Source organism: Primulina tabacum, chromosome 2, assembly GCF_025594145.1.
Source record: "Primulina tabacum isolate GXHZ01 chromosome 2, ASM2559414v2, whole genome shotgun sequence".
Taxonomy (NCBI): domain Eukaryota; kingdom Viridiplantae; phylum Streptophyta; class Magnoliopsida; order Lamiales; family Gesneriaceae; genus Primulina; species Primulina tabacum.
In genome coordinates this window covers 798495-1077760 of record NC_134551.1, presented here as the reverse complement: position 1 = coordinate 1077760, position 279266 = coordinate 798495, and the positions used below count along the sequence as shown (strand labels likewise).

Here is a 279266-nt window from a genome sequence, read left to right as displayed (position 1 = left end):
ATAATGATGGCTAGCTACTAATAATGGGAGCTGAGTTTAATTTGTACTATTTTTAATGGGAAATTTTATCTGAGGTAATTTCAATTTTCACCTATTTGGCGTGAATGCTATTTATTTGTACATGCACATGGAAGAATCGAATGCCTTGGGAAAGTAAATTTAACATGAGTGAAAAATTTTCATTTGGGTATTATTATTAATATTATTACTACTACTTTGTCCCTACAAAGGGAAAAAAAAAACACCTAGCTATATTTAAAGTCATAATTTTACTAGTGTAAAATTTGTTAGATTTACAGGTCGCAGGTTTTTTTTTTTTTTTTTGGATACAAAGGGGGGTGGGGGATTTTACGTAAACTTAATTAACTACACATTTCACGCAGCCGATGAAATTTAAATGCAAGAATATTAGGATCTTGGACTTTTGCCGCTGGGACAAAGGATCTGTCAAGTGCCAAGTTTGTTAAATTCGTAAGCCTATGTCTATTTCTTTTAGCTAGTACGAAATGGGCTTGGCTTTAATTGGTCATCTGATTTTTCCAAGAAGCCCAAATTTGCTGGGCTGACTAAAATGTCCCTCTTCTCTAATCCGACAAAAGTATATAAGTCAAATTTCAGAAATAATTAAATTTCATATTGTTTGTTCTTTATTGATTAAACTCAATCAGAAAGTCCACTAAATTCTGAACACTAATTTCCCAATATGCCTCAATAAGAGAGAAGAAATTTTAATTTGGTTACTCGTAGTATATCTATCACTTGAAGTAGGAGACATTACTGTGCGTGTCCAATCTTGCTGTCCTTAAACACGACGAACTAATCATGAGTCAAAACACTTCAACAGCCAAGGAATATGGCCAATTTGGTTTAAAAACAAAGGATAATGTCTATTTTGTGTTTCGGGTCGTGTAAGTATTAAGGTTTGAGTTTTGATCTTGAAAAAAGACTAAAAGCAACACACAAAATAAGTAAACTCAGATAACAATTTTGGCTATTTCCCTAAAAATAACGAATTCCAATTGTATTTGCAATGCTAGCTCATGGCTAAAGGAAAATTTCTAGCTTATAATTTCAAACCCTTCAAATTCTCTCAACAAATGTTTCATTGAACATTGTCATATGACAAAATGAATGATTCAAAAACCATGCGAACAACAAATGTCGATCACCCCAATATTTATGTTTTGTGATGGTTAATTTGGTTCGGATTTCATGGCGATCGCCTCCACATTACTAGCTTGTGCAGTTCCTGTGATGTTTTGATCTCACTTCCTTGCCTGGATGAACACCTTCATATTTAAGAACAATGAGCATCACAATCCCATAAATTATAAGATATTACGGTTTAGAAACAGTACTACTGCGCTCTTATGGAACATTTTTCGTCATTTTATATACTTTGAGTGGACAAATCTCACTTTTTTAGAATAAAAAACATTACATTGCTTGAAGCACGGCTGTATGAAAGCTGGATCACTGGACTGTGACGGAGGTTCTTGACCAAATATCATTTCACAGCTCATATCTTCAAAATCTGCCAAATTTAGTGTTTAAGTGAATATGATTTAAATCACAGTAAAGAAGATGGATGCAAAATTGATGATTAAATAACTTTTGCCATACTAACTTCAACTCTCTTGATTTCGCTGCCATCGACACGTGTATATATAATACTTATATGAATATAAGACCGCAAGTTATAAGTTGCATACATGATATGTTGTTGGCATACATAATATGATGGAGCTTTCAAATTGGCAATATTGGGTGGGTCTACTGGAAGCCTTGAGTGGCTATAGTAAATGGGGTCCTCCATCGATTTAATTTGCTAGGTCTCTGAGTTTTAGTGACATACACTGTTTATCCTCTATGGGTGTGATTCCCCTTTTCTCTGTTGTCCTCTAATGTGCTTACACAAAAAAAGTTCCTTTTACGTCACGGGCTTCTTGTCCTAGTGGCACTATGTGTCTTAGAAATGAGAGAGGTCTCGACTTCGAGACCCTGTAGACCCTAGCTCGTCCCCAATATCAAGAAAATTCTATTTTCTCGAGCACAAGCATTAACTACCCCAAATGAAAAATAAATAAATTTCGTGTATAGATATTTTTCTGAAATTTTATGTTTACTGCAACAGATTAAAATGATGGGATATGATCAAACACCTATGGGAAACTGATGTGTGTGTGTGTGTGTGTGTGTAACTTGGAAAATAAGCACCACTAGTTATTTTAAACTACTTACTGGGGACCATGTTGATGGGCATTCCCAGTGATTCTTTAATGAATGCTTGGGATGGCATCTTGCAAAGGTTGGTGCACATTCCTACACAATTTGTCCCCTCCAAAAACCTGAGGAAAAATGGCATCACAATGAGAGCTTTATTTCAAATAATAATCCATTAGTTACATAGCACAAATGATGTAACAAAAGACACCTGCATTTCGGTACATACACCACATTTCGCTCTTTTTTCCCTTCGAACTCCGACTCTTTGACCTTTCAATTAGCATAAAACGAGATTGGGAATATGTTGATTGTTTCAACAATCTATATATGATTCAATAGTTATCACTTATCATACCTCACAGGGACCAACTAGCCATGAGAAGAAAATCGTTGTGAAGATGGCGAAGTATTCCCTTGCAAACTTAGACGGTGGCAGAAATGCCTTGATCTTCTCTACATAAAATAAACTATGTTGATGTTTAAGTGTATATTAATTACATAAGAAAATTTTAAAAATCTCAATGCATCAAATCCAATATTTCCATTCTGGGGTAGAATTTTTAGGACTAGTTCATGATATTGGTTTCCTAGTATTGGGTCCTATGGATTGGATTCATGATCTCGACACATCCGAAGACACTTGAATTTTAAATATGTTCAAGTTATTATGATTCTTCATTGTCATATGTAATATAATTAAAAATGAAAGTGACATGCAATTATTCTTTAAATAAAATCAAACTTGTAGCTAAGCCCGTCCGGCAGACCTATTTTGGTAAAATTATATATCCAAAACATGTCTTATTTGATCTTGAGTGATAAAACAACAAACTAAGCTCTTCAAATAATATTTTTGTATATCTTCATTATTTGAAGCATTTTTAGTTTTAAGGCGGACCCATCAGAGTCAAATTAATAGCTAGAGACAAAGAACAAATAAGATCGCGGTGGATGTGAGAACTTGCCAAGGACAGTATAGGCTTAGGGAAGGCCGTCTCAAGAGTTTGAATCACTAAGCTTCTTTGTTGGATCGGGGTGAAGCATCGCGACGCCATTGTTGCCGCTTCAATCAGACCATCGTACCCCCTCCTCTCACTTCGCAGCCCTTCTCATCAAAAAAATAAACTATCATAAGATATACACATGTTCTAGGGTGTTTTTTGTTTATGAAACTTAGAAGCTGTGATTAGAAGATGGAGGTGAAATAAGCATGCACCTACACGCACGCGTGCATACGTATGTAACATCTAGACACATACATGTATGTATGTACATACATAATGCGTGTGTGTGTGTGTGTGTGTGTTTGAGAGAGGGTGCTGTGTGACATACCTGTGGAAGACTGTAAACTGTGAGAGAGATGGTGAATGGCGAGACGATCTAACCAGTTATCATTGTGTACAGTTTTCGGTTCACGAGTGGATGAAATCGATGAGTCCACGCTGTTGTCTGTGATCTCCGAGAGAATGGAAAGAGAACGTACGTGACTGTGCATGGCGATTCTCCGGTTGATTCGAGGCGGCCTTAACAGGCTGTTGTGTATTTGAACGAGCGTTACCTCCATGACTAGCTAGGCGGCGGCACGGGTGGTGAGAGAGGTGGATTTGTTAGCTCATGAGGTAAAATAAACAAGAGTAAATTGAATGGTTTGTTGGATAGGGAAGAATAGGATGGATATTTAGAGTATATAAAACAACAAAAGCTAACAAGAGGGAATATTTTGCCGAAGCTCTTCCCTTTTATGCTCTAAGCAACTGGGAATCTTTACGAGGAGACTTCTTTACTTATTTATCAATATAATCGACGAAATCAATAATTATCTATGACAAAAACAAGATCAAAATATGATATTTTTCGTTGTTATATAATTGAAATATGGTGAGTCATGTCCTTGTCATCCATAAGCTTCTCGATTGTTTGCTTGCTTGATGCATAATTTTGACGTGAGAAAATTGTTGTGAACTAATTATTATCTTATTAAAAGAGTAACAAAGATGCCAAATGATTCGATATTGTGTTTAAACAAGATATCCAACCATAAATAATAAATCATAGGACACATATTAAAAGAAAACTACTGCATGAAGCACAACTACCTAGTACTTCTAGGGGGCGTTTGGTTCATGGGATTAGGTTTCATCCTATTTTTCTAATTTTACCCTTCTCTTATATCCAAACTCACCGCCACGACCGACCACCGCCGCCGGCCGCCGGCCGACGACCGCCGACGCCGCCTACTGCCGGCCAACGCCGGAATACCGCAGCCGCCGTCGGTCGACCACCTTCGGTCAGCCGCCGCCTACAGACGGTCGACCACTGCCGCAGTCGGCCGGCCTACCGTCGCCTTCGCCGACCACCACACCGTCGCCGCCGCCGGAGTAAAGAAGGAAAAAAAAAAAACAAAAAGACAATTTTGTCATTTCATCATAAAATTCAAAATTATCTCACACTTAAAAATCATACCAAACAAAATACAATTTTACATTATATATTACATTTCTATCATAATCATTTACGTAATAATCATTAGTTTATTTTATCCTCCAAATCAAACGTAGCTTAGTACGTGAAGAATTCCATATTAACCAACAACTAGCTAGTACATGAAGGCGTGAAGAAGCACTACGATTTACTTGAAGGCATTGTTCGACTCAAGCTTGGCTCAATTGTGTATATGCCCAAATCATCCAGCAACCCATTACAAAGAACGACTATACAATCAATTTAATATCGAACAAGTACTTAAAAACTATATTTCCCAACATAGCACACATATATACTGCCGGCAGGCATGTTCTTTCGAAATTAAAATTAAATACATAATAATTTTTTGTTATTTGGATGCTCATCAAATATTTCCGATGTTCTGAATGGAATCAGCAAAGGGTAGAGGGAGTTCAATGTCCCTTGTGTAGGTAGGTTGGAAGTCGCTTTTCCGGAGATGGCTGATAGCCGGGAACCTTATCATCCACGAGCTTACTGATAAAATCTGGATCAATAGTCAGCAATAACCTTTCAAATTCACGTGGGAGGAGCGGAATTCTGCCCACTGGAAACTACACCCAACATTAGAAAATGATAAGTAGCAAAAAGGGAATTACACAATGTCTCAAATACAGAATGATGATGCATCTTAGCAATTAGCATAGTCAGAAAATGAATTCCTTTCCACTTGTACAGAGTTTGAATTATTACCGTGTTGCTTCCAGATATTATCTTTAAGAAGGCAAAAGTACTCTTAAATCGAGTATTACAATGCATATATATATATATATATATATAAAAAAAAAAATTCCCCTCATTTTCAAATCAAGTGAGTCAAGTGACTAGCAGCACATGAAGGAAGCTAGTCAAGCTGAGCAAAAAATAAGTGAGAATGCATCCCAAGCACCTAACATAAACTTACTGTTTCATAAGTTTCCAATGCTTCGCCGACCCCCTATATTTTCGCTCGGCATTGATGCTTCTCTAGATGCATGAGTGAATAGCATTTGTCAGCCATCACAAAACATAAACATTTATCTCATCAGAAATACTACAACAAGATAAGGCAATCAATCTTATTTTATAAGAAAAAGTTCATTTGATAAACTCTGCTTTTTCTTCCACGAAAGGATAATTAACAGCTTGGATGTAAAATTTCAAAGTCCCATTTAAATTCATATTCAAACTGTACTTTATAAAGTATATTTCATTTTATCAACGTTACAATATAAATCAGGCTCACAGAGTTGGCATTTGCAAAGGAAACACGAGCATTCAGTTATACACTAACACAAATGGTTCAGAGAAGGGGAATATATTAAAATTCTTTAAATCAAATCAACAACCCTGAATGCCTGAGAAATTTGATAGCTCTGAAAGCCAAATAAAAATGTTGTTTTGAGGGTTGGCAACAGTTATAACAATGTAGGGATAGTTAGTAAAATAGTTTTGGTAAAAGTAGATTTCGAAAATCTCTCTCAAATATATTTTGATGTTTCAAAAATTTATTTTAACCAAGATTATTTTAAAAAGATTTCCGATCCATGTTTTTGCTGGAAAACCCCTAATTTATTTGTTTATACACATTAACCCATATAGTGTTCAATCTTTATGTTTCATAAATAATTGTGTGTATTTTTCAATAAATATTACAAAACTTGAGATTGGACGATATTGTATTTAATCATGGCTCGGTGCATAATTTTGACATATGAGAGAAAATTGTTGTGAATTAGTTATTACCTTGTTAGAAGTGTGACAAAGATGTCATTTCGGCTGACATATTATTTGAACATATTCGAACTGTACTATAATCACACATTATACTTTCATACACTTGATCACACAATCGTCTTTGTATTTTTTTTTATTTTTATTTTTTTAACATATATAATCGAAACAAAATGCCGTGTTGAAACAATTACAAAAAATAGATAAACAAAGATAGTTAAATGAGACCGAATTCAATAACAATAAAAATAAAATTGGGATATATGACAAAATTGCAATTTTTCATAATGTGTGAGATTAGTCCTCTTAGACGGCGATATTGGTCAAGTTTGAACCAGCTTGATGGGGCCGTGTGGAAAACAGAGAGCTTTAAACTTGCCATTATTTTCCAATTTCTCCACCTTTTATACACCCTTCTTCCTCGGTATCATGTGAGGAAGCTGTGCTATTTTCTGTATGCGATGAGATTCTCAGCGAAACGGGTATGTTCGTTAGGACTTTTGTTGGTGATAGTACTGAATCTGTGTGCAAACACTGTGGGGAATGAGAATTCTCATGATTGTAGAGTCAACTGGAGAGTCGGCTTATATGGGGGCGGAGGCGGGCATGGAAGGAGCCTCAAGGGAGGTGTGGGTGGAGCAATTGGACCAAATAGGCATGGTGATGTGGGGAGACAAGAAGGTGACAAAACCGGTGATAAAAAGGACAACGGCATCGGGTGCTTCAAGTGTTAAGGGCGTCGTGGGCTATGATTTTGGGCAGCGCCGATGACGATCGATAGCAAAAGTGCTCTCATGAGTTTTAGCACAGTAGCTTATTTTTTTGGGTCTTTCCAGTCTTTTTCTAAGCAACTATGTTTCATTGTATTAATCGATATCTTTTCATGTGTGAAATTCCCTAATTATTTTCCCACTTGTATTTATGTCGAACCAACCAGCTTGTATCACCATAAATCGAAAAAGAAATCGATGTAAGTTTCGTCACACACTAGTGAAAATTCATTCCAAGAATTAATCTATAGACTATAATATTAAATTTCATAAAATACTTCTTGCTCCAAAATTTTAGGATTTTAAAAACACCAACTCGGTTCCTGTTAACTCATCCGACTCGACTCAGCGCAACTCAGGATTGTTCTGAGCACAATGTAATTTCAGGAGCCGGGGGCCTAAACAAAAGATAACACACTTTAAATTGCTGTACTGACATCGATTCAAAATAATAATAAACAAACAATGATAATAAAGAATGAAAAAATTGAGAGATTTGACTGATAAGCATGGTAAATTTTTTAAGATAAATGAAGTGATCTTTACTCACTAATAGGTAAAAAGAAAGACATATGACTATCGGAAAAATTGAACAAAGGTAGTAACCATCCTTCTTAAGCATTTTGTTGCTTGGTTTAAGATCAAAGACTGCTGAGAATCATAAAAATGAAAATCGACACTTCCAAATCTTGAACAGAGAACTACCTTTTAAAGGGTTTCTGTGAGGAGGATGCAATTTAGATGCATGAGATTTGCTAAAACAACATGATGTGGGAAAGAAGAAAGAACCCAAGAAAAGTGAGAAACGTTGATAATTAACCACTCCTCTGAGCTCACATTGGTCGTGTCGTGCAAAAGGTCGGCAATCCTAGCACATTTTTTCTGCTTTACACGAAAAGTAAAATGAGGAGAAAACACAGATAACGGTGGAAGTTGTCATTCTACAACAGTCAGAAGAACACTCGAATATTAAATTAGAAATATGAGGGGAAAAGTATATGCTTGTTTTCCCGTTTCTGTAGACGAAGCAAGTGCAGTTGAAATGCCTCCAGATGGGTAAATCTTCAGTCTCAATTGGGGTTTCTCACGACACGTCTCTTCCTGTAAGAAACTTAGAAAGGAATAGGTAAACACAGATTCTTTTGTATACATACATGGATATAAGTTGAAACACGATCAAATGGGATCGTGAAGAACTAATAATGATGATGAACAAGAAGGTAGGACGTGACAATTTACCTTTTAACAACACGCTCATGAACTTGAGATTGGAGGACGTATCAGATGTAATTCAAACATGTTTAAGAACATCATACCACAGGTTTCTTTGGTATTTTTGCATTCTGGACTTGCTGCTAAACTCCTTCTTTCGCACCTGAATTTCAAATTTATTCCATAAAAGGTAAGAAAGTAAGGTGTAATGATTTATAGCTTTAAAAAAGGAACATAATTCATCATAAACTTTGAGGCAGCGGCCAATTGTTACTGGCATCCCAACACAGTCTTTCTTTTGACAGTTGACAGTTGAATATGCTCAAAAAATGGTTTGAGAAAGAACAATTTTACGTAATAAAAAAGAAGATTCGTAGTATCATCGCAGTATGAGCATCACATTTTCTTTCTTATTAGATATCTTCTGGCTAAAATAGATTTCAATTAGCATCAAAGAACCATAAAAACAAAAAAATTGGTAGATAAATTTAGTAAAAAGTGTTGATGAAACAAATGTAGATGATTGTACTTGACGTAATGTATGAACTAACCGTTGATTAATGAAAAACAAAAAAAATAATATTACGATCAACAAGTAAAGACTAATTTAACCGATACGGATGGATGATACTCATGGACATTTTTCAAGTTGTGTCAAGTTGTTTATACTGACTCTTAACGACCACTTCTGAGTTTCCCAAAGTTGACGAACAAACCATCATAAATAAGGCAAGGACTATTGAGATGTTATACAAACTAATGAACTATAGTAGGAATGGGGTGCCAAGCAGTTACCATGTATAGCTCATAGAAATAAATTCATTCAAGACAAATACGTGAATCACAACGCCTGCATTTCCTTTTTAATTTACTTGTTAGGTAATGTATATATATTTCCTCCCTTGCTTCAATAGTATATTATTTATCTGGAACACATCTTAGCCGCTAGGAAAGAAACTGCATTAAAAAATTTATCAGAAAACCGTCACGAAAGCAGATTTGCATTTAGATCACATATAAAGGCTATAATCAAAGTCAATCTTATGATTCAAATGACTCTGTACACTTAATTTGTCTTTATAAGTTATATCAACTAAGCATATTTCCCGAATGTGTTACATCTGATATCTGCAACTCTCACTAACAGATAATCCAGTCCTAACATTGTCAAAATTCTATTAAATCAAATATTCCAAAAATGTCACTTCAATAACTGATAAATATTATACCACCATTCAACTCAAAAAATAATAATAATAATTGTACCACCGGGTAGCTTTATAAATTATGGGCTAACTTCGGAATTTTGGCGCATCACACTTTGTGTAGTGCGATTTAGAAGAATGAAATTTTAATACCCAAGTATAAACATGAGAGAAAGAAGAAACAAACACTAATGCAACGTATTTTTGCCAAGTCCATGTATTTCAAAATGTACTACTATTTCATTTTTTTTTGCCGTGAAGCTAATTGAATATTGCTAAATTTTTCAAATTTAAATTTTCTGTTATTGTAAAAGCATCCAACTTGGACATGACAAAAGCAAGGTATCCTTGATTTCAAGCGGAAACAATAAAATGAAAACGTTGATCATGATTCTTATCGTTCTTTTTACACATCACAACATTTTTCCCAAATTGAAATTTTCATTTTCTTTGACAGGTCAGAATGATGTGCAGTTATAATTGTTACCAAAATGAGAATACAGCCAGAATGATGTGTAGTTCTAATTGTTACCAAAATGAGAATACATAATCATCCAGGCTTAAATGTAATAAATGCAACAGCTATATACACACACAGACAAATGAATGCAACAGCCACCATAAGATTTCCTTCTACTAGGTTTTGCACCCTTTTCAAAAAAAATTTGCTTGTTTATTGGTTTGTTATTCTTTTCACACTTGCAGCCGGAAAATGAGTGAAAAAGTAGCAGAAGGTAAGTATTTCAACTTCCATTGGGGAAATGAATCTGTCATTTTCTTGTTCCTACTTAATTATAATCTCCATGCCCGTAGATGTCTGTGAATTGTTCTATGATTTTTTGTGTTTTATGTATGCACATTTCGTGCACAACAAAGTCATAATTTATGATTTCGTGACATGGACTGAGCTGCTCATCAATCTTTTGAACTTTAATAAAGTTGTATTGAACTCGTTATGCTTTTTGTTTGATCTGTTAGAAATACTAAAGTCTAGGTCCATTAGAACACAAATTTGGTGAAGGTGCTTCGATAAAAAAAATTCCATTCATGGTGAAAATAAATAATTACCAAAAAGAGCATAAGATTTCTTTAATACTTCAATTTTATGTGTGGGGGAATTTTAAGACTTACGTGGAAATTTCATGCACTCCGAGCATGAGTTTCAACACGTGTATCTGCGTTGACATTATATTTTTCTCATATTAAAGAAATTTCTTAAAAGTCTCCATGCCCCACAGAAGTCTATGAATTTTGTTACAGTTTTTGTGTTTTGCACAAAAAATTTTAATTCATGGTCCCACAACAAGGACAAAGAGGCTATCAATCTTTCCAAATTTGTTAAAGTTGTCATGATGTCGTGATGTTTTTGTTTGATACGTTAGAAATACTCAAGATTAGATTAGGTCTAGGCTTCAAGTCATTTAAGATTTTAATGAAGCATGACTGGATTAGAAACTAATTAAAAGGTACCCTCTTCAGAATCTCATATCTAGTTCCATTAGAACACAAATTTAACAATAGTTGCATCATGTCGAAGGTGCTTCCAGTAAAATTTTGTACATTTATGGTGAAAAAACTAATTGTTAAAAGCACATGGTCTATATTTAATCCTTCAATTTCATGTGTCTGGGAATTTAAGACTATCGTGCAACTTTCATGAAGGTAGATCAAACAAGAAAAATGGCTCTTAAGTTGCAAACTTTCCAACTCAAAATAACAGGCATGGGTTGGGGCTCTTAGTACTAACATATTACATCATGCGAGGAAATGATACCTATCAATGAAAAGAATTAGTTGACTTTCAATATTTGTAGGACATGTTCTCTATTTGTTTTCATCCCTCTTTTAATAATATTTGCCTATCATGTTTTGGGTCATATTTGCCAAATATTAACACTTATACAGGGACCTCGTCACCTACCAAACTGAATCAAGTGAGTGCTGATAATCAGGTATTTTCTTACTTTAGTGATAATTTAACTATGAAGCCACAAATGACTTTCAATTAAAAGATTTCTTTGTCACAATGCTTCAAGGGAACTGACAAAAAAATTGAATTCTAGGAGGCAAATGAAGATCCTGAGCAAAACAACAATTTGACACTTCAACATGTCATTTTCGACGAGCCAACATCCGCTGATGGTCAACCCCAATGGTAAGAAGCAATATTATTATATTTGAATCACATCAATTACTCAGACTTTAAGCTTTAAGAAAAGAACAAAATTTTTTGATTCGTATTTCTTATGTAGCTCATGAATTATATTACAGAATATACTAGGTCTAAGGACTTTGGAGACATGTTTCAGTCGGAAGGGCCAACATTAGAGCTGAATTTTCTTCCATGCTCAAGTTAAACATCGCATCAATAAACATGCACAAATATCTATGAGTCTATATCCCAACAACGATATCTGTTGCTATAATTTACTAACCCAAATATAATTGTGCTAGCTACATTCATGTTGGTGTTTCCTACAACACAAGCTGCATTCTTTCAATCATCATTAATGATCTCGTGATAATTGCCCTACTTATTTGCATGAATTAACAATGAATTACTCCTTCTAACTTACGCTTAGTAGATTCAAATCTAAAAATTATATTTCCTATCGCTTCTGACATTTAAACATTCAAATAGGCCACATTTCCCAATTGCGATATTTATGCAGTTTACCATAGCTTCCTTAATGTATGACATTTATTTACCATTACACACATTCATTTCACATATTTGTAAATCAAGGATTGATGGGAGAGAAGGCAATAATGTAAATAAGAAGACTGCAGATTCTTCGACAAACCCTTCTCTTCCAGTAAAGGAAGAAACAACAAGCGCAAATCCAGCAAACCAAAGGAGACAAGGATATAGAGCTTTGAGAATGAGGGCGGATAACCACCCAGATGTGGAACGTGAAACTAAGGCCAACACAAATAAAAAATGATCTGAAGACCAGCAACAATGGATTGATATGCCATATCTGCTACATTTCATTTCTTAAACTACATCTTGAAAATATCAAGAGCCATAGATTCTTTGTTTAGAATTAAGTATTTCCTTTCTTTGATTTGGTTTTTAGCAATGACCCTTGGTTTTGGTCTACAAAAACCTGCAGCCTGCAAGACGCAGAAGCATCTCTTTACTTCACTATTCTATGTTGTTTCAGTTTGTTTTGTTAACTAAGATGTTAGACTATAAATGACATTAAAATTGGATGCCATTGCAGAACAAGCTTCTCAAAAGAAGTCTTGTCTTAAGTTTTCAAAAAGTTCATACTTGGGTCTAAAAAAATTATTTTTCCCTTCACATGAATTATTTTATTTCAAAAGTCGATAGCTAATTTTTTTTCTCATTCTTCCGCGATTTTCTTACTAAAAACCTAGCTTTAACACCCACAACCCCTAACACGACCTTCTTTTTCACTCCTATGCTTCTGCAACATCCACTTACCCTCATCTGATGTGTTAATCATTTTGATAAGATCCAAATTCATATGATGCAATACTTTCTCAACCAATTTTGTACTCAAGGAATGAAGAAGAATTAAGGAAGGACACATAGAAGAGAAGGGAAAGCCAAAACATCAATTTCAATCAACTTATAATGAATACAATAGAATTGTATTTTACACCAGTCACTAATCTTTCAAACTTAGATGACTAAAGAAATCCTTCCTTTATTTCATTACCCTATTTATGTAAATTGTATAGGATTTTTATTAGATATTTTTTCAAGTTCTTCCAACTCTTACTCATAATGGAAGCTTTGAAATGCCATTGACAGTTTTCTAAACAGTCAACGTCTAGTAAATGTAGTTGCACTATGGAAGGCCATTCAGCAACCGGCCAAGCTTTTAGCTATTCCACTGCCATCATTTTTTCATTCCATACCCTTTCCTTCGAAAAGGTACACAGGCAAAGAAAGCATGTTGAAAAACATTTACACGTTAACTATTTAGATATAAAAGTCATTGTTTTTTCAGAGAATTTCAGAAAGACTGAAAATTCTTTTCTTTTTCTGATGCACCAATTTTTATCAGAACTCGGGCATTCATAAAGCTTGAATCTTGGCAGCAACAAAATTTACAAAAGCTCGTAATAGTTAAATTGGACAGTTAATGTGAAGCTATTATTTCCCACTGGAAAATTGAGGTATTTAGAAGCGTGCTAGCCACCAACAAATGTAAGAATCAACATCAACCATACAGACATTAAACGAGTATTTCAAATCTAACCAATTATCCCCACAAGAAATTTCACCATGGCTGAGCCCTTCTTTCAGCTCCAAGTCTCCATAAAAAAAGTAGCAACATTCAGCAGCCAGTGACATCCAAAGAACAGGCACTTGTCAAGATGACTAACGTTTATTGTTTGCCGATTCACAACGTCATTTTCGCCGAATTAGCTTCTGGGTAATGGGGACTAAATCGAGAGATTGCTTTAAGAGTGGGGAAAAATAAGTGTGAGATTTTCACGGACGGTATCCTGTGACAAGATATCTTATTTCGATTATTTATAAAAAAATATTATTTTTTATATTAAGATATGTGTATTCATTCTATATTTTTAAATATTTTTAATGATTTTTTTTAAATGATAGACTTTTGTGGAGTTGATAGATTTTTATTGACTTTTATGGAATCTCATAGAATTGTAAAACAAATTTCATAGACTCTTATAGACTTTTTTCAAGATTTTTGTAGACTTTTGTAAATTTTTTCATAGAATTATGTGAATTTTGTAGTTTATAATTGTGATTTATTTTTTATTAATTTTTTTAAATAATTATTGGACATAGATAACCTCTTCAATTTTAAATTATTATTTTTATTTATGAATGTAAATGAATTTTACTTACTTAAAAGTTAAATCAATTTAATTTATGAAAAACAACTTGAAATCAAAATTTCAATTCTTTATGTCAATTCAACATATTAATGAATAATATTTTTATAAGTTCATAATAAAAGTTTATTAAAAGAACACTCAAAATAATGAGTAGTCTTTTATAAAAAAATCTAATCATTACTGACAATTTGATCAACATCGTTCTACATTCCATTGGCTATGATATTCCTCCATGCATTAGCATTTGCTCGTTGTTGTTTTTGAGTATTAAATAACTGATCAAAGTCGTCACCTTCATAAACTTGTGCCGATGAAGACAATTGAGCTTCATTATCTAGTTCAATTTGAAATTCATCAAATTGACACTTCTTTCAAAGAAAATTGTGTAATATAGCACATGCCAATACAAGCCCTATTAGGGGTGGAAAAAATACCGAATTTTCGGTATAGCGAGATTACCATAACAAAAAAATATTGAATTTACCGAATTTTAAGTATACCGAAGATTTCGATATGGTATGGTAACAATACCGAATTTTTCGGTACGGTAACGATATCCAATTTGAAAATTTTGGTATATACCGAAATACCGGAAAAATATACAAAAATTTTAAAATATATAATATTTTAAAACAATAAATTATAAATTTTTTAAAATGTAAGGTTTTTTTGGTTCGCTATACCGAAAATTTTGGTATAGTATCGATATGAATTTGCTTATACAATAATTTAATATTTAGATTAACTAAAATTAAAGAAAATAATTAAAAATAAAATGTTATATAATAATTAATAAAAAAATTAAATTTTAATTATGTTTTTAAAAAGTACAAATAAAAGGAAAAATAAATAGACGAGAAAAGAATGAAAGTTTGTATTGAATTTGGGAGATTTCTCAATTAAATGTACATCCAAATCTTTAGGCTGAATTAAAGACTTTTGTTGACATTTTATTATTGTACCTTAGGCTATAATTCTTGTACTTAATAGAATTCCATAGAGTCATTAAAAGTTTATTGACATTTTGAATACCTATAGACTTTTGTAGAGTTTTTAAAAGTCAAATTTGAATACCACATGACTTTTTAAAATTCTACAAAAGTTTACATTGAATACCACTAAATTTTTATGGAATATATAAAAGTCTAGTTTGAATACCTCTAGACTTTTAAACTCCATAAAAGTTATTAAAAGTCTATAACCAATACACCCCCTTAAGTGTATTATTTTTTATTCTGAATATTGGTAGGGTTAATCCGTCTCACAGATAAAGATTCGTAACACTGTATATCTACTCTTGACTTAACCAATACCTAAAAAATCGGATATAACAATCATGATGGTTTTGCTAAAACTTTAAAAGCTGTGATTATATAAACATAAATATTTGTATATTCTGTCTTCCAAATTTAGTTTTTTTCACAAATATTATTTGGAAATACACTCTAATCCCACTGTCTCAGTCATTATCTCACGATTAAAGTGCTTATTGCATTTTGTCATCAATCTTTCTGAAACCTTCTTCTTTGATTGTTCCTTACCACAATGAAAAATACATTGAAATGATTCAAGAAGGCAAAACAAAATTGCGGATTTAAATCATAATGTTATTCGTTTTCTCATAGATTTTTCAAACTTTAGTCGGATAATTGTGTATTCGGATTAGTATTAAATTTATCTAATCAAATTGGAAGTCTTGACATATGTAATGTGCGGCCCGAATAAATTGGGCCGGGACCCAATCATTTGTGTTTAAAAGTCTAATTACGGCCCATTACTATAAATCAATATTCTATTTCGTCTTTTTCTTTATTCCCTCAACAATCCGAACTCGGTTCCACTGTTTCCAAAGGTGAGATTCTCGAACTCTAACTGATGTTTTTTTTCCCTAAATTTGTTTTGTTTTTTTTCCCTAATTTTCTTCTGATCGTTTTGGATTTCGACTCCATATCTTCGATTAACTGTGTAAAATTTTCAAAAAATCTTTTAGGCCGATTACATTTTCGTTTTTCTGAATGTATTTTGAACTTTTCAATTCACCGGATCTTTTTCATTTGAAGGCATTGGTGATTGAATTTTGACGAATTTGTCGCGAATAAATGGCTAACAAACCTCAGATCCGCACCAGCAGCTCAGCGCTCATAGCCATGATCGCTGACGAGGTACTGGTTCCAGTTTGCTTTTCTTGCTGAACGACTTATATTTTGAATTGGACGCAATGTTAACACGTATAATTATCCAACTTGTGAATTTCTCCGGTCGTTTTGTTCAGTTGTCCTCGTTGGTTAACTAAACTAAATTAGTTGCGTGAATGATAAAAGATGGTTTAGGGTTTCATTTCAAAATTCAACCTTTTTGTTTTGTCAAACTGAAATGATTGGGTGGTCTTCTGGCCTTCCTGAATCCTGAGCCTAATTGTGCCGAAGTTCCCTCTGATAACTGTTAATCGCTCTTCCTTTTTGCCAGAGGTTTCTTTATACCAGTGATACGGAATACCTTATAGGGATAGATATAGGTGTTACTTTACTTACTTTGCATGATTGATAAATACTTCTACCCAGGTCAGTTATATAGCTTGGTCGCAGTGGTGGATATGTCTTGCTGGTCTCTTTGTTAATTTTATAGATATGTACGTGGATGTAGGACACAATTACTGGATTTTTACTTGCTGGAGTTGGCAATGTTGATTTAAGGCGGAAAACAAATTACCTCATAGTGGACTCAAGTAAGCAGCTTCATTCCCATTCTCCTACTTTCTTTATTATCAAAATTCTACAATTGATCCCATCAATTTACCCCGTGCCTTTTTCTTATCTTGTGAAATTGTTCATTTTTGATAAATGATTACAATAAAGTTTGGCTCAGTATTGTTATATATATATTTTTAAGTAAGGCTGAAATATTTTATTGACATGTTGAAGATTTAAAGCTTGTGAAACTTAAAGAAGTTCTTAATGGTTAAATGTCCACAAAGCGCTTTCTCTTTATTTATTTTCATATTTTTAACATTTCGAGCCTTTTTTTATGTACGTAACTTTCTTGTGTTTCTAGGTACACAGTTTAGTCTTGTCTGGTGTGATTGCTCATCCTTGTATCAAACTTTGCTCTTTTTTCAACATACTAGATAGTGATGATTAATGATGAAATTAACTTCTTTATTCCCAGCATGGATTTTGATTGTTTCCTCACCAGAAGAAAGGGTAAACAAGTTTTACTAAAATTTCTTTGAGAGTAGTACGAACAATCAAGTGTCTTGATTTGTCTGACATCTGAATATACTCGTCTCACAAAAAGGAATGGTATTATTTTTGTCTTTGGGTTAGTCTATGCACATATAAGCTCATTGCTGTTCCACACTACTGGTTGCAGAGACAACTGTGAAACAAATTGAAGATGCATTCAAGGAATACACGACAAGAGAAGACATTGCAATAGTATTGATCAGCCAATATGTAAGCTTTTTGCTATATTTTAGTTTCTGAAGTAAGTTCTACAACGAACGTCTTCTTACAGACCGTGGCTGAAAGAAACAGTACATATCATGTGTGTGTATCTAGTTATAATACATGACTAATAAATAACCAGACTTGGCCAAAATTTTAGAAAGTTTTTGAAGGCTTTAAGATTTGATTTGTGTACAACTCATGATAACATTGCATTTATCCAATATTTGCACACATTTTCAGTTACACGTATCTGAAATCATTTTGGGTTTCAAACTAGTGGAGAACATTAACCCACTGCCATAAAATTCTGCTTTCAGACAATTTTGCATCTCGACATTCAAAAAATCTTTTGTGCTTGATTTCAGGTTGCAAATATGATAAGGTTTTTGGTAGACAGCTACAACAATCCAATTCCAGCAATACTTGAAATCCCTTCCAAGGACCATCCGTATGATCCTGCACACGACTCTGTTCTTTCAAGAGTGAAGTACCTCTTCTCTGCAGAATCAGTGGCCTCCTCGAGGTACTAAAAGTGTCGTGAAATATATGAGTCTGTGCTACTTCATCAGCCATTGAGATATCTGTATTTAAGCTGTGTACTGCGTTTTCATCTAAATCATTCCAGAAACTTTTCCTTTTTTTCTTTCCTTTCTGGTTTTTGCAAAGCGGTTTTTAGCTGGAAATATAATTGGAAGACAAGCCATGGCAAACACATCTCTGTCTGAAATAAGTGTATTTTGGTGCTCTCATTAGACTCTAGCAATTGAGAGACCGGGGAAACTAAATCTTGTACTGAATATCAGCATTCGATGAATGTGTTTTCAATAGTTAATCGAAATGGTGGATATCATGTTGATGGGAAACACTGGAAAGATAAAGAGTGTAAAATGTCTTTGTGATGTGAAATTCACGCAAACCTAGCTTCTTGTTGCACCATAATACGGAATTATCATTCAAAAGTCGCACCTTCATTACCTGAAGTAAATAAAAAAAACTGCTAGCTAACCATTCACCATATATTTACCTGCACCTCTGAAGAAAATAGTCACAGTTTAGATTAGTGATAACATTTAACGTAGTCAGCGCTATAATATGGTTAAGAGATCAATTGCCTCACTTTTATGAGGCCATAGCAGGGGACCTCGCTTCACCATAGCACTACCAACAAATACGCCGTCTGTTGATCATGTCACGGACATATTTCGACGGTCAAGTTTTTTTTATGCAATGGGATGAACCAGAGTCCCTAGCTAACTAAAACATCTAAAATATCCCGCAACCGGTGAGATTTGAACTAAAGACCACTAAGGTGTTGGGACTCGCACTTGCTGCTAGGGCAAGAGATCATTGGCCAATGGACAAGGTTTTGAACAAAGCGTTTGTTAAATATTACCTTTTGTTGAAAGAAAAATGGCTTTGGCTTTATAACATGACATCGCACGATTTAATACATTTATTACTTTCTGTAATTATATTTGAAATTTAAATGAGATAATCAACTCGATTCATTGTTCCGGTTTCACTTCACGCAGCTTGCTAATTAAGTTTGAATCAAATTATTCGAGCTGTAATTCGAACGCTAAGCCGAAACAAATTGAAGCCCAAAATAATTTATTTTTCAAGCTCCAAGTGAGCAAAAAAATTTGAGGAAAAAAATCATATATTCAAGTCGATTTGCACCTTAGTAAACGTCGGTATCAAATATGAAGTAGTGAGTCTAATTTCCCACATAAAGAGGGCGTCGCACTATTTTTGGAAGCATAAAATACGCATTACGAGATTTTTGTAGTTGTATAATCGCATGTTCTATACGTATTAGAAAAACGTATGTGTGTCGGATGTAGAGCACGAAAAAATATAAAAGATCTTAGAAAAATACATGTGCGTCATATGTGGGAGCACAAAGAAATATAACATAAACTAATTACTATGCACACGTGATGCGTGTGTACAAAAAATTCATGATTTTATTCCAGTGATTTCACTTTTTTACAATTTTAGTTTTGAGGCTCTAATGAGAAAAGAACGCAAGAATTAAAGTTATTTTGTAAACTATACAATCATGACACTTTAATGCAATTGAACGTAGATTAAGTACATCGAGGTCCAAAGAAGAAGGAACAAAGGAGATACACCCTAAATTGCGACTATCAGTTATATATATTGTATCAGCTCAAAAAAAGTTAAATGTTGTATTGTGTTTTCCAGAAAACGGTACATGTTGTTTCTTGAAAGAAAGCATGAGAAAGAAAAACATAAAGTTCTCTGTCAATATTATATTTGTACATAAACTTACTTCCCTCACATTGAAACCAAACTCAATTTCTTGAAAAACCCTTAATATCAGCCATGGATTCTTCCCTGTCTTTGGGTTTTATTTCTAAAGAAAATAATCTACATGCAACTCAACCCTTTAGCTTCAGATCCTCTCATGATCCTCATCCTTTTGCAGGAAGTAACAAACATATCCCATGGAACATCACCAACTAGCATCCAATCACCATCCTTGTCTTCATAAGTTGGTGCATATTCAGATCCATTGTATCCTTCCCTCTCTGAGTACCCACCTGAAGATATTCACCAAAAACCCGTCAATATTTTATTTCACGTGTACCCAAATTCCCAAGAAGATCAAAAATAAAAATTTCTTTTGGAAACATGTATTAATGTTGGGATACATGAATTGATGATGTGTACACGCACCTATGGTGCACTTGAACATGTTCTCTAAAGCCTTTAATAGATCCAAGTAATTCTTGTACAATTTGAGGTCGATTTTCCTTAAATAAGGAGCCCCATCCATGCTAACTTTCACAAACATCCCGGAAGCCTCAGATTCAAGCTTCTTGAGGACATTTTTCCGGTATGACTGAACCGGCGGCCAGCCGACAACTTGTGCTCTGAAATTGCAAAATACCGACAGATCAGCACAATAGTTACGTAGATGATCAACATCTATGTATCTTTCTTCATAAAATATGAGTGTAAAACTTACTTATGAGCTGGGGCACGATCAGATTCTTGCTTTGATTCACCATTTAGGCGGGGATCCACCATTTCTGATGAAGATCTTTTGTTGTTATTGTTCTTAACACAAGATGAAGATTGCTTCTCAGATTCATCGCTTCCAGGAAGACCCAATCTTAGCTCGGTAGCTTTGAGATTCAGATCATGATCATTTTCCAAAAACCCTTCCATTTCTACACAAATCCTGGTCACTTTCTTGATCTTCTTCTTGAATATACGTGTAAATAACAGATTACTGGGGAAAGTACTTGATGATATAGTGGCGAGCACTAATTTCTTTGCAGGATTTGAGCGAATCTTTCCGTGCTTAATTAATTCTGAGGACTTTTTGAAAGTTGTGAATGGGGCTTAAACGTGGCAGAAGAACACAAAGTTTTATAGGGTGGGAGGCAGTCGCATCTGGCTGACTTATTCTCCGTGTGTGCGTGAATTTCATGAGCCTAACCTGGTGACCCACGCGTTTGTGCGCTCACGAGCTGGTGAAAGTGGGCAAGGGCATGTGTACGTGAGGGACACTTGCTGAGAGAGCGTGTGGTTGTGTGGGTCTTACGTGGGGACATGAATAAATGTGCACATACACATGTTGCTTAAAGGACAGGCAAGTTTTAGTCCAAGTTTGTGGAAAAGGAGACAATGGTGGGACAGCCCACAACCGCCGAATTTCAAAGCTGTGGTCCATGAACCAACGGTCGAGATGGGTTTATGTTTTTTGGGCTATTACTAACGTTGGATCACATTTACTGGCTGAAATTTTAAATTAGAAGCAATAAAATATTACAAATTACATAGTATTGAATAAAATGTGTAGCATTGGATGATGTCAAAAGCTCAAACCAATATTTTTCACTATTATGATATTGGCAAAAACTTGCATGAGACGGTTTTACGAGGGTTTTTTTGCGACAGATCTCTTTTTTGGGTCATACATGAAAATTATTATTTTTTATGCTAATAGTATTATTTTTTATTGTGAATATCGGTAGGATTGACCGGTCTCACAGATAAAGATTCGTGAGACCGTCTCACAAAGACCTACTTAATGATATTTATTAATCACTCCATCGAAATCATTATTAATTTTTTAACAACAATATTTCATCCAATATTAACAATAAAAATAAAAGTATTTTTTAACGTTTATCCAAACACAACGCAACTTCCGTTTTCTTTTTTCAAATTAAAAATGTATCATGAAACGGGAAGAGCATGGCATGTGAGGTGGGTCCAGGCCTTGTCGGTAGATGGGGTTTCGTATGGGCCATGCGAGTATTCATTAGTGGGCCCAAATGTCTAATATTTGATTAAATTAAGTCTGATACAAATCAAATTCCACATCGTTGAATGAATCTTCATCCCCCGTTTCCTCCTACCGTCACGGCTCTGTTATCTTCTAATGAGTTGATTCCATCCTACATGTACGGGCACTATCCTCACGATAGAATCAAGGGTCCAAATTTAGTCACACATACATGGGTCCACTAATTTTTTTAAAATCACATATGTGTGTGAATCTTGTCCATCCAAATCATGTGGGAGCACTGCCCCCACATGTAGCATCGAAGCCTACCCTTCTAATGTCCAAATCCATGATTTTAAGAATTCATTACATGAAAATTGTATATCTTATAATTCAATTTAAATCAATATTTTTAATTTAAGATCAAATTTTTTGATTCGAAATAAAATTGTAACAATTTTTTCCTTCAGCTAAAAAAATCCTTTTAAAAAAATTTATCTATAATTTCTAAAGTACCAACGAATTTTAAAGTTCTTATTCCTCCGAGAGCTTAAAACGAAGGTTTGCTATCGTGATATTTTGATAAATATGTAGTTTTTAGATCAATTTTTTTTATAATTGTCCAGAAATACATGAAATTTACAGTAAATAAATAAATATAAATATATAATATTGTTGGAAATTTGAGTTAAAAAGTTTAATGAAAATTATTGTTTATGAATGTGAGAGTGTCAGTTGGCTCTACACATTCTTGAATTAATTGGAGACTTTTGACTCTTTATATTCTTAAATTAATTTCAAGATTGATTAAGTTAATAAATATGGATTGACTTTTGGTGTACATTTTGGAGCTTATAAATAGTGTGTTCATTTCCTCAATATTACAAACACATTCAAGATCTTACTTAAGCATTCTCTAGCATTTCATATTATTAGTTTTTCTTTTGACCTCTGTTGAATTTTGGTGATAAAAAAATGTACGCTTTGAGTTCGTTAGAGTAGGGAATTTGTACTTAATTTGTTACTTGTTCAATCGATGTATCATGGAAAACAAACCTCCGTAAAAGTTGATCCTCAAACATCTCGTGGAGGGAGACAAATCTATTTTAAATAAATTGTACTTGTCACATGCCTCGATTTGTTAGTTTCATAATTTTGTTGCAAATTTATCTATTGTTAGTTTATATTCATGTTGCTAGTTGGAATATTATTATATTTTACGTTGCAACAAATTTGCTTGTTGGTATTTTGTTTGCCTATATTTTGTTTCGTCAATTCAAGAAGAAAATTTGTTCAACTTATCGATTTATTTACTTTATTTTGATACTTGACATATGTGTCTAATGTTGTTGATTATATTATGATAATGTTATAAATTTTGTTTTACGAACAATCACATTTATTTGTTGTTGTATTTTGTATTCTTTTCTTGATCGAATCCCAACAATATATATGTATATATTTAAATTTTAAAATTCAGTTTATCATGAATAATTAAGTTGGCTGCATTATTTACGAAAACGAAATATATCTAAATAATTACTGAATCAATCAAATGCTGGGCTTTAGCGACATTGTTTAAATATATGTGTCGAATAATGTAGTTTAAATAGCAAGCACCACTAGAAATTGTGAACGTATGCTACATACGAACCATTCACTTGCTTGTCCTATCATTTATTGCTAAACCCAATAATTCATCCATCATCATGCATCTTAATTAAGTGAGCCACAAATTTAAACAAATCTTAAAAATAAATGCACAAATAAACAACCCAAACAAAGCGCAAAGGTTGTGTTTTGACATAAACATACACAAAAGAAGTTCAAATACTTCTTTCTATTTCCCGCGCGACCATGAAATACTGCTATGTTGATATTTCGACGTTAATTAATTGAACCGTAGCTCAGAGACAAAGTCAAAAGTACATGTTCAAAGAAGATGAGAAACAAAATATTTGATGTGTAAAAAGAAGGAAGGATACATTGCACGATATCGTGTGTATCCTAGGTTCAAGGAATTGGAAACGTAACAGTTGTCTGAAAAGCTGTACGTACGTGTGAGGAGGTATTAAATGGTGATAACGAGGTATGGGCCTCGCCACACGTGGGTTTGCGTTGGACTTGGACTTTTGGGGGTTCAAATATGGCCCATCACAACAGCTAGAACGAGGCCCTACCCACCATCCACCATAATAAGCAATCCGTACTCTTCAGAGAGCGCTGTATATCCTGGCACATTTTTTTAAATTTTAGTTATATCTAATCCATCTGATCTTATAGTTTATGTATTAAATAAGACCATGTTCGAGTGATATTTTTGTGTATTAAATATGGACAAAACTTGTGTGAGACAGTCTCACAGATCGTATTTTGTGAGACGGATCTCTTATTTGGGTCATCCATGAAAAATTATTACTTTTTATGCTAAGAGTACTATTTTTTTATATGAATATCGGTAGGGTTAACGCGTCTCACAGATAAAGATTCGTGAGACCGTCTCACAAGAGACTTACTCTTAAATATGACAATGTTAGAGCGATGTTCTCGGGCACAATAACCACTATACTTTATAATAGTTTTAATCTCATACATATCATGTACCGATTATATAATTTATTTTTTTTAAAAAAAAGTATCGCAGATTTTACGGCACACGCCTGCACGATGTCGATGTCGGCAGTGTGCAATTAAATGGTCAACATAGATGGGTGAGCATTTCGTGATGAAATTGTTCAACAATTTCTTGTTCACACATAGCCATGTTCACACATAGCCATGTAACTATAAATAGGTGCTCATTTTGCAATTCATAAGCATCCCATTCTCAAGCAACATCTTGAGTTGTCTCTCTTCTCTCCTATTAGTTCTATAATATTTGTAAGGTGTTTGTTTTCCTGTATTAAGAGAGTGTGTTCTCTTGGCCGTGAGATTTAGGTGATTAGTTTTGAGGTTTTTAAGACCTTTTAAGTGTTTTTAAGTTATGTTAAAAAGTTGGGAAAAATTTGGTTGAGTTTCGGTTTGATTCGGGTTAAAACCGGGACTCCGGTCCAAGTTTTAAAACAATTCGGTTAAGTTATAAAATAGGCCCAAGTTTACATCTAGGGATGCTTTTAAATATGTTTTGGGATATTTTTAGGAGTTTGGTAAGCTTCGGGTCAAAATAATGAGTTTTGAAATTATCCGGGATTTAATCGCCGCACGAAATGTTAATTAAGGAATTAATTGAAATGCCTAGATTTAAGCTTAATAAAATTATAGAAAATTATATTTAAGCTCAAATAATTATTAGAAGTCTAAATTTTTAATTTGGGAATTTTATGCTAAGGTTTGGTTTAATTCGGGATTAAAACGCATTAATATGTTATAGTTAAAGATTAATTTAAAAGTCATCGATTTAAGCCAAATAAAAATATGAAAAATTCTTGTAGGCTTAAATAATTATTTGGGACCTGTTAGAATCAATGGAATTAAGAAAATGTCAAAAACGTGGAATTTTACGTTTATGGGTGAAACTATAATTTTTGGGTTTTCAGGGGCAAACTGGTTATTTTGTAACCGAGGTGAGATTTTGGTCCTGGCAGCGCCCTGAGCACATTTTATCATGTTTTTAAATGTTTATGCATCATGTTCATGAATTTTATGGATTTACGATAAATACATTGCATGTTTGGTTTAAAGGAAAAGTTACGTATATACATGTTTTTATTAAGTAATGATTATGATGCTATTTTGAAGGATGAGATTTGGTTGTGACTGACGATGTATATGTATACGATGATATGAGATATGATGAGCTGAGGCCCGGGCTCAGTGGACGGGTAATGCTGTCGCTGATGTCCCTCGCCGCCGTGTACCACGGTTACATGTAGATGGATTCATCGATAGAGCTGATACGATAGAGCTGATACGATAGAGCTGATACGAAAGTCACAACTAATGAACTGAATTCAATTAAAAAAAAAAATGTATACGTATATGATGACATGAGATTACATGCTTTAATACGCTATGATTTTACACGACACGTTTACGTATATGATGACATGAGATGACATGCTTCGACATGATGAGCTGTTTTGACACGTATATGATGATATGAGATGACATGATTCGACACGACATGATTTTATACGACACGTTTATGTTCATGTTTTAAAGTTCATGAAAGGTATGTTGGCATTAAGTTTTTTTTAAGTTCATGAAAAATATGTTGAGTATGATATTTTTCACTGCTGTGTGCTATGTATATGTACTTGTTATTCCTGGTACAGGTGTGTTGAGTCTTTAGACTCACTAGGCGTGTGTGATGCAGGTGAGCTAAATGGTGAGGAGACTGGAGGTGCCGAACTCTGAGTAGGCAGACTTGGTGGGGTGACACGACCCGAGGACCACATGTTTTCCGCATTACGATTTATGAGATTGAGAGGAGATAATATTTTCATACGTCCGTTCTTTCGAAAAGCGCGAGCTTTAATTTAAAAAAAAATATTCCACATTTTTATAAATTAGTAGACGTTTCATACACAGTGAGTGAGTTGTACACCATTTTAACCCGAATCGACTCGAAACTTAACCGAATTATTCCCAACTTTTTTACCATATCATAAAAACACTTAAAAGTCCTAAAAACATGTCATTAGTCCCCCAAACCCATGGCTGGAATTTCTAGAACTTGCCAACCTCTCGGTCCTATCCCAATTCAACACCTCATGCACACCTCTCTCCCAAAACTCACGCCTCAAGTTAATCCATCGTGCCAACCATGAACCAGCCTATTGTGGACCTATACCAGACCCTAGGGGACCTACCAGAACAAAGACAACAGCCCCATGCATCAAACACAGTACACACGACCGCTAGCTCCCTACGAAGTGCACTCGGACATCACCCAAACGTCCAACGCTCAAGCGGCTCCTAAACTCGTATCAGCCACGTTCAAAGCACCCTAGGCCATGGCTCAGACCCTCTATGATCTGTTCCAGAGCTAGGGACACCCCTTGCACAGCCGAGATCGAACCAATCCTCGATCTAGCCCTTAAGCACGCACTAGCGCCCGAACGAACGGCTTTTCCCTGCATAGACCTGAACCGAGGCTCTCTCAGATTATTCTAACATAACCCTCGACATGAACAGCTCCTTATGACCCTAGATCGGCAGCCCCTTGCACCCAAACATCAAACACGTGAGTTAAATGCATAAAATACGGTTTTTCACAAATAAGACGAAGCATAAACGAAGCAACAACGGGTTTAAACATTTTTCATATGCGAGCACACATGTAACAGCATATAATGGCGTGAATGATGCAGAAAGAAGGATACAAAGCGTGCCTTGATGTATTAGACGCGAGGAGATCGAAGAACGAGCGCCGGAAGAATTTCTTTTGCAAACACAAGAAGTAACCGATGGAACCTTCAGCTGGAAATGATGAAAACGAGGGGATTTATTATCTCAAATTCCGCACGTGGGACCAACAGTCGACGAGTTATTATCATCCAAACATAGCACAGTTAAACATGGGATTAATCGTAGAATTCAGTTCTAGCTAGCTCTAACACGTCTGCATCGTTCATCAATGTGAGAAGGATGGTCCTAACCCCACGGTTTATTACATATCACATGGTTGTGGGGAACAGAGTTTTTTCATCAATTATTACGTTACGTGAACGTACAAAGCGTCCCGAACCGCCATTGTTAGACTTCAGGTTAAAAGAGACTTCATGGTAACTTTTAAATTACTATACTACGAACCTAAAGATGTTGACTTTCTTTTTCCTCGACAAAATAAAGACAATCAGCCGATATATAGGAAATCAAAGTCACTTCTAATTTGTTGTTCTCGTGCAACTCTTGAGCTTGTAGCTCAATTTTGAGATAAATAAAGGAGATGAGAATGTATCCAACGGACATGTGGAAAATTGGTTTGACTCATTTAGGCCCACCGATTAAATCGCATGCCTACCAGGTACACAACCTATGAATCTTGGCACGTCTTGGGACCCATTTCCTTCAACTTTATTATGGAACGTATCACCGTGTAATTTACGTTTTGCTAAACATAAATCTTTCTCAATACAAGCACTCGTAAACGTTTTACTAGGGAAATAATCTTTTAAATAAGTTCGTCCTAAAATGGATTCAAGCAATTCACGACAACATTATAGTGCATGTAAGAATCTCAATAGAGATGGTACTTCTTCAATCGTGACCAAATTCTTTGAGTTGGTCTACATAGGCACTATGTATGTGGTAAAGAAATTTATGAGATGAATAAAATAGCCACATTTGGAACTCGTCAAATGTCATGTTACATGGTGGAAGACACAACTGTTCCAAATGATTCTCCAATGAATGATACGATGAAAATGCTTTTTTTTTTTTTAAAAAAGAACCTTTTATATCATACTGACAAATCTGATTGGAGGAAAATAGACATGCCGTAGACTCCTCTGTGACCAAACTAACATAGCTGATGCGAGGGGCTTGTTAGGTGAGTTTTTAATGAGATGGGGTCCACGCGAAATTTAAAAATCAGAAAATGAAATCTCACATCGGGAGATTTTCTGTTTTGGCTTAAGAATTCTGGTTATAAATAGAGCTCAACTCCTTCAGTTATTGTATCCCAAAATCAAAAGCTTTTCAGCTTTGATAAAAAAAGAGAGTGCATAGAAAAAAGAGTGTATTTTTTTCTTGAGTGCGGGAATTCTCTTGTGTGAGTTAGAGAAATTATTTTCTCGGTATACTCGGGGGTTTGGGAGTGTGAGTATTTAGTGTATTGGTGTATACACTTGTTGTAATATTTCTTCCGGTTATAAAAGTTGCAGTGCTCCGTGGACGTAGCCTATTTTGGGTGAACCACGTAAATCGTTGTGTTCCTGTTGATTGATTATTTTATTCCGCAATTTGGGTACTATATTATCTTCGTGGTCGGCATCGCTTCAGGAGTAATTTCCCAACAGCTGGTATCAGAGCCTTGTTGTGAAAATTCTTAAAAATTCTAAGTATGCTCTGTGGTTGCAGCTTTGTCTGATCTTCCACATCAGAAAAGATTTTATAGATTTTTTGCTAAGGCTAGAGAAGCGATGGCCGGAGATGATGGATCGGGACCGGGAATCAACAAGTTCGACGGAACAGATTTTTCGTTCTGGCGGTTACAGATAAGAGATTATCTGTACAGTAAGAAGCTGCATCAACCTCTATCAGGAAAGAAACCAGAAAAGATGGAGGATGATGATTGGGAGCTCCTTGACCGACAGGTGTTAGGTGTAATACGATTGACCCTAACGAAGAACGTGGCACATAACGTGGCGGAGGCAAAAACAACGGAGGAGATGATGTCCATTTTATCGGACATGTACGAGAAGCCATTAGCAAACAACAAAGTACATCTCATGAAGAAGTTATTCAACTTGAAGATGGGAGAAGGTGCTTCGGTAGCAAAACACATAAATGAATTCAACATGATTGTCTCTCAGCTGACATCGGTGGACATCAAATTTGATGATGAGATTCGGGCACTTATTCTTCTGGCGTCTTTACCAGACAATTGGGAACCGATGCAGGCAGCGGTTAGCAACTCTGTTGGAAAAGAAAAACTACAACTCAATGATGTTAGAGATCAAATCCTTGCTGAAGAAGTTCGCAGGAAAGACTTGGGTGAAGCAACATCATCGAGATCTGCTCTAAATCTTGATAACAGAGGAAGAGGCAGGAGTGGTGAAAGGAGTTCCAACCGATGGCACGGTAGATCCAAATCAAGAAATGGAAAAGACAAAAGCAACTTTGAAAAGAATTTGAGGTGCTGGAGCTGTGGTGAAACTGGTCACTTGAAAAAGAACTGCAGATCAACGAAGAATAATGCCAATGCTGTCACTGAGGAAGTACATGATGCTCTGCTATTATCCATGGAAAGCCCTGTTGATTCTTGGGTTATGGACTCGGGAGCTTCGTTTCATACCACTGGTGATCGCGATGTATTTGATAATTACATCGCTGGCGATTACGGAAAAGCTTTCCTGGCTGATGGAAAACCCTTGGAAATTGTTGGTATGGGTGATGTACGGATGAAGATGTCAAATGGATCTGTCTGGAAAATCAACAAAGTCAGACATGTACCAAAATTGACACGCAATCTGATCTCGGTGGGACAGCTGGATGATGAAGGCCACAATGTGACCTTCGGTGATGGTTCCTGGAAAGTGAACAAAGGAGCCATGATTGTTGCTCGAGGAAAGAAAACTGGAACACTGTATATGACTTCCAGTTGCAGAGACACATTAGCAGCTGTGGATGCTGGAGCCAATTCAAGTCTATGGCATTATAGACTTGGACATATGAGTGAGAAGGAAATGAAGATGTTGGTGTCAAAAGGAAAGCTACCAGAATTAAAGACTGTTGAACACCAACTATGTGAAAGCTGTATCTTTGGAAAGCAGAAGAATGTGAGCTTTTCAAAAGGCGGTAGAGAACCGAAATCAGCAAAGTTGGAGCTGGTTCATACTGATGTATGGGGATCATCTCCTGTGACATCCCTTGGAGGCTCGAGATACTATGTCACATTCATTGACGATTCGAGTAGAAAAGTTTGGGTTTATTTTCTGAAAAATAAATCTGATGTTTACGTGACCTTTAAAAGGTGGAAAGCCATGGTGAAAATGAGACCAACTTGAAGGTGAAGTGCTTACGTTCTGATAATGGTGGAGAATATGAAGATGATGAGTTCAAGAAATATTGTGCACAAAACGGGATCAAGATGGAGAAAACCATTCCTGGTACACCTCAACAGAATGGTGTAGCTGAAAGGATGAACAGGACCCTGAATGAACGAGCAAGGAGCATAAGATTGCATTCTGGATTGCCAACATCATTCCGGGCTGATGCTGTTAACACTGCAGCATATTTGATCAACAGAGGACCTTCGATACCGCTTGACTGCAAAATACCCGAAGAGGTTTGGAGCGGCAAAGAAGTAAACATTTCTTTCTTGAAAGTGTTTGGATGTCTATCCTATGTTCATATTGATTCAGCAAGCAGAACAAAACTTGATTCGAAATCAAAGAAGTGCTTCTTTATTGGTTATGGAGATAATGAGTTTGGTTATCGTTTCTGGGATGACCAAAATCAGAAGATCATTCGGAGCAGGGATGTAATCTTTAATGAGCAGCTTCTGTACAAGGACAAGTCAGACATTGGAGCTGGATATGAATGTCCTGAAGTCAAGAAGACTGATGAAGTGCCATTGACATATATTCCTGTGAATGAATCGAAAACCAGTAACCAGGAAGATGGAGAAGAAACTGCACAAGATGATGACCCACAAACTCCGGTGATTGAACTCAGGAGATCTTTGAGAACCATTAGACAACCTGAGAGATACTCCCCAGCACTTCACTGTATTTTGCTGACAGACAAAGGTGAACCGGAGACCTATGAAGAGGCAATGCAAAATGATGATTCAACCAAGTGGGAGTTGGCCATGGAAGATGAGATGGATTCACTGTCATCCAATCAGACGTGGGAAGTTGACAGAACTTCCGCAAGGCAAAAAGGCGTTACATAACAAGTGGGTGTACCGGTTAAAAGAAGAGCATGATGGTAGCAAGCGGTACAAGGCAAGACTTGTTGTAAAAGGCTTCCAACAACGGGAATGAATTGATTACACCGAGATTTTCTCTCCGGTGGTTAAATTAACCACTATCAGGACAGTACTTGGACTAGTGGCGAAGGAAGACTTACATTTGGAGCAGTTGGATGTAAAGACTGCGTTTCTTCACGGTGACCTAGATGAAGAAATTTATATGAAGCAGCCACAGGGCTTTGAAGTACGGGGAAAAGAGAGAATGGTGTGCAGACTTCAGAAGAGCTTGTACGGTCTCAAACAAGCTCCAAGACAGTGGTACAAGAAGTTTGATGGATTCATGAGTGAAAATGGTTTCCTAAGGTGTCAAGCTGATCACTGCTGTTATGTGAAAAGGTTTGACGGTTCTTATATCATACTACTGCTATATGTAGATGATATGCTGATAGCTGCTTGTCTGGAAGAAATTGATAAACTCAAGAAAGATTTATCAAAGGAATTTGCCACGAAGGATTTGGGTGCTGCAAAGCAAATCCTTGGAATGAGGATCTTTAGAGACCGGGTGAATGGATTCTTGAAGTTATCTCAAGAAGAGTACGTGAAAAAGGTGGTTAGCAGATTTAATACGGATGAAGCTAAATCTGTGAGTACTCCTTTGACTAGCCATCTCAAACTAACCAAAGCACAATCACCATCGACGGAGCAGGAGAAGGCTTATATGAATAAGGTTCCTTATGCTTCTGCTGTCGGAAGCCTCATGTATGCAATGGTGTGTACAAGACCAGACATAGCACATGCAGTGGGAGTCGTGAGCAGGTTTATGAGTAATCCAGGAAAGCAACACTGGAAGCAGTTAAGTGGATTCTCAGGTATTTGAAAGGTACTGCTAGTTGTTCTTTATGCTTCAGGAGGTCAAAATTGGGCTTACGGGGTTTTGTCGATGCCGATATGGGTGGTGACCTGGATGGCAGGAAAAGTACTACTGGATATGTGTTCACATTAGGTGGTACAGTTGTAAGCTGGGTGTCTAAGCTGCAAAAGATTGTTGCGCTTTCGACTACAGAGGCTGAGTATGTTGCAGTTACAGAAGCTAGCAAGGAGATGATATGGTTGAGATCCTTTCTGGAAGAATTGGGTCAGAAGCTTGAAGATAGCACGTTACACTGTGACAGTCAGAGTGCTATTCATTTAGCAAAAAATCCTGTTTATCATGCTAGGACAAAGCATATACAGGTTAGGTACCATTTCATCAGATCGGTGCTGGAAGATGGAATCTTGATGCTGGAGAAGATTCCTGGAAGTAAGAATCCAGCCGATATGCTCACAAAGACAGTAACCATTGACAAACTGAAGTTGTGTTCAACTTCAGTCGGACTGCAAGTATAAATGGAGATATATGAGCTGCTGCAACGATGGTGTGAAGACATGATTGAAATCAAGTCTTCAAGTGGGAGAATTGTTAGGTGAGTTTTTAATGAGGTGGGCCCACGCGGAATTTAAAAATCAGAAAATGAAATCCCACATCAGGAGATTTTCTGTTTTGGCTTAAGAATTCTGGTTATAAATAGAGCTCAACTCCTTCAGTTATTGTATCCCAAAATCAAAAGCTTTTCAGCTTTGATAAAAAAAGAGAGTGCATAGAAAAAAGAGTGTATTTTTTTCTTGAGTGCGGGAATTCTCTTGTGTGAGTTAGAGAAATTATTTTCTCGGTATACTCGGGGGTTTGGGAGTGTGAGTATTTAGTGTATTGGTGTATACACTTGTTGTAATATTTCTTCCGGTTATAAAAGTTGCAGTGCTCCGTGGACGTAGCCTATTATGGGTGAACCACGTAAATCGTTGTGTTCTTGTTGATTGATTATTTTATTCCGCAATTTGGGTACTATATTATCTTCGTGATCGGCATCGCTTCGGGGTAATTTCCCAACAGGGCTGATATCAATTAACTACAGAAACAATTGGTCATGCATTGATGTACTGTAAGGCACGGGGTGATACATTTGCAAGCAAGAACTAAATGCAGTGTTGATATATATTAAAAAGAATATTATATCTATAAATTGGTTTACAAAATACATTTGAAATCACTATTGATATTATAGGCTTAATGAATAAGAAATTAAGCAAGAAAATTAAAGAAATTTGAAATGATAGCTCAGAAGGCTAAACTCGAGTTCCAAACACGCGCAAGAGACGTATGGGCACCCCTGCTCCCCAAGTGCAGCCTGAAAGACTCGCGCTGGTAAATGGCCATCCTAGAATGCCTAAGGCTACCTGGAGTTCTCCGGGGAATAAAGTCCGCGCTGCCAGTCGCGCTTCCTGGAGCCTTCCAAGCGGTAAAGTGTGCAGATGGTCGCACCATTGTTCGGAAATTTGTTTCACGAAAAGTTGTGATGTGTTTTCGAGTAAATGATGATTGTTGGGGATCCGTACAAGTCTCTATTCCCAAGAAACACCGGCAAATGAAGAGTGAACATGACCTTTGGCTAAGGCTTCCTCAAAAGGTTGATATCCTTAATTGCATTTGGATTAGTATAAATAATCCTTCATGCATGAGTTCCTTTGATTGATGAAAAATAATTCTCCTACACTCATATTGTCTCTATGTTCTCTTCTATAACTTCATAGCTCTCAACATATATTTTGTTCGTCGATATCTACATATATCTTGTTCATCGATATCGGGAGAATCTGTATACTGCAATCTCTAGATCTTAGTCGTTGTATCTTAGCTTTCAAACCATAAGCACGTTGATAGGGCAATTTCTTTCTACGGAGAAAGAATACAATTTTTGCTTCAACTACTATTGCTGCTCATAATTTGGAATGATCACGAAGAAGGGAGAACAAAACAAAAAAATTACAAAAGTATCATTGTACTTTCTTTAGAAATTAAACTCTTTTTAAAGTGCATTTAAGATAGTTTTGTAATTTCAAATGCATTCTGTAAGTGTAATTCAATTTTTTCACTAGCATGACCCAAAAAAATATCTCAATTGTTTAATGGAGCCCAAACATAATTGCTCCATATTTTCCGAAATTCCTCTCTTTAATTAACTTAGTCAGAAATGAATTAATTAAAATACATCATTGCCACGTAAAAGAAAGCAATGCAGAAAATATTACCAAAAATGAAAATCTTGTAAATTGTTTAGACAATTGTTGTGATTGTTACACGCATTTTTACTGTTTTACCGGTGCAAATAATCTAAATGAACTCCAGCAGTGGTCTTTTGCGAAAATTAGCTATTTGAATATCCAAATATAAGGAATCCAAATCCAAGTTCAAGAAAAAGCAAAGGTTTGGAGGTATTTGCGATAAATACCAATAATGAATCTTTTGAGACCAAGTATCAATTATTACTAGCTTAAACGTAAAAACAGATGATTAATTTTTACTATAATTTTACTGATTTTAAGTTATAAAAGATAAATTGTTGATATCAAATACCAATAATCCTAATCCATTTATTTTGGTAGTATGGGACCATAAACATAACAAAATTTGATCCCTCCATCATACATATCAATATCCCATTATGATTTCCAAACGAAACTAAAAGCATGTAACATACATCTCTCTACTGATTCAATCTAATTACTAATAGTTTCTGACCCATTAAATCTCCTCCTCTATGTGGCGTACCTACCGTGGATAGTTGTGCTAAGGTTCTGAAGAAATAAAGAGCGAAACGGCGTAGTCATGCATGAAAAATACTCTCCCTATACAGCGTGCGTTTAACATTGGGATGTATGGGTTTTACGTGAAATATATGGAGGACTCGCGCATGTTGTTATTCGTCCAGTAATAATAATAAATGCCAAGCCTATGTGAAAAGTATTTATCCGATTCAGCATAAAATAACTTAGAAAAAGGAGGGCAGCCAGCAGATTCCAGCAAGTAATCAGGGGAAAGTAGGCTACCGTGGTGCACCATGTCCAATGCCTATTCCAGCAAGACCGAATATCTAGACTACTGATGCACGTGTCATATTCCAATTGATCATGCAATCCAACCCATTCGCCTATATTAATAGCCCATTTTGCCCAGTCACGCTCTTTCCCCCGACTTTTCGACCACCTCCATTATTACTCTCTCTCTTTTAGTGTAAACTTTTTCCGTTAACTTTCTCGCGTCCAATAAAAACTCATCTCAAAAAGCAAAATCAAGAAGAGATTATGGGAAGAAAAGTGGGGAGTGAAATATAGGAAAAAAATAAAGAAATTGTCGGTGATTAAAAAATATGGTTGACATTATGCTATGTTATGAAGGAAAGAGCAAAATCATGGATTTTAAAGAAACTGAGCTGAGGCTAGGATTGCCTGGTGGAGAAGAGAAAAATGGTGTTAATTATGGGAAAAGAGGGTATGGAGAAACTGTGGATTTGAAGCTGAATCTCTCGTCCGAGGAGAGTGATGTGTCGCATGGGAAGGAAAAGAATCTGCTACCTAGGTCTAATGATCCAGTGAAGCCTCCTGCTAAGTAAGCTATTCTTAATTCACGTTTTACTTGTGTTTGTGTGAAAGGGTAATCCTTCTCAAATATATGTACTTTTTCAGAAAATATTAAACCTTTTTCCTCTATTAGTGCATTATACTTGGGATTCTTTCTAAAAATTTGTCGTTTACATTTTTGTGGTATGCTCAACCGGGTCTCTTCTTCATTTCTTCGTTTTAGTTCTGTTTGTCTAAAGATTACTCCTTTTCAACAAGAAAGGAAGAAATAATAAATATTCAGCGAGAGAAAATAAAAAATCGGAATCAAGAAAAAGCTAAACCCAACAAGATTAATTGTGAGAACTCAAATATATACTAACACGATGGCAATCTTGTAGGGCCCAGGTCGTGGGATGGCCGCCAGTTCGATCGTTTCGGAAAAATATTATGGTTGTACAGAAGAACTCAGAGGACAGTGAGAAGGGAACCACTGTTGCTGGCGGAGCAGCTGTTTTTGTCAAAGTAAGCATGGACGGTGCACCGTACCTCCGCAAAGTTGACTTGAAGATGTACAAGGCATATCAAGAGCTCTCTGAGGCATTGTGCAAAATGTTCATTTCCTTCACCATCGGTAAGTTAATACTTCGTCAAGAAACACAAAATATAACATGGACTCGGGTTTTACTTTTAAGAGTTTACAACATTGATTTTTGAAAGTTTTTTGGGGTAATAGAACTTTCAAAACTTGGTTATTTAGTCGATAATATTCACACTTACTAATCAATTTAATTATTCAATATCAAAAAACTTTACAAACTAGTGTCGGTCACATTCAAAATATAGCATCGTCTCATTTTGATCTAGAGATGAAATAGCATGATATTGCTCAAGAGGTCCCTTTTCCATGAAGACTTCTGCTAGAGTTCAATCTCAAGTGAAAAACTTCTAACCCGAACCTTGAACCTTCTCGGGCAAAACTCGAGTAACCTGAAAAGGGACTCATGGTGATTTGCTGTAAGTTTTATAACTCCATTTTTATTGAAGGCAAATGTGATTCTCAAGGAATGATGGACTTCATGAATGAGAGCAAGCTCGTGGATCTTTTAAATGGTTCTGATTATGTTCCAACTTATGAAGACAAGGATGGGGACTGGATGCTTGTTGGCGACGTCCCTTGGGAGTAAGTCATCCAAATCTTACTAACTAGAAAAGAAAACTACGGCTTCATTTCATACTAGTTACAAAATTCTAGACAAAGCCTTATTTGATGCGACAGGATGTTCGTTGGATCATGCAAGCGTGTACGCATTATGAAAGGAACAGAGGCTATAGGACTCGGTTAGTTTCTTCGAAGCTGTGCTGTTATTTTTTATCATGATTTTACCAGTTTTGAATACTTGGGACGCACAAAATTTCTAACTAAATTTCAAAACTAACAATATATTGTGGGGCTGTGATTCACACATCACCAAGCTATACCATTATCTTAAATGAAAATTATTACCATCGGGCTCCGCTGGTCATTAAGTTCCTAACTTTTATCCAGTACAACATGTATTCTGGTGTATCACCTGTCAAATGATCAGATACAAAAATACTTAAAAACCCGTTACCACAAAAATTCTTAATTAAAACGCTAGTTGTGATCTTGCTATGACTAATGTGAAGATTTGTTCTGTAGAGGACTTTCAGACCAGTGCACATGTAAAACACATCAAAAATGCAAAGCAAAAAGGCGTTAATTCTTTAGTGAAAAATACGTGACAGCAATAGATAGATAAGAACACATCCAGTCGAACTACTAGTGATGATTTTATATCTCCCAATTGGCCATTTCCTGTTGTTGTCACACTCTGTACATTACCATCGAGTATAGTTGTACCAAATCAGTAGTTTGACCAAATTGATTTTTGTGTTTCAGCACCTAGAGCCGTGGAGAAATGCAAGAACAGAAACTAAGAGTCAATAAATTCAACCACAACTTGCTTGTTCGATCTTTGTGTTTGTGTGGTCCAACAAGGAGAAATCAAAGGACAAAACACACGAGATAGATGGAGCAGGATGCTGGATTGTGTCTATACTACTACATGTTTGGTTGGTTGTAATATTAATAGTTTGAAGAATTGTGAAGTATTCATTGTTTTGAACATAAACAAGTACTCCGGTCCCCATTAAGTTTTCTTGTGTGGGCTGCTAAAATCTCAATAATGTGCCCAATAATGACTTCAGATACCTATCTTGTAGTATATTGAAGTGTATGCTTTCCATTCATTCACTAGTCAATTCATTTTTCCATATTAAAGTGTATGTATTTATATTACAGACTTCAATTTTTAAGAGGGTGAGAATAGAAGCAACGTCAGGTGCATAATTAATATATCATTTACTCTCTGCTCAGTTTAGTTGGTTGATTGGTTTGCTAATTAATTTGCAAGGAGTTATTGAGATGAGAAGCCCAAGATCCATAACCTAACTCCAGTTGTGGCTTCGAGTTTTTCCCACGTCAATTTAATGTTATCTGAAAGTTTATCATCCAAATTCATGAACCAAGCACCACATGGATTCACCAAATGATCAAAGAAAACCAAGCACGTCATTAGTTATATGAAAGTTAGATATCCCAATTACAATTTTGTAAAGTGGAATTTAACCAAATTTAAATAAAGCAAACACAAATTGATTCATCTTCTAGACCCCTTGCACCAATTTGGCAACACAGTTCATCTTTCACAATGAATATATGGACCAAATTTCAACGAAAACTATACCAACAGGTTAAATTTCAAAAGTCCATGTATCGATTTGGACAATCAACATAGTTTAAGAAGCAAAATTGATTCGGTTCCGTTTCCCTCTTATGTCATTTATGAGCACTCAGTGTCTCATCAAACGGACCAAACACCACATGCCTTCACATTAGCTTTGCAGGGGACATCCAAAACATTATCAATGGAAAACCTAACTTTTCACATGTTGGAAACTGCTCTATTCAATAATTCAAGAACTACCAACTTTCGGTGTATAATTTAACAACGTTAATGTGATTTCTTAAATTCTAAACAGTGATAAGGGTCCTATCGAACCGATTTGAGCAGCACAACTCGATGAAAAAATCTGTTGAATGCAGAAAGAGTTCAAGTATTAGTCGACACATCTAAGCGCGATTTAGTTCAACCTGAACTCATCACTCATCTCTTATAAGTACAGAAATACAAACCGAATTCAAAAGTATAAGCATGTGCAGATACATAAATCAATCAATAACACTGAAGACAAGCTGGTTGTTGCCAAACGTCTGTTAGAGTAGATGCCTACAAGTCAATAGTTGACTAGGAACTGTATAATCAAGGACTTTATCTATGCTGATTGCACCATAAAAAGTTAAATTATATTAAAATAAAGATTGTTTATTACACTTTAGTCAATAAATTCCCTAGCCAACAAGACATCTACTCTAACAACGTCATGCATTGGCCGCCGCCGCAAGTGAATACAAACAAAACCATCAAAGATTAACCGGAATTCATGTCCTCCGTAAAAACAAATCATTAAATTTGTAAAATAATATCGCCCATGGAAATTTCCTAATCGGAATGTAATTTCCTGGCATTAAACTCTAGCAGTAATGAGATTTGTTAGGTTTAAGAAAGAATGGAACCTGATGGAGACTGTTGCATTGATATGGAGCTGGCTGAAAGCGAAACTTCTACAAAATTAGTTGGTTATTTCAAAGAAGAATAGGTCTGTTCTCATAGGATTTCACGAATATTTTATGGGTGAAATATGTCAATGATACTCATATTTACAATAAAAAGTAATACTCGTAGCATAAAAAATAATATTTTTTCATAGATGACCCAAAAAAGTTATACGTCTCACAAATTACGACCCGTGAGACCATCTCACACAAGTTTTGTCTTAACAAAATAATTTTGAGGTGACGGTTATTTATTCATTTAATGAAGAGAAATAGCATTTTAATCGTGTATATTATTTATCAGATTTATTTTTACAACACTTACATATTAGATATATAATTTTAATAAGCTTCATCAAATCATATCTTATTTGTGGAAATAGAAGTAGGCACATTTGATTAACATAATAACAAAATTGTATTATCTATTTACAATTTTGATATTATATATTATCAAACTTGTATCTTAATTTGTTATTTTCGTTTTTATAATTTTAAATTTTTCCTACACGGCAACAATGATGCTAATATGATACTGATATATATGACGTTGACGCTTGTAATAAAATGTCAACATTTTTTATATCGAAAGACTAAAATTGTAAAAATAAAATGAAGATGCATTGACTAATATTATATTTTATAACATAAAATACAAAAAGAATATTGTATTATTTTACCAAATAAAAAAAATATTACATGAATAATTACATATACCACCTTTGAGTTTTGTCATCTTTACAAAAAAATATAATTATTTTTACATATAAGGTTTGCACCAAGTAACAAATAAATCCGATGATTTTACAATTATATGGCCCCTTTTTAGTTTGTATTTATCTTACATTGAGCACTCTTAAATTTGTATTTATGTTAAATTTTTAAGAAGTAATTAAAATGAAGATATTTAAGTTGTATTTAGATCGATGAATTCAAATACATACAGTTGTATTTTTGTAATTTTAGAGGAAAAATATCGTGAATTTCTTATTCACTCTTGCATTTTTATATGATATTCAATGTTAATTACAATAAATTTCAAATTCACTCAATAATGATGTCATTTAAAATTCATTCTATTTGTGTAATTAATAAATAAATAAATTATATGAATTTAAAATTTGATATATTATTTCATTGTTAATAATAAAATTATAATTAATTTATGCATCCTTGGGCGTTCCATAATAGAGATAATTAATGCTAAATGTTGAGCAGAAGAACCTTAGGATATATAAATAAATTGAAACGTCCAAGCAGCTTGATTCCCAAATGACAAATATTCTACGAGTTTGCAATCACTGTGCATCGGCGTTTCACGGCTCTTTGCCATTTTTCCTCAGCATCAGCTGGCTGAAGTGAGTTAAAATGATCAGGATCAGAGGCTGATCATAAATATTCAAGCAAATGATGAGCCAAGCCAAATGTGCATATAAGCAATATGTTCCTACTTTTCTACTACCGTTCTTTGCGAGACTGTGAGGGGTAGCAGTTTTAACCTGAGGGCTGTGAAAATATGGAACTTGAACTCTTTTGGAGCCATCGGTAGGCGTTTCTAAGGATTACGATTTACTACAGACGAAAATTCTCCATGGGCCTGCATATAGTTCATTCAAGTTGCTAGTGGTGTTAGCCAGCACGGAAAATGAAGGCATCACATCCGAGTTTCAAGAATATGGAATCATTTGTCAATCAAATTAAAGCTTGTTTCAGAAATTTCACAAGCCTTGTACTTTTGCATGGTCTGACAAGTTAAACATCGGTGTGCAAAATACATCATTGAGAAAGGGGAATTGCGCTAAAACAAAATAAAAAATGTACCAAAAATCTTTTAACGGACTCATAATGGAGAGACTTGATAAGTTCGGCTTATATACCCGAGTCTCGATGGTTTTAACCAGCTTGCTGGGGTAATCTAATACGTGCACACTTTCTAGATCACGGCATTGAAGTAGCAGCCTCTCTGGGATCAAAGACATTAAAGTAGTGAAACTTGTTCAAAGAAACAATTAACTTTCAAAGAGGAGACACCAAGCTAGCCCTAACGAATTTTAAAAAATACCCTGGATGTAAAATTCCACAAGAGTTAAGATTCAAGTAACTAAGGTTAGGACAATTCGACCACAAGCCCGCACCAAAAACCTCTTATTTAGGCCATAAAAAGAAACTCCATGCCAAGAACAAAAATAGAGAAGTTATAGTTGATAGGAACTCAAGTCCAAACCAGAAAAAACCCATAATTAAGCTTGGTTTCTTCAACTGGCTGTGCTTGATAATTAGCTTTTGGAGCATAAGGTGATGCTTGCTGTCGTGTGTTCTCTGTAATTCCGTGTAATATTCCTCTGTGTTGGTAGATTTTTCAGGATTGGGATCACAGATGGTCATATCGCAGTCCATAAAGAGAAGGCAGCTGGGCTGCAGCAAAGTGAATGCCACCTGTATACAAAAAGCTTGGCAATGTACTTAAGAGTCAACTATAAGGGTCTGAAAGAGGGGTATGAGATTACTTGAAAGTGATGATAGGACAAAGAGAAAGTAGAAGCTTCGACAATGTCTCAGGATAGGCATTGCAGATCATCCCTATCCCACTATCACTAATGCTAGACCTGCAAATGAAAATTCAACCAATCCAGACGGAAAAACACTTTGTGGTCCTCATAATTGTCATTTCATAGTATGTATTTAGTAAATCGCATTCACTACAAAAAACGGATCGCATAGCGACGGTTTTACGTAAGCCGTCGCTATATGTGCGACGGTTTTGTTTTAACCGTCGCTATATAGCAACGGTTATAAATAGCACCGTCGCTAAATAAAATAAGCGACGATTCACAACAACCCGTCGCTTCTTTAGCGACGGTGTATAGATTACCGTCGCTATTTTTGCGATTGTTTTCTATAAACTCTCGCTAATATTGCGACGGTATCAAAAACTGTCGCGATTTATTGCGACGGTCGTCGATTCACTACAACCCGTCGCTATTAAACCGTCGCTCATTTAGCGACAGATTTATTGCTATTTTAGCGACAGTTTAACATAAATTGTCGCTAATATTGCGACGTTTTAACCGCTGATAAAAATAAGCGACGGTGTTCTAAAAACCATCGCTTTTAAGCAACGGTCTCTAACGGCGACGGTTTTTTAAGAAGCCAAGATCGGCGACAGTTTTAAGAAGCTGTCGCTATTAGCGACGGTTAAATACCTTTTCGTCGCAACTCGCGACGGTTTTCTCCTAACCCGTCGCTATGATTCTATATATACCGAGGTTCGCGAACATTTTACATAAGCGATTTTCGTCTATCTCTTGTAGTAACGAATCTCTATAAATTTTTCGAAGTTTCGGCTTTTTATTTTCTACTAACTATTTCGTTTTTATTTTGTAGATTTGCTACTCGGTGCGATTTTTCAGCGTTACGTGGAATTGCATTTCTTCGCGCAACATCAGGTTTTAAAGCTTTTTTTTTACAGAAAATTTAATACATAATTTTAATTTTTGCGTAGTAGTTTATTTGTGTAAATTTAATACATTATTTTTTGCGTAAATTTAATATCTTCGCGCACATCAAGTGCGACTTTCATTAAACACCGTCGCTAGCGACGGTTTTTATAAAAAACCGCCGATTAATATAGCGACGGTTTTAATATAGCGACGGTTTTTTTTAGACCGTTGCTTAAAAAACCGTCGCTTAATATATTTTTCAAAACAAATTAACAATTTATTTCTTAAGCATCTAAATTTCGTCCCATCTCTCCCTCACTTCACTACATCTAAACCCTAGCTTGAGAGCCGCCGCTTCTGTTCTTCTCGGCAATTTGACCTACGGTAAGTACTTAGGTTCGTATTCATTGGTGTCAAGTTTACTATTTTGTATCCGTCGTAATCATGTATTTTAATTTGTGAAGTCGGGGCGCTTGATGTTGTAAATGATGATTTTTGAAATTTTAAAACTCGTGAGCTGAAAACGGGTTATTAGTACGTACGTGATTGTGTTACCTAGCCTTGTTTCTGTGTTTCCTGGTATTAACTTAGAATTTTGCGTGAAAAATGTAATTTTTTCGTTCAATCTTAATCATGAAGGTGCACAACATGGAATTATATTTATTGGAGTTAATTCGATCTGTTTGCATTAGTATCTTAATGTTTGACTTTTTTATTTGACTTAGCTGGATTGGATCTGTTGTCGCATTTTTTATGACGAGTTTGATTTCTCAAAACACTATTCCCAAGGAGTCAACCAAGAAAAAGAAGAGGGATAAAGATGAGGTTACACTTGCTCAAGCAGAGGAAGAAAGGTTTGAAGGTGGTCAAGAACTTGATTTGGATGTTAAAAAGAATCAGAAGAGAAAACGTGGGAGAAAGGAAAAAGATGAAACAACGGAAATTGAACAGGAGAAGGAAATGAAGAAGCTGGAGAATTGTTTGTTTGGCTCCTTGTTCTCACCTCTTGAATTTGGGAAGGACGATGAAGAAGGCGGCGGAGATGGGGTCGACAATGGCTCCACATTGTTTTTTACTGACAGGTCTGCGAATTGTGTGTTGTCTGTGTATGAAGAGGATGTGGAGATGAGTAAAAGAGGTGTTGAGGGAGGAGAGGGAAACAAGCAAAGAAAACCTGTTTGGGTGGATGAAGAGGAGGAGAAAATTACTGTAGATATATCTAAAGTTAACAGATTGCGCAAACTAAGGAAGGAAGAGAATGAAAGTGTGATTTCTGGATCTGCATACATAGCAAGATTGAGAGCGCAGCATGTTAAAATGAATCCAGGTACTGATTGGGCACGACCCAATGCACAGCTGAGAGATTATAGCTCTGATGATGATTCGGATAAAGAAAGTGGGGTGGTGATGGCAAGTGGTTACGAGGATCCTGAAGATATTGATAATATCCTTAGAACAAATGGAGATCTTGTTGTAAAGCGGGGTATGAAACTATTACCTGGCCTTCTCGAGTACTCGAAACTGATAGATGCAAATGTGAAGGATCCTTCGAAAGCTCCAATAAATTCTGTTCAGTTCCACAATAACGCACAGTTGCTGCTTGTTGGTGGATTGGATCGGAAATTAAATTTCTTTCAAATTGATGGAAAGAAGAATGAAAAGATCCAAAGCATATTCCTTGAAGACTGTCCAATCAGAAATGCCTCTTTTTTACCCGATGGATCTCAGGTTATCATATCGGGAAGAAGAAAGTTTGCTTATAGCTTTGATTTAATCAAGGCCAGGGTGGATAAAATAGGCCCTCTCACGGGAAGGGAGGAGAAAAGCTTGGAGTCATTTGAGGTTTCCCCTGATTCAAATATCATTGCTTTTCTTGGCCATGAAGGGTATATCTTATTAGTTTCATCCAAGACCAAGGAACTCATCGGAACCCTGAAAATGAATGGAACTGTTCGATCAGTAGCATTCACTAAAGATGGACAGCGATTGCTCAGTTCTGGTGGTGATGGCCGGATTTACCACTGGGATATAAGAACTATGTCTTGCTTTCATATAGGTATAGATGAAGGTTGCATAAATAATTCAGCTCTGTGTACTTCCCCAGTTGGAAATTTGTTTGCTGCAGGTTCAGATAGTGGTATCGTTAATGTTTATGATAGAGATGAATTCTTGGGTTCGAAGAAGAAACCACTCAAAGCAATAGAGAACTTGACAACTAAGGTTGATTTTGTGAAATTTAACCCCGATGCCCAAATTCTTGCTATCAGCTCTAGAATGAAGAAGAACAGCTTGAAGCTAATTCATGTTCCATCATTCACTGTTTTCTCAAACTGGCCTCCATCAAACAGGACGTTGCAGTATCCAACCTGTATGGACTTCAGCCCGCATGGGGGTTTTATGGCATTGGGTAATGCTGCTGGAAAAGTGCTGTTGTACAAGCTGCATCACTACCACCAGGCATGATATATTTGGCGGTGGTCGTTCGAACAAGTTCTAATTTTTGTAGGAAGTGTTTTTGCTAGTAATTTATATAAATTCCGAAAATGCTACCTCTTCAAGGTGATTATCCTTGAAATGTTTTTATTTCCATGAGTATTCAGAAAATGCTACGGTTCTTTGAAATGATGGTACTTTTACTGATAACTGCCAGAAGGGTTGATCTTGAAATCGTGATATGTTTCATCCCATTTCATTACTTTGAATTCGGTTCAAAGTGGGTATTTATGTATTCATGGCCTGCCAACTATTCAAATTTCAATCGTGTGCATAACCTGAGAACTTTAACTATGTATTTCTACTCTGAAAACTGCTGTGGTCCGAACATATATAAAGTCAAAAACATACAAGCAGCAACTTGATTGCTTCTTAACCAGGGACGTGCTCGGCCCTTCCACTCAGACACATTGGATAGACACGCCATCTCATAACCGCCCGCCCAATGATGGACCGATTCCCCAACCTTAGACCAGTCGACCTCATATGGGTTATTTGCTTAGGTTTCGAAGTCTCGGCCCTTGACCTCCGAATTCTCGATAGAGCCTGCATAGGATAAGCCTGATCCTGTACCAAAGCAAAAAAGTGAGGGCCTAAAACCGATCATTTGATGAAATCATACTGCCTCAAGAACTTCACATGACATCTCACCTCTATATTTGAACAGCCTATATATTATAAGATGTTTTAATTATGATAATTATTAAAAAGAACATTATATTATGAAATCAATACACACAAATTTTTTCGGACATCTTTTTATATCTAAATTAGTTTCAGAAATTTTAAAACTAGTCTGTTCAATGAAGTTTTTAAATTTTTTGAAAAAAAAATAAATAGAAAGGATAATGATAAACATAACATTATAATTAATTTGTTCGAATCCAAATTAATTGTAAAAAATTATTTACTAATGAATAATTAATAGCGCGATGACATATGAGGATCCACATTGCAGACGAGTAGTTTTTCATCAGTTGCATGTACACAATATTGAGGAAGAATAGTACCACCAAATTTTGGCATGTTACGGCTAAAATAAATTCAACGTTAAAAATATGTTACAGCAGATTAAAATATATTTTTAAACAAGGAGTGGAAATTTACATTAAAATTGCTTTAAAAAAATGAGAAACAAATATGTATAAAAAAATGTGACGCTTACAAAATGTAATTCATACATGAAACTTCTGATTCCCGACCAAGTTATTTGTGGATATTGCAACTTTGAAGGAAAGGATGCTCATACTTGACGTGTTTTTTCCAGAAGAGCTTGTACTTCTCAAGCCCGATATCTAACCATGGCTTCAAGTTTCCATCGTAATGTATGACCGCAGCCTGTTCTATGTCCTCCTGCCTCACATTGGAGTCGCAACCCAACCCGAGCAGCTGCCATTTCTTATTTAAAGGAACTGTATGTCCATAAAACGTGATCCATCCAATGGGCAAGCTTCCTGCTTTCCACAATGGCCGATCATTGCCCTGTGAAACGATGTTAATCTGTTAAACTTTGTGAACGCCATTGTATTAAAGGTAGAGACAGGAAGCAAGCGACCGGGTGCAGATCCAAATTTTCTAAAGATGGGGATGAGGTGGGGTACGTGAAAAGATTTTGGAAGGCTAACAATTGCAGTTTAAGAAAAAGTGCACATAAAATTTCTGTCTGGTCGACTTTCTATGACATCTTCCCCTGGTAATAAGTATTATCTACTCACCAATTGAAGGTACTTGTGATAAACTTGGGTTAAACTTTGTCGTCTCCATTGTTGTAGATCGAACAAGTTCATCCCAAAGGCCCACGTGCATGTGTTGGCATCAAATCTGTTTGCTAGTATGGGGTCTGTGAAATTGATGAACATATCCATACGGCGGAATGAAGGCTCCCCTTCATCGCATGTGCGAACAGCACCGTTTACCTTGCCTCGCATTTTCATGCTCCAGAGTTTTGTTAAATCTTTTCTCACCACCACATCGTGATCAAGAAGGATGATCTTATTCAAATGAGGAAAAATATCTGGTAAATAAAATCGAAGGTGGTTCAGCTCGGAAGTGTATCGTGGATCAACAGAAGCTTCCTTCTTTGTGGTTACATCGTATTTGGTTGATAACCATTGACAACTGTCTGTGCTCTCAACATGAACGGTAGCTTTGTCGGGAGGATTTGATAAGAACCACATTGACAAAGATGGGAAGTTAAGCGAATCTGTCACTATATGAAATACTATTCTTCCGGGTTCCTGTCAAGTAAAGAAATTTTGGTTACATTATAGTACCAGATTCATATGCATGACTGAGAAGCAACATCGAGTCATTTCTAATAACCCAACACACCAATAAGCGCTAAACTACTTTGCTGTCACTATCACTTGTTTTCGTGACATTAAGGTTTTGCAGAACATTCAGATAGTATTTAAAGTATTGTGCGTAAACAAAATATAAATGCTTTATATATATTTTATTTTTGCACAAAACGTATTCTAATCAAAATAGCATCAAACCTTCATTTTTTTGAAGAAAAAAATTAACTATCATCATTTTTCTCAAAAATAAAAATACCTATCATCATGGTAGTCACGTTACTCGGCTTCAATTAATGAATCCCTTGACCAATGAAGTAATTAAGCAAAGGAATAATATATATAACATGGTTAGTGGTTATTTTTAAAAAATAAAGAAAATATAAAGACAGAGAAACAACAGAAAAAACTGGATATCCTTCTTAGATTAAAAGTTATATTTCCCTGTATAAATTTACAATCAACATGCCGTTAAAGATTTAAGTCATGTTACACAGAAGAGTTTAAAATTAGAACAGAGAAGCATGCCCAAAACTATTAGATCTTCCAATTAGACTCTTCCCTTAATTCCAAATTTTCTCCATAACCAGAACATTCCCAATTTTTTTTCAATTAAATTTGCTCAAAGTTTTGAATGAGTAATAGGAAAGAAAATGGAAACATGTGTCACCAGGAAGAAAGAGCAGCAAAGCAGACCACTAACCCTAGCCATCGAAACAGTTGAGTTCACAACAACTGAACAAGCCAATATATTGTCAGAGAAAACAGCGAAGTGATAAAGATCAGGATCTTGTCGTTTACGTTTGTTAGGGAACTCCCTCTCCTCGGGCTCCAAAGCATAATATTCAGCAGTCAATCTCATAGAAAGGCAGTGAAGACCTTTAGGGATGGTTCTTCCACCAAGCTCTTTAAGAAATTTTTCTTGAGTCCGGTGTGTCCTGACCTGCTCTTCAGCATTATAGGTCATAGCACGAAGTTTTTTCACCATAGCAGTGCAATCAGGGTATATACGACTAGCTTTCAACAAAGTAGAATCCATGGCTTTCATTTTCTGTAAAGCACTGAAGAAGCAGTGTTAATTTATCTTTAACCTTAATGAATTTTCATAGAACAGTAGCTTGTTATTCCACCAAGTTAAAACCTAATATATATATTTCTATGGAGTGAAATATCATAATAAAACTAAAATATAATTTGGTCTATTTATCAGTATAGAAGTTGCTGTTTTAGCTTTTCTGCAAGAGCCTCGAGAGAAAGCACTAACAAGCCAAATATACTATCAATTGACTAAATATTAAAAATCTTTTCCAGGATAAATAAGGGAGATCAAATCACCAAGTCAATTTAATGGATATCTAGAAAAATAAGGAAATAATAGCACTCGCCTTTAAATATGAGGTTTGAGATCTTGAAATTGGTTTAATACATGACCAACTGACTATAAATGGATTGCCAGAAAACAACCGTTCTAAAACTACAACTAACATCCAATTCTTGGAAAATGAAAGGCAACATTTTGTTTGGTATAATAGAACTATTAAATGTTTACCAAGCCATCCAACATCACTTACAAGTTTTGTGAACGATAGTAGTGGCTATCACACATAACAATGAATGTTGCTTGTCACTATCGCAAATCAAATTATTTCACTCAACTATAAAAAGCTCTTTTGGCATGGATGAAATGTAAAGACTGAGGAAAATGCTATACCTTCGAGACACACGGTAATCTTTAGTGCATTGACTCATGGCTCGCTGAACATCTTTAATTCGAAGTTTCAATTCTTTCACAAAATGAGAACTGCCATTTGCCGGTGAAAAATTTAAGTATGCTTTTGCCTTAATAACCTGGTCTTTTATCTCCTTTAACTTCTCATCTAGTATCCTCCTTGGCATGTTAGGTACATCCGTGTTGTTTGGAACTGTGTCTAAATGGGACATTTCCTTTATCAAGCAAAAGAAAAACGAAGGATTATTTGGGGAACACAATGGAGCTAAAAGGAAATGAGAGAGAGAAGGAAAGGAGACATCCCTCCACCCACCCACAAAATAAAATAAAATAAAATAACAAAATGAAAATGAAAAGTAATATTACATTTCACAGAGTAACGAGAAGACTTTCTATGAACAAGCACCCCCAACGAACAATGGTTAAACAAAGAAATATGCGTTGGCTTTGTGAACAAGCACCCCCAACGAACAATGGTTAAATAAAGAAATATGCATTGGGGTGAAGGTATGAAAGAACATGAACAAATAAAACAGCCTGATCTCATCCTTGAACTCATGGCACCTGAGGCATATAATCGATTTACTACATGGCATGATCCCAGCCATCATAAACCAGACAAAATGGAGCAGTTCAGAGGTGGATCATCAGTGCTTCTTATATCGCAGTGAAAATGTTAGATTCACTGCCCCTTCTGTTGATCCCACGTGCGGAATTTGAGATAATAAAACCCGAAAATAAAGAATAAAATGGACACCGAGATTTATGTGGAAAATCCCTAAAAATTATTAGGGTAAAAACCACGGGCAAGATGAAAAGAATTTTCACTATAATATTTTGTGGTGTACAACTCACTCACTGTGTTTCCAAAGAGAACACGCACTCTCTTAATACAGGAGAACAAAACACCTCACAAATATTATAGAACTAAGCACTCAAATGCTTATAAGATGAGAGAAAACTCGAAGAAAAGATGATTTCAGAATGCAGGAGGGGGGAGCTCTATTTATAGAGCCCCTTGTCCGTGTGAACACGCGTTTTATACGCGTAAAACAATTCCTCTTCAAATTAGCCTACAACCAACCTACGTTTTTAATACATGTATTGACTGGTCCCCCCTCATTTATTTGCCCACTTGGCCGACATTTCTCCCACTTGGAGATTTGATTGAGAATCAAACATATCTCCACACATCTTTCAATCTTGCCATTCCCTGCTGCTTACGTTTCTGCTAGACCACTTGAGGATCTACACCACTCAAACTTATCAGTGTTCACTGGCTTGGTCAGAAAATCAGCTATGTTATCCTTTGTATGGATCTTCTGCATATCCACGCTTCCTTCCTCTACTAATTCTCGCACAAAATGAAATTGTACTCCAATGTGTTTCGTCCTGAAATGAAATGCTGGATTCCTTGCGATGTGCAAGGCACTCTGACTGTCACAAAACAAAGGAACATTCTCTTGTTTGTGCCCAATCTCCTCCAATAACCTTTTAGTCCATATTGCCTCCTTGCAAGCTTGAGTAGCTGCCATGTATTCTGCCTCTGTTATAGATAACGCCACAACTGTCTGCAGTTTTGAAACCCAGCTTACTGCTCCTCCTGCAAGTGTAAACACATAACCAGTAGTAGATTTCCTCTTATCAGGATCACCTGCATAATCTGAATCGACATAGCTCCTGAGTGTAAAATCCGATCCTCCATAATATAATGCAGCATTCGAGGTACCCTTAATGTATCTAAGGATCCTCTTAACAGTGCTCCAATGCTCTCGTCTAGGATTCGACATATACCGACTAACTGCTCTCACTGCTTGAGCAATGTCCGGTCTTGTACATATCATAGCGAACATCAAACTTCCCACTGCTGATGCATATGGTACTCGAGACATCTCCATCCTCTCTGCTTCACTGCTAGGACACATCTCGGAGGATAACTTGAAGTTAACAGGAAGAGGGGTCGAAATTGGCTTACTATCTTGCATGTTGAAGCGTTGCAAGATTTTCTTCAAATAATTTTTCTGGGAAAGCCAAATCTTTCTATTACTTCTATCTCGGTGAACTTGCATCCCTAGAATCTTGTTGGTCCCAAGTCCCTCATATCAAATTCCCTAGCCAATTGTGCCTTCAATCCTTGGACCTGATCTTTGTTGGGGCCTGCTACCAACATGTTGTCCACATACAACAGCAAAATGATATAATCATCACCAGACCTCTTGAAATACGTACAAGGGTCTGCACTCAATCTGTTGTATCCAAGGCTCATGATATAGGAATCAAATCTCTTGTACCAACACCTCGGCGCCTGTTTGAGACCGTACAGAGATTTGTTCAACCTGCAAACCAAGTTCTCTTTGCTTTTTCCGCAAAACCTTCTGGCTGGAGCATATAGATTTCTTCTTCAAGATCTCCATGAAGAAATGCTGTTTTCACATCTAGCTGTTCTAGATGTAGGTCAAACACCGCACACAATGCCAGCACCATTCTGACTGTTGTAAGTCGAACCACAGGAGAAAATATCTCATTGAAGTCAATGCCTTCTTTCTGAGCATACCCTTTTACCACCAATCTGGCACGATACCGCTCCACTTGGTTATTGCCATCACGCTTGATCTTATAGACCCATCTGTTTCCAATGGCTTTCCTCTCTTGTGGTAGTGTAACAAGATCCCAAGTTTTATTCCTGTCTAATGCTCCAACTCTTCTTGCATTGCTATCATCCATAAGGATACATCCGAGCTATGAGTAGCCTCGTGGAAACTCGATGGCTCACCATCCTCTGATAATAGACAATATGCAATGTTGCTTTCAGTGACATAATCTGAAAGCCAACCTGGTGGTCTTCTGTATCGAGTTGACTGCCCCACATTGGAAACTTCAGACTCAACATGTTCTTGTTCTTCGTGCTCTGGTACTGCTTCACAAGAAACTTGACCTTCGTCCGTCTTATTTTCCACCTGAAAAATAGTAGTTTCTGAATTCGGTGTGCCTTTGTCTCCCTTTACTTTATCTTCCTCGAAGATAACATCCCTGCTGATGACAAGCTTGTGAACAGTAGGATCCCACAAGCGAAACCCCTTTACTCCATCAGCATAACCCAAGAAGATACATTTTCTGGATTTCGAATTCAACTTCGATCTTTCTTGCTCATTGTACAGAACGTACACAGGACTTCCAAATGTATGCAAATAAGAATAATCTGTCGGCTTCCCGGTCCACATCTCCATCGGAGTCTTCAGATCAATCGCCACTGAAGGAGAACGATTGATAATATAACAAGCGGTTTTGACTGCTTCCGCCCAAAATGACTTTTCTAGACCTGCAATCCTCAACATAGCTCTTGTTCTGTCCAACGAGGTTCTGTTCATCCGCTCCGCCACTCCATTCTGTTGAGGTGTGTAAGCCGTCGTGAATTGTCTCTTGATGCCCTTATGTTGACAATATGCATTAAATTCATCACTGATATATTCTCCTTCATTATCAGTCCTGAGACACTTGATTTTCTTTTCAGAATCAAGTTCAACCCGCGCTTTGAAATCTTTGAAGATCTGGAAAACATCTGATTTCTTGTTGATTGGATACACCCAACATCTCCTAGAGAAATCATCAATGAACGAGACAAAGTATCTCGCTCCTCCTAGGGATACAACCGGTGCTTGCAAAACATCCGAATGAATCAGCTCCAATATGCTTTTGCTTTTGGCAGTAGAAGTGCCAAACTTTAATCTGTGTTGTTTACTGGTAACACAGTGCTCACAAAATGGTAGTGACACTTTTGTAAGTCCCGGCAGCAGCTTCCGTTCTGAGAGAATTTTCAACCCTCGTTCTGACATATGCCCGAGCTTTCTATGCCATAACACTGTTAATTCATCTCCTGAACCAATTGATGCAACTGCTAGTTCTGCCTCTTTGTGTGTTTTCCCTAAAAGTACATACAGATTTGCAGCAACCTTTTCCGCCTTCATAACCACAAGCGCTCCCTTCACAATTTTCATGATCCCGTTCTCAATCCGAGTTTTGCACCCGATGTCATCCAATTGCCCCAAGGACAAAAGATTTTTCGTCAGTCCCTTCACATGTCGTACCTCCTGTATGGTGCGAATGGTGCCATCAAACATTTTAATTTTGATAGTACCGACCCCAGCGATTTCCAAGGCATGATCATTTCCCATGAATACAGATCCTCCTGCGACTGGTTCATAATGATCAAACCATTCTTTCCGAGACGTCATGTGCCACGTTGCTCCTGAATCCATAATCCATGTGTCACAAAATTTGTGCCTGCCTTCCGCAACAGTTGCCGCTTCGCTGAATAATATTTCACCACCGCCTGAAGTACTAGCCACATTTCCTTGAGAACTCTTCTCGATACTCGTACAATCTTTCTTGAAGTGCCCTTTACCGCCACATTTGAAGCAGTAAATATTTTTCTTCTTACTTCTGGACTTTGATCTACCTCGCCTTTGGCTCCCACTGGAGTCACGGTCCATAAATCTTCCTCTTATCATCGGCAAAGCCTCTGCCTGCTTCGAAGTTACCAACCTGTCTTCCTTATTCTTGTGCCGGCTTTTTTCTCCGAGAACCGCAGTCAAGACATCGTCGAATCTTAGAAAGCCCATAAGAATATTGTTGGTTATGTTGATGATAAGTTGATCATATGAATCTGGTAGAATTTGAAGTAGAAGCTCCGCACGTTCATTTTCCCCTATTTTATGCCCCATGAAAGTGAGTTGGGCAAATAGAGTATTTAGTGTGTTGATATGGTCGGTCATCGATGAGGATTCCGCCATCCGAAGAGTATAAAGCCTTCTCTTTAGGAAAATCATGTTGTGTAGCGACTTAACCTCGTACATCTTTGTTAGAGTATCACAGATAACTTTGGCTGTTTTTATCTCAGAGATACTTGACAAAACTTCGTCTGCTATAGCCAAGTGTAAATTGGCAACAGCATTATCATTCATCTCGTTCCACTTTCCATCATCCGCAATCTCCACCGGTCTATCTCCAATAGCCGCCAAGCAATTCTCCTTTCTTAAAACTGCTTGTATCTTTATTTTCCACAGTATAAAATTGCTTCCGTTGAACTTTGTTATCTCATACCTTCCCGCCATCATGTCTACAACAATTTTAGAAGACCGGACAAAATAATACCGCCTTAAATAAAAAATCTCAAAAAATCTTTTTTGATGTGGAAGATCAGTCTAGGCTGCAACCACAGAGCATACTCAGAATTTTAAGAAATTTTAAACCAAGGCTCTGATACCACTTGTTGGTCCCACGTGCGGAATTTGAGATAATAAAAATCGAAAATAAAGAATAAAATGGACACCGAGATTTACGTGGAAAACCCCTAAAAATTATTAGGGTAAAAACCACGGGCAAGATGAAAAGAATTTCCACTATAATATTTTGTGGTGTACAACTCACTCACTGTGTTTCTAAAGAGAACACGCACTCTCTTAATACATGAGAACAAAACACCTCACAAATATTATAGAACTAAGCACTCAAATGCTTATAAGATATGAGAAAACTCGAAGAAGTGATGATTTCAGAATGAAGGGAGGAGCTCTATTTATGGAGCCCCTGTCCGTGTGAACACGCGTTTTATACGCGTAAAACAATTCCTCTTCAAATTTGCCTACAACCAACCCACGTTTTTAATACATGTATTGACTGGTCCCCCTCATTTATTTGCCCACTTGGCCGACACCTTCATGATCCAACTTAAAAACAAAATTCCGGAAACTTAAAGCACATGTTATGTGAATTGTAACGAGTGATCCTGTATGTATGCCGAGGGTATATAAAATTTTTCATTATCCATAAGTTTAAATAGAACAATGAAACAAAAAATTATGAATATAAAGGCATTTAGATCGACCAGATTATTGTACCTTAGTTCCACGCAAATCCTCCTGCTGCCTTTTCTGCGTACCATCTTTTGAATCAGATCTGGCAGCTGAAGTTGCAACAAGATCATAGTCAAATGTGATTCAAAAATTCTATGAAAAAACAATATTTAATCTTGAAAAAACACATATGAACAATACCAACCATTATTTACTGAAAGGTCAGCACCATCTGCAGAAACTATAGATTCAACAGATCTTTTATCCTCATCAGAACTAAAACTACCTCCAGAATTTGAGGTATTATCTTTGTATACCACTAGGAGTGGTTCTTTCAAGCCTTCACCATCCTCCTAACAACAAAATCACAATTAGGAATAATAAAAACAAAATAAACTAATACATGACATCTGTCAAACAAATTAGGCATATGGTTGGTTACCTGCTCTATTACATTAAGAGTGTGAGCCTCCGCTCGGCGTTTCTGTACAAGAAAAATATGCAGCATAAATTACTTCAGCTTTTTATATATAAAAAAAACTCGCATTCAGATGCTATAATCTTCGAAGTTTGAGACTCGTGTGTGAATTGATGCTGCATACTATTGATGAGGGAAAAGAAATAGTTAACCAAATCCAAACACGAAGTCGTTTGAAAAAGTGATATCTTGATTCATAATTCTTAAAACTTTCGCAACCTTCGTCAACTGCTAGAAGAAAGTGGGAGAACAAAGTCAAAGTCTAGGCAACTACGCTTTCAACAGAAGGAATCAAATAACATAATCCACATCAAAGCAAACAAACGCAAGATCAATTCACCAACTACTACAATAAATACTTCAACACCACAGAGATACATATGCAAAAAAAACCCGTCTGCGCATCAGCTAAACAAGTAATATAACTAATCAGTCAAGCTCCAAATAAGAGAAATTCATACAATGATTGACAAATCTTCCACGAATTCTTTGGACACTGCAACCAGAGAAGAACAGGGAAAATCACAAAACAGAATAAAACCCACCAAAAAAACACACAACACACGTGCCAAAAAAACCACTCGCCTTCGTAATTAATATGCTTGAGCCTATGAGACAGTAGAAAAACAGGAACAAACACAGAAAAACCAAGCAACGAGAGGATCATAATCCTCGTACATCTACGGAATGCCCTCATCAGTTTCCTCCACATGATCGGGCTAATCAAAAACCACTTGCATCAGAAACCGAAAAATCATCCTACGCATTTGTTTCTCAGATTCCCAAAAACAGCAACCACCAAAGATATAAAAAAAATTCCGATGAAATTAGAGTATTCCTCGTTTATTCGCGAAAAACAACAAGATCCACGGAGAATACTTGTGTATACTGTCAACTCAAATCAAATGGGATCGAATTGGAAATAAATTTTTTGTATTAAGCCACGAAGGCGGGTAGGCGTGGAGGTGGCACGTTCATATCAAGAAAGGGAATAAATAAATTGTTAATTAATATTTATTTATTAAAGTTACATTTGACATGTTTGATAGAATAAATAAATGCTTAATAATTAAAATTATTAAAAAATGAGATATATGGATTAATAGTATGATGGGATAAATAACATGGTGTTTGGTATGATTTTAAAATGATGGATTAATTTTGTAAATTTTATTGTAATGCCCCAAATGCCCCAAATACTAATTAAATATATATTCTTAAAATAATTAGATAGATAATTAAATATTTATAATTATAATTTACATTTATTAAAATTAATTTAAATATATTTATTAGAAATAAATTTGTAAACATGTATTATTTAATACATTTGTAAATAAATTTGTAAATATGTAAATTTGTAAATACTCATATGAGTATTAGCTCAACAAGGATTTCACGAGAATATTTGACACAATTATCCCGTATTTATTGGTTGTCTTATAATTGTCCGTGTAATATTGCTTGTAATTCATGTATACAGTACATCGACGCACGCGTTACGTGCTTGTATAATATTTTTTATAATTCATTTTATTTATAATTAAATGAGGATCAAAATATAATTATAAGAAATAGTGATGAGCTACACTGTAATTTTGATATATAAATTAAAAAATAAAAAAATGACCTTAGTAGGAATTGAACCTATAACCTAACCCTAAATGACAATGATTCTATCCATTGAACTACATATAACTTACATTAAAATTCTAATAGTTTATTAATATATATAACTAATAAAACAGACCATGACACCAAAGTTAGTTACTCTAAGTGCCTCAAACTTAATAAAGTATTATAGATGTTGTGATTAAATATTTTTTTGATTGACTGATTTTTTCATGGAGTATGGTTTTTATCGTCAATTTTTTATATTGTTATATATTTATAATGTAATACTTCATAACAATGTCGCGTAGTGTCACTCTCGGTCGATTCAATCTATAGCTTGATCTTTTTTATTGTTTTATTTAATTATATTTACATTTATCAGTTTACGATCTTTTTTAAACACAAATTATATGTAATGAATGTCCACCCTCCAACTTCTTAAAATTTTTTAATGCATGCTCAATTGCTTACTAGCTAACATGCAAGGGCGAAGTCGAGATTCAAAAATACTTGAGGTTGGTTCTGTCTTGAGTTAGACATTAGTATAGATGAATATTTGATTAAAATCAAACTAATCGGATTTTTTTCGACAAAACGAACCAAACAAACTTTACGACGAAAACCTAATAAACCAAACCGAACTTTTATTTTTTTAAATCAAGTTTTAATGAAAAAATGTAATATAAAATCGAATTAAATAAAGTTAATTTTCTTTATTGAAAATATATATTTGTAAGTCTAATTCTATCGTCTAGTAAAATTTTATAAGAAATTTATAATATTTATATACTAATAACTTTATAAAAAAATTTTATTATATAAATTTTTTTAAAAAGTAGTTTGTTTAATTAACCGAAATTTTATATTAAAACCTAAAACTGAATCGAACCAAACTAATCGGTATTTTAAAAAATTAAATTCGAACTTCCAAATAATTTGAACCGATTTTTAAATTTATTCACTTCGGTCGGTTATTTTTGTTGAAAATTTTATTTTGTTGACTCCTAGATCGACTGAATTGTATATGTCTTTATTTTGAATCCAAACCTGAATTTTCATATTTTTTGACTCTTAGTAATCATTTATGTCAAAGACAAAAATCAGTTAACATCAGTTTTTAAAGTCAACTGTTAAAAGAATTAATGAATAGATTTGTACATTGACAAACATCAAATAATAAGATGAACATTAATAGAAAGCAAAAAACTTGATACATCATTCAAAGAATTATATTTAAAATTCAAATCATTGATAAATAATAGAATAACACATATATTTATATATATATATATATATATATATATATATATATATATTGATGTTTTGAATATTTTGAAAGGTTAATTACTTCACTTTTCTCAAAATGAATCCTTATAAATATACACTATATCATACTAAAAATTTAAAATTCTATAAAATTTTTAATATTAATATAAATAAAATATTGATATAATAAAATATATAATAACTTCATATTAACTCCACTTAATATATTGTTTGTTAATAAAAAAATGGTCTAAAATATATATTTTAAAATCAAAGTTAATTTTAAATTTCATCTTATACTAAGTATTTCAACCTTTTGATCGAAATGCGACAAAAATCACATTTTTGATTATAGATATTTGTAGAAGACCGTTTTTAAAATTCCTCATAGTTCAATTTTTTTCCCCATATTTATATCAATAAGGCAGGGCTAAAAAATACTAAAAAACAAAAAAATTTAAAAAAAACCAAAAATTAAACTACTAAATTTTTTATTAAAAATAATTGGATGGAGCAGGAGCCCACCATGAGTCCTGACCCGAGGGTGACTCCGCCGCCGCTAACATGTTATTTCTATATGATGTGAATGTTTTTAAAGGATATATATTAATAACCATTTTTTAACCATATTTTTTGAAATCTTCATAATCTATTCTATTAATAATAATTAAATCTCGTGAACCGTTTGCATCGATCTATAGTTTGTAATTAATTATATTGGTAGAATTCAGGCGTCATACATGCTGGATAAGAATTTTATTTCTTTTAACTGATTCGTTAGTCGGTGCATTTAAAATACAAATCGATCGACAATTTGATTGGTTCATTTTTAGTATTGTGTGTGTGTAATTCTAATATTATAATATATAATAACAAACATGTACATATGTTGCTCAAACCAGTCCGAAGAATATTCGAAGGCAAAAACTTGTGTGTGACGGTTTTACGGGTCGTATTTTGTTAGACATGTCTTTTATTTGGGTCATCCATGAAAAATATTATTTTTTATGTTAAGAGTATTACTTTTTTATTATGAATATCGGTAGGATTGACCCGTCTCACAGATAAATATTCGCGAGATCGTCTTATAATAGATAATAATAATTCATAGGTAAAAACTTGTATAAGACGGTCTCACGACTCGTATTTTGTGAGACAAATATCTTATTTGAGTCATCTATAAAAAAGAATTATTTTTTATGCTGAAAGTATCACTTTTTAGAATAGATCTCTTGTGACACGGTCTTACGAATCTTTATCTGTGAGACGAGTCAATCATACCGATATTCACAATAAAAAATAATACTCTCAGCATAAAAAATAATATTTTTTCATTGATGATCCAAATAAGATATCCGTATCACAAAATACAACTCGTGAGACAGTCTTACACAAGTTTTTGCCTATACTTTTTTTATTGTGAATGTCGGTATGGTTGACCCGTCTCACATACAAAGACTCGTAAGATCGTCTTACAAGAGACATACTCTGATTCCTAAATGAACTGAAAACCGAGATTATTGGATTTATGCTCAATATAAAATTCTTGGATGTTAAAGATGAAATTGACATATCTCAAATTATTATTTTTAGTACATTATTATTATTTATACTATACAATAAAAAATATAAAGAGAAAGTAAACCAACATTATTGTAAAGTAATTTATGCTCAATATAAAATTCTTGAGGAGATTCCCAAATTTTTGAACCCAGCCACGTGATTTGGAGGATAAAAATGTCCAACAGAAATTATAAAAAATTTCCCATTTATTTGGTTTTTTTAGTCAACATGTTAAAATGAGCCCTAACTTGGAGGCATGCCTCACACCATGCCGTCGCCCGCACGAACGATAATAATGTGCAACGGCGCAGTAATAATGTTGATGTTGTATTAATAAGTGAAATTGTCGAAATTGAAGATGAATTTGTGAAAACTAATGATGAAAATCGAAAAAACAAGAAAAATAATATTGTAATTTTTCATAAATATGTTGTTTACGTTGTGTTATATATGTATGTGCGATAATTTGGCTAATGAAATTAGTTTTTTTATATTTCAAATATATATATATATTTCGAATAATCCATGTGATGAAGGATTACTAGTAAATCTAGTATTTAATTGATTTTACTTTGAAACTAATTACAGGAATATGGTTCCAACTAATTGAAGATATACGAAGTCCCCTCCGTCCCCCCGTCCCCCCCCCCCCCCCCCGCCCGCTCTCTCTCGATTTCGACTCCAAACCCCCATACACAGACACACACTCATACACGCAGAGGGAGAGATCGTCGACGAGACCCCATCGGCTCTAGCCCACGTTCTATTTTCCCCCAAATCTCATTTCACCAATTCCCCTTTCCTCAGATTTACAGGTCCGTATAACTATAATCCCTTTCACATCTGTGTGTGACCGTGTGTTCCTCCTAGATTTTGTGTGTGTTTATTAATCAGGTACTCGCGGTTAAATGATTTTGTGGTGTTAATCGTGGGTTTGTTATGTGGGCTTAATGCAGATGCAGATGTAGCAACAAGTAGTGGACGTAAATCTCATCCTTTCACAAGATGGTGCCAGCATGCACCGCATAAGATACGTGGGTTCAAGAGCTGTGGTTTTATATCGTTGATTTAGGTGAATTGGGTCATACGATGTCGCATCAGGTGGTGAAGGTGCGTCGGGAGGCGGTGGTGCCATGCATGACATGCCCCCTCTGCCACAAGCTCTTCCGCGACGCAACCACTATTGTTGAATGTCTCCACACGTGTGAGTGCTGCTCGATGGTGTTTTTTCAATCGTGTTTTTTCTTGTATTCGTGGAAGGGTATTCCAATTTTGAGTTGCTTTTTAGCGTTTTTGTGTTTCTTGGTGATCTGGGTTTCGCTGGCATCTGCGATTGTCGTTCAGATTGCGCGTTAATTATCAGGGTATTTGGATTTTTTCGTGGGTAAATTGAGCTTGTTTTTATGGTTTGGTGCTTCCGAGCGAGTTTCTGTCTGGTCTGAACTGTCGCATTATGTTAACGTTTGATTGAGTTTGTCAGTGGAGAAATTTATATGCTTGTTGAGCTGAATTTCTTGATGTGTTTCCTGTTCTAATGGTCTGATTCATATGTCCTAGAACATTTTAACGGTGATAGTCTTGGAAATAGGAATGCCTTTAATTTACTAAACGGGGACGTTTATCTGCTTTGGTTTTGATGCACTAGCGGACCAACATAGTATCTGATTGGGGACACATGGCTTTCTATGGTCCTTTGCCTACCCCACTTGATATGATTGAAGTCTTGAACAACCGGGACTCAAGATCTTGATAAAAATTTGGGCGGTATTAACTATGGGTTATCAGGCAACTAATGCAATTCGTTTTTGTGACAAGCACTTTGCTGTGTTTGGAGAAAGATACAAAAATTTGCACATAAAAGTAATTTGTTTTTTGTGTCTCAGACTCTCAATGACATCTTTTAACCATTCTTAGTTTGGACTTTTTGTGCTTCAATAAGTTTTTTATATGTTTTCTCCGCATTTTTTTTATGCATTTTTTTTTAATGTGAATTTGATGTTCTTTTTGTGAATACCATATAGTTTGCCAGAAATGCATATACAAGAAGCTGTCTGACGAAGAAATGGAATGCTGCCCCGTATGCAATATAGATTTGGGTTGTGTTCCATTGGAGAAATTGAGGCAAGGTCTTCAAACTTATCGTTTTTTTGCCAGTTGTGCATTATTGCCATCTATCTCTCTCACATACATGTATGTGAAGACATAAACATGCTTAAGCACCCACAAACCGCACAAGAAATCTGTTGGTCCATTATAGTCCTTCCTCGACTAGTTAGTGAAGAATTATGCAGCACATTGCATTCCTTCACGTGTTTAACTCATACTTTTTATTTCACTTTTATTCCCACCTCAAAATCTGACAGGTTAGAATTCATTGACAGTTGTAATTTTAGGGACACATGGTTTTGTTTTCTGTGTGAAGTCATTGAAATCTGATATTTGAAATGAAAATGACGTGCTTCTTGTTGTCCTGTGTACGACATGCTTCTGATGATCATACATCCAATTGACCTGGAATTGTTAGCTGCTCAACAGCAGTCCCTGCCAAATACGCAGAGGAATTGGATTCATTGTTGCGCACTTCTTTGCGGTGAAAGAATAGAGAGTCCATGTCAAATGAAATAGGAACCTTGAAACCAAAACATAATAACTTCTATGTTTAGTAATGCTCGCATGTTATCGTGAATGGATTTGTTTGTACACTTCAATAACGGCCTCATTTTTGTGTTTATTTTGGATGCATGGCTGTGTTGTCGCTGTATAATTATCTACAAGGAGCTTTTTTTATTAAGCATGTCATTAATTTGTTCGACACTGACAGGCCGGATCATAATTTGCAAGATGTAAGGGCAAAAATATTTCCTTACAAGAGGATAAAAATGAAGTCCCCCGACATTGCAACTCCTATTTCATTACCTGCAAAGAGAAAGGAAAGGTCTCTCTCATCATTGGTGGTTAGCACTCCCAGAGTATCAGCACAGAGTGGAATGACTGGAAGAAGGTCAAAATTCACTGCAAGAAAAGCATCACGAGGTTCTAGTTTTACTATTGAGAAGCCAGTTAAGAAAGATGATGACTCCACCGAGGACCATCCTGATAGCTCTAGCTCGCCAGAGACATTAAACAAACTTACTCAAAATACGAGGCAGGTATGAGATATAGTTCTGAAGCTTATGACCGTTAGTACAGCTTTCCTGCAGTGGGGGTCTCAAATTCCCTGTTTTTGTCGATAGATGTCGCTGTTCATGCTTACTGATATTGTTGCTGCAGAACAATGCTGCTATGGAGCCATCAAATAACCATATTTCTGATAAGGGAAGGGAAAATGGTTCTTCGCCTTGGGAAGGGAAAGCTGATATTTGGAAGCCTTTAACTTGTTTGGTGGAGGCAGCAAACAGGAGCAAATCTTCGAAGTATGGAGCCCAAGGTTCAGTTGCTAAATCATCGGCTGTGCAATCCCATGACAGTGATGGACTTCTTAATAAAGCCAAGAACAAGGAACACAGGCAGAAATTAAAAGCTCAAGATGAGAATGACTATATTCCTCCAGAATCAGAAAAGCCTAAAAAGCTGCGTAGAATTCGGCAAAAGAAGGCGCCAAATTTTGGAGAATGCAGGATTACTCCCCAGGCTCTGATAGATGCCACAAGTGCTAGATTTGAGAGAAAATATCATCCAATTTGGTTCTCGTTGATGGCAGCTGATGAACAGTAAGCAGTTTTAGTGTAATCTTCTTACTGACCATGCTAAAATTATTGACGTTGACTACATCTACATTTCTCTAATTATTTGCGATATATATGTTTAGGGAAGGAGATGCAGCACCCTTGCCTCAGATTTCTGCAAGTTACTTGAGAATTAAGTAAGTTTCCTGAAGCTAAATTCAGTACACCTTTTTAAAATTTAACAGTGTCTTTTGTATTGCTGTCTTCTTACATTTTCTGGATAAGGCATGCGTTAGTTACTTGTGACATTATTCACTCAGTTGATACAAAACAAAGTGATTTGGCAAGTTGCTCTTCTCTTTGAATCCAGCATGTCATCACCTGGGGGTTTTGTTGGAGTTCGTATAATTACTTAGTAACAAAGTGATTTGACATCTTTTTTTATGCATTTGGACGTTGTTACTGGTATCAGATATTACTCTCTATTGCTTTAACTGTTCATTTTCAAGCATCTCGTCTTTTGCTTTCCCCCATTTTTTTCAAAGATCTAGTCATTCCTTGCGCTCACAGCAATAGTTTTTCAATGAACCACACCCTTTTCACTGGGGGGGTTTGTGGATAATAGGTGGCGTGGGGTGGTCTGAAATGGGTATTATTTGTTGGAATTGATTTTGCTGCTGGGTTTTGATCGCCAATTTCTTTGCATCCATTTGCGCATCCATATTTCATAAATTCCTGTAATAACCGTAGTTTGTCCTAATGTTCTTAGGAAATATTATTTTACATCCAACCTTCCTGCACCTCACATGTGATCATTTATATATTACATTGGAACGTCATTAATACGAACTGTCAGTTTCAGCAACTCTCTTGTGGTATAAACTTAGTGGCTGCTGACAGTGAATGGTTAGAAGTTACCGCTGGACAATTTTGGATTGCATGTATTGAATAACTCTAATTAGTGGACATAGGAGGAGCTTTAGAGCTGAACAAGTCTCATCTGTAATGTTGGAAGCTTCTGCTCTCAATTGAATCACACAATAATATGTCTCAAATATAACACCTAAGTATCATGGGCGAGAGCAATCAAGTTGCATTCACCCACCCATCCTATGGTATCTCTCTCACTTACGTTATTGTGTATAGCTAATGATGTAAACCGTTTGTTTTCTTCTTGATTTTCTATCAGCTACCTTTTGGTCTTTATCCTCTGAATCAGTGGCAATTTTATTTTAAGGTTTTACATAAATATATTGGTAACTGGTTGCATTCACAAATCTGAGATGGTTTCTTACCATCCCTTTTAAAAATGTTGGAAAGTTTTGAGGTTTTAGGATTTTAGTTTGTTGGATGACTTCAGAGTTCTCTGGCAGTCCAGTGAATTTTTGGCTCTTGGTTAAAGATTTATTTTATTGATGCCTTCTGGCATTTGTCTACTTGGTTAGAGATTCTTCGTTAACACCTAACTGGCCAACTTCTACACAAATAGAGGTCCTTTTTTCTTGACAAATAAATACTTTACATTTCCATGATGTATGCTTCGCTTGTTTCGCAAAGTCTCGTACACTTTCCCTGATTCAGCTGGATTACTCTAATAGAGCACGCATACTGATGTTTAAAAAGTGTTCTAGTTATCATGCAAGTAATTGTCTTTTTTACAAAATCCAAATTTTGCAGGGATGGGAATATTCCGGTTTCTTCTATTCAGAAGTATCTCACGAGGAAGTTAGACCTTACTAGAGAAGACGAGGTAACTTCATTCACCCCATTTGTTTTAACTTACTTCTGATACAAACCTAGCTTATGTGATATCTAGTCAGTGAGCATGTTTCATTCAAAGAACTCCCTATTCAGTGAAAAGTCTGTCATTAAAAAAAGCACTTGCGGTGAAAAAATTGGCATTTAAATAAAGCTCTTGAAAAGCTTGAAGCCAGAAAGAAAAATTCGTAGTTTGGGCTCGCGCCTACTCTTGAAAAAATATAAACTCTTTTTTATCCAAATATAAAACTGCTTCTTTTCTTTTTGAAACATTTTTTAAATACATAAAAAGATCAGATCAATTTTTTTAGTTCACATGTTTGTGTGTCTAATCTGGTCCATATTTTAAACCATATTTATTGCACATTTATTGCGTAGAGGATGGAGTCTTTAAGGTGCCATGGTTATTTTTGCAGCAACGATACTGTATCATATTTTCTGCTAAATTATTGTAGGTTGAAATCAAATGCATGGGACAGCCAATCATCCCCACATTGACACTGAACAATCTTGTTGATCTATGGCTTCAAGCTACGTCTACCGAGAGAGTATCAGCCACAATCGGTTCGTCTGCAAAGGATTTCGTGATGGTATTGGGCTACGCTCGCAAAGTTCCTGATCCTTGAATGGCCCCCAACCCCCTTTTTCACAATGATTTTCGTATGGTCTGAGTTCCGTCGCCCGTGTTTTCTTTACACCTGCCGCTATGAGTTTTTAACATTTGTGCCATATTCGTTACATTTTAAGTATTGACAGTTATTGTACTCGGCAATGAACTCCTTGGAGGATGATTTCGGCTGACATTTTCGGACATCAAGATCGAGTTTTTATTACAATTTATACTCTTTACATCAAGATTGGTATTGTAAGCCTTAGCTTTTCTTTGTAGTAAAGCCTTTGGGTCATTTTTCGTGGATACTTTTGTTCGATATAATCTGTAATCACCATCATTTCTTGACCTACAAACTTAAAAAACTTGAAGAGTAAACCACTCGCCGACACACAAATCTCGTCTTATGACAACCATACAACCATTCTTACCCAAAAAGAATCGACTCTAAAACCTAAATTTCGATTATCAAATATGAAAAACCCAAAAAAATATATTAAAAATGAGATGGGATAATTCGGACATTTGATATGATTTTTTTGAGCAACACTGCACGCAAATTCAACCAAAAAATACTAATTCACCATGTGATTCTGCAAAAAATTCAAAACCTAGCGTTGCTACCTCCTACCACGGAGTGCAATCCACCGTCAGCAGCAGCTTCTTCATCCAAAAACAAATCCTCTGTAACCCGAAAAGTCCCGTGCAAGATTACGACAGCTGCTCCGATCAAACCCGAGACCAAAACATTCAACCAAACGTGTGTGAGAACCAAACCCACGATCGTTAAGATTCCGAGCGTAATCAACACCACGCGGTCATCCACCATCCGACCGAACACCACGATCGGCTCGTCGCGAAAGAAATAGAGGAGGAACCAGAACGCGAAGATCACTATAAAGACGATCATCGAAACGGGGTGGTACAATAAGCTAAGGAAGAGGATGAAAAGCACAATCATAGAGTAATTGACGCGGAAGTGATTGAGGTTGCGCTTCAGGCGGGAGGAGAAATCTCCGAAGCTGAACGGTATGGAGTAGGACGCCGGGTGAGCGAGGAGCTCGCGCCATGGGCGGCGCGTGGCGAAGAGAGACTGGGTGCGGGACCTGTACCGCGAGAAGGCTCCGGCTTCGCCGCCGGAGTAGGCTGACATTTCTCTGTTTATTAGAATTTGCAGATGAAACCCTAGAAGAGAATGGAAATGTAATAAGAAAGGAGGCTTGTGTAGTGTTTATACGCCGCCGTTTCGAGCTAATCTGAGCGACGCTAGCGCGGTAGTCGACACCAGATGAAGGCGAAGTGGGAAAAAATGCCTGCGAGCTGGAAATGCCAGCTTTCGATAAATATAGATAATATGAAAAATCGCATTCAGTCTAAAAGACTTAAGAGACACGATTTAGGGGGTAACTTGACGATATGAAGTCGAAGTCGTGTTACAACAATATATATATATATATATATCTATCTATCTTTGTTGGCGAATTAGGATCTAGATTCCCATTGGGGGAATTTAATCAACAAGAATCCACCTCTTTTACAGACTTGTTAACAGATCGAATTATAGCTCATTCGGACTTTATTTTTACTAAATGATCGATTTTGTAAAATCGCAAAAAATATTTTATTTGAAGAATTATATGGAAAAAAAATCAGCTACAAAAATAACCATAAATATTAAATAGTTATAATATATTATTTTATTTTATTTTATTACAATTAGGTGAAGATTATGCTTTAATGCTCATACCTTCTTCTTCTCTTGGGGGAGTTTGAATGTTACCTTTCTTGTTAAATATTTAACAATGAGTGGTCTCTTGTGAGACGGGTGAACCCTACCGATATTCATAATAAAAAGTAATATTCTTAACATAAAAAATAATATTTTTTTATGGATGACCCAAATAAGAGACATGTCTCACAACATATGACCGATGAAACCGTCTCACACAAGTTTTTGTCTTTAACAACTTGTTTCGTTGATCAAAGAGAAACAAATACACTTTAAATTACATAATTAACTTTTTTAAAAAATTATAAATAAATCAGATTCCGTTTGAACAAGTAATTTAAAAAAAAATAAAAATTTATGAAAATATTTTTAAAAAATTGTTATCCAATTAAGAATTTTAAAAAGATAATTGAGTTTTTTTTTATGTTTTTAAAATAATAAATAAAAATCTATGCTGTAAATTTTATAAAATTTAATTTTTGTAAAAATTAAAATCTATAAAAATATTTATAAGTATTTGTCTAAATTTTCGTTCAAATGGTTTGAATTTATGAAACCAGAAACAAAGTACTATCCAAGCTATCAATCCCGACTGCACCTTTGGTTGGAATTTAAATAGTCAGTTGTGGAGCCATTGTCGATCCTAATCAAGGAAATGAAAATATGTCTGCATGTAATTGATTTAGCGGGGGCGGGTCGGTAGGGTGTGTTGCGACCTGTGAATCGGGGGTCCTTGTTCCGAAAATGAAAAGCTTCGTCTCCTCTTCTTCATCGATTCCTCAAAGATCAATTTTTTCGTTGGTTCGCCTCGAATCTCTATCATCATCATCATCATCAGCAGCAGCAGCATCTTCTTCTTCTTCCTCTTCTTCCAAATCCACCGTTTATCAAACACCTCTTCCGCACTTGGACTCTGTTAAGCCACATTCAACTCCAGAATCCCAGGACTTGATCAAAATCCAAACTTTTCAAGCCCCCATTTTAGAGAACTCAGATTTGAGCCAGACCCAGGTCATAGAAACTCTTTTAGCTCACAGGGCGGATCCCGCTTACGCTCTCAGTTATTTCAATTGGGCCGAGAAGCAGCGCGGTTTCATGCGTGGAATACCCGACCCTTTCTGTATCTTGGTTCATATACTTGTGAGTTCCCGGGGACATTATTTTGTAGCTAGGAATTTGCTGAATCGTTATTTATCTGATGGTTCTCCCACTTCATCCGATGCGCTTGTGGATCGATTGATTAATTGTGCCAAAAGATTTAGTTTTGAACTGAACCCGCGTGTTTTTAATTACTTGTTGGATGGATACGTTAGAGCTGAGCGACTGAAAGATGCAATGAATTGTTACAATGTATTGAGTTCCAATGGTATAATGCCTGATATCTTTGTTTTGAATAACTTTTTGAGCGCACTGGTCATGGCAAGTATGATTGATTCTGCGCGGGAATTTTTTGATGACTTGGGGGTGAAGAATGTTAGTTATGATTGTGGCACTGTGAATGTGATGATGTCTGGGTGTTTGAAAGACGGTAAAGCAGATGAGGCTGAGAAATACTTTTTGGAGGCCAAGGATAGAGGTATTAAGCTAGACAAACGTGTCTATTCTGCTGCGATTAGAGCTGCTTGTATGAAATTAAATTCTTCCATAGCATGTGGCTTGTTAAATGAGATGGAGGAAAAGGGTTGGGTTCCTTCCGTGGGTATATTTACGAACGTGATTTGTACATTTGTAAAGCAAAGAAACATGATAGAGGCCTTGAAGTTGAAGGATGATATGATCAGAAGTGGGTATCCCCTGAATTTGGTTGTTGCCACTAGCTTGATGAAGGGGTATTATCAACAGGGTGCTTTGGAGAGTGCATTGGAATTGTTTTATAAAGTAGTTGAATATGGACTTACCCCGAAGGAAGTCACCTACACAGTGTTGATAGAAGGATGCTGTATTAATGGGAATATGGGGAAAGCGCGAGATCTATATTCCCTAATGAAATTGAATGGCATTTTTCCCACTGTTTACATTGTAAATTCTCTGATTAAAGGATATGTGAGAGCTCAATTAATAGAGGAAGCACTCAAGCTATTTGATGAAGCTATTGAGGCTCGAATTGCCAATGATACTTACAATACTCTAATATCCTGGTTTTGTAAAGGAGCTAGGGTAGATGAAGCTCAGAAAATATGGGACAGAATGATTGATCAGGGATTCGAACCAACTGTCTTTTCATATAACAATATGATTCTTGGAAATTGCAAAAAGGGGAACACAATGAGAGCGGGAACCTTACTCTCTGAAATGGGGGAAAGGAATTTGAAAGCAAATGTTGTCACATACAGTGTATTGGTCAACGGGTATTTCAAGAAAGGCGAAACTGAAAAGGCTCTTGGAACGTTTGACCACATGGTGAGCTTGGGAATCACACCCAACAATTTCATGTACAACACACTTGTCAGTGGCTTATGCAAAGCTGGCAGAACCATCGAAGCAAAAGAACAAATGAAAAAGTTTGTGGAGGTCGGTTTTAGTCCCATGTGCATGACTTACAATAGCATCATCGATGGGTTTATAAAGGAAGGTAACATAAATTCTGCATTTGATGTTTATCAGGAGATGTCGAAAACTGGAACTGTTCCCGATGTAATCACTCATACCACTTTGATTGACGGCTTTTGCAAAAACAAAAAGGTGGGCAGTGCTTTGAAAATGCTGAATGAGATGCAAGCAAAAGGTGTCAAGATGGATATAACTGCATATGGTGCCCTTATCAACGCATTTAGCAAAAGAAATGACATGAATAGTGCATACAAACTTTTTGATGAAATCCTACAAGTGGGACTATCTCCAAATGGTGTTATTTACAATACCATGATCAGTGGCTTCAAAAACCTTCGGAATATGGAAGGAGCTCTTGACTTCTATGAGAAAATGAAGACAGATGGGATCGAATGTGATTTGGAAACTTACACCACTTTGATAGATGGGCTGCTAAAGGAGAGAAATATAGTTCTCGCAACAGATTTGTATCAAGCAATGCTTGCCAAAAATATAGTGCCCGATGTTATCACATTATCGGTTCTAGTACAAGGCCTTTGTAACAAAGGACAAGTGGAAAATGCTGCCAAGATTCTCAAAGAGATGAAGAAAAAGAATGTCACGCCCAATGTACTTATTTACAACACATTAATTGCTGGATATTTTAGGGATGGAAATTTGATGGAGGCTTTTAGATTGCACGATGAAATGCTTGATAGGGGTCTCACTCCTGATGATGCAACTTATGATCTTCTTGTGAGTGGAAAGTTGAAACAGAACAATGTCCCTGTCAAACCTTCATGTACATGAGCCTTCATCTTGGAATTACCGATACAACAGTTTGCTGCTTAAAAGGAGAAATTCCTTTGTAAACGCTGTCTAGATGGTAAATCCACTCATCATCTTATTTTTAAATTTTATTTATGTCCTCAAAGTTCCTCTGTCCTTGTGCAGTTGTGCTTTGATGGGAACTAAAGCCTCCAAATGAGCAGGATTTACGAAGTTGAGGTACTCAACAGTTCATGTGTCCTTAATCTGGTTTCACTTAAAGTGAGCTTTCACTTTGAACTAGTTACACCTCAAAGCTTTCTCAAAAATCAAGTTATATATTTAGTCTTGTCTCTTAGTAACAATCTGAATAACTCAGTTTTTGCTGACAATTTAGTTTCTTGGAACAAAATGCGTACATCTAAAAAGGAAAATTGATGTAGCATCATCTTGTGTCCATAAGAACATGACACATTCCTAAAATTGGTATTAACTTCAACACCGCTTTTTTTTTTTAACATGAGTTCTGCTATGCAATTCTGACCTTTACCAGCATTTTAGACATCTGGTGCAGAATTAACGTTGGGATCTGCTACTGTTATTTCTGGATTCTTTTAAATCTTTTATACCTTACTATTTAGCTTGAAAGGTTTTGCTTGAGACATCCGGCTCCTGATTTTTTAGTTAAAAATTGTTAGTATTTTTATTTCTTTTTGGCTTAATGACTGTTCCATACTGTTTACTCAATATGCATGTGATTTACGTCAATATCCTATTAATGGGTATTAAGAAACATACAACAAATAAACTTTGTTGTGGAATGCTTTTCCTCGCAGGCCTGAAGGAAGAGAGAACATTGCATTTTGTCCTATAGTTCCCTGGCCTGATGTTCAAATAAGGGTGAAATCACGAACGAAGAACAATCGAGAGATCGTCCATTTTATCTCTTAAAGTTCTCAAACATGTTGCAAACTTCCAGAAATCATTCTTGTTATGCAGAAGGAACCCACCTAATGTACAGTTGCGACACTATTCAAGATTTGAACCCATCTATGAGCAATGCTTGCTCCGATCTTCAAAAATAATAAGCTGTTGAAAAGTAAGAGTGTGCATTCCCCCGCCGGTTGGTATCCAGAAGTTTTACTCTTCTGAATTTTGAGTATCCTCACGGCTAGCAAGCATCTACAAGCACCAGAAGCTGTAGTCATGTCATAAGGCCTTCTAAAAACAACCTGATTTGCACTATTAGTTCAAGTGGCTCTTGGTCTTTTGGAAACCAATGGAGCGTGGAAGACTTGCTTCCAAAGTTGGGGATATAAATTAAAACTTCAGAATATCAAGGGTGTTTTCGGTATTATACGTTTCTTATAAAATTTTGTTTTCAAATGTTCACTGTATACTTTGTTTTACGTGATTATCTACATTAATAACGTTGTTTTACTTTACCATAGTTATTTTTTTAGATGAATTGCTATATAATTTTGTAACACAATATTAAATACGACTTCTTTTGTGATAGTAAGTTGCTATTAAAAAAGAGTAGTATCTTGTGAGATGATCTTACAAATTTTTATCTGTAAGACGAGTCAATCCTATCGATATCTACAATAAAAAGTAATATTTTTAACATGAAAAATAATATTTTTTCAATAATGACTCAAATAAGAGATCAATTTCATCACACAAATTTTTGCACTTAAAAAATATTATTCATTTTTATTAAAAACTGTCAATATATATTGTCAAATCTTTTATGATATCTATCATTTATATTTTGTTTTTAAAAGTTTCTGAAGTTAATTTATATCTTAAAAATAATAATATAGAATATATAATTAATGCTTTATTGATATAAAAAATAAGAAATTGAAGATTAGAGAATTGTTTATATATATTATATTAATGTTACGTGGCACTTCATATTGAATTTTTTTTATAAAAACCCTAGAATATAATAAGTGAAATTCTGAAATTTTGTTTCTATGAGGATTAAAGGAATCAAAGCTACAGCAATACGATAATCCAGATCAAATTCGGCTTAATTTGAAGAATAGGTGAGTAATATTCAGTTTTAGGGTTTCAGTTTCGATTATCTCATTCCAGAAAGTTGATCGAAATATATTTGTTTTAAATTGGGCATTTTGATAAAAATCGGTATATTCCGTTATTTCTAATTTATTTACGTCTTTTTTTTCCCTGAAGAAGGATAATTTTATCAGTTTTTTTTTTACTTGGAGAAGATATCAATAATTTTTGCAGCCTTTTAAATTGTTTTTTTTTTATATTGAGTTGAGTTTTAAGATATTGAATTAATGTAATTGTTGCGTTATTATATCCATCTATGGATGAACTGGTGAATATCTGCTAATTTATGTGATTTGTTTTTTTGAAAATTTTGCAGTAAATTAATATTTTTCTAACAGATTTTAAATAATTTTATGAAAATTATGGGTGATATCCTTGGTGACCTGCGAATTTTTTCAAGAACCTATAGAATTTAAAAGTAGACAGTGCAAATAGTAAAAAAGCCTTTATAACTTTAGAAATCTATATCAATATGTATAGCTGTGATGTTATTTAAACTTGCTTATAATATGTAGGTGGTTATGGTTGTCCTTTGTGTTTAATCTGGTCATGTTTTTAGATGCCAATTTGTTTTTCATCTCTTTCCAACGGACATTAATATTTATTCAGTTTGATAGATAGGCATCAAATTATTTCTTTTCTTAATACAGGACATTTATATCTATCTTACATAAGTTATAATGAGATTCAGAAAAGGAGATAAAGTGGAGGTTATCAGTAAAAAAGAGGGGTCCAGTTTCATGGCGTCTGGCTGAGGTGCTATCATGCAATGACCGCTCTTTATGCCTTCTATACAATCCATTTCCTGGTGGGGAAAAGGAACTGATGGTGGAGACTGTATCAAGGGAGTTTGTGAGACCAGACCCTCCTCCGGTCCAAGGTTTAGAGAACTGCATCTCTGGTGACATCGTGGAGGTGTTCCATCAGTTTTCCTGGAATATCGCTGCAATTGTGAAGATTATGGGTTCCAAACGAGAAAATATGAGCAACAAGATCTATCGTGCAGCTGCCACATTTCAAAATAAATATTTAGTTAGGATAATCGGGTCTTCAAAGGAGTTAATCATCGACCAATCTAACCTAAGGTTGAGACAAACATGGCATCATGACAAATGGACTTTAATGGGAAAGGTATTTACCTTTTTTCTCATTTTAATGTGATTGGTGCTATTCAATTTTTTTCTACTGAGTGTAAATCTTGATTAGGTGGATGGGCTCATGTTAGGGCATAAAATTCTCTCTGTTACTGATTTCTTTGACTATTGTTTTTTGTTGTTGCATTTTTTGGTTCCATATTAAATTGTCTTGTCTCCGAATGCTATTACTTTATCTTGCTACCTTCCTGGTCATTCAAGATTTCTGCTTTGGCCTCGAAAGGAGTAAGTGCTACCCACTTGACTGGAATTCGGAACGCAACTACTGAAATTGTGGATAACTTATCTCTCACACCAAAGTCCATGTTATATAATTTTGTAGAAGTATTTATTCTGAAGTTGTGTCTAGCAATGAATTCCAGTTTGATTATTTTTATACTTTGATCATTCTTTTCTGTTAATGTATTGATATCTGAACAGTTTTCAGATTTTCAATATCTGATCTCTAGTTTTTTCCTGCTTCAGATTGCCCAAAGTTGTGAGGACACAAGAGCTAGCAAGCCATCAACTTCAAATTGGTATCAGAAGAACTTTCAGATGTCATTATCCAATGCATGTCCTACAACCCAAAAAGATTTTATTGGCAATGATGTTGGCTTTAGGAAGTCTCCTGCAATCTCTGCAAAGTCTTTAAAGAGGATATCCCCCAACAGCGACACAATGGCTGAAGCCCATAATGGACCTGTCCTGTAAATTCAGAGCAGTTGAAAAGGATGGACGAAGGCAGAGGACAATTACTGGCCCAGTGCTCGAAAAGGTAGATGCTGTTGCTTACCCAAGAGAGATTTTGGGTAAAAAAAACATGCAGGCTTCCTTTAAAAATATATCATATAGATCTAATCAAGCCAAGAGAGCAAAACAAAATGATGATCTTGGATGTTCTAGGGTCAGGATCTCCGAGTCAAGTAATTCTCAGAGTGAGGCCTCTTCTGTAGGTAGTTGTAGTGTGACTAATCAGAAGACAAACAACATGTTTAGTCATTTTATACCATTGTCTTGCCAACTGACAGATGCCCTTTGTAGTGATGCAGAGTCATGTTATGGCTCAGATTCTGTGAGAGAAAGTTGTCCACCTCCTTCAAAAGAGGAACTAGAAATTAGTATTCATAGGTTTGAGTTGCATGCTTATAGCAACACTCTGGAAGCTTTATATGCTTCTGGTCCCTTAAGTTGGGAGCGTGAAGCATTGTTGACAAATCTCCGCTCCATGCTCAACATTTCAAATGATGAACATTTGATGGAGCTGAAACACTTAATTTCTGCTAAAACTGTCCATGTCAGATGATATTTGAAGATAAGCTGTTTTCAGTCTTTCTTTCATAGATTCATTTACGCTTTTCCTTCTCTATTTCAAATTGTAAGATAAGAATGCTACCTCCTTCATTTTCAGTCTTGGTTATCATATCTTTTTGCCAGCTTAGGCAGTGGGCACATTGTAACTAATTAATTGATATGTAGCAAACTTTTATTCCTCTATTCAATGTATATACTCTTCCAATGAAATACTTATATTTCTTTTATTATGTTTCAGTCGTGGTTCATTGTTTTTTCATTTTAGTTCTCTGAGAATAGGTAACAAATAGTCTCAATCTCTTGCTGCTACCCAGAGGTTGGTCAATGTTCCATGAAATCATTGTCTGCGTGATAAATGTAACTTTTATTTGTTCTATATGATTTCAGATTCCGTACGAATTCATTTTTGTTTCTGCTTCTTTCCTTCAATATTGTATATTATTATGAACTCCAGTATGTAAATTCATATTCCACAACAAATTACAAAGTGCACTGTGCGGGCCTGGAAATCAGCCTGTAAGAGTGGCATCTAGATTTCCAAGATTACAAATTTTTCATACTGAATTTGTACAGTTCACTGTTTTTACATCTGTTTATATTGAATTTGACTGGTATACTGCCGGTTAGCACTCTTTATTGATAATCTGTTGCAGTGATGTAAGTTAGTTTTGTCCATGCACCTTTGGCAGGGCATAAATTTCTGTTTAAGGGTGTATTTGATCAATCTTCAATCCCCTGCATTCTCCAGGGCCTCTGTTGGAGGCATGATTATTTACTTCAAAAGGTTTAAAGATGATACCTGGATTTGCCATCGTTCTCTTGGCATATACTATTGGATGATAAGTCATCTGCTCCAAACAGATGCATCAATTTATGGCTGCTTCCTGGTACCAAACGTTGGAATCTGTATAATTATTTTTCCAAGTTAGGCTCAATCTAAATATTCTTCTTCCCTACCCATGCAAAGTCATGATTTCCAGTATGCATGCATTGATATCAGCAACTGTTGGCTTTAACCTGTGTAAAAGATGTGTCGCCCTGTTCTGATTCAGCCTTTAAAGCATCAAATAATGATGGTGATTCTTGCTTATTTTCAAGAACCTATCTTAATCTTTTATATCTCAAATCTTCTGTGCTGTAAAGATCCGAAGAACAAAAGAAGCGGATGGTGTGTACCTCATCTGAGAAAGGAATTTGTAGCTTGTCAGCCAGTTCAGAATGGGCTTTGAACCATGTAGGTAACCAACTGCTTGATTTGGAACTCCTGACGTGCATGTAACTTGATATGTTACAATCATCCTCATAGGAATATCCTTGGGGTCGCTGCTGAGATCATTGGTTGCAATCGTTATTTGTTTTGTATGCATGGTTTGCGGTATTTGGGGCATTCTTTTGCATGGGAAGACCATGATTTTTATGGGGGGCGAGTTGATGTAATTTTGGAAGTAAAACTCGTAATCTGGGACGACTGAGAACACAAAAAAGAAAAATGATTTTAATTTGACTGCATTCAATGTAAATTATTTATATATTCACAGGGCTTTGTTGTATGTCAAACTTGTGATCCGGAAACTGAGGGGCAAGATTGAGTACATCCATGTGAAACTAGAAAATGCTTTGACCTTACTTGAACGATCACTTGTTACTTTGTTCGGTGTCAATTAAAGTTGTCTACATCCTGAAGCATAGCTTGTTCTATGTCAAAACACTTGATTTATTTATGTCATCGAAAACTCTATTTCAAGAACATCTCCGGATATTCCAATTAGTTCTCTAGCTATGAAATGCAGCGTCTTCGGTAAGCGGTGTGGAGCTGGGAATGTAAATATTTCTTTGAGCGTAAGAGGGAGAAATTGGTAGGTAAGAAATAACTAACGCGTGGGATGATAGGAAACTCTCTGGATTTTGCATCATTTAAACTTCTTGTTCATGTCCACAGTTCTTAAAGTTATTTGGCATCAAACATGCCTCCCGGAAAAAGGTCTTAGTTCATACAGGTTATACTTTTGATATTTAATTTAGTATCAATTTAGTATTCGCATGTTTTGTTAAGATTTTTCGAACATTTAGTTCTTTATTATTGTTCATTACGAACTACTATCTCATTATATTTTTGAAAATTAGTAAATATCGTATTATAACTTAAATTTTGTAATTAAAGACATCGAATGATATAAAATTGAAATGAATTTTATGATTGGCAAAATCACAAAATTGATGAAATTATCTCTAATTTAAAAACATTATCTCCATCGGATCCTAAATTCATGATTTCTCTTTAAAGCTTTTTAGCATGTAATAAAAGATGAAGCAATGCCTCAAAAGTTGCAATCTTTCCTTACCCTGTTTCCCGCAAGCCTTCTCAAATTAGTATTATAAAGTCCCAAATGATTAATATAATGATGCTAAAACAAGCTGCAATTTTGTTTTGATCAGATCTTTTGTAAGACGGTTTTACGGATCTTTATATGTGAGACGGGTTAATCTTACCGATATTCACAATAAAAAGTAATATTTTTTTCATTAATTACTTAAAATAACTAAGATTATTTTATTTGTCTCAAAAGACTTTTCTTTAATGTTTAAATAGTTGAAGATGAGATTATTATAATTGGATTTAGAATCTAAAATTCATCCGAAATTTACGAATTGTATAAAAGATTATTACAATCAGATCTAGAAATCTAGTCCCAAGCTTTCCATACAAACGATCAGCCTATCGACAAGTATTTATTATATGATGGAAGGAAAAATAAAATAAACAAAGTTACATTTATTAGGCAAGTGGGCCATTATCAGATACTCTTCAAAGCAAAGGACAAGCCGCAAAATGTTGAATTCGAAGTAGCAAATTTGAGAACGAATTACCAAAAAGGGTTTTTAAATTATTGTTTGTAAATATTTTAAACAATCTTTTTTAATTTTTTTAATTTTTATATGATTAAAGGTCTAATTACATATTTTAAACAATCTTCTTGGCAAATAAGCGATTGATTTCTTTATATTTTTTTGAAAAATATATGTTTTTTTAAGTATATTTATTGAATTTGATTGGATAATTTGCTTTAATTTTTTAATAAAATAGATTTAAATTGTTTTTATTCATTTTAATGATTATATATTATTATAATAATTAGATTTTCGAATAATTTTACGATTTTTTTACATGAATATATATTCCAACCAGTGGACCCCACTTTTGAAAAGCCGGCAATTTAGCTCCTGCCTCCTGGTGCGCAGGTTTATTTTTAATGCGCCTCCTCGTAGTACCACTACACGTCTACACCACTCTCTCTCTATCTAGAATCCAATTTATGTTTCTGATGATTATATAATAAATAAAGATTGCGTCTTGTAATATTTTTTTTTAATGGTTCTGTCAGTTTTCAGGCTGAGTAAAGCAAAGTCTTCTCTTTCACACCTTTCAATTCGTTTTGCTCTTTCTTTCATGAGCATAAATTCTTTATGGGCATTGAAAGAATCTAGGTTTGACAGCAGTTGTGCTCACAAATCGAATCAAAGTGCCATTCTTTAATTGCTTTTGGCCCTTTATCTTTTGACCCTTCCGCCTTCTTGTTTTGGCATTTGAGTTTTATCTGGGTTTTATTGTTCTTGATTTATTTTAGGCTTGTGTGATCCAAAATGAATCTTTATGTGGGTGTATATTTGATAATCTCGCGATTGATATTAGGAGAGGATTTATTTGGTGCTTGCCAAAAATGGGTTAGGTTTTGATTTTTGTCTCATATGGGGTGGTTGGAGATCCGTTGAATCAGTAGATTTGGACCTTTTTTTTCCCTTTCGAATTCCAACCTTTTCTCTTCTTCTTTTGTTGACTAGAATCTGGTGTGCCTGTCTTGGGAATTAGGGTTTTGTTTCTTGGGTTAATTTGAGGAGACTGAGATGGAGATTGAGAGGGCAAATAGTGCAGCAGTTGAGAGTTGCCATAGAGTGATTAATCTGTTATCTCAGCCGCAAGATCATAGTCTGTATAGAAATTTCGTAGAACAAACTGGAGATGCTGTGTGCAAATTCAAGAAAGTTGTCTCTCTTCTTGATTCTACCCGTGGCCATGCTAGAGTGAGGAAACTCAAGAAAATTCAAGCTCCTTCACCCCTCAATATTTTCTTGGAAAATCCCATCTGTAGATCAAATGAGCAGCACTCCAAGCCCCTTCAAATCAACAGTTCTGTTCGAGAAATCTCTCCGGACGTGAAAAATGCCCACACTTTAGGTATCCCTTCTCTTGAATTGAGTTCAAATGGCAAAACTTCACTTCCATTAGCCCAACAAACACCATTGCCGAGCTACCATTTTCTCCAGCAACAGCAGCAGCAGCAGCAAAGGTTTCAACTTCAGCAGCAGCAATTGAAACATCAGGCTGAAATTATGTATAGGCTCAGCAATAGTGGCGTCAGCTTGAATTTCGATAGCTCTACATGCACTCCCACCATGTCATCAACCAGGTCATTTATCTCTTCATTAAGTATGGATGGGAGTGTTGCTAATGCGAATTCCAGCTCCTTCGGTTTGATTGGGGCGGCTCGGTCTGCGGATCAGAGCTTCTTCCATCACAAGAAAAGGTGCTCTGGAAGGGGAGAAGGCGGAAGTTCGAAATGTGGTGGCGGTGGCTAGATGCCATTGTTCTAAGAAGAGGTGGTTGTTCTAGCTTCTTGATTTTTACTTTTCTTTAATATGGCATGTTTAGAATTAGAACTGTGACTCGAGCCTGGGATTTTTAGGCTTGAGAAATGAACTTATTTGCCACTAATATGTTTGGTTATCCGATGTAATTGCGATATATTTCTTGGAATAGTTTTGATTTTTTTTAATGCATTTTGAGTAGGAAGCATAGGGTAAAGACGTCTATCAAAGTACCCGCTATTAGTAACAAGTTGGCTGATATTCCCCCTGATGAGTACTCTTGGAGGAAATATGGCCAGAAACCAATCAAAGGCTCTCCTTACCCCCGGTATGGCTCAACTGATTGCACACAATACTGTGGTTTTGCCACATGTTGTCTCGTATAAAATGTCTTAATATTGCCTTACGGGAGTTGCAAACTGCTGCTATATGATATTGGAATATCTTGATTAATTATTTTTGTTATATCATGCTTAGTTTCATAGCTAGTGTTGTCTGGAACTCTGTTTGATACTCTTCATACTTAGAAAGTGAATGCGAGTTACATGAACGGTAATGTTTTTGTTCCCTTCTTTGGCATGTCGAATCAATAGAGATATATAATTTTGTGACGGAGATTTTATTTAATCCGCAACAAGCAAATAAATCTAATATTACCATCCCTATGTTTTTTTCTTGGTATATTTGCAGTCATAAATATCTCATTTTGTTCATTGAGGAGCAAGTGACTCTTATTATTTGCCACCAGAAGATCGAAATCTCACCCCAAAATTTTTAAAATTCTTTTGGGTTGTAGTATGAAAAGAGATGTTTTGCATTTTTAGAAACTTGATGTTGCCTCAGATACAGGTTGGGAATTTGCATTTATTGTTGTTTTAATCTTGTTCTAAAAATTGTTGCAGGGGATACTACAAATGTAGTAGCATGAGAGGCTGTCCAGCCCGTAAACATGTGGAAAGATGCTTGGAGGATCCTAGTATGCTCATTGTGACATACGAAGGGGAACATAACCACCCGAGATTGCCTTCACAATCAGCTAACTCATTAATCATTGCACTATGACGTGGTTCGTGTACATATTTTTCAGGGAGGAACTACAGGTGGATCCCAGATGTTGTGCGTTGAGATCTTTGGTTTGTGAGAGGCCTTCTGGCGCCAGACGTTGCTTAGCGAAAATCAAAACTAGGAAGATATTCCAGTAAGAAAGAATCTGAATCCGAACTAACTTTTTGTTTTTAAAGATTGTAGAACATTCTGACATTACTCTTTATTTACAGCATTTGCTTGTGATTTTCTAAGTTTTTTTGCTTCATTTAGTAACTAAGTTTACAGAAAATAAATGAGATAAACATATGCACGAGAGACGAGTCACGTCCGGGAAATGTGTGCTGAGTATTCTGGCATTATAGTAGATATTGGGAGTTTACTAGCAGCCGTATTTCAATTTAGCAGTTTGAAGGTAGTCACTCTTTAATAGAGGTGCCAAAAACATATTGTTGTTGAGTTGGATGAATACAACTACTATTCTAACCGCAAATACACGTATCTTGACTGTAATGAAGTGGAACACAGTCCAAAACTAGCAAAATCCCTTTCCAAGCTTTGTGATAAGAGTAAAACACAATATCTAGGTGTTAGCGTATGGCAGATTGAGCTGACACCATACTAATCAATCCCCTTGTTACCTTTTGCAAGTGAACCACTGATTCTGAGACAAATCTTATATAACCGAAGACGTGATGAGCTTCTACTTAGGCACCCTTCCGGCATCAACTTGTCATAGGTTGCTACGTCAAATATGGCCATGCTGGTCACCTTTTCCTTCTACTTACCCTTGCTCCATTGTTTCTTCTCATTTCCGGTGGCAGATTTCTCGGCCATTGAAGATGAAGGAGCCCGTTCCTTCTTCGGCACCATTGTGAAGAAAATCTAATATCTCGGACATTCATGCCATTTTTTCAGTACGCTTTGACAGATATGTGCATCATATGAGAATAATGATATAACGACGTGAATGTCTGAGGTAAAGGGGGTCATTCTTGAGAATATCAATCTCAAAATTTATTTAGGCCGAGTTTGAATTCAAGTATTATTCATTGTTTTATATTCGAATCATCCTCATCCATTCGCATATTTTATGTTCACAGGGACATTTTTCGACTTCGAATAAATTATTCGTCTGCCGATGGAACAATATAAAATGTTTCATCTTGTTGCAAGAGTATATATATATATTCCCTTTATCCCAAAGAGAAATGTGTCTCTTTTTATACTTATTATGTCAAGGCAAAAACTTATATGAGACAGTTTCACGGATCGTATTTGTGAGACGAATCTCTTATTTGGGTCATCCATTAAAAAATATTACTTTGTATGCTAAGAGTATTACTTTTTATTGTGAATATGGGTAGAGTTGACTCGTCCCACAGATTAAGATCCGTGAGACGGTCTCACATGAGACCCACTCGTATGTCAATTATAAATATTTTTATGTTTCCTTTTTGTTGCTTTTTTAATTTGCATATTTCTTAACCATAAGATGATTAATGGAATATAGAAGTATCATTAATTATAAATTCATTAAGACAAAAACTCGTATGTGACGGTCTCATATGTCGTATTTTGTGAGATGTATATCTTATTTGGGTCATCCATGAAAAAATATTATTTTTTATGCAAAGATTATTACTTTTTATTGTGAATATCGATAGGGTTGACCTGTCTCACAGATAAATATTCATGAGACTGTTTCACAAGAGACCTGCTTATTCATTAATTATTAACATTACATAGATGGTTAGGTCCCCTACGTTTGTTTGACTTATAATAAAATACTTATTAATTTATTCGTTTTGCTCATTAACGTAATATTCGACTGGGCCAAAAAAAGAAAAATGAAATCAATGTCATCAACATGCATTGTCTTGTCAACTTCCATACTTTGTAAAATTTTCGTTTAATGTATATATTAAAAATTAAATTCCACTCCCTATTTTATTTTCAAATGTAAAACATGCTCAGTATTATTATTAATTTTTCTAGATTTTCAAATGGTTTACTTTATTTTTATTAATTTTTAGTTATTCATCTAAAATTGGATTTGAAAAAAATATGTATATAAAAATTCATATTTTATTTACTCGTATTATAGAAGTTGGAAGAGGCTAGAACGAAGGAAACTGTGTTAATTTTTCTGCCATTTTAGTTCCCTGTTTATTGAAATTAAATATAGATATATATCTTTCAGTTTTTAAGCATTTAAAATATATATTTTATATCAATTATTGGGGAAAAAAATTTAATTAATTTATAACTTAAAATAGTATCCCACAATGAAAGAAACCAAGCAGCCCTACGGCGAAAAAGAAATTCTCCTGTAAGCAAATTATGTATATAGTCGTTAAAATATCATATCAGATATATTTTAAGTACGAAATTAATAGACAAAAATGCCATCGTCATATTTTTCCTAATTATCAACTATACAACATGAAAACAGTGGCATCCCCATATCGGGGGCAAAAGTGGAAAACGGATTAAAAATACTTCACCCGCCAACCACATTTCCACCGCCCATACGCCGGCTAAGTCAAAATAGCGGCGCCGGAAGATTCAGGTCGAACAGAAACGGTTTCTTATCCATCCTCTTCTGTTTCTCCTGCTCGTTCATCACCACCGCGCCTACCTCCTCTATCTTGTACCCGGTGGTTTCCGACCGTCGCGAGGCAGTCTCGCCGCTAGCGCGGATGAACTCCGGCGATGGACAACACGCAACGTTCACGTTCACCGGCGGAGGTACTGAGGTAACACCGCTGTACGTGAAGTTCGTCTTTGCCTTCGTACCGCGAAGACTCCTCACCGCTTCATCGTAGGCCAACGCCGCCTCCTCCGCGGTGTCGAAGGTGCCTAGCCACTTCCTCGTCTTCTTCCAGGGATCCCGAATCTCGGCGGCGTACCTTCCCCATGGACGCTTCCTTACGCCGCGGAACTGCGGCCCCTTCTTTATGTAGAATGGCGGCGGTGCGTCGACGTTCTCAAGTCTCTCCACGACCATTTTTACTGACTTCGATGAGCACTTTGGCTTCGAAGTTGGGATTTTATAGCTACTTCTGCGGGCCCATATTTGTATATTTAAATAATAATAAATTAATTTTGATAATTAAATCAAATTAGTTTCCGTTTTACATTCCGTTGAACCAAATTCATCAATTTTAAAAACATAATGAAAGGACTCGAGCCTTACCCGTTATACAATTATTTTTTTCTTGATAATAATAGATTTCCGTTAGAATTAGGCGTTGGATCCTTAAAATTATTGCAGATTATGACAAAAACTTGTGTGAGACGGTCTCACGTGTCGTATTTTGTGAGACAGATATCTTATTTGGACTATCCACGAAAAAGTATTAATTTTTGTGCTAAAAGTATTAATTTTTAGTGTAAATATCGGTAAAATTGACCTCGTCTCACAGATAAAGATCCGTGGACACCAAACAAACATAGTATTTAATTATAAACACACATTGAATAAAAAAAGAGTGGTGTTCATACTCTGTGGACGTTGTCTCGAGCAATTCCTCGTCCCTTCACTCGCTTACTCGTCTCGTTCGGTCTTTACACACATCGGGGACTATTTGTCAATCCTTGGCATTAATTGTATAAAAACGATATGAACATACAATTATTTTATTCAAGATCAATTATTTTACTTGTGGAATGAAAATTCTAAATGTGAAGTATATACGTGTGTAATAAAATTCTTATCAAGTACATGAAGTTTTAAAGAAAAATAATGTTATATAAAACTTGTTGAAGTAAGTTATTAAAAAAATAGAAAAAAATATATATATATATATATATATGATGTTATCCGGGTGAATCGGGTATAAGATAAGTGGACAATCCACCGAATGATGAGGATAATATTATGTTTAGGAAATTTGATCAAGGATAATGGCTTCAGATAAATTCTGCAAACGAGGAAAAGAACTCGTGAATGGAGGGATGTCCGGCGTGACCACTCCGATTCTTAAGTCAGCAGGTTGAAGAAGAAAGGCACAAACGATATATGTCAGTGTTCGAGTATTCATAATTTCAGAATTTGTAAATGAGAAGTATACCTGCTATTTATGATAGTAAATCACATCATTACCTTGTTTTCAGTGTCATCTGCTAAGTATGGTAAGACGACTGCCCATACTTTCTGATGACTTCTCTAACACGTCAAGCCCACGTCGTTCTGACAGATAAGATGGCCCATACCGATACACTTGAGTGTTGTGCGCTTCTCGAGGCATCCCGGATAGAAAGTTCCCGAGAACTTGCATGAGAGCCCGGGCTCTTGAATGTCCAGGAAGAGAATGTCCCGGGTATCTTCATGCCAGGTTGCTGAGAGACAAGTACTATACATATTGATTATAGTTTGATCTATCCAATTAATGTATCGGGTGACCCATGACCCAAGCTCTTATAGGAGTATCAATATATAAATAATGTAATATATATATATAAATATGAAATCGATAAAAATAAAATAAACGTAATATTTATATTTGAAAAGAATAGTAAATATGTGGGATCGTGATGACTGTAATAGAAGCACGTGGTGCAAAAGACTTTTGATGCACGCGGCGGCCGAAGAGTCAAATAAAAGCAGCCAAACAGATCTGGTACGTAGAGGCACGTGGATCGATCACTTACTTATTATTCCCAAATTATTATTATTATTATTATTAAATAGTCTCATATATCTTTTAACAAATCAATATAATTCATATTTAAAATTAAAATAATATTTTTAACATAAAAATACTATTTGCTTATTAATCGAATCATATTATAGATTTGTCTAACAAAATTTGTTGGATGTGATTTTTTGTTGACTATATATTTTGTCATTATTTGTTAAAAAAATTGCCGAGAGTGGCAATAGTGGTTCAAGGAGGCCATGAGTTTTAAGTATTACATTATTTTTGAGAGAGTATATGTTGTTTTGAGAGACTTTTTGTGAAGAAAACAAAATCTTACATTTTATGTTGCAACAATTGGTACGACAAAATTTAAACATCTGACATTTTATCATTTTGTTTCGAGATTTTTCTATTGTTGGTAGTGCACAAACATTCGTTAATTGATGATTCATTTATCAAGAGAGGAAGGTGACATTCTCAAAAGAGAACAATCTGCATGTCTTCGAAAGGAGTTCGAGTTGACGGATATTGAAGACGAGTGGTGTTTATCAAGTAAAACTATCATATAGACATCATTATAAAATATGGAGTCTTTAGATTATAACTACTTATATTTAGTGGATTTGCATGATAGCTAGGCGTGGTCCCGTTGATAGTAGGTCGATTGGACCGAACCACATTAAAATTGCATGTATTATTATTTTTGCTTTCAGTTTTTCATTTCTTAATTGGTCTAATTATGAAAACTAAGCAAAAAAAAAAAAGGAAATGGGATCCACAAGTAGTATCAGATAGAGTGCATTATTTTTATGATGTTGATCCCCAAGTTCGATTTTTTAAGGTAATGATATGATGCATGATGAAGAAAAGATCTTTGCGGGTCCATATGAGAGATTGATGATTGATATACAAGGTAAACATATGATTTTTATTTGATTTTTATGTTTGTTTCATATGCCCCAACACAACTAGTAACAACATTTTCATATACAACATATAGAGGATAAATATATTAAAAACTCCCATTTTGATTTCTCAATTTTGATTTAGGCTTTTCCAGAGTTCTGATTTTTTTTTAATTTTCTAGATTACTTTATGATTTTTTTAAAATAATTCAAATGGGGATATTTTTAGATGTGATTTTTGATTGACTTTTAATTTTGAGGTTATTTGTAAAAATAATTGAAATATTGATTAGAAATTTTTTGGAGATAGAGAAATAATGAATAAGATATTTGTTTGAATATGTTTTGAAGATGTGATTATCTTGAAAAGATATGACTCAAGATTTGAAAAGATAATGTCTATCATGAATATGATGAGGTATTCTACAAAAATAAAAATTAACTAATTTTGAAGATTGTCGAGGGTGACCATAGTGGTTGAGGGAGGCCATAAGATTTAATGTTATATCATATAAAAGAGTATCAATTGTTGTGAGAGAATTTTTGTGAAGAAAAACGAAATGGTCTATTTTGTGTCGCGACAACTGTTACGACAAGATTCAAACATCGTCACTTTATTATTCTGTTTTGAGATATTTTCTATTGCTGGTGGTGCATAAGCGTTCATTGATTGATGATTCATTCAGATGACGCTTTTGGAAGATAACAATCTACATGTTATAAAAAAGAGTTCCAGTTGATGGATATTAAAGATGAGTGATGCTCGCCAAATGAACTCTATTGAAGTGTGTTCGCCATAGATTTGTCAGTTAGAAAATATGGAGTTTTTTTATTTGAATAAGTTCTTGTATGATTGTAAATGCTTATATTTAGTAGATTTGTTTGATAGCTGGACGTGATCCGTGAATGTAGGTCGGTTGGACCGAACCACGTTAAAAATTGCTTGTGTTCTTATTTTTGCGTTCAGTTTTACATTTCTAAATTGGGTTAATAATGAAAACTAAGCGAAAAAAGAAAAAAACAGGATCAAATAAATTGACGTTTGAGGCCGTCTTACATGATTTTTTGTGTATTATTATTATTACCCTTTGTTTCAGGATTTGCTGATATATGATTTTGAACTTTTGAATAAAGTTTGGCCAATTCGAACTGATAGAATACCAATTTTTATAAGATATCAGAACTCTATCTGCTATAAAAATTACATTGCATATTATACTGATCATGTTCTTTCCTTCTATTCGTATTTCATAAAATTATGCCAACTACGTACCTGATGAGAATATATGTCTGGGAGCATGTAATCACATGTATTGTAGCATATATCATGCCGTCCATGCTTGAAATGTTTTATGCTCTCTCTGGGATGTTCTTATGTAACCCCATTTTCTAAAATAGCTAGTCATTCACTGAAAAATTTTCAAGATTCTGAATACGTTTTCCCTACATGGCACGAATCTTTAATTTATGTGCAAGACATTATATCCCTGATTGTCGAAAATGGGCATATCGTGAGTAAATTTTGTGAAACATCAACAAACTGCTTCGATTTTCATAGATCTCGTGTCTTTGCGTAGTATGCAGAAGGAGACTAGTTAGTATTTACTGAACAACAAGCAACATAAAAGAAAATTCAAAGTCGCTTGGCCTGATAAGGGCACCTTATATTAAACGCATCTCATGTGAAAGATCAAAATCTCAAGTAATTTTTTCGATAATGTATTTCTTCTAGTTTAGTTTAGTTTAGCTTGTATGACTGATTTACCAACTAATGTGCTAAAATAATGCTGATGCATAGAGATATTACTTTTTAGAGTTGATGAATTTTTTTCATGTTTTGACTGCTTGTGGGTAATATTTGTCGTGGTTTGCAGGTTCACTAGTGAAATTAGATCCAAGAGAGCTGATATTATGTAGAGATAGTGGAGATGAACAGCCTGCCAAAAAAATAAAATGGCACCAAATTAGTTTTCGCTTTTGTTCTCTGCTGTGAAAGATCCTGAAATAGCATACACTCAAGACACTGTTTTAATTACTTATTTGTGGAATCCACTAAGCATCAAAATATCTGTTTCTATGGATTTGTTCAGCCATTCTAAGGATCAAGAATCACTTCAGCATTTTGTAACGAAACCAAGATGTAATAAAATCTTTGAATCATTTAATTTGTTCATGAATAGAAGCTGATATAGATTTATCACTCTCAACTCCATGATAATGTTTCTTTTTTTATATGGCATGGGACAGTATGCCATATAAATGCTGGAGAACTTGTCATTTAAGTTGACTTTGAGAATTGTTGTCAATATTCTGCCATTTTTGATGGCCATAGCTTAAATGGGAAGCTCACCTCAAATTGCTCAGTCGACTAACTATTGTCAAGAAACAAAAGACACATTAAATGCTGGAGAACTTGTCATTTGTGCGTAAATTATTTTGAAAAAAATTATATATTCACAAATATCATATCAAAATTTTGTTAACTACCATGAAAAGCAATTATCTGTATTCACGTTATTTGATGAAAACTATAAGTCCGTCGTCTGATTATTACACTTTATTTTTCGTTATTACATTTCATTTATAAATTAATTTGACATATATTTTATATATAAAGTGGAATATAGATATCATAAAATAAAGTGTGAATGTAGATAATCGATATCTACATACTTATTAAAGTGTGGATACTTGAAAAGTTTTTTAATTGTGAACGTGCATAATTATATTTCACATGTTTACTTATTTTCATTATCAAGTAACATATGTGGTAATTTCACATTTAGTCTATTAATTAATGATTAATACTAATTAACCACATTTTATGGTTATGGTTTTGTGTTTTTGATTTTTTTTACTTATTTTATTTTTTCATTATAATATTTAATTATATTATATTTCATTCTATTTCATTTTTTCTAAAAAAAATATTTCATTCTATATACATATAAATGTGTGGACGATAGAAAAACTTTCCAATTGTAAACGAGCGTGAGAAATAAAATTGAGATATATTCATAATGAAATGACCCATGATAATGTATATAGATTTTATAGAAAAACTTCAAAAAATTATATATATGAAGGCACTCATTATAAAATATCTGAATGCTTCGAATGAATACTCATCTAAATGAATTTTAAATTAGATATATTGACAAATAAAAAAAAATTAGAATCACCTTTATTACTTTTAAATTAAATAAAATGAATCGAAAAGAAAATTATATTTCATCAAAATTTTAAAAAATCTTAATTGTTGTAAGAGCAAAAATGAAATATCAAAATTTTATATTTATCTCACCTAATATATAATTAATTAGTAGTTTAATTATTTCACATAATATATAATAGTCTTACAAATGCTAATAAATTATCACTATAATATACATTGATTGTAGTAAATCACTTCAAGAATAAAATGTAACTCTTATATTAATTGTCTCAAATAATTCATCTTCATATTACCTTTAAATGTTTTACTCTTTTAATTTTCTTTCTACATGTTATTTTATGATTTTAATGAAATTTTGTATCTATATTTATAGTGCAGTTTCTAATAAAGTAATAAATTATAGTATCACAAAAGATATATGAAAAAATAATTATATATTCAATAGTAGAATAACATAATAAATATATAATAATATAATAATGTGAAGTTTAATATTAACATATTTTTATAGTTTTTCATTAGTTTTTTCCCACTAATTTTGATAATAAATAAAATAAATGAATTATTAATTGTTTTAATTATTCTCAGAGATTCTATATTATTTAAGTCTCCCCGTAATTATATATTACTAAATAGTACTCAATTATAACAATAATGTCATGACAATTTATTTGCATTTGTAGAGTTATTTACATACACATATATAATGACAATTATATTGACAAGAAGGTAATCAAACATTAACTAAAAAAATTCAATAAACACTTAATCTCAAAATATACATATATTTTGAGTTCAGTCACATATGTTATTTTTCTTTAATTAATCGACTTTATTACAAAAAAACTTATCTTACAAAACATTGTTTGTCTTCTTTTTTCCTAAATACAGACGAGTAGTTATCGGTGTGAATTGTTGTTGAATCAGATAAATATGTTCAAATTTGAGTTGAAAGAATGTAAATTGAATAATTCGGTGTATATATTTATTTACTAATATGCCAATTAATTGGTTCATAATGAAATGATTATAAATTAATTAGGAGAATATATATGCATTAAGTTTTTGAATTAGGAAAGTATATGCATTAAGTATTTTATTTATCATTATTTGCTATTTTTTAATATGAATGTGATTTGTAATGATTTGGATAATATTAAATTTACATACGTATCTTCACTTGTTATTGTATTGTATTGTGTTGCATTGTATGTGTTTACTATATAATTTACATTATTTATTTATTTTATATTGTTACTATTTAATGTAGGATCGAGTGCTTGTCGCTTTACCAAAAGCTATAGCTGATGGTAATGGTGCAACTCAAATCTTTTAAACCGCACAACAGCTCAAGCACCACGGTTTGATCGCTCTACCAAGTAAGGACAATTATTGCACTTAACAATCTCCCTCCCAATAATTGCACTCCTTGCAATCAATGAGAATCGAACCCGTGATCTTTGCTCTGATATCAATTGTAGGACCGAGTACTTGCCGCTTTACCAAAAGCTATAACTGGTGGTAATTGTGCAACTCAAATCTTTTAAATCGCACAACAACTCAATCACCACAGTTCGATCGCTCTACTAAACAAAGACAATTATTACGTCCAACATTTAAATTATATTTTCATTTCATTATAAAATAATTATGTCGTGAAAAATTAAATATATTAATAATTATTTTAATTATCTTTAATTGTACAACTGTGAAAATCTCAAATCATCTATATAAATCGAAAGACTCAAAAGCATATTTAAAATTTTAATATCATTAGATATATATGGAAATTGTATTCTATATTAATTTTATTTTTTTTAACTTTAATTTTCTAACATAATTTATTCTTAGATTAACATGGCAATGACAATGAATGTCAAATTAAATGCTAATGTTAATTATGATTTAAATTCTATAACTATTATTTTTCCCTTTAATTTATTTGAAACTCACAAAGACTCCACCTTATTGCAATTGTTGTTTGGAGTATTTGTAAATTGTAAGGGCTTAAGATTGAAAAATTTGATATTTTCCTGTAATTGCATTTGAGATCATAGTTTTGACCTCTAATTTCTCTCCAAAAATTGTATGTGAGTAAGTGCAAAAAGATGATAGAACAGTCCATTTAATTTATTTGGTTGATTGTTGTTTTCTTTTTATTTTCAAAGTGTTATGTTATCCATTTTTTCCTTATTGTACTTACTATTTATTTCTAGGATATATATTTAGTAAGATGTTGCAATGATAGTATATGATTGTTGTAAGGCCCGAGAATTTTATCCTATTAATCTGAAATGATTTGGGTATATTTACCGTAATCTGAGATTAATTTGGAATGATTTGTTGATTAATTGAGATGATTATGGATAAAACGGATCAGACCGGGACAGACGAGAAAAGACACGAATTAGGTGCGAGGGAGGTGCCACTTGCGCACATGCGCGACGTGATGCGCGAGCTGTGCGCGAGTTGGGCAGAAGATCCCGCGAATATGCGCGGAGTGATGGCGCGCATATGCGCGAGCTGTAGTATGCGTTGTCCAGAGAACCTCGCGCATATGCGCCAAGGTGAGGCGCGCATATGCGCGAGAGATGCCGAGACACACGCGCTGAGAAATTGTGTCTCGCGCATATGCGCCGAAAGATGTCGCGCATATGCGCGAGACGTGTTACTTGAGGGAGCAGGCCACTTGCCTTGCTGCATGCGTGGTATATATATATATATATATATATATATAAACATGCATATTTCTTCAGAAGAGAGAAAAAGAAAACGAAGGAATCGAGAAAAGTTTTAGTAAGGTTGTAGAAAATCCTTACGCCTTTTGTGAAAGATCCGCCCGTCTGAATTGTAATCCGACTTCAGTACTGTGTTCCTATCAACGTAGGCTACAACTGGGCGTAAGTTTTGTTACGTTAGATACGATTTGAAATTATGATATTGCCAGAATTGAATGGAGTTCATATATGATGTTCTTGACATGTTAGACATCATATAATCGAAGTCAGATTAAGAAACGGACTGGTTATGTAATTGTTATGATTTTTGGAATTGATTAACTGAGATTCGATATCAGATTGGTGTTGTTATTGAAATTATGAATTGCACCGATACTGATTATGAGTTCTGGTATTATATCTGTGGTGTTGAAATTGACGGGGTTATTGAGACTGTATTTTTATGCCGTCAAAAAATCAGTAAATTGATATTGATCATATTCGGTATTGACTGAGATGGTATTGTGATATCATATGTCGATGGGCATTGATCAGATTATGTTTTGATTTGAGTATTAATCAGAACAGGTTTTGAACTGAGTTATGTACTGATATTGTATCTATTCGATTGTCATTATCAGATTGGGTATGGACAGAGTTGATTTCGATACTTCGTCTTCGTCGGACCGAGAAGATAAATGTATAAATTAATGTTGAGTTGGGATTGCACAACTCGAGTGAGGTTTGGCTCGAGTTTCCCTAAATCACATACTTTACCTTATTGTATTGATTTGATTGATGTACTTGTTCTCTTGATTTATAGACAGCAGGTATTAGACGAGTAATCTTGTGACAGAAGTGTCTGATAGTGGTGGGATCGCCACGGGCACATTGCACGATGTCACAAGATAGTGTATTGGCGATTGTGCCAAAGTCTGTCACCGGATGTTTGGCTATCGATGTGGATAGAATTATAACTTCTTCTATTACTGATGATCAATATTATATCGATGTGGATAGAATCGAAGCTTCTTCTATTACTGGTGATCGGTACCGTATCGATGTGGATAGAATCATAACTTCTTCTATTACTGGTGATCGATATTATATCGATGTGGATAGATGCGGAGTTCTTTCTATTACTGGTGATCGATACTATACCGATGTGGATAGAATACGAGCTTCTTCTATTACTGGTGATCGATACCATATCGATGTGGATAGAATTGATATTTCTTCTATTACTGGTGATCGATACCCTATCGACGTGGATAGAACTGGAGTCTTTTCTATTACTGTTTGTCGATATGGGAATGCTAACTTCTGAAAACCGGGATCCCTAGACTAGGATTGAGTCTAGTCTTAAATGTGAAGTCATGAGTCTAATTGACAGTTTATATTGATTTATGTTGATTATGTTCCTGAGTGTGGTACATATCGATTTATGTTCCTGATGATGGTACATGTTTAGAATAGGATTTATTCTTGATATGGATTTATATTCTGATTTGAATACATGTTAGAAATATCTGTTATATGCTTTTATATTGTTTTTATGATTGCATGTATACATGATTTATACTGAGAATATAATTCTCACCGGAGTTATCCGGCTGTTGTCTTGTTTGTATGTGTGCATGACAACAGGTGAGATAGGATCAGGGTCAAGAAGAGAACGAGGCTGGACTAGATAGCGTGGAGATCCGGGCTTCGAAGCAACTTAGGATTCAGCACTGAGTTATAGTTGAACTTAGTTGAATTCTTGTAGATAATACAAGATTTGTATAATTATGTTTAATATGTAATTTGAATTGAATTACATTACGTTTCCGCTTGGTATTTAAAAAAAAAAATTTAGAACCTGTTTATTATAATTGGTGGAATTCTTCCTAAAGACGATTAAGGAATGAATTAGCGTCCGAGTCCCCACAATTGTGGTCAAACTATAAATTTGAATTGATATATACTTTATTATATATATATTCTGCATCATTTCATATCCATCTAATTTTTTTTATTACTCTCCCTGATGCACCGTGTGTTAATAAATGAACAATTTTTTTGAGTTTGTTTCGATCCATATCATTTTCTATGTATTATGTCTAATAATATAAGTTTTTAATATTGAATTTTCAACTTTCTATATAATTTACATCATATATAATTAGCACCTAGGTGCATTTCAAGTACTTAAAATTTATATATAAAATATTCCAACCATAATTAACCACATCAACACTTAACAAGACCCCAACTCAGCCCTCTCCTCAATCCTCACCGGAAAGCCACCCTTCATCTTGGCCGACAATTCTGATATGTACACTGGCTGCGCCCCTTCCTCCACCACCGGCACCACCTTAAACTGCCGCAGAACGCCAGCCACCACTGTCTTCATCTGCAGGAAAGCCATGTCCTTTCCAAGACAAATTCTTGGTCCAGCCTGAAAAACTGGATAAGTGTACGAGTCCCGACTCACAAAACTCCATTCTCCGTCCTCCTTCCTTTCCAGCCACCTCACAGGGCGAAACTCCGCCCAATCCACACCCCACACCTTCTCCACTCGCCCCATTGCGTAGGGATGATAGGACACTCTCATCCCCTTCTTCACCACCGTCCCATCAGGCAAAAGATCATCACTCACCGCTGACTTCGTGTCGGAAGGAACTGGTGGATAAAACCTCATGCTTTCACAAAGTGCAGCGTGGGTGTAAATCATGTCCTTTACTTCTTCATACGATGGTTCCTCTGCTTTCTCTTCAATCTCTTTCAATATCTGGTTTTCCACTTCGGGATGATTCGAAAGCAACCAGAAAAACCATGTCAATGCAGCAGAAGTTGTGTCCCTCCCTGCCAGTATGAAACTTATGACTATATCTACGACAAAATTTTCATCCGAATGGCCAGAGCTCAAGAATCTCGATAAAAGGTCAACGGATTCAAGCGACTTTTCTGCCTGCAGTTCAGGCTTCTTCCCTCTTATTAGCTCTTTTGCAAAATCGCGAACCTGTTTGACAGCAATCTTGAGTTGTTTTTCGGACCCTATGTTAAGAGCCCTTTTGATTTTCCATTGAAGGGGCACGAAAGAATTGAACCTTTTTCTTGAGTGTCTGACAGCATTCTCGAATGCTACTGCGAATTCAGCTTCCGGCAGAGATGGCAGCAAGTATTTGGGATCATACCCGAAAGCAATCTTGCAAATGTTGTCGAAAGCAAACCTTTGAAGAATATCTTGAAAATCAAGAACAGTTCTCTCGGATGCAGCTTTCTTGAGGATAGGTATCAATCGATCCGAAAGTTCGGAGTCCACGACATTTTCCACAAACTTACGAAGGGATTTGGTGTTGAATTCGTGGCTGGAAACCTGTCGCTGGAACTTCCAGCTCTCACCATCAGCATTAAAAATGCCATCTCCAAGTAAGTCCCTTAAAGTGCTTCTGAGAAAGGGACCTTTGTTGTAGTTCTGGAAATTGGACTTGAGAATGTGTTGCACATTAGCGGCATTAGCCGTGATAACTACTTTCCTGCCGAAACCACGTTGGATCGTATATGTAAGATTCGGAGTGGCTAAGACTAAATCTGACGTCCATTGCACAAACCTTTCTTTGTTTTTCAAGAATGTGAAAAATGAACCAAATATGGGGTATGATCTTGGAAGTTTGGAGGAAGTTGGCTTCGAGTTCTTGAATATGGTAAATGCCAAGAAAAGTAAAGGAAGAAGGATGGATAAGGCGAGCGAAACAGAGAAATTGAGGGATTCCATTTTTATTGCTGAAAATATCAGACTTTGCAGGAATTGGTGCGAGTCAATTGGAACTGTTCGGTTTCTTGATTAGCAGAATGAGTTTTGTTTGTTCCAAATAAGCTTTATTTATAGGTCATGATCTGCGAAGTGACGCAAGCAATGAGGTAGGATTAGGAAACATTGAACACAATTAAGATGGCTATAAACTACTACTCGTGACGAAGGTTCGTCCACTTCTCACTTTGTTGTCTGGCACTTGGGCCCCAACAATAAATTCAACGGGTGAGATAATCCTTTTCTAGATTCAAAGAGTCACTCTAACCAGGAAAAATTCTATTCTACACGTAGCCTAACGTAAGGTCCACCACATCCAACGGTTAATCACATAGTCTCGAATGGATAGAAGCTGATGACGATGAAGGTAAATCCAAGTTTACAGATTTGCTAATAAACCAAGGTAAGCTCCCTGAATCTACAAATAATTTCTAGAAGCATAGTGGAACAAAAAGATGAAATCTTAAGACCCTAACACTATGATCAAAATTCAACCCAAATTCAGTCCTACATTGCTGGATAAGAATATTTCAGATATGGCTTCTCGATTTACAACCAAACGTTGCTAGATCTGAGGCAAAACTAAGAACATTATAGAAATTTCGAACAAAACTTTACATGCAATGTCCAGAGCACCGGAATGATCGAAGCTTACCTATTTGTTTAGATCGGATTTGGATCGGAGTTTAATTTTTAGGTGAAGAACAATGGGGAAAGTGGACAAGTAAGAAGGATTAATACAGATGAGCTTGTTTTCGGATAAATATTGGATACACAATGACTTTGAGATTCAGATTTACATTCAAATGGGTGTAAATGCATATAATATGATGAAGAATTTAAAGCTCATTTTAGTTTTATTTGACTTCGAACTTAATTTTATACTTGAAAATTCTAAAAATATTATAAATTCAGGTCAAATTAAAGCTCTAGCTAGTTCGAGTTCGGCTCGAAAAATTCCAACACGTTCGCAAAACTATTGCTCGAAAATAAATAATCTAAAGCCTTGAAATTTATTTATTTAACAAATAATAACTGTATCATAATGATAAACTTTTAAGTCTTACGAACTAGGAAACAAAATAATTTGAACTCAAGCTTAATTCAAAAAAAATTATTAGAATTCGACTCAAATACAAATTAAATAAAATTTTAACCGATTTTTTCTTAAAAAAAAAAAAAAAAACCAGAGTGACTCAGCTCATTAAATCCCCTAATACATGTGTCACGTACTTTCGAAACCTGATAATTTTCTATCATGCATACGACAATACTTGTTTTTCCACACGTTAGCACTTGGATTTTGATAGGTTGGAGCTGATGGAGTCAAAAAGTCATTGTAGGGGTAATATTTTTTAAGGAAAAAAAAATTGAAATTGAAGGGAGCAAAATATTTTAAAAATCATTTTCTTACAAAGAAAATATACATATTTATGGGAATTTTTAACATGGTGAACCGTGTAATTTCTACCGTAGGTAATGTTTGGCTTAATTAAAACCAGTCAAAATTCACTATCCGCTTGAAGAAGTCTAAATTCAGAATATTCACTAACTTATTTTTATTCAAAAAGTAATCATAAAAATTTGAAAATAAAAAATGCAAGGATTCCCACAGTCAAATTGTTTTGACCATATTTTAACAACGAAATATCAGAAATCATGTTCATTTAAATCCACTTTTAATATGAACGAAATATTGCGCTCCACTTTATTGCTATATTTAATGCTATGTAAATCATAATATATATGTGTGTGTGTGTATATATATATATGTATATGTATATATATATGTGTGTGAATCACGTATCACTCATTTGTTGGATGTACACTTTTGATATATTTCATTACATCACATAGTTGAGTGTTACAATATATTGTAGTTCTCATTTTTGGAAACTCCAAAGCATAAAAAAGGATGGTCGGCTCAATATAAATTTCACCAAAGATCATGATCGATTTTATTGCTATATAGTTTTAACAAAAGCAAAAACTTGTGTAAAACGATATCACGGATCATATTTTGTGATACATATTTCATATTTGGGTCATCCATAAAAAAAAGTATTAATTTATGCTAAGAGTATTACTTTTTATTATGAATATCGGTAGGGTTGATCCGTATCACATATAAAGATTCGTGAGACCGTCTCACAAGAGACCTACTCAATTTGTGAATATAATATCATAATAAAATTTCAATGAGTATGATAATAGAAATTTGTTAACTATTGTAATTTATTATAAAACTCTTCTAGATTGATGAGTGCATTTAGTCGACTATTTATTGTGATGTGTTCTTTTCAACACTTAAATATATATATATACATATCAAACAAATGTGGTGATCTCCTGCACATAATTATTGCCAATCCAATTCCATCCCAAACAAGATTCGTTGGTTTACCCACACTTATCTGATTTCCCATTAATAATAAGAAATATCATGGCTCATATCTTTTGTTATTAAAAAAAAGTTCATATTTTGTATTAAAAATGTTTATAAACAAATAATAAATATTTTTAAATTTATATGATAATATATTTACCTTTGAATAAATATTAAATTTACTTTACATATAAGTGCTGGATATATTTTATGTGGCATATCCACGAACAAGTTGTTTCGTGTTTTTTTTAAAGACAATAGGGAAAAACTATTTATATTCATTATTGTTGGTCCAAAAAATTAAAAATTTAGTGCAAACAATTATTTTTGCTAAATAAAACATCTTTTCTTTTCTTATATTACCTAATCGTAGGTGAGGGTTTTTGGTTTAGTATTTGCTATGAAAGAGATTTATACAACTACGTACGCATTTTATCAAAGAGATTTATGCACAAGTAAAAAATCCTTCCTTCATCTCTATTCAACAAATATTCCACTTCTCTAGCACGTGTTATTTACTCAAACACACGTTGATTTATTTGTTCGTCAAAACCCTTTTTCGTAACCAAGAGAAACAAGAAACAAAAGCAAGTACAAAATATAATTGTTTCCCAACAAATTCATTATATAAATAAAGCACACGGCACGCTACACCGTGTCAAATTGGGTGGGGTAACTAAATTGTCTAATTAGTGGAGAAATTGAATTTTATTATGACTTAGGCCGATAGTTTGCCTCAACACGCAAGTTTAAATTTAAAACAAAAGAGATGATAAAAATAAGGGAGTGGTACGTGTTATTTTTTGGATTTTGAGTTAGTAACATCATGCAGAACTTCAAACTAAAGAGGGAAAAAAAATTGGGATGCAAATTATTTAGGTGAAATATTGAATTATCAATCAGGAACATGTAAGACCCGTGCATATTGGATAATCACACATCATTTGAAAAAAGAGAAAGAAAGAAAAACCTACAGCGCGTGCTCTTGGAATTGGATTCTTCAAAAATCTGGACAGGTTAACACCTTCCATTACCTGCTGGGATAGAATACAATTGTACAAGAATAATTTGGTACACCCTTCTATCAAATACTGAATGGTGCTGTCGATGATAAAACAAAATGTCTGGCAGCAATCAAGAGAACAAGATCGGTCGAAGCTGTGGTACTCTTCTTACTTTAGAAGTAAAAAATTCTTGATTTTCCATACCATGTAGCTCAGTTAGCTGTCCGGGGTGTAGTTACATTTTAAGAGGAAGATTTTAAGCAACATGCTCCAACCTGGTTTGTCTGAGATAATTCGAGCTTAGGTAGGAGTTCACAGACAAGCCTTCTGCAAGGAAGCGCGTTTAAGCCATTTGTTGCTTCCATTCACGACCATTTTCGTGAGTAATGTTATTTCCTCTGCATCACGATGTTCCTCGAGCAATTCCTCCCAAAACTGGTCATCTTCGTTGAGGTTGAATTCCCTTGCGATTTCCATCACTTGCTTCATTTTCGCAACATTTCTGCCAGCACCACAACCCATAGCAGTTGCAGCACCTACTGCATTAGCAATTGTCAATGTACATATCAAAGGTAATCCGTGAATGTACCCAAATGCAATAGCGGCCACGAAACTGTCTCCACACCCAACGGTGTCAATGACATTCACCTGTCCAATATTGAGGAGACAAGGATCACCAAAGCCTGATATACCAGAACCCAAAGAATTTTTAAGACGGAACTTGAAGAGACAGAATGGAGAAGACGAGAATAAATATGGGAGAACTGTACCGTGCACACAATGACATTTTTTACCTTGAATGCCGGAGAACAAGATATACTTGAAGTGGTGATTAGTATTGAACCCTTTGAGCCCATTTTTATTATCACCCACTTTGTGCGAATTCCTTTCCGAAGCAACTCCTGTCCAGCTAAAATCGGGTCATCTGAGCCAGTCAATGATTCAGCCTAGCCACATATTTATTACCAATCATAGTTAATAGATCAAGGAAAGTTAAACAAGAAAAAAAGAAAAAACGAGAATAAGGAGACAGCTTCCGTGAGAAAGATTGCACATGAGTACAAACAAAAGCTATGGAACAAGTCAAATAAACAAGAGTTTAGAGCTTGAAATAACACAAAACCAAGAACCAAAATGGCTGCGTCCACTTCATATAGCACTTGCCAAGAATAATAGCAAGTCTACAGTCCTTAATTGAATCATTAAATGAACAGAGTTCAAATAATCAGAACTGACTCATTGATCTGGAAATTATAATGCTGTGTGTAGAATAATGATACATCACAATTCACACCTCTTCAGAAGTTAATAGAAGAACATCACTCATTCTTAAATACTTATCAAGGGCCATTTGTTCTTCAGGCGTTCCAACAGCAAGGGACTTTCCTCGTGGCCCGGGGTCAAAAAAGATCGATGTTCCCACTTTAACAGAATAATCCAAAGCAGACATAAGCAGTCGAGGGGAAAGCTCATCAAACCCATAACCGTTGCAGAAAATGATCTTGGACCTTCTTATAGCCTTCTTTGCTCCAGAGGACAAATCGTTCATCCAACTAAACGCAGGCTCGTCACTAAAATCTGCTCGACTGAAAAGGAAATGGAAGCTCCTTCACTATATAGAATCTATCATGTTAATCAAATGGACAACAGCTAACATTTTTGACAGATTGTGATACCTGCAAAAACCATGCCTCTGCCAGGGGTCCACCAAGACCCAGCATAGAAGAGTTTCATATGCTGCATGTAGAGTCTCAATGACATCATTCTGCTCATTCATATCAACCATAGTGATTCCTTCATCGTGAAGTACATCTAAGAGGAAACGACCATAGATTTCATCACCAACATGGCCGATAGAAACAACTTGAAGACCTAATCTAGCTGCAGCTATGGCCACATTACAATTGCCACCAGCCTCCCAGTATCGCTATCAATTGAACTTAATAATCAATATCCCAAATGATGATGAGTTAAGTATTTCAGAATGAATTAAAAGAGAGAAGAAAAGATGAATAGAGAAATCTCAAAGAAAAGTCCCAACTGTTGGAAGGAAGAGATAGATACACAATTATTTGGTCTTTAACTAACACGTGTTCCATAATTCAAGTACTTGTCAACAGCTCTAGAACGATAAGACTTAAAACCAAGCGAAGAGAGTTTCGAAAAAAAACCAGTGAACAGTTAACTTGTTCAAGTAGTACGATTATGTGAATACAACATAGATCAGAATGAGATTGATAAAATGAAACTTTTATGTCACATCAGTGTCGAACACTCAGCGATTAGAACTGTCTTAACTTCTAAAGTAAGGCTGTGGGGATTCCTATTTGAAGAATACCATACTTTTCCCTGCATTCCATTTTTAACTAACTGCTATCAGAAACATAATTTAATGGTCATTAAAAGTGAGGTATTTGAGACAATTTTCACTACCCTTCTTTTTATTAGTTCTCTGTTTCTTGATTATAGTTGCTGCCCTTTATATAAGATTGAATTGTAAGAGATAGCATTTGCAACTAAGTTCTTTCCCTGACATGAGCTAATCTATAAAAAAATCAAAATTGCCAGCCTAAAAGTTGCTCACGAATATAGAATAATACAGTTCCTCTCTTCTTGAGATAATAATATTCAAGGCCAGAGATGTTTATAGCAGCTGTTTGGGAAGCTCCAAGATCAACACTTTCCGACCTAATCCTAACCCTTTCCACTCAATTCAGTGTGCCATCAAGATTTCATATATATCTAAGAAAAAAATATCATATAAGCCCCGTGATTACAGGGTTTCATCAGTATTGTTCAAAAAAATACTATCGTAGCACTTAATAACTGCAACAAAATAAAAATTCGAGCTTGATGCAATCATCAAATGGTCACAGCTTCAATATTTAGATACATGAATAAGAACTGACACAATTTTAAAGATGAGCTATTCTGTTGAAAATCCCGATATGTAGCAAAAAACTTAAACAGTATACGATATAACCTTATCAGGAGACAAGTTGGATAATTCTTCCATGTAAGCTTTACGTTCATCCAAAGGTTTTGGAGGCAATTTCGGGACATTGAGCACAATATCAACACAGAGATTCCCCAGCGTAGCCACATCAATTTCCTTCACCCCAAAGCCTATAATCGTCTCATCCTCGACAGAACCATTTCCGTAGCTCAAGTAACTAGGACGGCGCCATTTGTGAACCGGGATTCTAAATCCCTTGCATTTCGAAAACGAATGACAATAAAAACCGAAACCTTCCCCCCTCGAAGTGGGATTTAATCTAGGGTTCTGGAGGGTTTTTGGGTGTGAAGAAAAAGGGACATAACTGGTATTAAGAGATAGGGTAACGTGATTATGCATCCAGAATTGGCAAGACGTGATCGCAAAGAATAACCGTTCAGTGTTTGATGGAATGCTTCTGGGAAGGTGAATCAATGGAAATTCAAGTTGACGGTGAAAGAAACATGCAAATATTCGTGGGGAATATAGAGGACTACAAATTGCAGCAAAATGGCTTCGAATTTTCCATTCAAAAGTGTTGTTCCAGCTCCACCGTTGCTGAAGCCTGAAAGCTTGGATTCTCCTCTTAGAATCTGAGACCAAATTACTTAATAAGGTTCGATTCCTAAATATTTTATTTTTAATTTCTTTGTTTTTTCTTTTCTTTTTTTAATATAAAACCAAATATAAAATATTATGACAAAAATATATGATGATGATTGATAATTTAGTTTTATTTATTTATTTAACAAATCGTAAAAAATCCATTTTCAGATTCTTTTTCCATTGCACTTGAAATATGTTCTAAATCTACTTATATTACAAATTAATTAAATTTGAACTTTTTAATGAAGCTTTAATATTTTTTATAGTTTATCTTAATTTGTTCTAAAATGCACATCTTCAAATAACTTTTCATTCCCCATTTCTACCTCAAGCGGTAGATCCATCCAACATTAACCATTATCTCAATTTTTTTATGTGAGATAAAGTATGAAACTCACGGATTTAGATCAATGGTTAATAATCGGATTTAGATCAATGGTGATAATTGAATCAGCCCGCCGATGTTCGAAGCACCAAATGCCAGAATCTTCATCAAACAATGAAAAACTACACTGCATTCTTTGTGTATACATAAAACAAAACCAATATGTTCCGACTTATGAAGATGCAACTTGGCCTTGTGCAAATTTTCAAATTTGTCATTGTCACATGCGTTTAGTTTCCAAGAGTTCAAAATTTTGGTCTAACATGACACGAAACCACTGATCGATCAGTTAGCGTAAACAAGCCATGCCTGCCTACATGTATAACACAGACGCATACACAGTAGAACGCCAAAATCATGTCTTGCAAAACAGACTTTTAAGGTCTTGAAGCCATAGAAGATTGTCGGAAGTCAGCTGCAGAAGCTGCGTATCTTATATGTTAATCTCCGGTTGCAAGAATGGCTCTTTGGTCAGTTCTTCGAGTCTGCTGACAATTTTCTGAGCCACATCATCATAGGCTTGGGATGTGGAAGAATTGGGATCGGATATCACAACAGGGACACCATCATCGGAACCGCTTCTGATTCCCATCTCCAATGGTATCTAGGAAGCCGATTGATTCAACAGGTCAAAACACATTTAAAGCCAATAACATGGTTATACTTTGATGTCTAATGATTATTATCAATGTCTGGTGCTTGCTTACACTTTGCATATTTGTCACCGTATTTTATATCGAGTTTAAGAAGAGAATTGCTGACAGGATAGGCATGCAGAGTACAGGTCAAGGAGAATGTGGAAACAATACCTCACCAAGAAACTTCAAACCCATTTCATGTGCCGTCTTTCGAGCCCCACCCTTGCCGAAAATATAGTGAGGTTCACTGCAGTTGGGACATTGAAAGTAGCTCATGTTCTCTACAATTCCTAAAATCTGTAAGAACAACGGTGACTAGAGAATAAAATACGTTTCAAATTAATAGTAGCGACTAACAAAGATTGAACAGTTCATTCGATTGATGGACTTGTTGATGGATGTAATCTGCTTATCTATTTGATTCAAATCATTACGATAAGCGTATACAGAATTCCCCAGTCTGGCAGTCTCTCGGACTTTGGAAAAATGATAAGGTTGCAGTTGGGTTCCCTCTCAAGGAGCACACAAATACAAGCTACTATAGCTCGAGAAACAAATTTATACCGGCACATTGACTTTGGAGAACATTCTAACACCTCTTCGAGCATCAATTAATGCAACATCTTGTGGCGTTGAAACAATTAGTGATCCTGCCACAATTCCAAATGATCAAAATAGTGGATGTTTGAATGGAAGTCAACATAACAAAAGAACTCATTGCCATATCCAACAGGTGGTATTCACATCATATAAATCATTGCGGAGAAAAGTTACACGATCCTTAATTAAAAACTTGGTCACGGAGTGCTTCCAAACATACGTTTTAGGGTGACTCTGGAAAATAACGCTTTCAAGTTTTAACCTGATAATTGCAATCTCTGGGAGATGGATATCTGGGCATCACCGGTGCCAGGGGGCATATCCACCACAAGAATATCGAGGATCCCCCAATCAACTCCCCTTGTCATCTGTTCCAGTGCTTTCATGACCTGAAGCAATTGAGAGTGGTTAAAATTACTTATTAATTGTATTACCAATCCTAGAAATAACATAACTATTTCTCACCAGCGGCCCTCTCTAACCAATCGGAAGCACAACAAAAGACACTACAGGTCACATCTGTGAGGCTTACCATAGGACCTCTCCACACAATTGCTTCCCCTTCAGCCACAAGAGATCCCATTGATATGCATTTGACCCCGTAGTTTTCAATTGGGATCATTTTCTTATCTGTAAAGATGTGTGATTATAAATCAACCCATAAATTACAAAATCACAAAAGTACATAATAGCACTTCCAGCTAACTAATCTTCAAAGACAGCACAATCCTACACACATCAGGATTACTAACATTACGAGAGTAGCAGGCTTAGAATTTCTAAATAAAAAAGATGAAGGCAGCAAATAAACATTTAAACGTCCTCTAAGAAGATTTTATATTCACTTGATCAATAATTAAATTTGACATGAAAGCTGTATAAAGTAAGAGCTTCTTGGTCCATATCACAAAAGATGCAAAAATTTCTAATTGCAGAAACTTCTAGAAATTGTGTAACAATATTGGTTCAAGAGTGAAAGTGGGTTTGTGATGCCAGCATATGAAAATGCCATTAAATTAGCTACCAAAGAGATTCCGTTGCTTCCTCAAATCCCACTTATTGCTTAATTGAAACAGGTAAGCGAGAACTAAGCATCTAGGATACTGAAGCACCACCTGCACTCACTTCAGGCTTTCCATGGAGTTTCATCATTGTCGGAATTGACGGTCCATAAACATCGGCATCCAGCAGCCCGACTTTAAGCTGACACTTGTGCGCTAGCGAAACGGCCAAATTAACTACAAATGTACCACATAAATTAAATAATATAATGGCAATGTAAACAAACAAATTAGCTCACTCACGACAAATGCACAGTGCAGGGGCAGACCAACAAAATCCATCAAGCGGAGCCAATGAACCATTTCTTAAGGGGGGAAAGAAACGTGCTTTAAGAAAAATTACGTGTAAAAAGTCAAAAACTTCTTCTGTATTCGTAGGAGGCAAACCAAACCCAACAAGATAACTTGCTGTGCTCATTTCTCTTATGTGATAATCGGACTCCTGCTGGATTCCTGAAAATCCAGGTACTCAGGGCCCAGACAGCATGTAGGAATGACCGCACAGCAATATATAAAAGCCAGATTACCAAATTTGTAGCAAACCATGTTTCAGAAAAGTATAACCAACAAGAATCACTTAATATACACCTATTACACACAAAAATGAAGAGAAGAAGGGGCAAAAGAGAACGATTCAAGAAATGAAACAAAAATGGTCCTGAAGTACCAGCGGTGGTGGACTTTCCAACGCCGCCTTTGCCAGAAGCGACAGCTATAATGTCTTTAATCCCTTCAATCTTCAGACTCTGTAAATGGGATCCTTTTGCACCTAGAACAGCAAAACCCCTGATGCCCCCGAGCTTGAAAATCGAGACAACAGCCAATTCTGTTCAGTTCTGAATACAAGAAAAAACGAGGAATGGGATTCAAATAGAGAATATCACGTACAGTAAAGTTTCTTGATAATCGGTTCATGGGTTTTGCTAAATTTCCTGCAATAAAATCCGAACGGCTCCAATCTATAGAGGTGGCGGACCAAGATCGCCGATGATGCCAGAAATAGTTCAAATGATATTGGGCTGTCGATCGCCAAGAAGACATGGCTATATAAGATTTTGTTACCAGATCAGCTAAAATTTTGATAAGATGATCTTTAATAATCTTTGGCCCACAGGCCCAAAAATACGTCGGTTCCTGGTCAAATTCGAGTAGTTCCGTCTATCGAGTCATATAATTGTTTTTACTCGAACTTGAGATCGATCAAATTTTTACATTTTAAATTTTAGAGCGATTTAATAACATCTAGCTACATCCTTTATCGATGCTTGAAAAAACCGAGCTAAATCGAGTGGTGTAAACAAACTAAATTGAATTAAACATGAAGAAAATTTTAAGACTCACATTCAACTTGAATTATATATTTAAGATCGAATTCGAAATTCGAAAATTTTAATAGTTTTTTTACTCGAACTTGAGTACTCATCAGGTTAACTCGAGTTCGATCAATAATTTATTGTTGAAACCTTCAAGGAAGTGTTCGGGTCAGTGGAGTGCGTGAGCACACTAATTCGATTATCTTGATTTCTCATCAACAAATAAATAAATAAAATTTAACTGTGGAATAAAACCAAGAAACATAGGATGACATATACAAGGATTATTTGCCAACCTGGGAAATATGAAATTCGGTTGGTCTCAACGGTCAGTTATTTCCGGGACAACGAACCCACTATTTTTTTTTTCATTCTCTTGCATCATTAATGGTTGCATAATCATTTTCATGGCAGATAATCGTAATTAGTGGTCACACCCATTTCCATTATATATTCATCTCCTTTTCATGCTTCTCTCTCTTTTCCCTTCATCACTCTTGCATCAACGAACACTGGTACCCACGCATCTTGTGATTTGGATTATCGTTATGATTCACGCTTGCAATGTGCGTTTTTATTGATGTTTGGTTGGTTCAATTAATGGGTCTTTACATGATTGGTTGATTACAATTTAGGGTTCTTTTTCTTTTTTGATAGGAATTGAGATCATGAATCTGTTTGTTAATACACGAATCATGGGTTTGAGTGTTATTTGATTCCTATGCCATTTGGACGAATGGGTTGCAATTTTCTTGATTTGGAGACAAAAAAATTTCATGGTTGGCTTTTTGCTAATTTTTTTGCTTTATGATTCCTGTTTATTTATTCATTTTCGCCGTTTTTAATGCCACAGTTCGCTGAACCAATGTTCGATGATTTCCCGTGGAAGGGTCTGTAATCTTTTATAAATTAAGGAAGAGTGAGAGGCAATTTGGGATTTGATTTTTGTGAATGTTGGGGATTATACTCTTGTAATGGCTGCTGAGGTTCTATCTGTGAAAAAGAGGTCATCCCCTGGATTCATGACTCTCTTGTCCTCCGCAGCTTGTGAGTGGTTCTTGATATTTTTGCTATTCGTGGACGCGGCGTTTTCATATTTGCTCACAAAATTTGCTCAATACTGTGAGCTCAAAACTCCCTGTCCATTATGCTCGAGGCTCGATCTTGTTTCAGGGAAAAAGAAACCAGGAAACTATTGGAGTTTATTATGCAGAAACCACAGTGAAGAGATGTCATCTCTAGTGCCTTGTTCTATACACAATAGTCTTGCCGATGTTAATGGGATGTGTGAAGAATGTTTTATGCCCATTATTATGCAGCAAAAAACTAATTCTGAATCATATAGGTTGTTAGTTGGTAAGATGTGGGTTGATGTAGAACGATCCATTCTCCAAAACTTAATGCTGAATAAGAACATACAATTTGGTTCTTCAGGACGTAGGACGTGTTCTTGCTGCAACAAGATATGGAGAGCTAAATCTAATGCTGAAAGATTACTCGGGTTTTCTCCGGTTAGTCTTGGGGCTTCTAAAGCCAATTTGAAGCCTCCTTTGCCTCGTGTACCAGGTCGGAGTCGTTTTAGCCGTAGGGATAGCTTGAAGAGATTAAGAGAGAAATTCTCAGGGCCAATGGTACACCATTCTGCTTTGGGAAGTAGTGTTGATACACTGTCTCATGTGGGCTATACGAAGCTGAAATTCTCCTCTGATTCCGAGTCTGAGGTCTTATTCTCGGAAGATGATGAAGAAGGAAATGCAAGTTGTCATTGTAAATTTGAAAGTAAACCAGACTATAATGTTCCATCCAGCTTAAAAGGTCCACCTATAACACAGGATGAGAAAGTGAAACCTTCGGTTCTTGATCTACCAAATCTGCTAGATTTGAGTGATGATAAGAATTTCAGTTCTTTATCAATAGATACATTCATAGAGCACGGTCTTAGAGAGCTTGACTGGGCAGAAGCTTATAATAAACCAAGCACATTTGTGACACCAGAGCTAGCTTCATTAGACAACGATTCCCAACCACTGGGTGTTGGAAAAGGTTCTTTAGATGTGCCTGCAGAGACTTCTAACACCTCATCATTTCTCAAGCAGCGTAAGCTCTCCATCTTAACCTATTTCACAAGCATACACGTCGTCTATCTGCACTAGAAATGACTCGAAAGATAACAAACATTATCATTATATCATTTGTGGTTGATTTAACAAGTGAATTTGAATTTGCAGAATTAAATGACGAAGGAAGCAGGGAGAAAAGAAATACATCTACGGTGAAGCATATAGAAGCTGTTGCAGGAACTTCTTCAGAAGATACTCATTCATTAGAGCCAAATAAAAAGAATATAACTGATGCTTTGACTGGCATAATGGAAAATAGAGAATTATCAAGCTTAGAATCCGTTGAGCCAATTAAAGCCTGTGACTCTGATAAAAATGAAAAAAATATGAAGTCCCTGCCACAAGATTCTACATCTGATGCAGGCTTGTCCTCGACAGATAGAAGTCCTACAGCTCATAACGAACATGCTGAATTTAGAAAACCCGAGGATTCCTCTTATCAGGCAAATGAGACTAGCCAACATGAATATTTGGAGGGAACTGTTGATGACGACATTGAAGGTAAAAGTATGCTTGATCGACTAAAACAACAGGTTGAGCAGGATAAAATCTACATGGATTCTTTATACAAGGAATTGGAGGAAGAAAGAAACGCTGCTGCAGTTGCAGCAAATGAAGCCATGGCCATGATCACTAGACTACAGGAGGAGAAAGCGTCGCTTCACATGGAGGCATTGCAATACTTAAGAATGATGGAGGAACAAGCAGAGTATGATGTGGAGGCGTTGGAAAGAGCCAATGATGTTATTGCTGAAAAGGAGAAGGAATTGCAGGACTTGGAAGCAGAGTTAGAATTCTACGGAAACAATTTTGGTGATGAATCATTAGGGGTCGATAAAGAAAACAATCCTGGCACCTCTAGAGATTCGAGATCTTGTAATATTAAAAAAACCAATGGAACGTGTAACCCAGCCATGGATGGTTCTGCCTCGAAATTTTTGGATGAAAAACTCTACATCTCGAAATGTTTGAAGAAGTTGGAAAAAAAGATCCATCAAACTCAAAATGGTGAAAAGATAAAAAACGAGGTTGGGAATCTTCCTCATACCGGAGAGACATCAATAAGTCAAGAAAATGAAGATAATGGTTCATTCGAGCAAAAGAGTATATATCCTTCAAATGGGAATCTGGATCGTGAGAAGGACAATGATTTTGTTTCAGGGAAAAGAGAGAAACCATTAGAGAATGGTGCTTACGCTTTTGAGAAGGAAATTGTAGAACTTCAGCAGAGGTTGGATGCACTTGAGACTGACCGAGATTTCCTCAAGCACGTATCTGACTTGCTTCATAACGGGAAGGATGGATTGAATTTAATTCAGGAAATAGCTCATCAGCTACAAGAGTTGCGAGAAGTCGAATTCAATAAAAGATGACTTTTAGTCCTCTGAGGCTGCATCTTCTCTCATTTGCAGAGTTACAACTTCCTAACCATGACTTATTTTTTTAGTTTATATGTTTCAATCCCGTGATTTGGAAAATTATTGTTAATCCATGAAAAAATGTGTTCTTCAATGAGCTGCATTCTACTCAAAATAGTTGTCCATATTTTCTGAAACACTGCAAAAAAAGTAGCTGTAAATAACAGAGATATTAAGATATAAATTACATGGATCTCTTCATACTTTCCAGTTTTCAAAATCTTGAATACATGGGATGAAAACAGAGTAACAGAGGGGAGCAATCTACATAATCGAAGCGTGGAGATGGTGATGAAGATGAATCTTAGGCATCTGCCTAACGTGACTGTGATTTACGATATTTGGGTTTGCGCCATGTATAGTTTTTCCAGTAGAGGAAGAAAGGGTGCTCGAGAGATGGAACATACATAATCAAATTTTCTGTATCTTGGATTCCATTTTCTTGATTTGATTTTTTTGGTCTTTTGAGTTGGAAATGAGAATAGATTGGGAGTTGACGTTTTGTTCTTCTCAAATTGGTAATGCCTTTGATGTGCATTGCTGTGTATGTCCTGTTGGTTATATTGCAGATGGTAGTTCTGACTTGCTTTTTGTTTTATACAAGCTAGGTATAAGAATCAAATTGTTACTCGCGAAGGTGGGAACGTATAATTGACTCTATAACAACTAATTTGTTTCCTAAACATAAGTTGTCATAAAAATCCATTGTAAGTCTTGTAAAATCTTTTAAATTTTGATTTTTAGTTCATGTGGTACACATGTATCACACAATGGATCAATATTAGGTCATAATACTTGAGAAATTCATTGTATGGGCGACCATATCTGTATTTATATATTAAATAACTTAGTATAAGATAAATATAAATCAAATTCCATCCGTCTTTTTTATACCTACACTGACAATACTAATAGGATAGTTTTCTTCTTCTTGTTTTTTTGATGGGGTATTATATATATTTCCCTCAACTTTCCTGTAAAAGCCGATACTCAATATTGAAAATGGCTTTTTGGTCATGTATAAATATGTTTCATGGATTCAACCCAAATAGACTTGTAAGATTTGATGCAGATGCAGTAAACATATTCCATCCACTAGGGGAGAGGTGTTCGGTTAAAACTTGATTCGAGTTTGATTTGTTCTAGCTTGAGTCTTTACTTGAGTCGAGTTCATATTTTAATGTGTCTATTCGAGTAGCTCGCGAACTATCCAAGTAACTACATTTATTAATTATTTATAAGAGGATATAGATTTAAGATATTTTTGGTAATATAAACCTAAAATTTAAACCCTGATTTTTTTTTTGTCAATGGGTTAGGAAGACTTTCGAGCTTTTCAAGTATGAGCTTGAGCAAAAATAATTGTTGATGCTCTCGAACGTCAGGTAAACATTTCGGTGGAAAATGGCTAAAGTGAAAACGAACATCAAGTTATTAGACTACATCGAGCTTTGATTTATTAAGGGACCAAACCAAATACGTAATTTCTTCCAATGGAGGAAAGAAGGGTAAAAGCATTTAGGTTCTTGAACAAAAAAAAAACCAAAATTCATAAAATAATAAAAAAATACAATATTCGTAGAAGTCAGCGTAAAATATTTGTCACATATATCGTCATATTTTGCTCCGGATAAACATCGTTTACCCACGGCGGATCGGAGGCGGAGTAGCCAGGAGTCAGCCAGGAAAGTTCTGTTCACCCGTCACCGATCGACGCTGCTCTGCATGGTGGGCCACCGGATACCGATAGAATTCTACCGATATTGTGTAAATATGTAATGCATGTGTTCTTATATAGGCCATATTGAAATATGGGTTTTTGGTCAAGCATATGCATATGTTGCATGGGTTCAACCCAAAGGAGACGTGTGGATTTTATGCAAATGCAGTAAACTTAATCCGCTAACCAAGTAAGAATATAATATAATTTGGACCAAATTTTCCTTTCTCTCTTTTTAATTTATAATTTTCCTTTTATTGACTGAAAAAGTTTTCTGTCAATACAAAATTGGTCTTTCTTCAGAAAAATCTCAGTCTAAATTGAATGTTGAACATTTTAAAATGTTGTCAAAGCCTCCAATATATAAAATTATATTGAAAGCCATATATATATATATACACCAACAAAAATCACCTTTAATTTGGTTTTAAATTTTTTTTAAAAAAAAACACAAGTATTCTACCTTATATACAAGTTTTTGTTAAATTTATGCTACATCGGATGAAATATATTCATCTAAATTAAATCATTATATGATCTAATATATAATGGTCCTATTTAATTTGACACATGTATAAAATAAATAATTATATTGTGTGCATGAGATATGTTTTACCGAATACAAGATAGCTAGACTTGCCCTTTTTACAACGTCTCATGTTTATGATTCATAACGAAAACTATTTTTGTACCAAATGGAACGTGAAATAAACTAAAAGTTATTGTATCATGTTGCACCACCTTATTCGTTTTATCGATCTTTCTAATTCAATCCTCGATTATATAAGGGGATGACTTGGTTCTAGACTTTTAATGATTTTTATCCAGTTTAAAAGTATAAAAGTATTCAATCTAGACTTTTATATACTCTACAAAATTTTAGTTATATCAAATGTAAACTTCTGTATAGTTTTAAAAAGTCATATATTATTCAAACTTGACTTTTAAATAAACATGTTGAATTAACTTGAATAATTGAAGTTTAATTGGAATAAATTTCGTATTGAGTTATTTATTTTCTTTCTTAAATTAAATAAATAATATTATATTGAGATATAAAAATATTTAAAATAAATAAATGTTATTTACGTTCAACCGTTAGTTCAAAAAAAAAAAATCACAAGCATAAATTACAAAATCCAAATGGTTCGAAATTGGGTGAAAATCTTTAGAAATCCGTGAGATTACGTAGAAATCTATCAACTTCACAAAATATGTTATCTAAGTCAGTAAATTTCTGCAACCAATACGCACATAAGATTATAGGATTCCCATATTTCTTAATTTTGTATTAATAATTTTCAAAAGTTGGTAAACTGAGCCGAATGCCCTCTATTCTCAATCCTTATGTATGTTATTCCATTGTTTAATATGTGATTGGTACTTTAATATATACGAATATGTATGTATATACGATTTGATCATTAATTAACTAACAAGCTCATGATCAGCCATGAAAATGCCAACGCATTCAATGTTTTAAGCAATATTACACAATTCATATTCATTATTAATAATGCTCATAAAAAACTTAAAGAAATGTCATTTTCCCCTTAATTTCCTTAAATAGAAAATATACAACAAACGAATAAAAAAAGGTAAAAACATAAAATAAAATTGGTTCTTTGCACCAAACAAAAATAAAAAAATGCAACAAGTAATAAACATACAACATTCTTGCAAGTCAGTGTGAAATTATAGTTGTCAAATATATCATATATGTTCATGATCTCGGTTTATTCCTTCTGTTGCCAAAAACAATTCATCTTCATTTAATCTCCTTAGCCACACCAAACTGCGTCATTTTTCCTTCAGGATAGACATCGTTTACCCGTGGTGGAGGCGGAGCAGCCACTACTCTGCCAGCAAAATTCCGACCAGTGATCGGAATCTTGCATGGTGGCCCATTACCTCCGGTTATCCACGTGCAGCCGTTGGGCGTGGGTGTTTGAACTAGACGCCGGCCCTTCAAAGATTGTAGTAAAAGACTTTGTCCCTTCATAATCCATTGCTCCTCTTCCTCGACAAGAATTCGAGCAGCTTCGTATGATTTCATGCTGTGTAAGAAGATTAATCCCATCATAAATAAGATAATTTTTGCAGAAACCCTCATGATCTTGATTTTTTGAAAAAAATAAATAAATTACTTGGAGATGATACAATATTTTGTTTGTTTGTGAATTAATGTAAATATTATGATATGTGGTTGCATGTGTATATATAGGTGTTGTGACTTTGAAATTTTTACTTACGACATTATTATAATATTTGATGGAATGCATGCATGTTTGACTGTTGAATGGGATATACAAAAAATTGAATGGGTTTCATTCAAGCTGAAGGTGACTGCATATGTTTGAATGACTAATATAAAACAGTTAAAAGTAAAAAATAAATATTTCAAAGTCACGAAATATTTTAAACTACACATTTTTATAAAATTTTCTTCATTCAATGGTGTTTTTCTTCACAAACTGAGAGACATATTTATAGAGTTTCTTTGGAAATAATGCAAAAATAAATACATCTTTATATACATCATCACACACTAATTTTCAATATTTTCAACACTCAATCTCTTATTTTCAACATAAACATACTATTGTATTTTCCCAACAAACTAAAAAAAAAAAAATAGGTTGGTATAATCTAATTTATACCAACCTAATTAAAACAAGGGATTTTTATTTTCCCACACAAGAAAAAAAATATTTAGAAAATATAAATTGTACTTTGATGGCAATTTGTTTTACAAAAAGTTAGGCATCTTCATATATCTTTGACTATTATAGGCTATATTTTTTTTATTTTGATGATCAACTAAAATATTGAAACTTAAACGTGACTTATCACAATAAATATTAAATAATTATTTTTGCACAAAACACGATATGTGTTAAACGCCCATTTTTCAAGCAATTAAACGCGCTGAATTGTGAAATAGCGATGGAATTGGTAAATATTTATAACAAGAATAATTAATGGGAGTTGATAATTTAAAATTATTTATGCATCATTTAAATACTATATATAAAGGTTGAAATCCTTAAGGCTCGACTTTTTGACACAAATAGTTTTTATCAAAATATCATATCTATTTAGATAAATAATATTTTCATATAATTACTACAATATCAAATACACTTTAAAAATAAAAAATTCATGTATTAACTATACAAATCACATATTTAATATAATTACATTATCCTTGTCCAAATATTAATTAAAAACTTTAACAAAATTTTATAAATCAACTCGATCTACTAATTATCGTGATTCATATATGCAATAGTCATTATTTTACACACGCTCGAGCGTGCGTCGTTTGCTAGTCCTTATAAAGCTTGAAAATGAGACACATTAATTAATTTTATTAAAATTCCTATATTCAAAATAAAAAATAATCAAGAATTAAACCAATGTCTCGTGCATGAATGACCATGTAATATATGTAAACTTAATTGACCCGTATCTTATTTGTTGCAACCTATGAGATGACGTGCTCAGAAATTGACCGGCGACTATTCGTAAATTAATAAATTATCGAATAGTTTTTAATTGACACATATATATCGAGCTGGAATCGAAATAGGGAATTTTTTTAAAAAATAAAAATAAAAAATTCCCTTGGACTATATCATTTAATCATTTTAAATTATTCATTAATTTCAAATTTTGAATTTTTTTCATGATTATAATTTAGAACACTATTTTATTTAAAAAATTTAGTTTGATAACCAATTATAAAAATTTCGATTTCGAAATAAATTTGAAAAAATAAGTAACATATCTACATGAACCAAATGAGGCTTAAATTTATCGTACGATTTGTCTACTAAAAAGGATTCTTTTTTATTTCTTTTTGTTTGTAGGCCATTTATTTATTTATTTATTTATTCATTTTTCCCAATACTCGACAATAACATGTTTTAGTAGAATTATTAGACGGTAATTGAGTTTGCCCTCTCAGCAATAATTTAATAATATATAAATAGTCTGATGGTTTTTATATATTATTATATATATTTAAAAGGTGCTATTATTGTGTGTTGACTTTGGGTTGTGGCGACATAAAAATTGTTCAGTCTCAGACAAATAACACAAAGCACATGAAATTGAAGTCAATCCTATTTGACTAGCAAATCTTTGACACACAAAATTTTTTTACTGGGGGTTCAAATTTTATTTAAAATTTCATGACACGCCTGACGTTCCAAACTTTTTATTATTTTCGGGTTAATTAGAACTTTAATTTCGGTCAAGTAACTTGTATATTTATAGCCTTCGATAATTTAATTTATTCATGATCTTCTCATTTACGAAGAAAACAATACTTCTATGGTTTTGAAATGATTCGGATCCTAATTTTTAAAAGACGATGCATATCCGTGATGATTCACAGTTTCATAAAAACCAAATCTCCATCGAGTTTGGTCTTTTGGATATTTAATTTGTGGATGATATGTCGAGAAGAACATAGTATGTGATTTGGTATAGACAACACAAAGTGTGGTCCACTATTATCTAACAATTCCAATCTTCCGATTGTCCTTTCCTATAAAGCAACAATATCAACCAACAAAATATTTCCAAAAGACCAAAACCTTTTGATAACCCTTTTCTTACATCACAAAACACTCGCTCCTTTCTCAACCTTGTCTTCTATATCATTGTTTTGTTAATAACTTTAGCCCTTTTCCATGTTTTGATAAATGATAGATAAGCATGTCTAGATACAGTTTTTTACTAGAAAAATTGTAATTTTGATTTTATATTTATATGTTTGCAGTTTTAGTATTTTATATTGACAAATTTAAGTTTTACTTTTTTATTTCTCAATTTTTAGCAATTTTAGTATTTTTTTTTAAATTGCCTGTAAGAGTGCTGATGTGATACTTATACGTCAGTGCAACATGTTAACAAAACGTTGACGTCACATCAGCATCACAAGTGAAAAAGACTAAACCTGTTGAAAAAATTTCAAATATAATAGTTTAAAGTTGAAATTTATTAACATCGATGATCAAAATCGCAAGTAGAAAACATATGGAACCGAAATTGCAAATTTTCCATTCATTTAAAGAAACTCGCAAAATATTTACTCTTTCTTACTTTTTTTAAACTAAGTTCGGATGGTCTCTTTTGGTATGATGAATATAAATACAAATTAAGTATAAGATCGATTGACGGACACTCATTGAGCTACAACAGTTCGAGCGGAAGACACTCAAAATAATTATTCGTAAAAACCGAAAAATATTTTGGTAAAATATTTAAAATATATGTAAGTTGAATGTGTAAAAATACTTTAGTTGAAACATTTTATCAAACATTTGGTATGCAATATTTTGATATCTGAAATACACATTAACTGCTCCAACAATGCATCTTAAAAACAGTAGTAAGTAAATGCGATAAATAAATAGACACGAATTTGTTTATAGATGTTCGAAGATTAACAACTCATACGTCACTCATTTTTCCACTTAAGAAAGATCCACTATAAGACTTTGATTTATACAACTCCTTATACAAACTTATTTCAACTTAAAACTTATACATTGTCTGATCGAAACTCCTAGCACACTCTCGATTATATGCCATAAACTCACAATCCGCATAATATTTAATGTTTCTTATGTCAAAACTACAAACGTTATCTTTAATGTCTTTGTGTGAAGTTCACTCATCTAAACTGTGAAACTCAAATCTCACGTATGTGTTGCGTGTGATGATTTTTAGAGTGTTTGTATATATCAAATATATCCTCATACTTGAGTTTGCTCTCATTCTAACTAATTTCTTCATGTAATCTGCTCGTGCTTTGAATCCATTCAAATGCTTGTATTTGATAGTCAAAATGTTGTATTTATAAGCTCCAATAATGATATATATGTTGGATACAATCATACAAGAATATGACTGTTTGAAAAGTTTCTATATTGTTTTTGATTTTGAAACGGTCATTTCCGCCTTGCTGGCCACTTTCCTTGAGCCTAAATGATTTGAGGTCTGCTTCCAGTTGGGTTCATTAGCTAGACTGAACCAAACTGATGAGGTGCTGATTTTAGCATGTGCAGAACTAGTACTTTCATCGTTATTTATCAGCATCTTAAAGTCTAATTCATATTTTGCCTTGTGAAGATAATTTGTAGATCATCGTCTTAACTACGTAATTCGTAATGAGTCATTTTATTTGGATAACTTAGCCGATCAAGATGACCAAAATATTGTAACTGCTCATGCCCAACTGATGTTTGGTGATCAGCCAAACTTATGAGCCTTACTACCATCAGTTTGCTAAGATAACATCCGATTTAGTCCAATTGGCATGAAATACAACTTGTCTCAAATTGGATTTTTTGTTCAGTAGTTTTGGTGGCTGGTATTTTGCATTACCAGCTGCGAGATATCATCAAAAATGCTGTATCTCGCCAAATTTTCAGTTTGCCAAAATCCGAGTTTCAGCTTCAATCTCGAGTTAGTAATTTCACATTTGAGTAAATATGTTAGAAACATAATAATAAGTTTTGTTATCATCAAAATCAAGATTGTTGGAGTTTCTAAACACAACATTTATATTTATCAGGAACATGAATTTTATGAGTTGAAAAGTTACACATGAAAAATGTATTATATACTAAATAATGGTATTTCCTAAAGAACACTTGGTACCCTTTACTAGCATGAAACATTCCCAAATACGAACATCGAATACGTTTCGTTTAGACTATTTCATACATAGACGATTCTTCACAAATTTTAAATAATAGTCCTATATCTTAACTACAATCTGCTTTACTTTATATTTATGTCATGCTCTAAGTCTTACCCTCTGCCGCTTATGTGCTATCAATTGATGTATGAACGAATGATAAATATATCATATTTGAGTTATCCGTGGAAAGTCATAAACCTTCCTACAATATATTTATAATTATTGGATGCTTGGCTAATTTACAATCTTGAGGTTAAAACTTATTTATCTTTATGTATAGAACTTTAAAATAAAAAACTTTAAAAATTATCGTTGTTATAAAAATAATCCAACGATTCCAAAAGATTTGGTGTTGACCATGTAGTGATCGAATTCATAAATATAATTAAATCCATGCTCGAATGATTCATTGTGGATCCTGCCAAACTATATATGCCAACACCCGAATCCAATTCGATCTTACTTTTACTAATTACGAATACTTTTTTAAAAAAATTATAATTTAAAACACACTCCTAATATATTAATAATATTATGCTGGCCTGCAAAACTAGGATCAATAAAGTGAATAATAATAAGAAAAGGATGGTAATTTGTGTCCTAAGTTGGCTTAAATTAAACTTGAGTAATCTAATTAATTAGAACAAAATAAGTAATAGAATTCCTTCGACTTTTATTCATTTATTCGCTAACATCAACAATATCCGACATCATGTCAACATTATATGAACTTAGTCGTTTCTTTTCTAGTGATAAGAGTTAAATTGATGGTTGTATCATTAAGATTCTGAACCATTACGTCATTCATTAAAATATGATTTTTCCTAATATGGTATATATTTATATAATTAAATTAAAATTTTCTCATAGTAGTGTTAAAAAGATTTTTTTTTCGAATTTAAAATTATGGTTTTATATAGTAATATATAATCGCCTAATTAATTATTGATGACATCAGTACTGTTGAAGGTGAAAGGGGCTTTTCCATCAATTATTTTCACGAAAACGTGAGATTTTCAAAACTAAATAATAGAATTTGATTTTGATGCATCTGACATCACATTAATCCGTTATTAATATTTAAATATGAAGTTAATATTTAGTAATTAAATTTAATTACTCAAGTCATTGTAATTATAATTAGAACTAAGCTTGAATTTTTGGAATTAGTTATTCGATTTCAACCTAAATTAATACATATATTTTTAATTAATTACATAGATGGTGATTGTTTGATGACTAGCAAATAAGAACGTTTGATTTGCAAATAAAAAGATTCTGAAAAAAGCACATCTAATTATATATTATTGTTAGAAAAAGACAACTACAAATGTACAAAGAAAAATTATTATTTAATGATCTTTTGACATGTCACCTGTATATTACAATTGCAATATTCTTTAATTTCTACGAATAAGAAATTTGGTCGGCAACGATTTGTAAAGCACTCCAAAATAGAATTCAAGATGCAAATTAATGTTATTTTTTAAAATGTTATATTATATTAAAAAAATATATAGCTTTTTTTTTAAATTCAAAAACTCTACAGATGTTCTTAAAAGGAACTATGTAAATTATTTTTCAAGAAAAAAAATTGGAATCACATTTATTTTACGCAATTATATAGTAAGATTTATGTCAAAATCAATTTATATAAATTTAGTATATTTTTATTATGATTGTAAGCAAAAAAATTTCATTTTTCTGAATGGGATTATGGGAACATCAAATTTGTAGATCCTCATGGTAAAATAAATTGTACATCTATATATTTTGACAAAATTTGTGTGAGACGGTCTCAAAGATCGTATTTTGTGAGACATATATCTTATTTGGGTCATCCATGAAAAAATATTAATTTTTATGCCAAGAGTATTACTTTTTATTGTGAATATCGGTAGGGTTGACCCATCTCACAGATAAAGATTCATGAGACCGTCTCACAATAGACCTACATACTCATATATAGTTTAATGCAGGTATACATCTATGTTTTTTTGAACTTAATTAATTTGCTGAATTAAAAGGATCTGCCGCAGCCGGCCTTAGTTTTACTAGAATGAGTCTTATATATCAACAAAAATTCGAAGACCAAATTACTTAACTAATTCCGCATCATTTCCTTGGATCTTATATATATGTCATGTGATCCACTGCATCAAAAAAAAAAAAATTCTCGGAGGTTCTTGATCATATATTCCAAGATTTTCGGGAACGGACTTGTCGAAAAACCAAGAATCAGCATCTAAATTAAAATGGAGTTCAATACTAATCATCACGAAGAATCCGAGCAAGAAAGCACCTACATGCGCGCAGGGCGATTTTACGAGTGTGTGTTTTGCAAGAGAGGGTTCGATACAGCACAGGCTTTGGGTGGACACATGAACATCCACAGAAAAGATAGGGCAAGAAACAAGCCAACAACTCCAAGCAAGCGAGAGGAAGATTGCACAGGCCCTAGATTTTATCAGCAGATACCAACTTCAAGAAATATTGATCATAACTATTCAACATATTTTACTACTGGTACTTCGACAACGCCCTTGTCTGAAAACCCTCCGCAGAAGCGTTGTAGCATGAACGATTTTGATCGTGATAGACGTAAGAGAACAAACCAGTCGATTAATCCTGGCGATTGGCCGGTGAGATTGGACTTCTCCCCGGTGATCACGGAAGGGTTGGAGACGAATCATGACGAGGAATTGGATCTAGAGTTGCGGCTCGGATATGATTCGTGAAGAAATGTACGCTTTGAATGCATGAATGAATTTGATTTCATATTGAGTATATATTTAAAATCCATTATAAAATGAATGGAATGATTGAATTTTAAAAAAATAATTGGTATTTGATGATATTTAATAAGATTTGATGACAATTTGACATAACAAAATAAATCCTTACGAGATTTAATGAAATTTTAGCCACGGAAGAATTAAAATTTTATTTTTAATATTAATTTTGTATATCTAACGCATAAATTTTACATTATTTTTAAAAATTAATAAAATATGATATTTAAGAGAATATATCGTTGAACTTTGATTAAACCTCGTGCAGAACTTTATTTATTTTTTAATACTTAACAATAACATGGTTTTTTTCTTTGTAATTTTTTTTAAATTATTTGTTTTCTTCTGATAGTTTAAAAAATTAAATAACATAGAACTTTTTATATGTAATTATTATATTAAAATAACTAAAAAAATAGTAATCTCTTTTTAGGTCCCTTGTTTGGGCGAGCACTGCACCCAAACTCTACGTTTCACACCCACCGATATAAAATCGTTCTGAGAAATATCTCCTTTCTTAGTTCCCGCACTCGAAAATATTCAATCCCCAAATCCAGTTGATTTTCCACTCGCAAACCCTAATCCATTGGATTCTGAAGCCTAGAGGTTAGCTGTCTGCTACAATCCCCAAAATGCCATCCCTGCCCGCCTCGGGGAAGATCCTCCGGCTGGAGCTGGAGAACTTCAAGTCCTACAAGGGCCACCAAGTTATCGGCCCGTTCTACGATTTCACTGCCATAATCGGTCCCAACGGAGCCGGGAAATCTAATTTGATGGACGCAATAAGCTTCGTCCTCGGCGTGCGGACTGGACAGCTGCGTGGGGCCCAGTTGAGGGACCTCATTTACGCTTTCGACGACCGCGAGAAGGAGCATAGAGGCAGGAAGGCACACGTCATGCTGGTGTACCAGCTTCCTGACGGGTCGGAAATTCAGTTCACGCGGTCAATTACCACTGCTGGTGGCAGTGAGTATAGGATAGGGGATCGCGTAGTGAATTGGGATGATTATAATGCGAAGTTGAGGTCCCTTGGCATTCTAGTCAAAGCGCGGAATTTTCTTGTTTTTCAGGTGATTACAATTTTTATATTTTGGTATGAATTTCAGGTATTAGTTAGTCGCCGATTTAGTTGTTGCGTGTGTAGAATGAAGGCAGACTATTTAGCACATTACACAAATACGTATTTGTACATATAACGTGCATGTATATACGCATATTCTTCAAGTTTATAGGGCTGTTATTACATATTCTTAATCTTGTATAGCCTCTCCATTGACTAGCAAAGCAATATAGTTTTTGAGATAAATCTTTAAATCAATTTGAGTCACGCAGTTGGTTATGTTCTTTGTAAATTATGCGGCCATATTATTATGCAGGGAGACGTGGAATCTATAGCTTCAAAAAATCCTAAAGAGCTGACAACACTCCTGGAGCAAATTTCTGGTTCTGAAGAATACAAGAGACAATATGAGGAGCTGGAGCAACAAAAAGCCGAAGTTGATGAAAAGGCAGTGCTTGCCCATCAAAAGAAGAAAACTATTTCTGCAGAGAAAAAGCAGAAGAAGCTGCAAAAAGAGGAAGCTGAAAAACATATCAAATTGCAAGAACAACTGGTATGCATATCAAAATTTCTTTTACGTTTGAGCTATTAATGATGGTACCTTTCAATATCGTCAACTTTATAGTCACCATAACTCACATACATCAAGCTTTATTGAGGCTCCTTGACTGTGATGTTACAGTATGAAATAGGTTCTTGTGCTTTTGATCAACACTTGTTTTGTTGCTTTATCATCTCTGCAGAAATCTTTGAAGCAGGAACATCTTCTTTGGCAACTCTTGAACATACAAAGAGATATTGAAAAGGCTAACGAGGACCTTGATGTTGAGGAAAACATCCGCAAAGAAATTGTGGATGAACTTGGTAATTACGAGGCTGAAGCAAGCAAGAAGAAGAAAGAGCAGATTGGATACTTGAAAGATATTTCACAGCGTGAGAGGAGGATCACAGAGAAACAGAATAAAATCGACAAGAGCGTGAGTTATCTTTGATAATCATGTACATTTTTTGGTGCTCATATGATAGCGATTGAATTACTTCTAAGATCTCTACTCTGCTGGTAATCGTTGGCTAAAGTTTCTCAGATAACATATGAATTTGATGTTTCTTTGTATCCGAATGTGCAATTTTAATATATGTGTTCTCTAAATTCAGTAACATATTGGATGTCTCATCGACCAACTACGGCATAATCAAATAGTTGGGTGACTGCTCACTTGCCTCATATTCTAGTGGCTTAGTCAGGATATATCATATATGTTTTTATCCTTACAAAGGCACTTCCGTATGGAGTAAGATGTATGTGTAATTGAATACATATGCGTTCTGGAAAATAGTTTAACTTTTACTACTAGAAAAGGAAAATAAATTTACGATCTCTTAAAAATTCATTTGGAATGCATAGGAACATAATTATATCCAATTTATTTATTTCAATATGACAGAACAAGTTTCTTTATGAAATTTCATAAACTTTTGAATTACTTGTCTTTCTTTCTTTGGTTTTTTCTTCCCTCTAGAAATAAAGTAGGATTTTGTCAATAGCAACTCGTTCTTACAGTGACATCAATCCATTTTCAGGCAAGATATGAAAGAAATTGACTTTTGGATTTTTCACGGTTCACATTAAGCTAGTATCAGAATCTGATTCATTGTGAATCCATATCACACTAACACTCAGCACTACCAGTTGTTTGCTACTTTGCTGCAATTTAGTGAAAAGGTTCAAGAAATAAGCAAACTTTTGATGAACCATGATTCTTTCGTTTGACTTTTGCCCACTGCTTGAGTTACAGTTACCATGGCATAAATATCGTATGCTCTGTTACTCGCACAGTCTTGTGGTTACTTTGTAATTGATTTTGATACACAGCAACCTGAGCTTGTAAGATTGAAGGAGGCGATATTGCGTATAACATCAAAAATTAAAAGTACAAATAAAGAACTTGGTAAGAAAAAAGAAGAAAAAAGGAGACACACAGAGGAGGTAGAGAAACTTCGGAATGACTTGAGTGACGTGACTAAGCAACTCGAGCAGTTGAAGAAAAAAAGCGAGGATGCTGGTGGAAAGCTTCAGTTACTTGACAGTGAATTGGCGACTTATCACCGTTTGTGAGTACTTCCTTTTCGGTGTTCTCAAATTTGAATTGCTCTCTGCTTTCTAGTTCTGGATGCATGTTATAATTTAGCCAGTATTGTTAATTAAACCGTTGATTAATAGCGATTATGCTTCAGTAAAGAGGAGGCTGGGATGAAAACTGCTAAATTAAAAGATGAGAAGGAGGTTTTAGACAGGCAGCAAAATGCTGATAACGAGGCCAGGAAGAATTTGGAAGAAAATATTCAGCAGTTGGACAGTCGAAAGCAGGAGCTGGAGTCACAAGAGAAACAAATGCAGACTAGACTCAAAAAAATTCTTGATGCAGTTGGAAAGCACAAGGATGAGCTAATAAGAGTGCGAAAAGAGCAACGTGAAATGAAAGACAAGCTTGTAGAATCCAGGTCTGGCCAAGTGCTGGCGCTAATATTTGACAGTTGTACTAAAATACCCGTGTTGTGATCATTCTCATACAATTGGATAAATAAATGTTTTAGGCGCAAGCATGAAATGCTGAAGGCAAAAATAAGCGATTTAGATAATCAACTGCGGGAACTAAAGGCTGATAGACACGAGAATGAGAGAGATGCCAGGATGTCTCAGGCAGTTGAAACTCTAAAACGCCTCTTTCCTGGTGTTCATGGTCGCATGACTGACCTCTGCCGGCCAACACAGAAGAAGTATAACCTTGCTGTAACTGTTGCTATGGGCAGATTTATGGATGCTGTAGTAGTCGAGGACGAACACACTGGGAAGGAATGTATAAAGGTACCATGTATATGATTACTTTAAAACTGTCACTCTTGTATACTCATCATTACAATCTTCACCAGTCATTGAAAAATCAATCTTGCTGATTGAATGATATTTTTGTTCCCGTCAAAATTAAAATGTAAAGTTTTTGTGTTGTTTTTGTTGTTGATTCTATTTTCTTGAAAATCTTTAACTACTCGTCAAAGTTGAGCCTCAGGCCCTCAGCTTTCCGAATCTGATGCATATTAGCCGACCCATGCATATTAACCGACCCCATCTAGTGGTATAAATGCTTTAGATTGATTGATCGGGTTACTAGTTATTTGCAGTGTGTAACTGGCATATTCGATTTGTGACAGGAACCATTTATGATTTATTTGTTTTTTGACCGATGAAAAATACCCATTTTAATTTTTTCACAAAATTTAATGAGCTGATTATTTTGTATTTGTTTGTGTTTGTTATCATTTTTCAAAATTTTAAATGCTACTTGATTATGACTAGTGAGCTTTCTTGTTTGCAGTATTTGAAAGAACAGAGGCTTCCTCCACTAACATTTATACCTCTTCAATCGGTGCGTGTGAAGCCAGTTATGGAGAGGTTGCGCACCTTAGGAGGAACGGCCAAGTTGGTCTTTGATGTCATACAGTATCCTCGATTGAAGCAAGCGGACCAATAATATGATTTATCATGTGCATATACATGGAAATCTTAGTTATTGTTTACCTGATTATGATTACGTATCGAATTGAATCTCACATTCTATAGTTCTAGTGCCACAGTAACAGGAAATTCTCACACTCATTGTTTATGTCTAGAGTATTCTACATTTTTCTCCACCTATTGTTTATCAAGAATTTTTACATATTTTTCCTGTTTAAGCGTGAACCGTATCTTGTTAGATTCCTGCTTAGGTTATCTTTTTATATGTTTACATTGCTCATTTTCTCAGCTGAAGTAATTACTTTTGTATTATTTAAGTCTTATGTTTGCCAGAAGGTTCTGAAATTGAATTTGATTGTTGCTCATGAAAATTTGATTTTTAAGTTCCATTGATCTCTTGTTTAATACCTCTTGAGTGAATAAATCTGAGACATACATGTTGTCTTTTATGGTGAATTTTGCAGGGATGTTGCATAAATTATGCCTTTGTTTGGTAGCATGCAATTAGCTGCTTTATTAGATATAATTTTTAGAGTTTGCTGGCCACAACTTTGTTGATTTCTGCCCCCATTTGTAGAACTTGCCCTCCCTAAATCTGGCCATCCATTGAAGATATATACTCGAGAATTTGTGGTTTATTTATAATTCAAATATTTCTGTGGGAGGTTGAAGTCCTTTTCAGCAATGCTATTATTGTAGGTCCTTTCCTTGACAGATACTAGATTTGATCCTGTGCTGGAAAAAGCTATTTTGTTTGCTGTTGGAAATACCTTAGTTTGCGATGATCTTCACGAAGCTAAAGATCTGAGCTGGAGTGGGCAGAGGTTCAAAGGTATAATAGTACTGTATTTATTCCTAGAGGTGTTAAACTGACCCGTGCTATTACTTTCTGTCCTTTTTCTTGGATCACAGTTGTGACTACTGACGGGACTTTACTGACCAAATCCGGCACCATGACTGGTGGCACAAGTGGTGGAATGGAGGCACGTTCACACAAATGGGATGACAAAAAAATTGAAGGTTTTTGAAGTTTTTATTCTACACCATATTTGTTTGTTTGCTTTTCTGCTGATGTTATTGTGCATTGCAGGGCTTAAGAAGAAAAAAGAAGATCTTGAATCTGAATCTGAAAAGCTTGGGTCAATAAGAGAAATGCAGCTCAAGGAGTCTGAAGCATCTGGAAAAATCAGTGGACTTGAGAAAAAGATTCAGTATGCAGAAATCGAGAAGGTTTGCCTTCCCCTCCTGTATGAAGTAATCTTTTTACTCGAAAAAAGATAAACATCCAGATGGTTTAGTGAGGAATCCCCTTTTGTATGCATCACATGCTCTTTATGTCTATGAGCCAGTGGACAACAGAGTAATCACTAAGTGAACAAAGAGTTTCAATAGCATAAAAAAATTGGATAAACCTGACAATCCTATTTCAAGTTTGTTGCAGTCTGGCTCTAATATTTTTTTTGGTTTAATGATGCTGGGAATGCATGGGAATTCAGGATGCTTCATGTGTTTTGTGCTTGTTCTGGTTTAGAAGTCAAGATTATATTATTGTATGTTCATTTGAAAGGAAAAGGATTTGAGATTAAAGAGGATGTTTGGGGCATTATGTTAGTATTGTGTTTGCTTAAATACTTTTTGTTGACATTCTTTGTTATATTTAAGCAACTATACAAATTTATTCTGCATCAACTTATTTACCAACACTCTCCCTCAATTATTTGTGAAGGCGTCTTTCCTGCCTAACATGCTAACTTGAAATAAGAGTTATCTTGTCATTGGCACTTTCCTAATTTTCTTCTTAAAGCTAGTTTCTGTCAAACAACCATATGTTCATTACAGTCAACCATTACCTCTCGATCAGCTTGCTGCATCCTCCTCATTCAAGTGTTCAGTTCAAACAATTGACAATAATTTTCCGAAGCTGAGTAGTTTTCTCAACCAGCCTCCAAAGCATATCAAGTTGTTGACAAGAACATAAAAGGTTTTCCCACGACCGAATCCCTGGAATTGATCAGCTCGGCCTGTTACCATTGACTTTTTCAACTGCCACTGCCAATATTTTGGATTGTAGTGGCAGACAGCTCGCTTCGCCATTCGAATATACCCCCGTTTTTTTTTTATAGGAAACAATAATTTTATATAATAATTAGATGGTTTTACATAAAAAGCGGATGAGTGATCCGCGGATTCAAAGATACTTTTATATACCCCCGTTTTCATTTGTCATCTATCACCGAGTGCACTGATTGAGAGCAATCAATGTAATTTTAGCCATTCAATTTGTGAATCATAACTTGGGTGGAATTTTCTGAGAAAGAAATAGTCTTACGTGGCTGAGACATTCCTACCCATGATAGCATGAGCAGCTGGATTTCAAAGTGGCAAAACCAGCACCAACTGTGATTTTTATTGAACTACTTGTAGAGGAGTCGATTACAATCTAAATTGAGAAAAGTTAACCCAGTTGTTCCAACTAATCTTGAAACTAACTTATTCTCTGCATAATTCTGGGATCTCACTTTCCTAACTTATCAAATCAATTCTCAATCATAGTTACTTTCCGGTCTATTGAATTCAATTCTCAATCATAGCTGTTTTTATTTTGACAAGTTTTTATGAATTTGTGCTTTGTTGAACGTAGTTATCTAGACAGACACAGATTTACATATAATGCAAAATGTCTCCTTTAACTTTGCATGGGTAAACTAAAGACGCCTTTAGGTGTTAAATTTATCTTTTCTTCTAAATGCGATATTGATTAGTTTGAAATGGTGGCATGTTCTGTCTTGGTTCTTAGATCCCATCACAGTGTAATGTGATTTGACTTTATTTCTCTTAGAAAAGCATAGAGGACAAGCTTATCAAAATGAAGGTGGAGAAGAGCAATATAGAAGATGAAATTGGTCGCGTCAAACCTGAATTTCAAAAGGTTTTCTTTGGTTACGTAATATTCCTATCCCTGGTTAAAAAGACCTAAAAATGGTTTTGGCTTTTGTAGTTGGAAAATACTATTAGCACAAGGGCATCAAAGATTACATCATTGGAAAAGAGGATCAATGATATAGTTGACCGAATCTACAAGATATTCAGTGAGTCTGTCGGGGTGAAAAACATTCGTGAATATGAAGAAAATCATCTAAAGGCTATTGATGAGATGGCGGCAGAGACGCTTAGCTTGCATAACCAGCAGTCAAAGCTAAAGTACCAGTATGTATTCTAGAAGTTTATTTATCAGGTCTTTAAGATGGTTGTTTTGGCATATCTATTTGCATTTTCGAATGCTAGCTTTAATTTCTGTTTTGAGTGCTTTTTTTCGTATTTCCTCTAATGGTTTTGCATGTGTTAATTTGCATTCATAAAAAAGAAACATTTCAGGCACTGTTGAAGCATGTATTGAGCTTTTTCTTAAGATTCATGAATGAACAATTGAATCTGCTTGTTCAACAGTTACTTTTATATGAATTTCATCTTCTCTCTTTAGATGCATTTTGGTACATCATTACTAGCTACGATGCTTCTAAGAATCATTTTAATTAACGAAGGGCTAATATGTAAGAAAGCTTTTTAGGATAATTTTGATTGAAATGGTTTTTCAATAACAAGTATCATGGGTGCAATCAAGCTACTGTAAAGTTTGCTCTTGGCTATTGTCTTCCAGATATATTCATGTAAATACTTGCAAAGCTGAAAATTTCAGGGCCAAAAAGGTTTATTAATTTTTTTAATAACAAGTATCATGGATGCAATCAAGTTGATATCTTATCTTATGGTAAATTATTTATTGAGTTATTTCAACATCCAGATATATTCTTTGACATGTAACCGGACTGTAAAGCACATAATCAAAACTGACCATTTTTGTCCATGACCGGCCAATTTCTTCTGTAAGAAACTAGTACTCTTGGTTTGGTATTGTTTGTGAAGGTAGACCTAAGTATCATGGCGGTCTCTTTTGCATTTAATGTTAAGCACAGTAGTAATTTCTTTACATCTGACATTTACCATAAGATGCGATCTAGCTAGCATCTTGTGGTAAATTATGTGCTTAGTTATTTCAACTTGCAGATATAGTCTTTAATTATCCAACTGCAAAGCACAGACCCAAAACTTTATCCCTTTTTTCTCCATGACTGGCCAAATTCTTCTGATAAGAAACTGAACTTCTTGGTTTTGGTATTGTCTGTGAAGGTAGACCTCAGTATCATTGTGGTCTTTTATGCATTGAATGAAGTACAGTGTATTTATTTCAACCCATTTGGCTAGGTTGGAGTATGAAATGAAACGAGATGTGGGTTCACGAATTTCCAAGCTGGAATCAACTATCTCCGACTTGAAAATTTCTTTGAAAGAGGTAGAGAAAAGTCAGAATGAATTGAAATCAGCAATGGAGACTGCAAATTCCGAGATTGAGAATTTAAAGGAAGAAGTACGAGGTACTCAGAGTCCTTTTCCCCTTTTTTCTTGGGTTAAAACTCTCAACTGCCAGTTCCATAAGCATCTGAATTAAGTCTATCCGTATACCATAAATCTCAGTAGGAATATCTGTATATGCTTATTTGATTAAACGACTGACCGATAGATATTAAATCGTGAGGCACATAGGCACAGTAGAGCCTAGGCGAAAGGCATGGTACATACTTTATTGAAGTGAGACAGTCAAAGGAATAATATTCTAGAATCTAAATCTCTGATGTGATTTTCCTCGTATAAAAGCCAACATGCTCTTAAAAAGCTGTTAAACAACTATAAAACAAATAATTGTCGGTTCATAAGCACAAATGAATTACTATTATCTTGTATTTCATTTTGAATTGATTCCATGTATACTTAAAAAAACATTTTGGATTTACTTTTGCCGGAGGCTGATATGTATTTGTGCTTCGGATTTCGAGATAATGCTAGATCTGGTTCTTCATCTTATCACTATTGTATTCACATGATCTCCAATTCCCGTGTTTATGTCCCATACTTTTCGTTTTGGACCATTTAAAATTTTGATTTCGGCATGAAAACTCTAAATTTACCATCTATCCTCTTCAGAGTGGAAGTTGAAATCTGAAGATTGTGAAAAGGATATCCAGGAATGGAAGAAAAAGATCTCTGCAGCTACTACAAATATTAGCAAACACAATCGTCAAATTAAGTCCAAGGTTTGCAATTATCGGTTGCTTTCCTTGAGAAATATCATTGATGAGCTTCCACACATTAGTTTCTTAAACATCATTCTCTTACTGCCTTTCAGATTATTAAATGTATCTAAAAGAATTTACTTTAGATTATATGCTTATGAAATTGCAGGAGGCTCTGATTGAGCAGTTGAATTTGCAGAAGCAAGAGATATTAGAGAAGTGTGAACTAGAACGTATAGATATTCCAACAGTGGATGACCCTATGGATACCGGATCATCATCACTGGGGCCTGTTTTTGACTTCAGTTTACTGAATAAATCTCTTCTGCAAAAGTCAAAACCATCTGAAAGGGACAAGATTGAAAATGAATTTACACAAAAAATAACTTCTTTGGTGTCTGAAATTGAAAGAACAGCTCCGAATTTGAAGGCACTTGACCAGTATGAAGCTGTGTTGGCAAAGGAAAGAGCTGCATCCAAAGAATGGGAAGCTGCCAGAGATGAGCAGAACAAAATAACTGCTGAATACAACAGAATTAAGCAGACAAGGTGCTCTATTAATTGTTAAAAAATTTCTTGCTATATTGTAGAAGATTATCCTTCTAAATATGCATCACTAGAATTACAACACCTAAATGACCTATACTCTCCTTACTGCACCAAATAATTATACCGAGATGTTGCAAAAAATGTGTGGCAACTGTTTAATGAGGTGAGGTCTTCCTGTAAATCTTGTATGAAACATTCAGAACCTGTTTACTCTCAGCCTCTCAATACTCAATATTGAACCAAGCACATGATTTCTAGACAGCAAAAATCATCATGGTATGTTATATTGTGCTGGGGTCATGTTTCTTAATATATCTTGTTTTGGAAGGGAACCATTCTAAGAGTGTAAATTAAGTAGTCCAAGTGAGTGTTATGTATGTGCCTATTATAAGAAAAAGCTCCTTTCGTTTCATTCTCAGTTTTATATGTGGCTATATGTGCTTTGCTGTCCTACTGTCATGCTTTTGCTTCCGACTGTTTTTAGCTTGCACTTCAACTTGATGTTGTCATGCACAACCTTCGGTTTATGCTGAGCAGTTTACAATGAGCATCATACTCGTGTTATTCCTGCTTCCGTATGGCACCGATACTGTCTGTCCCAACTTGTTTCGTGCCTACTAACTTTACGTTCGATTTAGGCACGACTTGTTTATGAAAGCCTTTGATCATATATCTGGTAACATCGACAAAATATACAATGAACTCACGAAGAGCAATACACACTCAGTGGGCGGGGCAAGCAGTACCCATGCAGTGGGTGGAACTGCGTATCTGAACTTGGAGAACCCGGACGAGCCATATTTATACGGCATTAAGTACAGTGCTATGCCTCCAACAAAGCGATATCGTGACATGTCACAGCTATCTGGTGGTGAGAAGACTGTAGCAGCACTTGCACTACTCTTCTCAATCCATAGGTATTTACAATACCATGCATGAGTGATCTCTTTGAAGGAATTCCCGCCCATTCTTGCCAACTGACCGTTTTTTATCCTTGGATTTTCCAGTTTTAGACCTTCACCATTCTTCATATTAGATGAAGTGGATGCTGCATTAGATAATCTGAATGTCGCCAAAGTTGCTAGCTTTATTCGGTCAAAATCATGTGGAGGAGCAAGGCTCGATGTAGATGTAGAACTTGGTACTGGATTTCAGAGCATCGTGATCTCACTCAAGGATAATTTTTACGATAAAGCCGAAGCTTTGGTTGGTGTTTACAGAGACTCTGATAGAGGGTAAGAAATACTTACTCTGTTTCGTTCTTTCGTCTGCTTCATATTTGAGTTACAAGAAAACAAATTCGATGCTTCTTTGCTGCAGATGCTCGCGGACATTGACGTTTGATTTGACAAAATACCATGAATAGGTGATTCGACTCACTCCAGGCTCGTTACATGTTGGCCTGAAGCTGTTTATGATCTTTATAACGATTCCGAAAGCATGTATTATGATATGTGACTCAGGAATATTAGAATGTACAGGTTCAAGGTTCGTAGTGTTAGCTGCTAGTTTCAGGTGCTAGAGTGACTTCGTAATTTTTATCCACAAAGATCTGTGTGTTCCGAATCACGTGTCCTTTTGTCACCATAGTATTTTGATTCGATGACTTCATGTTCTGATAATAATTTGATTCCATATTGGAAATTTGAAGGATATTTTTAAAGATAAAAAGATGTAGTTAGGCTACACTCCACCGGGTTGCTCATGCTCAAAAGAGGAAATAGGTATTTAGTTCTCAATATTTTTTTAAAAAGATGGTTATTGTCACAACGAGGGGTTTGATGGAAAGCTAACACATGAGAGAGAGGCCAAGATTTCGCAGAAAACCAAATTAGATTAATTTAAAATTTATTCTTTCAAGACAATGAAATTCAACTGTATCTATTCTAATTTACGAAGCCCAACAATACATTTTGTTCAAAGATTCGATCTCTCCCTTCTTTGAATGCATTAAATTGCTTTCCTCACTCTCTAAATATCATACAATTCTTTTAACCAGATTATAAAGGTTTAATTAATAAACTAATAATAATTAGCTACACGATCATAGAGCTGTAAAAATGAACGAGGCTGATCATGTTGAGTCGTTCCGCTTCGTTAAATCGTTAAACGGTGGGTTGTGACAGATAACGGGTCAGCTCGCTCCAGCCAGTCTATTACAACTAAAAATTCTGCAGCTTTTATTATAATTAAAAAATAATAATCCTGAAATATATATATATATATATATGTATATATATTTCAGGATTATTATTTTTTGTTAACTCAAAACACTCCTCTGTAAATATTAACCTGAGAAGGAAGCCACCTGCCCACCACAAAACCCTTATGTGGAAGCCATCAGAGGACACTACCCATGCACACTGCAAAATGGCAAACCCCTCAGCCTATGTGTCTACTCAAACTCCACCTTTCTCCTCTATAAAGCCCCCACTCCCACACTTCTCCCCATCTACCACAAATCATGGCTCCAAAAATCTTGCTTCCAGTGCTCGCCTTTCTTCTGCTCTCCAGCTTCAGTTTTGCTCTTCGAGGAAGCAGCTGGCAGCAGAACCAGTGCCAGATCGACAGAATCATTCCCCATGAGCCCACACAGCGCATCCAGTCTGAAGGAGGATACAGCGAGTTCTGGGATTTTAACAAGGATGAATTCCAGTGCGCTGGTGTCTCATTCCACCGCCACACAATCAAGTCCAGAGGCATGATGCAGCCTGCTTATCACAATTCACCTATTCTGACCTATGTTGTCCAAGGTTCGTTAAGCAAAAACTGGCTTATACGAATAATAATCTTATGGTGTATTTCTTGATGAACTGATGCATGCATGTTTGATTTTCAGGCCAGGGGTATTATGGGGTTATGATTTCGGGATGCCCCGAAACTTTTGAGTCCTCGCAGCAATCACTAGGAGGAGGAGGAGGTGAGCATAGATTCCGGGACCGCCATCAGAGAATCGGGCATTTCAAGAAGGGAGACATTATCGCATTTCCTGCCGGGGCGCCGCACTGGTGTTACAACAATGCCGATGAAGATCTTGTTGTTGTTGTTTTGCAAGATAATGCCAATAATGCGAACCAGCTTGATCAGAACCCACGAGTATGCATACTTCTAAATATTTAAACTGTGAGTCAGAAGCTCAAAATGTGGATGTTGATTTATATATTTACATGCATGCAGTCGTTTTTCCTGGCGGGGAATCCTGGAAGTTCACAAGAGAAGCACCAGCGGTACGGAGAGGAGCATGGGGGAAGCAGACGCGGCCAACATGAGTTCGGAAACGTTTTCCAGGGTCTAGATGTGGAGATATTGGCAGAAGTATTCGGGGTTGATCAAGACACAGCAAGAAAACTCCGAAGTGAGGATGATTCAAGAGGACCGATCATTAGAGTCGAAAAGGGTCTCCAAGTGATCAAGCCGCCATTCGAGGAAGAAGAATATGGCCGTGGGCAGGGACGAGATGAGCGACATAACGGCGGTGAAAATGGGCTCGAGGAGACTATCTGCACCGCAAAGCTCAGGGAGAATATCGACAATCCCGCACGCTCTGATATATACAACCCACGTGCTGGGAGATACTCCACCGTGAACAGCCTGACCCTCCCCATCCTCAGCTTCCTCCGGCTCAGCGCAGCCCGAGGAGTTCTTCACAAAGTAACTTCGTTATCTTAAAATTGGTATATATACGCATTTTATCGAACCTGAAGATCATAATTTTCTTTGATATCAGAATGCAATCATGGCGCCACATTGGTACGTGAACGCGCATAACATCGTGTACATAACCCGTGGAGAGTTAAGAATGCAGATAGTGAACCACCGGGGACAAGCGGTGTTCGACGACCGACTCCGCGAGGGGCAGGTGGTGGTGGTGCCTCACAACTTCGCGGTGGTGAAACAGGCCGGAGAAGAAGGCGCTGAATGGGTATCATTCAACACGAACGAAAACGCAATGATCAACACACTGAGCGGCCGTACCTCGGCCTTACGAGGGATGCCGGTGGGTGTAATCGCCAACGCGTACCAAATGTCCGACGATGAGGCGGCGAAGCTGAAGCTTTCACGGGAGGAGACGTTCATTTTCAGCGGAAGCGGAAGGTCTTATAGAGGGGGAAGAGCTGCATCCGCATAGATTATATATATTAAGAAAAAAAGCAAGAATGTTTGTAATAATGGTAGCTGTGGTCGGTCGTCTTCTATTGTATGTACTACGTACGAGGTGGCCACCGTGAAATAAGAGCTTTCTAGCTTTTTTCGTCTTTAGTTTTTTTGGGAATTCAACAATAATGCATTTGACGTATATATGATAAAACTTTTAAATACTTACTATTAAAATTAAGAAGGTGTGGGGTTAACGGAAAGAAACATGGTATATAGCAAAAATTTGTTATATGGGAAAAAATTTGTGTCATGGTCTCATGTGTCGTATTTTGTGAGACGAATCTTTTATTTAGGTCATCCATGAAAAAATATTTTTTTTAATGTTAAGAGTATTATTTTTTATTGTTAATATCGATAGAGTTGACTCGTCTCACGGATAAAGATTTTTCTCTTTCAAAGTTAAAGATTAACGAGACACTAGAGATTTACTTTAGTATTTATTATCTCAGTTCTGCATCTAAAATTGTGGATTGATTTCAATTTTGATCCAAATATTCTCTCTCTATCTTCGTTTCGAATTTTTATTGCTAATTGTCATCGCTAATGATTGATGTAGAATATTGAGAATCTATATATATATTCTGAGCTGGCAAAGGCACGATATAACATATTTGAAAAGTTAAAGAGGGTCGGTTGATAACATCAATGTCTTCTCTGTAACCCCCGGCCCCACAGACGGACGCTTCATGACGTAACTCATCGGACTCTCCAGCAAACTGCCGGAGAACTGAGCTTAAGCTGCGCATAACCGGCAAAATTTAGCGTCCGTGTTGAGTTTTCTCTGGAAACAACCACATAATTGATCTCCAAGGTAATTGCAAATGTTATCTTAATCAATTCAGTCCAAAATCTGAAAGTTGTGCGCAGCTTAAGCTCAGGTGAATTAACTCGTTTTGTCCTGTGAAATTGGTAAATGTGCAGCGACCTAGCTCCAGGTCCTTATTTGACAGTACCGGTTACCGATAATGGGCAGCGGAGTTCAGCTTACACCTCCAACAAAGTTACTATCAAGGTAGTAATTACTGACTTCTGCATGATTACATTGGGTATTTTGAGTATTAAATTTATGCAATTAAAGTTTTGTGGATTTTGAGGTACAAATTTCCCTTGCACCAGAAACTTTGTTTTGTATTTCAAGTGGGGAATTTGGATGGACCCTTTTTAACGTTTCGTAAAATCAAAGTTTTCGATCTCAAAATCGACGTCTTGAACCCCATAATATGGAATCCGCACAATCAGACTTGCCTTAACATATATTCGTTTTACATATGCATCCGACTTGTTTGATGATAAGTCTCCGTGACACTGTTAACAGTATAGACACTTCGTTATCTTTAATTATGATGTGTGTGTTATTTGATACTGATCAAAGGTGCTGTAAACGTGCACAATTTTCAGCATTTTTGTTAATATGTCTGTAGAATCCATAACAGCTAAGAACTATTTCATTTTTATTAATGTTCTTATTCTGTTTGTCCAGATTGATGGATGGCGCTGAGTATGCTCAATTTTTTCAAAACATTTGAATCTTGCTGAAACATATGGGAAAAAGAGTGCAAACAAGGTTTCTTGACATGTTCTAGCAGTCATTGTGCAATGCTAAGACAAGATGTTGTTCAGAAATTAATGCACCATTCTGGAATCATTTTGTCGATAGCAGTGACAAATATTGGTAAAACTCTCATCTTTCTGCTAAATAATCCATTTTTTAATTCTTTAGAAATGCTGTGTTTGTTGTCATTTGCTGCGGTGCAAAATTCAATTCAGAGCTCCTTACCCCAAGATATCTTATTTGTGTTTTTTAAATACGTTTGCCATTCGCATATAAATATGAAAAACACAGGTCAATCGCCTAAATCTAAAGATAGGATATTGTAATCAATTCGGAAAAGACGTGGGTAGTAAAATCCGCACCTGATCCTCTAATTTTTTATATTACACTGTCGTCGTCGTCGTCGTCGTCGTCGTGATGTTTGCAGTTTTTCTCATATATGTTATCCAGTACTGCTTGTGATTGAGTTGTGCTTAACTATGACAGGAAGGCCTATTAAAAGATATTTTCCTGCCACATTTTATACAACTCGGAAAGCTCTTGGTTTATATAATGACGCTAGTGAAGGGACTTACAAAGTAGCTCTTGCTAAGAATTTGGGGAAGAGTTCCTCTCGTTCGGCACTCACAGGAAGTGGGGGATGACAAAGATCATATCGAGAATGGGAAAATGAATCTGGCTAGTAGTTTAGCTTGTTTGGTTCAAGAATCTGACAATGTCCTTGAACAAAATTCCAAACCAAAGACCCGATTGGAGGTGAAAAAATTCCTTGAGATGCGCATAAAGAAGAAGGTAAAAGAACAATACATGAACGGGAAATTTCATGACCTTCTTGCCAAAGTGATTGCAGATCCAAACACTCTCAAGGATGCTTATGATTGCATAAAGGTGACATCTAATGTGGATCTAGTTGTGGATAGTGGTAACTTGTCATTTGAATCCGTGGCAAAAGATCTAGTTCATGGAAAGTTTGATGTTGAGGCCAATACTTACTCAATCTCAACTAAAGGGGCTAAGATAAAGAAAGAGGAACTTGTTTTCTCAAAACTTTACTTAAGGGTTGTTCAAGAAGCCATCAGAGTAGTCTTGGAAGTTGTTTATCGGCCTGACTTTTCTAAGATTTCTCATGGTTATCGAAGTGGTAGGTGTCATTTGTCTGCTTTGAAATATATCAGCAAAGGCATACCTTGTCCTGACTGGTGGTTCACACTACACATTAGGAAAAAAGTTGATGATTCCATCCTTACCAAACTCATATCATCCATGGAGGAAAAAATTGAAGACCCTAGGCTATTCTCTATAATCAGAAGTATGTTTGATGCAAGGGTACTCAATATGGAGTTTGGGGATTTTCCTAAAGGACATGGTCTTCCGCAGGAGGGGGTGTTGTCCCCGATATTGATGAACATATATCTGGATCTTTTGGACCGTGAAATATTCAGGATGTCAATGCGATATGAAGCTTTTGATTCAACACATAGTGAAGAGCATGCATCTACAAAGCTGCGTCACTGGTTCAGGAGACAGATGAAAGGCGATCATGTTCAACAAAAAATTGTTGTGGACAACTCAGGTGTACGGGTACATTGCTGTCGTTTCATGGATGAGATTTTTTTTGCCGTTTCAGGTCCCAAAGAAGTTGCTACTGCTTTCAAGTCTGACATTGAGAAATACTTGAAGAATTCTCTTTACCTGGAAGTCGATAATCAAAATGATTTTTTAGCATCTTCTGATCCCCATGGTGTTAAGTTTCTTGGTACTTTGATAAGAAGGGATCTGAAAGAGACTTCTGCTGTACGAGTTGTTCACAAATTGAAAGAAAAAGTGAGGTTATTTTCAGAGCAGAAACGGGAGTGTTGGGATATGGGGACTATCAGGATTGGGAGGAAATGGCTAGCTCATGGACTGAAGAAAGTTAAAGAGTCAGAGATCAAGCAATTAGCTGACAGTACCTCGATTTTGAATCAAATCTCCTCACACCGTAAATCTGGTATGAAAACTGATCACTGGTACAAAGTATTGTTAAAAATATGGATGCAAGATGCAAATGCTGGAAATGCGGAGAATGAAGAAATAATCTTAGCTAAGCACATTGTTGAACCGGCTCTTCCCCAGGAACTAAGAGATTCTTATCATCAATTTCAAAAACGTGCCAAAGAATATATATCTTTGGAAACAGCTTCAACACTTGCTCTATTATCTGGTTCCAGTTCTTCTCCGGATCGTGTTTTCGTTTTAAAAACTCTTGCTCCAACTAACTTCATAAAGAAGCGTCTCTTTCGATACGGATTGACTAATAGAGAAGGATATGCTCGCACGTGTCATTTGCTAATAGTACTTGATCATGATCAAATCATCGATTGGTTTTCAGGGATAGTTCGACGTTGGCTAAGATGGTACAGAGAGTGTGACAACTATGATGAAGTGAAGCTCATGATTTCCAATCAAGTAAGATTGTCATGCATCCGAACACTGGCAGCGAAATATAGGATCCATGAGACCGAGATAGAGAAGAAGTTTGATTTATCACTAAGCAGAATTCCCTCAACTCAAGAGATTGAGCTCGAGGAAACGAACAACGAATTAGCATCACAAGAATCTGCACTTGATGGTGCCGTAACATATGGAATAAACTATAGTGGTTTATGTTTGGTGTCTTTAGCCAGAATGGTGAGCCCATCACGACCTTGTAACTGTTTCGTCATCGGCTGCTCTGCTGTGGTTTCACATATTTATAGACTTCATATCATGGAAAGACAAAAGTTTCCAGGATGGAAGACCGGCTTTTCGAGCTCTATCCATCCCGCTTTACATAGGAGGAAAATTGGATTGTGTAAACAACATTTAAAGGATTTGTTTCTTGGTGACATATCACTGCAAGCAATAGATTTTGGTGCTTGGAGATGATAAAGGCTAATGTGAGCAGATTTTTCTTTTGTTGTTTAGAGATAAGAGTTGGTAGTTTGTTCTGTATCGAGTTTTTTTATATGATTTCTCTGTGTGTGTTTAATATATATAAATCAACCAAATATCAATAATTTTTATTTTATTTTTTTGCAAAATCTCTATTGAATATGACATGCAAGCTTATATATGTAGATATTGGATAAGAGTCATATGACATCAAATTCAACTACAAATATTACCGTTGTTGATTTTTTTTAGAAGTTCAAGGGATAAAAATTATGTTTACAAAATGTTTAAAATATGAATCAGTGGAGTAGATGTATCGAAAACAAAGTAAATTTAAATTTTTTTCACCGCATAATAAATTTAATTTAAACCGAAATGAGAAGCAACGATTTAACTAAAATTTGAAATGTAGCTCGTTTTAAACTAAACTTTTGAATTTGGACTATATTTCGATTTCAATCATATCATTCGATCAACTCAAAGAAAAGCCACGATTTTTTTTTTAAAAAAAAAAGAATACAACGGCTAGAACAAAATTGTCCATCCCAAATACCAAGTTGATCCTGATGGCTGCATTAAAGAAAAGAGTAAAGTGAGGGACAGATCAGTCCGTGAAAACGACAGTTTCGAGGAGGAAAAGATAAAGGCAATGAAAATGGACAACTCAGGGGTCACGAGGCAACTGACACACCCACACATATCGAATCAAACAACATACCTCGGAACCCGTAACACTCCTCCCTCGGATACTAGCACCACCTAGCTCTGCACGTTCAAGAATGTTGGTTGGTTTTTGTTGTAACTTAATGGAGCGGAGTAGTGCTCAGAAGGTAAAGTTTCGCCGTCGTAGCCTTCGTCTTGTCTTTGCTCTTCTCTTCGGTGCTCTAGCTCTCACCGAAGCAAGAGATGGACACCAAATGCCGGGGTTTCTCTACGCTAGAACTCGAGGAAGATGCACTCCCCAGTAGGACAAAATCTTGCTGTTAAATTTCTGTGTATTGATTTAATCGTGTATGTGATATTAAGTTCCGAGTTTTAACAGGTATTGGAGCAGCAGGAGGGAAACGTGGCCGAAAATGGTGCCTCAGACATCTACAATTTCGAATGTTTTCAGCTCGTTGGCGTACGAGCGATACAGGTACGACCTCACGCTGCTGGAAGCCGCTTCGCGAAACGACGACGGGGACAACGTTTTCGCGGCGCTGCTGAAGCAATCCACGGCGGCGCTACTAAATTCCTACGCCAGGAAAGGTTATCCCTACGCGGCCTGGGAAGTAAAGACTCTGCTGATCCAGGGCTTGGTCTCGGAAGAAGCCGCCGCTCTTCAAGCTCAGAAGTTCATGCAAGCTAACGAGAATTGTGGTTGACTAGTTATTTGAACTTTGTGTTGATAGATAGCTGAAATCAATGTATGTGAAAATTCTGTTCACTTTCAATGAACTACTTATCTTCAAGAATCAAGGGTTAGTTTCCATTGTGATTATACGCTATTTTTTGTTTTTCGATGATGAGTTACCGAATTAGTAAATGAATCAGTCTAGCACAATTCCAACAAGTTATTCTGTTGAGACTCGAGTTCTATATATTTTGATAAAACCACGAGGAGTGGATTGCGTGGGGAGGTAACCCGGATGATTAAATATCAAGCTTTTTTCCACGTGTCATATCTCGCCTCCAGATTTTAATTTATTTTTATTTTGAAGAACAAGTTTCGTTAAATTAGGACTATCAAGTCTTGAGTAGCAACATTTTGGAGCCAATCAGGAAAGAAATTCGAAGATAACAACACAGTTGCCCGGTGAACTAAAAGGTGTGCCGCTCTTCTGTTGACCGATCTTACATGTTGAATTGAAATGAAAGCACGAGAATCCAGCAAAGATCGTATTTCAAGAGAAACCACTCTCTCCAGGCTCCTATCTTGTCAGTGAATCCTTCTTTAAGTGAAAAAGAAGGAATGACATGTGCGTTTTATTTTCGATCATCCATAGACAAATTTGTATCTTTATTATTTTATTGTATTTAATTATTGCTATTGTTTTTAAAATATATTGTTGAAACATTTTATTTGTCTTTCAAATACCAAAATATTGCATAAGAAAAGTTTTATATAATCCTTCAACTAAACCATTTTTATTATTTCAACTTGCATATTTTAAAATGTTTTACAAAATGATTAATCATTTTTTAGATGAATTATTTTGAGTTTCTTCCATTTAAATTTAGAAACAAATTTGATTTAATTTTTAGGTGCTCGTGAACATTTCAAAAACGATTTATTGTAGCTCTTTTGGTCACAAAATTTTTTAAAGTACTTATTCCGCTCTCTAAAGCTCTCTAAAACATTTTTCGGATCCTATCAATCCTCCCACGTGAACTAAAAATTCTTGATGTGCTTCAACAATCACACAGCTTGACTGATAATTTCTTCAAGGACGTACAATTCGAAACAGAAAACCTAGCTTGATCCTAAAAGAGAAGGAAATATCTAACAATAGCAAATGCTTAAAAATCATAAAAATACTGGCAATCCAGTAATCATGTCTTCTTCGTTGTTGAACAATTCAAGCCAAAAATCCGTGCCACCTTCCATGCTCAAATCCCCACCAAACAAATTCTCCTCCAAATCATTACTCGATTCATTCACAGAAAAGTCGACTTCCGACCAGAAGCTCTCGTCCATTTCCAGGAAGTTCTTGTCGGAAGTGTAATCTTGGCCAGATTCTTTGGCGGTGTACGTGGTGGTCAGCGACGAGGTATCGCTGGATGAATGTGCCGGGGAATTCGGCGCTGAATCGCTGTCCGACTTGGGATCGAATTCGGACATGGGGATATTGTCGGGTTCGGGCTCGGGCTCGGGCAGGGGATTTCTAGCGACCCTTTTCTTCAAGTGGGTATGCCAAACATTTTTTATTTCGTTGTCTGTGCGGCCCGGTAATCTTGCTGCCATTACTGACCATCTACAGAGTCGAGATATGGTAGCATGCATGTTAGATTCCAAGATCAGTATTGTATATTCAAGTACAAATTTCTCCATGTTATTACGTTAGATATATAATTGTAACCAAATCAAGAATATTTTTCTAGTTAAGTATTTTAATAAAATACCGTGATACGGAAAAAAGATCAACTCTTCCCAATGGACAAGAATTAAAGCTAATGTGAAAAGGCAAACTCTTACTTGTTTCCCAATTCTTGATGCAATCTAATGATCGTTTCCTCTTCTTCCCTTGTGAAATTCCCTCTCTTAATATCGGGACGCAAGTAATTCATCCACCGAAGCCGGCAGCTCTTCCCACACCTCAAAATCCCTGCAGCTCAACAAACAGTTCCACGAATTCAGACTCCATTTTACAACAAAAAACCCGATCATCTTAATATATTTACTCAGTCAGAGATTGGCAAGTACCGGCTCGTTTGGGAAGGGTCCGCCAGTTGCCATGGCCGTGCCGATTGATGAAATCGACGAGAATAAAGTCTTCTTCTGCTGTCCACGGGCCCTTCTTCAAGCCCATTTTCTCACAGCATGGAGCCCGACCCATTTTGATCAAGATTCAACTTTTATATATATAGACTACTTACTATCTTGTGGGATGAGTTTGAAGTTGAAGCAGAGTCTGCAAATTATTGGAAAAATTTGAGAGCTGTGGTGGTTTATATATATGTTTGAATATCGAAACAGTATGGATATTGAATCAATATGATGATGAAATACGAAATTTCATGCGGCCCTGAATTTCCAGGAAAATGAAGTAATGATATTCCCAAGTGGTCAAAGATGCACGTGAACATTTTTCACGTCCGTATTTTTTTAATAAAAGTATTTTATATCCAATTATTATACCTTTGCTGTATGCTCTCTCTCTCTATCTATATATATATATATATATATATAAGCTAATATTATTATTAATAAATTATATCGATGAAATCATTTCTTATTTAAGAATTATTACGATATACCATAACTTTTTTTTATAAAATAAATTTTACGTTTTTTAATTTTAATATAATCTCTAAATTTTCAAGAATTACCGAAAACGTAAAAAATAATTAAGTATATGCACACATACATTATTATTAATGTCGTTAGGATTCGAACGAAAATATTTCTCAAAGGTATTTTTATAAATTTAAATTAGATGAAAATATAACATCCTCGTTTATTTAAATATAAGAACAACCATTTCTTTTCTTTTTTTTTTTATCGGTAGATTAATATATCAATATGAGATTTTTAATATTTGATGCCACTAGAAAATCAACGTGTTTTGACTGCATAGTTCGTTTTTACTTTTGACACGAACATGTGTGAGACGATCTCACAGATCGTATTTTGTGAGACAGATCTCTTATTTGGATTATCCATGAAAAAATATTACTTTTTATGCTAAGAATATTATTTTTTTATAGTGAATATTAGTAAGATTGACCCGTCTCACAGATAAAAATTCGTGAAACCGTCTCACAAGAGATCTACTCTTTATTTTTTTTATCATACACAGCAAATATAAGGATTCAAAATATTTTTTGTTCTTTGGATTAAGAAAATATGTCGGCACGAGTTTGATTATTTTGTAAGAGAGTTGACAAACGACTACTTACAAAGTATCTCTATATATAATTTTTAGATCGTAAAAAAAAAAAACTTTTAATATAAAAGTTTAAATGCTTATTTGAATGTTAAATAAGGCTATTATATGCGCATATATATAGTTTATTATGATTTATTTATTTAATTTAATAGTATATTCTTAATTTTCTTAAATTACATTTTTCGGGACTAATCTTACGATGATGGAAGATCGATTTCATCATTTGGTACCTGTATCTCACATAATATTTGAAATTTTGAAGGGTTTCTTTGAGTGTTTATGCAAAGCACTCAATAATTCTTGAATTAACACTAAGAGGCAATGTAATTTGCACTTTCTAATAAACATTTTCTAAACAACAATTGACAACCAAATAGGTAAAACCTCCGTCGATCATTTCCGTCCAGCATTTAGTATATAACATTTTGTGTCGTCGCGAAATAATACGAGGAAATGAAGTGGTGTATATGGTAACAAATACAACTTTTGACTTAATAATAAGTGTTTGATCATAGAATAGTTTAATGAAAGAAATTATTGCATAAAAGATTTAAGTCATAGTAATTGAACTATAATTTTGTTTTAAAAAGGGAAGAGTAACATTTTGGTTTTATATATTGCATATTTTTAAAAATAATATTATTAATCAATTTACGATTTTAATCAATTCATTTGCATATTTTTTAAGTCATTTTTTTATACAAGTGTTGACGTGATATTCGACATATCGATAATTTTCGATGTCACGTCAATATTATTTGATATCGTGTCAATATTTTTTGATGTCTTATAAAAATTTCCGGTGAAAAAACTAAGATAGTAAAAAAAATACAAATAATGTACTACTAAAGAATGTTCTAAAAAACACAAAAATAGTGGTCAACCATAAGGTTGACCATATCAAATGTGAACCGAAAATTGGTGATAAATAGCTATTTTTTTTAATAAAATTGAAGTAAAACAATTTAAATTTATTCTAAGCAACAAATATTTAAAAATATAAAAATTTAAACAAAAAAGCTAAATATGTCAAATAAACATTTCTGGAACCCTTTTTTTATTTGCGATTAGAAGATGACTCTTGTGAGACGATTTTACGAATTTTTATCTGTGACATGTCAATTTTACCGATATTCACAATAAAAAATAATATTCTTAGCATAGAAAGTAATACTTTTTCATGGATGACCCAAATAAAAGATCCGTCTCACAAAATACGATCCGTGAGATCGTATCATACAAGTTTTTGTCTTGCGATTGAGGAATCTCATTTGACTAACTTCAAATGATTTATGATTTTGAGACTCGTATGTTTGATAACTTGAAAATTTATATATTTTCTCTTAAAAATATTTATTCTTATATAAAGTTGAAGCTTAATCATGACATTTTATCATACTTTTTGGAACTTTTGGACTACGTTCAATTTTTTATATATAAATTAAAAATTAACAAGTTATAAAACCGAAAATAATTAAAGGACAATTTACTACAATTCTCAGTAGTATCATGAACAGGTGCACGTGGACAAGGACAGTTGTCAGTTGGCAGCCAAAATAGAGTCCGTATCGAAGAATTCAATTGTCTTGATTTTGAAAAGTAGCGTGTGCTGACGTTGAACTATCCAGTGTTCTTGCAATTTGAACCTTAATTAATATATCTATTTTTATTATAATACTAATAAAAAAAGTCAAATAACGTCTTTCGTTGAGATCGAACTTGTAGTCCAATGATCTCATCCGTCATATTAATTGGTTCTTTTTTTTGGGTTCGTTTTCCCTCCCCGCGTATATTGTAATAAAAAAAAACGTCTCTCGTTAAATTCATATATGTTTATGTATTTGTTTTTTGTGATAAGCAAATTTCTCAATTATTTTCCCAATTTTTTTAACCAAACTTAAAAAAATTTGAAATATTGGAGGATTATATATACCAGGCCTTGTAAAAAAAAGGACTGGTGGCTACATCAAATCAGCATCAGATTTATTTTTATTTTTATTTGTGATAAGCAAAAATTTCTCAATTATTTTCCCAATTTTTTTAACCGAACTTAAAAAAATTTGAAATATTGGAGCATTATATATACCAGCCATATATTGCACATATCAAATTGAAATAACAATTTCATGTTATTGCTGACTCCATCGAAAAAGCTAAGACAATAATCATTGAAAAAATAAATAGAAAGAGTCAACACAAATTTCTGGTATTTATATTATTATAATTGAATTAGAATTATAAAATTTAAAATATAACAGATAAAGAAAATTAAATTATTGTTGTCCGATAGATAGGCCAAAATTTTCAAGGCCAACTTGGATTCAACAGGGAAATATCTTTTTCTGGTTTTTTTTTTAAAGTAGTGAAATTATAATTAAATTTTATGGCTTCTGAAAAAATATTTAGATATTCACTTTAGGAGAATTATATATTGACTTTGCAAATTTAATATAATAATTTATATTTTGCTAAAAAAATTATTATCCTAGATTTTGTACCCATTAAACTCGTAGTCTTGGCTTTTGGGAATTGCGTTTTTGGTAATCATGTAGGCTGGTAATATTATCAGTCAATTTTGGGGGCGATTAACAGAATAATATTCTTCGTTTTTGGACTTTTGATTGTGTAAGAAACAATTTAATTTTCTTATTTTTCAGAATATACACAATAATGTTTTTAAATTTTTTTTTTTAAAATGCCTTTTCAAACAATAACATATATTATGGAAGGGATGGTATTAATATTGTTAAAATCCTAATAAAAATATTAATAAATTAGCATATGATGTAGCTCGTCTGACACCAAGCTTTTAAATTTGAGACGAAATATCGAGTTCAACATGTATGAAATGGCATTTCGTTGGTTACAATTATTCGATAAACAAGACATTTGTAAAAAATAAAAATAAAAAGCAGACTAAACAAATACCCTTCTAAATGAAACAGGGCCTATATGTTATTGTTGGATCTCGGTTTCTACACGCCCAAACGCAGCGGAAGTTTTAAAATTTTTTATTTATTTTGACAATCAAAATATATTTTGCTTTGGGCGCTCGTATGATTTTAACAAAAACATTCATAGGGTGTTAGAATTATATCTTTAGTGAATTAAATCACTTGGCTCCAACTAATCCAGTATAAACGGATTAGCTCTTGATGAATCCCTACGAACTTTCTTCAAAAGACTCCTTTCTTTTCTTCTAATTAGGTCCACGACTGCATTGTTTGATCCTCTTCAAAATTGCACTAGAAATATTGGAAGATATGCAACGTAGGAGAAAATTATTTGAGAGACGGCTCAAAATTCTTTCTCAAAAGAGGTGGCCGATTTTTTCTTGGAGGATGGAGGCTGATTTTCGAAAACTTATGGTGTGGTAGGCTAGGGTTTTGACTTCCCAATCCCTATATGTAATTAACCCATGACCTAATACATAATTAACATTAATGGGCTTGATTTAATTAATTGGGCTAGTCCAACTAATTTAATAAATTTAATCAAGGTCCATTAAAACTTTAATTATTTATTATGTTGGAATTGTACTCCTACAAGCCCATTAAACACATTATCCACCATATTTAATTTATTAATTAATAACTCAATTTTTGAGCTTAATAAATTAAATATATTATAAATTCAACTACTTGATTTTTCATCACCTCCAAAATTTAATATTTAATAAACCCAACTTTTGAGTTTAATAAATTAAATTATCAAATTTTATAAATTCAACTCCTTGAATTTATTCTCTCCAAATTTCATAAATTCAACTTCTTGAATTTACTATCTCATAAGTTCAACTTCTTGAATTTATTTTCTCAAAATTTAATTATCATAAATTCAACTCTTTGAATTTACTATATCATAATATAAATTCAACTCCTTGAATTTATTCTCTCAACGGGAACAAACAATCCAGTACTTGTGTGACCCTCAATGGTTCAGGGATACAAGCTAGCCGTGGGTTTACAACTCCTTGTGATTCAGGACATAATCCTTTATTCGGGCTTATCCTAGTTAGCCCCATTCTTTTCATCAATACATTGATCAAGAATGTCAGAACTCATTTCTGATTGCACCCATCGGATCATGGTAAGAGCGTCTAGTAGCATCGCCCTATGATCCCCCAGGTATCACTGATAGTGCCTGCAAGAACCAGTCGATTATGATTAACGTATAGTACGGTCCTTTCATCTCATATATCCCGATCGAATCTGCAATCATTGGTTCATCGAGGGTTGCATATTAATTCGATAACTATGTGATAACTATAATAGTGGCATCGCGTGTACTATTTTGAGAACTCCTTCTCTAACGTACATCTCATACTCTGGCCAGAGATTCCATGCACTATTATTTCATCAGATCACATAGGATATCCACACCCGTAGGTGAGCGGTGAATCCCCGACTACAATGCACTGGCTCCTATATGTGTCGCAACTGTACCCAACCTCGCCACCTGATGACTCTCCTGGAGCCGGTAAACGAGTCAAAGCACAGCCCTAGCATATAGAGCCTCAGTGTTGTCCCGGGTCGTAAGGACTAATGGTGTACAATCATAACCACGGACTTATCCTATCGATGAATGATAACCACTTGGAAAGTCCGAGGGAGGGTTGTTCGGTATAATCATCATATGACTACCCATCTGCATGTTTGTACATCTCTATGCCCTTACCAAGAAACGCAGTACACAACATCACAGATACTAGTCTCGAGCTCAAGCGGCCTTTATACCTGTTTTAGGCGGCTGAATCGACTAGGAACTAATTTAGAATATGCAGTGTTTACAAATGAGTTTCAACATCGAATTACGATTCATTTGTATTAAAGCATAATCAAGGACTTTATCTATGCTGTTTGCATGGGTATACAGATAAAATATAACAAGACCATAAAAAGTTAAATTATATTAAAATAAAGATTGCTTATTTCACTTGAGTCAATAAATTCCCTAGCCAACCGTTGGCTTGCAGGACATCTACTCTAACAGTTATTTGGAAGCTACTCGAGTCACTAGGTATATATATCCATCGACCAAAAGCATATAATAAAATCGACATTTAAACTATATTATATTCTTTTTATTACAATATAGTAAAAAATGATGAAATCTAGAATTCAAGTGACGCTAATTAAAATAACAAAATAACATTTAAAAATCCTAAAATAAAAGAAAAAAAGAGAAATTAGTGAGTGCGATGAGTTGAATTCAGTTGAATCTTATTTTGAAGAATGATCATCCAAAGTAAACAAAAGGTGGCCCGAGAGTGGTGGAATGTCCTCTAACAATAATCTCGTTTATAATAATCCCAAAATTTTATGAATCGAACGTGTGACGTTAACTCGTAGACAAATTATAAAACTTGTTAGTAACTTATGTGACGAGAATTTGCACGGTTTCGTTGCTCTTGGCTATACAAAGTAATATATACCGTATGCACGATTTTATTTAAATTCGTTTATAATTATTAATTATCCAAAAGTGACGCATTGTTTATATTATTAACTGTCGAAAAATGATGCACCATATCAATTAAATAAAAAAGAGTTTCTTTGTGCGTTGATTTTGATACCCTTAGAAAAAGGCATATTTCCCGTTATTCCAATTTTCCAGTTGCCAATCTCAATCATATCTTATGCATGAACCTTGAAATTATATTATAAAAATGGAGAAAATGAAGAGAGGTAATTAATTAAATAAATCATATATATCTTCGTCCACTTATTCTTGATCACAATTCACATGTCATATACATAAAATATCAGTAAGTTTGAAATTTTTCATAATTTTTATTTTGTTCACCTATGAGACATTCTCACAAATCTTTATTTTTGAGACGAATCAACCATACCGATATTCACAATAAAAAGTAATACTCTTATCATAAAAAGTAATATTTTTTTGTGGATGTGTTTTTCTGTTTTTCTCTCTATCTTTTAATCAAAGAAATTCAGTTATAGGAATCATAATTTACTGTTTTTCTCTCTATCTTTTAATTAATTATCGATATTAACTCGGTGGTGCGAGAATAATTAGACATTTCTATGAATAGATCTAAAAAAAGGCCATTTTCTTGAAGCACTAATTAAGATTAAGCATCACCTTGATCCGTATTAATCACTAATTTAATGAACCCAAATAAAAAAATATATATCTTATTTATTATGTTATGCAGCCCTTAATTAATTAATTAATCTGGTAAGCTACTTTTAAATTCCATAATCACGTGGCAATTTGACTTAATTCATGTTTGTGAATTATAATTTCAAATTAGAGACGTTCTGTGTGTAAAAAATTCACTTTTATGTATATATTATCAATGGGGATTATTATTATTATTTTCTTGGGTGTGAAAATTGATAAATATACCATCTTAAAAGACTAAAACCAGAGAGTAGGCGAGCTGCTTTGTTTCACCGCTCGCTCGCTCAATCGCGCTCGCGCGTCCGTTAACGTTAACAACTATTTCGTATCCGTTTTTATTTTATGAAAATAATAATCCAAGTAGTTTGTCGGGTTAAAAATATTTATGGTAGATTTCATATAAGACCGACTTAACCATAACTCCGTTCGAGTGGGTTCAATGCTACGTCGATCTATATTGTAATAAAACGATATATGTTCCGTCATGGCATGTGACTCATTCCGAAACAGGGAAAAAATCCATCAATTTTCTATGTTTTGGACTCAAGTCAAGAAGTTCTGCAATTTGGAAACGGCTTATGCCACAAATGCAATCGTACATTCGTATTTTTTTAATGATCATTTTAGGAATAAAAGAACCTGGAATTGAAGAAGAGTTGGTATTGCTCAGACTGAAAGAAAATAATACGCTTCCATCATCCTTGATCTACATCATATGATTCCTTCATGCTCAGACTGAAAGAAAATAAAGATTGGTATTCCATCCAATGATAGAAACGGTTATTATACATCATTTGATATATTAAAAACATGGATGGATTCTCCGTATAAGACATGTAAAATAGACTGAATTTGGAGAAAAGAGTGAGACAAGGACCAAGAAGCTGCATTTCCTTCTCGCCCTTATCAAACGAAGCAGCATGGTGGCGAACTATCATCCCATCATGTTAGCTTGTATGATCGTTTTTCAGCGAAGATTGTTAATCCGGAAATACTGGATAGAGTTTGAAAAAGTATATGAACTTTGGACAAGAAACAGAAATTAGATCTACATATACATGACAGATGATTAAGTATTGTTCGAAACAAGAGAATTTTGTGCCAATTTTTGTCTGTTTCACAACCACAGAAAACCTTGTATAGCTGAAAATGCACAAACTCCGGCCGGAAAAAAAAGGACTGGTGGCTACATCAAATCAGCATCATCTTCATAGTCATAGTCAACCTCGCTTGATTGCCTTCTCTTTGCCTCTCTTGGTCCTCTACCTTTCTTTGGTTTTCCCCTGTCAAATGTAACGAGCTCATGATTAATATATCGTTTTAAAAATGTAGTTTGCAAGTCTCATGGATCCTCAACAGATTAATACGAAGTCACTAAATGTATCAAAGCTGAGGATAAATTAGCTATGAGAAAAAGGATTACTTACGGTCCATTAGCTGCTATACCACCATCCCGTGCAACTTCTTCGGCCTGATACACAAAGTAAATACCGAAAATCATATTGTAAACAGATAATGCTTTCCGAGAAAATGAATAGTACCAAGTCCCACAATTTTAATTACAAAACTATACGTCCATGCAATACATAAATGAAGCAGTCGAGAACAGAAAAGATAGATTCAATAACCACAACAAAAATCGATTTAACACATACAGATTAGGAAATAAAATAAGGAATCAAAAAGACTCTGGTGGTAGCCAATGTAGCCAATCTCAAATTTGATGATGGCTTGCTTCAAGGCCTGATGAAAACTAAATCCGTGTAAATCATCGGTTAAAGTATCCACGTGTGACAGATATGAGAATCATGAAGTTTTGAAGTCTGAATATCTAGTAAAACCTATCCATACAAAAGAAGAAAAACCATAAACTGAAAAATTCAAGCCTACTGTTTTCATTTCGAGTATCCTCAAAGCCTGCATATGCAAGAAAAATGAAACACAAGTTTCCAATAACAATCAAGCACACACTTACGTTTGATCTAGCCACAAGAAATAATATTTGGAATACATTAGAAAAAAGAGACGAGAGAAGTAAAAGGCATACAGCCGGTGAAGTGACTGAAGATAACGAAAAGAGCCTATCTTCAGGCTGAAACTTCCGAGATCGTTTCAACCTGCAATGTAAATGTTAAGAAAGAGGTAGTAAAGAACACCACTACATCATTCATGGGTCATAGTTATTATGAATATGCAAGAAAAAGTAACAAGTACCTGAAATGAAAACATTAAAGAAACTTTAAAACACGAAACGAGTCGAATGGAATCAAATCAACAACACACTCGAGAAGCAATGACTAGTGCCAAATTAGCATTGTTTTTCAGTCAAATTTACCTTAAACGCACAAGGTGGCGTATTAATTCACACACTCATCCACTTTTCAGCATATTTCTGAATAAAAACTAGAGATCAAGAAAGGAAAGCATGCCAAGAATATCATTACAGTGCAGTATTCTTGGAGGATGACAAAAACCCCTCAAAACCTTTCAAAACATTTCCACATTGGCTTGGATCCTGTAAATAAATCGTCTCCATATCATATACCTACATAGTCACGTTCAAGAAACAAATAAACCAATTTATGATCACATAAATTACAACCATACAAAAAAACTAAAAAATGAACCCATTATTTCACCTGTTTCTCTATATTCCGAAGTTCTTCGTGCAGTTTGGCTCTCTTGCACAAAAGGGCAGTCAGCATCGCAGAAGGGTTTGAAGTAGTTCGTTGTCCTGTGAAAATCGGTCAAAAGGAACGAAAGATTGGGAAACCAAAAGATACGATTGGGATCTAAACATGAAAAGTGTAGCTAAAATGGTCGGCTTACCTTCAGAATCCATGTTGTGACGAGATTAAATGTGCTACGATCAACGTTGTATTATTGTTTATTTCTCGTTTTTCTGTTCTTTGCCTGCGCGATCAAGAAACCATGAAACGGGGTGCCCGAAGAACGTCGTCGTTTAGAAGGTAAAACCCCTAATTTGAAATTTTGATAACTTTGGGTTTTCAATTAAAATAAATCAATTAAACAGGTGTCCCGGTTCACTTGTTTTTGCAATTTTTATTATTATTAATTACATCTAAAAATTTAATGATATAAATAAATAAACACTTTATTAATAATACGAATAACAATGAATAATGAGAAATAAATTACTAGTATTATTGTTTAGAAATATAAAAATAACGATTTGACCAATAATAATAAAATTACAAAAATAATTTAGCGAATTAAGCGATTGACTAATACGATTCGAAACTGGGTCCATTTTTTTTAAAAAAAAAATGGTTCACTTGATTTTATTTCGGTTATTTCTCTAAAAAAATAAGTCAAACTAAATAAATTAATTTTTATTAAATTCTATTATATATATAAAAAGAACTTCTAAATTTTTTTTAACGATTTTGGTTAATGAAATTTTTTTAATTAGTTTTTAAAAAACAGTATGTGTATCCAATAACATTTTGCTTCGTTCGTCACTTTCCAATAATCAAACTGGTTTATTCTCTAGAATTTTTAATTTTGTGATGTTGCTTCATCTTGAATGACGTGGATGATGGATTCTCATTGCAATTACGGATTCATTCAGAAATCATAAACAATATATAAATCCTAATTAAAAAAAACAGAGAAACATGGAGGAGATTTTATGCTACGGGAAGTGTTCTGTTGCCGCTACCTGCTTCCTCCTCGTTAATGTCCTCGTTTTCGCCCGACATCTCCTCCAGAGACTTTCCCTTGGATTCAGGCACTAAGAAGGTGAACAACAAGCCTAAAAGATTGACAATACCTAACACTATCAGCGAATTCTTCACCCCGATGCCAGCCGGATATCCGGCATCCGCCTTTTTCAGGTCCTGGTTCTGTGCCAGGTACAAGAACCCGAACGCACCGATTATGGCCCCCAATTTCCCAGATGCAGCTGATATCCCGTGGCACGTCGAGCGCAGTCTGGCTGGGAAGATCTCGGCTGGCACGACAAAGGTTGTTGCGTTTGGCCCGAAATTGGCGAAGAAGAAGGTGAGTGAGTACATGACCACGAAGCCTATCCGGTTATCTGGAGGAGTCCAGTGGTTGTAAGGGAAGGCCAAAGCAAACATGAAGACCGTCATGAAGAAGAAACCGATTATTTGAATGGCGAATCTTCCGATTACATCGATTAGCGCCACTGTTACCCAGTATCCGGGGACTGTGCTGCACAGGGCAATCAGAGTTTGAGCCCTGGCAATGGTGAAAACTTCTTGAATTGTGTTCATGGTTTTAGCAGGAGGGATCCATCCAATTGCACTGAAAATGTCTTTCTGGAACAGGTTCTGGCTGTAAAAAGCAATGTCCAGCAAAAACCAGGTGCTTGTAGTTCCAAGCAAGTGTAATCCATGGCGTTGGAGAAATTCTTTCGAAAACAACCCGTACGCGGCCTTCTGCTGCTCCACCCTAGGCTGCTCAGCCTCAATATCCACCTGCAGAACCTTAGACATATCCGAAGCAGCCTGTTTCGGTTTCTTGGCCACCAGGGCCGTGTAACGGGCTGTTTCGGGCATCTTTAGCCTCCAGTAAAATGTCAGCAAAGCAGGGGCTGCACCAACCATCAAAATAATCCTCCAAACGTAATCTGCCTGAGGAATCGAGGAGGCAATCGGATCAATCTCGTAAGCCGGCGCCTTGAATCTGGCCTCAAACGCGGTAGAAATAATCATACCAAATATCCCTCCCGCGAGAATCCCAAATCCTTGCATAGCAAACACCGCCGCGATAAATGCCCCCCGAGTTTTCTTGTTAGCATACTCCGACATGATGGTGGCCGATAGCGGGTAATCTCCACCGATACCAAAACCGAGCCAGAATCTGAAGAAGCACAGAGTAGCCATTACGGATTTCGCGCTGCTCCCGAAAGAAAGACCGGATGCAACAGAGCAAAGGCACATGAGCATGAGGGTGACACCGTAAACCTTTTTCCGGCCCATTTTGTCGCCGAGCCAGCCGAAGAAGAGCTGCCCTGCCAACGTTCCGCAGAGAGCAACGCCATTAACGGCTGCCGCTACATTCGGAGGCAGGGTTCCGGGCTTCGGTGATCCTTCGACATGGTAGTATATGCGGCCGAGCATTTTGGTGACGAGTGATATGCAAAAGAGATCGTATGCATCGGTGAAAAATCCCATTCCCGCGATGATGATTGCGGTGAAATGGTACCATTGTGTCTTGGCTACATCGAGAGCATTCAGCACTTTCAAGTTGTCCCCCGACATTGTTCCTCTCTTTTTAGCTTATTTATATCTCCACTGCCTCTTTCTGCAACAAAATTTACGCCATGAAATCAAATATATATTGCTTTGAAAAAAATTACTAAATGATAGAGTAAATTTACTGAATTTTGGCAAAAAAATAAATTAAATCAGAGTAACCGAAGATAAATACCGCACAATCAATCATCTACTTTTAAGGAGTGTAATTTGTTCGTTGGCATTTGTTACCTACTTTTACTCAAAAATTTAATGATCATATCATATCTTCTTCAAATTTCTTGAAGCGAATCTTGATCATATATATATATATATATATATATATATATATATGTATATAAATATATATATATAGATCACAAAGAAATCAGATCGAAGACTGTTACGAGCACCTTTGCATGGAACAAGAAAAAAACAAAAGATCCCATGAATACAACCCAACAAAAACATGATGTTAGATAAAACATAAATAAATAATATCGATCAATACTTACATCATGCGAACAGATTACGTAATATTATTTCGATTTTCGAAACCCAGATACGAAAACTAATTAAAGAAAAAATCAAGAAATTTAAATAATCAGTGTTAAAATACTAACAAAAGTTAGTACTGATTTAATTACCTTCTTATTTGTGAAGACAAAGTATTATTGAATTAGAGAATGTAATTTGATCGTATGGTTTCGTGGTTTTAAAAGTATTTGGAGGTGAAGTGAATACGGAGAGGTTGTGGGTATTTATACGGCGGAGGAACCTCAAACCACCTGGGATCTTCGCCGGAATATTCCCTGCTTTTTCGGGTATCCTCGGTCATGCACGAGTCAATATTTTGAACCACATACTTTCTTTTTATTACAATAGATAATCTATATTATAATAATCTCAAAATCATCGCCTAAAGACTAGAGATTTTATTATCATTCAGTAGTAAAAGTTATGTAACGATATTTTTTTGTTGGATTCATATTTGTAATTTTTCATATGATGGTAATTATATATATATATATATATATCGAGGTGCAATAATTGTATTTGATAGGAGATCAATCGAAAAATGACGTTTGGACTATTGGATCTTTTAAAACACACGTTTTATTTTCTATGGTTTATGTGTAATATTTATTAAAGCACATATAATCATAAAATTTTATGTTATTTACACAATTGTATGTTGGGAAAGAACACAATATTTAATGCATATTATAATAAACTTTGACCAACAATTTTTTTCGTTATGGTTTACCTAGATTTTTCCATCAGAAGCGCGAGTCCATTATTTTGGATCTTCTATAATTAAATATAGTTTCATCCAATTAATTTGGAATGCGAAAATTGATATTTCACTTCGAGATTATTCATGAATTTGATCAAATTCACCATATTCATCCATTGTCCCTGAAAAAAAACCTTGAAGCCCTGGAACTGAACATTGCTGAAGCATACTTGTGAGATTCGGGTCACGGTGTGCTGGAATTTCGACGATTAAACTCGGATCCGGGCATGGAATATTGTAATTAATCGACAATAGTTGAGTTTTACTCAACCCTCCATCAAAATATCCGGGTTTAAGCCCCAAAGCTTCACCAAGAAAATCCAAGATCCTCAACAGAAACTTCCTCCCCTCTACGGAATACTTTCCCACAAGTTCCCTCAAGGTAAGCCAAACAAATTAAATAAATCTTGAAAACTCAGGGATCATATTAGTGAATGAAATGTTGAACTAACATGCGAATCGGGACCCATCATATACTGGTATCTGGTAGGGTTTTCGGGCCATAGGCAGATGTCTTCGATAGGATGACAATGGTACGTGGGTAGAATTATCCCTCCAGTAGTAAAATTCTTCTATTTCATAATCCATTGAGCTGGAATAGATTCTACACTTTCTTTTGAAGCCAGTAGAATAAAAGCTCGATTTGTACTCCGGTGACATACTGAAAAACCCCTGGATTACGCGCATCGTTTCGTCCATCAGGCTTTAAGGGATTCCATGGTTGATCACCTGGAAACAAAATTTTTCCCGTCATAATTTTATAGCTTCTTATTGAAAAAAAAAGCTACGAATACGTAAATTCGTAAAAGTTTGATGCTTTGATACATCAACTAGTGAACCTGGAAGAAACCAAATTTTTGACATGCATTCAAAATCTCTTGATTTTTCGCCATTTCATGAAGATCGATAACTGGAATGTTTTTGCATAAGGGAAATCCTGTTTTCCAGGTCTTTTGCCAGGCGGGAACATGTATTTTTCTGGCAAAGATTGTGCCGTTTTAGTGCACCAACTTGACATATATGATCACGTACGTACGTGAGGATTTATGAATCTAAGAACACTGATTAAATAGTTGAAGAATAAAAAAAATCATCAAGGCTAAAGTCTATCATAGGACGACATGGAATTTTTTTCAAAAATCATGTATTTTCATTCAAAGGTATGGATAATGGACCAGCTAGCAAATGGGGTCGATTACCACTTGTTTATCTACTGAAAATCATTAAAAAAAAATTTGAGGCAAAAGAAGAAAATCATTAAATTTGGGTAAACAACATATAATTGGATAACATAGCCCAAAAGAAATAAGCGTGTGTATATATAATCAGGCTGTTGAATAATATTTAATAAGCTATAGTATCGTAATATGTTTGGTTTGATCGATTAAATTTAGAATAGAATTGTAAATTTGGATTTTTTAATTTTCAATAATTAATGAATATGAGAAAAAAATATATATGAAAGATAATATCTTAATTTTTGACTAAATGATTTGATTACGTGAGATAAATAATTAACAAAATGAACTTGAAGTACTGGAAACATACCTGTAACACAATCATTTTTTTAATCTATAAAATAGGATTATTTAAAACAAATACTCAAATATTTCAGCATTTAATCTGAGAAAATCTGTTTGATTTGACCGTTTTGTATATGCACCTTCGCGAGAACTCAAATTTAAATGGATGATATTCATTCAAGCAATTTTGCTATGCTACGTACCTTCGTCGATTAGGTGACACATTTTTATTAGATGTGAAAAAACAAATCAAAATTTTATATCCAATAGATATGTGTCACTCCATCAATACTTGTATATTGTTAGCTCGACTTTGATACCAATTGTATACCTGAATTCTTGTCGTTTTACTAAAAGATATAGTTATTAGTAACTGTGTAACTCTAATTTTTTAAATCGTACATCAGCCTAAGTGTCAGGTTTCGATTGCTCTAATCAGTAAAAATAATTATTACACCCGGCCAAGTTCCTCCTTTCTTGACAATCTCCTTAAAACAAGACAAATTAATAGTCCTAATTCTTATGTTTCTTCAAAAACAAGAAGCTATGAATTGATGAGCGATTGATTAACAAAGGGAGACCATGATATGCATGCTAATTCATAAAACTTCATTTCAAATGAAGTCCTGGAAATTGGTATAATTTGTCATTTTATTTTAATTAATAAAAGGACACTATCCCATAATTTTTCTTAGTTTTTTAGTAATTAAATTGCTTTCAACTCAATATCAACTTGGGTTTGAATATATTTCCAGGAAATATGAACTTCTAAACATAAAATTTCTTTTTTCAGTAATTGGGGGCAAATCTGTCTATTTATTATTTCTGTAACAATTTTTGGGCTTTGGCTTGTAGACTTTGCAACTAATAGACCAAGGCCTAACATTTGATTGTTAGGTATCCCATTGTAAATATCACAGTCCAAGCTTCGTCAATTCACAAAAAGCAGACTCTTGTGAGATGCTCTCACGAATCTTTATCTGTGAAACAGATCAACAATACCGATATTCACAATAAAAATTAATACTCTTAGCATAAAAAATAATGCTTTTTCATGGATGATCCAAATAAGAGATTCGTCTCACAAAATACGACCTATGAGACAGTCTCACACAAATTTTTGTCATTCACAAATAAGTTATCGTGATTATTTTTTTAAAAAAAATTATTGCTTGTTTTAGTTTGTGAATGACCAAACTCGATATCATGGAATTTAAATCTATAATTTACGGCATGTTATATTTCATTGAATATAATTTAATTACTTTATTTGAATATTTAGTTTATGATATGTGATATATAATTAACGACGAAATATCATTCGATTCGTACGAAAAACCATGTGCTTGTGTTTTGGTTGAAAATGGAGTCCCGCGAAATTAAAAAAAAAAATATATCAGTCATGTTTTTAACGCACTTATATTTTATTGTTACTAATAACTAACGCATCCGTTATTTCGTACATCGTCATCGGCCGAACTAAAACAATATATTTTTTCTAGTTGAGTGAGATCCGTTGAACAAAGACATGCACACGTATTGCATGTATAAAAATCAATGATATTTCTACGTATCCAAAACATATATTTAATTTAAAGGCATTTATTGCAGTACAATATTTTTATTTGATTTAATTTACCACATTTCGTTGACAAAATTGACGCAATATTTACTGAACACCAATTTGAATTTGTAAATAGTCTCGTAAATCGTCTCCATCACACATTTAAAAAAAAAAATTGGCATTGACTTTTATTGACAATCTTAATTACTCCAGCGGTAAATACTGAATATTTGCAGATTTTTTTTTTTTGCTTACTATTTCAAAATTCTAATAAATGAAATCGAAAAAATTAGTTTTATTAATAAAATAAATCAAGAAAATTGAATTTAGCTAATAAATGGGCAGATGTCGTAAACGGCTGGTAACATTTATATCATATTGACGTGACATATATTAATTAATGATGGTGATGTGTACTAATTATTTTTTTTCAAAAAAAATAAATTTCATTATTCACATTGTTATGCTTTTGTTATTTTTTTACAGAAATATTTTACTTTTATTTTTTTTCGAAAAAATTAATATATATTTTTAAAAAAATTCGAAATATAGTCCATTTTGCGAGAGGAAGAAAACAAAGTTTGGATATTTGGAGAAAATTAAATATTTTGTTTGTTTTTGAAAGTGACAATTATAGAATTATAATAACCAAAATATTTAACAAATATTAAATACATAAGTAATTATCAAGTAGACACATACTGTAAGACCCGATATTTTATTTACTGTAATCTGAGATTAATCTAAAATGATTTATAGATTAATTAAGGTAAATATAGACGGAATGAATTAGACCGGGAAAGACGCAAAATTATGTGCGAGGGTGTGCCATTCGCGCACATGCGCGACGTGATGCGCGAGCCATGCGCGGATTTGGCAGAAGACCCCACGCATATGCGCGGTGTGAGGGCGTGCATATGCGCGAGGTGTCCAGTAGCCAAGGAGCTGGAACAGAACATTGCGCGCACATGCGCGAGGTAGGCAGAGAGTTGGGCGCACATGCGCAGGGTGAAGTCGCGCATATGCGCGAGTGTTGAATGCGGAGACAGTAGGTCTCGCGCATATGCGCGGTGTTGGTGCGCGCATATGCGCGAGCTGTTGAGGAAGCTTGGGCGCCGAGACAGTGTCTCGCGCATATGCGCCGAGACAGTGTCTCGCGCATATGCGCCGATACTGGTCGCGCATATGCGCGAGGCATGCAAATTGAAAAATCGCCACTTGCCCCTTAATCATGCAACGTGTATATATATATATACCAGCCTATGTTCCTTCAGATGGATTAGGGAGAGAGACGAGAGCTTCAGGGGAAAGTTTAGCTTATTTGTACTGCAAATTTTGATCGTGCAAAATCCGTCCGTCCGTCCGAATCGTAATCCGAGTACAGTACTGTGTTCCTATCGAAGACAGCTACAACAGGACGTAAGTGTTATTGAATTCTGATATCGTTTGAAATTATGATATTGGGGGAATTGTGATTTGACTGATATTATGTGTTCTAGATATACTGCTCAGTATATAATTGAAGTCAGATCGAAGAACAGACTGTTTATGTAATTGTTATAATTTTCGGAAATGATATGACTGAGATGGTACAGAATTGAGATTATGATCTGGTATTGTTAATGATTATAAGTTGTACCGATATTGATTATGAATTCTGGTATTATATCTGTGATGTTGAGACTGATGGGCTTATCGAGACTTGCATTGTTATACCGTCGAAACATCAGTAAATTGATATTGATCAGATTCAGTAGTGATTTCGATTATATCGTGATATCGTCGATATGGATTAGATTGTATCTTGATTCGATATTGATCAGATTATGTTTGATTTGAGTATTGATCAGAATAGATTTTGAATTGAGTTGCATATTGAGATTGTGCCTATGCGATATTGTATTTCAGATTGATATGGACAGATTTGACTTCGAGACTTCGACTTCGTCAGACCGCGAAGACAAATGTATAAATTTATGTTGATGTGGGATTGCACAACTCGAGTCCGATTGACTTGAGTTTCCCAAAATCACATACTTTACTTTATTGCATCGATATTTGCAATTGTATGAGGAGGATACCTTTGATTTATTGATTTATGTATTGAGTCATTAAGCGGATACGCCTAATTGTGAATGAGTAATCTTGTGACAGTAGTGCCGGATAGTGATGGAATCGTCACTGACACATTGCACATTGTCACATGATAGGATATTGGTGAAAATGCCAAAGTCTGTGACGGTTAGGTCAAGACACCGGACGTTTGGCTATATCGGAGTGGATAGAATTGAAGTTTCTTCTATTACTGGTGTTCGATATGGAAAGAGCCAAAGTCCGTGAATAAGAACATACCACCACCCCGATCGGGAGTGTAGGTGGGTGTATGTTCTTATTCCGATCGGGATCCCTAGATTAGGACTGAGTCGAGTCTGAGTCTGAGAATCACGGAGAGTGATTCATTGCTTGATATTGAATTATGTACCTGATGATGATATATGTTTAGAATATAATTTATTGTTGATATTGATTCATGTTTCGAATTATGATACATGCTACGAATATTTGATTCATGTTCTGATGTTGATACATGTTATGAATGCCTGTTATATGCTTTTATATTGTTCATATGATTGCATGTATACATGGTTTATACTGGGAATGTAATTCTCACCGGAGTTATCCGGCTGTTGTCTTGTTTGTATGTGTGCATGACAACAGGTGGGACAAGATCAGTGTCAAAAAGAGAACGAAGCTGGACTAGATAGCGTGGAGATCCAGGCTCAGAAGTAAATTAGGAGTTAGCACTGATATGTAGTTGAACCTAGTTGAATTATTGTAGACAATACAGGACTTGTATATTTATATTAAATATGTAATTCAGATTGATTTACATAACGTTTTCGCTTTGTATTTTAAAAAAAATTTTAGACCCTTTTTATTATAATTGATTGATTAATTCTAAGAACGATTAAAAACTTTAATTAACGTCCGGGTCCCCACACATACGTTTGGCACAATAATAAAAAAATAACAAAACTAAATATTTTATAGAATCAAGAAAAAAATATTTTATATAAATCTTGAAAAACAATGTCTTTCAGGAGCTGGATTCAAGATTATAAAATCTCCCCCCGTTTCCCTCGTTAAATAATTTAAGTTAGTCAACTATATTATATTATATTATATTATATTACATCATATATTTCTCAGAAAGTCAGCTCATAGTACGATAATAAGCAATTTAAATACTGTTTATGTTAGATCTAAATAAATAAATAAATAAATGTAAATATTTTTCCCAATTTCTCAAATACATTAAAGCACCTCCTTTCATTGAATCATTTGTAATTCCCAACTCAGCATATGTAAATTGCCCATTTCATTTCATTCTTCGAACTTAATTCTCTTCAATGGAGAGATCACAAAACACACCTGAAACTCAATCTCCTCAACGCCTTTCCAACAATGGCTTCCCAATAATTGCCATCTTAATATTAGCCATAGCAGCCACAGCTTTCCTACTGATCAGCTACTACATTTTCGTGACCAAACGTTACTTCATATGGCAACAAGTCGACCCTTTACGACGTTTTTCCTTCAGGCGAACACCACCGAGTGTGAATCCGTCGGCATCTCATTCGCCTTTGTGGCAGAATCAAGGGCTCGACGAATCGCTAATTCGGGAAATTCCAACTTTCCAGTATAGCAAGAGTGAGTTTGGACAGAGCAGTGCTCTTTGGAGATGTGTGGTGTGTCTGACAGATTTCCAAGAACGTGAATTATTGAGAGTTCTTCCCAAGTGTAATCATGCATTCCATTTGGATTGCATTGATTTATGGCTTCAGAACTGTTCTAACTGCCCTTTATGCAGATCGGCCATTTCAGGCCGTAACCGCTTCCGGCTTGATAAAATATTGGCGCCTAATTCATCACCTCAGGATCCACAGCCAATGGTTGGAAGTGAAGAAGATTTTGCAGTGATTGAACAAAGTGGGGAAGATGGGAATGGTGGTTTAGCTAATAGACAGCAGGAAAGAATCAATTTGAGAAGTTTCTTGGCACAACCTAGAAGCCATTCATCAAGAAAGCTTGTGCAGAATGTTGGGAAATCAAAACCAAGACAATTTCAGCATGTTTCGATCATGGGAGATGAAAATTATCACTTTTCAGTTGAGCCCATCAGAAGATCTTTCTCTATGGATTCCGTGGTGGATCGCCATGTTTACTTGTCAGTTCAACAAGAAATTAAAAGGCAAAACGGGGATCTTAGTCAGGTCAGAAGCAACGAAGAAAGCAGCAGCAGAAGCCAAAGATCGTTCTTTTCGATTCGACATGGAAGAGGATCAAGAAATGCAGTTCTTCCAATCGAGTTTTAGCACGCAAAAGGAAAGTTTCCTCCCTCAACTAAAATTTTGCATCCACCCCTTCGTATAGCAAATGAAATAAAAATGCAGGCATAGGCGAAAGGAATTGTTACACTAATTTTTTTCATGAATGAAAAATATTTTGTTCCAAGTTTGGGTGATTTCTTTATTCTAGACCACCAGGCGTGATCAAGGAGCCAGCGTTATTGCAAATTGAGTCGAATGGAAAAAAAATTGAAGTTCAAGATACTGCGATCTTGGGGAAAAGATCAGATCCTAAGCTTGCAAGACTCTCTTCAAAATATTATTTTAATCGAAATCCCACATGCTCCAAACACTATTTGGCTTATATAATAGTTATACAATACTAAAAAAATATAGAACCATTTCACTTTTGCAGCTACATTGGTGCTATATTAACCAAGTAATTGTCATTTTCCTGAAAAACGTGAAGCAGTTTCAAACAATTAATAAGAATGCATCATCAAACATAGCAAAAAACTTGAAATGAGCAGCAAATGTAGCATCAAATGGGGCTCCCCCTTCCCCCCAAGCCATTCAAGCTGACCTTTTACATGCACACACATGCTTCTTAAAAATTGTTTGATACTGACAACCAGACTTCTATAACCCTTTTGACCAGTGAAGTGAGAACATGATCCATGTGACATTAACTCCACTCTCCAGGCAAAAATAATATTTTTACTTGTTTGGTCATTTTTTATTTATTCACAATATTGGTTGAACTTTGAATGTAAAGTAAAGAACAGCAAGACATGTTTATAAAACATTTAATCCAGAGAGAGAGTTTCCAACATTGAATGTACATAGCTTCATGAGAACAAGACACCAATCAAATTCAAACACTAAATACTTATCAGCAGCATATACTAAACCTCAGGTAGCTTCAAGAATAGCCGAATACTTATCTGATTGTTTTGAGATAAAAACTTAAAAAGGCAACTTCTCCAAACTCCATATAAGTATTATTTATTGTAAAACAGAATTCCGCGGTACAGTGCATTGTATCACCTTTCCACAGCTGGGTTATTGTATTCCAAATCATTTGCAGTTGAAGTTTCATTATTTCGAGGCAAAGGTAATGCCTTCATAAGAGATTCACAGACTGAACCACTAGCTTTGTTCTTTAATTCCTCGAGAACTTGTACAGCTTCATCATATTCATCGCGTGCACTAGGTCCATGTCCCTCCCAGCCTTCAACTACCTTCTCCTGAAAGTTAATCGCTAGTGGATAGCTGCTAAATTGAAAAAAAGAGGTTCAGGCGATCACAATTTTTTTCCCAACACAAATGAGTGAAATTATACAACAGGCACATCTAAATGGAAAAAAAAAAAAATAGAATTCCCAGGATCTAAGATATCAGTCCTCTCATATAGAGCAACACTATATCAATGATTGGAATATGCGGAAAATTGGCTACATATCCCAAACTCAAAAACAATTTCATTCCAAAATACAGGACGAAATCATCTTGCAAGTAATTTACTGGCGTTTTGAATTAAGTTTTAAATACTGCCACTTGATCAAGCCATTGGACTAAAAAAATTAGTAATGATGCATAAAAACTTCATAATGAATTGGAGATTTGAAGTGAAATTAAATCAAATCATAAGTAGATGTAACAATATCTGGATACAATTGAGTAATTACATTTTTTCCATCTATTTTCTCAAATATAATGCGATTTTCACATTTATATCTTAAGTTCTACGTTTAACCACATATAGAACAGAATTCATAAACTAAAAGAGACCTAAGGTTGCCAACATGCCATGCCATTGTGGGCCACCTCTATTGCCTCACATGCAAACATGCAGAGAAATGAAAAATTCTCATTCGCCTTTCTAATATTCACATCTGAGGTGATTATTTGTTCATTCCATTAAGATCTTGTAGCCTATTGCCAGAAAAATGAAGGTGAAACGGCACCATAGGACTAAGCAATCTATTGACTAGAGTGTCAAATGGATTCTGATACCAAGAACTTGACGTAATTTATGTACACAAGTTTAATTTAGCATAATGCTAATATCTCAAAATTAGTCTATTAAAGTTTTTCTGAAGAGAGTAACTCAGAGCACATAAGAAGCGTAATCGAGGACCTCAACACAAAACGGAAAATCATGCCCATATTTAGTTAAGACGAAATATCAAGCGAAAAAAAAATAGAGAATTGAGGAAGCAGTTCTCCGGTAATTTTACCTTCCCATGGCTGCATATGCTTTTGAAATGTTATGGCATGCTTCTATTGAATCTGTGTGATGAGGTCCAAGGGAAACATCCATGATATCTTTTGCATATGCAAAAACCTGAGCAGCTGACTGGGGTCTATCTAATTCCAAATAAGCCGCTCCCAAGTTATTATAAACATAGCCCACTCCGTAATGCTTGGAACCAAAACTCTCCTTTAATCTTTCTGCCGCATCTTCCAAGAATGGGACTGCCTGTTCCACTTTCCCTGTTAACAGAAGCAGCCAACCAATTCTTGCAGATACACTTCCTACTGAATGTTGTTCTTGTGGCAGCTTCTCCAGCATCAATAAAGCTCTCTTTAGCAATGAAATTGCAGTCACAAATTCATTCATGGACTCATACAGCATTGAGATTTCCATAAATGCCTCAGCAACAACTTGAGGAGAACTTCTCTCTTTCTTGTCAAGAATCCCAGAGGAAATTTCCAAGCACCTCTTCGCATCGGCAAACTTGTCTTGATTACAAAGTGCTTTGGCCATGGAAATAAATATCATAGCTCGATCCTCGCTCTCTTTCTCAGTCTGTTGAACAACCCCCTTCAAGGTACTAATAGCCTCTTCATATCTCCCTAAGGCAATCTGCATATTTGCAGCATCAATCTCTGCTCGCAGCAAATCAGAACTACGACCCCATTTCTTCAAGACCCTCTGAGACAACTGATTCTGTTCTAACGCCTTCTCATGCTCCTCTAATCCAGTGTAAATAACTCCCAGAAGTCTCCTATCATGGGCAACCTCCACCGAACTTTGCCCCAACTGTTTCTTATGAATCTCCAAAGCCTTCAAACAGAATGGTAACGCCTCCTTGAAATTCAAAATAGCAACATAAGCCTCTGCAACATCCCTATTAGCCTTACCAAGTTCCCTGCTATCTTCCTCCAAAGTTTTTTCTTTAATTTCCAAAGCCTTCCTAAGATGAATAAGAGCCTCCTCTCTCCTCCCCATAGCGGTCTTCACATTAAATAATTCAAACTGAACAGCATGTAAAATAGGCATAATATGATCCGAAGCGTAAGAACTATCCCCCTCTAACTTACTCAACGCCCTATTCGCCCTATTCAAATAACTCAAACTATCATTAAACCTTTTCAAATTAAAACAAGCAGAACCTAACAATTGTAAAGTCATCGCAAGAGGTAAAGATAGCTTACTACTGCTGCTGCTGTTGTTGCTATCATCATCATCCAAAATTCTCAAAGCCCTTTGAGCAAAAGAAAAAGACTTTTCCGAGTCCTCACCTTCTTGATCAAGTTTAAGCCCTAACTTCAAACAGGCCAATCCCAGTTCTGTCTCATCAAAGCACGCTTCCATATCTTTGAAAGCCTTAAGCATATCATCAAGAGACTCCGCAGACTCAAAGGCCTCCTCAAGCTCGGATTTTTCCTTGATTTTCCTCTGCCTTGAGGACATCTGGGGCCCATTTTGAGACCGTGTGTCAACGGAAGTACTGAAATTCTGAGATGGGATGACCCGACATTCATTCAAATAAAGGTCGAGGGACAGCAAAGATCGAAACCTGGTGCAAGATTTGAGATGGGCTTTTGATGGGTGAGTAAGAGAGTGATAATTTGTGGTGTTTGCAAAGTCTCTCGAAAGAAGAGAGAATGGAGTTGTGCGGTGGCATTTTCGAAGGTGAGAGAAGAGTTCGGATGTAGCTCTTCTCATGGCCATGGATTTGACGGCAAGTCTCAGAAATCTCTGCTCTGTAGTATTCTGTTGTTAAACCCGCTAAAAACCCTCTGCCAAAGAATCAAGATTACAAATACCGAACAATGTCCGTAGTTTTAAATTGTGTTGACGAGATAATTTGATCTGTAATTATCATCAATAATAATATTTTTATATAAAAAATAATAATTTTCATGAATTGAGTTGGATCGAAGATTCGTCTCATATAATTAACTCATTAATCGATCTTATATTAGTTTTTGTGATAAATCAAATGGTGTTTTTTTATTTTGTTTTTAAGATTTTATTTTATCTATTTTTTAATAAATATTTTATCCTTTTTCATTTATTAGAAGTTAGGAGATTTAATATAGCATTTTTAAAATTACATAGAGCTTGTATTAAATTGAGAACCGTGTCCTTTGTTCTTAGCTCTCTCATCTCCTGGACCATCCCTCCAAGATACAGTGACTATTTTGAAAAAAAAATTAATGAATTAAAATTCCTCTTTAATTTCAAATTAGTATTTGAAATCACCATATTGATAATTTTTTGTCCTAATTATGCTTTTATCAGTACTGTACATGAAATCATCCAAAAATTGTAATTCTCGAATTGAAAAATAAAACCATAGTGTAACTCATATCCAAACATTTTTCTTTCTTAAAAAAAAAAATTTATTGTACATCGAAAACATCGAATATGTTATCAAGGAATTATAATATAATGCTGACGAGATTTTTTTTTTTTAAAAAAAACAAACTCATTCATATGTTTTGTTCCATTCAAAATGTGTGTTCAACTTTAAAAAATATAATTTCAAACTTAAAACATACAGATTTGCTAATCTTTCATATAAAGTTTTAAGCCGCTCTGCAATAAATTCAGGCAAGTATTATGCAATGGATTGGGAACACAAACCTTCATTTTGACAGCGAACACGGGGACAAGAAATGGCTTCACCTGAGAATAAATAAAGAAAATATTTATTTTTACAACTTTGGACAGCTGACGGGGCTTGCACCCATTCATTCACCAGAGGCTCGTTCTGAATCAAATTTACTTGCAATGTTATATACAATAAAGAATATCGAGCTGCATCTTCGTCGTTCATCGAGTATAAGGTCTAGACATGGAAGCTCATACATGTTCAATGGTTGAAAAGCAAGAAAATGATCAGACAAGATCTGTGGGATCAGCTGAATTTTCATATATATCATCGAATGGAAGCTTAAATTCTCCAACATCTGAGTCATCCATGTAAAAAGTTCGTGACAATCCCCTCGAATTTCTCAAGTCCAGAGGTAGTTCTTGTTCATGTTCGTGTTCCTCCATGCTTCTGTCTGAGAATTTGTCAAAAGGATCACGGGAAGCTTCATGGAAGAAATTTGGAGGTTCCATAAAACTTGTTTGCGGACCCAGACCTTGGAATTGAGTTCTGGCCCACCACTGACTTTTTGCAGGGTGTTTGGTACTACTTGAGTCGTGATGCTGCAAGACACTTTCTTGGAAGAGAGGACCTGACGTAGAAGCATCTAGATGACTTTGTATTCGATCCTTGAACAAGCTATCCCAATTTTCGTCGTACTTAGCTTCTTTCTGTGCCACGTTTGAAGGAATCCAGAAATCTTTAGGACTCTCCTCAATAACATGACGTGATGTATTGCCCCTCGAGTAATTGTCTCTGTCATGGTTTTGGGACGTATAATACCAGTCTAGGATATATGGAAAATTCTTCTGTTCTCCGTCTATTAGCCACATTGAACCAAACTGATTGCAACCTCCCGTGATGTTCAATGGCGTTTCTCTTGGGAAGAAACTATTAGGGGAACCAAAGCCTCGAAAGTTTGGATATTGTTGCTGCATATCAGATGAGAAGTATGCATTTGTCGTTCCTTGACCTTGCAGCTTTTGATCACGAAACATTTTAAGTGTCGCGAGGAATTGCTTTCCCTCAGCATCAGGTTCCCATGAAGGATAAACAATCTGAAAGCTACAAGTCAAGAGAAACTCAGTTCGACAGTAAAAAGTACAACTCAAACTACAGATTTTTAATGCTGTCACAGTCTATCTCACGCTAGCATATATCAGCGTAGGAAATTATTGGCAACCAGCATAAAAAATTTAATCTTGATAGATAGCAGTGGTTTATTACGGGGGAGGTTCTGCAAATGCTCGTACCTCAAGAATGATTTTTCCATTTTTCCCTGAGAACTCCTCTGCTCGCGAGGTGAATCAAAGGGCGACCCATATTTTCTGTTTCCGTGATTCTTGAAATCAAAGAGACTAAAACTGCCAGGGAAAAATTATAAATTTTAGAAATACATTTGGAGGGAAGGCAGAAAAAGACGTTCATCTCCCATATGACATAAATCAAGACGACGGGTAATGGAACATACGAATGCGATTTTACAATTTTACAAACCTACAAACATGACCGACACCTTCAACATCCACAGTGAAGTCCTTAATGAATTGCAAGATAGCATCCACTCTCTGCATCGACGAAAAGCCAATATTTCAGAAGGCACAGCTTTAAATTAAATGAATGGCCCGAAACTATTATAGTGAAACAATAACCTTTGGGACGACAAATAAAAGTAGGTATGGTGTGAGAAAGATTGAAGCCATCTCCTCTAATAACATCATTCCTGTGTACTGCACCAAAAAAATTTCTCAACATCAGTTTACACGGTCAACAATCATAACAGCCAACCCGAATTTTCAGCACACGGAACAGAACTTAAACAGCCTAATACTCTGACTCGAAAGGACATCTTATTGGACAGATGACAGATCAAACGAATTCTCCAGAATAAGGGGGAAGAAACGAGCACTTTAACATACTTTATTATCCAACACAACTTATCCATGGGCTAAAAAGTGTTGAGGTTGCTTATAGTAAAATAGGACCAGGGTACCTGAAAAAGAGTTTCAAACTCGAGTCTTACAGCCTCGGTGTTCTCTTTCCCACGCCATCTTTTTGGCATATAATGTGTATGTTGAACAACCATGGACATTGACCCCTGTGGATCAAGGACAAGAAGCTCATCTACGATAGCAGCCCGGCTAATAGCTGTTATAGTTCCAAAAACAGCAGCATACCAGAGCAAGTTGCGACCAAATACCTGCAAGATTCAAGTCATATTAAATGCGGTAAATTCAATGATACAAATACGTTTCTATTACATTATTGTTGGGTAAGAGACCAGAGTATTACATGGCCTTCCAGCAGAGATTCTTCCAAGAATGCGATGATAATAAGCACCGCAGCAAATCCACCAGAAACAAACGAGATAAATTTTGCCACAATAGTCAAGATAGGAGATGGAAATTGCTTTAAATAATCAGAAGCATGAACAATAGTGTTATTCATCCGGTGCTTGAACAAATGGTCAACCTGCAAAACAAGTTGTGGATGCCCTAAGTAGCTACCCTTTAGCATCGAAGCAGCAGTTGGCAAATATAAAATAGAAAGATGAATGTTGACTGAGGTAACAATTCCTTCTTCGATTCCAAACAAAAGTCCCACATTAAACTCTCCAAGAATCTCAAAACTATGACTCCCAACTGTTAAGCATATGCCAGATCAACGAAACAAAACAACACCCAACCTAAGCTAAAAGCTGTTTAATAACTCGAAGTCAAGAAAAAGCAAATGGGGGTACCTCATTGAATTCTCTGAGCATCCACTTAGAGAGATTTGACCATCTTCGTGATGATGCTGTACTTGGATGATTATAGAACTGTTCAGCATGCCTCAAGAAGAGATACACAAGCATGAAAATGACGAGGAATGGAGACAGAAGCAGCAGCACAAAGCCAACAATCATAAGCCTTTTCTTTAATGTTCCAGGATCTGAAACAAAATCCCTTCGTACACAGAAGTTTCTGGAAAAGTAGAGCACACATCATACAAATACATAATTCACTTGAGAAGTATAGTGATGTCAACGGACATTATGGTAGATATCTCAGTGGTATGGCACACATTAAAAACCAAAAGAGTAAATTAATTTTCTGGCATAAAAAATGCAGCAGCTTCACAGATTACTTCTGTGATGGGAGTGTACATGACTTACCGGTCGAACATGCTCTGTAATATGCACCAATTCAAGGTCCACTCGAGAGTCTTTGGCAGCACAAGACGATGGCGAACAGCATTTGGGCCAAAATTGGCAGTTGGGCCAGCACCTGGAACCCACCAAGATACAGAGAAGGCAAGGACTCCTTTGTTAAGCATCCCGATCAAGTAATTTTCCTTTCTCATCAATCTCATCAATACATCTTGAATAGAAAGATCTTTGACCACACATAGCTGCTGCAAGCTCTGTACTCGAACAACTTTTTCAAGAATTAATGCCCATGACATAGTCTGTATCTCATTGTCCTTCACGTGTAGACTGCATAAAGATACCAACTATTTTCAACCAACCATGGACTCACTCACATTAAACACCATATCAAATTTAATCATACCTGTTATAAAAAAATCGACGGATCTTAAGAGTCTCCTTTAACTGGGCAAAGAACCTCAAAAAACAGAAAATCCAGTAGACAGAAAATATACCCAAATATCCAAGAATTACAGCCTTAGAAAAAGTAAAAGGAGTTAATGGATGCTTATACAAAGCTTCCACAGACAGATCACAAGGCTTGATTCCAGATTCCACCGCATCCATCCCACATTTTGCATTTCGTAAGCCATTCCAATCAACATATAGCAAAAAAAATCCAGAGAAACATATAGTAAAACCCAGGCTCAGAAGCTCAAATATCCACTTGATGATGATGCACCAAAGTCCTTTGTCACAGTAATAACTATAAATCCTCTCAAAGAACAGATCAAGATCATCAATTGGGTCAATGTTCAAAGTCTCGCCATCTAGAAGCCCAGAAGGGCTTTCACTTCCCGGGCTAGGTGCTTTGTGGTAATCAGATAATTCAATTTCATGAGGTACATCTTCGAGTAACCCATTTGTTAAAGACGACTCTCCACGCCATTTCCACATAAAACAACTACGAACATTAACACCTTTAAGTCCACTGAACATCTCTCACACACTCTGACAGAATGCAAAGACAGCCAGTCCATTCCATATGCTTCAATCAGATCATCGTGCTGAAAAACCAAAACAAAATCGAATAACTACAAATCTGGAACATAGAAAAAACAGTTTAACAAGGAAGTGAAAACCCAGTCATATATAAAGTGTGCCACAAAGGCATGCAGGGCAGAGAAGGAATGATCTTAACTGAATGATGATCAATGACACTTTTGTTCACATCTTAATTTAACACATTGAATTCAGCTACACTAAATAAAACTTGATATGTAAGAAAAATAATGTCAATCTCTTTTGCTTAATTAAAGACTTGACTTTAACTGAAGCTGATATGCTTTTAAAATTTAAGGATATACTTCAAAATTCAAAGGAGTTCAAAAACAGGGGGAAAACTTGAAACTTGTTCCAGTAATTGTGAAACTGCATAAAGTATAAATAAACATGACATAGATATTCCAAGAGAAATAGAAAACCATATATTAGCATATTCTGACTCAACTTCAAACAGAGAAATAGAAAAGTCTAAGAGAAAACATTGTTCCCTTATAAGAATGTAATGAATGCATTTTGATGAATCAGACAACCAAAATGTCTAACTATGAATCCCTAAACATCAGTAAATTATGATTTCGGTAGCTCCCGGAACGAACTTTTTCATTGCATCATGCAACTCCATTCTGCCACATATAGGCTCCAAAGATTCAACAATTGCTTTTCTCTCAATTATCACTAGAATCTAAGCAAGAAAAATTGGCCAAAACATCATTTAAGAAAATTGATAGTTTTAAATAAAACAAAAAAAAGAACTGAAGGCAAAAATGACATGTTACCCATAAAATTGCCAGCAACTTATCTTGCCCGATTTGTAGCAAAATAACAAGATACAACAAAAAGCCCAAACCAATCACTCAAAAGAGAGGAACAAGACCATGATCTGTCAACATTAAAAGCCTACAGGACACATCATTAGCTTGCAATAAATTCAAACTTGTCCGGCTTTCAAATTTATACAGAATAGATTAAACCCAGCGATGCAACAAGCCGCAGATACAAAATAATGGAGCACATAGTTAGTCCCAACTCCTAAGCAGCATAATCGTCATTCATGAGAAACACGGACAAATTACCATTACCATCTCCCCTTTTCTTTTTGTGCGTTAATCTGATTCTGGACAGACAACAATCCGTTAAGCATATCTGAATCCCCTACGAAAACTTTAAACCTAAAACCATCAAGTTCACACACTAAACAAGAAAAATACACAAACAAATAGGAAAACAATCAAAGAAACATAACAGCACAACGATCGAATACAACTCGGATAACAAACAAGATTCTTAAAAACCCAGATAAAAAAATCGCATAAATTCGTGGAAAAACACGAAAAATAAAAGAAAAATTCTTACCCAGCCGTCGGCCCTACGAAGCCAAGAGACCACTGCTCGAGTAAGTAAATATCTATAATTTTTCGCCAACAAAAAGAACGCAGGAACAGTAAAAAAGAATCGTAATTATTCTACGAAAGAAACAAAAATCTTTTTGGGTCTCAAGAATGTCCAAATACAGAAGAAAACCGATTGAAGAATATTGGTTCTGATTGCGTGGAGCAAAGTCTTCTCTTGCTTCCTATAGGTAATTGAGTTCTTATATTCTATCTACTACGTTTCCAAGTAATTTGGGTTTGCATACTTTCGTTAAAATAATTAATATATCTTAAACTTACGGTATTTTTCAAATATTTCTTCTTCAATTTTATCATCAAAGTCAAATAAATCCTAAAATTTTTAAAAACATATATCAAAATCACGAAATTTAAATTTTAAATATATTATATCTATAAATAAAAAAATTGTTTCATTGAATAAGAAACTATAACACAACGATTGAATTAATGTTACTAGAATTATAATTTATTTAATATTAGTTTGACCAATTTTCCAACCCCTCAAGAACCTGAAGATTAAAAGGTTATAATGATCAGTATTTTTGTCAGCATCCCCTCAAAAACATGTAGAAATATTAATCAAGCTAAAAAAATTGTTCGAACTCTGCCAGGAAGAGAGATTTTGTTTGAACAAAAGGCCTTAATTCATCTGCGTGGCCTGGAAGATCTTGTTTCAGATTCTGCGTTCGGATATCCCAAACCTGTTCAAAATCTAACATTAATGCACATTTATTAACAACCAAGAAAGTCAGCACCATTTGCTCTTACTGGGATGATTTCTTGAATTGCAGTTCAAACTTCAATGCAAATAAAATAGAACAAAGTGAAAATGCCGTACAAGTGGCCAGAGTACAACTTTCTGAGTGGTGGCCAATATGACTTAGTACCAACTACCAAGCATTGTAAAAATTAATCATTTCATGTAGTAAGCTGGCTTCATTTCAATTACTATGCTACTTCATTTTCCATCATAACTTGCTACACTAACGTGGCTTTACTCGTCACCTGATTCCAAGTGTAAGAATATCCTAGGAGAAATCAAGAATATAAAATATTCAAATGGGGGTAAAGGCAGAAGCAGAACTAAGAGGCAGGCTGAGTGTTTTACTAATACAAATGCTTCATTGACTACCTAAGCTTTTCAGTGAAGGAGAGAGACATTTAATCAAGGATGGGGAAAGATTAAACAGCTTTACCATAGATAATGACAGAGACAGGAAAAAATACAGACTATTGCAGTCTGTATAATAACCAAGACATAGATAAGCTTTCAAACACCAAGATGCACTCGGTAATTAGATGGCTGCCGTTCAACAACCAAGTTCACTGCGGGTATTGCAGTCTCATAAGCGCAAAGTCAATAGTCTTAATCTTTGTTATTTTCTTTTCTAAAACCCTTATTAATATTTGCACATGATGTGATTTCAGCAGATTACCATGCTCAAAGTTCTCAGCAGGAAGTTTGGAAAGACTATAAGAACCTCATTTCATCATAAAATTATTAAGCTCGAGTATTTCACTTTCAGAAAGTTGACAATACATATGGACTATAAAATCAACAGGCAATAACATTAGTCTTCCAATCCCGAGAAAAAAAAAACAAGCACTTATATCTACCAAAACAAAGATCCATGTACATCCAAGTCCAAGAATTTGAAATAATGATAATAATAAGGAAAAGAAAATAAATATCATCTCTTTTCCCTGGAAATATTGATGATACCTTCTTCATTTCATCTGGAGATGAATATTGTTTTCAGGTATGATCAAAGGCACCAGACCGGAGAACATATTCGGTGCTCAATGCCAAAGAATTAACCCAATGCCCATGGCCCTACATTTCATGAAAGAATTAAAATATTTAACAACAAAACAAAACAAAACAAAACAGATTTGGTATGCTCAAGGATGAGAGTTGTCACAAAAGTACCTTTAATTCACGTATTAGCTTCCCCTGTGAGGTTTCCCACATTTTAATAGTACAATCCTGAGATCTGCAAGTACGAAGGTGTGAATTGCACTGCACTTGCAACAATTTAAACCCTTTCATACAAACTTGTGAGTTTTCCAATTACACACGTATCTCAATACTGTACACCTCAAATTTTCAAGAAAAGTAAATAAAGGCTTCATATCAACTTTGAAAGGCATATTGTCACTGGTGGGGGGGAGGGTACCATTATATATCACTCCATCTCCACCCCATCTTACACAAGTTATGGCAAGTGTGTGTCCGGTAAGACATATAATACATTTCTTTAGTGAAACATCCCATATCCTTGCATCACCATCTTTACTGACGCTAACAAAGCGACGGCATGGTGCATTGAGATGCAAAGGCTCCCATGAAATTCCAGTTATCCATTTCTTGTGACCCTGAGATGTCAATGATGTCGTATATTTTCATACATCATTACCAATGCACGTAAAGACATGTAGAAATGAATATCAATGGCCTAAATTTTTTTTCCCCTGACATCATAATCTTTTCCGTCAACTTAAAGCAAAGAGTATAAGAAGACCTCCGTTAACTTTTTATAAGCTTACAATAAGTGGATTGTCCTGATGGCTCCCCAGTTTGTGGGTTCCAGCATAAGATTTCTTCAGCTTTGCTTCCACTTACAAGATGCTTACCATCTGGTGCCCATGCAATACACAGAACCCAATTCTTTTGTCCTAAAGAAAAGAAGCATCAGATTACAGATATTTCCAGAAGCAATGAAACAAAGCCCCAAACTAAGCAGCGAATACAACAGGGACAGATGGAAATGGATACATGAAACGAGGAATTTGGAAAACAGAGGCAAAGCCAACAGAGTGCGGGGAATAAGATAAATTTAGATGTTACTCTTCCATCAGAAGTACTTGAGCATCAAATCAGAAAGATCATGCACAAATTTATAGTTCAAATGTTGTACAACTTAACTCAACTGAAACACAGATGAGAACCGTTTTTAAAGTTATCTATAAATTTTTTTGTGGAACTATAACAATCCGTAACCACACGTCTAGTAGCGATGAGCAATAAAAAATCCAGATGGTAAATTTTCATTTGTTTAATTACAAACCAAAGTCACCAGACATCTTCGATTTGGTGATTTCAAACAGGCAACAAAATCAGTCACACACGTGAACAGCCATGCAACAAGACATGCAAACAAGCAAACTTCCATTGGAATGATAAAGTAAGTGTTCACAGAAGAAATAGTTTTCAACCATTACATATGAATAGTGGTGTCTGTGTGCTCAGATCCCATAAATGGACAGTGGTATCACCAGATCCACGCCGTCCATCAGGACTGAAGGAAACTGAAAGCACGGCCTCGTTATGACCTGCATTTACAGAACCGACAGGATCATAGAAGTACAGGGACAGAACTTCCAAAATTCAACCATAAAGTATCTGAGCCACTGATAAAAAAGTCTAAACACTAAACCGCTTGAATATCATATGTAATGTACATAAGTTAATAACACTAAAAATAAGGAAAATATCAGTATATATTGATAGCAAAGAGGACACAACTTGAGGTTCGACCATATGACACAACAGAACTTTCCAAAAACAAACATAAGATTTCTACCTTTGATGATGACGTAGTTTGAGATCAATACAGGGAAATAGAATCCACATAAGAATCAGGCTTTGACACCCTGATTGATTTATTAATATTACATTGGTTATTTGTGGGAATGAAACTGGTGTCTTCACGTGTTGACGAAGATTTCTAAAATAGAAAGTTCTCGAAATTGGAAAATTTGATTACTAATTTGACATAGCTTTTATTACTTGTTATCACATTGTTTTATGTTGTTAGAGTAGGCCATATGCAGCTATGCTGATGCATGTTGAACATGTATAAACCTAGCAGTTGGGGATTTTGTTCCTTCAATCAAATTTGGATTCATCAAATCTATATGAAAAGAGATTTAGCGCTTGTTCTGAGTTTTTGAACAATTTGAGTCCATACATAGCCAAAAATTTGACTATACATATCATTAAATTTTGTCGTTCTAAATTGCACAAAAACTTCAAGACGAAGAGGAATCTTCGTAAAGTAAAATGGACCAAAATTATAGACAGCTGAATGGCAAGAACATGACTCATGTAAGAATCATCGTCACCAATTCACCATTCATATATGTTTTTACGAATATCTTTTTCGCGATTCAACTTCAACAAGTTGAATTTGATAGAAAACTCAATAGGCATGAGATATATAATAAGAATGTGACAGATAATACTCTGAAGAATATCAAAAAAATCGACAAAGTCAGACTTGATAATGAAGCAAGGGATCACCACGCCTAGAGGTCGTTGGTTCTTCCTTGCTGATTGTTGCCCGCTAACCATTGAATGTTTTTCTTTTAAGTCAATTTATATTTAGTGGTTATTGACCTGCTACTGGACAATAAAGGGTAGAAAGCCAAGTTGCAGAGAGAGGCAGCAAAGGAAAGAGCATTCACAAATCACATGTTCAAAGCTCCTGATGTTCTCCAGCAAGATCCCTCGCTCACATTACCAAAGATCAAGGTCCAAGTTTCTCGACCGCAAACCGAGGACAACGATATACTTGTTTTTAGGGACAAATTCTTCAATTCTTATTCCAACTGTTACATTGAGGCCAAATAGCAACATTTGTAACATAAAAAGGCAAAATTTAATAGTTGGCCAAATTATATATTTGACACAATTATATAAACCACAGTTTAAAGTAGACACCAATGATTGCGTCCACTACTCAATCACTATGATGTGTATTCACAATGCTAGTGAAAAGTTAGGCTGAGAGATCTACATACGATCATTATAAATCCCACAAAGTAAAAGTGGGAAATTATACAAAAAACAAAAAACTCGGAGGCCACTTTATCTAGTCTTTGGTACATAGGATAATGGGAATGAAAATACTTCATTTTTTTGTATACATAAGACTGATTACCAGATTTAAATTTTGTAGACTGTTATAAATATTGCGTTCACATAATTGTATTTTCTTTCTAAAACCATATTATTCATTACATATAGTTAATATGATTATTTCGTTCTTCTGATATTATCGCGATAACATGCTATCTAGCTTTTTTTTTATATATATTCTAGATCTTAATATTGTCAAAAACAAAAAAAAACCTTCATATTTATCTAGAATCTATATTTTTTTTATCAGAAAACAAGCTTTAGTTATCCTAAAACGTTTGATTTTCCAATCCATTAAAAATCTAGTAAGTGTGATGGGATATTTTTGTGGGCTAAAAAAGTTAGAAATGGTGATACATAAAGTAATTACATGAATCATCGATTACTTCTAGCATTGGGGGGAAATAACAGTTGAAATTTATAGAAAAAAGGTAGAAATTGGAAGTGGAGCAAAGCACTGTGGGCAGTTTTGTCAGCTGTCTGAAATAATGATGGATTGTCAAATACCATCTGATAGTTAGTGGCTTTGGCAATAATGAGATTAAAATCCCACTTTGAAACTATGAAATTAGATTGCAAAAAAGAAAGGGGACAAATGCAAATGAGGTGTCAACTTTTAGCAGTAAAAATGATTGTTGAATGCCAATTGAGAGCTTGACTGCTAACAAATTCTCAAAACCCCCTGAAAAATATGATGTAAATTAGTTCTAGACGATGATAAATGTACAAATAATATTTCAATAGAGAAATCAATTATGTCTTCCACAACTTATTCTTGACCAGATAAATTTTAAGTTATACCATAAACTCTAAATCGACGTATATCTTAAAAAAACCGTGTACTACTGATAATTAATATATTAATGTAAATATTCACCGACTATCCCATAAAATGTACTTAGATTTGTATAGTTAGTGTCCTTGAGTAAAAGTATAAAGGAAGATTTTGGATGACGGGAAGATCAGCAACAAATTTCTTTACAATGGAAAAAAAAAAAACAACAATACAAATTTCTTCACAATGATATTATTTTGTTGGCCACAAAAGTGGAATAATTCAAAAGCATATCTCATTTTTCATCATAACGTGACACATTATTAATTTCATTAAAAAAAATGTTACCAGTAGGTTTGCATAATATTATTATAAGATTCCACAATTTCTTGTTTAGTTTATATTATTTCTCCCTTTTTAAATGTATATGGTAGGTCCCTTGGATGAATTTAATTTGAAGTAATATTTAAATGCAAACAATTAATTAAAAATAAATAAATGATTATTTATAAAAAAAATTGACAAGTTTTCTATTCTCTTTCTGGATCCATTTATAATATAATATTTCAATAATTGATTTAATATTATTGGTTGTATTAAATTTTTAGATCTCTATATATATGTAAATAGAAGTAGAGAGTAATTATAAAAATTATTCTAAACTCTCAAATATGCAAATATCAAAATTATTTTTGACCCCAAATCGAATTTATATACAAATAACTAATAAAATAAAGTTTGTTCACATTTTATTATTGTAATATTATTTAGTTATGCAAATAGAAAAATTGAAGCAATCGGACTAAGATGTATATATTAGATATTATTTTTTGAAAAAATCAGATAATTATTTATATTAAAAATTTAAAACGTAAGTTATAATTATCATATTTATGACGCTTAATTATCATTATTAATTATAACAAGTAAAAGGGCAAAACGAAAAATATTACGGGGTATAATGGACATTTAACAATATGCGGCGCAAAGTAAATTGCGGCGTAGTGAGCGCGGGAGAAGATTAGAAAGCAACGTTGTCAACTGTAGCGTCGACAAAAGCTGCACACTTTCTTTGTATATAAATAGCAAATCTTTGAGTTTGAAGAGATTTAACGATTGAATCAAGTTGTCATCTTTCTGTTTGAAAACTGACTTTTTATTTTTTATCCTTTAACGTAAAAGGCTTGTCTTTTTCGAGTTCTCTTCTCCTCTGGGATGTTGTGATTTGTGCTTGATATTGGTGATCGGAACTCGAATGGCAGCAAACGGATTCGTTGCCCATCGTTTCTATGCTGAGTTTCGGTGGTACTGTTCTGAAACAGTTTACTGGTAAAGGATTTCGAGTTCTTGTTTTGAACTTGTCTGTCGAGTTATTTGTATTCTGGAAGCTGAAAGTTTTTCAACGGAGAGGAACTGCGATGGACTGCTCAATGTCGTTTGTTATACGATAGATAGCTGTTTTTTTACTTTCTTTGTTCGTTAGATTGAGTGTTTTAGAAGGGTTTCCGAATCTTTTTTAGTTTCTTGGAGTTGGGAGTCTCCTGGTTGTGGTGAATTCTGTAAGGCTGTGGTTGGTTTTGTTGCTCTTCTTTGAGGAATTTCGGTAAAGGTTACTCTGAGGGTTTCTCTGAGATTTATTCAGGTTGAAGCGTGATCAAATATGGAGAATTGCTTGAAGGGTGGGATATGAATGGTGTTTTCCTGGAGTTTTGTGCTGGTTTTTTTTGTTGTATTTTAGTGAGACAGAAGCTTTTAGTTTGATTGTTGCTTGGCGCTTGGGTTAGTGTGTAGAAGTGGGAGAGAAGATGGAGAAGGGTGATAGAATGCTGCTGCCAACGGTGGGTCCTGTAATCAAGAGACGGGTGAGAAGGAAACAAGCCGGTAGAGGATCTTACAGGGGAAGCTAGGATCAGGAATTGTACTTCAAAGACGGGGTTGAACATAGGGATTTTATGGGTTTCTTTCCGTTTAGAATTGGGTTTTAAGGTTAGGATTTTTGTTTGCCGGGAGGAGGACAGATGGAAAGCCAATTGCAGCTGATGCTGAGGAGCCTTTGTTTTAACACTGGCTGGAAATATGCAATTTTCTGGAAGCTCGAGTACCAAGAACAGATGTGAGTGCCATTATTAGTATCTGGCCTGACTTTCAAGATTTTTTGATACAATAAAATCACCGTTACTGATAATTGTCGACCTCTTAAAGGATTTTCATGGGTAGCGAGTGGTGACCCATCGTAAATTGGTTCTTTATTTATTGATTTTAACAGCTTTTACGCCTGCAAATTTATGCAGGATATTGACTTGGGAGGATGCCTATTATGACATCAATCTACACCCAGATAGGAAATTTTTCATTGAGACCCCTCGCAGCTTGAATTATGAGCTTTATTCACATGATCCGTTGGGATTAGCCATGTCAAAGATGTCATATCAACTATATTCTCTCGGAGAAGGGTATGGCTTGTTCATAAACATTTTTAGCATATCCACTAAATTTCCTCATATCTATGTTTTACCGGCTTGTTTTTTTTTTTTTTTTTTTTTGTTTTTGTTTTTTGACTTGTGCTTGTTTTTGTTTTTTATCTGTAAATACAACCGACTATTATTGTAGCTAATGCTTGTGGCAACATCAACATGTCTACGAGGATCAGTGTTGTATGAGTGAAATACTTAGAAACCAATGAATTCTTTAACTTTCTTTTTTTAACGATTTGTTTATGGGAAGATGCACAAATGTTTGTTATATTTGATTTTTCTTATTTTTTCTATTTGCGCAGGATTGTTGGACAGGTGGCAGTTTCTGGGAAGCATTCATGGATATACTCAGATACACATGTTGCTGGTTCTTTCTCCACATCGGAGGTCAGGAATCTTTTTTGTTTTTAACAATGTTGAAATGATTCATTTATGGAATAGAGCTATTTACACAATTTAATTAATTCTTGTTGTGGCATCAAGTACCAAACTGATGGTTATTGTTCAAGAAAATAGTAAGGCTTACCTTTTTTTTAATTGTTGTGTGATTATGCCAAAATCTAGCTTGTTAGTTGAGACATATTGTGTTTATAACTGAAGTAGTTGTTAATTGCTTAAGAATTTCGTAATTCTTAGTGTAATGATCATTGTTATAGACTTATAGTTCACATGGTTAAGTGTCCTATATTTGGTCCCCCAATCACATTTTTGTGAGAAAGACTAAAAGCACACTGTGATTGTTGCACCTGGTGTTAGACTTTTCCATTTTGCAATATATGGGGCCCTTGAGTTTTTTGTACTAGGTTAGGGGTGCTTTGATTACGGTAATCACACCTGGAAGGGTCTCATGTTTATGAATTTTTGTTTAAATATGAGAATTTTGGTACAGAGTACCGTGGTTATTTTCATCTCATTAGAAGAGACTTTGGTATGTGAAACTAAGTCTAAAAGGGAGATATGGCAATAAAAGTGTTGATGAATGGTGTGAAACTTTTTGTTTCTTTATTGCAATTACGTAGTGCCTTTTCGCTCATTCTAATTGAAAACGTTTATGTTGTCCAGCCTTTTGATGGATGGCAAAATCAATTTTCAGCTGGCATTAAGGTGAATCTATCATCCTATTTGCTTCTATTTTATGCTATCAATGCTTATGTGATTATTCCATTGATAAGTGGAAACAAAAAATCACCCATTAGAAACAGAGTAGCAACTAAAACTTATGCTGAGAAGCTTCCAAAAATATTTTCTTTATGGCAATGGTCAGGGCTACATATGAACAACCTGGGAAGAATATTGAGGAAATATTTGAACTTGGTGTTGAAGCTGTATCCATGTTTGATTTGAGAGTGTTTTGTACATGAGTATAAAATTGTTGAGTTGGAGCTCAACTAATAATGCTTGTGGCTCGAGCTTGAATTTTGAGCTAGTAAAGTAGTTAAGATTACATGACCAGTTGTAACGTCCCGATCAATGATAAAAATAATTAGCCTTGTTGCTTAGGTGAACTCATTTTCAAACCGGCTCGAGCTCGATAAGTACCCATCTGAATCGATACATTGTTAAGAATTTATTTGCAACCTCAATTACAGCCTGATGAAAATGGTAGAGGAAATCAACCTAGCTAATTCTTTGCTAATATCATCACATTTTGCTATTAATTTCTTTGTTCTTCCTTTTCATCGCACCAAGACAAAATTGATTTCTTGGTGTTTGTAAAAATCTGCTATTTATTTATTAAGAAAGAGCAAGTGAAATCTCATGTCCTTTGAAATTCTACTTGCCATTTTGTTTCCTTTGGAAAGCAGCTTCTGAACTTATGCTGTATATATTAACCTTGAGTTTCTTCGGATTTTTTGTTGAGGCGTGATCATGATGGAGGATTTCTTGTCTTGCAGACCATTGCAGTTGTGGCAGTTATTCCACATGGAGTCATACAACTTGGTTCTCTGCATAAAGTATGTCATTAGCTAACTCGATAGTTCTGTTCGCTCCTTGTGATTTTTTTGATGCTTGCCACACTGGAAAAATCGAACAATTACATGCACTACTTGGCTGATAGTGCTTTGTATTGGTAGCACAGCCAATAAAGCAACTTATGTTTTCTTTTGATAAAAATTTTTGATAGATAAGGTATGTTCTTAGATATGTGTTCTAATTACAGATGCCATGAGGTCATTTGTGCTTGATGTCATGGTGTCCTATGTCAATTTCAATGTGTTGCTTGATTTTGAGAAAGTTAGGTAGACCTTGTTTGCTCTATCCTTCATCATCGTGTATGCTTCAGTTGAACGAGTTGATAAATAAATACTTTTCTCCTTTGGTTGACATTTGTTTGTGCAATATAGCAATAATTGAACCTGTACATTTAAAACCTAAAGAAACGGACAGGCACGATGAAATAAGCTCCAAAATTTCGGAGTTCCGCATGATATTTTCAGCCATCATCATTGATTGTCTAAATGATGACATTTAATAAGCACTTAGTTTAAAATACTTATATAAAGGAATCTCTGATTGTTAATGCCTTAATCCTAGTCCAGTTCTCCTGATATGGAAATTACATTCATTTTTATGTTTGAGCTGATCAGATCACCGAGGATTTGAAATTGATCAACCACATCAGAAATGTTTTTTCTGATCTGCAAGATTCTTTAGCCCGTGGTATTTCCAGTTCACTTCATAGCACCTTAAAAAATTCTTGTTTGGTGAGTGTCTCTTTCTCTTCTCTCGTTTTATTACACTTTCGATATATCCACTTGTATGTACATATAAAGTAGGTAAACTCATTTTCCACTCTTGAATGCTGTTACATGACTTGTCAGTCAGATGTCTGTGCGGGAATTCCGAATTCAGCAGGAATTCATGACCACAAAATGAAATTGGACAGCTCTGTTCGTGAGGATGGGACGAGCTTGTGTACTCAAATATGTTCATCCATAGGGAATAATCACGCATCTGTTTCTTCTCTATCGGGAGGCTCTGTAACACTTCAAATGAAGATGCGTGAAAGAGCCGAATGCTCAATACCGGGGAATGAAATTTCACTTCCCTCAAGTTCTGAAAGGATTCTTACTAGGCAGCAAAGACAAGAAGCAATGATATCTTTTTGTGAGATTAAGTGTGGAGAAGAAACATATGACCTCAAGGATTTGGGAAAAAGACAAGAAATCTTGAATCTGCCAGCTGTGAAGAATGTCAAGGGTGAATACTCGTATTTATATGATGCCACTCTACCGACTGATTGTCATCAGATGAACTTATCATGCCTTCCTTTGGAAAATCTCGATTCTCTAACATTTCAGGATCGAAGTGAATTTTATGTTCCAGAAACTCCAAGTGAGCAGTTGAATCCAGACTTCAAGAGCAATCTAGAATTACAAAGCAAGTTTAGTACTTTTGAGACGCATCTTTCTCCTTTCAGTTTTTGTACTGGCTATGAATTGTATGAAGCATTGGGACCCTCTTTTAGAAAGCAGAATAACTTGGTCTGGGAAGAAGAAAAAAATCACTCCGATATGGCTATTGAAAATCCTGAGGGAATGAGCAGTAGCAGTTTGCTGATGGAGAACCCTGATATGAACCTTTTGGATGCATTGGTGGCCGAAGTTAGTCGTAGAGAAAATGATGCAAACAGTGTGAAATCATGCCAAGAGACTGAGGAGAGTTTCTTTTCTACTGAAAAAACACCTTGCACAAGTGTTGGTACCATTAGTTCCACATGCTACTCGTGCTACTCATTTGATCGAGCCACATCAAGTAGCTTGAACTCAGTGCCATTTGGTATCGAGTCTTTGAAAGGTCTTTTGTCGCCCAGCTCTAGCAGAGGGAGTGAACCCTTGGAAAAGCCGCGAGAACCAGTTAAGATGAATAAAAAGAGAACCAGGACTGGTGAAAATTCTAGGCCAAGGCCAAGGGACAGGCAATTGATCCAAGATCGAATAAAGGAGTTGCGAGAGCTTGTTCCTAGTGGAACAAAGGTGATGTCCATACCTTTTTTTTCCTGATTTTGAAGCGTTTCTTTTTATTTTCAGTATAATATGTGCTGAAACTTCTAAATGACACAGTGCAGTATTGATTCACTTCTTGAGAGAACAATCAAACATATGCTCTTTTTGCAAAGCATCACTAAGCTTGCGGAGAAGCTGCATAAATACTCTGCATCGAAGGTAAGGATTTAATATTGCTCAATACATCCAGTAGGTTGGAATTCCTATTTACTAACGAGTGGGACTTGGGCACATAATATTGAGGTTCACTTATACTGCCTGTGACCTCAAACAACTGCTTAACAACTTAATTTGGTGATAGAATTTATAAAAATAATTATTTGCAATGAAAAGAGCATGATATGATTGCTAAGGAGAACTTCCACCCCACAAAGATGTTATCACACATGTTTGCATCTATTGAAACTATGCGTGGATAGCCAAAAATTCATTACCAACTGGGTTAAATTCGTTTCATGCTATTTGTGATCTGTTTTAATCTAGGAACAAATGTGTGATTTCGCAGTTGCTTGACAAGAACACAGATATGCGAAGATTTTCAAGTGAGCAGGGTTCGAGCTGGGCCGTGGAAGTGGGAAATAACTCCAAAGTTTGCCCGATAATAGTGGAAAACATAAATATGCATGGGCAAATGCTCGTTGAGGTACCAAAACGTTTCAATAGCTACCCATAGTTTCTGCAACCGACAACGAGAGTTCCATGATTTCAAACAATCAAATGAACTTTTTTTATCTAAGAGAGTATGGCAAGAGTTGAATGTGCCAGACAAGAAACACATTCTATATTTTTTTTATCTTCTAATCTTCACCATCATCCTCTTTTATTTATGTAGATGTTGTGTGAACGGTGCAGCCAGTTTCTCGATATTGCAGAAACCATCAGAAGTTTGGGTTTAACTATTCTGAAAGGTGTTTCTGAAGCATGTGGAAATAAGACCTGGATGTGCTTCGTGGTTGAGGTATAAATCTTACTATAACTGATATATTCAGGGAATTGATTCGCATCTGGCATTTTTCCCGAAGTGGCATTCCATTTGGTGAAGTAACTTAAGTGTCAAAAAAAATTGATGAAGACAGTTGCTAATTATTTGAATACTGGAGATCTAGAATCCAAGACTTCAATGCGTAGTCTTTGATGATCATAAACTCGTGAAGTTTCTTTTGTTACGTACACACTTCTCTCTTATTCGTTCATTTTCTAATAGTAGCATTACCTGCTTAGGGACAGAACAACAAAAGCATGCACCGGATGGATGTTTTATGGTCTCTGATGCAGATTTTGCAATCTAAGACTTCTAGTTAGTCTCCTGTTTCTCTAAGCATTGGTTATGTTGAAAAGCAGTTCATGATCCATTCACTTCAAATTTCAACCTCTCGAGTCAGCTGTCGACGGTGGGAATTTATTTTCGATGCTTCTTCACTATGACCACTCTCCACTGATTGTATTTTCTTCGTCACTTCCAATATCTGGTTTTTGTTTCCTCATTTTTTCTCAGATGTAGCTTGTTTTGACAGATGAATTATTTATTTTCTCTTATTAGTTTGAGTGAGATTTCTTTTAAAAAAATTTCTTGTGTCTTTGTCGAGGATGATTGATGTAATAGAAAACGAAATATTTGAGTAAGCGAAACAAGCAAGAACAAGTAAAATAGTACGTCCGTCTATTACAAAAATTGTAAACACAACATAATAGTGTCATATTTAAGCAGAGTCTGATTTCCAGAACTAATTTTCATACCACCAAGTTCGAAAGTGCTCGGACATACATACTGCTCTTTATAGATTAGACTTGGCACTCAAATATCGATCCCAACCTCAATCTAGAGATGAAGAAAGGGAAAACATAACTACTCAAGTTGCTAAATCAAATATCTTTCTTGTTCTGTAATATGTGAATCACATTCTTAAATTTGTCATTTGTAATGTAAATAATAAGCTTTATTATCAAATCATAATTAAGTTATCTTTGGATTTAAAATAATAGTTTTATCCAAATACAGTGATGTTTTTTTTGTACTTTGAGATGTTTGGTCAAATTTATTTAAAACAATTTATATATTCTTATATCTTATAAATAGTTTTAAATTGTTTGGATGAACTTATTTTAAACAACTCAAAGATGTTGATTATTGTAAGATCTTTTTCTTGTCAAAATTATCAAAAAAATTATAATAATATAAGTTAAACGTAAGTTATATGTGTGTGCATATATATATAATTTTAATATTAAAAAATAACTCTATTAATATATATATTTATAAAAATTGATGTTTTTTGGAAAAAGAAATATTTAATATTATTTTTATATGTATAAGTAAAATGTTGATTTAAAAAATTGATATTCTTTGGATAAAGAAAATATTTAATATTATTTTTATGTGTATAAGTAAAATGTTATTTAAAACATTGATGTTAATAATTTACTCAATAAAATCTTAATATTTTTATTTTTTATATTTTAATAAAAAGATAAAACAAAATCTTATTTTAAATTTAATAAAAGAAAAAGTGATTATATGTGAATTTAGGAAGCGATCATAAAGTAGAGATTTAAGAAGATATATAGGGATATTTTGGAGATTTTTGAAATTTTAAAATAAGAGTTTTTGAAAATAATGTGAGGTAAGCTTATAAGCTATAAAAACAGTTTATTATTTTGACATCTTATAAGTTATGTACAATTTTTTTATCAAATAAATAATGAAAACTTATAAGTTCTAACAAAAATAAAAATTTATAACATCAACAAATATAAGCTATATGAAATGAAAATATACATACTACCATTTGGAGTATTAAAAAAATGAATTATTTTATCTCAAAATTGGACAATACTTCTTAAAAAAATAACTCGCATGATGACACCCAAATCTGAAATTTAGGATGAGATATAAAGATTGTATGGCAATAATCCATATACCCGAGTTTGGTAAAAAAAAATAATTTTACAGATCGTATTTTGTATAATGAATTTTTTTTGAATAATCTATAAATAAATATTATTTTTATACCAGGAGACCTGTTCCTCAAGTTTTTTCCTACACCATCACCACCGCCTCGTGGAGCACTCTGGCACAAAATTAAACGTACGTGTCTCCGCATTTCTTCGAATCACCGACCGTGAAATGTTTGAATTGCCCATCAAACAGTTCTTCAACATCGTGGGTCTGTTGTCTTCTTAATCAAATCACACGAATTAATATTTTTTAACGGGTAATTAAACTCTCCTTTTCTTGCAGATTTTAATAGAAGCATTCGGTTTTTTAAGAAGGATGGTTCTTACAAGAAATACGTGTACAGCTGTATTGCGAACCGCTTCCAGTGGTCGAAGGCAGATGATGATGAATTCAAAGGAAGAAAGGATATTGACAAGTTGGATAAAAGCCCCGCAAATTATGATTCGGGAATTAGCAGGTATATTTCAGAGGAGGATGATTTTAGCATTTATAATGATAAATGGAAGCCGGATATTGCTTGGATTGCTAAAGCTCTGGATCCCGCTTTACAGTTGTGGAAGTGGGCTATTCCGAAAGGTTCGTCTGTTTTATCCTATTTTTGGACGAATTTGCAGAAAAGCTTAGATTTTTCTTAATAATTTGTTTGCCATTTGGGTTTTAAGTATGGTTAATCTGTTGCACGTTCTTGTAATTTGCATTTATTTGGGGAGGTAAGCCTTTTCGTGACTTGAAATTCGGATTGGAATTTAAGTTGCCTGTGGGTAGCATCCATGGTTTGCAGAAACCGACCTGGAACGGGAACGAGCCCCGTCTTGACGAAGTTTCGGGGTGTGAACGTTGATGCTTTCGATCGTCGTTTCGTAGATAAAAAACGTAGTGTTATCGGTGGAACGGTACGGATCGACGAAACGACATGGAACATAACGTTAAAAAGAAGAAAAAAAAGGAACGATAGTCGAGTCCTCGACCCACCTCGGGGTCGAGGTGGGTCACTCGTTTTTTGGGTCGAGCTCGACCCAATCTTTTTGTGAAGAGCTTGGGTCGAGCTCTTCACAATTTATGAAGAGCTAATTGTGAAGAGCTCTTGAGTCACAACTAGGTCGAGCTCGACCCAAACTCTTCGGTCGAGTTGAAGAGCTCGACCCACTCTTCTGGGTCGAGTTGGTCGATCTAAATACAAAATATCTTTTCAAATAATGTCTCTAAGTGAACCTACATCTGCGAGATATCTTTTCAAATAATGTACATTGCATTACTGTAAAGTAGTTTATTATTTGATTTGAAAGTACCGTGTAATGCTTAAATTTACCATTTTCTTGATTTGCATATCACACACATATGCATACTCAATTTTGTAGCTGAAATTATGCCGTACTCAGAATTATAAGGTATGAATATATTGTGTTTTCTTTTGAAGTAATACATTATATTTATTTATATTTTATATTTTTAATTTCGAAGTTGTTGAAATTTTATAAATATTTGTTCTTTGGTGTTTTGTTTGAAATTTTTAATTTTGTATAAGTCAATATAAGTATCATAAATCCTTGCCTGTTGTTTTCTAGAATTCTGGAGATTATAAAGTTAATACTTGCGTTGAAAGACACGAAATTTTATAAGGTACAATATCTTCTTTTTTCCAATTAGTTTGTTTCGAAAGTTTAATTGATTATAACCCAAAACTTTCTTAATAGTATATTTCAATTTTGAGAAGATTGTGAAAATTTCGATATATAACAAAGATATGCTTTATGATTCAATAAAATGTGAATAAAATTTTAAAAATATATTTTTACTATCTTGTTTTCATCAAATAATCTATTTAAATGATATTTATTTTGATTTACATATTTTTAAATTTTTTTTTAAATTTTCAATTTATATTAATTTTAAAAAATATTTGTGCCGTGACCGTTCCTGTAAAATGCCTTGAGAACTGGAACGGTGAACTCCGCGACCGCGATTGCGAACCATGGTAGCATCAATAATGGAGCCGGGCTTTTTTCTTGGCCTTAAAAAGGATGAATGGGGGTGGGGCTAAGCTCGAAATTATCTCAAATCCTAATTATTTCGAATGGACAGGACAAGCCTCGATTTATTAACGACATAAGTCTTTTTGTTGTTGGTTGTATTTAGATTTTACTCTTTTTTCTGGCGATGTATGAAATAACGAAGAGCCTTGTTTCGTTCCCTTGAATCTCATTCATCCGTTTGCCTATGAAGGACGTAGCATTTGGCCGGCATAGGGTTACTTAGTTGAAGCCCGACATCTGTCCTCTTCCCTATGAGGTTCCAGACCACTGAACATTCAGATACAGTAGTTAAGTTCAATCGAAATGGCATCTTTTGTTGAGTAAACAATGGCGGTGAATCATTGGGCGAAATGGTAAATCATTTGCTCAACTTTCGTTCCACTGACTTAGAAAACAAATTTCGTGTGGATTCGGATGATCGGAGCTAGGACTAGGAGACATGGATATGGAAATGATACTAGACTACACCGCCTATGGAAGAATGAATACTCATATCCATAAAAGGATTTTGTCATCCATTTTTCTTTAGTGGAAGCTTGAAAGTTGACAAATTTTCCTGGAAGAGAAGTTCATTTAGAAGTCAAGGGGAGCTATCAGCTACTTACCCAACCTTCATCTGCCTGCTGGAAGCATATGGTTTCCAAGGGATTTAGGAGGTGTAAAATAGATAAGGGAGCATTATAATGATGTGTGTGTGTGTGTGTGGATGTATGTATGTAAGAGTTGCTGCTTTTTCTCCCCGATCTCTTGGTTCTCATTTCTTGTTAGAATTTTTATAAAGCATGTTTATTATAACCGTGCAGAATTAATCGTTATCCATATTTCCCAAATGGAAATGAAATATGTTTTTTTTTTTCAGGAAACGGAAATGTTTACAAACCTCCACCCACGGATAGATCACTATCGGAAATTTTTTCCAGTATACAAAGGAGTAAGCTTGGAATCCAGGATTGGAGTCTGAGTGATCTTACTGTTGGGTTGTATCTCATATATCTTCAGCAAGCATCCACAGGTGCTATGGAGGACGTGAAGGGTGAATTTATCTCTTCGGAGGCCATTGTAATGATCAAAACCATTTTTGTTCTTGGCATCATAAAATTATCTTTGACCATTTTTTTTATGCAATAATTCTTATAAAATAATGTGCTTGGTGATTTAGGTTCAGGATCTCATCTACCACACAGAACTAGCAAAGGGAGCTTATAAAGATAATGCAACTGGTCTTGCTAGGCATAGCATGATCCGAGAAAATAACATTGTGAAGTTTGTAAAAAATTCTAGCGTGTTGAGACCTGGATATTATGTAGGAATCGACAAGCGGAAGAAACTCGTGATTCTTGGCATTCGTGGAACTCACACTGTCTATGACCTCGTCACCGATTTCATTTCTTCCGGCCACGAAGAAATCACATTTGAAGGCTATTCAACCCACTTTGGCACAGCTGAGGCTGCTCGTTGGTTTCTAACTCATGAAATAGATACCTTAAGGAAATGCCTTGAGAAGCACAAGGTGCCTTGAAAACTTTGTTGTTACGATTTTCTTTCTGGGTCAAGAATTTCATATTGCTGTTTTAGTGGTACTAATGAATCAACAGGGTTTTAAATTAAGGCTCGTGGGTCATTCTCTAGGAGGTGCAACCGCGTCTCTGCTTGCGATTATGCTACATAAGAAGTCTTTTAAGGAGCTGGGGTTCAACCCTGATATAATTGATGCTGTTGGATATGCCACCCCACCTTGTGTCTCCAAAGAGCTTGCTGAAAGTTGCTCCAGTTTTGTAACGACAGTGGTAATGCAGGTAAGTTCTAACTTGCCATTTAATTTGTCTTTTCTTTTGAATGTATAAAGTAATCACTTTGTTTATTTATTGTTTAAAACATTTTTACTGCTTTTCTTTAAAAAATTGGATTTGGGATGACTCGACTTTTTTTGTTGCTGCAGGATGATATAATACCGAGACTAAACGTAGCTTCTTTATCGAGACTGAGGAACGAAATTGTTGAAACTGATTGGTAAGTTTGCAAGGCATCATTCTTCGTGACAGACAAGGAAAAATCAGAAACTTTTGATTTCTGACAATCTTTCAATATAATTCAATGTGGTAATTAGAAATTCATAATTATTTGCTATTTCCCTGGAAAAATCTCAATCTTTTGGTGTGATGAAGTTACTGATTGTAATAATAATTTTGGGCTGGGTTTTTTGGTTTGTAATGACAATAGTTGCTGAGCTCTTTGCTTCACTTTTGGCAGGGTCAGTGTATTTAAAAGAGAAGATTGGAAAGGAGTGATAGATCTGGTTACCAATGCAAAACAAGTCGTCTCATCTGTGCAAGATGTAGCTCGAAAGCTTGCTGAATACGCCAAATTCAGAGGGCAGAGGGATAATTCTGGTATGTTTTGTATATATATGTGCACTTCTGAAAGCAAATTTGTAGTTCCTAGATTTCCCGTTAATTGTATGCATCACATGTTTGTTTTTTGTGATGAAAATATGAGATAGTCTTAACATCTGGGACTTAATCAAAATATGCAGATATGGATATAAAAAAGGAAGTTCCTACGGTCCCCAGTGTCAGTCTTGCTTCGAATCTTGTAAAACACGGGGGAGCACCGCACAACTTAGCGGAGGATCTGTTTGTACCAGGTACTGTGTATTATTTAAAACGGAACATGGATGCTGAAAGAAACAGCAGACACAGCGAGTATTTCACGTTGTTGAGGAGAAACCCAGGCGAACATTTTCAGAGGATTCTGCTTTCTAGCAACATACTTTCAGATCACAAATGTGATAGCCATTACTATGCCCTGAGGGATGTTCTTAAAGGCTTGCCTTCTTCTTTGAATGATGGAACTTTTTGACGAATATAAACACAATAGTCTCCTTTTTTTGCATCATCTTCAAGTATAAAGTATTAATTTTTTCGCCCATTTTTTCGATTAGTCACGCCCATGAACCATTCTCTCGATCAGGCCAACGATCCTTGATGTTCTTTTCGATGAAACGATGAGAAAAGAAACGAATATTGAGATGTAATTCGATTCCTAAAACAGAGGAAGGACATCTTTGGGAATGATGGGACTTGGTTCATCAAATCTGCCTAGAAGAAAGAGTGTTTTGTTCAAATTGATGCAAAACACGACAGATTTGAAGGCAAAATTATAGTCAAATTTTATGCGGCCGCATGTTTCCCCCATCTATAGTCAAAAGAAACTTGACAAGTTATTAAACTCATCTTGGATCCATTCCATACATAAATGGATGTTAATAGATGAGATTCAATATTCTTGTATCGTCTCGTTTTTGCATCGAAGTATCTATTACTATTATTAAGAATCTCTATAATAGAGACAAAAATGGTGTCTTGGTCTGTTTTTTGTTCTTCCAATTTTGCTGTTATACTAATATTACACTTTTGTTTTTATTTTTAATTTCAACAAACACTGTTTTTTTTTATTACAACAATTTAAATAGCACTTTAGTCCCTCGATATTAGTCAAATTTCACTTTAATCCCTCGATAATTATCAAAAAAAAATACATACGTACCGTGTGTGCAAAGTAGCTAGTATATCATGAAGCGAAGCAAAATCTAATATCAAATTTTAAGCGAGTGTTGAACGAATTGATGAACCATGTATAAAAAAAATTGAACTGCTATGTAAAGAAGCTCTTTTGAGGCCCAAATCAGACGAAAACTATATTTTTCGTAAAAAATACTCTAATTTTTTATACGAAACTTGTAATCATAACAACAAATCTTAATAAAAATAGAATGCTTGATTTACAAGCCAAAAAAATTTATTTATATCCATAAATAATTGAAATATATCTAAATTTAATTAAAGATTTTTTCATCCTAAAATCTATTATATAACATAAGTCTAACAGCTTGTTAATAATTGAATATGTTTATTTGTCTGTGAGATTATCTCACCATCTTTATTTGTGAAACAGATCAATCATGTCAATATTTACAATAAAAAGTAATATTTTTGGCATAAAAACTAATACTTTTCACCTAAATAGAATACATGTTTCACAAAATTGATCCGTGAAACCGTCTCACGCCAATTTTTAGTTGTATTCAAAGCTCAAAGTCATGTCCAAGTCCAGTCCCTTTACTTGATGAACAAAAACAAAAACATCCCTTTCATTACATCTCTCAATAAGGCATCCTAAATGTTAATACTAAAATTAGATATCGATCCCTATATTAAGGTTTGGACTTTGAAGATTTGCCTCCTCTTCAAACTACACTCCACTTTAATTAAAACATTAATTATCGGTGAGTTTCGGAATATTATTTTCTATGTTAAATCTAAATATTTTGGAAAATGAACCTCCTAGTTTTTGTCTCTCAATGGTCAAGCAATGATATTTTTTCGAGCAAAAACAAACCTCTTTCAATTTTTCTGATAGAAAGATTTTAATTCTTATTTTTCAATGAAATAAATCATTGTATTATTTTCTCTATGAAATACTTTTTGATCAAATCTTGGTTCAAGATTTAATGCAACAATGATTTCTCTTGTGATATATGGGCAAATGCGATGTTATCTTAGGTATTGTCCTAACGGTGCAAGTAAGGGGTGTAAATTTCAAAACATAAAGCGTTTAGTTTCTTCGATAGACCTAAGATATGAAAAGAAATGTCTATGCAACCTTACGATATTAAGTAGATTTAAAATGAGTGGTATACGTCTTTTGTGAGACGATCACATGTATTTTTATTTGCGAGACATGGTCAACAAAGTCATATTTACAAAAGAATTAATATTTTTGACATAAAAAATAATATTTTCTCATGAATAACTCAAATATAATATATGTATCAAAAAATTGATCCGTAAAACTATCTCACATGAGTCTTCTGATTTAAAATTTGTCTGATATGCGTATTAGTATTTTCCCCAAAAACTAAGGAGTATGTATCTTGTGAGATGATCTAACGAATCTTTATATGTGAGACAGTTCAATCCTATCGATATTCACAATAAAAAGTAATACACTTAGCATACAAAATAATATTTTTTCATGGATGATCCAAACTATAATATTTATTTTCAAAATTAAGTGAGAAACCAAACTATAATACTTTTTTTTTTGTTATTATTTTTATACACTATATTATATGAAAAAACCTGAAACCCTAGATACATATGCAATCATCCACACACGTGTGTCGGACCCACGTGCAAACTGTTTGTCTGCTCGACTAGAATTAGGAATGGCCGTATGTCGGCATCACTTTCCAACACCAATCTTTATCAATCAACCAAACATGCCCTTATAACTTACACTTCAAAACCTTGAAAAAAAAATTTATTTGACTAAACAACAAAATAAATTCTATATATATATGTGTATACACACGACAAATTTACATATTATATAAGCTACAAATACAAATAAATTGTAATCCCCCAAAAAGAGAGAGACAGAAGATGATATCTTTTCTTGAAACTTAGATAAATTAATATATTGATATTATTGAAGGTAAGTACATTCAATTTATTTGCCAACGATCGAGACATAAAAGTTTGTAACAGTGTGAAATAAATTTTTTTGAGACATGATAAAGTAGAAAAAAATCAACTAGTTATATGTATAATTCATGAATAAATTAAATAAAATGACTTGGAAAGTACGTACGACAATTGAAATAATACATGTAAAGCAATCGCGATTTAAATAATGTAATAAGATTCCTATGTGGTCTCAAAAAGCTTAACCAAAAAACACGATTTCACCTGGATTCAATTTTTTGTTCGGGGAAAAAAACAAAAAAAATAAAAATATAAGTTAAGATAAAAACCCATTAAATTAATTTTTTTGGAGAAGAATAATGTTATAAATGATTAATTTTATGGTTAGTGGATCACATTTGAGCTAATCACAACAACTAATACATATATAAATCGTCGGCTCAATAATTTAGAAAAATCATACATAAAATTTAATATTTTTTTAATGAGAGAGCGGACAGATTATTGGTTAAACTATACTCTTAGTTATTATATTATTATGAGTTATTTAAACAATTAAATTATTGATGATCAATATTCTATAAAATTTTGGTATATTATAGATAATAAAAACTCTTGTGAGACGATCTCATGAATCAATTTTTTGAGACATATTTTTACTATTTAGGTTATCAATGAAAAAATATTACTTTTTATGTCAAAAATATTACTTATTATCGTAAATTTAAACCGTCTCACGGATAAAGATTCCGTAAGACTGTCTCTCTATTAATTATAAATATACTTGCGTTATAATATTTAAATTTAATATGTTGTGTACAGCTTTAGAAGTTGAACTGATCTCGAATTATATTTATTCTTTATTTAAAATTTTACGAAGAGTTTGCTAAAACGAAAGAATATAAATAAATAACAATTGGCCACGTTGTTGATCTGTACTATATACTATGAATCTGGGTGATTAATGTCTCTTTCGGCTTTCTTTTTAACTCTTGTGTAAACTCATAATATTAATTAAATCCAATATTGCCCACTTACGAAAATCGTGTGTGGCAATTAATTTTTAACATGAATTTATGATTCATTATCAGATACATAATAATGATATTATCTTTTTTTTTTTAGCTATTGAACAAGTTACAACCAGTCATTTGACATATATATACCCTGAGTAAAATTTTATCCGCAATCCTAATTATAAATATACATGAAAAGTTACAATTTCGAGTTGGTCTCATTGTGATTTTGTCCTTTTGTATAATCAAATTTCAGTCTTAGTCAATTATTTTTGATTTTTTTCTATCCAAGACGATACCGATTATGTTCGTCGAATGTATTTCGACATTCGATTCACGGAACCAGCTTGATTTATTTCTTAAAGTTGGTTACATACATAGCCCTTTATTTTCCAAATACTTATTACTCTTTTGGAAAAATAGCATTAGTGATTAGTAAATTTTCTGATAAATAAGGGAATCGAATTTTTAAAATAATAAGAAAATAAAGTCTCTATAGTTGAAGAAAGAGGCGTGGAGTACTTAATCGAACACAGTACCCCAAATAAACGTGTTTCCAAACAAAACATAAAACTCCAATTAAGTTGAGCCAAGAAAAAAATAAAATGAGCAAGAATAATGTTATTTTTAAATAAATTTATTATTTAAAAAAATATGGTGTATTTGATTGAAAGTGTGAACAGGGGATTACCTAGATAAGTTCATACTATTTCTGACAGGTTGGTTGAAAACTCCTCCTCACATTATTGTCCCTAAAGTTGATTATTTTAATGATCCCGATGAGTTAACATTAATTCTTGTCTTCTTGGTTTAGTGGCCAACAAATACACATGATTTTAATTGATATATACATATATAGACACACACACACACACACACCAAGCATTGTACGTTCAAAGTGTGTACTATATATATCGTGATTTAATAGACATATAAAATTGTTTATCTATATTTTCAATGGGTTCAAAACATTATTTAAAAACTGTTGGGGTGCAATAATTGTCTTTGTTTGGTAGAGCGATCGAACCATGGTGCTTGAGCTGCTGTGCGGTTTAAAAGATTTGAGTTGCATTATTACCACCAGCTATAGCTTTTGGTAAAGCGGTAAGCACTCGTCTTACAATTGGTATCAGAGCCAAGGTCATGAGTTCGATTCTCATTGATTGCAAGGAGTGCAATTATTGGGAGGGAGATTGTTGGATGCAATAATTGTCCTTGCTTGGTAGAGCGATCGAACCATAGTGCTTGAGCTGCTGTGCGGTTTAAAAGATTTGAGTTGCACCATTACTACCAGCTATAGCTTTTGGTAAAGCGGTAAGTATTCGGTCCTACAAAAAGCATCAAAGAATAACGTCTATGCAAATCTTGTGTCCTCCACTGCTAAAATTATAAAATTAAATAATTATTACTTTATCAAAAATTATAATTAATTGGCAGTAAATATCAGATCTTTTATAACATAGACAAATTATTTTGTCCAACGATAAGAAAATTTCAAACATGCAATAAAGATGTGTGGTAAATTTTAGTTTGTCGGCAGTAGATTGATATATGTAACTTAATTAAAAGTAAAAATTTGGGAAATATATTTAATGACTCATATAGATATCTCCAATATTAAAATATTTGATGACGATATGAAGCTTAGAGCAACAAAATACCATTTTGGTGCATAGTTAATTGCTCCAACCAACGTTATGTTTGACACCAAAATAGAGATTTGCTACAGTGTTGCACCAAATTTGGTGCAACACTGTAGCAATAGCATTTTTTTTTTCTTTTTTTTAATTTTTGTAATTGTTTTTTATTGTAATTTTACTTAAAGTCTAAATATTATATAATTAGTTTTATAATCTAATTTAATTATAAAAATGTATTAATTCAAACAATAAATTTTAACAAAGTGATTTTAAAAAACTTGGATATTTTAATTTAATACATAATTAATAAAGATAATATTATTATGTTAATAAATTATTTGTGATAAATTAGTTGTAGTAAATAAAATAGTATAAAATATGCCATGAATATCTTAATTATGTAGTTATAATTAAATTAATCAATATTGAATACAAAGATACAAGTACAAAAAAAATTAAGATTTCAAACACTACTTTTTTGAAAATCAAAGAAAATGATACAAAATTAAATAAACAAACATAAAAAACACTAAATTATTAAAATTGATATTACAATACAACATAAAATAAAATAAGATGACAACACTTAAAATCAAAGATAATGATACAACATAAACCTAAACAAGATAATAAACAACAAACTATTAAAAATCATACCACAATACAATAAAATAAGGATGACAAGCAGTTAAATTTAAAACGGAGGTAAGCTGGATCCAGATCCTCCAATGTCTCCAAAATATTTTCCATAGTCGAGACTATCACGTGCACGTTTCCTTTCTTCCCTCTCACTCAAAATTCTTGACTGTTCGGCCCTAAAATTTTCACGCAAAGATGAATCTTGAATTGAGTTGAGATCGATTACCAAAATTTTGTTTTCTTCTTGAAACCTAGTCAAATCCAACATTTGTCAATTTTGTTCTATTTTTGTTTCATTTTGTTCTAATTTTCGTTCAATTTGTTGCATACGTTTTATCTGTAATTCTTTGTTATGTTCACGATAAGCATTTCCAGTTTGGATTATTTGGGGGAATCCGTTGCTTGTGTGTCCGATTGTTGAGAGTCGAAAAATTCAATACCTCTTTGAATTGTTGACCGTGAATGATTTGACAAAGCTGCAAATTTCTCCATATCTTTCATAATAGACCATACATGATCAATCTTAAAACCTTTCTTGAAATTAGAATCCTGTTTCATTAACTCTTTTGCACGAATTATCTGTATATAAAATTAAAGTTAAGTTAAATAATATAAAAAACTGATAATAATATAAGTATAGATATTCTATCAAAACAAAACTCACAATATCCATATCTGAAGCACCGCTTGGATGGAGTTGTTCAACTTGTTGGATGCATGCGTTTAATTTACTAATCGCCGCCAATATTAAGCCCATACGAGATTGCACAGATCTTTTGTTACGAACTTCAGTCATGTCGGGTGCTCTGGAACTGTTGTGGCTTTGCTCGACACGACTCCAAAATTGATTTCGAGATTGGTTTATGCCTATGATAGGATCTTGGAAAATGTCAAGATAAACATGACAAATGTGTATGTCTTCTTGATATGAATAAGAAGCAGTTCGTGCATTCGAAGCCATTGAAACAAAAATATGTTGGGAGATAAGTATAATATTTATTATATAGAGAATGATAATGGTGACTCGAAATGAAATTATGTTATATCTATATATAGAATGAGTGATACTAGATGATATGAAGTTGATGGTTGTGATTGAATGAAATCTAATCCAATGGTGAACAAATCAGATCAGATTTTTCGTATATAGGATAAAGATCCTGCGGTTCCGATTAAATGAAATCTAATCCGACGGAGTATAAATCGGATCAGATTTTGTAAATATAGGATAATGATCCTATGGTTCCAACTGAAAGAAATCTAATCCAACGGTGAATAAATCGAATCGGATTTTTTGGATATAGGATAATGATCCTATTATTATTATTATTATTATTATTATTACATATTTGGCCATTTGTGTGTATTGTATATAATATCATATCCTTATCATCGATGTATGATAACTATTATTATTATTATTTATTTTTTATTATTATTAGTACTTATCATCTTTATATATATATATATATATATATATATATATATATATAAATATGATAAGTTTTATAAATGATAAATAAATATCTTATGGTTTTGATTAAATGAAATCTAATCCGACGGTGAATAAATCAGATCAGATTTTTTTGGATATATGTTAAAGATCCTATGGTTCGGATTAAATGAAATCTAATCCGACGTTGTATAAATCGGTTCAGAATTTTTGGATAAATGATAAAGATAATGTGAATAAATTTGGTTTTGTTATATAATATCAATCATATGAAGTTATCCAACTCGTACTTCAAAATTTCCAACTATCAATATACATCATGAATTATCAAAATTTTCATTTTTTTAATTCAGCATCATCTAGCTCATCTGATGAATTTGATTCACATGTTCAAGATCAATTTGAGTCCATCAACGAAACAGAAAATTTATTGGGGAGTCAGCAACCAATAACACAATTTTAGCGGCTTCATATGCTGAGCAACATGAAGTTGAAGTCAAACATGGAGGGTCGATTCCCAGTCATATCGTAATTCCGCGTGATCGAGAATTGGCGGATCGTAATCTTTTCAACGATTATTTTGCTGATAATCCAAGATACAATGAAGCATTGTTTCGAAGACGTTTTCGAATGTCACGAGGCCTTTTTTTCGTATTGTTGAAGCTGTAAAGAATCATGATCGTTATTTCATACAACGAGTAGATGGTCTTGGTCGGCTGGGACTCTCTACTAATCAAAAAATTACTGCTGCAATGCGGATGTTGGCATACGGTACACCAGCGGATGCTGCTGATGAATATATTAAGATATGAGAATCAACTACAATTCAATGCCTTCAACGTTTTTGTCGGGATATTGTAGAGGTGTTTGCAGAGCGATACCTAAGGTCACCTACCTCCATTGATATTGATAGACTACTGCATATTGGTGAAAAACGTGGATTTCCTGGAATGTTGGGAAGCTTGGACTGTATGCATTGGAGATGGAAAAATTGCCCAACAGCATGGGCATGACAATATGCGGGTCGTAGTGGTTCTCCGACCATTATTTTGGAAACGGTTGCTGATTATGATCTTTGGATATGACATGCATTTTTTGGTATGCCGGGGTCTAACAATGACATCAATGTTCTTGAGGCATCCAATCTTTTTTCAAATCTTGCGCAAGGTATCGCTCCTCCAGCAAATTACTTTATTGGTGGAAAAGAGTATCATCAAGGATATTACTTAGCCGATGGTATATATTCTAAATGGTCAACTCTTGTGCAAACAATTCATGATCCACGCGGTCCCAAAAAAAAATATTTTGCAATGAAACAAGAGTCATGTAGGAAAGATGTCGAACGCGCATTTGGAGTACTTCAATCACGATTTGCAATTGTAGCATCTCCAGCACGTGCTTGGCAGAAGAAACACTTGCAAGATATAATGACTGCATGCATTATAATGCACAATATGATTATCGAAGATGAGCGTGACTTGGATACACCAATAGAAGATGCGTTGGAAGCACCAACTCCAAATGTGGAAATGGTTACGGATCAAAATATAAGATTTCAAGAATTTCTTGCTCGGTATAAAAACATAAGGGACAGAGAGGCTCACTTCGCACTACGAGATGCACTAATCGACCATTTATGGGATTTATATAGTAATTCCGTTAATTAAAAGTTGGATATTTGTGTGTCATTTCTATTTTATAAGCATCATTTGAATATTGGTTGTATGTTAGTAATTTATGTTCAAAATATTTATACGTGTGATTGTAATTTTTTTGAATGATTAGTTAATTACATTTAATTAAGTAATAAGTTTAAGTATTTAAAATTAATATTAAATATTAAAATTTTTTAAAGTAATTATAAAAATATATTTAATTAATATTTTAATTCATTAATATATATAATGAATTTTAATATAGAAATGATTTTAGATATTAGTGATATTTTAATTATTGTGTTTATAAATATTTTGTGAAATAAATTATTTTTTGTTAATAAAATAATAGAGAATATTCGAGAATATTTCTTTTAATGTAGAGTTTAGAGTTGATGGGTTGGAGATGAATTTTATATTTGGTGTAAGAATTACACAATTTTAAAGTTAGTGCGACACTAAGATAGCGTAATGGGTTGGAGATGGCCTTAGACGTGAAAATCTCAAAGTTATGGGGTTAAAGAGCCTGCCTAATTACTAATTAATTGTAGAATCATTGGGAGCTAGCTAGCATTTATATTGTTCTGCGTGCTTAATTATTTTTTTTAACCAAATTTATAAATATAGAAACATAGCCCTACAAGCCTCCTAACCTTCTCCATTAACTTGTTACCAAATCCTCATATACGTGTAACCAAACTAAGTTATAAATGAGTACGTATCTTGTGAGACGATATCATTGATCCATATTTGTGAGATTAGTCGATCACATTCATATCTACCATGAAAGTAATACTATTGACATAAAAAATGCACAAAACTCCTATGAGACAATATCACGAGTCAATTTTGTGAGACAGATCTCTTATCCAACTCGATCCATAAAAAAATATTACTTTATATGTCAAAATTAGGACTTTTTCGTTTGTTTGTAAATATGGATCAAGTTAACGTGTCTCAGAGATATAGATCTGTTAGATAGTTTCACGAAAGATTTACTCTAAAAACAATATATTTTTCATGAGTTGGAATGTGCCAAAGATTCGTATCATAAAATTGACTTGTGAGATGATGTCATTGGAGTTTTGTGATCATGAATTATTAATAATCAAATCTATATTTTTGGATTGGTTGATTTTATAAACTTTTCAGTATTTCTTTTCAAATTATATATTTTGGTTATTTTTGAATATATATAATTTAAATTTTATATATATTCAAAATAAAGTACTTTATCTCAAACAAACTCCACTATAATCGTCTATTTTGAATATCAAATGAGATGAAAGGAAAACAGCTAAAATAAAACTGTTCTAAACTACGAATTATATATTAAAAAAATCTTCTAATTATTAAACAATTCAAATGAAAGAGATTTCTTCATCTTCACATCTTCACTTACTGTACATACATTATGCAACGAAATATCAGTCAAAGTTTATATTAATTGGAGCATTAATTATTTGGCCCATAATTACAAAATTATTAATCGAATTTGATTAATTTTAATTGACAAAAACTTGTGTGAGACAGTCTCACTGGTCGTATTTTGTGAGACGGATATCTTATTTGGGTCATCCATGAAAAATATTACTTTTTACGCTAAGAGTATTATTTTTTATTGCGAATATCGGTAGAGTTGACCCGTCTCACAGATAAAGATTCGTGAGACCGTCTCATAAGAGACCTACTCTTTTTAATTTGGTAGGACATCATCATATACCAATGTAAGTTTTCTCGAATTTCCTCACCGTCATCTTTCATTCATTCATTAATTAAATTGAAATGATCATTGCCAGCTCGATTCTTCAAAGAAAATAATTAAAACACAAATTATATATTTGAATGTTTTGCTTGCTCTTAAAAACAAATCGATCAGTATTCTAACCAAAAAAACTAAAAATGCAAAATAATCCAAATTTATTACACTAAGGCGTAATTAGAAAACCAAAATTCAATTTATCTCAGATTAAGGAAAAGAAAATAATTTTTTTTCTATTAACTTTGTTCATTTTTAAGTTTCGATTAACTAAGTTTTCAAATTTTGGTTTTGATGCTTTAACTTTGGTTTTCTTTTATTTTGGTATTATTCATCGGAGTGATGAAGTGGAACCGAAAAATTCTGATGTGACGTCGAAAAAATTGACGTAGATTGAAAATTGATGTCTTATCAGTTATAACGTCACAATTTGATAAATATAGCACCCAAAAATTAAATGTAGTATACCAAAATCAAAATTTGAAATGTTAATATACCAAAATTCAAAATTGGATAAACTAGTAGGAAAAAAAAATCATTTTTACGTTTTGAAAATTGCTATTTTTCTTAAATATTTTGTGCATGATCAAATTTTATATCAATAGAATTCACAAGCGAGTTGAAATCTTGGAAAATAGTGACAATAAAACATCCTTGCAGTCATTTGAGCAGAAATTTTCTGACAATTACAGAGAAGCCAAGCTATAAAATCCAATTGTAGAAGGAAAAAGAAGAGACCGGGTTTGGTTTATATTGGCTCTTTTGTCCAGCAAGGAAACGGAAAGGAATCTTGAATCAAATTACAAAAAAAATTATACATGACAGAGGGTTAAAGAACACATTTATCATTAAAAATAATGACAATGTAGCCCAATAAGGGAACATTACACGATATAATATGATCCACCTCCCTTTCCCCCTGGTATTTATAAACTAACCGTACCTTTGCAAATGTAATAAAAAACCATTAAAGATCAGCCATTGAAACCCTCAAAAGATCAAGAAATCGGTTCTAAAATGGCGGGTTCTGGTTCCCCTTGTGGCGCCTGCAAATTCTTGAGAAGAAAATGTGCGAGGGGTTGTGTTTTCGCACCATATTTCTGCCATGAAAATGGTGCTACACATTTTGCTGCTATTCATAAGGTTTTTGGGGCCAGCAATGTGTCCAAACTGCTTACTCATCTTCCGGTGAGTGATCGGTGCGAAGCAGCGGTCACGATTTCGTATGAAGCTCAAGCTAGGCTACAAGATCCTATTTATGGCTGTGTTTCACATATCTTTTCCCTTCAACAACAGGTTGGATTTGTTTTCCTTTTCCTTACGTCTAACTCTATGGTTTCATTTCAACGTCATTGTATATACATATATATCACTTGATATAAGACGTCAAAGAAAACGATCGAAACGCTGCTGTTTTTTTGTCGACCACTGAATTATGGGCAAACTCAAGAATAAGAACGAGTGTAATATATAATTGAGTGGATTTTGATTTTAAATATTTTCATTCAATGAGCAATTGGAGCCATCCTTGTCATACAGGCCGATATATTGTGCTTTTCATGTGAAAAAATTGAAATTTTACTAATAATTTTTGTAAATAGAGCATTTTTTGCCCTGTCCTGTCCTAAAACAAAACTCTGGATCCATCCCACCTGAGCTTTTGAGTTCTTAAAAAGAAAACTTCTGCCTTTTATTTTCCACTAACCCTTTTTTTTCAATAATATCAGGTTGTGAATTTGCAAGCCCAACTGGCTTCTCTGAAGGAACAAGCAGCTCAACGCATCACAAACAGCAGCTCTGCAAACCCTAATTCTCAAAAGTTGTACGGTGAAACCCATTCTTTCCCACAAGATATCCAAACATGGTGGCAATCCCATCAGAATCAGGGCAATAATATCCCCCAATATGATGCAAACTTCATCTCCAACAACGTTGAAAGCAACACTGGCTACTACACAAACGGAGGCATGAATCTGAACCCTTCCGTGAAATTCGAAAACTCGGGTTTTCGAGAAGAGAGCACATCGTTTGGCAGCACGGATTCACTGGATCATATGCGATCAAATAACAGGCAGTGGCCTTTTCAAGATGATTCGGATGATCTCCAATCGTTGGCTTTCAGGTACATTCAGCATGAAAATTGAAAAGGGCTTCAAGAAAAACACAATTCTTGGGTCAAGTGAAGAGATCTCTGGCAATTTTGTATTACTACAGTTTACAAATTTTTATGAGAATTAAGCATTTTTGGGGACTCCAAAAGGAGGGAAACCCTAGAAATGTTCCAGTGCCAGTCCATCTAATCAACACTATGTATGATTGTTTAGTTTTATCTAAGACCGTTTGTAAGATTGGATATGTAATTAATAAGTAGAAAATACATTTATTGTCGCATTGTTTTATGCATGATATTCTCATGTTCTCTGGCTTGAGCTAGTTATTTTGATATTAGTATTATGACATAATATAATCTTAAACCTGATTAATTATTATCAAGGTAAAATTGTATGCATATATACTTGATTAATTATTATATTTTCCGTTATCATCAACATAATTAAGCTAACTGTTCTTTCAGTTAAATTCTGAAAAATGAAGTCGATTCCGAATATATCGTGATATTTGGACGACCTAGTATCGATTTCTAAGCTTAACTCTGCCTTGTTTTACATACGAGATGCAAATCATTATACTGAAGTTTAGCTCTAGTTTTTTGGTTTTCTTAGACCTTGTTTTCTGATCTATATGAGATCTATACTAATCCAGAATCAAGTCATGTTCGAATCATAAGGGGAAGATCTATTTTTCATTTACAACTCGAACCTGAGATATTGGTTAAGCGCGCATTTGGTATTGTTTTTTGGGGTTTTGGTGGCATCTTTTTTCTGCATAGAGTGTATATATTTGTAACCTTCTGAGTTCTGATACGTACATGCAGAAGATATAACACATAAAATTAAGGATATAATCTCAAATATAGTTTATTCATTAAGGATATTGCATCATTTTCGTGATACTTTTCATAGTAATTATTCTTGGCTGCTCACTTTGTACAAGTTTTCTGTGCCGGTTCAACATATCATTAACTCTGTGATTATGATCAGAAGAAAATATAATGCATCAAAATTAATCACTAGGCCAAAAAAGGCTTATCAATGTCATTAATCATGGAAAATATATATTTTCATCGTTAAAGACTAAACCATTTGATCTTTCCTTATTTTTAATATGTGGTACACTTTTGCTTTTTTTTAAAAAAAAAAAATCGATAGCTGAAACCTCTTTGTCAGTATTTTGTTTGCAGTGTGCCTCATGATTTTCAGGTTACCTATGCATGAAAATTACACGGAGTTAGAGTTTTGAGGGGTCGAAAATGCTCTCTCAAGTATTAAACAGTGTTTGCACAAAATTTGTGTATAGCAAGTGCACGAAAACGTAAAAAAATAAAACGACATAAACTCCAAACTTGACTGTTAGTTTTAGTCTCCTAAGCTAATAAATTCCCTGAAAACAAAAGGAGATGATAATAACGTTGGAATGAGATAAATGAACTCATGACATTACTATGTATTTACAAATAACAAGAAATTCACAAAATGTGAAAAGTATAAAAAAGTTTGCTAGAAACACAAATAAAAAAGAGGTAGAATGCTTATAAAATAGAGTAGAAAACTTGAATATCTAAGACTGAAATATGCAGAGTGTTTGCAAGTTTTGAGCGAAGTGTCGTATGTCCTTGTTGTCTGCCGCTTTCTCCTTTTTGTTCAGCTTAGGAAGTTTTCCAACTCACAGCACTCCTCTCTTCGACTCTTCCCCACAATTTCCCCCAGCTTGCCCCCTATTTGACTCATTTAAACTGTAATTTTGAATTACAAATGGACCTCTCTGGTTCTGGACTTTGGCCTAATTAGTTCAACTCACTCAAGTTTAGCAAACAAATAGTAAATTAACCACAAAGATATTTTTTCCCTTTTCCTAGTTTTTAGCTCAATCTCTCTATAAAAATATTTAAAAATTTTGAAAGTGTTATAAACTAAACAACTAGATTCATCATATCAGTTGACATGTTTATATAGTAGTGCAGGTTTTTTTTTTTTTTTTGATTTTTTGATTTTTAGTGATTATTAATTGGTTTAGTTACTAAAAACAGAAACTGGGCTGGGTGTTTAAGAAACCCATTCCCAGAATTCAGGAAATGGGCTGAACTTTCTTTTAACTATTTAAATATGGGCCATCATGAATTTATTTATCCATTTTATAAACAAGGCGGTGCATAAATAATAAATAAATAAATACAAGTTGAGAGCTGGAATACATAACATACATAAATATATATTGGTTCAAATTAGTCTCACGTGCAAACCCAACAACCAAATTCTTTTTCAAATCTTCACGAATTAATTAAATATAGAGTGCAACATGATAATTTTGAAATAATATATTTTAGAGTGCAACCATAATTTTTGGACTAAATTGGTTATTTTCCCAAAAAATTAAGAGTAGTTATCTTGTGAGACGGTCTCACGAATTTTATCTGTGAGACGGGTCAATCCTACCCACATTCACAATAAAAAGTAATACTCTTAGTATTAAAAGTAATATTTTTTTATGGATGACCCAAATAAGATATATGTCTCACAAAATACGACTCGTGAGACTGTCTCACACAATTTTTTGTCAAAACATAATTGGACAACTGATTTTTCTTATTTATAGTTAAATTAATAACAATTATTATAGAAGAATCGATAAATCACCTTTACGTGTGTGTGTGTGACAATATAGTCAATATAGTTAGTCACCTTTCTGTTGCAATTTTCTTTTCAACTTTAGTCAAAATATATAAAGCCCATTCCGAACTAATAAAATATTCAATTAAAAGCAACTGCTTTCCATCGTTCAATTAATGGACTGTCGTGCAAAAAAAAAAAAAAAAATCACTTTTTATTCATTATTTTACTCTCTCGTGTGTTATTTATAATGTTTTACGCCGATTGAATTGTTTGACTAATAAGGCCGACTAAATTCCTATGCTAATTCTTTATTCGTTGTTCCTCTAATGGTTCATGACATATTATGAAACGGCCCGAACTGCATCATTAGGAGAGGTCGATCTTTGATATCATTAAAAAACACTCAGATTTAGCGAATATCTTATGTAGATATATCCAGTGAGAATAATAGTTGAATCAGACATTATTTATACATATATACACTTACAATCACAATTCGTATGTATATAATCTAACAATTTATTTGATCAGTTGTATATTTTATCCTATGTCGTATACTTTTTTAAAAAAAAGTCGAATTTGGCTTTACTTTTAAGTTGTACAAGAATGGAGCTTTAATTTCTTGATCGAATAGAGAAATTTTTTTTTCCAAAAGATTGACTTGTAAACAGTGTAGGCGGTAGAGTGCACTGAATCGAGGGGACATTTGGTCTGTATATTTGAGTACAATTAGGGTCATATGGTTAACATATACTAAAATAAAAGTTGTGAATAGTTTTTTTTAATAAAAATTTCACCTTCGTTCTAACCAAAGTACTAGGATTTCATGCAACTTAATTAATATGTGTTTCTTGTAATTATATCTCATGTATAATAAATGGATGCACGTACATATATATATTTATAATATTTCGGAAATAATTTTTTAATGATCTCTGATTTTTTTTAAATCTATTTTTTCAAAATGAGGATCTAGTCCCACCAAATTAAGTGAGCATGCTTGTCAAACTTCTTCGTTTAATGGAAAAACGACAGAAGAGTATTCAAACCTCAATAATTGTATGCATTTTCTTTTCGCCTATGTGTATATATGTATATTGTATTATTATGCTCTTGAACTGATAAAATATGAAGGACGAGTACAAATTGATCATATCTATTCGTTAATTCAACTGTTTCCATTCAAAATTTACAAGCAAATCAAATTAAGGTAGGTCTATTATGAGACGATCTCACGAATGAGACGAATCAATTTTACCGATATTCACAATAAAAAGTAATACTCTTTGCAAAAAAAACAATACTTTTTTATGGATGACCCAAGTAAAAGATCTGTCTCACAAAATACGATCCGTGAGACCGTCTCACACGAATTTTTGCGATCAAATTAATGTATGAGATTAACATATTTCTTCTAAATTATTTGCTTAGATCAATATTCTGAGAATACAGTGAAAGCCAGCCCTTTTAATAGATGATATGATTACTCATACTCTCCACTCTATACAATCACAAAGTTAAAGCCAAAACATTATATATCACATATTCTCTTTCCCTAAATAATAAATATTAGAACTGAAAATTTTGTGGGGTCATAAATAATAAGATTAAAAATAGATATTTGATTTAGTATTCATTCTTCGTCATTCTGAGGGCCAAAGCTTGGAGCTCACTCAAGTCAGTCTGTGAAGGTCTCTTCTTGCTGTAGTAAACAGTTTCAAAATCTCTGCAGCTTTGTGTTTCTTGAATCCCATTAATATTAATTACATTATTCCGACTTTGATCGATCGAATCAAGAGAACTCTGAGGCGAAACCGAGTAATTCATGTAATTTGGATGCGATTGAACTTGTAATGATCCCATGTCTAATGGTCCCGAAATCATGTTGTTTGGCCTTTGATTTTCTGCGTTATTTCTTGATGACTCCATCAGATTCTGCGTCAGCTGAGCTTTAACCTGAATAAGTTGAGCTTGCAGATACGCCACCTATATATATAAAAGAATCAAGAACAGATATTAAATCTCCAATTCCACAAAATCTGCACAATTTTTTCAAGTATATTGACTCGCTAACCTGTTGTTGTAAGGCGAAAATGTGGGAGACGCAGCCATAGACGGGATCCCGAATTCTAGCTTGAGCTTCGTAGGCAATGGTGACAACGGCCTCACACCGATCAGGTACAGGAACATGCAGCAGAAGTTTAGCCACGTTGCTGGCTCCGAATACTTTGTGAACGGCGGCGAATCTTGCGGGGCCTTGCTCCGAGCAGAAGTACGGCGCAAAGATGCAGTCCACCACGCACTTGCGGCGGAGGAACTTGCATGCGCCGCAAGGAGAGCCTGTCCCGGTTGCCATATGTATATATATTGTAAAATATTATAAGAATTTGAAAGATTTGCAGAAGTAAAGGAACTATAGGCACACGGGGACACTAGAAAAATGGTGGAGATATAGGAGGTTTATATGGCGTATGAAGTGGAGACATGGAAGGCCTCTGTGTAGGGTTACAAGGGACATCCATTAGTTGATATTATAATAATTGTTTAGTTCCAAATATTTACATTTTTTTTTATCCACGATTGTTATCTTTAAATTATCACTTGTAGTCTATAAATCACGTTAGTCAAGTAAATTATATTGGATAAAGTTATGTATAACATGCTCATTCGACAAGAAGATTAAATCAAACTCATGATCATTGATCAAACATTCACTTGCTTTATAAATTCGTACACAACCTTGGAGGTAAGTTTTATAGAGAAATTCTATTTTACTTTATTTAATGATTACATGAATATAATATAAAAACTTGTTCAACATAATTAATGTATTTAACGAATATGATTGATAAAATAAATAGATAAAACAATATTAAATATAAATATTTGGAACAAATAGAAAAATGAAACATAGTCTTTATACATGAAGCGGATGAAATATTATTTTAACCCAATTGGTCATATTAAATAATTTTAAAAATTTCAAAAAAAAAATAATTTTTCAAATTTCTTTCCGAAATTCCGGATCAGAATCTGGTTTTCAATATGTTTTAATTAAGCTTAATATCAAGTTAATTATATCAATTCTATTTTATTAAAATTAAGGACATGATAGTAAATATCTATGGACATCAAATTTTTCTTCCAACTTTATCTTTATATGTTACTAATATTACACTTTTGTTTTTTGTCTTTTTTTTTTAATTTCAACACACACTTTTATTTTTATTTTTTTATTTCAACGATTCAAATATCAATTTCGTCCCTCCATAATTTGTCAAGTTTTACTTTAGTCCATCGATAATGATAAAAAAAACAGTACACGCATACATCACGTGTACAGAATAAGTAGTAATATATAAAATATAGTGTAACTTTAATCACACACATATATATAATATGTGTATTCTTTATAATTGTTGGTGATCTTTTGGTCAATCTGTATTTATTTTCCGCCGAACGCCGCACCTGGGAACTGCTGCTAAATTTTTGTTGGTTTATTGAAATTGTTTTTTTTATAGATACGATTAGCTCTAATATCTAATCATGATTAATTAATTTTTCCACTTTGTGCCAACTTTCATAATTTTTTTATTATCAAAATTTATTATCATATACATAACGAAGCATTTGTTGAATGGATTGAGAAAACCACCGGCCACCCCTCCTAAAAATACATTTATTTATGGTTATGCTCATCAAATAATCATTTTTTATTTTTACCAAATGAATAAATTAATTTGATTAACCGTCCTATTGTTTTTTTTAAAAAATATTCGTTATTATAAAATACACAAAAACTCATGTAAAACCATATCACATGTCGACAGATCTCCAATCCGATCCGATTAATGAAATAATATTATATTTTATTTTAAAAATATTATTTTTCATTTAGAATATGGATCAGATTGACACATCTCACATAAATATATATGTGATACCGTCACACAATAAACCTACTAGAAACAATATTACATGAATGCTAACTTGGCTTATTTCAAAGGATATATGTTATAATTTCCGAATAAAATATATTTTAAAATTTTTACAATTTTTGTTTGTAAAAAAATTGTGAGAGCCCAAAAGTCTCAAGGCCCAGACCAGCCCAATTGGATTAAGTTAAAATAATATATAATTAAGTTAAAAAAAAAACGAGAATCTTCGTTTTCTCTCTCCCCTCTGCCGAAACATTTCATTCTTTGTCAAACAATTTTCTTCCGCCTTTGACCGCCCATAACTCCACCGTCGGTCATCGATTTTCGAAAATAAGCATAGTTTCGGAATCCTCTCGATGATAGCTATCCATTGATACCACCCTTGCTAAGAAAAATCGCGATTCCCGTAAACCCGTCGGAGACCGCCGCCTAATTTCGCCGGAAAATCGGGAGGAAACATTAGATTCTGTTGTTTAAAGCTCGAATTCGAAGCGTAGAACAAGATTCAAAACTTTCAGAGGTATAATTCAGATTTTAGGGTTTCGAATTTTGGGTATTTTGATTTATTTGAGTTCCAACAATTAATTATTGGGTTATTGTTGTAGGTTCCGGAATTGTGCAAGTTGGAGGTATAATCTGGTGAACCTAGAATTTATCGCAGTCGCATAAATATTAGTTTAGCGTCATTTAAAGCTAAAAAAGAATATTTTGCGACGATAAAATAGAAATAATTGATTTTAGGTATTTTAGTCGAATATTGAGAATTTAGAAATTTAAAATGCCTAAATTGTTGAAATTGGATTTTTAGTGAATTTAAATGGTTCTGAAATTTTTATATGATGATAAGACCATTTAAATTAATATTCAGGTGATTTGTCTGAGTTGGCATTTACCGGACTTTCTTGAGGATTTAAGATATTTTGTGGTAAATTAAAGTCAGTTGAGGTACGCATGAACTGTTTTATTATGACGTCTATATGATGTGAAATGACGTTAAGTACTTTGTAATGAGTTGTGGCGTGCCTTATGTGTTTCTGTGAATACGTGATTGCATTCACGCATTTATTTGAGTTGATACTATTGTGGCATAGCATTTCGAGCCTTGACTCCTTTGATTGCTATTGATATTGATCTATCGAGTTGTTGCGTCATCGATGGAGTGGGTGGGTAGGATTAGCACTCCTGGTGACTTGCATAAGGGCTGAGCAGGTCGCTCCCGTACCCTCGATGCTACGTGCATGGATGAGCGGCGGCATGATATTACGTTGCTGCAGTCCTGGCACGGGTGGCCACTGTTACTGTTGCTGATGCGTTTCATTTGGACTCCGCTTTGGTATCCATTATTTTGTTGTTACCGACACGCATTGCATTGCATTTCATTGTATTTTACTTGATTTTATTTCATGTCAGTTATATTTGTCGTAATATTACTGGTTCGTCGTACTGGGGCCCGACCCCTCGTTTCTTTTTATACTGTGGTTGTTTTTGATGCCATAGCAGGTTATCCAGGAGGATTTGACGCGTCTGGTGGAGCGTCAGGTAGTGGTGCCCAATCGTCGAGTCATGGTTGAGAGTTCCCAGATATATATATACTATATTATGGAGTTATACATTTACCGGGGAGATGCCCCGTGTAGCTGTACTGTTATTTTTACGATGTTTTGTATTGATAGTTGTGTGATCGAGCCTTGCCGGCTCTATATGTGTTTAGTCCTGGCCAGTGCGGCTATAGGGTTGTGAATTGATGTTATGACTTTATTTCGAGTATATAAATGTTGTTTGTGTGGTTTGGAAATTTTTGGGATGTCCTACTTACGGGAAGGTCATGTCGAAATTTCTATTGGCCCAAAAGGAAAATTTTTAATCGCTTTCGCTGTTTACATTAATAAATCCTGGTTGTTTTGTCATTAAAGATTAATCAGGAGCACGGGTCCCCATCAGTTGGTATCAAAGCGTAACTGGGATATGCTCGAATTAGAGTCTAGGGCACTTGAGTCTAGACACAAATAACATGATTGTGTATGTGTTTGACTATTTGCTCTTATTTGAATTATTTGGTGTGATTTGCTTGAATTTACATGCGTTAGAACGACTAGCTGATTAGGTATGGTATGTAGTTTCGAAATTGCCTATAACTTTCTTTTACCTGTTATCTGCCTGTGGATTTTATCCTCGTGTCTTGAAGAATGGCACCTGGAGGAAGAGGTAGAAAAGGAAAAGAAATAGCGAAAGAATCTGAGGCGCAAAATGTTCGAGGACTTGCAGATATCATTAGAGGTAGACGTGGTCGACCTCGAGGACAAGTCGCTCAAAATGTTGAAGAAGAAGTGAACCAAGAACCTCCTCGACCTGAAAGACCTGGAGCTAGACATGTAGCGATTGAGCAAGAAGTGGAACAGCTGACACAGAAAGTTGGAGGAATGCAGTTAATAATTTCTCAGTTTCAAGAATTACGTCCTCCAAAATTCTTTGGCAACGAGAGCGGAGAAAAAAGCAGCAGGCTGGCTGAAAAAGTATAAATCATCTATTTAATTTGTTGGAGTATTCCCAAGATATTAAATTGAAGCTTGCCATCTACCAACTTAAAGACCGAGCACAACTCTGGTGGGAAGCCACAGAGGAAGCAATGAAGGACTCTGGTGAAATTATTACTTGAGATGCTTTTCGTGCTCACTTTACCCAAGAACTATGCACCACCATCATATTATGCTGCTAAAGAAGAAGAGTTCAATCAGTTGGTGCAGGGAAACAAATCAGTGGTGGAATATGCTTCACAGTTTTCTGCTCTTTTGCCCTATGTTCCACATGTTGCCAGGAATGATCAGGCTAAACTATCACGTTTTCTGCACGGGTTGCAGCGGACTGTTCATACTTTGGTAATGACTGGATCGCCTAATACGTATATTCAAGCAGTGGAAAAGGCGAAGAAAATTGAAGCAAGTTTGCTCAGAGGAGACCCACAACCAGGTCCATCATCTGTTTCTCAGAGATCTGGAAGTAGTATGTCAATGCCAGTGGATTTACCTCCATATCAGCCTGTACAGTCATACCAACAACCCAAACAGCAGAGGTACAAAGTAAAAGGAAAGCAATTCAAGAAGAAGTCTCAATCCAGCTCTTCCAGTTCAGGCAGCGCACGAGGGGGAGGTTCTATTGGGTCGTCTAGCACTGTGCATTGTGATCGATGTGGTGGTCGACATTTTAGTTCCCAATGTGTAGGAGTTCAGGGGACTTGTCATAATTGTGGTCAGGTTGGACATTACGCCAGGGTATGTCCTAATGCAGGAAGACAGCAGTTCCAGCCACAGCAGCTTGGTCAAGTTCCCCGTGGACCAGTCTTTAGACCATATGCTCCTACTCCATCATTTCAGCAGTCCAGTTACCCACCTCCCAGAGGTCCTATTCAGCAGCCATTTCCAGGGCCACAGCAAGCCCAAGTCCATGCTTTGACTCAGGACCAGGCTCAGGATGCACCAGGAGGAGTGATTGCATGTATTTGTTATGTTTTTGATTATCATGCACGCATATTGATAGACACAGGAGCATCTCATTCATTTTTATCTGCTGCATTTGTTGATGAGCATGAGATTGCTACTATTCCTTTGTTGGATACTGTGTCAGTTGCTACTCCTTCCGGTGTATATTTGATGTCTCGTGAGATAGTTTTGAACTGTGTGATTAGATTTGAGGGTAATATTATGATAACAAATCTAATCAAATTAGACATGACTGATTTTTACTGTATTCTGGGTATGGATGTGTTGACGAATTATCGAGCCACTGTGGATTGTTTCCATGGAGTTGTCAGATTTAGATCATATTATGGCAGCAAATGGAATTTTTATGGTTATGATTCACAGTCTCGAATTCCATTAGTATCTGCAATGGAAATGTTCAGGTTGTTGTCAACACGGGAAGAACGATTGAAAGTTTCAGACATTCCCGTTGTCAAGGATTTTTCAGATGTATTTCCTGATGAGATTCCAGGCTTTCCGCCTCAAAGGGAAATAGATCTTAGCATTGAATTAATGCCAGGGACAAATCCTATTTCTAGAGCACCATATCGTTTAGCTCCAACAGAGTTGAAAGAACTCAAGGAACAACTACAGGATTTACTGGAGAAAGGCTATATCAGACCCAGTATGTCGCCCTGGGGAGCTCCAGTATTGTTTGTAAAGAAGAAAGACGGAACGATGAGAATGTGCGTCGATTATCGGCAGTTAAACCGGGCTACTGTGAAGAATAAGTATCCTTTGCCGCGTATTGACGACTTGTTTGATCAGTTGCAGGGTAGTTCTGTGTATTCCAATATTGATCTTCGTTCCGGATACCATCAGCTTAGAGTCCGAGAGGAAGATGTTCCTAAGACAGCATTTCGGACACGTTATGGACACTATGAATTCCTAGTCGTGCCGTTTGGTTTGACTAATGCTCTAGCGGTTTTTATGGATTTAATGAATCGTGTGTTCCGGGAATTCATAGATAAATTTGTTATCGTCTTTATTGATGACATCTTGATTTATTCCAGATCAAAGAAACAACACGAAGAACATTTGAAATTAGTTCACCAAACACTCAGAGAAGCGCAATTGTATGCCAAATTTTCTAAGTGTGAGTTTTGGTTGGACATAGTTTTATTTTTAGGCCATGTTATATCTGCACAAGGAGTATCTGTTGATCCTAGTAAAGTTGAAGCTGTTATCAATTGGCCTAAACCAACCAATGTGTCTGAGATTCTAAGCTTTTTGGGATTAGCTGGGTACTACAGGCGTTTCATTGAGGGATTTTCTAGAATAGCTAGGCCTATGACACAGTTGACACAGAAAGATCGACGTTTTGTATGGACTGCAGAATGTGAGTCTAGTTTTCGGACTCTGAAAGAAAAATTGACCACATCTCCAGTGCTAGCTTTGCCTTCAAGCTCAGGTGGATTTGTTGTCTGTACAGATGCTTCCCTAAATGGACTGGGTTGTGTTTTGATGCAAAATGGACGAGTGATTACGTATGCATCTCGTCAGTTGAAGCCACATGAGACTCGATATCCAGTTCATGATTTGGAGTTAGCTGCCATTGTGTTTGCATTGAAGATATGTCGTCATTATTGTACGGAGAACAGTTTGTGATTTATTCTGATCACAAGAATCTGAAGTATCTTTTCACACAGTCCGACTTGAATATGAGATAGCGTCGATGGTTGGAATTACTTAAGGACTTTGATTGTGAGATTCAGTACCAACCAGGGCGAATGAATCAAGTTGCAGATGCTTTGAGCAGAAAGGTTCAGCCTAAAATGTTGGCATCTTTGACTATTTCAAAGGTTCATGAGCATTTGGGAACTTCAGGATGGACTTATCAGTCTAAGGGCGACTAATTTATAGTTTCATCTATACAAGTTGAACCACAGATTGTTTCTAAAATCAAAGCAGCACAGAGAACTGATCCACATGTTCATAGATTGAAAGAATTGACTCAGACAGGTCAATCAGACAAGTTCAGTGTTGCTTCTAATGGATGTCTACGCTATAATGGTAGACTTGTGGTTCCAAATTTGATAGACTTAAAAGAAGCTATACTTCGAGAAGCTCATTGTAGTCGACACAGTGTTCATCCTGGAATCAGAAAGATGTATCATATCTTGAAATCCCATTACTGGTGGGAAGGTATGAAGAAAGAGATTTCTGACTTTGTGGCTAGATGTTTGACGTGTCAACAGGTTAAAGCTGAGAGAATGAGACCTGGTGGTATGTTACATAGTCTTGAAGTGACACAGTGGAATTGGGAGCACATTGCTATGGATTTTGTGACACACCTACCTCGTTCTAATTGTGGTTGTGATGCGATTTGGGTGATTGTTGATAGATTGTCTAAATCAGCCCATTTTATTCCTTATGATCGTACTTGTACTTATAAGAAAATGACAAAAATGTACATCGATCATGTGGTGAGATTGCATGGTGTGCCTGCAACCATAGTATCAGATCGTGATCCCAGGTTTTCTTCGAAGTTTTGGGGTAGTTTGCAATCAGCATTGGGTTCAAAGTTGGCGATGAGTACTGCATATGTGGGGCCCTTAGCTCCTAATCGTTATTACAATGCAATCTGATTAGGGTTAATTAATTACAGCGGAAAACGAGTTTAAATTTTCTTTACAATGAGCCCAAATCATTTTATTTGAATACTAAAAATAGTATTTCATCTCAATTCATAAAACATGCCCACACGTAATCAACACCAATCATATACAAACAACTCATATCCTCGGGACATACCCCGGTATATAAATACATATACATATATACTGGGAACAAGACATAAACATAAAACCTCAGCCCAAGCTGTGGCTCCCTCCAGAAGTACCCTATCCGGTCTCCTGATATCCTGGAGTACCTGCCATTGTCCACACACAAAGACAACAACAGCCCCCTTTGGGGGTGAGCAAAGCTCCGTATGGAACAACCAATCATATATACCACATATATCTAAGCAATGATATATGGTATGCAATGCATGTATGTCGTGGAGGTATCGGGTCAAATGCCCATCCACTGAGCACATGTCAGAATCAATCGAATCGCTATCAAATCAATGCTCGAGCTGGCACACCGGCCAATATGGGATACTCGTATGATAGCGTCGGCAAAGCGTCATCAAGTCCCAAATCTCATATCCAATCATATGGGGCCACAATTGTCTATGCTTTACGGGTCATATAATACCGGCATAGCGATTGTGTTCACAAACCCCGGAATCCAATCCAATCATATCAAGGTATCCAAGGATCATAGCTCAACGTGCATGTCATGTATCGATGTATGCATAAAATGATGTGTGTTAACAAAACATTTATTTTATACATCGATATTCAATTCTCCATGTCATGTATGCCACATTAATCAACAAGTAGGCATATAGACATATATTCTCAATCCAATCAATCAAATCAATCCAACATATATCATATAATACAGATACCTGTCGTATGTTACCCGGTCGCAACATACCTCAATTCTTCGTTTCCAGTTGATGTAGCCTGAAGATATTGATATTACACTTTATCTACATCAATAACATACTCATTCCAATCAATAACATACTCCAAAATCATTAATATGAGTTTCAAATATCATTTGAAACTTCAAAAATTCATATCAAATCAAATTCATATCATAATTCAATTCCGACTTTGAATACAAGTTTCTTGTCGGTTATTCTACTACATATCAGAAATTCAACTTCAAATACATGCTATTCCAGCACTTTGATATTTCGAGCTGCTGGAACTAGAAGAAATTTACCTCAAAAGGAAGCTCTCGACGCGACGATCACAAATATATAATTTATTTCGCGTTTAGACAGCGTTTCGAAGTCGATTCGGACGAAGGAAATCGAGTTTCCCTTCTTTTCTCTCGAAGCCACGGTAAGGAAATGAAGAAAATGAATGAAAGAATTGTTCTTATCAACTCACCGCTTCGGCGCTCGGGCGGTAGAATTCTCGCGCCCGAGCGCGAGACATTCTGTCCCCGAGAAATCTTTATGCCGCGCTCGGGCGGTCAAAAGTTACCGCTCGGGCGCGGAGTGTTCTGCTCGACACTAACCTTTTCTACCTTGGCGCTCGGGCGGTCATTTTCTACCGCCCGGGCGCCACACATTCTGTACAAAATATTTATGTTTGTACTAAATTGGCGTCCGACCTCTCCACTCGAGCTCTTACAACGTCAATTCATATTCAATATTCATTTTCTCAATTTCATTGTCATAATATACATCAAATACATAATCACATATCAATTTCATGAATTATCGATAATCACACAGGATTTACGGTAACACGATACACGGTCCTTACATTTCTCCCCCTTTTAAAAGATTTCGTCCTCGAAATCTCAAACATCTCTATATACATTACATTGGCAACCATACATATGTCACCAGTTATAGTACATATCAAAGCTAAAATCAGAAAAAGGATCAAAATACATCGAATACAATGGAACAGATGGATTAGCATCAAATAAATGCGGATATGAATATCGCATTTTGCTCTCCAATTCCCACGTCGACTCTTCAACACCATGTCGTGTCCATTGCACTCGTACTAGGGGAATCGATTTATTTCTCAATATCTTTTCCTTTCGATCCATAATACGAACAGGTTGTTCGACATAGGAAAGAGAAGGATCCAGTTCAACCTCGTCAGGTGCAAGTACATGTGATGGATCGGGTTCATATTTCCTCAGCATAGAAACATGAAACACATCATGAATAGTAGATAGAGCTGGTGGCAATGCCAATCGATACGCAAGATCACCAACTCGATCCAGAATCTCGTATGGACCAACATAACGAGAAGATAATTTCCCTCGCATGCCAAATCGAACAGTGCCTCTAAAGGGAGATATTTTCAAAAATACTCTGTCACCTTTCTAGAATTCCAAGGGTCGTCTTCGTTTATTCGCATAACTCGTTTGACGATCCTGAGCAGCTTTCATCCGCTGCCGAATCAACTGAACCTTATCGTTCATTTCCTGTATCATTTCAGGTCCAGTCAATTGTCTCTCACCAATCTCATCCCAGAATAACGGTGATCTACATCGTCTCCCATATAGAGCTTCAAACGGTGCCATACCGATACTCGTCTGAAAGCTATTATTATAAGAAAATTCGACCAATGGTAAGGCATCTTGCCATCTCATTCTGAAGTCCATCACAATCGCACGCAACATATCCTCTAGAGTCTGAATCGTACGCTCGGTCTGGCCATCAGTTTGAGGATGATAAGCAGTACTCATAGCCAAACGCGTACCCATCGCTTCCTGAAAACTACCCCAGAATTTAGAAGCAAATCTGGGATCACGATCAGATACAATCGAGACTGGCACACCGTGCAGTCTCACAACATTCTCAATGTATAAACGGGCCATTCTCTTATAAGGATAAGTCCGTTCATAGGGAATAAAATGCGCAGATTTCGAAAGCCGATCAATAATCACCCAAATAGCATCACAGCCCTTGGGCGAACGAGGTAAATAAGTCACAAAATCCATAGCGATATGTTCCCAATTCCATTTCGGGATTTCAAGACTATGGAGCAATCCTCTCGGTTTCATTCTCTCGGCTTTTACTTGCTGGCAGACGAGACATTTCGAAATAAACTCAGCAATGTCCTTCTTCATACGTTTCCACCAGAATTGAGGTCTCAATGTCAAATACATCTTCCGACCTCCAGGGTGAATACTATATTTGCTACAATGTGCTTCACGAAGAAGAGCAGATTTCAAATCAGAATCATTAGGGACTACCAGCCGAACATTAAGTCGTAAAGAACCATCAGAAGAAATCTGGAATCCAGATTGATGTCCTGCCGATACCAGTTCTTTCGACTTTTGGATCTGAGCATCGCTTCGTTGGGCCTTTCGTATCTTCGATATCAAATTCGGCTCAATTTGCAATGCTGAGACAGTAACAGAATTCCAATTCGAGTGAAAAGTCCAGCCAGAAGTACAAATATCCTCATGTACCATGGCGACACAAACAGAAGTTAAAACAGAATCATAAACTTTCCGACTAAGGGCATCCGCAGTAACATTCACCGATCCAGGGTGATATTGAATCTCACAATCAAAGTCCTTCAAGAGATCCATCCACCTGCGTTGCCTCATATTCAAATCAGATTGAGAAAAGAGATATTTCAGACTCTTATGGTCCGAATATATAACAAACTTTTCTCCGTACAAATAATGGCGCCAAATTTTCAGAGCAAACACAAGGGCGGCCAATTCGAGATCATGAACATGATAACGTGTTTCATGAGATTTCAATTGACGAGATGCATAAGCAATCACTTGTCCATGTTGCATCAAAACACAGCCCAAACCTTTACCAGACGCATCTGTACATACCACAAATCCTCCGGTACCTGAGGGAATAGTAAGCACAGGTGCTGTGGTCAATCTCGTCTTCAATTCAAGAAAACTAGCTTCACATTCATCTGACCAAATGAATCGCTGATTCTTCTGTGTCAGTTGAGTAATAGGTTTAGCTATTTTCGAAAATCCCTCGATAAAACGTCGATAATATCCAGCCAAACCCATGAAGCTACGGATCTCAGGAACATTCGTAGGTCTCGGCCAATTCAATACAGCTTCGACCTTAGCAGGATCAACAGATATGCCATGTCTTGAAATGACGTGGCCCAAAAATACCACTCTGTCCATCCAAAATTCACATTTGGACAATTTGGCATATAAATGACTAGTACGAAGAGTTTGAAGTACCAGTCTCAAATGTTCAGCATGCTCCTTTTTCGATTTCGAATATACAAGAATATCATCGATAAATACAATAACGAATCGGTCCAGATAATCTCGGAAGACACGATTCATTAAGTCCATAAAAATAGCAGGAGCATTCGTAAGACCGAAATGCATAACCAGAAATTCATAGTGGCCATACCTCGTACGAAAAGCAGTTTTGGGCACATCTTCGTCTCGAACTCGTACTTGATGATACCCAGAACGAAGATCAATCTTCGAGTATACAGAAGTACCTTGCAGCTGATCAAACAAATCATCAATACGAGGAAGTGGGTACTTGTTTTTCACAGTAGCCCGATTCAATTGCCTATAATCAATACACATTCGCATCGTACCATCTTTCTTTCGAACAAATAAAACTGGAGCTCCCCAAGGTGATACACTCGGTCGAATATATCCCTTATCGAGAAGATCCTGTAATTGTTCTTTCAATTCTTTCAATTCTAATGGTGCCATACGATAGGGAGCTTTACAAATAGGCGCAGTCCCCGGCACAAGATCAATACTAAACTCAACTTCTCGATGAGGAGGAAAATCAGGAATCTCATCGGGAAATACATCTGGGAATTCTTTCGCAATAGGAATCTCGGATAAAGAAGACTCCTTCTTCGAAATATCAATAGCGTAGATAAGATAGCTTTCATCTCCGCTAGTCAACAATCGGGACATTTCCAAGGAAGATACCAATGGAATTTTGGCTTGGGAACCCTTGCCATAAAAATTCCACTTGGGTCCATCAATCGGTCGAAATCGAACCACTCCATGACAACAATCAACAGTAGCTCGATTCGTCATCAAGATATCCATGCCAACAATACAATCAAAGTCGTGCATTGGGAGGACAATCAAATTCAAGAACATCACATTATCCTCATATATTAATACACAATTATGCACAACTTTTTCAGACAAAATAATCTTCCCTGCTGGCGTGGCTATCGACAAAGTGTCATACAATGGGGTACACTCAATATCGTGAGATGCAACAAATGCATGAGATATGAATGAATGAGATGCTCCTGTATCAAATAAAACACGTGCAGGATAATCGTAAAGCGTGCAAATACCTGCAATCACGCCTCCAGGAGCTTCTCTCGCCTGATCCTCAGTCATGGCATACACTCTCACTTGAGGAGGAACTTGGGTACTCTGACCACCCGGTCCTCGATATCGTGGGACACTCGACTGCTGAAATGATGGAACAGGAACAGTAGGTCTCGTCATACCAGGGCTACCTCTAAATCCTGGCTGGGGTTGAGCAGAAGTCGTACCCCTGTTCGGACATACTCGAGAGAAATGGCCTTCCTGGCCACATTGATAACAAGTACCAAACATACCTCGACACTGCTCGATAGTATGTTTACCCCCACAATGGCTACAATAGGGTGCAATCACATGACTCCCTCGCTGTGATCCACTAGAGCTCGAAGAAGACGAAGAAACAGAACCAGTCTTCTTAAACTTCTTACCTCTCGGCCTCAAAGTAGGCTGCTGAGCTGACACCGGAGGTGGAGGAGTATACTGTGGACCTCCCCGCCTAAGTCCAGCCTCGGCTGCCTTAGCTCGTTCAACTGCCTCTGCGTAGCTGGTAGGCAATCCAGAAACAACATAAGTATATAAAGCAGGATGTAATCCATTTACAAACCTGTTATATTTTGCCCTCGCATTCCCAGCTACGTGAGGTGCATACTTCAGTAAAGTAGAAAACTTCGAAGCATACTCTGCAACAGACATCGTTCCCTGCTGCAGATTATTAAATTCATTCTCCTGTGCAGTATAATAAGATGGAGGAGAATACTGCTCCAAAAACTGGGCCTTGAAGACATCCCATGTGACTTCAATCCCGGCTTCCTTCAGTCCAATCTCAGCGGCTTCCCACCAAGATTTAGCTCGGTCTTTCAGCTGATACAAAGCAAGTTTCAGTCTCCGAGCCTTAGAATACTCAACAATATTAAACAGGTGCTCGATATCCTTTAGCCAGGCCTCAGCTCTTTCAGCACTCTCAGTGCCAAAGAACCTCGGTGGTTTCAGATCCTGGAATCGAGTCATCACTACATCCATGGACAATCCTTCAAATTGCCCAACAATCCTCTCAGTACTGCTACTCGCAGTTTCATTTGTGGGATCCATCTACAAATCAAAAGATGAATATCACAATTTCATAATCTCATCATCTCATATCATCAATCTCATCAAATACTTACTCGAATCAAATCAAGTAGGATCAAGTAATACAAATAATTCAAACACAAGCGCACAATTCATTTGTGCCTATTCAAGTGTACACAAAACTCAATCGAGCATTCACAGCTATGCTCTGATACCATCTGTGTGGGGCCCTTAGCTCCTAATCGTTATTACAATGCAATCTGATTAGGGTTAATTAATTACAGCGGAAAACGAGTTTAAATTTTCTTTACAATGAGCCCAAATCATTTTATTTGAATACTAAAAATAGTATTTCATCTCAATTCATAAAACATGCCCACACGTAATCAACACCAATCATATACAAATAACTCATATCCTCGGGACATGCCCTGGTATATAAATACATATACATTTATACTGGGAACAAGACATAAACATAAAACCTCAGCCCAAGCTGTGGCTCCCTCCAGAAGTACCCTCTCCGGTCTCCTGATATCCTGGAGTACCTGCCATTGTCCACACACAAAGACAACAACAGCCCCCCTTGGGGTGAGCAAAGCTCCGTATGGAACAACCAATCATATATACCACATATATCTAAGCAATGATATATGGTATGCAATGCATGTATGTCGTGGAGGTATCGGGTCAAATGCCCATCCACTGAGCACATGTCAGAATCAATCGAATCGCTATCAAATCAATGCTCGAGCTGGCACACCGGCCAATATGGGATACTCGTATGATAGCGTCGGCAAAGCGCCATCAAGTCCCAAATCTCATATCCAATCATATGGGGCCACAATTGTCTATGGTTTACGGGTCATATAATACCGGCATAGCGATTGTGTTCACAAACCCCGGAATCCAATCCAATCATATCAAGGTATCCAAGGATCATAGCTCAACGTGCATGTCATGTATCGATGTATGCATAAAATGATGTGTGTTAAAAAAACATTTATTTTATACATCGATATTCAATTCTCCATGTCATGTATGCCACATTAATCAACAAGTAGGCATATAGACACATATTCTCAATCCAATCAATCAAATCAATCCAACATATATCATATAATACAGATACCTGTCGTATGTTACCCGGTCACAACATACCTCAATTCTTCGTTTCCAGTTGATGTAGCCTGAAGATATTGATATTACACTTTATCTACATCAATAACATACTCATTCCAATCAATAACATACTCCAAAATCATTAATATGAGTTTCAAATATCATTTGAAACTTCAAAAATTCATATCAAATCAAATTCATATCATAATTCAATTCCGACTTTGAATACAAGTTTCTTGTCGGTTATTCTACTACATATCAGAAATTCAACTTCAAATACATGTTATTCCAGCACTTTGATATTTCGAGCTGCTGGAACTAGAAGAAATTTACCTCAAAAAGAAGCTCTCGACGCGACGATCACAAATATATAATTTGTTTCGCGTTTAGACAGCGTTTCGAAGTCGATTCGGACGAAGGAAATCGAGTTTCCCTTCTTTTCTCTCGAAGCCACGGTAAGGAAATGAAGAAAATGAATGAAAGAATTGTTCTTATCAACTCATCGCTTCGGCGCTCGGGCGGTAGAATTCTCGCGCCCGAGCGCGAGACATTCTGTCCCCGAGAAATCTTTATGCCGCGCTCGGGCGGTCAAAAGTTACCGCTCGGGCGCGGAGTGTTCTACTTGACACTAACCTTTTCTACCTTGGCGCTCGGGCGGTCATTTTCTACCGCCCGGGCGCCACACATTCTGTACAAAATATTTATGTTTGTACTAAATTGGCATCCGGCCTCTCCACTCGAGCTCTTACAACGTCAATTCATATTCAATATTCATTTTCTCAATTTCATTGTCATAATATACATCAAATACATAATCACATATCAATTTCATGAATTATCGATAATCACACAGGATTTACGGTAACACGATACACGGTCCTTACAGCATATCACTCACAGACAGATGGTCAGTCTGAGAGGACCATTCAGACACTCGAGGACATGTTGCGAGCAGTCGTGATGGATTTCAGGGGTGGTTGGCAGGAATCATTGTCACTTGTTGAGTTCTCTTTCAATAACAGCTTCCAAGCAACCATCGGAATGGCACCATTTGAAGCCTTGTACGGTAGAAAGTGTAGATCTCCGATATGCTGGGAAGATGTAGCAGAAAGACAGATGTCAATGCCAGAATTTATACAAGAAATGAAAGAGAAGATTGAAATGATTAGAAAAAGAATGAAAGCAGCACAGGATCGTCAAGCCAGCTATGCTAATAAAAGGCGTAGGCCTTTAGAATTTCAGGTTGGCGATCAGGTTTTCTTGAAAGTATCACCGTTTCGTGGTACTATGAGATTTGGGCGCAAAGGGAAGCTAGCTCCGCGTTATATTGGTTCATGTGCGATTGTTGAGAGGATTGGCACTTTGGCTTATCGTTTGGACTTACCACAGAGTTTGTCTGCGATACATGATGTGTTTCATGTATCTATGTTACGAAAGTACGAGCCGGATCATTCTCATGTCTTGAGGACTGATGAGGTGGAGTTGGATAGTTCCCTTAGCTATGTTGAGCATCCAGTTCAAATTCTTGATCGTAAAGAAAAGCAACTTAGGAATAAGACGATTCCACTTGTTATGGTGCAGTGGAGTAGACAAGGGAGAGAAGAAGCTACATGGGAATTAGATGCTAAGATGCGTCAGGATTGGCCTCATTTGTTTGAAAATGTAATAAATTATTCCATGTATTCTGATTTCCCTATGTACTATCAGTGGTAAATGTTTGTAAAACACTTTTGTATAATTGCTGTGTATACTAGATTTCGAGGACGAAATCTTATATTAGTAGGGGAGAATGTGAGAGCCCAAAAGTCTCAAGGCCCAGACCAGCCCAATTGTTTTAAGTTAAAATAATATATAATTAAGTTAAAAAAAAACGAGAATCTTCGTTTTCTCTCTCCCCTCTGCCGAAACATTTCATTCTTTGTCAAACAATTTTCTTCCGCCTTTGACCGCCCGTAACTCCACCGTCGGTCATCGATTTTCGAAAATAAGCATAGTTTCGGAATCCTCTCGATGAGAGCTATCCATTGATACCACCCTTGCTAAGAAAAATCGCGATTCCCGTAAACCCGTCGGAGACCGCCGCCTAATTTCGCCGGAAAATCGGGAGGAAACATTAGATTCTGTTGTTTAAAGCTCGAATTCGAAGCGTAGAACAAGATTCGAATCTTTCAGAGGTATAATTCAGATTTTAGGGTTTCGAATTTTGGGTATTTTGATTTATTTGAGTTCCAACAATTAATTATTGGGTTATTGTTGTAGGTTTCGGAATTGTGCAAGTTGGAGGTATAATCTGGTGAACCTAGAATTTATCGCAGTCGCATAAATATTAGTTTAGCATCATTTAAAGCTAAAAAAGGATATTTTGCGACGATAAAATAGAAATAATTGATTTTAGGTATTTTAGTCGAATATTGAGAATTTAGAAATTTAAAATGCCTAAATTGTTGAAATTGGATTTTTAGTGAATTTAAATGGTTCTGAAATTTTTATATGATGATAAGACCATTTAAATTAATATTCAGGTGATTTGTCTGAGTTGGCATTTACCGGACTTTCTTGAGGATTTAAGATATTTTGTGGTAAATTAAAGTCAATTGAGGTACGCATGAACTGTTTTATTATGACGTCTATATGATGTGAAATGACGTTAAGTACTTTGTAATGAGTTGTGGCGTGCCTTATGTGTTTCTGTGAATACGTGATTGCATTCATGCATTTATTTGAGTTGATACTATTGTGGCATAGCATTTCGAGCCTTGACTCCTTTGATTGCTATTGATATTGATCTATCGAGTTGTTGCGTCATCGATGGAGTGAGTGGGTAGGATTAGCACTCCTGGTGACTTGCATGAGGGCTGAGCGGGTCGCTCCCGTACCCTTGATGCTACGTGCATGGATGAGCGGCGGCATGATATTACGTTGCTGCAGTCCTGGCACGGGTGGGCACTGTTACTGTTGCTGATGCGTTTCATTTGGACTCCGCTTTGGTATCCATTATTTTGTTGTTACCGACACGCATTGCATTGCATTTCATTGTATTTTACTTGATTTTATTTCATGTCAGTTATATTTGTCGTAATATTACTGGTTCGTCGTACTGGGGCCCGACCCCTCGTTTTTTTTTATGTTGTGGTTGTTTTTGATGCCATAGCAGGTTATCCAGGAGGATTTGACGCGTCTGGTGGAGCGTCAGGTAGTGGTGCCCAATCGTCGAGTCATGGTTGAGAGTTCCCAGATATATATATACTATATTATGGAGTTATACATTTACCGGGGAGATGCCCCGTGTAGCTGTACTGTTATTTTTACGATGTTTTGTATTGATAGTTGTGTGATCGAGCCTTGCCGGCTCTATATGTGTTTAGTCCTGGCCAGTGCGGCTATAGGGTTGTGAATTGATGTTATGACTTTATTTCGAGTATATAAATGTTGTTTGTGTGGTTTGGAAATTTTTGGGATGTCCTACTTACGGGAAGGTCATGTCGAAATTTCTATTGGCCCAAAAGAAAAATTTTTAATCGCTTTCGCTATTTACATTAATAAATCCTGGTTGTTTTGTCATTAAAGATTAATCAGGAGCACGGACCCCCACAAAAATCGAGGGGTATATCTACCCAAAGGCCAAAAACAAAAATTGTGATTTATCTGATAGATGCAAGAAGTTTAGGGGTATAAATGCAAATACCCCATTATGAAATATCAGCAAAGAGTTCGATAAACTCATAATTTAATACTCAAATACTTCAAAATTTGTGTTCTTAAAGCTTAACAAGCAAGGAAACATTATTTTATGCATAATTACACTAATACTAAAAAATGGTTTGACTTTTTAGAAGCTAAGCTAGTTGAATTTTATTTTCAAAAAAAAAAAAAAAAAAACTATTTTGCTTTGGATCGATAATTCAAAGAGGTTGGGAATTGGGTCAAGAAAATTGGTGTCGTAATTTTGTTCTGTTAGCTCAATACAGAGCAAAGTCATGGGTGTATTGACTTCGGAGCTGCCTCGTGTAAAATGCTACATCTATTGTAAAATAAACTTATTCATCCTAAAGCTAAACAGAGTTCGAAGCAGCAAAAAAATATTTTAAAAAAAACACCAACAGGAAGTAAGTTCTCATACTTAGCTCATCTTATCACCACTCTCGTCTTGGTAACTTGGTTTTCCTGATTTCGTGCTATCTGTTGTTATGTTAACCGGAGTTTCGGTTTTGCTGTCACTTTCTCTTTGAATTGGTACAGTAGTTTCATTTGAGATGTTGTCACGAGCAGGTTCTTCTTCCTTTTGATTTGTTTGATGTCCTGATTCGATAGCAGCTGCCATTTCAGTGTATCTGGATATGACCAGTTGAAGTTCGTCAATGAGATTAAGAGCGTCAAAAAGCATGACCTCATCATCAGATGTGGTTTAACCGGCAGAGATTGCTTGCACTTCTCTAGCATGCTCACTGTTAGCTCATCCTGCCAAAAAACCAAAAATGCTCCATGAGAAATTTGTTAATTTCGATGACGCAGATGCCTTAAATGTGATGTCCTGATCTTTGTGTACTTTGATGGCTAAAAGCACTTCTCAAGGCACCTTAAATACGAGGATAGTAAACTCAATGTGAAACATAAAACAAAGCCGTTACCTTTCGTTTACATACTAACGGATATTAGTTTTGATTTTATTTATCAAAATAGTTGCCTAACTCCATATTTGATCATAGATTTTCTTATGATATTTAGATTCAACCATAAAGGTTCTCGCTCCGACAAGACGAGTGCCTCACCTAACACCTATACTCTGCGATATCTCTGAACCTTAGTATGTGTCTGTCGCTAATACCTATGCATAAGATATCTTTTTCCATTAAGTTTCTCACACCATTAAAATGACATTTCGAAACAAAATGTCGCTATTATATACAAGGGTATGAATGAGGTGGTGCATTAATTTGAAAGTATAATGAACACTAAGTTAAACGAAAAAGACAATAGACAATCAGGCTGAGTGGTAAATCAGCGAGCATCTAAAATTATGGACTAGTAAAGAAAAACAACGTTTAGAACGCTTTGAGAAACCTCACACAAACATTGACAAGGTAAAAAAAATTGTCTTCTACTCACTAGTACCCTCATTCATACCATCCCAGACAAGAAAAATCATCAGGATCAATACGTCTGTAAAATACGTGAGAAAATCATAATAACTGCATAACAAACAAGGAAAAATGCAAAAATAGTAACCTTGATTGGCTTTGGTTCAGTTTCAGAATTCAATATGCTGGACAGTATATCAAGACTATTTCGAGTCGCAACAAGAAATTCTTTATTGTCTTCGATGGACTGGAAACCATAATGCATGAAAGTGGCATCTTCTTCACTTTCTAAGGCAATGGTGGGAACAAGGTATCTTTCAGAGGCGTTGGTGGCTGCGGATCAACATAAGATTCCGGGTTTTGTCGGTTAGAAGGTAAACTTTCATCTTGTGCAGTTGGAGGAATCACCCTCGACGGTATATATTTTTTATGTGCGAGACGCCTGCGTAGGAGTCTCCTGAAATGGGCATAAAAACAATTAAGAATCAAAATACATGCATATTGGGAAGTGAAAAATATTGCACCAACCACTTACATGTTGATCCGAGATTGAATTATATCGCTAATGATCGGAAATGTAGGGGTCCTTCCATATATATCGATCACCCTCAATGCATGAATCATACAACCGAAAAACTCCGATAAGATCCTATAACTGAAATTCAGTAACGAAACTATTCAGGCTTTTGTTTGATTAGGGCAATCAAAACACAAAGAAAATGCATATGCTCACTTCTCGGGAAGATCTTCGACCGACACTTTTCGCCACGCGTATTCCATTTTCAAGAGATTCTGGAAAAATCATGATACTTGGAAAAGGATGAAGAAGTAGAAGTGCCAAGATATACAAGAGGTTTGCTTATGGCTAATGGGAAACACGAGCAAAAGAGAGTTGGAAGAATTCTGTGATCAAGCTTGGATAGTTTGGGGTGAGAGATGCCGGGCAGTTCATGCATAACAGCGGGAGCAATGAAACCGAAACTTCCTAGCATAAACGTGGCTGAATTTCTGGAGGAATATCGCCAAGCATCGTGGGAAAGAGTTAGCCCTGGAACATGGCTTTTAGAGCGATCCCCAGTACATTGGCAAGCCCCTCCAGTTGGTGAGCTTCGACTAGACGCTAGCTTCCCAGAATCGAATTATCGATGTGGTCTTGGGTGTGTAAGTGTTACCCTCAACCATGAGGGTCAGATGGTTTCGGTCTAGTCATCCCAAAGAACTCCTAGCAATCCAAGAAGGCCTCCAAATTGTCAAAGATAGGGGGGTCCAGTCATGTTGGTATTAATTGTACAGTACAAATAGTCACAAAACCATTAGATGAGTTGAGTAATGTGAGATCATGTGTTTTAGACATTCAAATGTTGCTATGACACTTGGCAATAATTTTCTTAAATATGTTAGACGAACGATCATTGAAGTAGCTCACGTTTTAGCAGATTTTGTTTGCTCTTCTCATGCACCATTCTGGGTGTGTGAATATTTTTCGTATTGATTTATTCGTTAATAAAGTTACTAAGTTTTTTCCGGGGGAAAAAATATCAGATAAATATTAAATGCAATAGGCTAGCGAGGTATGTGGATGCAAATGACCCCTCTGCCACATCCTCGTACAATTTGCAACTGGAAACAGCAATTATTTCTTTTTTCTGCGAATGAAAATTCGTCATGTCGGAACGTAATTACGCAAAGTCTTGCCATCTGCTGCTTGGTGGTATCAAAATACAACACGATCCATCAACCCGATACGATCCAACATGAAAAAAATCAGGTTAGAGTTGGGGTTTTCGGGTTCAGGTTGGGTTGATTCGGGTTAGTGCCATGTTAGGCGGGTTTCGGGTTGGGTCACGGGTTGACCCGCGACCTCTTTTTTTGAAAATATTACCTATATTTTTATATATTGTATACTTGAACAAAATTTATTGTATATTTATATGATAAATTTTCATCATTTAATATTTATTTTGCATATTTTTATTTTTTTAACAATTTTTTATTTGATTTAGTAAATATACTTTTACTTTTCTAAGATTAAATTTTCAAATTTAAATCGGAAATTTTGTTATTATGTGTTTAAATTAAAATATTATTATTATTTTTTATTTTTTTGAATTTATTTCATTAGTATTTTTAAACAAATTTAAAACAAATAAATAAAATTCGGGTTAGGCGGGTTAGATGGGTTGAGTCGGGTTATACGGGTTCGTGTTCGGATTGGGGGTTTTCGGGTTACTTCGGGTTCGGGTTGAAAAAAAAATAAAAAAAATTCGCGGGTTGACTCGAAACCCGACCCAACCCACCCGATTGACACCCATACATCCGCTTCGCCTTTTTATTAAAAAAAGTTCACTTTTTCTTTTTTTTGGTGTTAACGATGATTAGATATTCTTCTGATCTTCATTTCTAATCCTTTAATAATAATGACAATGATGTGATAATTAATTAATCATCACATTAATTTATTCATCCCCACAACCAGCAAATTTGGAGATATGAAGGGGTCCCACGGATTCGACCGCCCTGTTTTCTTATTCTTTTTCCTCGCTTTTGCTTCTTCTTGGTGTTCCCAGCTTTGTATTCTTCCAGAAATGAAGATGAAGAGGAGATGGGAGGAATTATTGGTCTAGAGAGAAAGGGGTTGTTTTGATGAAATTTTTCTGCTGATTTCATGAAGTTGATTGATCAGGCACATGGGTTTTCCTTATGAAGCCTGATTGATTGTTCGTTGGGATTCATCAAGATCTGTTTTTTTTTTTTTTTTTCTGTTCTTGTCTCAGCTGTACGGTCTTCTTGCTCCCAACCACAATTTCAGAGGTACTTCAATCCAGTCTTGGATTTTTTAGTATGTTGCACTAATTTACAAGAATTGGGGTGTAATATGGGGTTCTAACCATGGGTATGAGATAAAAAAAATTGTTGGTTTTGGGTTAACAGACTGGTTCTGGAAAACTTCGGTGATTTCGTTCGTCGACTTCGAGTCCAGCTTCAATTTAATGTAATTTGGGGCAAATTTTATAGTTTCGCTTATGAAAGCACATTGCTTCTGTTTTGACTTAAGGTCTGCGAAAAGACAAATGTAAATTCTGTAGTGAAACAAGGTAATAGCATTTTTAAAAAATGAAGTGCCATAGATGGTAATTTTTGTCCTGATGTTCGTCAGACTGATGTATGCACCATTTCATTTTTATGGTCATTGTCTCATTTTTTTTTCAATTAATTTGTCAAGAGGCTGTTTAATTTTACCCCTTGCATGAATGTATGACAGACTTCTTCTCATAAGCAATTACTGACCTCATGGAACTTTGAAGGTTTGTACGTGAATTTCTTGCAGTCTACCACTAATCTTGATGTTTTATGTTGATAAAATTTCTTCCAAGGTTCCGGTTTTTTAGTTGAGATACCTGTTTCTATCTTTTTGGTTGATGATTAGAGAGAGAATTGATGTGGAAGATCCTTTCAATGCGTTTCGACCTGAAAATTCTATAGTGGTTGGCGAAAGCAATTATGGTTAGAAAAGCAATTCCTTTAGCAATTTGAAGTTGGTAGATAAAGTCTTTCTTTCTCTTAAATTACTATTCTGTGGTGGTGTACGAGGATTACGTCCAACTTCTGAAAAAATCTAGTAGCTATTTAATTACTCCTTTCCCGTTTTCTCATGTTTTATGATATTGTCTTTCTTGCATTGGCAGTTTTACTTTCTCAGAACTTGATGCAAGTACTCTTGCATATCTGATCTGACGAGTTCTAACGGAAGTGAACTCTTTATTATGATAAAGTTGTTTCTTAAGTCGCTTTTGGACCTGAAAAATAGCGTTTTAACCGAAATTATGCTACGTGGTTATGCAGATTCTAGCTTATGGCTATATATTCAAAGAATCAATACCTTAAGTTAGTTGTGATTGAAACCATGCCTCAAATTGAACCGTCTCTCTCCTTTTCCCCTCCAGAACGTGTATATCAGTTTGTAAATCATATAAAGGCTTATCCTTGTTGCTTTCCATGTCCCATTGTTTAATTTTATCAGTGACATTATTTACACAGGTGAATGGATTTAACATCGTTACGAAGCCTCATTAACATCATTTCTCGATTCATTCATCTGGTAACATGCTGCATGTCAAAGGCAACGCCGGTTGAGAAGGAATACCAAAGTATAGCGTCTTTCTTGAAGCATTTGAAAGCTGTACTTGATGATGTCGCTGATTGTAAACTGCCGTTTGATGAAGCTCTGTCTAAAGAGTGTGAAGAGCTCGATTTTGCAGTGAACGAGGCTAGAATATTCCTTGAGAAATGGTCTCCCAAAACGAGCAAGATTCTATGTGTGAGTAACTTCACTTGGCTTTGTTGTTTCCTTGCTTCCATTGGCATATAAGAGGTGTTCTGGAAAATTGTCTATCCTTTTGTGAACTAGCATTAATTTTGACATTCCTTGGGCACACGGGCCCATGCAAGTGAGATTCTACACGTATTTCGCTAGCAACTAATTTTTGTCATTTCTCGTTCCAGAAAAATGATTTACCCTAGCTATTTTAGTAGTCACTATGTAGCTTTATGACAGATATGGGATAGAGGTGTTGCAATCGCACTTACTTTAGAAGACAATGTCTCATTGCTATATAGCACCTCAACTCACTAATCTTGGCATTCTCGACTTCATGTTCGAGAATTGACTCTTGTGCATATAACGATAGAGGCAACTCCCTACATGTTACCACTTTGTCGACGTAGCACTTGATTTTCAGTGTTCTTGCCAATAATTGTCTTTAATATCATTCTGTGGCATCCTTGGCCGCTCTCGCAAGCAAGACTTCTTGCCAATATTTGTCTTTACGAATGATTTACCCTAACTACTGGAAGTGTTCATTCCTCCTCTCTCAACCCAATGTGGGACGGGGTATTACAAATATATTACACCAGTCTGGCATACTTTCAAAATTTCATAATGCCCTGAAATTTTCAAAACCTGTGTGCTGACAAATTCTTTTTCTAATTTTGCATTATAAATTATTTACAGGCGATAGAATGCAAGCCCTTGTTAATTAGAATCCAGAATTCCTCAGTCAAGCTCTCGGATGTTCTATGTAGACTAGCTGAATCATCACCGACCACTTTGAGTGCGTCTCGTGCTCAGGTAATGATCCAGCTTAACTTTCCAGTTTTTGGTACTTATTAGTTTGTGCAAATGGAGTGTTTTAATTCACTGCACAATTATAATACTAGGCGGGTAACATTCAATATACCGATGGAATATGTAAATTTAGACTCTTGCTCCAGTTCTGTATGCAGGAATCTCAAAATCTGAATCTTGGAAAATTGTCACAAGACATAGAAGAGATTTTTAAACAACAAATCGAAGGGAAAATTCTTGATCCTGAGCATCTTACTACAGTTGTCGAGTCCCTCAACTTGAGATCAAATCAAGAACTCTTGAGCGAACATATTGCATTGGAAAAGGAAAGGCAGAAAGCTGAAGACGATAGAACAAGAAGAAACTTAGATGAAATCTCTCAAGCTGTTGATCTTATGAATCAAATTCATGATTTTACGGCGGTTAAGCTCGAGAATACTCAGGCCATTAACAGTCTTCAGATCCCTTCGTATTTTCGCTGTCCATTATCTTTGGAACTCATGTCAGATCCTGTGATTGTGTCTTCGGGCCAAACTTACGACCGTGTATCCATCCAAAAATGGCTCAATCATGGACTTGTGACTTGCCCCAAAACTCGGCGCAAACTCTCACACAATAACCTCATTTCCAATTATACAGTTAAAGTTCTTATAGAAAACTGGTGTAGCGAAAACAAAGTTGAACTTTCCAGAAACTCTTCAGATATTCTCTCGGTTGGAAAGTTTCCTGAACGAATTAGTCAAGAAGATGACCTCCCATGTTCAACTTCAAGATCCTCTTCCGGTTTTGAGGAGGAAAAGATTGGTGTTTCCAGTGGGCATGATGTAAATGGTAATGGTGTTTGTATGAAGGAGGCTGCGAAATTTGATATATCATCCCCTGAACATTCTTATATACATAGCAGGAGTGAGTCAACATCAAGTGCCATTTCCAGCATTGAGTATCTCCCTACAGGATCATCCGAAATTTCCAGGATATCTAGTAAGCAAGATGGTGTAAGTGATAGATCTGGTGATGTAACATCTTATCCCTCTTCCTCGTTTTCAAATAAAATTTCTGGGGTTTCTTCTTTCAGTGGAAAGCAATATCACAGCTCCAAAACAATGGATGGAATAGCATCAAATAGAAATCTTAACTCATTTAGAACACTTTCATTCTCATCCGACTCGGGGACCAGTGATTTGACAACTACTTCCCATGTCGAAAAACTAATCAAAGACTTGAAGAGCGAATCAACTGAACTGCAAACTGCAGCTGCGGGAGAATTACGTTTTCTTGCAAAGTATAATGTGGAAAATCGCTTCATTATAGTCCAATGTGGGGCTATTGCCCCATTAATCTCCTTGTTACACTCTGATACGAACCTTGCTCAAGAACATGCCATCACTGCTCTACTAAATTTGTCAATTAATGAAAATTTGAAGGCTAAGATTGCAGAAGAAGGTGCTTTAGAACCGTTCATCCATGTTTTGAAAAATGGAAACTCGGTAGGCAAGGAGAATGCTGCAGCGGCTCTCTTTAGCCTCTCACTTTTGGATGAGTACAGGATCAAAATTGGTCGGTCAAGCGCAATTCGAGCTTTGGTTGATCTGTTAGGATCAGGTACCATCAGAGGTAAGAAAGATGCTGCAACAGCCTTGTTTAACCTATCTATATTTCACGAAAACAAGGCTCGTATTGTTCAGGCAGGGGCTGTGAAACACTTGGTTGTGTTGATGGACCCTTCAACAGAAATGGTGGATAAAGCTGTTGCTCTTCTTGCTAATTTGTCGACTATCGCAGAAGGATGCTCAGCCATCGCTCAAGAAGGTGGCATACCGCTTCTTGTGGAGATTGTTGATATGGGATCTCAAAGAGGAAAGGAGAACGCTGCCTCTGTATTGACGCAGCTGTGCATTAATAGCCCCAAATATTGCCGGATTGTTTTGCAAGAAGGTGCGGTTCCACCTCTCGTTGCTTTGACTCAGTCAGGCACTCCTAGAGCCAGAGAAAAGGTGCATATCCTCCATTTATCTCATGTTCAGCGCTGAGTAATATAATTTTTTTTAAATGATTTCGTTGTTTTGAAGCAGGCGCAACAGCTGCTTAGCCATTTTCGGAACCAACGTGAGAGCACCGTGGCTAGGGGCAGATCAAGAAGGGAAACATAAACAATATCTATTTGTTCATGACTTCTTTTTCATGTCTTGTGATGTGATTACAGGTAAATTTATGCCGGCAGAGGTTTTGAAAACGCCATTCTCGTCGGGAACTACGGATTTGTTGCAACAAGATGAAGCGAGTAGAATTTGTTGGGTTTGTAGGCTGCAGCTCACCAATTAGCTGATGATGGTGATTGAGATTTTGACTTTTGAGTTTTGGTTCACTTTGTTACTGCAAAAAGTTTGTACAGACATGTGTATATATGTATGTGTTAAGAAGGATTTGTTGAGTTTTATTATGGTGATTGATTTCATGATACCTGCATTTTAATGTGAGAGCCAAGAAATAGTGGCATACCTCTGGAGTGACGAAGTGCATTTTTATAAAATAGTCTACATTAATGTCCTTTGAATAATAATAATTATTTTTTCCCTTGCCAAAATATTATTTATAAATAGTTTTAGATAATTATCTTGAATAATTCGAAAAATAATTAAAAGAAATCGAGAGCTTTCCTAATCCTAAAAATACAAATTACAAAAGAAAAAAAAATATATATAAGTACGCCACACGTGAATATAATCGTTAAATTAAATTAAATATGAAGATAAATAAGTCAAAAAACCAATAATACGCAATTCAGAATAATTTTCACAACCCACCAAACATTAGTAGATTAGTTCAGAAGTTGAAAAAGAAAAACTCGTACGATTGCATGCAACTTCATAGGCCAATGAACAACTGTCCAGCAGCGATGACAGAGTATGAAGTTAAGAAATTCAACTTTAATTTTTAAATAGATCGAATCTAAATTTTACCACGATCCAAAATGGCAATTGGCCTGTCCCAACCAGTTGCTCAACTGGCAGAAGCTAATGGGACTTCATCATCTTGAAACTCAATCAAAATGTCCAGAAACTAACAGTACAGGTTTCAAGACTTCCACAGAAGGGTTCGAAATTCATCACCAGGGATATTCCGATTCATATCATCCATGCATGATGCATCACAGTTTCTAAGTTCTGACAACCAGAAATCAGTACACTTGGGGGTATGAATTTGCTCAAACCGATTGTTTTATACATTTAGGATGATATATGTGACCTTGCTCATTTCTTCTGCAATACAAATATGCATCGTGCAAGAGAACAAAGAGGCGAAGATTTACGCCCATCAGCCGATAAAATCAACAATTTATAAGGTCTATACAAAAATCAATATTATTTAATACATTATCTCTGTTGAAGTGATTTTTAAAACATAAAACCGAAAGCAATTTAACCGAATTTTCGCTCACCCCCTAAGTACACTTTAGAAACTGAGACAAGTTTCAGAACTTGACTCACATGACTACAAGATGTATGCAAGAACTTCCTACCCTATGTAGGAAAACTCAGATAAGGTGCTTCGCAAGATTTCATCATTTAAAGAACATTATATCGTGATATACCAGAAGTCTTTAGCTTCACAAGATTTCATCATTAACAGAATCATCGGATCGGTGACATAACCTTAAGTGCTTTTGTTAAGATCCCATCCTTCCCAGAAACACTTTTCCACAGTTGATTACCCAAGGAATAATTTCTTATTGCAAGGGTTTCCCATTGTGCACTCACAGCTTCAATGGCAGCTCCAATCAACAGTCGATTTTTATGAAAATTTTCACTCGTTTTCGTGTAACTAATTAAACCTGATCAAAGTACATTGTAATAATGATTATGAGTCAATAACCTACACAAATTCTGAATGATATGCTCCAGGAGAGATGCGAATAAATTCATGTGGGTTCTGCACACAACGATACAAAGGTATCCCCTCAGACTGTAGCAGCGAGGGTGAGAGTTGATATACCTGTACAAACACAAAAGTTATGCAAAGATAATATCTAAATTATTTTATTTTTATAATCTCAGTTTATATTATCTCGTGATAATAATAGTAATTATTATTGTTGATAATAAATATCAAATAATTCATTAATTTGAGTAGGGCTTGTTTCGAAAATATATTTATTATATACGAGTGATAAGGCCAAATCGTGAAAAGATTTTAGGGATTTGATTTAATAATATTTGCCTTTATCTAATATTTTTTATCCCTAATTATGTGCTTAATTGAATAATAATTGTAGATTTGAATAAAAGAGAAAAATGATTAAATTTGGAATAAAAGATGAATTTACAAGACTTCAAAGAAAAAATATAAAAAAAAAAGGAAATAAAATATTTTTTATTCCTTGATGATATTGAAATCTTGAAAAATCTATGTAAATATTGATAAAGATCTTATCTACACTTCTTTTTATTTGAGATGGGCCTTTAAAAAGATTTGGAGAAAGAGGCCCATGGAGGAGGATAAAAGAAGCGCACAAGGGGCTGCGCCGTAACGTACAGAGTGAAAGAAGGAGAGCAGAAGCACTGAAGACGGAAGGAAGGAGAGGAAGATCAGAACAAAAAGCTACTGTGAAGTAGCACCAGCGCGGAAGAAGAGCAGAAGCACGAGGAATTCCTCACACATGCTACAAATCATTGAGAATTCTTTTCCTTCTTTCTTAACTATGTTTTCTCCATTGACTTTAAACACTGATTTTGACTTTTATTTTAAGTTTATGGAGTAGATTTTTATAGACTAAGGCCACGATAGGGCCGAGACAGATTATTTTTGATGTTTTGAGTTTAATTCAATTAGATTATTTATTTTATTCATTGATTGATGTCGTTTATCACGTGTTCTTTTAATCTGGCCAATTAAATAGAATATTTGTTGGTTAATCTAAAACCGGAAGGCGATAGATTACTATTTGCTTCACACATCAATTAACACATGGTTAAATTGACTAGAAATAGTATTCGATTTCAGTGTGCGACTTTAGGTCGAAAAACTGGAATTTCACAGCGATCTAATGCGGTTGAATCTAATTAAATTCAGTTAGGAATAATTGGACTGTTAGATTTAATTATGTTTATTAATTCGAGGAATCGTTTAATAAATAATTTTGGGAATTCCGTCGTGAATTAAATAATTAATTTATTGAATATGAATTTGACACGTAGATTATAAATTGTCTCGGTACCGTTGTGCGCCTTAGTCGTTTTTAAATAATTTGAATTTTCGTCTAAATTAATAGTTTGGATTAGTTTTGCTTTAGTTAATTTATTTAAATCGTGTTATTTAGTTTTAATTAATTTATCTCCCATCATTTGAATTTTATTAGCCTAAATTAGGAAAAATAATTCATATTCTAGTAATTAAACATCGATCTCTGTGGGTACGATACCTGGACTCATCTCCAAATACTATTACTTGACCTAGTCCGCTTGCTAGATTTATTCCCAACCGAAATCGTCGGTCAAGTTTTTGGCGCCGTTGTCGGGGATTGAATTGTTTAATATTAGGATTTATTATTTTCTTGATATTAGGTTTTTATTTTATTTTGTCGATTCTACGCATATTAGTACGTTTGAAGTTTGTTTCTTATTTTCAGGAATTATCTACTGTGCATGAGTCGTGCTAGAGGAGACATAGAATTAGAGTCATTTGATCCAGAGATTGAGAATACCTTTCGACGGAGACGTAGAGCACAAAGGGAGAAATCCTCAGACTTTGACGTGGAAGAACAGTTAAAACCAGAGGACGAGGTTGAAACAGCAGGGATGGAAGTAATGGACAACGAGGAAGATTATCGCACTGTCTATGATCTCACTAGACAAACCACTAGAGGTTATGGTTCTAGCATTACTCGCCCTACTGTGGAAGCAAATAACTTTGAGTTGAAGCCATCCATCATTCAAATGATACAGTATCAAGTGAGATTTGGAGGAATCGCAGACCGAGGATCCTAATGCACATCTGGAGGGATTTCTATCTATCTGTGACACAATCAAATTCAATGGAAGTGAGCACGGATGCCATAAGATTGAGACTATTCCCTTTCTCTTTGCATGGTGAAGCAGCAGAATGGCTTAGAGATCTACCAGCTGGCTCTATTACTACATGGAATGGTTTGGTGGAAATGTTCATGAATAAATATTTTCCACCCACCAAGCTAGCACAACTGCGTATGGATATTTCATTTTTCGCCAGAAGGATGGGGAGATATTAGATACAGCTTGGGGAAGATTTAGAAAGATGTTGAGGAGGTGTCCTCAACATGGTTTCTCTTCATCTGAACAAGTTCAGATTTTCTATAACGGAGTAGATCCTTCTGTGCGTTCCATGCTAGATGCGACAGCCAATGGTAGCTTATACAGGAAGACTCCACGAGTTGCACTTGAAATAATTTCAAATATGGCTGAAAATAGTGCGGGTTGGCCATATATTAAACGAGAAAAGAAGGCTGGAGTTCTTGAAATGGATGTGTTGAATGCACTTACTGCTAAGATTGATGGGTTGGCCCATCAATTCTCTCAGCTGAAATCAAATCAAGCAAATCAGGTCCAAGGAATATTCATCGAGGAACAACCCATCTTTGATGAAGAAGCAGTGAATTTTGTGGGGAATCAATGGAGACAGCAATCAAATCCATACAGTTCCACATACAATCCAGGATGGAAGCATCACCCTAATTTGCTTTGGAAGAATACAGAGAATTCCCTTAATCCAACACATATTCCTCCACTGCCCATTCCTCAACAAGTGAGACAACAAGGATTATTGGTACCTGCAGCACCTCCAGGATTCAAGCAAGAAGATCAAAGACCAATTTATGAGGATTTTATGATGAAACATGTTGTGAGAATGGAGACGAGACTGCAGAATCATGACGCTATCTTGCGAAGGTTGGATGCTCAAATGGGTCAAATAGCCAATCAATTAGCAAATCGACCCCTTGGAACACTACCAAGTGATACTGAAAAAAATCCGAAAGGAGTGAATGCAGTGAGTAAAGTGGTCAAGGACCGAGGAAGAGGAGCCAAAGAGGCAGAATTCTACAGATATGGAGGCAAAGAATGATGGAGGAATGAAACCAAAAATGGAATATGATAAGGAACAGAACACTCAGACTACACAGAAGACAGGTAAGAAAGGTAAGGAATTTGATTCTAATGATAATATTGATATTAATACACTTCCTTTTCCTCAAAGAGCAGGGCAACTACAATTGGATCAACAATTTTCAAAATTTCTTGAAGTTTTTAAGAAATTGCACATAAATATTCCTTTTGTAGAGGCTTTGGCTCAAATGCCTTCCTATGCTAAATTCTTGAAAGATATTTTGACTAAAAAGAGGAAACTTGTTGATTTTGAAACTGTTACGCTTTCTGAGGAGTGTTCAGCTATTTTGCAAAATAAATTACCTCCAAAGCTTAAGGATCCAGGTAGTTTCTCCATTCCTTGCACTATAGGAAATTCTAATTTTAACAAGGCATTGTGTGATCTTTGTGCTAGCATAAATCTTATGCCTTATTCTTGTTTTGAGAAATTGGGGATTGGAGAAGTTAAATCAACTACTATTTCCCTTCAACTTGCTGATAGATCTATTAAATATCCTAGAGGGGTTATAGAGGATGTTTTGGTTAAGGTTGATAAATTTATATTTCCAGTTGACTTTGTTGTACTAGACATGGAGGAGGATCGTGAGATCCCCTTAATTTTAGGTCGTCCTTTCTTAGCTACTGGAAGAGCTCTCATAGATGTGCAAAAAGATGAGTTAGTTTTGAGGTTGAATGATGAGAAGGTAACTTTTAATGTTTTTCGTAGTATGAAATATCTTGGATCTTCTGATTGTTATAGAATAGATACTATTGATGATATTGTTGAGTGTAGTGTGCAGGATACTTTTATTGAAGACCCAGTGGAGATGCTTTTGGTGAACCCAAAGTCCACGGAATCAGACAGAGAAGAGGTGGAGGAATGTATGAACTTCTTGGAGGGATCAAAGCCACTGCCAAGATCTGTGAATTCGAAGATTGGGGAGCTTGGACATATTCCAAAATCACTTAAACCATCCATAGAAGAACCCCAATTTCTCGAACTCAAACCACTTCTTCCTCATTTAAAATATTTATTTTTGAAGGAAGAAGAATTCTTCGAGGAATTCCTATGCGAAGATGAGGCAGAAGAGAAGTTGGAGGATGTAGAAGAACACAAGTCGAAGGATTTGAACTCGTATATGGTCTTAAAATATATTCCACCAGCAGATTATTTATTTCCATCAACGCAAACTCAAGAATATTACATCCTTTACGAGCTTTATCATGGATTGGATTGTTCTTCCCCTAATAATCAATTTTTGCCGAGTGTTGTTGGAGCGACGAGCTTACAATGTCAATATCATGCCAAGCTTGAGGGCACACATAATCAAGACTCATATGTAATATCGTATGATACTTACTATGGGCGGAAGCCGCTATTTGAAGGCTGCTTCTCCATAGTCTAGCTGTAGACAAGAAATTTAGCGCTTGCTGGGAGGTAACCCAGTGATTTATTTTATTTCGTTTCATTTTAATTTTTTTATCTTTTCAGTCTATTAGGTTAATCCTCTATGATTTTGGTGTGTGTAGGGAGTATTGGAATGAAGCAAGATGATTCACACTCTGGAAAGTTTAAACTGTTGAAATAAAATCTTACAGGCATGGAGGAATTCTACCAGCCCCATAGAGCATTTCATGGATCTCAAAGCAACACTGTCAGGGAAGTTCATTCTTGCTATTCTACATCAAAGTTTTATATTCTTTTCGAATGGCATGACACTGAGGACAGTGTAAATCTTAAGTTTGGGGGGAATTATTAAACAACACTTAGCATACGCTTCAATGATTAATCCTCGAGCATGAATTTTTTTTTTTTGGTTATTCTTTGAGAAACCGCACTAGTGATTACATGATACACTAATTGACTTTCTAGATTTTTGAACACTCAAGAAATTACATCACACCTAGAATTGATTGAGATGATCTGTAGTTGTACCCGAAGGATTTGAGCACAAACTAGTTTTGTATCATATTTTGAGACATAATATATGCACTTTAGGTCATACTTATATGAATTAATCGTGAATTGGTAAAAGGTGAGCGCATGAAAAAAAAATCGAAAAAAAAAGAGAAAGAAAAGAAACAATCTAGAACTTGTCTGATTATCCTTCGAGGCGAAAATACGGAGGAAAATGACTTAGGGATGATTTAGGCGATCTTTGGACCGTTTGACCTTTCGAGCCTACCCAATGCATCATTTATATCCCTAGTATCCCCTTTTGAGCCTAATAAATCGAGTGGAGTGTGTCAAAGACATACAATTAGCCCCCACTCGTATTCCTTCAAAATCCCACATCAACTACCCAATTTTAGCTCATATACTATTCATCTACCTAATTTTGAGAGAAATAAACCCCTTTAGCGCTTTAAATTTTCAATAACTTCCATGTGTTGATAATTGATAAGAAAAATTGGAGGAGTTTAAAAAAAAAATCATGAAGAATGAGAAGGGGATTGATGAAAATATAAATATACATAAAAAAAGAGGAAGGAGGAATATTGATGTGGTGATTGAAAAGCCTAAAAGGAAATGTTGTTAAGGATTGAAAAAAAATACTGAAAGAAAAGAGAAAAATAATGGGGGAAGATGAATGAAAGTTGAAGGAAGATGGAAAAAAAAAAATTTGATGGAGGATGATGAAACTCAATAAGAAGGAAGATAAGAGATATAGGAATGCGCTGAAGGAATAATTGTTTATTTTATCTCATTTTGAATCTCCCTACCTTTATTGTAGCCGTGAGCCGTGGCCTAACGTTATAAGCTTAAAAAGACATATTGACCGGGTCATATTCTTCCAACATTTAGTGGAGAAAGATATGAAAGATAAGCTTATGGAGAGTTTCTTTATATGAAAAAAAATCAGAAAATATGAGCATTCCTTGAACTAAAACACCTTTGAGGAATATGAGTTTTGACTTCCACACTACACACATCTCATTATCTTGATCTTTTCTAGTGAATGCTTGAGTTTTAAAGTTGCAGCGAAAGTGAATTTTACGATTTTCAAAGTGTGATCTTTTGATTGAGTGTGACGGAATTTGGTATGTTGAAAAGTGTTGATTGTGTCATTTTGTGTGGTGAATCATTGAATATTCCTTCATAATATTTTTATTCTTTTGATTTGCTCGAGAACGAACAAAGGCTAAGTGTGGGGGGATTGATAAGGCCAAATCTTGAAAAGATTTTAGGGATTTGATTTAATAATATTTGCCCTTATCTAATATTTTTTATCCCTAATTATGTGCTTAATTGAATAATAATTGTAGATTTGAATAAAAGAGAAAATGATTAAATTTGGAATAAAAGATGAATTTACAAGATTTCAAAGAAAAAATATAAAAAAAAAAGAAAATAAAATATTTTTTATTCCTTGATGATATTGAAATCTTGAAAAATCTATGTAAATATTGATAAAGATCTTATCTACACTTCTTTTTATTTGAGATGGGCCTTTAAAAAGATTTGGAGAAAGAGGCCCATGGAGGAGGATAAAAGAAGCGCACAAGGGGCTGCGCCGTAACGTACAGAGTGAAAGAAGGAGAGCAGAAGCACTGAAGACGGAAGGAAGGAGAGGAAGATCAGAACAAAAAGCTACTGTGAAGTAGCACCAGCGCGGAAGAAGAGCAGAAGCACGAGGAATTCCTCACACATGCTACAAATCATTGAGAATTCTTTTCCTTCTTTCTTAACTATGTTTTCTCCATTGACTTTAAACACTGATTTTGACTTTTATTTTAAGTTTATGGAGTAGATTTTTATAGACTAAGGCCACGATAGGGCCGAGACAGATTATTTTTGATGTTTTGAGTTTAATTCAATTAGATTATTTATTTTATTCATTGATTGATGTCGTTTATCACGTGTTCTTTTAATCTGGCCAATTAAATAGAATATTTGTTGGTTAATCTAAAACCGGAAGGCGATAGATTACTATTTGCTTCACACATCAATTAACACATGGTTAAATTGACTAGAAATAGTATTCGATTTCAGTGTGCGACTTTAGGTTGAAAAACTGGAATTTCACAGCGATCTAATGCGGTTGAATCTAATTAAATTCAGTTAGGAATAATTGAACTGTTAGATTTAATTATGTTTATTAGTTCGAGGAATCGTTTAATAAATAATTTTGGGAATTCCGTCGTGAATTAAATAATTAATTTATTGAATATGAATTTGACACGTAGATTATAAATTGTCTCGGTACCGTTGTGCGCCTTAGTCGTTTTTAAATAATTTGAATTTTCGTCTAAATTAATAGTTTGGATTAGTTTTGCTTTAGTTAATTTATTTAAATCGTGTTATTTAGTTTTAATTAATTTATCTCCCATCATTTGAATTTTATTAGCCTAAATTAGGAAAAATAATTCATATTCTAGTAATTAAACATCGATCTCTGTGGGTACGATACCTGGACTCATCTCCAAATACTATTACTTGACCTAGTCCGCTTGCTAGATTTATTCCCAGCCGAAATTAATGATCAGGAAGGGCAGTTAAAACCATGTTCGGTCAACGAGATAATCTAATTATTCTGCTTAATATAAATCAAAACAATAAAATAAAAAATTCTAAGATTGTATTTTGATTTAAGTGAGTACTTAAACGAAGAATTTGAAATGAATCGTATGATTAATTTGAATTCTATTATAATGAAATAACTAGTACTTTAGATTTGAAATATATTACGTCGGTTAGATTACTCAAACAAATGGATTTGTCCATTCAAATGTAACTCAAAGTTATGTTTTTTATATTATTCTAATTTTTTTTAGTAACAATAACATGTAAGTTGAGTAAAATATTCTTTAAAATATGTTCTATAGAAACAAATTTAGTTTATCTTAAAAGTAGTATTAATAACTCAAAGTTATATTTGGATTGAACGATTTAGATTTAATAATATTGATTTATATTTTTCTAATATATTATTAGTGAAAATAACATCTAAGTTGAGTCGTAAAGGCAAAAACTTGTGTGAGACGGTTTCACGGGTCGTATTTTGTGAGACGAATATCTTATTTGGGTTATCCATAAAAAAGTATTATTTTTTATGCTATTAGTATTACTTTTTATTGTGAATATCGATATGGTTGACCCGTCTCACAGATAAAGGTTCGTGAGACTTATTCACAAGAGACCTTGTTCTTTAAAATATATTATGTATAAACAAAATTAGTTTATCTTAAAAGAATTAATAATTTAGTATTATTAATAATTATTATTAAAAATAAATATCATATGGACCATAATCTATGAAGAATCATGTTACGATGTGCTTGATCGTATATCATATCTTTGGATATAAATTGAATATGTCACAATTATAAATAAAAGGTGCTTATATATAAACAAGAATGTAAAACTTTTACATTACATTTATCCGTAAAAATTAAATAAATTTCAAATTATAATAATTAAATTAAGTTCATAGCCATCAGGTCAAATAGATAATGATTAGTTCCAAAATTAGATAATAATTTGTAATGATTGTGTGTTTTCAGATTTAACTGTTTAGCCAATTCAGGTTCAAAGGCATTTATTGTATGAACTGTCCACAATATTTAAGATTGGTAGATATTAGCATATTAAATTTATTACTCAACCATAATTTGTTTTTAAAAAATAGTATTTGGAATTAAAATCGCGTCGAACCATACTCAAAATCATAAATTCTGCTTAATTCTACGTATTCATCTTAATTAACTCTAAAAAATTTAATATAAATTTCTGGAATTTCGAACCAACAACGTCGTACACTTACATAATTTCATACGTTTTATTTTGTTTCTTCAATTACTGAATACAACTTGTCACCAACTTCATTTAATTTTAACCGAAATGAAGGAACAAAGAATTCTGTTTGACGTGATATGTTTAATTATGAAATATTAAATTAGCCAATTCAGCCATACATATTACCTCCAAATTCTGCAATTTATCTCAGCATATGCAACATAAAATATTGTCTACTTTAATTTCCCTGCTCTAACTATGATTAAAATATTACTCGTACACATAGTACTCCAAAAAATTCAAAACCCACGAATTAATAACTAAGTAAACTATATATATTTGAACTAATAGATTGTTCAATATATAATTACACTATACACCCCAAGCCCAAAGTTCTAGCTAGCTACAACATTAATCATCTCATACATTTATAGATTTCACAAATTACATGTTCCTCATGTATCGTAACATCACATATACATATCAAATTATCTTAAAATTAAAGTGAAGTTTTATAAACTATTACGATGATGACCGTGACTCTAAGACATGATCACTCCATTCGAATCGTTGTCGAAAGTCATGTCGAACAAGAACCCGTAATCGTCTTCACATCTAGGAGTAGTACTACTCGACGGATCGCGACGAGGCTCGTTGATCGAGTCATTGTATTGTGAAAGGTGATGATCAAAGTGATAGCCCGGCACGGAAGTGCTAGGGTTTTGAAGAGATGAGCCGTTGGAGAAGAAGGAAGTGATTATGTTTTGAAAGCCACCATCCAAATTAGCACAAGATGTGTTTAGATGATCGTTATAGCCATTTTGTGTGCTATTTTCACAACTTGATTTGTAAAATACTCTGCATAATACCCAGTCTTCCTGTTAAATCCACCACAAATCGATCAGATTTACTAAAAGTTCGAGTTGGAGGCCGTTGAAAATAAAATAAAAATATTATCTTTTCAATTATTAAAAAAAACGATTAGTTTTGCAATCATAATAAATTGATTTGCATAGATTATATAAAAAAAATTGAGTTTCCATGGAGTATAAGCAAGTTTCTTACAACTTATAAGTAGGCATTGCCACCAAAGTGACCTCATTCTATTTCTTTCGCATTACTCAACACATGATCCTTAATTATTCCTTTCTCTAGAGAACATGATATGTTTCAATAATTATGTCGAATGAATTAAACAAAAATTCTTAAAAAATTAAAAATATTTAATTGTATATTTTTCAGAAAAAATAAGCTTATAGTATTTGGAAATTTTTTTATTACATGCCTGTAGATTTCTCTAATATGATACTCATATTGAAATTTAAGTTACCAACCTTAGGAGGCACGTGAGGGTTTTCTAGACGAAACTCATGCATGATCCATCCAGTTTTGATTCCGTTAGGAGCTCTATTCTTGTAGAAAACCAAAGTCTTTCTCATGCCCACTACGGCTCGAGTCCCCGGCTCGACTATCATTCGATCTTTACCGGTGGCCTTCCAGTAGCCCGAGGTGGTGGCCCGATTGGTTCGATATCCAGTTGCATACTTGCGATCACGGAAGCTAAAGAAGTACCACTCGCTTGAATTCAACTTTGCTGAATCTAAAGAAAATACATAATTCAATTTCATGGTTTTAGTTAAGTTCGTAAATTAAATATTTCTTTATTTTATATAATATATATATATATATATATATATATATATATATATATAAATATTATTTGTGTGGATTGGAAGTAAGTGTGAGGATATAACTATCCATATATAAGTTAGTTATATTTCATCACTTCCATATATTGTTAACTTGTATGACGATTTCTGCAAAGGTGACAAAAAGTTGGTTACAAGTCACCAAGATTCTCAAGGCAAGCAAGCATGCATATATCATATTTTTTCTTCCAAGTTCTTAAAAATTTGAGAAATAAAATTTATAATATAAAATAAAATGGAAATTTTGTTTAGCCTTTTCTATACTTGCAGACTAAAAAGATATAGAGAGGTCACTATAATTATAAGGTAATAAGTTTATGTCACAATCCTTGTCTTCGCTTATAATCACAGTTTTGTAGATCAAATAATAGTCGTCCATATCATAGATTAAAAAAAAACATATATTTAGCACAATTTCTTATATAAAAAAATACACATATGGATTTAAAATATTTAATAAACTATAATTTGAGTCATGCTTAAAAAATATTATTTTTGTTAAAATATTTTTAAAAAACTTCTTAGTGAAGTCATATATTCTCCATAATTAATGCCGAGTATTTTCTTGAAAAGCCATGTTAAGATCGTGTATCTGTTGAAAAAGCAATCTTTTAAAGTTAGTTTTTATTTAACTTTTTTATAATATTTTTTTACAGGAAGAAAAAAAGAACTTCAAATACACACAGGGATATGGAAATATTCTCTGCCATGGTCATATTATAAATTATAATAGACATGTTCAGTTATAAAATCTTATCCAGTTTCTGCATACGTTGTTAAGATTCACTGAACCTACGATAAAAATGTGTCTTTGCTGCTTTTTTCTTCTAAAAACTGCAGACCTTTTCTAGATTTCGTCACTCTTTTGCCGAAAGTTATCATTATTTTACAAAAAAATCGAAATTAAATTTTATTAGGACCCTCAAGAGATCAGAATATATTAAATATATACATATGCATATTATATTCGTGAAGCAAACCTTAAATTTTTTAGGTGCAAATGCATGCACTCAATTATGTGTTAAAGCCTGACATTTAATGTAATACCCATGTTTGTGTTCTGTAATAAATCATTAAAGAAAATATTGTCTGGTTTTAACAAGAAGCATAAAATTCTTTAAACTTTTGCGCTTTTAATGGAGCTAGCTAGCTGGATCAAAGTATATACACACACAAAAAAAAAAATATGTAGCTATGATTTTAAATCAGAATCTGAAAAAAATACCAAACTCAAATAATTAAGGAAAGTGTGATGAGATGGGACAAAAAAATATCGTATGCAACCAAATCATCAGCAAAAAATAAAATTGAAAGAACTCAAAACACTTGGTTTTTATAAAATAAAAAATTTCGAACACGAACGAACAGGAAAATAGCCCTTAAAAAAACATCCGTTTAAATTTTCGAGTCGACCCTATACCATCGTTGTAAAGTGAGAAAAGATACCTACCAGGAAGCTGCCATGGCTCACATGTATGCAGATCGATTTCCATCAAAGTTCCTCTGATAACTTCTTCATTAGCAATCTTTTTGTAAAGATAGTGGCAGATCAACTCCTCATCGCTCGGGTAGAACCTAAAACCCGGCGGCAACGTGCCTCCGATGTCTCTTAAACCCATTTTTATTCCAGATATATATATATATATATATCTTATTGAATCCCTGCCAAGAATTTAGGGTTCGAGAAAGAAAGGTGATGCAAGAAATATATGAGTAGCTTTAGAGGGAAGGGATCATTTGGAGAAGTATTATATATGTTATATGGTGATTAATTAAGTGAAGGAGTTATGGCTTTATATATAGAGATCAAACAATGATTAACACCAAGCTTGGCCAAATGGGAATTTATTTCATTTATATTTATATTTATATTTAATTGATAAACGTGGCTTTTTAAATTATGCTTGTATAATTAGTAATTATGGTTAAAGGTATTGTGGAACTTCCGAGGAAAGGAGAATTAACAAGAAACCCTTACGTGGGCGATTAGGGACAACTAGGGGAGGATTTTTGCGACTCCGATTTAATTTCATTGGAAGTGTAATAAATTTATTTGTGACATATCAAAAAATTCATACTGAAAATTATAGAGAAGGAAATCTCGAATAATTTTAGAAATGTATGTATAAATTTTATTAGTTTTTTTTTTGAAAATAATAATAAAAAATTTAATGAAATATATATGAACTAACCCCAATTCCTTAAAAATATGCAAACGTAAATATTAAGTTTTTATTAAAAAAAATTGGGAGCATAAATAATACAGAGCGACATCATGATCACACATGTTTTATCTTGTCGCATCGATTGACAGTGAATACAACATGAGGATCCCTTGAGCATAGTGTATATCTAAAAAAATATAGAGATTACAAAGCAAACAATTTATGCGATACAAAACTAATTTTACATAGTAAATATTTCATTCTATATATTTAATTTCCTGAATGCCTCACAAATTTTTTAAATTAAATTTATACTACTGTTATTTTCCTCAGCTGACTTTGCCGATATATAGTATGATGATATCTTGGTGAATCGGATGAGCAGGGTTGGGACAATCCACCGGATCTGATAAGAGTTGTGTTTAAAGAAAATGAGCAAGAAGATATATCTTGTGGTGAATGTATATCTCTGTACAATATGGCTGCAACCGTGACCTGCAGACAAAGAAATGAACTCATGAATGAGCACCGGAAGGGTGTCCGGCGTGCCCACTCCGATACTTAAGTCAGCAGGTTAAAGGTGAAGGATGATGACAATATATGTGAAGATATATATAAATGCCAAGAGACTAGAAGCAAAAATGTCTTAATCCTTTAAATGAAATACATACATGCTATTTATAGGAAAGAAGGTGAGGAGTACATTGTTTCAGTGCTTACTTGCCACTTGTAATATTAGATGTTGACTTCCCGTCACGTCGTCCTACTTTTCCATCGTGTCACAGCAGTAGGATTCTGTCAGAAACGCTTATCGAGGTAAGATTTTACCTACTCTCACACTCGAGTGCGGCACTGTTATCGAGGTGTCCCGGGTAGAAATCTCCCGAGAGCTTATAAGAGAGCCTGAGATTCCGGTAGCCCGGGAAGAAGATGTCCCGGGTATCCACCTACCCGTCTTCAGAAGATGGGCTATCTATTTAGTATCTTGGATCATCTATGATCCGGGCTCTAATGGGTATCATAGTACAAGAAATTAAGGAGTAACCTCCAAATCCTGAATTAAAAAAAAAAAGCTCCAAAATATTCCTTTTAACCCTATGGCTATGATATATACATTTTGTATAACAAACAAACACTTAAAGACAAATTAAATATCGACACGTTAGTAAATTTGCTTCAATAATCTAATTATTTAATGTAAGTAGATTAAGCTTAATTGGTCACCCGAATCGACAACAAGAATGATGATCCTGGAAAACAATGTAATAATTAAATATTATTTTTTGTGGTCAATGAATCGGCCGATGACTTAAATCTTGGTTTAATTCCACAATATATTATCCACAACGTGATTTGCGAAATATAAAAAACTTGATTTTTTCGAAGCATCCAGAAATAGATGCACATGAACATAATCCGACACAAAGAAAATGAAAAATTGGAGTTTATTGTGTATATTTTGATAAGAGACCATTTTCATTCCTTCATGAAAAGTACGTATAAAATTTCGAGTTCTTTTCATTTACATGAAAAAATGCAATATATACAACCCTGACATATATTGACGTATGTGAAAAAGCGATATTCTGGTAAAGAATATGATGGCAGTCGTCCCAATTGTGATATTTGAGTTGTCTAGTGTTTATTCCATAATTAGGAGTCCGATTTTCCCTATCAACATCTTCTCGGACGAGCTTGTTACATAGGTCTTGTCCAGTGTGGTTTATCTTATTAACATAATTTTCATGTTATTGCGTTAGTTCGAGAGTTAACCCGATGCACACTGAATGTCAGTGACTGCATGTTCTTATATCGTTAAAAAAGACTTCCAAATTTCGATCGAAATTGTGGGCTTTCTATAATATCTTGAAATAAAATCCAATTTTCAATATCTTGAAATAAAATCCAATTTTCAATTTTTTCTGAAATTTTCACCAAACTTTTAATATTTCCCTGAATTCATTGAAAAGATTTCATAATTATCGTGGGTACAAAAAGCGTTCAAGGTACTTTACTAATTGCAGCCATCTTTACAAATATATATGATGGTGTTGCTTCAGATTTTATGTTCAAACAAATCTATGAATTTTCACGAATTTTTCAAACTAAAATTGAAATGTCGTGATTTTTCGAATCATCTTCCAAATTTTTTTAAATTAATACAGATAAAAATCGATATCAAATAATTTGCTGATAATTATGCAATTAATGAAGTGTCGACAATATTCAATCTCTATCTGTAGGGGTGCTTAATAATTTAAAATTGATGCTAAAATTGTGGACTGAATTTTTTTTCTTTCAAAATTATGGGAATCTGCCAATGATCGTAATAGACTTAAATTATTTCCAATACAAGAAACTTATTATATAAATTCTTTCAAATTATTCTAAAAAAGTTTATTACATTTTCTACTTCCAATTAGTAAGGCATATTTTAAATATTTTGTTAGATTTTTCAAGAATTAGATGTGACCGTTTAAAATGCCAATTTATGAAGCACATGTTGATAAATCTTTTGGGACATGAATATATAAGATCAAATATTTACCGCTTTACAAAAAACTAAAGTTGATGGCAATAATACAACTATAATATTTTAAATCATGCAGCAGTCCAAGCGTCATATGTATTGTCAATCGTTCTCTTATCATGGACAATTATTGCATTCAATAGAATGTAATTGTGATTTTAGAGATGATATTTGAGTTTTGTGTGTATGTCTCTGTGTGTGTGTGTATATATATATATATGACAAGAAAATATATGAAGTAATTTAGAGATAATTTAAGAAATGTTGTGTGTGTGTGTATTACGTTGTACAAATGAAATGAGAATTATCAGGTTAGGCTAAAATATAATAATTTATGCAAATATCAAAGACAAAAACTATATTATTTCTCACAATACACATCATTTAATTGCAATAATTGGGTGTCCCATTCCCTTCTTGTAGACGACGAGATTACTGTATATAGCCTCTAATAATAATATCAGCATAAAAATGACGTCAATATCTGTGATCTTTCCTGATTAATTATTGAGTTTCGACGCTATAAGAGACGTCCTGACTTGAATTATTTTAGGTTGTACTAAGATTGATGATTTCAAATTCTTTCTATAAATTCAATATGTTTCTTCAAATCAAATCTATCAATCCAAATACAACATTATTTCAAATACAAATATTCTCCAAGAAGCTAATTTATATTTAATTATCTTTATAGTTAGAAATATCATATTATTTGTAAAATGGTATTTTGTAATAAGTATTAATGTCCGATTGTGGTCAAGCTTTAATATACACACACACACACACACACACACACACACACACACAAACGTTTTGGGGTAAAAATTTGCATTTAAAAAACTGAAACAAAAGGAAATATCAAAGGACAACTTTAACTTTCTTTTCCCAAAAAATATCGTAAAAAATTTGAGGGAAGGAATCCATTGGGGCCATTCAAAGTTTGTATTAATTAATTAACCATAACATTTGCATGTGATGTAAATTTGGGTCCAAGTCATCAGCACCCGGCCTGAGTTGTACAGCTCGACTATTTCCATTCCAAACCCATCGAAGAAGAAACAATCAATGTAGGGTTAGGGTTAAATTATTCTTTGAATTTGGAGTTTATTTAGTCAAGATCTTCTATATTTCAATAGTTATTATACTCGAATATATAAGTGAATGGAAAAATATATTAATAAATTGGTCCATTATATTGGCATATATAGATTTTTGATCGTTTAACTAGTCGAAATTCGATCGCAGTTCGATAAATTGATTTTGTTTAATTTACATTGACTGTTATATGTCAATAATGTTAGGGGAATGTCAATCTCACTGAAAGTCAAATTAAATATGAAATATATATATACATGTTTTGCCACATCTCATAGGATAACTTTTGAATTTTTTTCCAAGAAGTGATTATTGATATATATATATATATAATTTGATTTTAAAATGATATAATAGATACACAAATATAATCTTTAATTCTTTATGTGTGCGCGTGCGAGCACGTAGACGATGAAAGATAATCTTTATCGTAAACTTAAAATATAAGAATTGAGACGAGTGTGGGAGTGTGGTGTTGGTGGAAGAGTGACGTCTTGATATTGTAATTATATGTGGATTGGAGCCAATAATTTATCTTCATTTTCAGATTGTCCATTCATATTATTTGGTTCCAAAAGTCATGGGTTCAATAGTAACTCTATGACATTTCATACTCACCCGCATTTTTCATCAAATAAATATATTTTTTGAGCTGGTTAAAAATCAAGCTCCTATGTATAAATTAAATTGGAAAACTATATATATATAGGAAAATGTATTTTTTAATCGTATAGTTACGTATCTTTTGAGATTTTGATCTTCTATGTTGTTAAATTTCAGTTTTAGTCTTGTATATATCATTTCTTAATAATTTTAGTCATTTTTCATCTGAAAATACTAATGTAACACTGAAAGCATCGGCGCTATGTCGGCATCAGATCACTGCTACGTCGGAAGAATGACAACCATTGCAAAAAACAAATAGAACAAAATAAGTCTAAAAGTTAAATTAGATTACTAAAATCGCAAAAAGATAAATATATAAGAAAAAATGCAGTTTTCCTATTTTATATTCACAAAAAATTTTGTGAGACGGTTTCATGAGTCAATTTTGTGAGAAATATATCTTATTTAGATCAGTCATAAAAAATATTAATTTTTATGCCAAAAATATTACTTATTATTATAAATATGAACATGATCGATATGACGATATCAAATCTACTCTTTTATATTTTGCACAATAGTGCGTAAGACGTGTTAAGAACAATCAATAGATGCAATAATCACACGCCTCCCAAATGAATTCCAAGTTCGGGGGACAACGCGGAGTATCTATTTATTACCAATTCGAGGATCCGTGACTTAGAATAACAAGAAAGAGTTGTGCATATATAGATTATTATTAATTTCTATATGTAATTTGAATTTCAAATCCATAAATGTGATTTACTCTTTCAAATATTTGTGTAAATTAAAACAATTGTTCCATGTTATATTTTGATTTAAAAATAGTAAAGTTGGATGGTTGATTCTTACGATAATAGTCGAAAAGAGATATGAAACACACTTTTCACTTAATTTCCATATTCCTTATTTGAATTATGAGATAATCACCACACAACTGTTTTTTCATTGAAGCTTTAACAACAACAACAATAATAATATAACAACAACATTAACAACAACGATAGTAATAATAATGATAAAAACAGTATTATTCAAAGAGTATGTCTCTTGTGAGACGGTCTCACGAATCACTATCTGTGAGACATGTCAACCCTACCGATATTGACAATAAAAAGTAATACTCTTAGCATAAAAAGTAATACTTTTTCATGGATGATCCAAATAAGAGATCTGTCTCACAAAATACGACCTGTGAAACCGTCTCACACAAATTTTTGCCTTATTCAAATCCACTATTCTTGAGTTTATTTGGTGCGTTGACAGTTTCTTCCAAGAACAATCCTGCTAGCTAGCTTGTAGTTTCATCTGATTCAACAACATTTTCTAATAAAGTTGAACCTAACGAAAACATAAACTTCTCGCCAAATTGTTTTACTTGAAAAAAAAAAAAAAGAAGCCAATTAGCATTACAAGTCATATAGCCCGACAGCTTATAAGAATCATACATCACCATATAATTTGCTTAAATTAATGGAGCAATCACTATGTCGAGATTCTCTTACTAGATTGACAAGCAAAGCTTGCTAATTTTATATCTTCTAATTGTGTCATTAGCTAATCGTGATTTTTAGGTTTAATAATTGTTCTTGTTGGGTAGAACAATCGAAACATGATGTTTGAGTTGTTGTATGATTTTAAAAGATTTGAGTTAATCTGTTACAATCAGTTATAACTTTTAGTAAAACGACAAGCGTTTGATTCTACAACTGGTATTAGAGTCAAGTTCAACGGTTCGATTCTCATTAACTGCAAGGAATGCAATATTAGATTGAGATTGATGGGTGCAATAATTGACCATGCTGGGTGGATCAATTAAAACATGGTGATTGACATGTTGTATAGTTAAAAATATCTGAATTACACCGTTAACACTACCTATAACTTTTGGTAATACATCAAGTGTTCGGTCCACAATTATTTTAATTCGTTCAATGTACACCATTAATAGAAAAATTTCAATATTAGTCTTGTAAGTTGACAAGCTTTGGATTTTAATTTTATAACTATTTCTTACTTGATACTGATACTCTTTTACAAATGCTCATGTGACAAAAATAAAATATATATCATACATATTAAAATCAGTCTAAAAAAATAAAGATAAACAATGTGTTTCCTCACATTTTGAAATATTTGGTGTCGTTTTGCCTTATTTTTCTTTTTGTTTTTATTTAAATTTATTTTAATACGTGTAACATTGATTTATTATTGTTACATGAGCTACATAGGAGAGCATCGATATTAAATAAATAATATTCAACCGTCGCTAATTTTAAAATCGTCGCTAAATGAACGATTTTTTGTAGTGAATATTGTCAGTTATTTGACAAACTACGGTGACCTGAATTAAATAAATTTGTATACATCTATACAGAATACGCGATAAAACAAGACTATACGTACGTGAAGCAAAACATTGAAAAAAATTAATTTTAACTTGTTAGATGGAATAATTGTCGGTTATCATGGTTAGATAAAACAATAAAAAAAGTATTGAGTTTGATCTGTTGTATTGTTTAAAATATTATAGTTACATTGTTGTCATCAGATATAATTTTTTGTAAAGCAACAATCACCCGATTCTATAAATGATATCATAATCACTCTCACATGTTAGATTATATATCATGGATTGCAATGAATAAAATTATTGAGAGGAATGTCGTTGGAGTGCAATATCAATAATTTTTTTTGATGAGTGGAACTTTGATGAGTGGAACAATCTTGAATTGTTGTACAATTTAAAATGTTAAAATTATATCAGTACTATATACTATAATTTTTAGTGAAACCAGAAATTTTTACTTGTGTGTGTATAAATTTGTTTGATTATTGTTTACGCTTTTAGTTGTGCTGACTAGAAGAACAGGGACATGGGAAAATTCAACGTAGTGATGTGTCGTACTACGCATAGTGAACTGTTTTATTATATGATTGCAATAGTGACTGAAGTTACTTATAAAGCGTGTTTTCAAAGGTTAAGCGCTTCTATGTGGTTCCCACTTCTCATCGTCCCAATATCCGGTAAATGTAGTTGTTCGATTTTGTCACCTTACATATTTCTTGAGCTATACGTATAAATATAAAACTCTCATAATTCAATAAAAATAATTAATTAGTTTCCATGTCTAACTTTTCTTTCTTTTTATTTAATAGTATGTTTCTTCTGAGACGATCTCATGAATTTTTATTTGTAAGACGGGTCAACCCTACCGATATTTTCAATAAAAAGTAATATTCTTAGCATAAAAAGTAATATATTTTCATAGATGACACAAATAAGAGATCCGTCTCACAACATACAACCCGTGAGACCGTCTCACACAAGTTTTTGCCTTTATGTACAGAGTAGGTCTCTTGTGAGACGGTCTCATGGATCTTTATCCGTGAGACAAGTCAATCCTACTGATAATTCACAATAAAAAGTAATATTATTAGCATAAAAAGTAATATTTTTTCATGGATGATCCAAATAAAAGATACGTCTCACAAATACGACCCGTGAGACCGTCTCACACAAGTTTTTGTCTTATATAAAGCATACATGTCTTTTAAGATACGGTATTACGAATCTTTCTCGAATAAAATATATGTCTTATAAAATTGACACGTGAGACCGTCTCACATAGATTTTTGTGACCATACAAATCCTTTCACACAACTAACTATTAGTGGATGGTCAAAATGAACATAAATTATTTTTAGAGAAATGAAAAATAAACTTAATTTATATATATACATATATATTATCATATTTTACTTAAAAAAAAAAAACTTAAATCGATCGTCTATTTGAATGAAATTTCAAACGGGAATCAAAGCCAATGTGTAGGTTAAAATTAAAAACCACACAAATCAAAGAAGTTCATGGTTGACATGAGCCCATCCATGATCTCATAAAATAACACACGGAAGTATATTTTCTTACGTTCGAATTTTTGCACAGAAAAATCTATAATTTAATTTTATCACGGAATAAAACTTATGTTTCCCAATAGAATAATCTCTACTAATCATTTCATCACCTTAAATTCATTGAATTGTAGCAAGGGTTCTGACTCAGTTAACATGAATTCCGTGTTACATTGTGGACCCTTAAATTCATCAAATAATCGAAATCAAATAAGCAATTATTATAGTCATATGAAATTGACCCGATCCACATACGAGTCAGTCCCAATCAAGTGAATATTATCCATAATCATTAGGCTTTTGTACCCCTTTGGAATATGGGGGATGTCTGCCTCTTCTTTTACAAGAGTAATGTAATTTGTGTTGATTGGATCTATTATTACACCTGTATAATTTTTATGTTGAATTAAAATTTTTAATAAATTGCAGCACCCTATCCTATCTCTAAATAATTTAAGGGTAATCAAAACAAAAAAGTATTTAAAGTGAAAGCACCATTTCAAAAGAAAAAGGAAGAAAAAACAAGGGAAGCTAGTCTCAAGTTCACGCCATTTATAAGCCAAACGGCTTCATCAAATAATGTTTGCAGAAGTCAAGGTAAACAACATTTTCAGTTTTGAGTCCTGAACAAGATTCTCATCTCAAAAACGAAACTTGGAATACGGGATGTGTCGATAATGTCAACTCGATGCTGGTAGGAAGGTTCTGGCCTGGACATCCAACATCGAATTATGCGCTCAATACTTAGGGGGCGGCTGTTGTGTTGGCAGAAGTCCGAAGCGCTTTTTCAGAAGAACTCTCTGCCTTGCGTATTTATCATCCGGCGAGAAACGGGCTGCATTTGGGAATAAGAGGACAATAAGAAAGATATCCGTAAATATATGAACACACACACACACACACACAAAAATATATGAATTGAACAAAGGATTATTGTTTTTTCAATGAGGTTATTTTGCAAGATATGATATTATACAAAGATTTAAAAATGCAGAAAAATACATATTTCAAGCAATTGGGGCAGTAAATAATGGACTCCAGCTCTCATTTGCTCAATCATTTCCTCAAAGACAGAGACAAAAAAGTTGCACAATCTAGCATGACAAAAACAAGCAAGCACACACAAAGATGCATCCAACCATCAAGAGAGAAATGACTCGCAGTTCAGTATGCTTAAATTTAATTTGGTAAAATTACCAGGATGAGCAGATTGTGTGGCCAAGCCAAGAGGTGATTCCTTCTGCGTAGATAAAATGGTTCAGTTGTCATTCAAATTTGTGTGCCAAAGAACACCCTTACCAGTATTTGATAAAAATGAATAAAAGGTGGTAAGCCATCACAAGTGCAAAAAACAAGCAAATAAAGTAGCGTATACCCGAAGTTATGAATTTTCAGAGGCACATTATCTTTTGGTGATAAGCCCAGTAATGAATCCCTTAGCCAATAATTTGGTTACATAAACACAGGGGAATGTAGTTAAATAAGTTCGAGGACAGGGGGATCCAGAAATGGGAAGTCCGCGGATGATGGGAAAGACATGGTAAACATTTCTGAAATTCAGAGTATCAACCACCAAGGTAGCTGACATGGGGAGCCGGTAAGCAACTATAAAAGTGATACATGCCATGAAATGACTATTGGAAAATTTAGGATGTAAAATGTCTATTGCTAACAACGAATCTAAAACCTACAAAGCTTCGAAATCCCTAGAGTTTTGTCCAATTTCATAGAAGTTGGACAGTTTTCATTGTGTACTTGCAACACGGGGCACCCACATTCACGGCCAATAGATAACAAACAAAAGGTCATAAAATCTGGCCATGACACCTCGTCCCAGAGCATGTCTATAATATCATTCTAGATAGCTCTGATCCTAGCTAAATATCAAAGCCAGATTATATCTAAACCCGAGCAGTTTCGGCCTCTCATGTAAAACTACTCGAAACAAACATTTCCGCAAAGCCATGTTTAGATATTAAGATGAAAAGCGGCTGCAAGCAGCAGCGTTGAACTCACAGTGTTTTGAGGGTAAAACTTGCATCAAAATAAAACGGCCCAAATTTTACATTTTTGAGCACATCTTGCACGCACACAAATTTTTGGCAGTAAAGTCACAAATCGGTAGAAACAAACCTTCGTGGTGTAAACTTTGTCACCGTTTTCGTTGATGTAAAACTGGAGATACATCTTCACTAAAACTTCACCTGTATTCAGAAAATCAGGACTGATTTCTTGTAAAAAAATGCTCATGTATATCCAGAGAGTTTCAAACTAAGCACCGAGCATATAACAGAATTGGAGCGCAGAATTTTTTTAAACCCTAAAACTCCAAACTTGAAAGTTCCTGAATTTTTCATAGAAATGTGACGTGGGTTTTTTATTATTGAGTATAATCGAAAGAAATATACGAAATTGAGGCAAGAAATTTACCTGAAGCTCTATTTCAGATTCTGAACTCTTCTTCACCTTCAGCGGTTCTGCAACAACTAAGGGCTTTACATAACCTAATGTACAGTTTTTATAGTAACTCGTACATATACAAATACAAATACAAATAAAATTATTTATTGGTAATGTCATTTACCTCCTCGTCGTTTGTGTGTTTGCAAACATCCCCTTAACAAATAAATAAAATAAGGATTTAAAATAAAATATAAGGTGTTGGATGCAAATAACCTATTATTTACCATCGGGCCGGGTCTTGTACCCGCCGCGGTATAGTTTTGTACAGTTGATTTTTTCGGTTTGTTTATCTGTAGTTTTGCTTAGGAGCTACGTTCCTCTCTGCTCTTTCCAACTTCCGAGATTAGATTCAGCTCAAAATTCCAGACGATGTCGTACGAGGAGGAGGATGAGACCTTCGAACACACCCTCCTTGTTGTCCGCGAAGTCTCCGTCTTCAAGATCCCTCCCCGCCCCACCAGTGGCGGCTACAAGTGCGGGGAGTGGCTGCAATCGGATAAGATTTGGACGGGCCGTCTCCGTGTCGTTTCCTGCGAAAACCGCTGCGAGATCCGACTCGAGGATCCCAATTCCGGTGAGCTCTTTGCCGCCTGCTTTGTTCACCCGGGGCAGAGGGAGAACGCCGTCGAGACAGTGCTGGATTCGTCCAGGTACTTCGTGCTGAGGATCGAGGATGGTCGTGGGAAGCACGCTTTTGTAGGATTAGGGTTTAATGAGAGGAACGAGGCGTTTGATTTCAATGTCTCTCTGTCGGATCACGAGAAGTACGTAAAGAGGGAAGGGGAAAAGGAGTTGTACGGTGGTGGCGATGGCGAGGGCGGGGCTGAGGAGGGGCGTATTGATATTGATCCCGTCGTTAATCACAGATTGAAGGTGATCTCGTTGTATAATTTATGTCGATTGGTCTTCAAATTGTTATATATCTTTGCATTGACGTTTATAATGCGATTCTTAGATAATCTGAAAATCAACATGGAGTTAATTAATCTGCTAAATTCTCTTGGATAACTGCTATAAATTGTTTGTTGATCGAACAATTTGGCATTGAATGTAGGAGACGTTTCAAATGAATCTAGAATGTGATTGGACATAAAATGAAAGCTTTTTCTATGTTGTTTGGATGGAGCACTTAAAGCCAGAAAATTTAGCTTTGAAGGACTATTTAGAAGTATAAAGACTTTGTCTTCGAGATAATGAATATCATGTTCACAAGTCTGCCATCATTATTAATAAGGCAGGAACAGAATGACTTCTTGAATCAAAATAGTAATTCTTCTCTCGCCTTTAGTGGGTAGCAGAAGTGAATCTTAGATGGATGCTCGCATGTAGTGACCTGTTAATGAATCAGGATTGTACATCTTCATGTCCTAACTTTGGGTTTTCAAGAATTTTGGCTCGGTTCCTCAGAGTTCCTGGCTGTTCTATATGTTTTTTCAATTATATACTGCATCAGACAGTAGACCTTTGTTCTGAATGTGTTTTGTATCTATTACTTTTCATGAGCGAAGTTGCGTTTTTTTTCCCATCCTAAAAACACTTGTATTGCCTGGTAGTTATTTTTGAACGTCTTAATATTTTCTTGAAAGTGAATATGACTTGGACAGAGGATTATATTTCCCCGTTCTTGAGTAGAGAGGGATTGACGTTGGTTGTTTTGGGCGTTAGGAAGGGGAAACAATTCGAATAAATGTAAAGAACAAGTCATCAAGTGGAACAGGCATGCTTTCTGCTGCCGGAAAGTCTGCAACTATCAGCCTAGCTCCTCCTCCACCTAGTGGAGCAGTAAAAGTGAGGTCTCCTCTTCCTCCTCCACCCAATGATCTGGCTGCTGCTAAGATGAAATCTTCCAGTCGAGATTCTGCTGTGAAGGGAAGCAACGAGAATTCAAGAAACTCGAGCGATCCTCTTTCAGATCTCTCTACACTTGAGGTATTCCTCATTTACCTTCACCATAACGAAGTCACCCCCTCAGATAGAACAATTTTAAAGTCGACCCCTCCTGGAGAAAGATTTGTTAAGTCGACCCCTCAACCAAGGATGGCTTTAAATATATTCTTGTTACTTGAATCTTACATTTTATGATCCATCAGATACATATATCATCACTTGTGCTTCCCCTCCCTCTAAATATCATGATAATTTGATTGCATGTATGTTAATAGATAAAGTGAGCAATTAGTTGAAGACGCCCTTCCTCGTGCTTATAGCAAATATTTCCTTTTTAATCTGCAGAAGAACCTCCCTTCGACTGGCGGATCAGGGTCTACTAAAACCTCTGCATCAGCTGGCTGGGCAGCATTTTGAGAATTTTACATAACAACACGAAAGTGTCTTTCATTGTATTAAAATATCTAATGGGATAAGTTCAGAACTTAGATATTCAGCAATCTCCGCTCCAATCCTGAAATTTGCGTTTTTATGTATAATATACATTTTTTTAGTTTTTTTAATGATGATTCGTTTTATCATCTCATGAGCCTTATAATGAAATTTCTGGAAACTATGTAACATGTAAACATCTCATTTGGAAATCGGTTTTATTTCATTTTCAAATTTTCTCTTCAGCTCTACTTCTTGTCTCAATATTGAAAAATTGTATGTTAGGCAAATGAAATCGCAGTTATTTTTCCCCTCAAATATTGAAATCACTGATCTTAAGTTCAACTCTCATTCTTGAGAATGAAGATACATAAAAGATACCACGAGTTTGGGATTTAATTAAAAGGTGGCGATACGTGAATGCCGTGGGCTTATTGAAAGGAGGCTACTGGTTTGTGGACTAATTTTTGTTTTTAAGCATAAATATTTTAAATTTTCTGAAGGCAAATGCTAATTTATTTATCAATTCTATTTGTACTTACATCTTGTTATAATAATTAAGGTAGAAATTTTTTTAAATACGAGTCAATAAATATATATATATATATATATATATATATTTTAAAAAAAAGCTATGTGCAATATTTAATTAGAAAGCAAAGACCACTGCTTCTAAATTGTAAGCTCTTGGCCTAATTGTATTTATTGTCTGTATGAAACATGACTCGAGTTCGAAACCTATATTCATGTCTCTTCCCAAATATAACAAAAACTATTGCTGCTCATGCTTTAGACGAGGATCTCGATAACTTTATTGTTATTATTCCACAATTTTTTTAGAAATATTGTATCATTTGACATAGTTTAATGATCCATATTTACCTAAAATAAACAGGAAAAATAATAAATAATAAATAAAAAAAGACCATTACTTGAAAGTATCCATGACATAAAACCATGGAAAAACTAAAGAGTGACGAATTTTATATAATCTACTTAAAAATTTAAATTTAATAAAAATCTAAAATGAGGAATGCATGCGCACCCCATACATATTGATACTCGCCTATGTGCATGGTTGTAATTTGCTGATGGGTTTCCTCCCTTCCTCTCTCAAGATTTGGCGGTAACCCGATCTTCACGCCTAATGCTCTCCCATATTGCCAAATTCGTTTCTTTACCTGGGTAGTTTTCTTTGATGATGTTGTCTATTTCTATCCCGTGGATTGTAATTTGTTTCAATAATCGATAATCCTACGTTGTCGACTAATTTAGAGTTCGTGTGGATTTTAGTCTGGTGAGGATTGTGGAATTCTTGGAATTCAAGGTATGGGTATTATTTTGTTTCATGTTCGAAAATTGTCTTGGAACAGGAAAATATAGATTAACGATTTGACATTGAATGGATTCTAAAATCAGATTAATTTCATGGGTTCTAGGTACGATGGTGGGATTATTGGAATCTTAAAAGTTCAAGTTATTTTCTTGTTTTAGTTTCTCCGACCACAGTTATTGCAAAATTTAGACTAGCGATAGCCAAAATTTAGACTAGCGATAGCATGGAAGCCGACAGAGTATCTATTGGAATCTTTGGCTCGAGAAAAATTTATTCTTTTTTCTAATCTTGGTCGAAATCATTTTTTTTAATCTTGATTTTCATTTAAATTGTTGATATGGGCTTTAGTGTTTTATAACGTGTGAGATGTCAAAAAGAATTTATGATACTTTAAAGACATTCTGAGTTAGCCGGTTCTTGTTTTGCCCGAGATGGCCATTAGTTTTAACCATTCTGTAGGCAAGTATTACGCATAAATATTAGTTTAACAGTGATGATAGGCCACCAACAAGTTTTGATATTTCATGCATGCCTCTGTATTTGTTATCGTTGTACGTGTGCTATTCCATACATGGTACTAAAATTGTGGAGTGCTCTTTATAAGTTTTGCATTTGATGGATGAGATGAATGGTGTCTGAATAGAATGAGAGACTTGGTTCGAGTTATGTGCCGATTTCCTCTTATGCTGAGGGGATAAGGAATTAATGGATTCGGCAAGGAGTTGGTTCCAGAAGTTTCAACCACGAGAGCGCTTAAGGTCATCTGCTCAAAAGGATTCAATGGGCAGTATAAGAGAAGATCCGAAACCACTTTTGGATGAGGAAGCCTCAGATCTCACAAAACAGAAGGTTGCTGCTGCGAAGCAGTACATTGAAAATCACTACAAGGAGCATATGAAAAACCTTCAGGAAAGGAAAGAGAGGTACGGTACCTGAACGAACTTTTCGTGTTCTGTTTCCCGATATAAAGGAATGCTTTACTAGATAGTCTTTTCAGCATCAACATCTACATTGGGAACGCTTAATTTTCATACAATTTTTCCTTACTAATTTTATTGAACAATAAATCTTTGTCTCTGGTCAGAACTATCGGAAGAGGACTTATTTAGACGAAAAGTTTGGCATTACCCTTGAATGACTTGTACTTTGCTTGTACTGGCTCTTGCATTTTTCTTTAGCTGCAAGCCCTTTATTGACAGTGCATTTAGCCTCCCAGGGCCAGGAGTCAATTTTCGGCCCCCGAAATAATCATCAATTTTAAACCAGTCATTTTCTCAGCCACACCTTGAACATGTCCCGGGAACGTCATAGATGTTACGATAAACATCGGGACACTCTCCCAATAAGCATTTGGACGTGATTTTGGGTCTAAAATATCATTAAAAGAAATATAATTCGGAGAATAAAATACATTTAATGCCTTAATCTCCTTACAATTTTAAGGTTGAGATCTATAAGCATTTATGGCATTATTTTATGAAACCATAATTTTAGTTCTTGTCATTTTTCTGGGTAGAAAATGCTGCTTTAACACGTCTCGATCATTTTGTGTTAATCAGGCGTAATTTACTTGAAAAGAAGCTAGCTGATGCTGATGTATCTGAGGAAGATCAAAATAACTTACTTAAATCTTTAGAACAAAAGGAAACTGAATATATGCGCCTTCAAAGGCAAAAAATGGGTGTTGATGATTTTGAGTTGTTGACAATGATTGGAAAAGGAGCTTTTGGCGAGGTAAAGATTTGTATAAGTACTTCGCTTACTCGGTCGTCATAAATTTCATAGGTTTTCCTTCTATAATTTCTTTAATCCTGGCATCATATTCATGAATTTTTGAATCAGATGTTCTGAGAGATCGAAATGCCTTTCAATATAGATTGAGTCGAACAAATAATTTTTGATTTTTTATTTTGGTTATACAGGTTAGAGTTTGTAGGGAAAAGACTACTGGCCATGTGTATGCGATGAAAAAGCTTAAGAAATCAGAAATGCTTCGTAGAGGCCAGGTACCTAAATATGAACATTAGATGATTTTGTTGTAGCCATGTTTATATTGCTGGTCCTCAATTAGCATATTTGTTAGGTTGAACATGTGAAAGCTGAAAGGAATCTGCTTGCAGAGGTGGACAGCACTTGCATTGTGAAACTATTTTGTTCTTTTCAAGATGAAGAATATTTGTATCTCATCATGGAATATCTGCCCGGTGGAGATATGATGACTTTATTGATGAGAAAAGATATCTTGACAGAAGATGAGGCCAGATTTTACGTAGCAGAGACGGTTATGGCTATTGAATCTATCCATAAGCACAACTATATACACAGGTTTGTAGATATCTGTTTTTAATTTTCAGTTTGACTTCATCATGGATATTGCTTCAGTTGATCTGATATTTTCCCCCTTTGAATGCTTAATTTGCTACAGAGATATCAAGCCTGATAATTTACTACTTGATAGATATGGTCATTTAAGATTATCAGATTTTGGCCTGTGCAAGCCTTTAGACTGTAGTTCTCTAAAAGAAGACTTTTCAGTTGGAGACAGCTTCAATGAAACTTCAAGAAGTGATGAAAACTCCACTGCTCCAAAACGCACTCAACAAGAACAATTACAACATTGGCAGAAAAATAGGAGAATGCTTGTAAGTGGTGACAAACTTTTTAATATTCACGTGACTTTTCTTCTACCATGGTTTCTTTTTTAATTATGCATATTTTTTGACTGCAGGCTTATTCCACAGTGGGTACACCTGATTACATTGCTCCAGAGGTTCTTCTAAAGAAGGGTTATGGAATGGAATGTGATTGGTTAGTTCCTATCGTCTAGAGGTGGAAATTTTTCTTTCCTCTTGGTTTCGTTTGTACTGAGTAACTGATATCAGAAATGGACATCAAAAATATCATTGTAGTAGTTTTTTTTTTTTGTAAAAGCTACTGCATGTGCTCCTTTCCCTCACAATACCTATTTCTTTGATTTATTTTTCACTTTTCTGTTGCCTATCTGTTTGAGTTATGGATCGGGGAAGATGATCTTAGCCATCATTTATTGGAAAATGAGACGTGTTATCGTTGTGCAGGTGGTCTCTTGGTGCTATCATGTTTGAAATGCTTGTGGGATACCCACCCTTCTATTCTGATGATCCTATGTCAACTTGTAGGAAGGTATGGTTTTGGTTTGCTTTTCTAACGTGTCAAACTGCATGAGAGTAATTGGGCTACTGCAGTAAATATGAAATCAAACTGTATGTCTCTCCAGGGATCCTACTATTGTGGTATGGAAAGTGTTTTTTGGAACTCTGTTCTGGGTCCATTTGCATGTTTCACTCAAGAGTATTCAAGTGTCTTAACTTTTTATCAGTTAGCAAGGTTACTTGAGGAAATTTCTTCTCCTTTTTTATCTTATGTTTTGGTGAGGAGTTATTGATCAAGGATGGAGTTGTAGCTAGAAAGGTCTAAAATAACCATATTTATTGGTTCTTACTGCTATTTTCTTCGGTGAATATTGTGCTTTCAAACTTCAATTCAAAGGTATCTGGAATCTTTAATCTTTCTTATACTTAGCCCGTACTGGTTTATAATTAGAACGCTTATTAGGAGTATTGGCTAAATTTGCAGATAGTGAACTGGAGAACACATTTGAAATTCCCAGAGGAAGCTAAACTTTCTTTAGCAGCAAAAGATCTGATAAGCAAATTACTTTGTAGTGTCAACCAGAGGCTCGGTTCAAATGGAGCGGAAGAAATAAAGGTGTTTTGATGCGTGCTTTCTGCTATATTTTTTGATCACTCACCTAAGTTTATGGCAAATCATTTAATTTGGGTACCCATTTAGGCTCATGCTTGGTTTAACGGAATTAACTGGGACAGCATTTACCTTATGGAAGCTGCATTTCTTCCAGAAGTCAATGATGAGTTGGATACCCAAAATTTTGAAAAGTTTGAAGAGGTATTGACTTCTCTTCATTTGAACATTACATTAGTTTCTGAAATTGTTGATGTTTTGGGAAATGTATCAATGATTTTGATTTTTATGTTTTGGCTTCAGGCTGAAAACCAATCTCGTACTTCATCAAAATCTGGCCCATGGAGAAAGGTAGTTATGCTGTCAGATCTGGAGAAGAAAACCTATATTTAATTTAAAGTTCAGATGTTTAATACTTCGCAAAACAAGGTTTGCGCATGATGTGGCAGTGCCTAATGGCTAATGACACTAATATTATTTTTGTTTTTCCTCATACTGCCCTGAAAAAGTGTATCCTCTTTGACTTTGAAAGTACAGTAAGTACTTAGCCTAATCAAATTCTAAATTGTAGGCATCACCTTTGAGAGAGAAAACTTATTGCGGATAGAAATGGGCTTGAAAAATTAGAAAAAAAAGTTTAGGCCTTCTTTGAAATGCAAAGTTTAAGTCTGAAAGCATTTTGTGTTTACAGTAAACTCTAAAATTATAGGTGGAACACAAATTTTATATTTAAATTTTATAAATATGCAAGTTTATAAATATGCAAGTTTGCTCGCGAAACCAAAATCCTACATCTGCTCTTGTCTAAATTTAAATTTAAAGTTCTAGTTTTCAGTAAATATTTCTTTTGTTTGTGAACTGAACTTCCTTAGAGACTTGAAAACTTTTTGCGATTCATGTTTTTGTACCTGGTTGACCTCAAGCTTATTTTTCTTTCTACTTCTAGATGTTGTCGTCCAAAGATGTCAATTTTGTCGGGTACACTTACAAGAACTTTGAAATTGTCAATGACTACCAAGTTCCTGGAATGGGTATAACGTCTCTCCCTCTCTGTGTGCTCCCTCGTGTTTGTTGCTTCCTGTACTTCGCAATAATGCTGCAATTGTTTTCTCATATTCTGCACTTACCATGATTCATACTGAATCGCTTTCGTTTTTTGTTCGTTCCCAGCTGGACTAGAGAAGAAAAATTCCAAACCAAAGAGGCCAACAGTCAAGTCACTGTTCGGTATGTTAGCTAGCACATTCTATTTGCTTCTTTTCTTTAGCACATTCACTATCTCTGTGGCCAAATGTGCAATGCTGATGCTTTTAGATCATAAGAAAACCGAATAAGCCAATCTGAGCAAGAATTTTGGATCGGGGCATATCTGTATGTTGGCTTATACAACAAGGCTCCCTGGGGTTCAGAGAATGCTCTCTTTTTAACATATTCTAGCAGCAAGCTTATAATTTTTCCTATTTAAATCGTTTTATTTGTATCTCTATCTTACGACAGAGGATGGCTCGGAATCATCGGAGACAGCCAGTCAATGAGTTTCAGGAAATTGCTACCGTTCTTTTGACAAGTTTCAGGATATGGCTGAGTAATTTTTCTGATTAATCAATGTCCCCATAATATTTTCTCTGTGGTGTATGTAGTGAAGCTGGTACTGCTATGCATTTGTGTGAGTAATAAATTTTTTTTTGGTGTTCAAACTAAATAAGTTATTTGAAGTATTAATTTTCGGTTGCAACTTGCAATACTTGATTGAATTTTCATAATTGTATTTTTTTCATATTTTAACTTCACCTATTATTTCACATCTTTTTTCAATGCCGTCAATTGAGTGAAAATATGGACGGGACGAATTGAAAATTTCAAGAAAATGGAGCAAGTTCATGCCAAAATACGATTAAATGTAAAGTGTAAATATCATGATAAAAAATAATCAAATTTTTTCTCTTAAAATTTCAAGAGGAGTACCAGTGAACTTACCTGGCTCAATAAAAAAGTGTAATAAATTCCAAACTTACAACATTACTCATTTGTGTTACACGGTTTGAATGTTTCTATTGGCCATTAGCCATCGGCTTCACCTGCCTGTCTTACTATGCCGGCCGAGCCTTGTGGGAGGGGAATATAATAGCAGATGAAACTTTTGCTTTAGCACTCGTATTTCGTACCATTTTTCCTTGTTTTTTACTCTTCTTGATGGATCCATTATGACATAAGAAGATTTTAGAAAAATTGCACATAAAGTTCGAATAGCTCTTCGTCGACCCTACAGATTCATCTCGAGCTCTACAAATACTGGCCTGCACATCCATTTGCAGCCTCCCCACTGCAGGGTCTTTTTTATCCTGTGCTAATAATTCCCTTGAAATATAAAAAACCAAGTTACATGTTATGCTGATAACATGAGGGTTGGATAGTTTTACTTGTGTCATGCAACCTCAGGAACAAATTATCTTCCCCAATTATGGAATCTCTGGGAAGAATTCTGCTAAGAATTTGGAGAGGAATGAACTGTCTCAATGGGTGAAAAATGTCACCAAGCAACTGATAGAAGACTTGCCTGAAACTGAAAATGAGACTCTGGAGGAAAGTGCGGGTGTGGCGGCTTTTTTGGATGATTTACGGCCCCGAAAAATGGCCAGAAAAGATTCCAGGGAGAGCCCCGGATCTGTAATTCACACTCACCATGGATGGAGTAATGATCATCGGATTCGTGATGATCAAAATACTTTCAATCTTGAAAGCGATCCCTCATGCGAAGAACCTGGCCTAAACTTGCTGACACTTTTTTTGGAGTGTGCTGTTGCTATATCTGTGGATAATGTTGGTGAAGCGCACAGAATGTTACTTAAACTCACACAGATGGCGTCTCCATACAGCGCTTCATTTGCAGAACGAGTAGTCGCATATTTCGCAACAGCTATGTCTAGCAGAGCGATCAATGCCTGGCTTGGAGTCTGCTCACCTCTGACCAATCACAAGACCGTGAATTCTGCATTCCAAATCTTTAACAATGTCGGCCCATTTATAAAATTCGCGCATTTCATATCAAACCAGGCTATCTTGGAGGCGCTCCATCGCCATGAGAGGGTTCATATAATCGATCTTGATATTATGCAGGGGTTGCAATGGCCAGCCTTGTTTCACATTCTTGCAACTCGGGCTGAGGGCCCGCCTCAGGTTCGAATGACTGGGCTGGGAAGCTCGATGGAGCTGTTGGTTGAGACCGGTAAGCATCTCTCCAACTTCGCTAGGCGTCTTGGAATGTACTTTGAGTTCAATCCAGTAGACAAGAAGTTTGGAAACATAGTAGACATATCCAGGCTCAAAATCAGGAGAGGTGAAGCATTAGCAGTACACTGGCTGCAGCACTCGTTATATGAAGCAACGGGACCTGATTGGAACACGATGAGGCTCCTCCACGGTCTCGGCCCGAAAATCATCACATTAATAGAGCAAGAAATTGCTCACGAGGGTTCATTTCTAGACAGGTTTTTGAGCTCCCTCCACTACTACTCAACCATATTTGATTCTTTGGGAGCTTTCTTGCCTGTAGACGATTCGACCCGATATCAAGTGGAGCATTGCCTATTACAGAGGGAGATCAACAATGTTCTGGCGGTCGGCGGCCCGGCCAGGAGCGGGGAAGACAAGTTTCAACTATGGAGGAGTGAGTTTTTGAAGACCGGGTTCGTGCAAATCCCGATGAGTACAAACTCAGTGGCTCAAGCACAGCTGATACTCAACATGTTCCCACCTGCTCACGGATACAGTCTTGTGCAGGGAGATGGAATGTTAAGGCTAGGGTGGAAGGAAACTAGTTTGTACACTGCCAGTGCTTGGACTTCATTATATCCTCAAAGCTTACCTTTTGTTTGGTTAGTTTTGATTGTAGGTTATGTATTCTGACATTACCTTGGAGCTGTCACTACTTGGAACATCAGAATTTATGTTATGCAAAAAAATATTAAAACTATGTTAAATATGTGTTAATAGATAAAATACGTTGTATTGTTTAAATATTTTATTTATTTAATATTCACATGTTCGATGAGATTACAAATTGAAAATAAGGACAAAATACTTATTTTTTAACTAAAATTATTTTAAACTTGAAGCAAACACAAGTTGATGCATGAATGTTGAATCTAGTGTTAATAGCATTCCACACTATCTATTTAGTTTATTGTTGAATATAATTTCTCTTAAAATTCCTTTCCATATATTATAATTTACCTTGCAAAAAGTTAAATGCAAAACTTAATTTGTATAGCAACAACAACAAAATTAATATTTAAAAAAAATATCATATACAAATATAATATAAAATCTGTTTAACAAAAA

At 34.9% G+C, this 279266-nt stretch overlaps 35 protein-coding genes, 3 long non-coding RNA genes and 5 pseudogenes across 63 annotated transcripts; 23 read left to right on the top strand and 20 right to left on the bottom strand.

Annotated features, from left to right (window-relative positions):
* Window positions 1-1031: 1031 nt before the first annotated feature.
* On the bottom strand, window positions 1032-3963 carry LOC142537220 (beta-carotene isomerase D27, chloroplastic). The gene is made up of 7 exons (XM_075642771.1): window positions 3559-3963; window positions 3192-3331; window positions 2582-2674; window positions 2435-2496; window positions 2242-2348; window positions 1442-1534; window positions 1032-1289 (listed from the first exon to the last, which is right to left on the bottom strand). The coding sequence occupies exons 1-7, from the start codon at window positions 3788-3790 to the stop codon at window positions 1234-1236; spliced, it is 783 nt and encodes a 260-aa protein (XP_075498886.1). The 5' UTR covers window positions 3791-3963; the 3' UTR covers window positions 1032-1233.
* Window positions 3964-7148: 3185 nt separating this feature from the next.
* LOC142522877 (uncharacterized) lies at window positions 7149-14090 on the bottom strand. 2 transcript variants are annotated; one of them, XR_012814543.1, is made up of 4 exons: window positions 13864-14090; window positions 8451-8586; window positions 7917-8312; window positions 7149-7609 (listed from the first exon to the last, which is right to left on the bottom strand). It is a non-coding gene; the product is annotated as an uncharacterized LOC142522877 (long non-coding RNA). The 2 variants fall into 2 exon arrangements; XR_012814544.1 differs by having other exon boundaries at window positions 8032-8312.
* A 2128-nt stretch (window positions 14091-16218) lies between these two features.
* LOC142522866 (V-type proton ATPase subunit F-like) lies at window positions 16219-18800 on the top strand. The gene is made up of 5 exons (XM_075626443.1): window positions 16219-16328; window positions 16537-16638; window positions 17120-17201; window positions 17846-17928; window positions 18288-18800. The coding sequence occupies exons 2-5, from the start codon at window positions 16576-16578 to the stop codon at window positions 18450-18452; spliced, it is 393 nt and encodes a 130-aa protein (XP_075482558.1). The 5' UTR covers window positions 16219-16328; window positions 16537-16575; the 3' UTR covers window positions 18453-18800.
* A 256-nt stretch (window positions 18801-19056) lies between these two features.
* Window positions 19057-57142, bottom strand: LOC142522820 (putative galacturonosyltransferase 6). Of its 4 annotated transcripts, none has more exons than XM_075626393.1 (10): window positions 56775-57142; window positions 56651-56685; window positions 56154-56195; window positions 55917-56064; window positions 55757-55821; window positions 49842-50074; window positions 48834-49191; window positions 47549-48070; window positions 47036-47315; window positions 19057-19067 (listed from the first exon to the last, which is right to left on the bottom strand). In XM_075626393.1, the coding sequence occupies exons 1-9, from the start codon at window positions 56899-56901 to the stop codon at window positions 47040-47042; spliced, it is 1806 nt and encodes a 601-aa protein (XP_075482508.1). In that variant the 5' UTR covers window positions 56902-57142; the 3' UTR covers window positions 19057-19067; window positions 47036-47039. The 4 variants fall into 4 exon arrangements, with proteins under 4 accessions (XP_075482508.1, XP_075482501.1, XP_075482491.1 ...); XM_075626386.1 differs by lacking the exon at window positions 19057-19067 and adding an exon at window positions 46123-46400 and having other exon boundaries at window positions 47015-47315; XM_075626376.1 differs by lacking the exon at window positions 19057-19067 and adding an exon at window positions 46123-46400.
* On the bottom strand, window positions 20077-21314 carry LOC142522857 (auxin-induced protein 22D-like). Its single transcript, XM_075626434.1, has 3 exons — window positions 20918-21314; window positions 20626-20822; window positions 20077-20489 (listed from the first exon to the last, which is right to left on the bottom strand). Exons 1-3 carry the CDS (start codon window positions 21118-21120, stop codon window positions 20317-20319), a joined length of 573 nt encoding a protein of 190 aa, XP_075482549.1. The 5' UTR covers window positions 21121-21314; the 3' UTR covers window positions 20077-20316.
* LOC142522797 (auxin-responsive protein IAA14-like) lies at window positions 35724-38474 on the top strand. Of its 2 annotated transcripts, none has more exons than XM_075626347.1 (5): window positions 35724-36249; window positions 36602-36834; window positions 37266-37383; window positions 37480-37541; window positions 38125-38474. In XM_075626347.1, the coding sequence occupies exons 1-5, from the start codon at window positions 36011-36013 to the stop codon at window positions 38160-38162; spliced, it is 690 nt and encodes a 229-aa protein (XP_075482462.1). In that variant the 5' UTR covers window positions 35724-36010; the 3' UTR covers window positions 38163-38474. The 2 variants fall into 2 exon arrangements, with proteins under 2 accessions (XP_075482462.1, XP_075482455.1); XM_075626340.1 differs by having other exon boundaries at window positions 35754-36249; window positions 37248-37383.
* LOC142522840 (U3 small nucleolar RNA-associated protein 18 homolog) lies at window positions 43207-45983 on the top strand. 3 transcript variants are annotated; one of them, XM_075626412.1, is made up of 2 exons: window positions 43207-43346; window positions 44066-45983. In XM_075626412.1, exon 2 carries the CDS (start codon window positions 44094-44096, stop codon window positions 45801-45803), a length of 1710 nt encoding a protein of 569 aa, XP_075482527.1. In that variant the 5' UTR covers window positions 43207-43346; window positions 44066-44093; the 3' UTR covers window positions 45804-45983. The 3 variants fall into 3 exon arrangements, with proteins under 3 accessions (XP_075482527.1, XP_075482519.1, XP_075482537.1); XM_075626404.1 differs by lacking the exon at window positions 43207-43346 and adding an exon at window positions 43599-43724; XM_075626422.1 differs by lacking the exon at window positions 43207-43346 and adding an exon at window positions 43609-43736.
* Window positions 57143-61248: 4106 nt separating the features above from the next.
* Window positions 61249-66910, top strand: LOC142522775 (E3 ubiquitin protein ligase DRIP2-like). Of its 2 annotated transcripts, none has more exons than XM_075626308.1 (8): window positions 61249-61447; window positions 61589-61836; window positions 62654-62753; window positions 63454-63781; window positions 63903-64342; window positions 64441-64494; window positions 65975-66047; window positions 66511-66910. In XM_075626308.1, exons 2-8 carry the CDS (start codon window positions 61722-61724, stop codon window positions 66679-66681), a joined length of 1281 nt encoding a protein of 426 aa, XP_075482423.1. In that variant the 5' UTR covers window positions 61249-61447; window positions 61589-61721; the 3' UTR covers window positions 66682-66910. The 2 variants fall into 2 exon arrangements, with proteins under 2 accessions (XP_075482423.1, XP_075482432.1); XM_075626317.1 differs by having other exon boundaries at window positions 61263-61447; window positions 61595-61836.
* Window positions 66911-67143: 233 nt separating this feature from the next.
* On the bottom strand, window positions 67144-68006 carry LOC142522788 (PRA1 family protein F2-like). Its single transcript, XM_075626329.1, has one exon. The coding sequence runs from the start codon at window positions 67816-67818 to the stop codon at window positions 67270-67272; it is 549 nt and encodes a 182-aa protein (XP_075482444.1). The 5' UTR covers window positions 67819-68006; the 3' UTR covers window positions 67144-67269.
* Window positions 68007-68993: 987 nt separating this feature from the next.
* Window positions 68994-73166, top strand: LOC142522760 (uncharacterized). Of its 2 annotated transcripts, XM_075626300.1 has the most exons (4): window positions 68994-70905; window positions 70999-71809; window positions 71878-71931; window positions 72528-73166. In XM_075626300.1, the coding sequence occupies exons 1-2, from the start codon at window positions 69139-69141 to the stop codon at window positions 71731-71733; spliced, it is 2502 nt and encodes an 833-aa protein (XP_075482415.1). In that variant the 5' UTR covers window positions 68994-69138; the 3' UTR covers window positions 71734-71809; window positions 71878-71931; window positions 72528-73166. The 2 variants fall into 2 exon arrangements, with proteins under 2 accessions (XP_075482415.1, XP_075482407.1); XM_075626292.1 differs by having other exon boundaries at window positions 69000-71809; window positions 72528-73165.
* A 1264-nt stretch (window positions 73167-74430) lies between these two features.
* LOC142522749 (uncharacterized) lies at window positions 74431-77986 on the top strand (annotated as a pseudogene).
* A 1508-nt stretch (window positions 77987-79494) lies between these two features.
* On the top strand, window positions 79495-82163 carry LOC142522738 (putative WRKY transcription factor 21; annotated as a pseudogene).
* A 2293-nt stretch (window positions 82164-84456) lies between these two features.
* LOC142537136 (ethylene-responsive transcription factor 4-like) lies at window positions 84457-84921 on the bottom strand. The gene has a single exon (XM_075642701.1). It carries the CDS (start codon window positions 84919-84921, stop codon window positions 84457-84459), a length of 465 nt encoding a protein of 154 aa, XP_075498816.1.
* A 10619-nt stretch (window positions 84922-95540) lies between these two features.
* LOC142522727 (cytochrome P450 94A2-like) lies at window positions 95541-97205 on the bottom strand. Its single transcript, XM_075626264.1, has one exon. The coding sequence runs from the start codon at window positions 97112-97114 to the stop codon at window positions 95594-95596; it is 1521 nt and encodes a 506-aa protein (XP_075482379.1). The 5' UTR covers window positions 97115-97205; the 3' UTR covers window positions 95541-95593.
* Window positions 97206-100395: 3190 nt separating this feature from the next.
* LOC142522717 (uncharacterized) lies at window positions 100396-104157 on the bottom strand. Its single transcript, XM_075626256.1, has 5 exons — window positions 103524-104157; window positions 102217-102467; window positions 101835-102126; window positions 101335-101487; window positions 100396-101188 (listed from the first exon to the last, which is right to left on the bottom strand). Exons 1-5 carry the CDS (start codon window positions 103893-103895, stop codon window positions 100853-100855), a joined length of 1404 nt encoding a protein of 467 aa, XP_075482371.1. The 5' UTR covers window positions 103896-104157; the 3' UTR covers window positions 100396-100852.
* A 472-nt stretch (window positions 104158-104629) lies between these two features.
* On the bottom strand, window positions 104630-107868 carry LOC142522707 (iron-sulfur protein required for NADH dehydrogenase, mitochondrial). Its single transcript, XM_075626248.1, has 8 exons — window positions 107714-107868; window positions 107493-107625; window positions 106880-107002; window positions 106297-106394; window positions 106027-106153; window positions 105729-105814; window positions 105336-105461; window positions 104630-105130 (listed from the first exon to the last, which is right to left on the bottom strand). Exons 1-8 carry the CDS (start codon window positions 107864-107866, stop codon window positions 104960-104962), a joined length of 1017 nt encoding a protein of 338 aa, XP_075482363.1. The 5' UTR covers window positions 107867-107868; the 3' UTR covers window positions 104630-104959.
* A 497-nt stretch (window positions 107869-108365) lies between these two features.
* Window positions 108366-112275, top strand: LOC142522698 (putative myosin-binding protein 4). The gene is made up of 3 exons (XM_075626239.1): window positions 108366-108466; window positions 108992-110235; window positions 110367-112275. Exons 2-3 carry the CDS (start codon window positions 109113-109115, stop codon window positions 111629-111631), a joined length of 2388 nt encoding a protein of 795 aa, XP_075482354.1. The 5' UTR covers window positions 108366-108466; window positions 108992-109112; the 3' UTR covers window positions 111632-112275.
* Window positions 112276-122369: 10094 nt separating this feature from the next.
* LOC142537135 (uncharacterized) lies at window positions 122370-122852 on the top strand. Its single transcript, XM_075642700.1, has one exon. It carries the CDS (start codon window positions 122370-122372, stop codon window positions 122850-122852), a length of 483 nt encoding a protein of 160 aa, XP_075498815.1.
* Window positions 122853-123365: 513 nt separating this feature from the next.
* On the top strand, window positions 123366-134769 carry LOC142522689 (structural maintenance of chromosomes protein 1-like). Its single transcript, XM_075626228.1, has 18 exons — window positions 123366-123976; window positions 124283-124519; window positions 124710-124943; window positions 125840-126078; window positions 126202-126468; window positions 126562-126832; window positions 127341-127465; window positions 128203-128312; window positions 128393-128500; window positions 128571-128710; window positions 130320-130409; window positions 130479-130687; window positions 131744-131913; window positions 132521-132630; window positions 132779-133158; window positions 133797-134075; window positions 134166-134393; window positions 134479-134769. Exons 1-18 carry the CDS (start codon window positions 123539-123541, stop codon window positions 134522-134524), a joined length of 3681 nt encoding a protein of 1226 aa, XP_075482343.1. The 5' UTR covers window positions 123366-123538; the 3' UTR covers window positions 134525-134769.
* An 829-nt stretch (window positions 134770-135598) lies between these two features.
* LOC142537219 (11S globulin seed storage protein 1-like) lies at window positions 135599-137475 on the top strand. Its single transcript, XM_075642770.1, has 4 exons — window positions 135599-135911; window positions 135998-136254; window positions 136336-136809; window positions 136886-137475. The coding sequence occupies exons 1-4, from the start codon at window positions 135623-135625 to the stop codon at window positions 137285-137287; spliced, it is 1422 nt and encodes a 473-aa protein (XP_075498885.1). The 5' UTR covers window positions 135599-135622; the 3' UTR covers window positions 137288-137475.
* A 447-nt stretch (window positions 137476-137922) lies between these two features.
* Window positions 137923-141917, top strand: LOC142522676 (nuclear intron maturase 4, mitochondrial). Of its 2 annotated transcripts, none has more exons than XM_075626216.1 (4): window positions 137923-138127; window positions 138246-138328; window positions 138797-138988; window positions 139355-141917. In XM_075626216.1, exon 4 carries the CDS (start codon window positions 139538-139540, stop codon window positions 141773-141775), a length of 2238 nt encoding a protein of 745 aa, XP_075482331.1. In that variant the 5' UTR covers window positions 137923-138127; window positions 138246-138328; window positions 138797-138988; window positions 139355-139537; the 3' UTR covers window positions 141776-141917. The 2 variants fall into 2 exon arrangements, with proteins under 2 accessions (XP_075482331.1, XP_075482325.1); XM_075626210.1 differs by having other exon boundaries at window positions 138238-138328.
* A 523-nt stretch (window positions 141918-142440) lies between these two features.
* LOC142537217 (uncharacterized) lies at window positions 142441-143272 on the top strand. Its single transcript, XM_075642769.1, has 2 exons — window positions 142441-142745; window positions 142824-143272. Exons 1-2 carry the CDS (start codon window positions 142561-142563, stop codon window positions 143146-143148), a joined length of 510 nt encoding a protein of 169 aa, XP_075498884.1. The 5' UTR covers window positions 142441-142560; the 3' UTR covers window positions 143149-143272.
* Window positions 143273-144124: 852 nt separating this feature from the next.
* Window positions 144125-145413, bottom strand: LOC142537216 (transcription factor MYB30-like). Its single transcript, XM_075642768.1, has 3 exons — window positions 145188-145413; window positions 144960-145089; window positions 144125-144738 (listed from the first exon to the last, which is right to left on the bottom strand). The coding sequence occupies exons 1-3, from the start codon at window positions 145318-145320 to the stop codon at window positions 144291-144293; spliced, it is 711 nt and encodes a 236-aa protein (XP_075498883.1). The 5' UTR covers window positions 145321-145413; the 3' UTR covers window positions 144125-144290.
* An 8130-nt stretch (window positions 145414-153543) lies between these two features.
* LOC142522665 (uncharacterized) lies at window positions 153544-155507 on the bottom strand. Of its 2 annotated transcripts, none has more exons than XM_075626189.1 (6): window positions 155350-155507; window positions 155160-155254; window positions 154965-155065; window positions 154568-154637; window positions 153948-153991; window positions 153544-153803 (listed from the first exon to the last, which is right to left on the bottom strand). In XM_075626189.1, exons 1-6 carry the CDS (start codon window positions 155360-155362, stop codon window positions 153707-153709), a joined length of 420 nt encoding a protein of 139 aa, XP_075482304.1. In that variant the 5' UTR covers window positions 155363-155507; the 3' UTR covers window positions 153544-153706. The 2 variants fall into 2 exon arrangements, with proteins under 2 accessions (XP_075482304.1, XP_075482313.1); XM_075626198.1 differs by having other exon boundaries at window positions 154965-155035.
* Window positions 155508-156042: 535 nt separating this feature from the next.
* LOC142522655 (inorganic phosphate transporter 1-4-like) lies at window positions 156043-158464 on the bottom strand. Its single transcript, XM_075626178.1, has 2 exons — window positions 158390-158464; window positions 156043-157812 (listed from the first exon to the last, which is right to left on the bottom strand). The coding sequence occupies exon 2, from the start codon at window positions 157767-157769 to the stop codon at window positions 156171-156173; it is 1599 nt and encodes a 532-aa protein (XP_075482293.1). The 5' UTR covers window positions 157770-157812; window positions 158390-158464; the 3' UTR covers window positions 156043-156170.
* Window positions 158465-159071: 607 nt separating this feature from the next.
* LOC142537134 (hyoscyamine 6-dioxygenase-like) lies at window positions 159072-160057 on the bottom strand (annotated as a pseudogene).
* A 5398-nt stretch (window positions 160058-165455) lies between these two features.
* On the top strand, window positions 165456-166641 carry LOC142522644 (RING-H2 finger protein ATL1-like). The gene has a single exon (XM_075626168.1). It carries the CDS (start codon window positions 165537-165539, stop codon window positions 166500-166502), a length of 966 nt encoding a protein of 321 aa, XP_075482283.1. The 5' UTR covers window positions 165456-165536; the 3' UTR covers window positions 166503-166641.
* A 535-nt stretch (window positions 166642-167176) lies between these two features.
* Window positions 167177-170523, bottom strand: LOC142522636 (protein KINESIN LIGHT CHAIN-RELATED 2). The gene is made up of 2 exons (XM_075626157.1): window positions 168716-170523; window positions 167177-167747 (listed from the first exon to the last, which is right to left on the bottom strand). The coding sequence occupies exons 1-2, from the start codon at window positions 170434-170436 to the stop codon at window positions 167519-167521; spliced, it is 1950 nt and encodes a 649-aa protein (XP_075482272.1). The 5' UTR covers window positions 170437-170523; the 3' UTR covers window positions 167177-167518.
* An 855-nt stretch (window positions 170524-171378) lies between these two features.
* Window positions 171379-177149, bottom strand: LOC142522624 (autophagy-related protein 9-like). Of its 3 annotated transcripts, none has more exons than XM_075626127.1 (10): window positions 176907-177149; window positions 174913-175555; window positions 174516-174836; window positions 174102-174324; window positions 173654-173833; window positions 173355-173561; window positions 173014-173091; window positions 172859-172929; window positions 172615-172725; window positions 171379-172426 (listed from the first exon to the last, which is right to left on the bottom strand). In XM_075626127.1, exons 2-10 carry the CDS (start codon window positions 175485-175487, stop codon window positions 171610-171612), a joined length of 2583 nt encoding a protein of 860 aa, XP_075482242.1. In that variant the 5' UTR covers window positions 175488-175555; window positions 176907-177149; the 3' UTR covers window positions 171379-171609. The 3 variants fall into 3 exon arrangements, with proteins under 3 accessions (XP_075482242.1, XP_075482251.1, XP_075482258.1); XM_075626136.1 differs by lacking the exon at window positions 176907-177149 and adding an exon at window positions 176627-176839; XM_075626143.1 differs by lacking the exon at window positions 176907-177149 and adding an exon at window positions 176330-176553.
* A 1488-nt stretch (window positions 177150-178637) lies between these two features.
* On the bottom strand, window positions 178638-180595 carry LOC142537215 (uncharacterized). Of its 2 annotated transcripts, XR_012818499.1 has the most exons (4): window positions 180529-180595; window positions 180161-180277; window positions 178875-179620; window positions 178638-178778 (listed from the first exon to the last, which is right to left on the bottom strand). It is a non-coding gene; the product is annotated as an uncharacterized LOC142537215 (long non-coding RNA). The 2 variants fall into 2 exon arrangements; XR_012818498.1 differs by lacking the exon at window positions 180529-180595 and having other exon boundaries at window positions 180161-180376.
* Window positions 180596-180637: 42 nt separating this feature from the next.
* Window positions 180638-181577, top strand: LOC142537133 (putative ribosome biogenesis protein RLP24; annotated as a pseudogene).
* A 2101-nt stretch (window positions 181578-183678) lies between these two features.
* Window positions 183679-190766, top strand: LOC142522609 (transcription factor EMB1444-like). Of its 2 annotated transcripts, none has more exons than XM_075626116.1 (11): window positions 183679-184753; window positions 184932-185093; window positions 185417-185501; window positions 186177-186218; window positions 187010-187069; window positions 187703-187819; window positions 187937-189091; window positions 189179-189280; window positions 189627-189764; window positions 189954-190079; window positions 190349-190766. In XM_075626116.1, the coding sequence occupies exons 1-11, from the start codon at window positions 184659-184661 to the stop codon at window positions 190421-190423; spliced, it is 2157 nt and encodes a 718-aa protein (XP_075482231.1). In that variant the 5' UTR covers window positions 183679-184658; the 3' UTR covers window positions 190424-190766. The 2 variants fall into 2 exon arrangements, with proteins under 2 accessions (XP_075482231.1, XP_075482223.1); XM_075626108.1 differs by having other exon boundaries at window positions 183680-184753; window positions 190343-190766.
* A 1385-nt stretch (window positions 190767-192151) lies between these two features.
* On the top strand, window positions 192152-197330 carry LOC142522601 (uncharacterized). The gene is made up of 8 exons (XM_075626096.1): window positions 192152-192285; window positions 192360-192653; window positions 194970-195169; window positions 195270-195620; window positions 195706-195906; window positions 196050-196120; window positions 196361-196500; window positions 196644-197330. Exons 1-8 carry the CDS (start codon window positions 192246-192248, stop codon window positions 196967-196969), a joined length of 1623 nt encoding a protein of 540 aa, XP_075482211.1. The 5' UTR covers window positions 192152-192245; the 3' UTR covers window positions 196970-197330.
* A 7232-nt stretch (window positions 197331-204562) lies between these two features.
* Window positions 204563-206101, top strand: LOC142537132 (uncharacterized; annotated as a pseudogene).
* A 2604-nt stretch (window positions 206102-208705) lies between these two features.
* On the top strand, window positions 208706-210149 carry LOC142537214 (LOB domain-containing protein 29-like). The gene is made up of 2 exons (XM_075642767.1): window positions 208706-209054; window positions 209486-210149. The coding sequence occupies exons 1-2, from the start codon at window positions 208776-208778 to the stop codon at window positions 209900-209902; spliced, it is 696 nt and encodes a 231-aa protein (XP_075498882.1). The 5' UTR covers window positions 208706-208775; the 3' UTR covers window positions 209903-210149.
* A 3804-nt stretch (window positions 210150-213953) lies between these two features.
* On the bottom strand, window positions 213954-214902 carry LOC142537213 (LOB domain-containing protein 16-like). The gene is made up of 2 exons (XM_075642766.1): window positions 214563-214902; window positions 213954-214474 (listed from the first exon to the last, which is right to left on the bottom strand). The coding sequence occupies exons 1-2, from the start codon at window positions 214842-214844 to the stop codon at window positions 214115-214117; spliced, it is 642 nt and encodes a 213-aa protein (XP_075498881.1). The 5' UTR covers window positions 214845-214902; the 3' UTR covers window positions 213954-214114.
* A 19095-nt stretch (window positions 214903-233997) lies between these two features.
* LOC142537212 (uncharacterized) lies at window positions 233998-236304 on the bottom strand. Of its 2 annotated transcripts, XR_012818496.1 has the most exons (4): window positions 235782-236304; window positions 235584-235703; window positions 235197-235505; window positions 233998-234428 (listed from the first exon to the last, which is right to left on the bottom strand). It is a non-coding gene; the product is annotated as an uncharacterized LOC142537212 (long non-coding RNA). The 2 variants fall into 2 exon arrangements; XR_012818497.1 differs by lacking the exon at window positions 235584-235703 and having other exon boundaries at window positions 235197-235502; window positions 235761-236304.
* Window positions 236305-237466: 1162 nt separating this feature from the next.
* LOC142522581 (U-box domain-containing protein 3-like) lies at window positions 237467-242610 on the top strand. Of its 5 annotated transcripts, none has more exons than XM_075626068.1 (6): window positions 237467-237859; window positions 238311-238353; window positions 239087-239366; window positions 240060-240176; window positions 240320-242167; window positions 242246-242610. In XM_075626068.1, exons 3-6 carry the CDS (start codon window positions 239091-239093, stop codon window positions 242321-242323), a joined length of 2319 nt encoding a protein of 772 aa, XP_075482183.1. In that variant the 5' UTR covers window positions 237467-237859; window positions 238311-238353; window positions 239087-239090; the 3' UTR covers window positions 242324-242610. The 5 variants fall into 5 exon arrangements, with proteins under 5 accessions (XP_075482183.1, XP_075482191.1, XP_075482172.1 ...); XM_075626076.1 differs by lacking the exon at window positions 238311-238353 and adding an exon at window positions 237980-238143; XM_075626057.1 differs by lacking the exon at window positions 238311-238353 and having other exon boundaries at window positions 237467-238143.
* A 10800-nt stretch (window positions 242611-253410) lies between these two features.
* On the bottom strand, window positions 253411-256471 carry LOC142537211 (protein CUP-SHAPED COTYLEDON 3-like). The gene is made up of 3 exons (XM_075642765.1): window positions 256185-256471; window positions 254360-254625; window positions 253411-253903 (listed from the first exon to the last, which is right to left on the bottom strand). Exons 1-3 carry the CDS (start codon window positions 256351-256353, stop codon window positions 253568-253570), a joined length of 771 nt encoding a protein of 256 aa, XP_075498880.1. The 5' UTR covers window positions 256354-256471; the 3' UTR covers window positions 253411-253567.
* A 9127-nt stretch (window positions 256472-265598) lies between these two features.
* On the bottom strand, window positions 265599-267595 carry LOC142537210 (H/ACA ribonucleoprotein complex subunit 3-like protein). Of its 2 annotated transcripts, none has more exons than XM_075642763.1 (4): window positions 267497-267595; window positions 267200-267270; window positions 266264-266306; window positions 265599-265901 (listed from the first exon to the last, which is right to left on the bottom strand). In XM_075642763.1, exons 2-4 carry the CDS (start codon window positions 267251-267253, stop codon window positions 265804-265806), a joined length of 195 nt encoding a protein of 64 aa, XP_075498878.1. In that variant the 5' UTR covers window positions 267254-267270; window positions 267497-267595; the 3' UTR covers window positions 265599-265803. The 2 variants fall into 2 exon arrangements, with proteins under 2 accessions (XP_075498878.1, XP_075498877.1); XM_075642762.1 differs by having other exon boundaries at window positions 267200-267410; window positions 267497-267586.
* Window positions 267596-267769: 174 nt separating this feature from the next.
* Window positions 267770-270093, top strand: LOC142522571 (uncharacterized protein At1g03900). The gene is made up of 3 exons (XM_075626036.1): window positions 267770-268402; window positions 269195-269458; window positions 269762-270093. Exons 1-3 carry the CDS (start codon window positions 267899-267901, stop codon window positions 269831-269833), a joined length of 840 nt encoding a protein of 279 aa, XP_075482151.1. The 5' UTR covers window positions 267770-267898; the 3' UTR covers window positions 269834-270093.
* Window positions 270094-270942: 849 nt separating this feature from the next.
* On the top strand, window positions 270943-276633 carry LOC142522541 (uncharacterized). 5 transcript variants are annotated; one of them, XM_075626015.1, is made up of 14 exons: window positions 270943-271145; window positions 271828-272107; window positions 272744-272918; window positions 273107-273190; window positions 273268-273509; window positions 273610-273826; window positions 273913-273992; window positions 274262-274346; window positions 274800-274931; window positions 275016-275129; window positions 275229-275276; window positions 275872-275956; window positions 276096-276152; window positions 276423-276633. In XM_075626015.1, exons 2-14 carry the CDS (start codon window positions 271890-271892, stop codon window positions 276458-276460), a joined length of 1575 nt encoding a protein of 524 aa, XP_075482130.1. In that variant the 5' UTR covers window positions 270943-271145; window positions 271828-271889; the 3' UTR covers window positions 276461-276633. The 5 variants fall into 5 exon arrangements, with proteins under 5 accessions (XP_075482130.1, XP_075482121.1, XP_075482114.1 ...); XM_075626006.1 differs by having other exon boundaries at window positions 270943-271175; XM_075625999.1 differs by having other exon boundaries at window positions 270943-271175; window positions 271789-272107.
* Window positions 276634-276812: 179 nt separating this feature from the next.
* On the top strand, window positions 276813-278831 carry LOC142537131 (scarecrow-like protein 23). Its single transcript, XM_075642697.1, has one exon. It carries the CDS (start codon window positions 277353-277355, stop codon window positions 278829-278831), a length of 1479 nt encoding a protein of 492 aa, XP_075498812.1. The 5' UTR covers window positions 276813-277352.
* Window positions 278832-279266: the final 435 nt, after the last annotated feature.

Excerpts from the sequence above, each read along its gene's own strand:
- LOC142537220 (XM_075642771.1), bottom strand. The coding sequence starts at position 3,790 with ATGGAGGTAACGCTCGTTCAAATACACAACAGCCTGTTAAGGCCGCCT. Across the intron at positions 2,349-2,434 it reads GTGTATGTACCGAAATGCAG|GTTTTTGGAGGGGACAAATT; the intron begins GTGTCTTTTGTT and ends ATTTTTCCTCAG. Across the intron at positions 1,535-2,241 it reads GCCCATCAACATGGTCCCCA|ATTTTGAAGATATGAGCTGT; the intron begins GTAAGTAGTTTA and ends TAAATTTGGCAG.
- LOC142522866 (XM_075626443.1), top strand. The coding sequence starts at position 16,576 with ATGGCTAACAAACCTCAGATCCGCACCAGCAGCTCAGCGCTCATAGCC. Across the intron at positions 16,639-17,119 it reads TAGCCATGATCGCTGACGAG|GACACAATTACTGGATTTTT; the intron begins GTACTGGTTCCA and ends ACGTGGATGTAG. Across the intron at positions 17,929-18,287 it reads TAGTATTGATCAGCCAATAT|GTTGCAAATATGATAAGGTT; the intron begins GTAAGCTTTTTG and ends GCTTGATTTCAG.
- LOC142522857 (XM_075626434.1), bottom strand. The coding sequence starts at position 21,120 with ATGGAAGGGTTTTTGGAAAATGATCATGATCTGAATCTCAAAGCTACC. Across the intron at positions 20,823-20,917 it reads GATCGTGCCCCAGCTCATAA|AGCACAAGTTGTCGGCTGGC; the intron begins GTAAGTTTTACA and ends TTGCAATTTCAG. Across the intron at positions 20,490-20,625 it reads CATGTTCAAGTGCACCATAG|GTGGGTACTCAGAGAGGGAA; the intron begins GTGCGTGTACAC and ends GAATATCTTCAG.
- LOC142522797 (XM_075626340.1), top strand. The coding sequence starts at position 36,011 with ATGGTTGACATTATGCTATGTTATGAAGGAAAGAGCAAAATCATGGAT. Across the intron at positions 36,250-36,601 it reads CCAGTGAAGCCTCCTGCTAA|GGCCCAGGTCGTGGGATGGC; the intron begins GTAAGCTATTCT and ends GCAATCTTGTAG. Across the intron at positions 36,835-37,247 it reads GTTCATTTCCTTCACCATCG|GCAAATGTGATTCTCAAGGA; the intron begins GTAAGTTAATAC and ends TTTTTATTGAAG.
- LOC142522840 (XM_075626412.1), top strand. The coding sequence starts at position 44,094 with ATGACGAGTTTGATTTCTCAAAACACTATTCCCAAGGAGTCAACCAAG.
- LOC142522820 (XM_075626393.1), bottom strand. The coding sequence starts at position 56,901 with ATGTGGAGGAAACTGATGAGGGCATTCCGTAGATGTACGAGGATTATG. Across the intron at positions 56,686-56,774 it reads CAAGCATATTAATTACGAAG|TGTCCAAAGAATTCGTGGAA; the intron begins GCGAGTGGTTTT and ends CTCTGGTTGCAG. Across the intron at positions 49,192-49,841 it reads GATTACCGTGTGTCTCGAAG|TGCTTTACAGAAAATGAAAG; the intron begins GTATAGCATTTT and ends CTGCTTCTTCAG.
- LOC142522775 (XM_075626308.1), top strand. The coding sequence starts at position 61,722 with ATGTCGCATCAGGTGGTGAAGGTGCGTCGGGAGGCGGTGGTGCCATGC. Across the intron at positions 64,343-64,440 it reads TTGATGGCAGCTGATGAACA|GGAAGGAGATGCAGCACCCT; the intron begins GTAAGCAGTTTT and ends ATATATGTTTAG. Across the intron at positions 66,048-66,510 it reads ACCTTACTAGAGAAGACGAG|GTTGAAATCAAATGCATGGG; the intron begins GTAACTTCATTC and ends AAATTATTGTAG.
- LOC142522788 (XM_075626329.1), bottom strand. The coding sequence starts at position 67,818 with ATGTCAGCCTACTCCGGCGGCGAAGCCGGAGCCTTCTCGCGGTACAGG.
- LOC142522760 (XM_075626292.1), top strand. The coding sequence starts at position 69,139 with ATGAAAAGCTTCGTCTCCTCTTCTTCATCGATTCCTCAAAGATCAATT.
- LOC142537136 (XM_075642701.1), bottom strand. The coding sequence starts at position 84,921 with ATGGTCGTGGAGAGACTTGAGAACGTCGACGCACCGCCGCCATTCTAC.
- LOC142522727 (XM_075626264.1), bottom strand. The coding sequence starts at position 97,114 with ATGGAATCCCTCAATTTCTCTGTTTCGCTCGCCTTATCCATCCTTCTT.
- LOC142522717 (XM_075626256.1), bottom strand. The coding sequence starts at position 103,895 with ATGCATAATCACGTTACCCTATCTCTTAATACCAGTTATGTCCCTTTT. Across the intron at positions 101,488-101,834 it reads TTCTATTAACTTCTGAAGAG|GCTGAATCATTGACTGGCTC; the intron begins GTGTGAATTGTG and ends ATATGTGGCTAG. Across the intron at positions 101,189-101,334 it reads CTTGTTCTCCGGCATTCAAG|GTGAATGTCATTGACACCGT; the intron begins GTAAAAAATGTC and ends AATATTGGACAG.
- LOC142522707 (XM_075626248.1), bottom strand. The coding sequence starts at position 107,866 with ATGTCTTCTTGGCGATCGACAGCCCAATATCATTTGAACTATTTCTGG. Across the intron at positions 105,815-106,026 it reads CCAGAGATTGCAATTATCAG|GATCACTAATTGTTTCAACG; the intron begins GTTAAAACTTGA and ends GAATTGTGGCAG. Across the intron at positions 105,131-105,335 it reads GTTTGAAGTTTCTTGGTGAG|ATACCATTGGAGATGGGAAT; the intron begins GTATTGTTTCCA and ends TCGGCTTCCTAG.
- LOC142522698 (XM_075626239.1), top strand. The coding sequence starts at position 109,113 with ATGGCTGCTGAGGTTCTATCTGTGAAAAAGAGGTCATCCCCTGGATTC. Across the intron at positions 110,236-110,366 it reads CTCATCATTTCTCAAGCAGC|AATTAAATGACGAAGGAAGC; the intron begins GTAAGCTCTCCA and ends TTGAATTTGCAG.
- LOC142537135 (XM_075642700.1), top strand. The coding sequence starts at position 122,370 with ATGGAGTTCAATACTAATCATCACGAAGAATCCGAGCAAGAAAGCACC.
- LOC142522689 (XM_075626228.1), top strand. The coding sequence starts at position 123,539 with ATGCCATCCCTGCCCGCCTCGGGGAAGATCCTCCGGCTGGAGCTGGAG. Across the intron at positions 126,469-126,561 it reads GACAAGCTTGTAGAATCCAG|GCGCAAGCATGAAATGCTGA; the intron begins GTCTGGCCAAGT and ends TAAATGTTTTAG. Across the intron at positions 128,711-130,319 it reads AGTATGCAGAAATCGAGAAG|AAAAGCATAGAGGACAAGCT; the intron begins GTTTGCCTTCCC and ends TATTTCTCTTAG.
- LOC142537219 (XM_075642770.1), top strand. The coding sequence starts at position 135,623 with ATGGCTCCAAAAATCTTGCTTCCAGTGCTCGCCTTTCTTCTGCTCTCC. Across the intron at positions 136,255-136,335 it reads AGCTTGATCAGAACCCACGA|TCGTTTTTCCTGGCGGGGAA; the intron begins GTATGCATACTT and ends ACATGCATGCAG. Across the intron at positions 136,810-136,885 it reads CCCGAGGAGTTCTTCACAAA|AATGCAATCATGGCGCCACA; the intron begins GTAACTTCGTTA and ends CTTTGATATCAG.
- LOC142522676 (XM_075626216.1), top strand. The coding sequence starts at position 139,538 with ATGAATCTGGCTAGTAGTTTAGCTTGTTTGGTTCAAGAATCTGACAAT.
- LOC142537217 (XM_075642769.1), top strand. The coding sequence starts at position 142,561 with ATGTTGGTTGGTTTTTGTTGTAACTTAATGGAGCGGAGTAGTGCTCAG. Across the intron at positions 142,746-142,823 it reads CGAGGAAGATGCACTCCCCA|GTATTGGAGCAGCAGGAGGG; the intron begins GTAGGACAAAAT and ends GAGTTTTAACAG.
- LOC142537216 (XM_075642768.1), bottom strand. The coding sequence starts at position 145,320 with ATGGGTCGGGCTCCATGCTGTGAGAAAATGGGCTTGAAGAAGGGCCCG. Across the intron at positions 145,090-145,187 it reads GACCCTTCCCAAACGAGCCG|GGATTTTGAGGTGTGGGAAG; the intron begins GTACTTGCCAAT and ends GTTGAGCTGCAG. Across the intron at positions 144,739-144,959 it reads CATCAAGAATTGGGAAACAA|ATGGTCAGTAATGGCAGCAA; the intron begins GTAAGAGTTTGC and ends TCGACTCTGTAG.
- LOC142522665 (XM_075626189.1), bottom strand. Across the intron at positions 153,992-154,567 it reads CTTCAGTCACTTCACCGGCT|GCCGAAGAAGTTGCACGGGA; the intron begins GTATGCCTTTTA and ends TTTGTGTATCAG. Across the intron at positions 153,804-153,947 it reads GGTATAGCAGCTAATGGACC|GGGAAAACCAAAGAAAGGTA; the intron begins GTAAGTAATCCT and ends TACATTTGACAG.
- LOC142522655 (XM_075626178.1), bottom strand. The coding sequence starts at position 157,769 with ATGTCGGGGGACAACTTGAAAGTGCTGAATGCTCTCGATGTAGCCAAG.
- LOC142522644 (XM_075626168.1), top strand. The coding sequence starts at position 165,537 with ATGGAGAGATCACAAAACACACCTGAAACTCAATCTCCTCAACGCCTT.
- LOC142522636 (XM_075626157.1), bottom strand. The coding sequence starts at position 170,436 with ATGGCCATGAGAAGAGCTACATCCGAACTCTTCTCTCACCTTCGAAAA. Across the intron at positions 167,748-168,715 it reads GCATATGCAGCCATGGGAAG|CTATCCACTAGCGATTAACT; the intron begins GTAAAATTACCG and ends TCAATTTAGCAG.
- LOC142522624 (XM_075626127.1), bottom strand. The coding sequence starts at position 175,487 with ATGTTCAGTGGACTTAAAGGTGTTAATGTTCGTAGTTGTTTTATGTGG. Across the intron at positions 173,562-173,653 it reads AATCTCTGCTGGAAGGCCAT|GTATTTGGTCGCAACTTGCT; the intron begins GTAATACTCTGG and ends TGAATCTTGCAG. Across the intron at positions 172,726-172,858 it reads GGTGTCGGTCATGTTTGTAG|TTTTAGTCTCTTTGATTTCA; the intron begins GTTTGTAAAATT and ends TTTCCCTGGCAG.
- LOC142522609 (XM_075626108.1), top strand. The coding sequence starts at position 184,659 with ATGGAAAGCCAATTGCAGCTGATGCTGAGGAGCCTTTGTTTTAACACT. Across the intron at positions 189,092-189,178 it reads TTGTTCCTAGTGGAACAAAG|TGCAGTATTGATTCACTTCT; the intron begins GTGATGTCCATA and ends TAAATGACACAG. Across the intron at positions 190,080-190,342 it reads GGATGTGCTTCGTGGTTGAG|GGACAGAACAACAAAAGCAT; the intron begins GTATAAATCTTA and ends TTACCTGCTTAG.
- LOC142522601 (XM_075626096.1), top strand. The coding sequence starts at position 192,246 with ATGTTTGAATTGCCCATCAAACAGTTCTTCAACATCGTGG. Across the intron at positions 192,654-194,969 it reads GAAGTGGGCTATTCCGAAAG|GAAACGGAAATGTTTACAAA; the intron begins GTTCGTCTGTTT and ends TTTTTTTTTCAG. Across the intron at positions 196,121-196,360 it reads GAAATTGTTGAAACTGATTG|GGTCAGTGTATTTAAAAGAG; the intron begins GTAAGTTTGCAA and ends CACTTTTGGCAG.
- LOC142537214 (XM_075642767.1), top strand. The coding sequence starts at position 208,776 with ATGGCGGGTTCTGGTTCCCCTTGTGGCGCCTGCAAATTCTTGAGAAGA. Across the intron at positions 209,055-209,485 it reads TCTTTTCCCTTCAACAACAG|GTTGTGAATTTGCAAGCCCA; the intron begins GTTGGATTTGTT and ends CAATAATATCAG.
- LOC142537213 (XM_075642766.1), bottom strand. The coding sequence starts at position 214,844 with ATGGCAACCGGGACAGGCTCTCCTTGCGGCGCATGCAAGTTCCTCCGC. Across the intron at positions 214,475-214,562 it reads TTTTCGCCTTACAACAACAG|GTGGCGTATCTGCAAGCTCA; the intron begins GTTAGCGAGTCA and ends TTATATATATAG.
- LOC142522581 (XM_075626068.1), top strand. The coding sequence starts at position 239,091 with ATGGATTTAACATCGTTACGAAGCCTCATTAACATCATTTCTCGATTC. Across the intron at positions 239,367-240,059 it reads AAACGAGCAAGATTCTATGT|GCGATAGAATGCAAGCCCTT; the intron begins GTGAGTAACTTC and ends AATTATTTACAG. Across the intron at positions 242,168-242,245 it reads CTCCTAGAGCCAGAGAAAAG|GCGCAACAGCTGCTTAGCCA; the intron begins GTGCATATCCTC and ends GTTTTGAAGCAG.
- LOC142537211 (XM_075642765.1), bottom strand. The coding sequence starts at position 256,353 with ATGGGTTTAAGAGACATCGGAGGCACGTTGCCGCCGGGTTTTAGGTTC. Across the intron at positions 254,626-256,184 it reads TGAGCCATGGCAGCTTCCTG|ATTCAGCAAAGTTGAATTCA; the intron begins GTAGGTATCTTT and ends TATTTTCTTTAG. Across the intron at positions 253,904-254,359 it reads ACCCTCACGTGCCTCCTAAG|GAAGACTGGGTATTATGCAG; the intron begins GTTGGTAACTTA and ends TGGATTTAACAG.
- LOC142537210 (XM_075642762.1), bottom strand. The coding sequence starts at position 267,316 with ATGAGCATTTTTTTACAAGAAATCAGTCCTGATTTTCTGAATACAGGT. Across the intron at positions 266,307-267,199 it reads ACAAAGTTTACACCACGAAG|AAGGAATCACCTCTTGGCTT; the intron begins GTTTGTTTCTAC and ends TTATCTACGCAG. Across the intron at positions 265,902-266,263 it reads CACACAATCTGCTCATCCTG|CCCGTTTCTCGCCGGATGAT; the intron begins GTAATTTTACCA and ends TCCCAAATGCAG.
- LOC142522571 (XM_075626036.1), top strand. The coding sequence starts at position 267,899 with ATGTCGTACGAGGAGGAGGATGAGACCTTCGAACACACCCTCCTTGTT. Across the intron at positions 268,403-269,194 it reads TCGTTAATCACAGATTGAAG|GAAGGGGAAACAATTCGAAT; the intron begins GTGATCTCGTTG and ends TTTGGGCGTTAG. Across the intron at positions 269,459-269,761 it reads CAGATCTCTCTACACTTGAG|AAGAACCTCCCTTCGACTGG; the intron begins GTATTCCTCATT and ends TTTAATCTGCAG.
- LOC142522541 (XM_075626015.1), top strand. The coding sequence starts at position 271,890 with ATGGATTCGGCAAGGAGTTGGTTCCAGAAGTTTCAACCACGAGAGCGC. Across the intron at positions 273,993-274,261 it reads TATGGAATGGAATGTGATTG|GTGGTCTCTTGGTGCTATCA; the intron begins GTTAGTTCCTAT and ends ATCGTTGTGCAG. Across the intron at positions 275,130-275,228 it reads ATTTTGAAAAGTTTGAAGAG|GCTGAAAACCAATCTCGTAC; the intron begins GTATTGACTTCT and ends TTTTGGCTTCAG.
- LOC142537131 (XM_075642697.1), top strand. The coding sequence starts at position 277,353 with ATGCAACCTCAGGAACAAATTATCTTCCCCAATTATGGAATCTCTGGG.